The sequence below is a fragment of the Macaca nemestrina genome, chromosome 6 (genome assembly GCF_043159975.1).
Source record: "Macaca nemestrina isolate mMacNem1 chromosome 6, mMacNem.hap1, whole genome shotgun sequence".
Lineage (NCBI taxonomy): Eukaryota > Metazoa > Chordata > Mammalia > Primates > Cercopithecidae > Macaca > Macaca nemestrina.
The window spans coordinates 103,818,843-104,030,356 of NC_092130.1; the positions used below are offsets into that span (position 1 = coordinate 103,818,843).

Below are 211,514 nucleotides of genomic sequence, written 5' to 3' on the forward strand. Positions count from 1 at the left end.
AGTGAAGGCTGATGGCTAGCAGGGCAGCACCTCAATTAACTGTCCTGGAGTTCAGGATTGTAGCTTTAGAAGCGGGATGTATTTAGAATGATTTTTCCTATGCCTAAGAAAATACGTATTGCACATATAACGTAAATACAATGGTCATTATGGTGTGTGTCATACTGTGCTAAATGTTCTTTGCATTCACACTCATTTACTCCTCAACATCTGGAAAGCGGAAAGGAAATGTGCTGCGCCACTGAAGCTCAGGCTCAGAAGCAAATATGCCTAAGCAGCATGAAGCTGCCATTAGAATCCACATTCCTAAGTTCTGCTCTCTTGACCATTCTGTTCTGGAAAACTATAAGGAACATTTAAATGGTCAAAACAGTAACAACAAAGCACCTCTCACATTAGTCTTTGGTAGCCCAGAGTGTGGTCTCAGCCTTCCTGCAAGGCTCACACATGGACAGCTTACAACCAACCCCTCTTCTCTGGAGCTACTCTCATTAACTTTCTGCTCCTTATAACCATGAGTCTGACCAGCATGATTATATTTTAGGAAAACTGGCTTTCAGTAGCTCCTTCCTCAAAAACCACTGTGGCCAATTTCAGGTTCTCAAGGAGACTCTTTCCAGATGCTCCTGTTTGCTGTTGCTGCTGCTTCTGCTTTCATTGCCAAGGAAAGGGTTGCAGCAGAAGATGCTCCTCATCTGTAAAATAAGCTGGTTCTCTCCACTCAGCCTGAGCACACTCAGGGCTCCAGACGCTAAAGAGAAAAACCCTTTCCTCCATCCCCACTCAGATGCCCACTTCTGCAGCCACCGCCGTATAGGATCGAACTTCTTGACAAAATTATTTGTGCCCCATGCCTCTATTTCCTCCCTTCCTGTGCAATCCCGAAGGCCCTTCCATCTTCCCACCCCTAGGAAATTACTCTGGCCTTGATCCCCAGGGCCCACCAAGAAGCCAAACCGAGCAAACTTTTTCCTGCCTTTAACCCCTGGAGAAGTTTCTGTAAGTTCCCATACCATCTGCCACATGTTCTCCTTGAATTCAGCCCCCTTACCTGCCAAATCGCAAAAGACCTCACTGCTTCACCCTCTCCTTAGCCTATTAGACTCTTTCCCTCCCCTTCACTGGCTCTACCCTCCTCCCTCCCACCTACTAAGGAAACACTTTCCAGATTTTTTATCCTCCCCACATTAAACTCCAAGACCTTGCCTTCCCAAAACCTCATCTGTCCGAGGCTCTGGGTACTGTCCCGGAGTAACAGTGAATTTGAGGTCTGCAGGGAGACACTTTTGCATAGGTGTGTGTAGCCTTTTGTAAAGTGCCTGTGTGAATCTGGTTTTCACTGTTTAGCAAACAGGATCACCTGAGCCTTGTTTACCCCATGCCTTGTTATGAGACTTTCAGTTTGGCTGGCAGAATTCAGCCAGAGAATGCCCTGTGCAGGCGCAGAGAAGGACTGTAAAGTGCCAGGGGTGGGTGACTGGTTAACCATTTACCTCCCTCCCATGAAGGACAGCAGAGAAGAGGCCCCAGCCGCTGCCCACCCCTGCCCACAGCCTTGGTGTTCCTGATCCAGCACATTGCCATTCTCCTCGCCCCAGCCACCAGCCAAGGAGGCTGGAAGATCAACCAAGCTCCAACCACTGGGTGTCCCATCACAGCGTGGCTTTTACTGCTAACGCTGGTGTTGCTGTTTGTGCCAGGGGTTCTGTTCAAAACCAAGCTCTTAGAAGAATTTGGAGGAAATTATGACTGCAACCGTGTCTTTGTAAGTGTTATCTTCTAAGGAGGAATTTGTAGACTTTAGAGTAAGCTGTAACAACTCAACATTAACTTTTTCCCCCCAATCTTTATTACTATTGTGGAAAGTTGTGGGAAAATGTTGAAAATCAGAAATGTTGAAAGTACAATGAAAATCTATATGTCTTCCACCTTCTTCAACAATTTTAATGCTTGCCAGATGAGTTTCCTCTCTGCATTTGTGTACATATTTTTGTTGTTATAGAACCATTTAAAAATAAGTTGCCAATAGTATGTTTCATTCCTAAATACTTCAGCATGGATCTCCTAAGAACAGGATGTTAGATGCCTCTATTTAACACCTAAGAAGATTAACAACCATTCTATAATATTATTTAATAGCCAAGCCATATACAAAATTTCCCAGTCATCCTAAAAATATCTTTTATAGCTTTGGTTTCGCCAAATCAGCATCCAATTGAGGTTCAGATGTTGCATTTGGTTATTATTTCTCTTTAGTCTATTTAAAACAAATTTTTTTACTGAAGTAAAACTAACATTCAATACATGTTAATGCATTCATTTTAAGTGCATACTGGATGAGTTAAAAAAAAGTGCATGTCCTTATCACTACCACCCCAGTCAAAATATTTACAAAGTTCACTCCTTCTCCCTTTGCAGCCTATCTCTCCTTCTCTCACCCCCACAGCCCTGACTCCAGGCAGCCGCTGATCTGATTTTTCTATCTATAGGCAGCTTTGCTAGCTCAAGAACTTCATAAATGTGATAATATGGTTTGTGATCTTCTGTGGTGTCTTTCACCGAGTATGCTCCACCTGGGATTCACCCATGTTGTTGCATATGTGAGTGGGTGGCTCCTTTCATTGCTGAGTAGTATGCTAGTGCATGAGTCCACCACCATTTGCCTATCCATTTAGCCGCTGATGAAGACTTGGATTGTTTCCGGTGTTAGGCCATTCTGATTAAAGTCTTTATGAAAATGTTTGTACAACTCTTTTTTGTAGACATATGTTTTCATTTCTCTTGGGTAAAAATCTGGAGTAGAACTTATGGATCATATAAGTGTATATTTAACTTTATAAGAACCTGCCAAACTGTTTCCAAAATGTTGACAACATTTTACACTCCTAACAGCAACATATGAGAGTTCTAGTTTCTCTGCATCCTCACCAGTGCTTGGTATTATCAGTCCTTCACTTTTTGTCATTTTTGTGGGTGTATAGTAGTATCTCTGTGTGGTCTTAATTTGCATATCCCTGATAACCAGAGTTGTTTTGTGTGGTTCTTGGCTATATATATATATATTTAAAATATATATTTAAAAATATATATATATAAATATATATATACACCTTTTGTGGTGTGTCTGTTCAAATATTTTGTCTTTTTTAAAAGTAAGTTATCTTTTTTTTTTTTTTTGAGAGGGAGTTTCATTCTTGTTGTCCAGGCTGGAGTGCAGTGGCACAATCTCAGCTCGCTGCAACCTCCACCTCCCAGGTTCAAGTGATTCTCCTGCCTCAGCCTCCTGAGCAGCTGGGAAAAAAGGCATGCACCACCACGCCTGACTAATTTTTTTGTGTAATTTTTAGAGAGATGGGGTTTCACCGTGTTGGCCAGGCTGGTCTTGAACTCTCGACCTCAGGTGATCCACCCACCTCAGCCTACCAAAGTCTGGGATTACAGGCATGAGCCACCGCACTGGGCCGCAAGTTATCTTTTTATTATTGAGATTTAAATATGAATCCTTTGCCAGGTTTATGTATACAAATATCTTCTGCCAGTCAGTGACTTGACTTTTCAAGTACCCAGGTGACTTTTCTTTTTATTAATATTGTCTTTTAAAAGCAGAAGTTTTGTATCTCGATGAAGCTCAATTTGTCAGTATTTTCTTCATGGTTGGTGCTTTCTATATCCTGCCTAAGAAGTCTTTGCCTCCCTCAAGGTTACCAAGACATCCTTCTATGTTTTAGTCTAGAAGTTGTGTAGTTTTAGCTTTTGCATTTGGGCCTATAATCCATTTAGAGTTAATTTTTGTATATGGCATGAGATAGGAACTAATGTTTGTTGTTTGTTTTTGTTTTGCTTTGTTTCTCACACATATACCCAGTTGTTTCAGTGCCATTTGTTGAAAAGACTCTATTTTCCCAATTGAACTACCTTGGCCTATTTATTTTTAAAAAAATCAATTGACCATATATATGGGTCTATTTCTGGACTCTATTCTAGTTCATTGATCTGTATGCCTATCCTCTGCCAATATTACAGTGTCTTGATTACTATTGTTTATAGTAGTCTTAAAACCAGTTGTGTAAATATTCCGAATTATTATTTTCCAAAATTATTTTGGCTCTTCTGGTTCATTCATCCATTTGATACTGATTTAATTTCTTTGAGAAATGTTTTAGAGTTTTCAGTACACAGGGTGTGTGTGTGTGTTATTCTAAACATTAATCATAATATTCTGAAACATTATTCTCTGGTATTGTAAATAGGATTTTTATTTCATTTTCCAATTGTTTATACTGATATATAGACATATAATTTATTTACGTATATTGATTTTGTGTTCTGTGTCCTTTCTAAATTCACTTTTTTTGTTTTAGCAGCTTTTGTACAGACTCCTTGAGATTTTCTATGGTCACGATCATGTTTTACTTCTTCCTTTCCAACATAGGTGCTTTTGTTTCTTTTTTCTTGACTTTTTGTATGGCTAGGATCACAGCAAAATGTTTAACAGAAGTGATGAAAGAAAACTTCCTTTCCCTGCCCTCATCTTAGAGAAAACATTCAGTCTTTCACCAAAAAATATGACACTAGCTAAAGGTTAGCAGACACAGAAGCATTTGACAAAATTCAAAATTCATTTGGAATAAAATGCTAAAGGCATCTATATTGTCTCCCTTTTTTTTTTTTTTTTTTTTGAGAGAGCCCTGCTCTGTTGCCCAGGCTGGAGTGCAGCGGCACGATCTCAGCTCACTGCAGCCTCAATCTCCCAACTCAAGCGATTCTCCCACCTCAGCCTCCCAAGTAGCTGGAACTACAGGTGAGCACCACCACAGCCAGTTAGTTTTTTGATTTTTTTGAAGAGATGGGGGTTCTCACTCTGTTGCCCGGGCTGGTCTCGAACTGCTGAGCTCAAGCAACCCTCCTGCCTCAGCCTCCCAAAGTGCTGGGATTCCAGGCGTGAGGCCCTGTGTCCAGCCTAGATTGCCTTCCTTTAAAGACTGTTGCATTTTGTTTTTGTAGGCAGTTGATTCATTTATGGATTGGCCTATTCTTTTGAGGAAGATCTAGAGTAGCCTTTATTTTTGGTTAGTTTGGTCCTAATCCTGAGGTGTGGTCTTTCTGGTACTCTACTCAAAGCCCAATGAGGTCTTTTCACTCTGGTTGTTCAAACTTAAACATCTCCCAACTCTGTATAAGCTCCAGAAGTTGTTTAGTTCACAGTTCCCTGGTAGCCATTCTTCCCCCAGTGGTGGTTTGATCCACCTTGTGGTGCCTCACTCTGCACATGTGCCACTTGGTATTTAGCCAAAGACTTGAGGGGAACCCTATGACCTGGAACTTTTTATTTTTATTTTTATTTTTTGTTTTTTTGAGGCAGAGTCTTGCTCTGCTGCCCTGGTGCAATCTTGGCTCACTGCAACTTCCACCTCCTGGGTTCCAGTGATTCTAGTGCCTCAGCCACCCAAGTAGCTGGGACTACAGGCACCCACCACCATGTCCAGCTAACTGTTGCATTTTTATTAGAGATGGGGTTTCACCATGTTGGCCAGGCTGGTCACGAACTCCTGGGCTCAAACCATGTTCCCACCTCAGCCTCCCGAAGTGCTGGTATTACAGGCGTGAGCCACCGCACTTGGCCAACCTGGAATTCTAACTCTGCGCAATTTCTTCTTCTAAAGGGTTCTTTTTGCCTTCGTCTCCCCGAACTCCAGCATCTGTGTCTTCAGCTCAGTGAGACTTCTGCATTTTGTTTAGCTTCTCCATCTCTGTGTTGGAATTCAGCAAATGGCTCTGTCAGAATGTCTGAGTGGTTGGGAGGCTCACCTTGTTTGTTTCCTTTCTGTCTTGATTACAGCCCTGTGCTACCAATTATGTCTGAAACCAGTTGTTTGATATATTTACCCAGCTTTCTAGTTATGTATGGCAGGATGGCCAACCAGTACTAGTTACTATGCTATGGGTGGAAGCAGAAGAGTCATTAATCTCTTCTCATTTAGAGCAGGGGTCAGGTAACTTTTTCTTTAAGAGCCAGATAGTAAACACGTTAGGTTTTCAGGCAACACTGTTTCTGTTGCAAAAGCTCAGCCATGTCATTAGAGCACAAAAGCAGCCATAGGCAATACCTAAGTTAGTGAGCATCATTATGTTCAAATGAAACTTTATAAAAACAGGCAACAGACCCGCAGCCCATAGTTCACCAGCCCTTGATCTAGAACAGTACTACAGCCCTTTTCCCCCTGTGACATTGACTTTGTCAAGACTCCAGGTCACTCATCTTACTGAATGCCCGAAATCCTACTTATCAAGATATCACATAACATATTCCTTTATCCCTTGTATTTTCTATAAAAGGTCATTGGGTCAAAGCCTTCATGAGAATCAGGTTAAACATTTTTTCACAGGAATAATGTCTTAGGTGATGTTGAAAATATTGCTTTTGAAAAAGTATCATCAAAGTCAGTGCAACTGAGTTATGATCATTCACGAATTCATTCATTTTCCCATGCGTCATCCATCTGCCAAAAACTCATGATGCAGTTACCTCTGCCAGGCGTGGTGCTATGAGTGCTCAACAGGATACAGTGATGTGGTCCAACTTGCCCTCAGTGGGGCTGGGGTGGGATTGGTGGGTGACACCGAAGCACAGTGCTAGAAAAGTCAGCATCTCACTCTTTTTCTGGGCAAGGACCAAAGGGCTTACTTTATCTGGAGCACTTGTAACAATGCAAATTCACTAGCCCCTTGGACCCACTGGAATAGAATCTCTTGATGAAACACAGAAATCTGTGTTTTAACTGGTTCCACTGATATAACAGGCCAAAGGACACTGAAGGCCAGTGTGATGAAAGTCAGTTCCTAAGGGGGAAAGCCACCTACCTGGGAGGAGGCTGCATCTTCTTCTGATTTACCATTAGGTGTACCAGAGGTGAACATGCCTCACAGGTCAGCAGTCACCCAGCCTGCTTCCATTATAAGAGAAAAAGCATCCCGGCCTTGGGAACTGTAGTGATTCTTAACTATGTTCACAAATTCTTTGTGACAACTCCCTTTAAAAGGTGAAGGCTAATTCCTCTCCCCTTTGGTGTGGGCCAGACTTAGTGATTCACTTCTAACAAATAGAGTCTAGCAGAAGTGATGGTGTGTGACTGCAAGACCGGATCCTGAAAAACCCTGCAGCATCCCCCTTGCTCTCCCTTCAATCTCTTGCTCTGAGGGGCCCCGGGCATCACGCTGCGAAGACATTCCAGCAGCCCTGTGGGAGTCCACATGGAAAGAGCTGAGTCCACAGCCAGCATGAACCGGCCAGCCATGTGAGTGACTGTCCTAGTCTGTTCAGGCTGTCCTAACAAAAATATTAGAGACCAGGTGGTTTACAAACAACAGATATTTCTTTCTCATAGTTCTGGAGACTGGGAAGTCCCAGATCAAGGCACCGGCAGATTCACGGTCTGATGAGGGCCAACTTCCCGGTTCATAGATGGCTGTCTTCTTGCCATGTCCTCCTGTGGTGAAAGGGGCAAGGGAGCTCTCTGGGGCCTCTTTTATAAGGACACCAATCTCATTCATGAAGGTTCCACCCTCGTGACCTAATCACCTCCAAGACCCCACCTCCAAATATCATCACATTGTGAATGAGGTTTCATCATATGAATTTAGGGAGGACACGGACATTCAGTCTGTAACAGTGACTATCTTGGAAGTGGGCTCTCCAGCCCCAGTCATGCCTTCAGGGGACTGCAGCCCTGGCTGACATTTTGACCACAACCCCACAGATAGCTACCCAGCTGTACCACTAGAACTGCTGACCCACAGAAACATGCAAGGTAATATATGCGCTTTGCTCTTTGAAGCCCTTCATTTTTGGCCAGTTGGTTATGCAGCAATAGACAATGAATACAGGGACTTTGCACATATTTAGGGCTACTTCTGGGATCACATTGGGGAGTCCCATCTGTCACTCCATTTGGGACAGCCAGCTTCAGAACCACATGATACGGAGTTCTGCATGCTTTCCTGTTTGGCACATGTATCTTCTCAACTGGCTGCTCAGCTCACAGTGAAATTCCCAGGCAAATACCTACACCAGGCCTCCAGAGCCAGGAGTTGGGGCACGCACCCCCTGGGTGAACTGTGTTTGGAGATGACGCCATTACCTCCCCATCCCCAGCTGCTCTTTTGAGACTTCTGTCTGCATGTAAGGAAGCTGGGCAGTCCTGCTTCTGGCTGGGAACAGCTTTTCTGGGTGTAGAGCCAGCAGCACATATGGGTATCAAAGCTGCAACCTTTGTTTCGTTAACGTCACAATCTAACAAAACCAGCTGACTGGCCAAGATGTTGAAAAATAATAAAATGATGGTTTAGTGCCAAAACACTCCAGCTGATGCAATAGGGCCTATGAAGAAAAGTTAGAATTTAAGAGATCACCAATACTTTTTGTTTAGAGTGAGTTTGGGGGCGAGGGAGCAAAGCACACTATTGAGAAATTTACTTGTTGGTTTGGTTTTGTGTTTTATATCTCTCTGACAGGTAGGTGAAAAGTGACTTTTCTTGCATCAAAACTATTTAGGTTTTTTTAAAAAATTAGACTACAGTCTAGTAAATAACAGGCAAAGAATATAAATAGTTCACAAAAAAGAATATTCAAACCACTTTTAACATTTAAAAAGATGCTCAATCTCACTCATACAGAAATGTAAATTATAGCTGTCCTCAAATCCAATCTCTCACCTATCAGTTCAGCAAAAATGCAGAAGTCAAATTTAGATAACACTTCTCCATAGACAAAGCTGTAAAGAAATAGGCATATTTATTTGTTGCTAATAAGTGTAAAATGGCACAGCCCTTATGCAGGAGAATTTGGCAATATCTACCAGCATTACACGTGCATTTACATTTTAAGGTAGCAATGACACTTTCAGGAGTTTGCACTGCAGATACACCTTCACAAATCAAAAGGAACATAAGCACAGGATGCTTCATTCCGACATTATTTGTAACATTGAAAGATTAGAAACAATCTAGATGTCCATCATTAGAAGACTGGTTGAAGAAACTATGGTACAGTCACACAATGGGGCACTATCCAGCCATTCCAAAAAAGTGAGAAGGCTCACTATATGTGGAGTGATTGCCAGAAGATACAACTAAATGAAAAAAGCAAGGTGCAGGGCCACATATATTAGTGTGTGTGCACGTGTGTGTGTGTGGTGTATATTGCAAAAAGAAAGACTGGAAGGTGGAAGAGGGTAGATGAGACAGGGATGGGATCGAGACTTCTCTACATACACTTTTTAATATGGTATATGTTGTATGTATTCAAAAATTAAATTAAATTAAAAAAACAAAATTAGCCTTAATATTGAATATAAACATGAATAAATGACCCTAATGATATATCAAATTGGTAATATGAAAACAAAGAAAAAAAATAAATGAGTTTAATATGCTATTCTAACTTTACATACATAGATATGTTTGAAGGATAAAAATCTTCAAAAAATCTTGTTACTTAACTCAGTAGTTTTATTAACAATATTGAATTGTAATTTTGAAACTTTTTTATATTATACAATAAATCAAGATAAATGTGTAATAAATAGGTAAATGTGATAGTTCATTTCATGCATCAGCTTGACTGTGTTAACAGAAACCAAGATTTTCAGAGTAAGAAAAAGGAAATTAAAATATAAAATCAAAGTGATAGGGTGTGGATCTGTGTCCCCACCCAATCTCATGTCGAATTACAACCCCCAGGGTTGGAGGTGGGGCCTGGTGGGAGGTGATTCGATCATGGGGGCAGATCCTTCATGAAAGATTTAGCACCATCCCCTTGGTGCTGCCTGGTGATAGAGTTCTCATGAGATCTGGTTGTTTAAAGGTGTGTAGCACCTCCCCTCTTCCCCCGGCCCACTTCTCAGTCCTGCTCCTGCCATGTAAGACACCTGCTCCCACTTTGCCTTCTGCCACGAGTAAAACTTCCCTGAGACCTCCCCAGAAGCAGATGCTGCCATGTGTCCTGTACAGCCTGTGGAACCATAAGCCAGTTAAACCCCTTTTCCTTATAAATTAACCAGTCTCGGGTATTTCTTTTAAAGCAATGTGAGAACAGACTAATACACAGAGTTAAGAAAAAAAGTGTTAAGTTAAATTTGAATTGGAAATGTTAATGTCAATTTATGGTTTTAAAAAAATCTGTTAGCTCTTGAAAGTGCTGGAAATGACACTTCAGTAGCAATGAGCAAACTTCAACTCCAAATCTTGGTTTCTAAATATATTTTCCACAAAAGGATTCAGGGCTGGAGAAATGGCTTTTCCAGGTGTAGGGCAGGGAAACAAAGTGAGCTTAGGGTAGCTTATTCTCTGGGGGACACATCAAAAATACAGAAGAACCACTGCAAAGGATTAGCCAAATTTGGAATTATTTGAACATAAAAGAAAACATTGATTTCACTGAAATTCATGAGTTTATAGGGATAGGAGACAGAGAGGAAAACAAAAAACAAAAAACAAAAAAACAAGGGAGAGAGAGTCTCATTTGCCATTACTGGAGAGATTTTCACACCAACCCTTGCTCTGTGCTATGGATTGAATTGTGTACCACTCCCCGCTATCTCCTAAATTCATAGGTTGAAGTCTTAACCCCCAAGCTGATGTAAAAATATTTGGAGATAAGGCCTTTCCGAAGGTAATTAAGATTAAGAGAAGTTATAAAGCCCTAAAGCAAAAAGACGAGTGTCCTTACAAGAAGAAGAGACACAAAAAGTGTGGACCCACAGAGGTAAGGCCATGTGAGGACACAGCAAGAAGGTGGCCATCTGCAAGCCAAGGAAAGAGGCCTCACCAGAAACCAACCCTGCTAGTTCCTTGATCTTGGACTTCCAGTCTCCAGAACTGTGAGAAAATAAATTTCTGTTTAAGCCACCCAGTGTGTGGTATTTTTTTATACCAGCCCTAGCAGACTAATACTCTCTGAAAATTGGTATTTAAAGGTAAAGAAGAAATTCTTACCTGGCTTTTTAGGAACACCTGTAGTCCATCCTCGTTGATGCATGAACGCTTGCCCTTATTTAGAGAGGCCTGTGATGACATCATTGAATCGGACAGGCAAGGGCCGTTAGTGGATGCTAGAGCCATTAGGAAAAGGTTTGCTGGGGAATAGACTGGGATTTGCACTGTGCCAAAATATTACCCCAAGATTCAGCAGCCACCATCTTAGAGTTCACACTTTGCACCCCTAAATGTGAGCAACCTCCCATTAAGGGCCTTCTGATATGAGGAAGTCTGAAACATACAGCATTCCCTCAGAAGTATTTTTGTTTAAATGTTTACCAATAATCTATGTGAGCTTTTAGGTCTAACTTCTAGTTCTAGTTTCCAGAGACACAGGGAACAGAGAGACATGTTAACCAACCCCTTGAGGAGACTAGAATGCAAGACCAGTGGCAACTGGTCGGTCAGTGAAATGAAAATAAAAATGGACTGAAGTGGTAGTCTGTATTAATGAAATAAAACTGACATTAAAAAAAATGATTGGAGGCCAGGTGCAGTGGCTCACACCTGTAATTCCAGTACTTTGGTCAGGAGTTCGATACCAGCCTGGCCAACATGGCAAAACCCCATTTCTACTAAAAATACAGAAAAATTAGCCAGGTGTGGTAGTGTGCACCTGTGATTCTAGCTACTCAGGAGGCTGAGGCATGAGAATTGCTTGAACCCAGGAGGCAGAGGTTGTGGTGAGCTGAGATCGCGCCACAGCACTCCAGCCTAGGTGATGGAGTGAGACTCTGTCTCAAAAGATAAATAAATAAAAATTTTAAAAATTATAAAATGATTGGAATATGGTAGCTGGGGATGGTGGCAGGCACCTGTAATCCCAGTTACTTGGGAGGCTGAGGTGAGAGGATCACTTGAACCCGGGAGGTGGAGGCTGCAATGAGCTGAGATTGTGCCACTGCACCCCAGCCTGGGTGACAGAGCGAGACTCCAAATAAAAAAAAAAAAAAGTTATATGGATTGCATATTAGATAATAATAGTGTATCAATGTTAAATTTCCTGAATTTGATACTTGGATCATGGCTTTTTAAAAGAATATCCTTATTTTCAGGAGATAAATCCTGAAGTATTTTGGGATAAAGAATTGTAATGTTCACAGTTTACTCTCAAATGATTCAATATTAAGACAATAATATTGTATTAGTCAGGGTTCTCCTGAGAAACAGAACCAATAGGAGAGAGAGAGAGAGAGAGAGAGAGAGAGAGTGTGTGTGTGTGTGTGTGTGTGTGTGTGTGTGTGTGTCACAGAAAGAGAGATTTATTAGGGAAATTGACTCATGTGATTATGCAGGCCAAGAAGTCCCCAAATATGGTGTCTGCAAGCTGGAGAACCAGCAAAGCTGGCTGTGTAATTTCAGCCTAAGTCAGGAAACCTGAGAATAGGTGGAGGGAGGGGACCTGTGAGTCCTGGAGTCCAAACTCCCAAGCACAGGGAACTCTGGTGTGTGAGGGCAGGTAAAGATGAATGTCTCAGCTGAAGAAGAGAGAGCAGATTCACCCAGCTTCTGCTGTTTTGTTCTCCTGCTTTCTTCCAAAGAAAGATCTTCTTTTTTTTTCTTATTTATTGCTTGTTTATTGATTTATTTTTATTGAGAAGTTTTCACTATGTTGCCCGGACTGGTCTCCAACTCTGGGGCTCAAGCAATTCTCCTGCTTTAGCCTTTGGAGTAACTGGGATTCCAGGCGCATGCCACAGAACTAATGTTACCAGCTATCTGGACATCGCTTACCCCAGTCAAACTGACACATACACTTAGCCACCACAAATATGTGTAGGTATAGATACATATTATATATTGTAATATATATTTTATATATATACACATTCAAAATAAATACAACAGAAACAATAAAAACTTTCAGACAAAAATATAAACATTAATTTTAGCATTTTTTCCTCATAGCAAAAAATTGGAAACAACGTAGACACTTAACTGCAGGGAACCGGTAGAAAAAGTACGCCAGTTTGTTAAGGATCTTTTAATCTTTTAATTTTTTTGTTTTGTTTTGTTTTGTTTTTGAGACAGAGTCTTGCGTTTTCTCCCAGGCTGGAGTGCAGTAGCCATAACCTCTGCCTCCCAGGTTCAAGTGAGTCTCGTGCCTCAGCCTCCCGAGTAACTGGGATTGCAGGTGCATACCACCATGCCCAGCTAATTTTCGTATTTTTAGTAGAAATGGGGTTTCACCATGTTGGCCAGGCTGGTCTTGAACTCCCAACCTCAGGTGCTCTGCCTGCCTCAGCCTTCCAGAGTGCTAGGATTACAGGCATGAGCTACCATGACCAGCTCTTTTAATCTTTTAATATTACAAATAATAATTTCTCAGTAGCATGCCATGCTGTTTGATAGCACTTATCTACTTCATGATCTGGCTGGCAGCCGGTCTCCATAAACTCCAGGGTTTGCTTGGGAGGTGTTCCTGGCCAGAGCTGCACCCCACTAGCCTGCCTAGGGCTACACCCCTCCCTTGCTGTACTTGGTCTCAAGACCCAGCCCCATCTAGGCTCCTCACAATGTCTCTGTAGATTCCCCAGCTAAGACTAATTCCAGGGGCATTGGGCAGTGCCATTCTGTGGTTCTTCTTTCACACACACACACACCTCCCACACATCCCTAACCACAGGCCATTCTGTCCATCCCAACTCCCTGCAGAAGAGGCTACATGCTGTGACCACCCTCTGCCTGGCTCTTCCATGCTGCTCCCATCAATTACCGGTACTAAGGGAATTTCCAACAGAAGTAGCAAGGTTGAAGTGATTTTTCTTCCCAGGTTGGGGAACCAAAATTGCCTGCCCAATAGCAAAGAGCATGCTGCTCTGGTGCATGCTATGGCCTTACACTGAACTTGAAGTCTCCCTTTGAAACTTTGATAGACACTTTGCCCTCTCTAATCTCATCCCACTTCCACCTGCAGGGTTCCAGAGGGAAAGGTTTCCAAAGCCGGGAGCCTAGGGAAAGGAGTGGAGGAGACCCTTATAGGAGCTGGACTGAAATTGTAGTGTCTTTCTAGAGCTGAAGGACACCCTAGAAATGGGCGAGGATGGGAGAGGGGCAGTTGCCTACCTACAGCCACATACAGTGGTGCTAAGATCCTTTCCTAGTGCACAGTTGTGAAGGACACAGGCCTTGGCATCAGGCAGACCTCAGCACAGGTTCTGGCTCTGCCAGAGTCTACCTGCAGGACTCGTAATAACATGTTACCTTTCCCAGAGCAGCAGGGATAAGTCCATGAGACACTGCAGGGAAGTCGCTTAGAGCGGCCTGGCCCCTGTAAGACCTGTGCTTCCATCCTCACCTGCAGGCTCCTGGGGTAAACTCCAGCTTGACAGAAAAGGCTGAGACAGCAGCAGGGTCTACTGCCTGGAGGACCAGTGATATAGGAGTTAAAAAGGAATTATTTAGGCAGATAGTGAAGGTAAGGAAGTCCTTGGTAAGGTTTTCCTTTTGATGAAAAGCAGCCCCCAAAATCATTTTGTTTTCTAACAAAGAACAGCCTGTAAAATCCGGCTGCAGACGTAGACAAGGAAGCTAGAAGCTTGGACAGGCAAAGGCTGACAGTTGTGCCAACAGGAAAATGCTACCTGGGAATAGGCATGTTCAAAATGGCAGCTGTACTTGCCATTCTCTTCTCTTTGCCAGCCATGTGTACAGTAAGGAGCAGACAAGATGGTGCTAGCAGAGTAGAAAGCCCATTTGCATAATAAGATTGGGGGAAAAACCAGCCTTCGCCCACACACCATGTAAATGTCACACCCGATCTAACCAATCTATGGGCCCTATGTAAATCAGATGCCGCCTCCTCAAGCCGGCCTATAAAGTCTGGCGCAGTCCACCGAGGGCTGGCTTTTCCCTTTCGGACACCTCTATCTTGAAAGAGAGCTATTCTCCTTTCTCCTTCCTTCTGCCTGTTAAGCTTTCTACTCCTTAACCCACTGCATGTGTCCGTCTGTTTAATCTTCTTGGCGCGAGATGATGAACCTCAGGTTTTTACCCAAAACAATTATGCTGCTTCACCAGAAGAAAAGAAAAGAGTTTCAGAGCCTACATAAAGGAATCTTGGAGGCAGCATAACACCTGTGGATCTGAGGGAAGGCAGGTGCACCACCAGCCACATCTGGAGGGGGGTCTAAGACACTAGGCAGACAGGGAAATGGGTGCTTCCTGGGTGGGATCTGGGCCCCCGGGAAGACTTTGAGTTTGAGGAAGAACCTCAGCCCCTGCAGAGGCTACCCTGGCATCTCCCCAAGCCTCTCCATCTGGCTGGGTTCTGACTACTCAGTCCTATCTTCGCAGGAAAAGAGAGTCCTCCTGCTTCGTGAAAACCCCTCATAAATTAGTTATTTGGAGAACCTCGAACCAGCAGGTGGGATTTACTTGCTATTTCAAAAGCCTTTAAGGAAATGTCCTGGGAGTGGCTTGGCTCAGGACAACCATGGAGGCTCCTTCGCCCCAACCCACCCACTCACCCACCCTGCCCAACTTCCAGCTCTTTGAGACTCTGAGAAGCCTTGGGAGAACACACAGTGTTTAAATGACTGCCCACTGCCCTCATAAGCCTGCTGCCTGCCCGGCCTGTCCCCTTGGGGAGGGAGGGAGGATGTCACGCTACACTCCTGGCACTGGCCTCACCTCAGCCAGCATCTCCCCGGAGAGGTCGCCGGGCAGGGGCAGACGGCATTTTCAAGCAGTCACATGCCGCACCCAGCGGGGCTCTCCCCCCACCAAGCATTCCTTAGGGAGGAAAAGCTGCATCCCAGTCGTCCACTTGGTTCCTCTTGGGGTGCTTGTGCTGGTGGCAGCATGCATGAGACTCCAGGAATCCCAAGTATGCAAGATCCCGGGAGGGCTTATGGCCTGCAGCCGAAGCCAAAGCCAGAAGACCATGCATGGTTCCCCTTCAACAGTCCAGGACATTTCTCCCCTCAGGCCCACAGCCCCCACCGTGTGCTTCCTGACTACCCTCTCTCTGGGAGAAGCTCCTATATCAGAGGCCCACGGAGCAGGGTCTTCTGCACCCAGGGAGCAGCCAGCAGAAGCCAGCCCACCATCCTAACCCAGTAAAGTCACCCACCCCGATTCACCAGGCGTTGGGGGCACTGAGGGCCAGGACCGTTTTCACACTCCTCCTCACTTGCAGTCTCCAGTATTGTCCATTTTGACCCAAATATCATCTTCCTCCATCTCTGCCTGTTGTGATAAACATCATCCAGTGCTCCTAGGAGCACAGTCTTGGCCTCTTCCAAGATGAAGCAGCAAAGATAAAAACCACACCTTCCTTAATCAATGAATCCGAGACCCCCCCGTCTGGAGATAGAGGGGAACTGCACACTTGTGAGAGGAACAGGCAGGTGATGAGCCCCTGGCTTTGTTTCCCAGGCCCTTGTGGGTGTCTCACCAACAGAGCTTCCTGGGACGCTGGGACAGAGAGACTGTAGGAAGCCCCCATGAGCACTGGGGGCTGGGGGCTGACTGTGAACCCACACCCCTCCCCATGAGAACCCCTAGCACAGGCTGGGACACGTAAACAGGACTCCCCAGAAGGCCGAGCAGTGACAAGAGAGGTCATAATCCCAGATTATCTAGACCACAGGGTGTGACCTCTGCAGTTTATCTTGTTTCCCAGATTCCCAGATGGTAAACATTATCTCCTGGGGTGGAGGAGGTGGTAGATTTATTGGGCAGGGGAATTTGACATTTTCAACAATTACTTTAGGTGGTTCTGATCTTCCTGAAGTTTAGGAAACGCTGCAGGAGCTCCCTCCACTTGACAGGCCCACACCTGAGCTCTGCATGTGCTCTCAGGAAAGATCCTGGCTGATTGGCTGAACTGCCGGGTCTCTCTCCCATGACCTAAGGCCAGTTCTGAGGTCTAATTCCTAGTTCCTGTCTCCGGACCCCCTCCTTTCCCAAGACCTACCCTGGAATGATGGCCCCTTCCGGAAAGACCCACCACCCACCTTGCCTCAGTGCTCAACACGGCACCCATATCAGAAAACCAGTGGCCACATTCACACGACTGGGGCAGGTGGCAGGCACCATCACTCTTCCTATCCCCACATGAAACTCTCAGGTAGCGACTGGGGGATATTGCCTGCCCCTCAGCTTTCATCCTCTGGTGGCATGGCTGGGTCATCCCACCTGAATTTGCAGACCTCGTCACTATTTTATCTAGAATGGGGCCATCAGACCTTCCAAAGCCATAGGAGGAAAATCTGGAGCAAGACTTGTCAGATTCTGTGTGCTGATGATAATGTCTGGTATTCCAAACCAAGTAATGCACATGAAGAGATACTCAATATCATTGGCCCTTAGGGAAATACAATTCAATGAAAAACTACTTCATATCAAGTAGGACAGCTATGCTTTTTTTAAAATAGAAAACAAGTGTTGGTGAGAAAATGGGAAAATTAGACCCCTCACACATTGCTGGCAGAAATGTAAAATGGTGGAAAACAGGGTGGTGGTTCTTCCAAAACTTAAAGTTAACATAGGATCCAGCAATTCCGCTGCTAGGTATATACCCTAAAGAATTGAAAACAAGTACTCCAACAAATACTTGCGCATGCATGTTCATAGCAGCATCATTCATAACAGTCAAAAGGTAGACATAACCCAGATGTCCACCCATGGATGAATGGATAAACAAAATATGGTATATTCATACAATGGAGTATTACTTGGCCATAAAAATGAAGTACTGATGTATGTTACAACATGGATAAACGTTGAAAACACACTAAGGAAAGAAGCCAGACACAAAAGGTCACATATTATATGATTCCACTTATATGAAATATCCAGAATAGGTAAATCCATACAGACAGAAAGCAGACTGGTGTTTTCCAGGAGCTGGGGCACAGAGGAGGAGAAGGAGGGGCTGCTTAATGTATGTGGGGTTTTATTTTAGGGTGATGAAAATGACTTGGAATTACATAGAGGTGGTGGTTTGTATAACACTGTGAATGTATTAAAGGCCACTGAATTGTTCACTTTAAAATGGTTAATTGTAGACTGGGCACAAGAACTCACCCACTGAATATGGCAAAGGACTGATGGAAATGAAATAGACTTCCATAACCTACAATCCCAACACTTTTGGAGGCCAAGGCGGGAGGACTGCTTGAACCTGGGGAGTTGGAGACCAGCCTCGGTAATATAGTAAAATCCCATCTCTATGAAAAAGTTTAAAAATTAGCTGGGTGTGGTGGCACTCGCCTATAATCCCAGCTACTCAGGAGGCTGAAGTAGGAAGATGGCTTGAGCCCGGAGTTAGAGGCTGCAGTGAGCTGTGATTGCACCACTGTATTCCAGCCTGGGCAACAAAGTGAGACCCAGTCTCAAAATACACACACACACACACACATACATACATACACTGTTCATTGTATTATACAAATTTTACCTCAATAAAAAAGCTAACAAACCGAAGAAAAACAAGTCACAGTCCACCGAGGGGGGCTTTCAGAAGCTGTCATCCTCTGCCAGCACCGTGATAGGAAAAGAACGCATCTTGCTGGGGGTAACTGATTTGGCCTAGCTCTGCTGCATGTGATTTCGGCCCTGCAATAAACATCCTCACACTTTCAGAATTTTCAAAGCCGGGAGGTTTGCAGACTTCAGCTTCAGTCTCAGGTTTGCTGAACACTGCGATGGAACCAGAGGAGATTCCATAACCAGAAGATCAAACTTATTCCTGAGCCTGGCAAATCCCTTGCTTAAGTTTATTAGCATAGCATATAAATGTAAAATACCCAGTTACAAAACCCAACGCTGAGCCATTTAAAAGGTTCTTGATTAATATGAGGACTCATGAATGCTTAAAAGTAATTCTACCTGGAAGTTTGAGCTCGAGCATTTTAAACAACGGCAGAAGGAAGTTTTGTTCTAATTTTTAAATGTGAATAATTAACCTCTCAGGAGGAAAAATAGCAGAATTTTAAGAGCAGTTCAAGCCAATAAATGTCCAATTTAAAAACAGATTAGTACTGCTGGTACCAACTGCCACCCTGACTGAGCTCAGTGGCGATTCACATGAAATCAGTCATTACTTCAGTCAAACTGTTGGAGCATGCATGCCCCTTCGCTCTGCTTTCAGGCACTTAAATGTAGGAATAAACCAATTTAGGGTGAGATTATGGCTTGTGTAAAAGGCATTAAAAAATTCACATTTTTGCTACACAAAGTTTTGTTACCAAAAAAGCTGTTACTACAGATTTCATATTCTAAAAATCAGTTTCTTCCAGTTAGAAATAATATTAGTCAGCCGGGTGCAGTGGCTTATGCCTGTAATCTCGGCACTTTGGGAGGCTGAGGCAGGTGGATCACGAGGTCAGGAGATCGAGACCATCCTGGCTAACACGGTGAAACCCTGTCTCTACTAAAAATACAAAAAATTAGCCGGGCGTGGTGGTGGGCACCTGTAGTCCCAGCTACTCAGGAGGCTGAGGCAGGGGAATTGCTTGAATCTGGGAGGTGGAGCTTGCAGTGAGCCAAGATCACGCCACTGCACTCCAGCCTGGGCAACAGAGCAAGACAGAAAGAAAAAGAAAGAAAAGAAAGAAAGAAAGAGAGAGAGAGAGAAAGAGAGAAAGAAAGAAAGAAAGAAAGAAAGAAAGAAAGAAAGAAAGAAAGAAAGAAAGAAAGAAAGAAAGAAAGAAAGAAAAGAAAAGAAAAGAGAGAGAGAGAAAGAGAGAGAGAGAGATAGAAAGAAAGAAAGAGAAAGAAAGAAAAAGAAAGAAAGAAAGAGAAAAGAAAGAAAGGGAGAGAGAAAGCAATCAAGAAAGGGAGAGAGAAAGCAAGCAAGAAAGCAAGGAAGGAAGGAAGGAAGGCTATTAGTCATTATTTCTTAAGGTTTAGATCTGGCATTAAATATATATTAACACACCCAACTTATACAATAGGCTTTGGCTAGCAGTATCCTTGTAAGAATAAAAAAGCAATGGTTCAGACAGTTTTGTTCTAGTATGTCATCATACAGAAAGGCAAATCCTTCCTGAGCCTCTTGAGGAGAATCTAGTTGCCAAAGTGTCCCAAGAAATTTCCTGTCAAGAAATTTCACTATAAAAAGACTCCAGGATATCAACATGCTTGTGACTGTCCCAGCATAAAGCCTCCCTAGTCATCTTCTTTCAAAAGGAAAGAAAAGGGAGTAAGAAGAGGAGAAAAGAGGAGGGGAGAGAAAGAGAAAAGGGAAGAAGAGAAGAAATAACAAAGAAATGAAGGGAGTAATCTTGTTTCTCTGTTTCAGAAGCATCTAACCCTGGAGAGAGAACAGACCAAGCTAAACATTAACCACTGCTGCTGGTAGCCTCTGACAGCACAGGGTAGGGAGCCAGTCTTTCAGAAACCAGCTAGCTGGGTTCAAAACCACGCCCATCATGTAGAAGCTGTGTGACCTTGAAGAAGTTAATTAGACTCTCTGAACCTTTGTTTCTTTATCCACCAATAAAAATAATCTCACCTCCCTCCCAGGGTTGTAGGTCCAAGTGTATAATGTACAAATGAATAAATTAAGACAGTCTCACTCCTGTTGTCATTCCCTTTTCATTGAAAAGACATTGAGTACAAATGAATAGATGCTATCCAAAGAGGGCACGTTCAGTTCCTGGACCCTGGGCACTTTGCCCGTTTCCATGGTCTGAAGCACTAATGGCTGGAATCTAACCTGGAAGGTTGGTTACCCCTGTTGATGCTGTAGCAGGAAAGTCAGAATCTAGCCAATGCTATTGTATTTTTTATTAAAAAAAACAAATTAAATAAAATAGTGATCCATTACATATAAAACTGAGCTGTAGTCCATAGTTTACAGTGGGGAAGGCTCAGAAGATAGAGGCAAGAATGTAGCTGCAGCATTTTCTTTTTCTTCATATCTAGGAGGCAATTCAGATGGAAGATGAGGAGTATGTGAGACCTCAGAAGATGAATTCGTCCTGGAAATGGTATATATAGATTCACAGTCTCTCTCAGAGGCTACACCCTCTGAAGCTGGGGTCCTGCTAAAGAGAAGGAGAGAGAACATGAAGGGGAGGGAATGAAAACAGTGACGCCCCTTTAGTACTAGGTTCTTTTCAAACGTTTCATTACATGTACTTAGGAGTATTTGCAAGAAACTGAGGAGTAATTTCTCCCACACTCTGCTTTTCATAGATTTGTTTTGATTTCTTACCTCTTCCTTTTCCTAGAGCTGAGTGTAACATTAAGACAGTTTCACTCCTGCTGTCATTCCCCTTGTCATTGAAAAGACATTTAATACAAATTTGCAGATACCATCCAAGGAGACCATAGGCAGACACACACACACATACACATACACACACACACACACACACACACACACAGTTCTCTGCTATTCTGTCTTCTGGGACAGCTAACATAAGGCAGACAAACTTATGCATATGGAAAATTAAAACATTAAGCCACAAACCTGAAGGACGGCAGGAAGGCATACTGGCTAATGGAGTGGGCTCTAACAAAAGTCGACCTGCACTGGAATCTACTCTGCTGCTTCCCAGTTACGTGATCTTGGGCAAGTGAATTAACATTGCTAAACCTCAGTTTCCTTATCTGTGAAATGAGGATGATAACGTTCCTTTCTCCTAGAGTGGATATGAGAATTACATAAACTAATGCAAGAAAAGCCAGACCCTGGGACGCAGAAATCATAGTAGCAGCAGCAGTAGTTTAAGTTACTAGACATTGATTTTAGGGTTTGGGGAAGTTTATCATTAGAAGAAAAAAAAAAAATACAAACATTCACGATGAGAATTCTACAGAGGTCCAGCCCTAGCTTGCCTTTCCTCCATGCAGGGCCGCTCCCACATGCACCTCCCTGGATCCCCCCACCACGACCCCATATGAAGCTCTAAAGCCAATTCTGTCCTTGTCAGCCACCTCTTTCCCTCTCCCATCAGATAACCTGTCCCCCTACTTCTGTGGAAAAAGAATCTCTACACAACTTCACTCTCTCCAGGCCCCAGAGGAAAAGCACCCTGGCCGCTGCTCCAGGGCCCACTGTCTGCTCCGTCAGGGCAGGGTGGAGAGGGAGTTCCTCAAACACAAATGACAAGGTAAGGTGGTGCTGTCCCCAGCAGTGAGCACCAGCCTCTCTGTCCCTGCTGCTCACTGCGTGCAAAAATGCACATATCTCATTGTCTTACCTGCTTCAGCCAGTGACAACTTGAAGCAATTCTTCCTTCCTGCACCCTAGTTTCCCATTCTAAAAGGTACCACCAGAGCCTTCTCCAGCCCTGCTCGCTGAGCACACCATTTCTGGGATCTGCACAATCCACTCCTGGGGGTTTCCCACTAGTCCCTGACTCTTCGCCCTCCTGGTTCTCCAACAACCTCTGCAGCTCCATCTCCACCACCTCCTCTCTCTCCCAAAACCCAGCTCCTCCCAATTTGCCTCCAAGGCCCTCATCTCACTGTGCCTCCACCATCAGCCGCCCACCACCAAAACCAAGCTCATCACCCACGTCCTCTCAGTTGGGGACCTCTGAGCTTCCCTGTCACTCACCCTGGAACTCATCATCTCCGCCTCCTCCTCAGTGTCATTCTCCATCTGGATCCCCTACCCCAGGCTCCTGGCACCTCTGGCCCGTCCCACTAGAGCCCGCCTCGCAGCCTTCTGTGTAGGGTGAGTGTTGACCTGATGTTCTCTGTGGCCCAGGGAAGGAGCGAGTATTGAAGGAGAGGTCCAGCTGTGTTGGGTCAGGGCTTAGGCTGATTTTAGCCAGTCACCCAAGCACAGCCATCAGAGTACTAAAGCCCTTCTGTAACTGTTGGGAATCCCCTGGAACCCTCACACCTCTCCATGATCGAAAGCAGTGAAGCCTAGCATAGCAGGGGCCTCCTGGCCCAGTCCTGGCGCTCAGTCTGATTAGTGGGTCGTCAAACATTCTTTTTTTTTTTTTTTCTGAGACAGAGTCTCACTCTGTTGCCCAGGCTGGAATGCAGTGGCACAATCTCGGCTCGGGGCACAAGAATAGGGTCTGGAAGCAGGGAACCTACGGCTGTTTCACGCTGACTTCCTAGAACTAAAGTGAAAGGAAAACCCTAACTTTCCACCCGTAAGTAACGAAAGGACCAAAGACTACTCCCTTTGCAAACACCCACCTTTTGGCAGATGGGAAATTGAAAGTTTGCATAGGAGTGCAACTTTGTAACCTCACTTCAGCCTCTGATTGGCTGCTTTCTTCAACCAATCAGACTGATTGTGGGCCACTACTTCATTTACATGAGGTGAACACCAAGTTGCCAATGGGAAACCTCTAGGGGGGATTTGGATCCAAGAAGATTCTGGAACTGGGCCCTTGAGCAGCTGTTCAGGCTTGCTCCCACCCTGTGGAGTGTACTTCCATTTTCAATAGATTTTTGCTTTTGTTGCTTCATTCTTTCCTTGCTTTGTTTGTGCATTTTGTCCAGTTCTTTGTTCAAAACACCAATAACCTGGACACCCTCCAGCGGTAACAGGCTCACTGCAACTTCTGCCTCTTGGCGTTCAACCGATCCTCATGCCTCAGCCTCCTGAGTAGCTAAGATTACAGATGCCTGCCACGATCCCCAGCTCATTCTTCTATTTTTAGTAGAGTCGGAGTTTTGCCATGTTGGCCAGGCTGGTCTCAAACTCCCAAGCTCAAGTGATCCACTCACCTCAGCCTCCCAAAGTGCTGGGATTACAGGTGTAAACCACCACACCCGGCAAGGGTTGTTAAACATTCTAAGTATCACCCCTGTTAGGAGCACATAAAGATGCCTGGAGTAGGCTTCATATTCACCCAGCATGATCACTTTATCATTTTTAACTTATGTGCTGCCCAAAGTTTCCTGAAAGGTACTTGTTAATATCAAGACACAAATTCTGACATAACATCAGCAAAAAAAATACTCAAATGCCTCCTGGTGAACCACAGCCTTAATACTAGTGTGGCCTGAATTCAGGCCTCTCTCAAAGTTCAAATTGAAATTCTTACCCATAGTTGAAAATACTGTAATATGAAGGGGGGCTTTCATTTGGAAGCAGACTGTTAGTCCCAGGACTCTCAGTGACCGCAGAAGCTGAAGATTCAGGAAAGTAAGGTGGTGGAGGTGGTGGAAATATTATTACCGAGTCACCTAAGGAAACACAATATTTAGTTGAAGACAGGTGGGTAATAAATGGAAGCAAATTAGCAAAAGCAAAATTAAGTAGGCCCATCTATATAAAAGGTCAATACACCTGCTGCTAACTCCAGAATTTAACAGTGAGCCCATTAAATGTATAAAGATAGAAAAGTAGACTAGGTTACCAGGGGCCAGGAGGGGTTGGGGAGTGGGGAAGGGAGTGGGAATTGCTGTTTGGCGAGTAGAGAGTTTCTGTTTGGGATAATGGAAGAGTTCCGGAAATTGATGATGATGATGGTTGAACAACATTGTGACTGTATTCAACGCCACTAAACCATTTAAAAATGTGAAGTGGCTCACACCTATAATCCCAGCACTTTGGGAAGCTGAGGAGGAATGATCGCTTGAGCCCAGGAGTTGGAGACCAGCCTGGTCAACACAGCGATATCTCATTTCAAAAAAATTAAAAGAAAAAAATTAGACAGAAGTGGGAGTAAACGCCTGTAGTCCCAGCTACTGGGAAGGCTGAGCTAGGAGGACTGCTTGAGCCCAGGAGTTCTAGGCTGCAGTGAACTATGTTTGTACTACTGCACTCCAGCCTGGGTGACAGACCCAGACCATGTCTTTTAAAAAAGGAAAAAAAAAGCCAGGCATGGTGGCCCACACCTGTAATCCCAGCACTCTGGGAGGCAGAGGCGTGGTGGCGGCGCCTGTAATCCCAGCTACTCGGGAGGCTGAGGCAGGAGAGGCTTGAACCCGGGAGGCGGAGGTTGTGGAGAGCCAGGATCACATCACTGCACTCCAGCCTGGGCAACAGAGTGAGATTCTGTCTCAAAACAAAAAACAAAACAAAACAAAAAGCAGTTTAAATTGTTTATGCGCTATATATATATATATAAAATTTTTTTTTTTTTAACTACAAATTTTTTAAAAGTAGGCCTACATTTCAGAATCCAGAGTGCTGACCATTATGGTATGAAAGTGGGTCTATATTTCGTAGCAAGTCTAAGCCCAAGCCTCTCTGTGAATTGTTTGCTAACGAGCTCCCTTCCCTCCTCTGGGGTGTTTACTGCTGATAAAGCTTTTCTCTTTTCCAGCCTACAACTTAATTCACAAGTTAGCTGTTAGCTAAAGTGCCTTGTTGCTCAAATGTAGTTTCAGCCCCTGAGCAAATGACAATAAGCCATACTACAGTCCCTAACTGTTATTTACCAAAATTTCACCCAACTATACAGATGAAGGTCGAACCCAAACAAGTTTGGTTTTTGCATTTCTGTGGCTACTGTTCACTCCAGAATACATCCTCATGTTTTGAGGAGAAACTAGGGACCAGATGCAAGCTCTAATTTGTATTCTGATTCCAATATAAAATGCACCACACCACTGGCCCAGAACAGTGTACAGCTGTGGCAGCACCACTGCTGGGGGCCTGGGGAAAGCCTCTAAGAAGCTGGCAACAGCAATAGCAGTTCAGAAAAAAGGAAGAAGATGTGGCTTTATTTCCCTGTAGGCAGGAGAGTGGTTCGCACTCCTAGCACGTCTGACACTTGCTTAGGGTGGCATAGGATTCTTTAAAATGATGGGGGTTCCAACCTGAACAAGCTAGGCGACCTCCTTGACCTCAGCCACCACAACTGCAGGCTGGGTGGTACCTGCATCACAGGACAGGTAGAAGGAAGGACTAGATGGGCCGATTTGCATCTGGCAGTGAACACAGTGAGGAGTACAGAGCCAGCTCTCTCAGCTCAACACCAGCCAAGGGTACTGATTTGCATGATGAAGAAACACCACAGAGGCAATTGGCCACTGGCTCCACTCTCTACCCTTCATGAGCCACAGCAGCCTCAATCATTTCCCAGAGGGAATTTAGCCCTTCAGAAAATGCATTAATTCTATCTCCCCTTCCTTCTGCAAGGAGAAGGCAATGAGAGTTTAAAATACGTTTTGCTAATCTAAAGGTGAGAAAGCATAATAGTTGTCCTGGGATTCTCATTTACTTTTTTAGAAGGTCTTGGTAGGTTAAGAGGAATCGGGGTTGTGTTCACTTCCATTACACACTGTAGAATAAAGAACCTGTGAAGTAAGCCTTGAGGGCAGGCCAGTCACCTCTCAAAAACACACAAGGAAATGCTCCAGTAACCTGTTACCTCCAAGGCTCTCCAGCCCTTTGTCCCAGCAGCTCGGCCTGCCCACACCCTGCAACCTGCTCTCCCTGGAAAGAGGCCGCTCCTCTGCGAGTTCCCTTTCATGTATCTTTCAAAACTTGACGTCCTCTGTGAGTGGACAACAGACACACCCCTCCAGGGAGCGCTGTCTCATACACCTGCTGTGTATCCAGGATAGCACTGAGTGTCCCCACAACAAGGAGAGAGAGCATGCTTCTCGGATTCAACAAATGTAAACCCTATCCCACAATATCAAAGGAGAGGAGTTAGGATGCAAGATTTTCATACGTTTGATGGGGGTTTAAAGGGTTAAGTTGAAAAGATTTTAAACCATGAGGTGCCAACTTTAGGACAAGGACACCAGGAGCAGCACCTCAGCTCTGTCCCCTGCCTCCACTCTGATTCTAGCCACCAGGTGGAAGGCTGGGCCCAAAAACTCCCCTTGAACCGTTCCCAACTAAATGGAAGCATAGCAGCGTTGGATGAACATATTTACTTATACCCCACGGTGTTCGTCAAAAGCACTGAGAATATCTGTCAAATTAAAGGGAGCCCCTTTTTCATGTAATAACTTCCAAGAATGGAATCACACCCACGTGCCCTGGGCAGGGTGCCATGCAAAGGCTATTCTGTGGGTGTGCCCACACACTTGGGTTGGAACCTTGCTCTACCACTTGCTAGGGTGTGACCTTAGGCAAGTCACTTGATATCTACATGCCTCATTTTCTTCCTGTGTAACATGGAGGTACTAACAGTATCTGCCTCCTCGGGTTGCTGTAGGTGTGAATGAATTTCACACAGGGGGACCTTTCAGAGCACATGATAAAGCACTTAAATGGGTGTTTGGCACAAAAACAGACCCTATATAAGTGTTAGCTATTGTGAATATATAACTAACATTTGTGTTGTCACCATAAATATATTAATGCATAAATATATTAATCAGTAAGCTGGGAGCATCCACCCTGGCTCTACACAAGGAATGGCTGCAGATCCATCTGCCCCTCCTCTCCAAGGCTGGTGCCATGCAAGTCCAGCAACCCAGTTCCTCCCCTCCAGGCTGCGGTCAGTGAATTCCACTGCTTCCAGTAGACAGCCCCAAACAGGACACACATCTCACTCATCACACTCCCTCTCTGTCCCCTCCATGCTTTCTGTTCTGCAGACCTCTTTTCCTAGCCTTTTAAATGTCATTGGTTTCACAACTTCACTCTTTCAAAAGTAGGAGACTGAAAAAAAGTGATCTGCCAGTGAGCAGCGATGGGGTTTTTCCTTGGTTGTGTGAAGCTGAGGCCAGTGCTACTGCCATCATTCTGAGGGGGCAGGCTCCGGGAAATGGCACTCTATCTCTTCTGTAGAACCCGGGGACCCAAAAGGAACTTGTAGGCATTCCATGGGAGAAAGAAGTGACAGGTGCTGTCATAGTCCATCTTGGTTCATCCTGCTGCTTCCAAGCTTTGCCTCAGCCCTGCAGCCACGGATGATGTCACAAAAAAGAGACACTGTCACAACACAGAGACAGTGCAGAGGCCCCTCAAAACACCTGAAGACTGCTGGACTTGGACAGATCCAGAATCCTAGAATGTTAGTGCTGCAGGAATCTTAGAGAGGTACTGCTCGTTTTACAGAGATATAAACCAACGCAGGAGAGGTTAAGGACTTACAAGGACAGCCAGCTAGTGACAGCCTGGGAGGAGAACCCAAGTGTCCCACAACTAAAATGCTATGTGGTTTTGGTGTGAGAATAACAGGGGTAACACGGTCACTTAGTGAGTCCCTAAGGTGGTAGAAGGCTCCAAGGCTGTCCTCACGGTTCTTCTCACTTTCCTCTTAATTTGCTCTGTGACCTCGGTCAAGGTCAATTTAATATCCCAATGCTTTGCAAAGTAGGAAAGAGTTGCTGGGGGAAAACGATGTATGCAAGGTTCCTACAGGGCTTCCCACAGCAGCAGCATTGTGTATGTACACATGGTGGGGGTGTGCGCGTGTATGCACACACAGGTGTGAGAGATGGAAGAAGTGAGAAAGAGAATCCAGATGAGAACCAAGAGCAGCTGGTGAAACCCTGCTGCAAAGCCACTGTGATAGAAGCAAGAACGCAAATGACAGCAACCCACCTACAGTGACCTGGACAGCCTCCATACTCTGGATCTGTCCCTCTTCTCTCTCAGAGGCATCCTGGCCAATATTCAGCGTGTTTCTTTTCTTAATGTGGGCAATCACGAAGAAACACAATCCCACAAGCACAATCAAGGGCCCCATGATCTGCAGAGAAAGGAACCCACACATCCGGGGCTTTGAGTCGCCAGTGTCTGTCTCGTTTAGCGGTTCCCGTGCCCAGTCGGAGCCACATCCAGGGACCCAAATGCCCAGGACGCTGATGAGCATGCCGCTTGTCAAGAAGAGAAATCCAAAGATAAGGCACTGGGCAAACTGGCGGCTCTCTCCACAGATGAAGGCTCGGTCGGGGTCCATCTGCCGACCTCTCTGCAGCCCTGCACGGAGCTGAAGTTGCGCCCGGGAGCGGGCCAGGATCACAGCCCCAAGCCCAACCACGGCACATGCAGGCCCCGCCACCTTGAGCACAATGGGGCAGTCTGGGAGGGGCTTATATTGGCATGCCTGGAACCCAAAGATGGAGAGCAGGACTCCCACACACAACAAGACGGCGCCAAAGACAAAGAAGCAGAAGATGAGCTTGCTGACGTGTCTGTCCTGCTGGTCCCCATCTGGCTCAGCAGCAGCTGCAGGAGACATGTCCAGGAGAGCCCCTTCCTGGAGGCAGTGTGGGATGTGTTTTCTTCCCTCTAAGATTTCAGCAGCTCTGCAAACACAACCAAACACCAAATTAACGTGGGCACAGGTGTTCCGGAACCACCCTGGTTTTTTGCTGGCCATTTCTGAAATCACACTAGCATGAGGCCTTGGGGGTAGAACTTTATGCAACTGATAAGCTGTAGAACAATGACTTGGTTTATGAGTCAGAAAAACTAGTATTCAGAAACTCCTAAATATGTAATTTTATGAGATATTCAAAACAGAGGAAATTCAATTACTACACATCTAAGGGTATCTTTTTTAAAAAATTAAAGAACAAAAGTAACTGGGTGTGGTGTTTCGTTTTCTGAGTCTTACAAACTCATTTCCCTGGGGAAAAAAAACACTGGTGAATGAGGGAAGAACCACAGGGATTCTTTCTGATTGCAAATGCCCCACTTTTCATCACAGCTGCTCTCAGCACTTTCAAGTCAGTTAGTTCAGTAACTAACTTTCCATTTCCTGTTTTAGACTACCGCAGCTTTCCATTTCATGTTTTATTCTAAGGCTACATCTACAAAAGACCCAATTTCAGCAGTTTCAATAGAATAAGAAGGCTGTTCAGGAACACAGTGGGTTTGGTGGACTTTCAAGTTGATTCTATCAAAATGTGGTTCTTGAGGCCAGGTGCAGTGGCTTGCACCTGTAATCCCAGCATTTTGGGAGGCAGAGGCAGGCAGATTGCTTGAGCTCAGGAGTTCGAGACCAGCCTAGGTGACACAGCAAAACCCCATCTCTGCTAAAAATGCAAAATTTAGTCAGGCATGGTGCCTGTGGTCCCAGCTACCTGGGAGGCTGAGGTGGGAGGATAGATTGAGCCCGGGAGCTGGAGGTTGCAGTGAGCCAAGATCACGCCACTACACTCCAGCCTGGGCAACAGAGCGAGACCCTGCCAAAAAAAAAAAAATGGTTCTTGGGTTCTCAATAAGCACAGACTGGTGACCCAGTTGCTTGGGTCTGGGATGACCCTGGAAAGTGTGGCACAGCAGGTCAAGGGGAGCTCCATTTTCAGGGCAGACAGGTACCCAAAGGCAGGTGTGGCCTCTCACTCACCCTCCTCCATGGGTGTCACCTACTTCCACAAAGAGGTTGAGACTCATTTAAAAAACAAGCAGCCAATAAAATTGCTAGTTATAAAGCACAAAATGGGTGGAGGGGGGGAACTTGACTATGAAAGAATAGCATAGGTGGAATCAAGTGGGAAAGCACCTTCCACAAAATCACCCAAGCCCTATACTTCAAGGGTATAATATACTAAATATACCAAGTAGTTGTTAAAGAGTTGTCTAGCTTACACACAGCTGACTTAATTATCTCGTTATCTTATTTTACTCCAATGAATGGGATATTTTACCAGGACCCCGTAAGTCAGGTCCGGAATTTGCAAAGACAATCCAAAATCATGAAGACTATTTTCACCTGCCCAAGGAAAGAAAACTTTTAAAATATTTTGCGCTGCTCACACCCATGGTCACATGAAGGAACTCAAGACTGAGGCCCTAAGCCCAAGATGATCTTGACAAACCAAAATCGCATTGAAGGAAGGTCAGTTTAGGTAAAGAAAGCAAGCAGGTAATCTTACACTGGGAACAACTTTTCCAGGAAAAAGTATGATAGAATCAGAGGGAAGTTGGGAAAAAAAGGAAATAGAGGAGGGAAAAAAGCTTTCATTTCAAACTTGGGAAAACTTGATATACAGATGCAGTTAAGCTGAGACAAAGAAAGCATTGCACTAATTAATTTTTTTAATCTTCCCATTTTTTATGAAGTCAGTAACATCCTGCAGTGAATAAGAATTTCATATTGAGTATACAGTAGTCCTCACTTATGCTACAGGGAGTACATTCCAAAACTCCCAGTGGAATGAAACGATGGAGAGTCCTGAAGTCTACATATACTGGGTTTTTTTGTTTGCTTGTTTTTAATTTTTTCCTGAATCATGCAATCTCTTCCGCGGTTTCGGAGACAAGGAAGAGAAGAGTGATTCTCGGCTGCAAAGTCCTATCAGGAATTCATTTATTCCCAGTATAGTCAACTTTGCAGCAAGTCACAAGGCTTCAACTGTCTTAAGGCAAATTCCCAAACACCAGTAAACAGAAGCCCGAAACTGAATCTGTAGTTTCTTGTCCGTGGACTAGTGGACTGAGCACCTGGCTGAGGTGCTCTGATCCAAAATAGTGTGGCAGTAGTCTCAGTCTCTCTCCTTCCCCGACAGATGCACTCACAAACGGATACAAAGACACCCACACTCACTCGCAATGAAACCTATTCCAAACACGACCCTACACTTAACCTCCCCAAAGTCAAACTCCCCTCCCCAACACTCCTATTGGTTTTCCAAAAGACATTTGCAAAATTCACAGCACCTCTCCACGTCCAAAGCTCTGGTGAGTTTGGGGAACGAAACCAGGGGCAAATGCCTTCTGCGCGAAATACGTTTGCGGCTTTTAGGGAGCCCAAGAGCAACCAACAAGCCCGAGGGGCTCGCAGGGGCGCAGGTTGGGCTCGGATACCCAGCGCCTCCGCGCTGCCGCAGCTCCCGGCGCCCAGCCTGGCAGCACAGCTCAGCGCCCGACCCGCCGCCTCCGGCGCAGGCGCGCGGGCCGGGGCCTCTTACCTGAGGCTGGGTCCGGCGTCCCCGCTGACCGCACTGCTGTGGGCACTGGCTGGGCGCGGCGTCCGCCTCCGCATGCGGCCTCGACTGCGCCGGTCGCCCAGCACCCTACCCCCGGTGCGTCCTGGTGCGGCGGGCGGGCCCTGCCGTATTTAGAGAAGGAGGCGGTGCCGCGCGGGCGCGGCGGCCCGGGAAGGGCAGGGCAGGAGCGACCGGTGGGAGCTGGCCGCCACCGGGGTCCCGGGGCGCGCCCGCAAGGGCATGGAGAGCCAGGGGCGGCTTCGGAACCCAGGGCTGGCGGGTTTGGCCGCCTCTGCGCCCGTGGCTGTGCGCGCGAGGAGTCTGGGAGAAATGGGCACCTTCCACGGCTGCCTGGCCCGCACGCCTGACGGGGGCCGGCGAGTTGAGATGCTCCCCCTGGCTGGAGGAACTGCGCGCCCCGCCCGCAGAGGCCCGCTCCCTCTCGAGGCCTGAGGCCCAGTTCCGGAGGGGCGCGAGAGAGCGGCTGCGTGGGGGTCGCGGAAGAAGTGCCTGCCCCCCCTCTCCACCGCCTCCCTCGTGGTCGCGGCCCAGGCAGAACAGGGTACCGTGCCCCGGCCGCCGTGGCCTTGGCCACCGCGAGGTCCCGGGCGACTACACCCAGCAGCCCTGTGGCCCTCCTGCTACTCCGGAGACCTGGAGTGGGGTTACAGGGGGAAGCGCCTCGCTGCGAGCTCCCCATCGAACAGGATGTGGAGCCACCAGGTCACTGAGACGACGTGCGTTCTACAGAATGTGAGACAAGGGCACTCCACACCCAGCCATTCAGGCCTGAGGTCCTGGCTCGGATATTGAGGCCGAGACGCGGCAAGCCCCGCGCCGGACTAGCTCTGCCCTTTCCGCACCCACACGTCTGCACATAGCCCTGCTTTGCCATAGAACCCCCTTCCTGGTTCTCTACCACTAATGATCTGCCGGAATTAAACTGGTCACTTTCCCTGCCCTTGAACCGGGAGTTTCGGGATGAGTTTGCCAATCGCTGTGCTATTTGTAACCAGCCCCGTGACACGTGATACGGATCCAACTGTGCTAGTTTCCACACCAGGGGTCAGGACACTGTGGAAGGGGAGTCAAGGGTTCTCTGTCCAAGCGCAGAGGTGCCCTAAGCCGTGAGGACTTCCCAGCCCTGCCTTCTCTTCTCAGTTTCCTGTCTGCCTTGCCTGAAACCCTGTCTAGAGTTAAGGCCAATGGATGAAACTTTTCAATGTGCAAACAAGCACTTTACCCACCTGATACAACAAGTGGTTCCTGGTCATGCTCAATGAGGGTAAAGTGTGAAGCAGGCTTAGCTAATCATAGAGGTGAGAAGAGACTTAAAGAACGGGTCAGAGAGAGGTAAAGAGGGGAGGGGGGTTATCTGGGCTTTAGGGTTCACCAGGGAGGCAGAACGGACAAGTTCTGGCCATTGGAATTTGGTGGGGCACTTGCCTGGGTGGCCAAAGGTGGACTTTTTCTTAGGGTGCCCGACCTCTGAATCCCCGCCATAACTAACAGCCATGAACAATGCCGACACTCACAACCCCTTGCTCTGTCGTTCTTTGCTGCGTCTCTCAGTTCAGAAAAGGTTGGAGGCTGCAAGGGGACAGGAGACTGAGAAAAACAATCATTTGTCACTTGAGGAAACTGAGGCCCAGGCCGACAGAGGTAAAATAGCCTCCACAGGTGGATGACGTGCAGAGAAGGCCTGAGCCAGATGCGCTGACCATTCAGTATTTCTCCCGCAGCACACCTGTCACTCAGAGGACACACAATGCTGTGAACCCAGAAGACGCCCTTTTATTACATGGCCTTGTGATGCCAAACACGTTTAGATTATTATAACAATACAGGCACTGTGTCCCAAGGACATTACAGTAATCTATATTTGGGGTGGAGATATCCTTCCTGGTCCAAGTGTCAAGGTATACCACCTTCTGGAAGGGCACCAAAGCATGCCCAGCGAATGGGCAGATACCCAAGACTGAATTGTACAACAGCAGGTACTGGCTTTCTAAGAACTCAGGCCCTCATTATAGGATTTGTCCCCTCTGACACAGGCCTATGAACAACTTTTCATTGTGCAAAAGGTTTTCCTTGTCCTTTCCCTACTCATTCTTCCCTTCCCCCTTATTTGAAACTCAATCTCTGGCCATGTCATGTGCAGGCCTGCAAGGGGCCTGTTGATACAGCTGCCCCTCTGGTGCCACATGACTGCAGGCTCACCACCCATGACAGATTTGAATATCCTGGCACCAAGGACAATCAGATTAGCCTGCACTTGGTATATCTGCTGTTCTCACTGTTTGTGTCTATGGGAGCCTGTTTGACTAAACTCCTTGGAAACTGATCATCGATCAAGTATGAAAGACACACCCATCAGCCTTTAAGGTACTTATCTTCGTAGCCCACCTAGCCTTAGGAGAGAAGCTGGGTGACCTGGTCACTATCTAGTGGTCTTCCCTAGCCTGTGTGGTAGTGAAAAGGATAAAAACCAGACCGAATCCTTAGAAAAACAGCATCAGAACAAGATTAAAAACCTCAAATTCAGTCAGTGACTGTAGAAGCATAAAGTAGAGGCATGTGTTCATGTATTTAGCCAGCACCGATTTACCAAGAGGCAGTAAAACATGGAACTTGTATTTTATTGAGGAGAAAGGCAATAAAATATGTAAGTTATACAGAGAACTAGAAAGTGATTAAGTGCCAGGGAGAACAATAAATCACAGATGGGGACTGGGGAGCACAGCATTTTAAATAGGGGAGTTAAGGAAGGCATCTCTGAGAAAGTGAGATTGCAGCAAAAACTTGAAGGGAATGAGGAAGCAAGTGTATCAATGATCTATTATTGCATAACAACTTACCCCAAAACTGAAGTTTGAAACAGCAAAAATGTATTCTCAGGGTTTCTGAGGGTCAGAAACTGCATATGGCTTAACTGGGTACTTCTGGCTGAGCCTCTCAGAGGCTGCAGTCAAGCAGTTGGCCAGGGCTGTGGTCATCTGAAGGCTGGACTGGGGCTGGAGGTCTGCTGCCAAGGTGGCACATTCACAGGGATGTTGGCAGGAGGCCTCAGTTTCTCACCATGTGGATTTCTGCACCCAGCCTCCCCTCGCTTGAGTGATCCAAGAGAGAGCAAACGAAGGGGAAGCTGTGGTGCCTTTTCTGACGAGGCTCTGCACTTCCACACCATTACTTCTCTTTATTCTGGTCCTCAGAATTGAGTCACAAAGTCAAAGGGAATGGGATTAGGTGCCACCTCTTGTAGGGAAGAGTAAGAAAGAATTTGTAAGCATAGTTTGTGATTTTTTTGTGGGAAGTAGGGAAGAATGCTTCAGGCAGAAGTAACCACAGGTGCAAAGGCCCTGAGGGGGGAACACACATATTAGCATATTCAAAGAAGAGCAAGAGGCCAGAGTGGCTGTAGCTGGTGAGCAAGGGGGAGAGTAGGAGAGGAGGTCAGAGAAGAAAGGCATGTGCAGGGCCAAGGGCATCAGGTTGTGCAGGGCCTTTGAGTAGGCGGGAGGCCTTTGAATGGTTTTTGAGCTGATGTGATGAGCTTTGACAATGATGTGATCTGATTTCTTTTAACAAAGAAATTGGTGGCTGTTGCGGTGAGAATAGCCCAAGGAAGAGCCAGGATGGATGGGAAGAGGCCAGTTAGGAGGCTGTGGTAACAACTCAGGAGTGATATCTGTGGCTTGTGTTTGAAGGTGATGAAAGGGATGAGACTCTGGATATATCTTGAAGACAGAATCAATGGTATTTTCCATGGACCACATGTGGGTTTTGATTCCAAGGTTTTGGGCCTGAGCAAGTGGAAGAATGGTTCTGGCACGAGCAAGATGGGGAATCCTAGGAGTGGAACAAGTCTGAGGTGGGGAACTTCAGAGTCCATTTGGGGAGATGTTAATTTCGTCCATTAGACATCCGAGTAGAGAAGCTGAGTAGGCAATTGATTATGGAGGCCTGGGGTTCAGGAATCCGGAAGGAATACTTTCCTATGGTCTGTGAGTGACATTACAAAGTTGAGGAGGCTGGGCTCCCTCTCTGGAAGAGTAACAGTTATTCCTATGGAGGGCTCTGAACACACAAAGCAAGAGACAGGCTGGTGCCAACCACTGTGCAGTTTTCAGATATTTCTGGAGTGCAGAGGGCAGCTAGTGCGGCCGGGAGGGATGAGTTTCTCCCAGCGCAGGGGGCTTCTGCTACTCTGTTCCCAGAACACTGCCCTAAGGAACGCATATCTTTCACTTCAACAAGACAGGCCACGTATTTCTTCCCAGGGCCCTGCCAACCCTGAGAAGAAACTCAGGGCAAGCGGTGTGGATTGACCTGCAGAATTCAGTGTCACCATTTTTCAGAATTCGCAAGATGGCAGAAAGACAATCAGCTAATCAAGTCTGCCAACTTCTAGGTCTCTTTTCTCAGTTGGTCTCTCTCTAATTCTGCCCCAAATTAATCTTAGCACCCAGAAGCACACATTTCCCTGCTTCCAATTTCTGATGTTTTCTGACCCCCAGCTGGGCTTGGTTTATAGGAATTTATTCTCGAGTGCTCAGTCTTGGGTCCATGTTTCAATACATATTTCCAGGACTCCCAGTGACTCCTCTGATCCAACCTGGGCCCCATCCAGCTCTATAACCCTGAAAAGGGTGTACCATAGTCCCTGGGATATTTTCCTTCTCCCTAACTCCCAGGTCGGACTTAGACCCAAGGGCCTGAGAGACATATCAGGAGTGCGAGTAGAGGTTGACTAATTTGAAAAGCTTGAATTGAAGGTTTAGACTGCTCCCTTAGCTGATCCTGAGTGCAAGGGCTCCTCTTTTGCAGAGTCATTTTATGGCCTGAGATGGTGCTGTTGATTTTGCACGGTTAATAACAGCTCAGCCTGAGTGCTGCTAGCCTTAGCCAAGGGTGTAGAATGCAAGCAGTTGTTTCAGAGAAAGTAAGAATTTGCTCGGAGCACACTTGGCTTTTCTGAGGAGGCCTCTGCACTGCCAAGGGAGAACAACCCCCCTCAACAGTGGCCACAGCATCTGGTCTGTGGCTAAAGGAGACCAGCATGTTGATATTAAGAGTTCTATGGAAAAGTACTGACTCTTCACTCATTCACTGCTGACTGGATCCCAAAGAAGGCACTATTTCTTCCCAGCATGTAGAAAGGGGATGAGTCAAACTGAGTTTAGATCCTGGCTTTGTCATTTATCAGCTGTGTGACCTGGGACAAGTAAACATCTTTTCTGTATCTTAGTGTTCTCATCTGTAATGTGAGAATAATCAGACCTACCTCGAAGGATGTCTTGCTTGAAGAGTAAATAACTGGCACATGGAGAACGATCAATAAATGGATTTCTCCTTAACTACTACTCATCTAACTACACTCATCTCATCTTCCACCTGTGGCTCAGGAAGCTTGAGCTGATGAATCCATGGAGACTGTAAAGAGATAGCAAGGGAGGTCGATCAGGGTGCTCACTGAGAGCAAAATGTGGCTCTGTTGACTTCTGATGCCCAGTTGGCAATGGTTGGAGTTCCCAGCCTGCCAGCTCAGCTGTTTCTCACTATAGCCCATCTCCCAGTTATTTCTAGAAGTTCTTAAAGGTGTGCATCACATGATCTCAAAAACCAGCCTGTCCAACTTATGTTATCTGCCCTGTTGGTCTACCTTTGTCTTGCCAAGGTCTGCAGCCTCCAAAGCTTCTGAAATGGGGCTTGCTGCTGCTGATATTTTTAGAGGGGCATGTGGTATCCTGCCAAGGGTGATTCCTTAGCCAGTCAGTGGCCCAGGGCTCAGGATTCTACCTGCCTCACATCTCCTGGATCCATCTGCATGTCTTGGCCCAATCTCCATGTCCTTGGTTCTGGCCCCTCTACTACCTGGTTGCCACTGATGATTCCAAGAAGGATTCAGATCAGATCACAGTGCTCCAAAAAATATAGCAAAGTGAAACAAATGCAAATACATGATAAAAACAAAAGAAGAAAAAGAAAGAAAAGACTTACTGTATATCCTACCTCCTTCAAACAGCTTGCTGTGATGTGCTTGGTGGTGTGGGAACCTTCTGGTGTCATGCATGCAGGTAACTTACCTATTTTTGGATCAGGCTTGGAAACTTGTCTGAGACACTTGGAGATGACTCCCAAAATGGTCTGACCCAGAAATCCAGAAAGGGGCCCTCTGACTGTCCCGGGGTGCTGTACATGGGGAACATGCCACCTGCCTGGGGGTCCAGGGGTAAGGGGTCTTCCTGGGTGTGGCCTGTGGAAGTGTCCTGAATGAAGAACACCAAAATGCCAGGTACTATGAAAACAGCAAGGGGAATGAGGAGCCAGGGCCCATCCTCACTGGGGAAATGGCGTTTAACTGGAACTGCAAAGAATGAATGGGTGCTGTGGCAGAGCACACAGACACCCTCTGGAGAGGAGACCTGGAGCCGGTCATCTCCTCACAGTCACACACTTGAACACTTGACTTCTCCCACAAAAACTTCTGGCCTAAAAAATTAATCAATACTTATCTAAACACCTGAGAGCCGGGAGTCTTTGATAAATTAAAAGGCAGTTTGGCAGTAAGCCACCTCCTGACTGCCCCAGATTTTCATAAAAGGCCCTTTGTGGAAACCACAGAATGCAGGTGAAGCTAGGACTTGAGGCGGTGCTGATTCAGAAAAGAGAAAGAGAAAACTGCTTTTTAGGGTTTCTTTCTATTTAACCTACCTCACTTTGGGAACCCAGCACTTTGGGAGGACGAGGCGGGTGGATCACGAGGTCAGGAGATCGAGACCATCCTGGCTAACGGTGAAACCCCGTCTCTACTAAAAAATACAAAAAACTAGCCGGGTGAGGTGGCGGGCGCCTATAGTCCCAGCTACTCGGGAGGCTGAGGCAGGAGAATGGCGGGAACCCGGGAGGCGGAGCTTGCAGTGAGCTGAGATCTGGCCACTGCACTCCAGCCTGGGTGACAGAGCGAGACTCTGTCTCAAAAAAAAAAAAAAAGAAAAAAAAAATTGAGTGAGTACAGAAAACAAGACTTGCTGTAATTTTTGCTTGGATGTGATTCCAGAGGAAATATTTTCTCTTAAATGAAAATATAATAGCTAACCCCTACATAAAGCTTACTATGTGTTTTTGGGGGGTTACAAATGTATTCACTCCTTTGTGTTTCATAAGAACCCTGTGAAGTGAGTACTGCCGCTACCCCACTGGACAGGTGCACACGGAGGCTGGGCACCTGCTCCCTCAACTTGCCAGCCAGGGGCATTGCCAGATGGGAAGCACCAGGTCTTATGGACACCAATATTTGAATTTCATAGAATTTTCACATGTCACATAACATTCATTCTTTGCAGTTCCAGTTAAATGCCATTTCCCCAGTAAGGATGGGCCCTGGCTCCTCACTCCCCCTTGTTATTTTCATAGTACCTGGCATTTTGGTGTTTTTCATTCAGGACACTTACCACAGCCATAGCTGCTTACTATCCCTTTCAGACCACTTCTTCCCCACACTTGGCTGCTTAAACTATCTGTCAGCCTCTTCCCTTCCTGTCACTCTCATCAATGGCTTCCATCTCTACCACTTCAAATCCTACCTTAATCCTACATGCTTCCAACCTCTACGTGGATGAGTGCTAGAGTTTGGATGTTTTTATCCCCTCAAATCTCATGTTGAAATTTGATCCCCAGTGTTTGAGGTGGGGCCTAATGGCAAGTGTTTGGGTCATTAGGGTGGATCCCTCATGATTAGATTAATGCTCCCCCTGGGAAGGCATTAATAGTTCTAGCTCTGTTTGTTTCCAAGAAAGCTGGTTGTTAAAAAAAAAACGTGGCACTTCCCTCCTCCCTCTTTGCCTTCTGTCTCACCATGTGTGATCTGTACATACCAGGTTTCCTTTGCCTTCTGCCTTGATTGGAAACAGCCTGAAGCCCTCACCAGAAGCCAGAAGCAGATGCTGGTGCCATGCTTCTTGTACAGTCTGCAGAACTGTGAGCCAAATAAACCTCTTTTCTTTATAAATTACCCAGCCTCAGGCATTCCTTTATAGCAACACAAACACACTAAGACAATACTAATTCAGAATTCAGGCCTTCTCATCTCCAGATCCTTCCTTTTCCACCCATCACCTCCAACACCTCCTACCATCTCACCCTAGACCAGGGACTACCTGAAACAGCCCCTTCTGCAAAAACAGGAATTGGAGCATCTCTTTCCATCTTGCTTTTCCAACCATTCCTGCTATGACTGTCCTTCACTGTAACTAGACCCTTCACTTGTTCCAATTAACTATTTTTTCTTTACTTCTTTCTTGTGTAGTTTAGATCCTATGCTCTGTCAGTTCAGTAGCAGTCTCTCTGATAGACTAAATTTCAAAGCCTGTGTCTTTGCATCATGCCATCTGGTAATGTTTCCATTACCTACTTTTCTGAGCCTATCCTCAGTAGCTAAGTGCTACTGGTGAACGACCCAACTCTAAAATTGACTGCTATCTGTAAAATCAATGGTCACTAAACTGAAGTGGGCCCTCAACAATGCCTGGCTACCCAACCCCATTTTGTTCCTAGGCTCACTTTCTGCATAACTGTTTTCAGCAGGTAGTCCCAAAGTCCAGTGAGCCTTTTTCCCTGCTCAGGTGACAGACACCCTTGATGGTTCTGATCCTTGCCTGGCCAGCATGGTTCTTCAGGGAAGACAACAAGCAAGGGTAAAGCAAGGGTATGCAAGGGTAAAGCAAGGGTAAATCCTTGGCCAAGCATGCTCCACCTATAATGCCCCTGGCTTGGAGTCCCAGTGTTATAGCTCTTTAGTTTTCTCTTTAGTGCTTGATAACTGAAGCATACTTGCTTCCAGCCCAGGTCAGGGAGCTCCAAGTCTTAGCTTCCTGTTGTGCCAAAGCTGATTCTCCCTTCATGGTGACTTTTCCCCGATATTGGACCCAGGTCAGTGTTCTAAGCTCACCTCACTTCTGATGAGTTCTTCCTTTCAGGGCCCTAGATATTTCTTGCTAGAGGCCTAAATCAGAATTACCTCCATCCATCAGCATGGCTTAAAATAAGAATTGGTGAACTTATTCTGTAATGGGCTAGACAGTAAATATTTTAGGCACTATAGGCCATTTGAGTTATTTGGTCTCTGTTACAACTACTCACCTCTACCATCACAACTGGAAAGCAGCCATAAACATAGACAACATAAACAAATGAGCGTGGCTATGATTCAATAAAACTTTACTTATGGACACCAATATTTGAATTTCATAGAATTTTCACATGTCACATAGTATTCTTCTTTTAATTTTTTTCAGCCATTGAAAGTATAAAGTCTCCTATTCCAGTAGGTGTAGTTAGAAATAAACAAAATAAAGTCATTCTTAGTTCACTGGTCTTACCAAACAGGAAGCAGCTGGATTTGGCCCTTGGGCTATAGCTTGCTCACTTCTGCAATACTAATTTGTTGAACTTAAAAAAAAATAGGGGGAAAATCTGGCAAGACGGTGGAGTAGAAAGTACCAGGAATCTATCTCCCCACTTAGATAATGATTTACTGGCAGAATCTGTTTGATATAACTGTTTTACAACTCTGAAATCTATTGTAGACTTAAAAACTTCCAGTGGAAGGTTGGGCAGTAAATTACAGTTACTGTCAATCAGTTTTAGCTCTTAGCAGAGTAGTATCACCCATCCTTCACCTCCAGCCCATACACATTGTGGGAGTCTCAAAAGGAGAACAGAGAAAAGCTAGAACTGTTGTAATGATAGTTAGTACCTTCACTTTTTGTATTCTGCATGGTTTAAGAGATTAATATATTTTAAAATATTTGTTTAAAAGCTGGTATTATTGTAACTTTGGTTTGTAAATCCACATTTTATTTACTACATAATTTAAGAGATCAATGCAGTTAAAAGATTTATTAGTTTATGCTTTTGTCACACAACGTGTGAATATGCAGTCTGTGACAACAACTGAAAGGGGTGGAGATAAAGCCATAAAGGAGCAGAGTCTTTGTGTGTTATTGAGGTTAAGCTTTTCTAAATTCAAATTAGTGTTATAACTTTAGGATCTTACATGTAATCCCCTTTACATTTAACCACAAATAAATAGGCATAGAATATACACAAAAGAAAATGAGAAAAGAATTTAAACCACACTATTTTTTTAAAAAAATCAATTAAACACAAAAGAGCAGTGCAGGAAATGAGGGACAAAAAAAGCTGTGTCATATAGAAAACAAATGGCAAAATGACAGAAGTATGTCCCTTCTTATTAGTAATAATTTTAAATGTAAATGGATGATACTCTCCAATGAAAAGACAGAGATTGGCAGTAAAGATTTTTTTCTAAAAAACAACAACAATAACAGCAACAAAACCCATGATCCAACTATATGCTGTCTACAAGAGACTTACTGTAGCTCCAAAGACACTTATGGAATAAAAGTAAAACAATGGAAAAATATATTCATGCAAATAATAAACAAAAGATAACACAGGTGACTATCCTAATATCAGACAAAATAGATTTTAAATTGTAAAAATGGTAACAAGAGACAAGAAGGGCAATATAAATAAAAGTTTCAACACATTAAGAAACTAGAAAAACTATAAATATTTATAACCTAATGACAAATCATCAAAATATATTCAGCAAAAACTGACAAAATCAAAGGGAGAAATAGAAAGTTGTACAATAACAGTTGTAAACATCAATATCCCACTCTCAATAATAGATAGAACAACCAGACAAGTAAGATACACAAGAAAATAGAGGACTTAACCAACATAATAAACCAATTAGATCTAATAGACATAAACAGAACACTCTACCCAACAATGACAGCATACACATTCTTCTCAAGTGCACATGGGGCATGGTCCAGGGTAGATCATGTGGTAGGCCACAAATTAAGTCTCAATATATTTTAAAAAATAGATGTCTGCATGTTGGAAGTCCAAGGCAGGAGGATCACTTTAGCCCAGGAGTTTGAGACTAGGCTGGGCAACATAGCAAGACTTTATTTCTACAAAAAAAAAAAAAAGTTACCCAGGCATGGTGGTGCATGCCTGTGGTCCCAGGTATTTTGGAGGCTGTAGTGGGAGGATCACTTGCACCCAAAAGGTTGAGGCTGCAGTGAGCTGTGACCACACTACTGCACTCCAGCCAGGGCAGCAGAGACCTTGTCTCCAAAAAAAAAAAAAAAGATAGATAGATATCATACAAAGTATCTTCTCTAACTACAAGACAAAATTAGAAATCAATAGCAGAAGTAAAACTAGAAAACTCACAAAATTGTGGTTAAGCTTGTCTAAATTCAAATTAGAATGTTATAACTTTAGGATGCTAAACAACCAATGTTTCAAAGAAGAAATCACAAAGAAAATTACAAAATACTTACAGATAAATGAAAATAAAAACAGAGCACACCAAAACTTATGGGACTCAGCAAATGCACGAATCACAGGGAAATGTATAGCTATAAATGTTTACATTTTTAAAAAACCTAAACAAAGCTAGCAGAGAGAAGGAAATAATAAAGATCAGAGCAAAAATAAACAAAATAGACAATACAAAAAATAGAAAAGATTAATGACACAAAAGTTGGTTATCTGAAAAGATCAACAAAATTTACAAACCTTTAAGGAGAGGGACTAAGAAAAAAAGAAGATTCAAATTATTAAAATCACAAATGAAAGTGAGGATATTACTACCAATTCTACATAAATAAAAAGGATTTTGAGAGAGTACTACAAACAATTGTACATCAAAAATTGGATAGCCTAAATGAAATTGACAAGTTCCTAGAACACAAGACTTACAGCAAGGCAAAATCAGAAAGAAATAGAAAATTTGAATGCACCTATAAATAGTAAGGAGATCGAATCAGTCAAATATGTCTCATCAAAGAAAAGCCCTGGACCTGATGGCTTCACTCATGAATTTTACCAAATGCTTAAAAAAGAACAATACTAATCATTTCAAACTTTTCCAAGAATTGAAGTGGCAGGAACACTTCCTAACTCATTCCATGAAACTAACGTTACACTGATACTGAAGCCAGACAAAGACACTACAAGAAAAGAAAACTATCAGACCAGAAGGACAGAGTAATAAAATAAAATAAGAAAACTATTGACCAATATTTCTTATGATATTGGTGCAAAAATCCTCAACAAATTATTAGCAAACCAAATTCAACAGTATATTAAAAGGATCATATACCATGATGAAGTGGAATTTATTTCTGGAAGGCAAGAATGGTTAAACATATGAAAATTGACCAATGTAATGCACCACATTAACAGAATGAAGGAGAAAAAACACATGGTTATCTCAATTGATGCAGAAAAAGCATTGGACAAAAATTCAACACTGTTTTATAATTAAAAACACTCAATAAACCAGGAATGGAAGGAAACTATACCAATAGTGAAAGCCACGTGGGAAAACCCACAACAAACATTATATTCAATGGTGAAAAACTGAACACTTTTCCTCTAAGATCAGGAATGAGGCAAGGATACCTACTTTTACCACTTCTGTTTAACATAGCCCTGGAAATACTAAGCCAGGGTATTTAGGCAAGAAAAATAATAATAATAAAATACATCCAAATTGGAAAGAAAGAAGTAGAATTTTCAATGTTTGCAGATAAGATGGTGTTACATGCTGAAAATCCTAAATATTACACACACACACACACACACACAAATTGTTAGAATAAAATGAATTCAGCAAAGTAGTAGGATACAAAGTGAATACAATGCAAAAATTATTTGCATTTCTATACACTAACAATGAATAATTTGAAAAGGGAAATATGAAAATAATTCCATTTATAATAGCACCTAAAAGAAGAAAATAATTAGAAATTAATTTAGACAAAGAGAGGAAAGTCTTGTGCAATAAAAACTATACAATATTGCTGAAAGAAATTAAAGAAAGTATAAAACAGAAACACATCCCATGTTCATGGGTTGGAAGGCTTAATATTGTTAAGACGTCAATACTACCCAAAGTGACCTACAGATCTGACACAATTCCTCTCAAAATCCCAATGATATTTTAGGGAGAAACAGAATAACTGATGCTAAAATTCATTTGGGATCTCAAGAGACCCTGAATAGCCAAAAGTCTTAAAAAAGAAGACCAAAGTTGAAGGACTTACATTTCCTGATTTCAAAACTTACTACAAAGCTGCAATAATCAAAACAGTGTGGTACTGGCATGAAAACATACATATAGACCAATTGAATAAAATTGACATCCCAGAAATAAACTCTCACATACATGGCCAAATGATTTTTGACAAGGGTGTCATGACCATTCAATGGGGAAAGAACATTCTTTTCAACAAATGGTTTGGGAAGACTGAATATCCACATACAAAATAATGAAGTTGGAACTTACCTAACACATACAGAAAAATAACTCAAAATTAATCAAAGACTTAAATGTAAGACCTAAGACTAGAAGGAAAACATAAGGCAAAAGCTTCATGACATTGGATTTGGCAATGATTTTTTTTTTTTTTTTTCTTTAGACAGAGTCTCACTCTGTTACCCAGGTTGGAGTGCAGTGGCTCAATCTCTGCTCATTGCAACCTCTGCTTCCTGGGTTCCAACAATTCTCCTGCCTCAGCCTCCAGAGTAGCTGGGATTACAGGCATGCACCACCACGCCTGGCTAATTTTTGTATTTTAAGTAGATACAAGGTTTCACCAGGTTGGTCAGGCTGGTCTTTAACTCCTGACCTCAAGTGATCTGCCGCCTCGGCCTCCCAAAGTGCTGGGACTACAGGCATGAGCCGCCACCCGCAACTGGCAATGATTTTTTGGACATGACATCAAAGGCACAGGCAAAAAAGAAAAACATACAGAAACTGGATTTCATGAAAGTTTGAAAATTTTATGCATCAAAGACACTATCAACAGAGTAAAAAGGCAACCCACAGAATGGGAGAAAATCTTTGCAAACCATATATCTAATAAGGAATTAATATCCAGCATATATAGAGAACTCACCTAAAACTCAAAAACAAAAAAAACAAACAACCTGATTCAAAAAATGGGCAATGCAGTTATACCTCAGTGTTGTAGCAGTACTGTGATACCTGGCACAGTGCTTTGATCTTATGATGCCCTCTGTACTGACCTAAAGGAGACCTAAGAGACCTTTCCCTTTTTGAGTTTGAATCATAGCCTCGATGTGGTCTCTTGTTTTATGTCCTTATTCCTAATGTGAAAGTGCTTAACTGCTTCTTGGTTGTATTGGTACTTACATAAATTGTTACATTATTTTTTCTTATGTAATACCTTTTTGTTTGTTTTTGTGGTTCAAATATATTCTTTCCTTAAACTCTTAAAAAAAAACAGGCAATGGAATTTTATAGACATTTATCCAAAGAGGATATACATATATCTCCACTAAGCACATGAAAAGATGTTCAATATCACTGATCATTAGGAAAATGCAAATCCAACTACAATGGAATGCCACCTCATGACTGCTATAAAAAAAAAAACCACACACACACACAGAAAATAAGTGTTAGAGAGGATGTGGAGAAATTGGAACCCTTGTGCACTGTTGGTGGGAATGTAAACTGGTATGAAAACAGTTTATGGTGGTATGGTGTTTCCTCTAAAAATTAAAAATAAAATTACCATATGATCCAGCAATTCCACTTCTGGGTATATACCCAAAAGAACTGAAGGCGAGGTCTCAAAGAGCTCTTTGTACATCAAAGTTCATGGCAGCATTATTCACAATAAACAAAAGATGGAAGCAAATCAAGGTGCCCATTTACAGATGAATGGATAAGCAAAATGTGGTATAGACACACAATGGAATATTATTCAGCCTTAAAAAGGCAGGAAATTCTGACACATGCTACAAAGATGAATCTGAAAGACACTATGCTAAGTAAAATAAGCCAGTCACAAAAAGACAAATACTTTCTGATTCCAATTACATGAGGGGTACTTAGAGTAGTCAAACTCACAGAGACAGAAAGTAGAATGGTGGTTATCATGGGCTTGAGGGAGAGGAGAATGGAGGCTTATTAATGGGTATAAAGTTTCATTTTATTTTCCTTTTTTTTTTTGAGACAGTCTCACTCTGTCACCCATGCTGGAGTGCAGTGGCGTGATCTGGCTCATTGTGGCCTCAGTCTCCCTAGCTTCAAGTGATTTTCCCACCTCAGTCCCCCACGTAGCTGGGACTACAGGCAGGCACCATCACGCCTGGCTAATTTTTTTTTTTTTTTTTTTTTTTGTAGAGATGGGGTTTCACTATGTTGCCTAGGCTGGTTTGGAACTCCTAGACTCAAGCGATGCCTCCTTGGCCTCCCAAAATGCTGGGATTACAGATGTGAACCTGACCTAAAGTTTCAGTTTTCATCTTTTCAAGATGAAAATAATTATGAAGATGGGTAGTGGTGACAGTTGCACAATATTATGAATGTGTTCAATACCACTGAACTGTACACTTAAAAATAGGTAAGATGGTAAATTGTATTGATGTGTGAAGGAAACCAGAATGTGTTACCCCAACATATTCCTCTTTGACATAAATATTTTTGAATTAAAGGCAATTAAGAAGTAGCAAACAAAAGAAAAGATCTCTCTATCCATCTGCTTTTCTGCCTAAAGATAGGATATGAAGTCCACTTTACTGGAGACAGCACTTATCAGCCCAGAAATAGCACCAGAAGAACCTACAAAAAAGCCTTATTCTGTTAGTGTATTCCCACAGATGTATCTTGCTACAGTTTCTTGCCTTTGAAAATCTAAAACTGCTTCCCTATGTCCTGTCACTTCTATAAAATTTATTGTTCTTTGTTGTTGAAGATATGATGTTCACAGTTTTAAGCTACCACTTTGAGTTACCTTTCACTGAGATTTCTTCCACATGGTGTACACTGTACACATTAGTTAATACACTTGCTGGCCAGGTGCAGTGGCTCACACATGTAATTCCAGCATTTTGGGAGGTTGGGGTGGGTTGACTGAATGAGCTCAGTAGTTTGAGATCAGCCTGAGCAATAAAGCAAAACTCTATCTCTACAAAAAATACACTATTAGCCTGGTGTGGTGGTGCATGCTTGTAGTCCCAGCTACTCGGGAGGCTGAGGTGGGAGGATTGCTTGAGCCTAGGAGGCAGAGGTTGCAGTGAGCCGTGATCTTGCCACTGCACTTCAGTCTGGACACTAGAGCAAGATCCTGTCTCAAAAGTAATTAATTAGTTAATTAATTTATTAACTTGCTGTTTTTCTCTTGCTAATCTATCTTGTGTTACAGGAGTCTGTTTCAACTACAAATTTATGAGAGTTGAGGAGAATATTTGAGATTATATTTTAACTCCTTATTTTTTGCCACAATTAAAAGAAAAACTGAAAAAAAAGCGGGAAGAAAGGAGTACGGTTGTTGACCCTGCCCTGCCCTCCTCTCCCAGGATGTGCCCAATTATCCTGGATGAGAAGGATGCTGAGAAGGCTCTAAGCAGGTTGCTCACTGGATGGCTCTGAGTTCAGGCCATCATATCCTAGGTGCCTTCCCTAGTTCATGGTCTTTCTGGAGCCACAATAAGTCCTTTTGATGTATAGCTTAAATTCTTTCCCTCTGGTCTAATCCTCCCCACCTCACCCAGCCTCCATCTTTAGTCTGCAGCACAAATTCCTCCCCCAAACTTTTTGCCAGATTCAAGAGGGAGCTAAATAAACCACCAGTCTTCAAACTGGGGTATGGGAATTCTAGGGAGACAGAATACCTCCTCAGAGCAGCAGACCCAGGTAGTTTCAAAGGAACCAATTTTTATATCCTCCTCTAAGAACTCTTTCCGAAGTATATCTGCCCTCAGGCACTACCTGGCATCAAACTCCTTCTCCTATTGATTCTATTTAGTTCACGTCAGTGGAAGTAAAGGCCTCAGAGCCTCAAACAAAGGAGCAATTCTGAGTACTGTGTTGGAGTCAGTCGTTACTCAAAGGCCAGAGCAACCAATCCTTTTCAGAGTCTAGTGGTTTCGAATTATAGTCAGTTTCTCAGGGTCGATTATAGACCCCATATACAATGGTGGTCCCATAAGATTATAATGGAGCTAGAAAATTCCAATTGCTTAGTGACTTCATAGCCATCATAATATGTAGCACAATGCATTATTCACATGTTTGTGGTGATGCTGTTGTAAACAAACCTACTGTGCTGCTAGTTATGTAAAAGTATAGCACATATAATTATGTATGGCATATAATACTTCATAATGATAATAAATGACTATGTTACTGGTTTGTTTTGTCAACCAAAGAATGATGAGGTTAATGTATTTGGAAAGGCCAGCTTTATTGCTCTTAAAAGGTTGCAGCATGCAGGTGGCCATTCTGACAAGCTGGGAAGTGTAGCCTCTGGCCAGAAGCCAGAAACCTGCACTTTGAAAGAAGAGGCAAAAGGAACAGGAATTTATGCTGAGTGGGGTGGCTGAATATATATATTTAACAGGCTATAGGAGGAGTCATGAATATTTATGAAAAGAGAAATGTGCACATGCACAGTTGAGCTTCATGGGTGGCAGGTATAAAAAAATGGTGGCATTACCATGATCCAAGGGTGAAGTTTTTGGCCCTCTGAACGTCAAAAGGGGAAGCAGAGGACATGAAAACCCTCACTGCACCCAACCCCTGTAGACTGGCCAGAACCACTTCATGGTCGGCGGTCTCTTATCGTAAATACTGGTCAGTTGTGTCAAAACTGCAAAAGGGAGGGGCACCATCAAGCCATTGGTTAACATCAGTGGCAGAGCCTTTTAAAAAGACTGGTTTCTGTTAAGCCTTTAGGGAAGAAAGCCTTAGTGAGAGAGGGGGCTTAACAAGGCATGTCCAGCCTCCTATTCCATCATGGCCAGGAACTCAGTTTTAAGGTTTCTCTGGGGTCCTCTTGGTCAAGGGGGGATCTGTTCAGTTGGTTGGGGGGCTTAGAATTTTATTTTTATTTCTCAATAAAAATAAAAAATTACCATACTATACTTTTTATTGTTTTAGAACGTTCTCTACTTTTATAAGTAGAAGTACCTTAAAAAAAAAAAAAAAAGTTGACCAGGCTCACACCTGTAATCCCACTGCTTTGGGAGGCTGAGGCGTGAGGATTGCTTGAGCCCTGGGGTTTGAGGCTGGTGTGGGCAACAAAGCAAGACCCTGTCTCTGTTTTTAAGAATAATTTATTTTAAAAAGTTAACTGTAAGGCAGCCTTGGGCAGTTCCTTCTGGAAGTATTCCAGTCGAAGGCATTGTTATAATAGGATTTGACAGCTCCATGCCTATCATTGCCCCTGAAGACCTTCCAGTGGGACAGGGTGCGGAAGTGGAAGACAATGATATTGATGATACTGAACCTGTGTAATCTAGGCCAATGTGTGTGCTTGTGTTTTCGTTTTTATCAAAAAAATTTAAAAAGTTAAAAAAATGCTAAATAGAAAAAAGCTTATAGAGTAAGCATATAAAGAAAGAAAAAAACATTTTTGTTTTTGAGATGGAGTCTCACTCTGTCGCCAGGCTGGAGTGCAGTGGCACAGTCTCGGCTTACTGCAAGCTCTGCCTCCTGGGTTCAAGCGATTCTCCTGCCTCAGCCTCCTGAGTAGCTGGGACTACAGGTGTCCGCCACCATGCCCAGCTAATTTTTGTATTTTTAGTAGAGACAGGGTTTCACCACATTGGCCAGGTTGGTCTGGATCTCCTGACCTCGTGATCCACCCGCCTCGGCCTCCCAAACTGCTGGGATTACAGGCATGAGCCACCGTGCCCGGCCGAAAGAAAATATTTTTGTGCAGCTGTACAATGTTTTGTGTTTTTATTTTTATTTATTTGAGACAGGGTCTCACTCTGTCATTCAGGTTGGAGTGCAGTAGCATGTCTTGGCAGCCTCTCCCTCCCAGATTCAAGTGATCCTTCCACCTCAGTCTCCTGAGTAGTTGGAATTACAGGTGCGTGTCACCATGCTCAGCTAATAATTTTTGAATTTTTTGTAGAGACAATGTCTCACTATATTACCAAGGCTTGTCTCGAACTCCTGGGTTCAAGTGATCCTCCTGTTTTGGCCTCCCAAAGTGCTAGGATTACAGATGTGAGCCACTGTGCCTGGCCTTGTGTTTTAAACTAAGTGTTATTACAAGAAAGTCAAAAAGTTTTTAAAAAATTAAAAGTTTCTGAAGCAAAAAGTAAAGAAAGCTAGTTAATTTATAATTGAAGAAAGAAGAATATTATTTTATAGATTTAGTGCAGCCTAAGGGTACTGTGTTTTAATATCTGCGGTAGTGTATAGTAATGGCCTAGGCCTTCACATTCACTCACCACTGATTCACTGACACACAGCAACTTCCAGTGCTGCAAGCTTCATTCATAGTAAGTGCCCTACACAGGTGTATAATTTCTTTTATACCATATTTTTACTGTACTTCTATGTTTTGATATGTTTCAATACACAAACACCATTTTGTTCCAATTGCCTACAATATTCAGCACACTGACATGCTGTACAGGTTTGTAGCTTAGGAACAATAAACTCTACCTTACAGTCTAGGTGTGTAGGAGGCTCCACCATCTAGGTTTGTATAAATGTACTCTATGAGTTCATACAATGACAAAATTGCATAATGATGCATTTCTCAGAAGGTATCCCTGTCATTAAGTGACACATGATTGTACTGACTTTCACCAAAATTTGAAGAAGGACCAAGTGGTTAGCTGACTGGTCACTAGAAATAATTTTTGAGGAAAAAATTATTATGTGATTTTTTTGGCAAAATCTTGGAAAAAGTCAAAGAATGGAATAACCTTGCTTAATATACTCCCTCTATTTCTATGTACTTGCTTATGTGGACAAAGAGCATCAGTACTCACATTCATGACAGTGAAAAGTAGGAATAGATTCTGTCTCATTCTAGCAATCGCCAGTGACAGCCCCGTCCATTTCATTAATAGGTGAATTTTTAATAGAAGTTTGTTTTTATGTTTAGTGATTTCCAATATTATGTGTACAATGTGTGTTTTATTTATATATTTGATCAATTAGTACTAATAATAGTTGTACTGATAATTCAACCCCAAAATATTTTAATACTTAGAAACTTACAGTATAGGGTTACATATAGATATATAGATTTTTTTGGCAAAGCAAAATATAATTATTTCAAAGAAATATGATTATTCAGAAACATTTTTATAAAAAAATGCATTGGAATAAAGTTCTGTGGGGAGGAAGTATATAGAAATAAAGGTTTACAGAAACCAAACACTGCATAATGTGTAAAAATATGTAAAATGTATTATTTTTAAAAGCTAATTTTTAAAAACAGTCATGGTTCATGTCATCATGAATTAAGCTAAACCAACTTAATTATAAACACCTCTGGGGTTATTTTTAGTAGATATTAAAGATGTTTTGAAGTCACCAAAACCTAGCTACTCCCCCATAATCTCACTAACAGGTGAAAGTATCTCAAACATCTCAGATCAAATTCCGCTAAACATACAGACCTTTATTAAACATATATTAATAAACAGACACAAAGCAGTTTATAGGACTGCCTTGTTCCATGAGCTTGCTGACATTGACTTGCGTCAGACACAGTGACCTTCCAGGGGTCTCTTAACACTCACAGCGCATCGGGTCATCGGACTTCTTAGTAAATCAACAGTCTGTGAGAGAATGAAGCCACACCACCTTCGTACTAGAATAGAGGATACTGCTCAAGTCTTTTAGCCAACCCACATCTTGAATTCCTCTAATTCCCCAGCGAAAGCCCATTATTAATATTTCTTGTGCCAGATAATAGCCCACCATTTTCACCAATAAACACATACTTCTAATTTTTATGCCAATTAGTAGAGCCTCAGGTATCATGGAAGCTGCTTCTGGACTGTAGCTTTTCAGGTGTGAGCTGACTACCAACTGATATTCTATGTGAACCTGGAAAGAGTCAGTCATTCAAGATGGATCTTGAGTAGCTAATTGGGCCTAAATTCAAAATGAAGCCAAGTGGCCATTTGCTGACTCAAGGTCACACATGTACTCTGCGTTCTGGAAACGCCACATGTTCTAGTAACTTAGGGACTCTCCTAGCTGTCTGTTCCTCTTTATGGTACCGGGAGGCACCTGAAACTAACCAATAGACTGTGACCTATGGTAAATCACCCTTCCTTCCTTCCTTCCTTCCTTCCTTCCTTCCTTCCTTCCTTCCTTCCTTCCTTCCTTCCTTCCTTCCTTCCTTCCTTCCTTCCTTCCTTTCTTTCTTTTTTCTTTCTTTCTTTCTTTCTTTCTTTCTTTCTTTCTTTCTTTCTTTCTTTCTTTCTTTCTTTCTTTCTTTCTTTCTCTCTCTCTTTCTCTCTTTCTCTCTTTCTTTCTTTCTTTCTTTCTTTCTTTCTTTCTTTCTTTCTTTCTTTCTTTCTTTCTTTCCTTTTTCCTCTTTCTTTTTTCTAATTAGTCAACTGTAGTAGTGAGAAGGGGGGAAGAGTGCAACAAGAGTTTGATCTGTAACTGACTGTGAACGATCAATTGAAATAACTCACTACGTTTGGACCAGCCAGGTCAATCTTAACATCAATGAAATAGAACCAGGAGAGCTTTTAAAACGCTTTAAAAAGAAATTATCCAAGGCCAGGCACAATGGCTGACGCCTGTAATCTCAACACATTGGGAGGCCGAGGCTGGCGGATCACTTGAGGCCCAGAGTTTGAGACCAGCCTAGCCAATATGGCAAAACCCCAGTCTCTACTAAAAATACAAAAAGTAGCTGGGCATGGTGGTGCATACCTATGATCCAGCTACTCAGGAGGCTGAGGCACAAGAATTACTTGAACGCGGGAGGCAGAGATTGCAATGAGCTGAGATCACACCACTGCACTCCAGCCTGGGCGACACAGCAAGACTCTGTCTCAAAAAACAAAACAGGCTGGGTGCTCTGGCTCACACCTGTAATCCCAGCACTTTGGGAAGCCTAGGCAGGCAGATGGCCTGAGCTCAGCAGTTCGAGACGAGCCTGTTCAACATGGCAAAACCCCATCTCTAATAAAAATACAAAAAAATAGCCAGGCATGGTGGCGCTCTCCTCTAGTCCCAGCTACTTAGCCTCTACCCGGGAGGTGGAAGTTGCAGTGAGCTGAGGTGGCACCACTGTACTCCAGCCTGGGTGACAGAGCGAGAATCTGTCTCAAAAACAAACAACAGCAATAACAACAAAGAACTAGGAGAGCTTGTATCTATCATTTACATAACAGACTGGAGTGGAAACCTGGGTGAAAATTTTTCTTTACCTTTTTTTTTTTTAAGACAGTCTTGCTCTGTCACCCAGGTTGGAGTGCAGTGGTATGATCACATTTCATTACAGCCTTTATTTCCTCAGCTTCAAGCAATCTTTCCTCAACCTCCCAAGTAGCTAGGACTACAGGCATGCACCACTACACTCAGCTAATTTTTAAAAATTTTGTAAAGAGAGGGTCTTGCCATGTTGCCCAGGCTGGTCTTGAACTGGGCTTAGGTGATACTCCCACCTCAGCCTCCCAAAGTGCTGGGATTACATGCATGAGCCACCACACCCAGCCAGCAACTTTTTCTATAAAGGACACCCCCTTTCTTTGTTCTGGCAGAGCACATCTTTGTTTTGTATTGAAGGCTGCATCTCCTTGGTTTGCAGAATGCTCAAAGAAATAAGGTCTCTCTTAACCCAATACTTTGTTCTCAGTAGTTTTATTAACATCTAGCTTACCTGGGTTACAGTTTAACCTAAGTAGAACTTGCACAATATCACACTTAGGCTGCAGAATTTTAAATAATGGACATTTAACAGTGAGTGTCAAATCACTGATATATTTCTATCCCATTGAGCATCTTCAAAAGTGGTGCACATTTTAGCTTAAAATGCCAGTATTTACACCATATCGTGAATATAAATCCTTTCTATTTAAATTTATGATGAAAATTTTACATGTCAACTTTAAAATGAGCAAAAGGGTACACAGATTTTTTAAATTATTTGTGAGGTCATCTGAAAAGTTGGAACCTCACTGCACCCAGCAGGGTTCTCTTTGTGGTTGGGGGATGACATCTCTTTGGCCTTTATACATGTCTGCTCAGCCTCTTCCCAGAGCCCTCAGAGCTCTGCATTCCAAAAGATTAGGTAGTACAGCCTAATCAAGCCAACTCAACCCAGCCTTGTTCCTATGACAACTTCTCCTAGGCAGAGGGGGCTTTCTGCTCTTACAGTTTATACAGACAAGAGGGATATCTCAGGAGATTCTTCCAAAACAAGGAAGATCTGCTCTTAGGTGACCTCATTGCTTCACTTAAACTGAGAAGTACTGGCAACTTAAATGATGAATTCTCTCTTTTAAAGAAATTTTTTCCTTACCAGCTACCACCCCCCAACAATATAATTCTGTGTGTGTGTGTATATATATATGTATATATGTGTGTATATATATGTGTGTGTGTATGTGTGTATATATATATCTGTGTACCTCATTAAACTATAAGCACTGTGACTGTAGAGATATGTCAGATTTTGAGAGTATCTGGCTGGCCTGACCCTCAATAAATATTTGCTGCCTGAAGGATGACATGAGATGAGATACTACTAATGAGAGGAAATGAGAGATGGAACCAGGAGGTCCCATGTCAAAGCTGAAGATGAAAGAGAAACCAGGCCAGCAGTGATCCAACAAGATCTAGTGACCCTGATGAAGCCAGACAAAAATGGAATACAGACAACACAGGCCAGCCAGACGAGAATTCAAGTACAGCACGTCACAGGTCCTGGCAATCATAATGCTGAACCAATAAATAAATTTACATGACTGACTTCTGACATAAATAATAATTTCATTCTACTTGTCTGCAGTTGCTCATGCAGGGCTTCAACAATTTCCTACGAGGACCCTTTCAACTTCTCCCCTTAACTCTGTCAGCTTATGTTTTATTTATTTTCTTGCTATTTTTGTCATGAGTTCTTGCATGTCTTCTTTGTGTTCTTGTTTTGTGGAGGTAATTGCTTCATCAAAATTTTAAATTTGTAGTTTTAGTGTACTTTTTCATGTGCTCCATGGAAACACATTTCTAGTGAATATACTTCATCTGCCATTTGTTTTTCCATGTCATGTTTCTAAATATTTGTCCTCTCCCCTTTTTGTTTAACTATTACTATATAGACATTTAAGATCATTACTCATCTTTGGGTAATGGGAGTGCTTCATGGGAAAGATATTTTTAGGAGTTCTGTGTGGGGAGAAGACATACCGATGTTCTAGGACATACAGGAATTCTCCTGTGACACTAATAAAATGTTATGTGTGTTACTTTTTTGGGGCTTTACTCCTCCCAAGTCAACAAAGATAGTGACTGTAGAGTTCCTCAGGTGGACCCTTCCCTGCAAATATAGCTTGTATATGTGACTTCACATTTGATTCTTCTGCCCTTGCATTATCTTGGAGACAAATCAGGTCCAGAGAAACTCTTGATACCAAGGCACTTGCTTCTCATGGATCTAAACAGTTTTTTGGTCTTGCCCCTCAGAATAGTCGCCTATTTTTGGAGAACCATGTATCACTGGCTTTGTTTGGGACTTGCACCTACATTCCCAAAGGCATCCTTCTCATTTGAGATGTTTCTTTCACCTGTTAATTAAGAAGGGGAACAGCTAACTTTCATTCCCAAAGGCATCCTTCTCATTTGAGATGTTTGCTTTCACCTGTTAGTTAAGAAGGGGAACAGCTAACTTTCATTCACTAGAGCCCACGGGAGGACTCTGAGGATATTCTCACATCCTGTTTGACTTTCATTGCATTGAGAACCCTTTGTTATGTTTTGAGACTTTTAGTTACAAATGTCCTCTAGTTTTGCCAAAGGGGAAATTTGCATTTCTGTTTCTCATTGTTGTCACTGGGAAAATTTTGAAGGGGAGAAGAGGGTAGCATTATTTTTACTCTATTTTAAAATAGGATTCTTCTTGGGTAGGATTTTGAATGTCAGAAATGGAGGAGAGGGGGAATGGCAGACATTCCAGGTGGAGTGGGAGACCATACTGGGCAAAGGTCAGAGCTTTAAAGAGTGCTTTGTAATTAATAATCAGCTGATTTAGGCACACAGTTGATGAGGTTAAGAGAAATATGAGAAACTTAATTGGAAAAGTCAGAGGGATAATACTTTGGAAATCCTTCGCTGACAGATTGTGGGCTTTTTACCCAATTCTATAAGCAAGGTCATAACTTTCAGGATAGATTGAAAGTAGACGGGGCATCCAGCAGCAGAAAGAGCAGTGAGAAGAAGTTGTGAGGAACATTCAGAAGAGGGGTTGTGAGGAACCACTCCTACCCCTCTGGCACACACGTACTCTTATAGTTTAATTGATATATTCACACACTACCTACATAATTTAAAAATATTTAAACTTTTACAACATACATAAAATCCAACTGTATAAAATGAAATAAATACTATCTTGCTTATTTCCCCTACCTGATCTTGAATTCTTGAAGGCAAAAACAATGTGGTTTATGCCTTTATCCTCCCTTATAAAAGGAGGATGCCTACAAGTGAATGGAGGAGAGGAAGAACTAGTCTAACAGGAAGCTGCATGCCACCTCTATCCTGCACAGTCCTGAACAGTAGGGTATGTATTCTGCTGCAAGTCGTTGTGTAGTTGGTTGCTGGTTGCCACAGGAGTTGAGGGGTTGGTAGGGTGGAGCTGTCTCAGAGAGCGCATTTCTGCAGTCCAGGAAAATTAGGGGAAGTGACAGCCCCAGATCCTGCAGTCCTCCAGGCAATCAGTTCTATCAACTTCTCTGCACACAGGATCTCTGGATGACAGTGGGGTGTATCCACAGCTCCCCATTGCCCCTAGGGATCTATGTAGTGGCTCCTGATCAGCTTCTGCTGGCTCAGCTAGATGTGACCAGGTAGAAAATATAATGGCTTCAGCTAAGAACATACTCTGCTGATAGGCTGGGTGCGTGTCTATCAGATGCTGCTACCTCACTGGTCTGGAGACAGAAAAATAAAATCAGCTCATGTTTTTTTATATTCTTGCCTAGCCAACTGTGCAGTTTATGACTCCAACCAGGACTGAATGATGGAAAAAAGGAAATCTTGGAAATAGTTGTACAACTTCACAGATCATTAGCAAACCTGACTTCCCATTACAAACCCCAAAGTTGTAATGAGTTTATTTTCATACAATCTTGGACTATCTCCAGTTTCCTATACTCTTTATAATCAGACTTATTTCTCTCAGAATTGAAAGATACCTGAGAAAAGTATCCACTTAAAACACAAACTGTAAATATAGATATAGCTGCAGTAAAAGAGAAGTATAAATGTCCAGCCAGTGACCTTCTATATATGACCTAATGTCCAGCGACTGTATCTCTTAAGAATTTACCTGATAGGGAACCTACGTTATCTCTCTCCGCATATATATATGAGGTAGCTTCTTCATCAGGTAAATTCTTAGAGACACAGTCGCTGGACATTAGGTCAGCCCAAGGCTAGTTATGCCTCTGCCAATCTTCAAGGCAGCTTCCTGGCATTGCCTCTACAAACACTTCCCTAGGAGATTCATAAAAGTTATGTCTGTACAATTTAGCATGTTAGAGCCAATTTTACATTTAGCACTAACCACAGAAGGCAAGCTAAGGTGTTCACATATCCAAATTGGGAATGACCCAACAGCACGCCTGCCCCTCAGAGTTGACCATTTCCTAACTCTTACCAGCCACAGCTAGGATGACTAAGGGTGAGGACTGCCACGTTTTTTCATGAAATAGCCACTTTGCTAAGTAATCATTTCACATTTAAAAGATGCCCTTCAACTGTACCCAGTAACAGTGAGCTATGTGTTTAAACCTCATGACTTAGAGAGAGACCTGCGCTTTCAGATGACTGTTAACATTTCTAGAACCACAAGGGCATAGCCAAACAGCAGTGTTCATGTCACCTTTGCTCTTAAACAAGGAAGTGGCTTTTTTTTTTTTCAGTTGAAAGGAATAACAATGAGTGGTGGGTTTAAAGTTGCAAATTAACAGAGGATTATAAAAAGCTTACTTAGCTGTGAAGGCAGAGCCTACTTGCGTCATAGTTTGACATAAATATTTTCAGTTAAAAATCTTCACAGGGCACTGCATGGTACCTATCGCCCACAATATCTTGGTGCTTGGCTGGGTGCAGTGGCTCACACCTATAATCCCAGCATTTTGGGAGGCTGACGTGGAAGATTTCTTGAGGCTGAAGTTCAAGACCAGCCTTGACAATATAGTGAGACCTCATCTCTACAAAATATTTTTAAAAATAGCTGGGCATGGTGGCACATGCCTGTATTCTCAGCTACTCAGGAGGCTAAGGCAGGGGAGAATTGCTTGAGCCTAGGAGTTTGAGGTTACAATGAGCTGTGATCCACTCGAGGCGGGGCAACGAAGCGAGACTCCACCTTCAAAACAAAACAAACTTTGGTGCTTAAGAGGCAGAAGCTTATCTGTGGGAGTCAGTCCTACTGGCTGACTGGCACTTTAACGCCTCATTAGGGAAAACGGATATTCTCCAGAGTTTCTTTTCGGAAGCTCACCTCAAAGACACTAATAATATAGCAGATATCTAGGTATTTTTCTTTGAATGCTCTAAGCAATTCTAGGTGATGCAGAGGTTTTGCAGTTATTCACATGAAAAAATAAACAGAGGTTGACATTTCCAAGACTTTTATAGCAAAGTAGAAAATATCTGAAAAATGTATTTAAGTCATAAAATATGCATGCTTTGGGATGGTTGAAGGCTACAGTAATTACTGAACTTGAAAATACTGGTATTTTAAAATTCCCACATAATATGTGCTGCCCAAAGATTTCAGGAAGCACATAGGTATGTCTTGTCTTTCTCATAGTCTGCCTACAAACCAAATTTCTATTTTTAATAGTTATTAGCAATCCTCTGTTTCACGTATTTCATATGACTTGTTTTCTTTCAGGAGAAAAAAAAATCTGCTCATATATATGAATCTAATTTGTAATGCCCTCCTGCTTTTTAAGCTGAAAACAACTTGATCTTATTACATACAAAAAAAAAAAAACCATTTTATTCCCAACTCCACCTTTTGTTCAATAAAAAATTTACATTTTTTATTGTGCACCTTTAAGTAATTATTTTGGCTATAGTTTTAGATTTTAACTTTTGTATTAGAGATATACAGTCTGGGACCGCCGTCGTACATGCAGTCCATCATTGTAAGCCCTCTTAAAGAAAAGAACCTGGGTTTCTGTGTTTGCCTTCGAAGCCCCGTACATCCTGAAAAACTGGGTGGGAAAGAGGTCATTACTGACATAGTTACTTTGCAGATGTGTGAAATGTTTAAATTGTGAATTACTCACTGACTTCCTCCTAATGAGCTGGTACCTCGAGGGGACTCTCCATCTCTGAGTGGTGAGGTGCCTGGGGTCAAAGATCCCAGAACTTCTAAATATTGTGGGCGCCATCAACTCAGGCCAAAAGGAAGTAAAGCAAGCAACTGCAATTTTGCACTGACAAGATTATGATTCTGATGTATACAGTCAATCACCAACCTTAAAGGTCACCTTACCTCAAGCAGGTACCCTGGTTGCCTCTCATACTGAAATACGCTTCACGCAAATAGCATGAAGATGGTTTCAAAGTATGCCTTTATACTTCCTGAAAAATTTGAAATTCACTCAGTAAGTTTCCCAACTAATGGAAATATTTTATTGACAAAAGGTGGAAAAACCAAATAACCTAATCTTTGTTGCAGGCTCATCACTCTTTAGGTTACTTTTTTTGGGAATTTCAATGGTGTAAACAGTCACTATTCAGTGAGTATGTGATGACATTAAGGTTCTGAACTTAAAAAGGCTCTTAATTTTGCCAAAAGCTACCCTCTGTCACTTCTCTGGATCACATTTTTCTTTCTTTTTTTTGAGACAGAGCCTTGTTCTGTCACCCAGGCTATAGTGAAGTGGCATGATCTCGGCTCACTGCAACCTCTGCCTCCTGGGTGAAAGTGATTCTCGTGCCTCAGTCTCTGGAGTAGCTGGGACTATAGGCCTGCATCAGCACGCCCAGCTAGGTTTTTGTATTTTTTGTAGAGAAAGGGTTTCTCCATGTTGGCCAGGCTGGTCTCGAACTCCTGAGCTCAGGCAATCCGCCGACCTCAGCTTCCCAGAGTGCTAGAATTATAGGCGTGAGCTACCGCACCCGGCCAACGCTTTTCTTAAGAGAGTAATTTGGGCAAAATATATTCCCAGAAAAAAAGAACTGATCCTGTATTCACTTAGGGAAAACAAAATATGACATTTGGCTTTGACACCAAAAAGAATAAAAATTAAATCAGGAATCTACTTCATACATTAACAAAACCAACCAACCAAAAAACCTGGCTATATTGGTAGGATCACGTAAGGGCAAGGCAATAATCAAAATAAGAAGATCCTTATGTGAAGAGATCTTTGTGCATCAACAGAAAGTTCAACTTGCACTCTATTTATGCAACTATTTTTCAAAATACATAGTTTATAATTGTAGATGTAATATGTATTATTAAAAAATTTAGATAACACTGAACATATTGTTAAAAATAAAAATCCCACCACTTATAAATTGTAACAGCTTGGTGAATGCTTTTGCAAAAATTTTTGCTCTAGATGTAGGCTTTTTTTTTTTTTTTTTTTTTTGAGATGGAGTCTCACTCTGTTGTTCAGGCTGGAGTGCAGCGGCACTGATCTTGGCTCACTGCAGCCTCCATCTCATGGGTTCAAGTGATTCTCCTGCCTCAGCCTCCTGAGTAGCTGGGATTACAGGCATGCGCCACCATGCCCGGCTAATTTTTGTGATTTTGGTAGAGATGGGATTTCATCATGTTGGCCAGGCTGGTCTTGAACTCCTAACCTCAAATGACCTGCCCGCCTTGGCCTCCCAAAGTGCTGGGATTACAGGCATGAGCCACTGTGCCTGGCCTGATGCATGCACTTTTAAAAACAAAAATGGCATATTACTTTTCACCATTTAATAATATTGTGGCAGGATCTCAGTATCAGTGACTCTGGATCTTCACAATTACTTTTCAAGGCCGCATAGTATTTCACCATATGGGAGTTATCAACTCAGCCAACCCTCTCAATTTTGTCATACTATAAACAATGTTGCAATAAACATCTTTGCATACATAATTGTGCTTATGTCTCATTATTTTCTTAGGACAAATTCCCAAGTGAATTACTAGTTTACATGACACATAGATTTAAAAAAATTTTTAAAGGCTTTGGATTCAAATTGTTGTCAGAAAGGCTATACCGGATTACCATTCCTAAAGACAAAAAGTTGAATACTTAAAGTTCATCCTGCTTATTGCTGAGTTCACAGTTTAAAAAATGGATTAAAAAGTTGATTGGGATAGGTGCAGAGTTGCTTGGCAATATACTATATGGAAACTTGCTTGTACCAGCAGAAATTGTGTGTCTAACTGCTGGCCAGCTCACTTGCAGTCATTCCTAGCCCCTTCTCCTTTACCCACCTTCATTACGAAGGCTACTTGTTTTCTCTGCCTGTCTTACATAATTCTGGCCAACAGAATGTAAACAGAAATGTGCTGGGAGCTTCTGGAAAAGTTTTTACTCTTCGTACAAAAAACAGACAGGCATACTGGAACTGTCCCTCCTAGCTGTGGATGTAAACATACAGTCGAGCTATGGCTGCCATACTCCAACCATAAAGAAAGGCTGAATGACTTGTTTTGGCCAATGACAACAAGAGGTAACTTGCACTGTGATATGAAAAAAATATGTCTTTGTTTAACCAGGGGACCCCAATTTCCAGACCATGGACTGGTAGTGGTCTGTGGCCTGTTAGGAACCAGCTTGCACAGCAGGAGGTGAGCGAGCATTACTGCCTGAGCTCTGCCTCCTGGCGGATCGGCGGCAGCCTTAGATTCTGATGGGAACGTGAACCCTATGGTGAACTGCGCATGTGAGGGATCTAAGTTGTATGCTCCTTATGAGAATCTAACTAATGACTGATGATCTGAGTAGAGCAGTTTCATCCGCTCCTTATGAGAATCTAACTAATGACTGATGATCTGAGTAAAACAGTTTCACCCTTAAACTATCTCCCCACACCACCTCAACCATGGAAAAATTGTCTTCCACAGAACAGGTCCCTGGTGCCAAAAAGGTTGGTGCTGCTGGTTTAAACCATTCTTAGTTCTGTTTCTGTTACTTGAGGCTAAAAACATTACTGACAGATAAAACACTCATGCTAAAAAGATAACCAATGAGTTATCACAAATGTTCATTCAGAAACGATCATTAGGAGGAGTATGGAAACAATTATTTTAAAATATGGATAAAATATGTACATATAGTAAGAAGTCATGGAAAAACATTTAATACTGAGAGCCACTGAAACCATTAAATGCACATTAGGAAAAAGGAACAAAGAAAATAACAAAATGGAGAAGGGGTAGGGTACATAGCAGAGGGTTACTCTATGTTTATCGAAACCCCGTTTTCTTCCTGGACACAAAACCAAACTACATTTCCCATCTTTGTTTGCAGTTGATTGGAGCCACAAGATCAAATCCTGGCTCATGGAATATGGTCAGAAGTGATGATGCCAATTCTGGGCCTGGCCCATAAAAACTCCCATCTAATCTTTGCTCTTTCCCATCTAATCTTTTGCTGGCCAGCAGATAAAGATTTTAAGCAGAATCACAGAATGGAAAGACCCTGGGTCCCTGAATTACTATATGGAGCAGAACTCCTCCTCAAACCTACTTATGACTGTGATAAGAGCAATGTAGGAAGTATTGTGTTTAGTTATTGCAGCAGCTAGCATCATTTAGTCTAACAGAGGTGGGAATGGGATGAAGGAGAAAAAGGAAGAAAACAATGATGGGCATATGGTACGAATGGTGAGTGCTATCTGGCCTTTCTACAGGTTCCTCTGCCCTGGCCTACCTAGATAAATTAAGCTGTTCCTTTTCTAACACAGATTGGCAATTTTTTTTCTTTTTTTGAGACAGGGTCTCACTTGGTCACTCAAGCTGGAGTGCTGTGGTACAATCTTGGCTCATTGCAACTTCCACCTCCCATGTTCAAGCAATTCTCCTACTTCAGCCTCCCGAGTAGCTGGGACTACAGGCATACACCACCATGCCCAGCTAATTTTTGTATTTTTTGGTAGTCAGGGTTTCACCATGCTGGCCAGGCTGATCTTGAACTCCTGACCTCATGTGATCTGCCCACCTTGGCCTTCCAAAGTGCTGGGATTACAGTCATGTGCCACCACACCCAGCCCAAAATTTTCAATAGTTAGGATAAATTCTTTCTTTTCTAATTTCCTTCTTTTGCTCCTTCCTAAATCTACTGTTTTGGCAGGCTTGTCTTAACTAATTCTTCGGAACACTATGATTTTTGAACGGTCTGAGACTGTGTTCCTGAGCAATTGGTTAGGAAGAAAGTCTTTGCTAAAATTTAACATCAATTTAAATATATCTTAAAATATATTAAAAATAATCCCTTGTTAACCAATTTTGACACTTTTGGGATATACTCCAAATGAAGTTTTCTATATAACCAATAAATAACAGTTCTCTCTGTACGTCTGTTCAAACAGTAGTACAAAGTTAAAAACCAATTACTTGGCCAGCTTGCCTTGTCCTAACATCGATGACATAGCTATTACTATCAAGTACAAAGACACATAGATCAACTGATAAATTATATATTACATGTTTATTAAGAGCACAACTTTTATGTAAAATTTACATTTAATGAAAAAAATCAAAAATATTTACAAAATCTTGGAAGACAGATGTGCATTGTTCTAATTACAATCCAAAGTAGTAAATAACAATCCTTAAAAACTCACATTTGTTAGAGTTATGTTTACAAATTCTTCGTTAAAGAGGCAGCTACAAAGTTTATCACTATACATAAGCAAGAACCAGCTTGCTAGGTACATTTCCCATTGAAAATCTACTGGTCTCTTTCACACCATTAGTGGATTTTTAAATGAAAAAAAAAAAAAAATCAATATAAACTCATATGGCTTCAAAATTGTAACCTGTACTCAATACTTGGTATGAAGACTGTGGTAATTAAGAAAGTGCAGAAGTTTAACCATTTCACTAATTTGTACATTTTTAGGTAATACTTGATTAAAAACAAACACGGTAAGAACAGTGTCTGAATTCTAATAATAAAATATTGACTGCCCAATCAAAGCAGTTTGATTGCGAAGCAGATTACAGTTAGAATTCCAGTAAGGGACTGTAATTGGCATTTAAAAGAGCATAAAATAAGAGTAAGAAATTCTAATTTTGCTCACTATTTAGTAAAGATCAGCGTTTTAGCAAATTATGTGCTGCTTTAGTCAAATCTAAATTCAGACTTGGGCTAACATTGAATATATAAAAAAGCACATACTGTGTTATATGTTGCTAAAGAGTAGATTTTCTGCTGTATTTAATATAGCAAGATGTTATATAAATGACTAGTAATAGAGGTTTTATTTTCTGTGAAGCTTAACGGAACAATTAGTGGTTTTATATAAATTATCATATATAACACAATTTATCACTTCTACTAGGCAAATAAAGGACACTCATATTTATTATTATAAATGAAATTCCCATTTGTAAATTATGAAGCCTCATCCAAAATATTTTATTTCTTCAATTCATCAAGATTTGCTATTAAAGTTAGGTTTCTTACTATTTAGTACTGGTAGTTTATTTTTAGAAATGTTTTTTTGGTTTTTTTTTGTTTTTTTTTTTTTTTTTTTGAGACGGAGTCTCACGCTGTTGCCCAGGCTGGAGTGCAGTGGCGCGATCTCGGCTCACTGCAAGCTCCGCCTCCCGGGTTCCCGCCATTCTCCTGCCTCAGCCTCCTGAGTAGCTGGGACTACAGGTGACCGCCACCGCGCCCGGCTAATTTTTTTTTGTATTTTTAGTAGAGACGGGGTTTCACTGTGGTCTCGATCTCCTGACCTTGTGATCCGCCCGCCTCGGCCTCCCAAAGTGCTGGGATGACAGGCTTGAGCCACCGCGCCCGGCCAGAAATGTTTAACCAAATACATCACTTCAAATAATTTTCCTACTTTTATGAAGTAGAAACTGAATAATTAAAATGTACATATTGGTAATTTTTCCAATTGTTGAAATAAAAACAAATGGCAGTGCTTCTCCTTCTGTTTCTAAAATTAATCTTCTAAAAAATGCATTCCTCAAAAAATACCATAAAACTCATGTTCACAACACAATCAGTAAATAAATGCATAAATTTTCAACGATAAAGTATCAAGGAAAATGCTAAATTGAGAGTTAAAATACCAGTTACCAATTTAGCACTATAGTTTTTTAGAATTTGTTTTAAAATTCACACACTTTTGATGAGGTTAATGTCAAGTATCTGAAGGTAATTTTTCTTCCTGTAAACACATGCCATTGGGTTTATTTCTCTTTCTAGTGGCTACAGTGTATCACCAAAGAAGTGAGCCAGGATTCTTAAGTTAAGCTTTATGACTCTGAATTCCCTTCCCAGTTGCAGGCCAAAAATATTTACAAAAATTGCAAGTATCTTATAAAAATGCTTGATCATTGTAAGATTCTGAACAGAAGATTCAGACTGAGAAAAAGTGAGGCACATTAATGAACACAAACTGTATAGGCACATCTCTGGCTTTTGTTATTGTTTTAAAAGGCACACATTATGCAATTCCATATAAAAATAAATTAAATCTACAGCATTAAATCATCAAAAAAATCACAACTTCTATAAAGTTAACTGCAGAAGTAAATGTCTCTGCTGTCATTTGCAAGCTTATTTTAAAACACATTGCACTTGAGAATTTTTTAAAAAATCATATAAAACATCACTTATACTTTATTAATGTTTATGAGAATCAAATTATAGATTTTTTGCATGCAACTTGGACTCTGGTCTGATTACCTTATGGCATATAACTCAATTTGATTGAGTGTTCTGAGTTAACATTACCCAAAACTTGGAATTCATGTTCTATTTGTATACACTGAATATCAAACTTATGAAATTTCAAAGTTATCTCTGACTCTAAAAATTTATGGAAAGCTAAATTACTTTGTGCTTGCTCTCCTGAAATTTTAGGCCTACTATTACACTATAACCCCTTTTTTCAACATAGACACTGGAAATAATTTAAAAATTAAGCCTACAAAAACTTCATTTTTACTGAGAATCTGAATAAATGTGCTTCCTGAATATTGCAGTTGATCATTTACAACATAGAGAATCATTTCAGTACTATTTCTTTCAATGACTCACTTTAAAAGTGCGATTTAATGTTTGTAGTCAGCTCTCAAATATGTCTAAGTTTGAAAGACATCATACAAGTTAAAATAGTGTTTGGAAAGAACAGATAATGCAGAATGGCAGGTTTGTACTCCCTGAAGCCAAACCACTTTCCCAGGTCCATCAACAATCCGCCAGGTATCGTCCTGAAAAACACCAAGCAGACCTTTGCAATTACAATTTCAAATGCACTCTAAGGACATTTTCCACTGTGGTTACCAATACAAAACTCTAGTTCCCATCTGCTATTTACAATACATTAGAATCAGATAACAGGTGTTCAGCTATACTGACTGTAAGTACTCTCTCTCAGGTGTGTCTCTACCTGGCACCTTGTACCAAGGGTTAAAGAAAAAGTTTCCATGTCTTCAGATTATAAATTGCTTAACAGTTTTTCAGTAACTGTTAGAATACAAATGTTTCCCACGTACATTAAAAAGTTTGAAATCTCCTAACTTACCAGTAGCAAACCGCTTCTTTATTAAGGAAAGTCTATAGCCAGTGCCTATAAGTTCGAAATCTACTCCTGAAAGGGTACTTCCCTCGCTGAGGAATTGCACTGCAAGTGTCATGGGTTTACTAGGTCCTTCTGAAAGATCAAATTTTGCTCGGAGGGACCCAGAACCTACAAAGAAAAGAATAAAGCACTTACACTGGGTAAAATACATTTTACACAAAATAGAATCAAATGAGCAAGTAAGCTAAACTACATCAGTCCTGTGCTACATTCATTAGATGTGCACAGTAAACAAATCATTATCCTGTTTCCAAATCACATATATTTTAGTGAATATGAATTTTCATTAAGTAAATAACCCACGCTTTTCCTTTACTCAATACTAATCTTCAGAGATGTTTACTACTGGACTCCTATGCTATATGCATGTTGAGGCAAGTCAAAAGAGAAGATGGAAGTAATTGAGGACAGCCCAGAGAAAAACCTTAGGAGGGATATAGGTGGCATAAAGTTAAAAAAGAAATGACTACTGAGTAGTGGAAGAAGTAAAGATGGAAAGGTAACTATGTTTGGGAAAAGTTGTATAACATTGCTATTTTCTATTCACTTTTCTTTTTAAAATTGTATTGGTCTAACATAATGCCAAGTAGGTATTTCTGAGGTGTTCTGTTTCTGATATCATCACCATTTATTCAGTATACCTCAGTCTAATGGAATGGTAGGAACAGTAAACCAATAATTATAATGAATATTATAAATGCTTTAAAGGAGCTCTAAGGAGCCACAGGTACAAAGGCACCTATCTCAGCTGAAAATTATAAATGGTGGTGAGGATGATGGTGTGTATTTTAGGCAGAAGTTACCAAAGATAGAGAGACAGAGAGAGCATGATGCATTTAAGGAAATAGCATCTATATCAGATTAGCTGGAGAACAGGATACAGGTAGAGGGGAGTGGCAGATGAGACTAGAGTGGTAGCACTAGCCAGACCATGGTAAGAAATTCATGATGTAACCATTGGAAATAACCAAAGATAAGGAAGACAAGAACATTTCAGATTAGTGTCTCAAAAACGAAGAGAAGCACAAGATGCAAGTCAAAACAGTTTAGGACTCTAGATGATAGAAAAGGGGGACCTAAACTAGGGCTAATAAAAAGGAAAGATATTAAGAAAGTTATTTGAAAGATATTTAGGAGTTGGCATCAAGAAATGAGAAAGGAGGAGTCTAGGAGGGTTCCCAGGTTTCTGGGTAGAGCAAATGGACAGAAATGCTAGGTACTAGCAGTAAGATCCTATGATCCCTTGCACAGAAAAGTTTAACACTACACAGGGAAATGGAGAATAAGGTGTCGCAACATTGATCCAATTTGTATTATTATGCCTGGAGGTGCAGATCAGTAGTGGAGATGAACTGCTGCCTTATTCTTAATTACCGTCCAGGCCCTCAAACTTCTACAATTCTTGATAAGCAATTCGGTTGTGCAAAAGTTCTACCATAGGCCAAGAGCAAGAACCTTGACAATCACCTTAGAAATATTTATTGTACCTCTTCTGAGTACACAGTTAGCAACAGAAAACAGATTTCTATTTTACAGAAATTTTTTTTTTTTTTTTGAGACAAGAGTCTCACTCTGTCACCCAGGCTGGAGTGCAGTAGCACAATCTTGGCTCACTGCAACCTCCGCCTCCCGGGTTCAAGCGATTCTCCTGCCTCAGCCTCCCGAGTATCTGGGATTACAGGCGTACACCACCATGCCCGGCTAATTTTTGTATTTTTAGTAGAGATGGGGTTTCACCACATTGGTCAGGCTTGTCTTGAACTCCTGATGTCATGATCCACTCGCCTCAGCCTCCCAAAGTGCTGGGATTTCAGGCGTGAGCCACCACGCCCAGCCTATTTTATAGCATTCTTATTTAGATATTTATTTATTTATTTATTGAGACAGAGTCTCCCTCTAAGGCCCAAGCTGGAATACAGTGGTACAATCTTGGCTCACTGAAACCTCTGCCTCCCAGGTTCAAGCTAGTCTCGTGCCTCAGCCTCCTGAGAAACTGAGACTACAGACACGTGCCACCATACTTGGCTAATTTTTGTATTTTTAGTAGAGACAGGGTTTCGCCATGTTGTCTAGGCTGGTCTCCAACTCCCGGCCTCAAATGATCCACCTGCCTCAGCCTCCCAAAGTGCTAAGATCGCAGGCATAAGCCAACATGCCTGGCCTTGGATATTTCTTTTTAAAGGCTTGACTAACCACATCAAAAACCGCGTTTATAAGATTTTTCCATTTCCTCACAGAAACACCTGATACCTGAATAGCAGAGGGAAACTTAAAATCTGGTTAGAAAATTTGTGTCTTATTTTTTTGAAACAGAGTCTCACTCTGCACCAGGCTGGAGTGCAGTGGCATGATCTCAGCTCACTGCAACCTCCGCCTCCCAGGTTCAAATGATTCTCCTGCCTCAGCCTCCTGAGTGGCTGACACTACAGGCAGGTGCTACCACATTCAGCTAATTTTTGTATTTTTAGTAGTGACGGGGTTTCGCCATGTTGGCCAGGATGGTCTTGATCTCTTGACCTCACGATCTGCCCGCCTCGGCCTCCCAAAGTGCTGGGATTACAGGCATGAGCCACTGCACCCAGCCTGTGTCTTATTTTTGAGAGAACAAATTTCTTTCTTGGTAATTATTTACAATAGTATAGTTTCATTATATTGGGGAAAAAGATGCTTTTGTTTTTCTAAACTGGTTATAAGCCCTTAATGCAAATAGGATTGCTGGTTTACTTCAATTTAAACTAGGAATTTCAGCTTGGCTTACAAAAAGCTATATATTAATAGCTAGGGTTAAAGTCAATGCAGTTGGCCAGCTGAAAATGGGCAACCTGTAAGTACCAAACAGCAAAAAAGAAACTGCAGATTTGCTTGGTTATTTCACCCAATGTATGGCTCTCTAGTAAAAGTCTTATTCAGCATGGCAGGTATAAATGAATAAACAACACTGATACGTTTATGGTCCTTTATACAGAAATATCTATGATAAAAGCTACTGATATGTTTTATATTTTGATGATATTATGCTCAAAATATTCAAAAAGAAAAAGCTCAGCAATATTTGAAAAGCCAAAAAAACCTATCAAATAGAGAAGCTATTGGCGACTAGGCTGGGCATGGTGGCTCACGCCTGTAATTCCAGCACTTTGGGAGGCCAAGGCTGGCAGATCACCTGAGATCAGGAGTTCAAGACCAGTCTGGCCAACATGGTGAAACCCCGTCTCTACTAAACACACAAAAAGTAACCGGGTGTGGTGGTAGGCGCCTGTAACCCCAGACACTCGGGAGGCTGAGGCAGGAGAATCACTTGAACCTGGGAGGCGGAGCTTGCAGTGAGCCAAGATCGTGCCACTGCACTCCAGCCTGGGCAACAGAGCGAGGCTCCATTTAAAAAAAAAAAAAAAAAAAGAAAAGAAGAAAAAAACAAAAACAACAAGCAGAAAAGTTATTGTAGACTAAAATTATACATTCAAAAGAAGGCAGAAGAATTCTCTTTTGATTAAGAAAAAATAAGAATATCTAATGTTAAAGACTTGGCTGTCCTGAGAATTACATCCTTATTATAAGTTGAGTTATAGAAGTGTTCAGCTAACAGAGCCTTTTCCTCGGCATTATGAACACAAACAGATGCACTTAGTGAGAGAAGCGTAACTTGCTTCTCCTTAAAATAATCATCAGAAAATTGAAGGATGTTGACAGTTAGCTTTAATAGGGGGAAATGGACAGGAAAAAGGTTCTTTTAGAGAAATGGAGAAGGCAAAGGGGCTTTTTTTTTTTTTTTAGACAGAGTCTCACTCCATCACCCAGGCTGGAGTGCAGGGGCACCATCTCAGCTCACTGCAACCTCCACCTTCTTGGGTTCAAGTGATTCTCATGCTTAAGTCCCCCAAGTAGCTGGAATTACAGGCGTGCACCACCAAGTCCAGCTAATTTTTGTATTTTTAGTCGAGATGGGGTTTCACCATGTTGGCTAGGCTGGTCTTGAACTCCTGTCTTCAAGTGATCCGCCTGCCTCGGCCTCCCAAAGTGCTGGGATTACAAGTGTGAACCCCTGTGATGAGATGGCAAACAGCTTTTTAAAGCCTGGTAGCTTCTACATGATTTCTGGGAGGTCAGGATAATCCCATTAACAGAATGAACTCAACTGTGTTAAATCAGTTTTAATTAGTTATCAGGTTACCTACATGGAACACATAGTTCTATTTTTTAAAATTTACTAGGTATTGTTTCTTAATGTTAGCATGTAAGTATAAGAGGTATTTACATAATATTTATAAAGTTATGGCAAAAGAAATTCTTTTTCTTACAGAGAACACATACTCAATCTACAGGAACAAATGTGTTCTGAATCTCAGCTGGTCCATTCTTACTAAAGGTATTAACTTCCCCCTAGTGGTCAGTTCTAGAACTGTGGGCGTGAAATTCCAGAAGGAAACTTCAAATGAACATGCCCTTAAAAAAGGTATTGCAGTGCTTCCAGAACAGTGCACCCTTGGCCGGGTGCAGTATCTCAGGCCTGTAATCCCAGCACTTTGGGAGGCCAAGGCGGGCGGATCACAAGGTCAGGAGATCGAGACCATCCTGGGTAATATAGTGAAACCCCGTCTCTACTAAAAAAAAAAAAAAATATATATATATATATATATATATGTGTGTGTGTGTGTGTGTTTATATATATGTTTTTATATATATACACATATATATGTTTATATATATAAACATATATACACACACACACACAAAAATTAGCTGGGCGTGGTGGTGTGTGCCTGTAATCCCAGCTACTCGGGAGGCTGAGGCAGAAGAATCGCTTGAACCTGGGAGGTGGAGGTTGTAGTGAGCTGAGATCGTGTCACTGCACTCCAGCCCGGCGACAAAGTTAGACTCCATCTTCAAAAAAAAAAAAAAAAATCCATCTTCAGTGACATCATTTTATAAACAAAAACGGATGCACACACTTACCTCCATTTTCTGATTTTTCTGAAATACTGGACAATTTCCAAAAGGCTTTCATTTGTTCCGCATTCCTGCAATAAGAACAGATATCTTCAGGTTTTGTATCTAGTATAGTACCTGACAGATGGATGGGACCTCAATAAATAAGTGTATTTTAAATATTTTCACTACAACAAATATAGTGCTAAGTTTAAGTAGTATTAACTGGTGAAAATGTGTTTATGATATAGTATAAATAAATATAATGCTGTATCTTTTTCAATTAATGGAAGTTTACCAAATTATGTAATTCTTCTCATTCCTATTGGTCAGAGAAAGTAAAATGGAATGTGTATAGGAATCAGTACCTTCATTAGTCAAGGAAGACACATGTTATTAAATGATGAAGCAACTATAGTGGTTAGTCTATACTAACAGAGGGGACAGGAGAAGCTGCTAAGAGATAGGAGTAACTAATACTATTAAACACTAATTAGATAGCTGTTCCTGTTCCTACAGATATGCCAGATGCTATATTTAATCCATAAAATAATTATTTGTATTTTTTGGAATCATTCAAGTCTGGGTGGTATTTAGAGAAAACTAGTTTTGTTTATTTTTTATTACGGTTACTATGGTTTGACTAGTAAAATGAACCGCATCTTTTACAGCATGGTTTCTACGGAAAAAGGCACTAAAACTTTTCAAACTTCTAAAAAAACTTATAGAACTTGGGTTCTAGAAGTTGGGGATTCCAACAAAAATTTAGTGGGAATTCAGAAACATATGTTTAATTTACCATATTGCAGGGGGAAGGGACTGCATGTTCGTTACTCCTCCATCCACTGGTACCACCACCTGTATGTTGGAAAGCACACTAGGTGCCACCATAGCTTCTGGATTGTATTTATAATCCACTCTAAGATCTGTGGTGCTAGCACTACATTTCCAGTATGTTGCGAGATTCAGAGGAGTGGACTGAATACCATTTGATGATACCTTTAAAGAGAAAAAAACAAACAATTGTTTTTGGCCTGAAAAGTTAACAAGTCATGTTAATGACAGACACTTAAGTCCACACTTAAGTCTGTGGACAGACACGTAAGTCCACAGAATCAAAACTATCTAATGAGGGGACTATCTGTTGGCAGAGTGAAGCAGACCCTTCTCAAAGGAGTAAAGGTCATTCTCATTGTCTGAATCTACTACTACCTACATCAAAATTGCTGTGGTGCTTGTTTGTAATGCACATTCCCTTAGCTTCAACTGCAGAAAATCTGATTCAACAGCTTAGGGACAGGGTACAGAAATCAGCATTTTATCAAGGAATTCTTATTTATGCATGTAAAGTTTGCGGATCTTCCAACATTCAACACAGAATTCAAAGATTCTTCATAAAAGAATTCAGATTTAGAACACTGAGAAAAAAACGCCACTACATAGTACCACAAGCCTGGAATTAGAATACTTCCAACTTCAAAGGTTTAATCACATGACTCACAGTAAATGGTATAATTCCTTCAAATTCTTAAGCTCCTTGTCCAAATGCTCCTTTTTAAGGAGACCTACTCTGACTGCTGTTTTAATTTACACTGAAAACTGTATTTTCAATCTTTCTTACCTTAGTTCATACTTTTTCTTTTTTTCATACCACTCATATTCTAACATAGAATATTATGATTATTATTTTGAGGCAGGGTCTCATTCTGTTGCCCAGGCTGGAGTGCAGTGGCATGCTCAAGGCTCACTGCAGCCTCTCCTGGGCTCAAGCTATCCTCCCACCTCAGCCTTCGTACTAGCTAGGACTACAGGCTTGTGCCACCACACCCGGATAATTTTACATTTTTTGTAGAGATGGGGTTTCTTTATATTGCCCAGACTGGTCTTGAACTCCTGGACTCAAGCACTCTTCTCGCCTCGGCCTCTCAAAGTACTGGTATTATAGGCGAGAACAATGAAGTCCAGCCCATAGAATATTACTGATCTTTACTGTCTCCCTGTCCTACTCCCAGCAATTACATATACTGAATAATACAATTCAGTTGAATAAATCAACACCTGTAAGAAACTTTAAGTCAATTTAAGTGGCAGCACTTTTTTATTCTTTCAGTATTTATTTTCTAGAAACATAAGCCACTTTAATAAAATTACCCTATTAAAAACTCAAACGATAGAGAAATATAAAGTAAGAAATTTATCCCTTGGAATTTTGGCATATATCCTTCCAGATTCTTCAGGCATATGCAAACATAGATCCGTGTCATTCTTTTTAATGGCTATAGTAATTAATTTCTTCCTCTGCTGATGTGTATGCTTAGGTGGTTTCTAAACAATGCTACAGCGAGTATCCTTTGTGCCTTATCCTCATCCAATTGTGTATTTCTGAAGATTTCTGGAAGTGGAATTGTTGAATTAAAGGTTACATCTTTCAACAATCTAACAGGATTGCCTTCTAACAGGTTTTACTTGCATCCTATTAACAAGTGATCACACCCTAAAATACTGGATAAAGCGATCTTTCATTTTTGTAAATCTGATGGGCTAAAACTGATATCTCATTGTTATCTTAGTATTTACTGCTCTCATTACTACTAACATGGAGCATCTTTCCATAGGTTATTTATCTATTGAGTTATTAACATGTTGCTTACAAATTTATAAGGGCTCTTTGGGGTAAGCCCTTTGGTCCATCTTACATGTCATAAATACTTTTCTCACAGATTAAATACTTACTGTGTTTAAAGGTTTAACAAAATACTTTATACACACACATTAATTTATCAAAGATCTCATTCTCTTCTTATATGGCTTCTGGGTTTCATATCATACTTAGGTCTTCTGCACTTCAAGATTAAAATATGTAATAAATATGTATTACATATATACACACACAGAGAGATACATATACAGTATCTCTCTCAGCATACTTGGGGGGGTTGGTTCCAGGAACCCTGTGTATATACTAATCTGTGCATACTCAAGTCCCATAGTTGGCCCTGTGGAATCCACATATAGAAAAAGCTGGCCCTCTGTTTATACATGAGTTTTGCATCCCACAATCATCGTATTTTCAACTGGCGTTTGGTTAAAAAGAATCCTTGTATAAGTGGACCTGCATAGTTTAGATCCTTGTTGTTTAAGGGTCAACTGTATCTTCACCCATGACTTTATTTTAGTACCTTTATGGTTAATTATTATTATTATTAAACCTTTGATACACATGGATTTTATTTTGGCTAAAAGTGTAAGAGGGATTCAGCTTAATTTTTTTCTCAAGTGCCTAGCTTGCTATCCTCAACATCATTTATTGAAAAATTCATCATGTCCACATTGCCTTGAAATGCTATGTTGTATAAACAATTTTCCATTTATTCTTAGATCTATTTCTGGATACTCTAATCTATTCCTTCATCTGGCCATCTACTGCTGCGTTAGTTCCAAACTATTTTAAATACTGTTGCCTTATACTAAGCTTTCCCATTAAAGCTAAAACATTACTCCACTTTACTGTTTAAAACATTTCTTGCCAAGAGCGGTAGCTTGTGCCTTTAGTCCCAGTTACTCGGGAGGCTAAGGCTGGAAGACTGCTTGAGCCCAGGAGTTTTGAGGCTGCAGTGAAATATGATCACGCTACTCTACTCCATCCTGAGCAAGAGAATGAGACTCCATCTCTTTAAAATAAAAATTCCTGACTTATTCTCATAAGCTTTATTCTTCCAGAGAAACCTGAAAATGACTGTCAAGCCTCCAAACACAAAGACATAACTACTGGGTTTCTGATCAGGATTATATTAAATGTATAAGTTAATTGAGAAACAGCTAAACTTTTACAGCATGAATCTTCCCATATTCAAGTCACTAGGGATTGTGTTGTATTTCTTCCTAATTGTTTTATTGTGAATATTTTTCTCCACTAGTTTTTCTAATTGGCTTTGAAAGTTATTAATTTTGGTATTAATTTCTAAACTGACCACCATATTAAATGCCCTTATGTCAAACAGTTTTTCAGTTGGTTCTCTTGAGAGGAATATATCACCTGGAAGCAATAATAATTTTGGTTCCTCTTTCCCAGTATTTATTAATGCTTATTTTGTTCTCTTATACATCCAGAAAACTCTTATATACTAACAGGATCTACTAATGGGCATTAGGATACGCTAATGGGCATCTCTGCCATTCCTAACTTTAACTGATTACTTTGGGAGTTTCACTGTTAAGACTGACACTGCTAGTCTTTTCTGGTTAAGGACGAATTCATGCATTTATATTTACTCAGTTATTTTAATCGTGAATACATGGTGAATTTTACCAAACTGGTCAAAATCTCCACTGGCTTATTCTAATTTCAAAACATCCTTGAATTTCTGGGGAAAAAACTCACTTGGCTATGACATACTTATTCATTTAATTATATGCTAGACTCCATTTGTTAATATTTTAATTTAGAATTTTTGCAATGACATGACACTCACCTGATACTTTAATACATCTATATTATAATAAGAAGCAGCTGGATTTTGCTCTGACAGCTTCTTGAGGTAGACAGTAACAGCTTGCATGTTCATCCAAAAATCTTTTGTGTTGGAATCACATTGTGATGGATCACTACATGTATAAAAAATATATTTGTTATTTTATTGATTTATCTTTATTTTTTGCCTCTGTGTAGTAATTTGGTGACCCAGGAAAAACTAGTAGAAATAAACCAAGAGGTGAGATGAAGGAAAATGACATCAGGGGATGAAAAATGGAACACAGGAGAAGCCTGCTTGAAAGATGAGAAGATGGAGAGATAGAAAAGAATCTTAAAATAACTATTAGCACCACTGAAAACAAAATAAAAAGAGAGCAGAAGGGTGTTTAGTAAGAATAATTTTGGCATGATTTTCAAATTGAATATTATTATTTCAACGAAGAAGGGGAAAAAAACATTTTTTTTGAGACAGGGTCTAGCTCGGTCACCGAGGCTGGAGTGCAGTGACATGATCTTGGCTCACTGCAACCTCTGCCTCCCAGGCTCAAGCGATTCTCCCACCTCAGCCTCCTGAGCAGCTGGGACTACAGGCACGCATCATCATGCCCAGCTAGTTTTTGTTCTTGTGTTTTTTTTTCTTGGTTTTTTTTTTTTTTTTTTTTTTTTTTGGTAGAGATGGGGTTTTGCCACATTGCCCAGGCTGGTTTTGAATTCCTGGGCTCAAGCAATCCACCTGCCTCAGCCTCCCAAACTGCTGGGATTACAGGTGTGAGCCACTGTGCATGGCAGGAAAAAAATCTTAAAAAGAAATTTCAGCCTTCAAAACAAAAAGTACACAAACCTGAACACAAGCTGTGCATTTGGAAGAATCTGCTCTAGTCTGCTGATATTTTTCACCCTGAAGCACAACACAGCTGGAGTTGGATTGCTGGTGAAGACTTTAATAATTCCACTTGGAAATGACATTGTCATATCACCAGTGATCTTCACAATACACCTAAAACACGGATTTTGAAAAGTGTTTAAATAAAATGCTCTAATCTCCATTTAAAGAGTATTTGGTTTAAAAAGGCACACGCATGCGCACGTGCCCATGCACACACACATACCTATATGTGTGTATATCTATATTCTTTATCACAATTATAAATTTTTTTCAATTTAATTATTAAAAATTATGTACATGAAATGGTATACTCATCTAGCATCATCTTTTCCTGGAATTAAACTCTAAACACAAATGCAAGCACACTGATATTGTTCCTTCACCTTTTTGTGATAACCATTCCCTGCCTGACTTGTAAGGATATTGCTTCCTCATAATGCTATACCTAGTTGTAGCTATTTTTCCCTCCCAAACCCCAAAAAGCACTGGGCCTGGTGATGGTGATGGTAGATGTCCCCCTTGTTCCTTATTGCTTCTTCCAACCCTCTATTCTTTCTTCCTTTGAAACATATAACCACATAGCCAAAACTCTCAACTGGACCCCTTTGGTAATCCTATCACATTCCCAAGTCTATTTATTCTTCTTTTGATCTTTTCCTAGCTTCCCCTTTTATCTCTAACCTGCAATAGTCCTTCCCCCAACTCTTAGCTGATGACTGTGCTCTTAATTTTACTGATGAAATAAAAAAATAACTTCCTCATATTCCCACTAGTAAATCTAACTAACTTTTTATCCGTATCTTATGCAGTCCATACTGTTTCAACAGATAATCAATTTCTGCACCTCAGGCCAATCTCAGCAATTCTGCACTGGAACTCATCTCCTCTTATATACTGAAGGACTTCATGCATGTGATTGTTCCCTCTTTTTTCTGCAGGTCCAATTTTTTCCGTAAATACTGGATCTTTCTCATCAGCATGCAAACATGCTGAAATATGTATCTTTTAAAAAAAACAAAAATGAAAATAAACAAAACCCTCCTTTGATTCCACCACCTCACTCCTGCTACCATTCCATTTCTCTGCTCCCACTTAAGAGCTAAACATCCTGAAATAATTGCATTTGTTCTTTCCAAATACAGTTGTCTAGACTGCATCACCTTCGGCTCCTGAATACCCTCAAAGCATACTTTCATCTCCACTATGCCACTAAAATCTCTCTTGTGAATGTCACTAATGACTTTCCATATAGTCAATGGTCAATTTTTCTTGACCTGTCAAGCAGCATCAGATATAGGTTCACACCTGCCTTCAAGAAATGATTTATTCACTTAGTTTCTAGACACGGGTCTATTGGTTCTCTCCTTACCTCTCTTACTGCTTGCTCTCTCAAATTCCTTTGTTAGAGCATTCTCATTTTCCTGTTTTCTAAACACTGGAGAGAATCAAGACTTAGTTTTCAAATCTCTTTTCTATCTATTCCTTAAGGCCACTAACTTTGAGTATTATCTACAAATTAATTACACTACCAAGTATTTTATCTCTAGTCTAGACTTACTCCTTGAACTCCAGAATCATGTATCCAAGTATCAACTCAACATTTCCACTAAGATGTCTTAAACTTCAAACTTAGCATTTTACCTCCAACAAATCTTAACAATTCTGTTTTCAGAATATATTCAGAATCTCATTACTACTCATCACCTGCTCTGCTAATACCCTTATACAAGCCACCATTATCTCTCACCTGGTCTTCTGTAATTAATCTTCTGACTTTCTCTCTACATCTATTCTGACTGCCCACTGTACCCTCTGCCTCAGTTTATTCTCCATACAGCAACCAGAGAGCTCCTTTGAAAACACATGTAATTTCATCGTTCCTCTGCTCAAAGCCTCCATTGGCTTTCCATGTTACTCAAAATAAATTCCAAATTCCTTATCATGGCCTACAATGCCTAACCTGGTCTCACACCTCTCCGGATTCATCTTCAAGTACTCTCCCTCCTGTTTACTCCTACTCAGTGACATGGTTTTCCTTGCTGTTTCTTGAATATACCATTTATGCTTTTACCTTGGTATCTTACTCACTGGTTCCCTCTTCCTGGAATACTCTTTCCTCAGATATCTGCATGGCTTGCTCCTCCATGTCTTTCAACTATCTGCTTAAATTAACTTCAAAAAAGTTCTCCCTGATCATTCTATCTAAAACAGTAGCCCTCTATCTAATGTTATTCTCTAGCCTCTAACCCTGGTTTATTTTTCTTCAATAGCATGTATCAATACCCAATAAATACAGCTGTTTCTTTGATATTTAGTTTTCCCTCACTATAATGCAAGCTCAGGAGAGAACTCATTTGTTTACTAAAGTAGCCTTAGTGCACATGTAACAGAGTCTTAGAAATAACAGGTGCTCAAGTATTTGATGAATGAATGTACACAGAACGCAATCATTAAATGACTATATTAGATAGCAAAAAAGCAGGTAAATAAATAACAGAAAACTGTAATCTACACAGAATCAAAATGTAATTCTTAAAATTTACCACCAAGCCCCACCGCCTCCTTCACCCAACACACATACATACACATACATGTATATATTTTAAAAACTAACTTGGTGGGATCTGCTCCTTTAAAGTAGGCATTAACAGATTCTGTAAGGGCGACTGCCACAGGTAAGGTATCCTGATTTCCAAGGCTGACAGGGCTGGGACCCCGTGACACACCTAGAATATATATAATTAACTTGTTAAATCCTTCAGAAAGACATAAACTAAATATAAAGATAGTTAGGTTCACCATTGTTAGGTTGTCACAAATGACCCTACTACTGGTTTCAGTGATGTCCCATGATAAATCTGGAGGCTAAGAAATATAGTATAAAACAAATTGGAGCATAATACAAAGGACAAAAAAAACCTAGGAAGACATATCACACAGACATTTCTTTTAAATGGAAAGACAGAATGGTTAAGGAATGTCAGAATGAAAAAGCCCTTGACTAAAGAGCTAAAATTACAAAAATATGGCTTCAAAAACATTCAAATACCAAATTCTTCCAGGTTCTATCAATCATATACTTCAGGGAATAATTTAAGGCCAATTTAGAATTTTTGTATTTAAGTTTTTTCTATCCAAGTAGTAATGTTTCATACACTACTCATTATTATTATAATTCTCTTTAATCTCCTGTTTGTCTGGTGCTTATATTGTATTCCCACATTACTTTGCCTCAATAAATATTTGACTAATAACATTACTTAAAAAAAAAAAAACCCTGACATAAAGTTCACTCAGAGAAGATGCTTTTTAGAGTCAAATCAGAGAAAGATCAGTGTCTATAGAGCAAAATTAAAATGTAAACAAATTTATGCAAGTGTTCAGGTTTCTGTTTATTGTTTTACATTTAACGTAAATGAAGTATCCTCTCAAAATAGTGCATTGCCTTTTTCTTCACAAACGCACTCTTCTTACCACTGTGTGCCTTACTGCTACTGCTACTGATTTTCCAAAGTGGGGGCATTTCATTTAATATATAAAATGCAATTTTATAAAAACATATGAGAGTTTGTTATAATTATTCATCCTTAGTGAAAGAAAAAAATAAATAACCTAGGTCAACACTTATCTCTGGAATTTGAATATATTCTTTTCTTATATAAATGTTACACAATGTTAACAGCCATCAGACATTTTTATTTTAGATGCGACTCCTATAGTGAAACACTGAGTTACTTCTGAGATACCTTAAATATTATTCTGATAAAAATCAGTACTGGCTTTTTCTGCCTCACAACTAAATCTGAGATGCTACAAATAGTGAAAAAAGACACTCTGTTAGCTTGGTATTCTAGATTTTGAAGGAATTTTTATTTAGAAGGTTCTTCATACTTAAAAAGTTATTCATGAAATCACAATTACTATTTATTAACCACTTATATGTGCCAGGCACTTTGCTAGGGGGGCATTAAAAAACAAAACAAAACAAAACAAAACAGTGCCTTTTTGATGCACAAGTACTAGTTTTGCAAAGCAGAAGCAAAACAAAAAATGTGAGGGATGGGCCGCAGTGACGAAAAGACACAAAGATGAGGCTGGAAAAGTGCTCATGATCCAGATTAGGGTGTGAAAGACCTTTAATTTTATACTTCTATCACTAGAAACTACTGATAATGTTTGAGAGAAACATTATTAGGTTTTTATGTAGTAAGATCTCTCTGAACACGTAGTAAATCCTAGACTGAAGGGAAAAATGACTGTTGGCAGGGAAACAAGTTTGGATCAGGTGAGAGCAGTTAGGTGAAAGCCAGTGGCCTGATCAAGAGTCATTAGTTTTGGGATGTGAGAAAATATCAAGTGAAAAAAAAGCTGATTAAGTATAAATTTACTGTTTATAAATATAAAAATATGTTTGTACACTGGAAAACTTCACTGTAAATCTTAGTTCAATCCACTTTTATCCCTAATATACTGTTCTAAACAAGATGGTCATCAGAAATTCAGGAAAACATATTTTCTGAAAAAGACAAAGGCTGTAATAATCTTTTCTCTCCAATTTTGTAACTGTAGTAAAATAAACATAACATAAAATTTATCATCTTAACAATTTTTAAGCATACAGTTCATCAGTATGAAATATATTCATAATGCTGTGCAACAATTACTATCACCCAACTCCATAATTATCTTCATCTTATAAAACGGAAACCCTATACCCATAAAACAACAACTCCCACCAGTTTCCCCAGCCCCTGGCAACCACCCTCCTACTTGTTGTGTCTATGAGTTTGACTACTCTTTTAAGTACCTCATATAAGTGGAAGCATACAGTATTTAGCACAATGTCTTCAAGGTTCATCCATGTTATCATAGCATGTTAGAATTTCCTTCCCTTTTAAGGCTGAATAATATTCTACTGTATGCATATACCACATTTTGCTCATCCAGTCATCCAACAATGGACATGGGTTGCTTCTACCTTTTGGCTGCTGTGAATAGTGCTGCTATGAACATGAGTATATAACTATCTCTTTGAGGTCCTGCTTTCAATTCTTTTGGGTATATACTCAGAAGTAGAATTGCTGGATCGTATGTAAATTCCATTTTTCATTTTCCGAGGAACAGCCATACTGTTTTCCACAGCAGCTATACCATTTTACATTCTCACCAACAGTGCACAAGCGTTCCAGTTTCTCCACATCCTCACCAACATTTGTTATTGTAATACTCTTTTATTAAAATTATACTCTCTTAAATATGAAATTAACATATTTCCTGACCAGGTGTACTGGCTCACGCCTGTAATTCCAGTACTTTGGGAGGCTGAGGTGGAAGGACTGCTTGAACCCAGGAGTTTGAGTTTATAGTCAGCTATGATCACATCCCTGAATTCCAGTCTGGACAACAGAGTGAGACCCTGTCTCATTAAAAAAAAAAAAGTCTCTTGAGTAACTCACACAAATGAATATTTATAGAAAGTCAAAGGTAACATTAATGTCTACTACTGCTTTTACACTAAAAATTGAAAGAAACATGCAGCATAAATATTCTTTTCAACAATCTAATCTGGGCACATAACATGAGAATTCTTGAAATAGCTTCCCTGTAAATTATTATGCCTAGCTTCCCTGTAAATTATTATGCCATTACTGAAACACTGGCAAGCATAGAAAAGTACTGGAAAGTTGAAGAAAAACTCAAAACCCACTTAACATTTAGCATATTCCCTTTCGTATTTTCTATTTTTGCTTTTCTTTCAAGATCATATTGCGCATGGATAATTCGAAAAATGATTAGGAAATATGTACTTAAATAGTCTTTTAAAAAGTCTAAAAGTATACTGTATTATTCCAAATAAGTAATTTCTTAGAAATAAAAATTTCTTTATTCTCTTAATAAGGGTAGATTGTGGTTTCTAATTTTGGTTTAATTGTTAGATATGTAGCTAATTTTATGTTTCGAAAATGTAGACAGCTTATAAACTTGAGGTACACAACAGGTACAGGGTACCTTCTTATAACAATCAATGGATATTTATGTAGATTTCCTTTCTGCTCAAAAATAAAACACAGAGACCCACTCCCGACTCTCTCCTACCTTCTCCATGCTTCTAACTTCATCTGTATGGTTTTCGTATAAGACAGCCTTTGCTCTACTAATTTAGGTATTAGAGGGTTTTTTTAACTGACATATTCTTTTTACTTCTTTTTGGATCACTTATCTGATTTTGATAGCTAAAATTAAGATTTATTGATACTTCTTAAAGCTGAGTTGAGGAAAGCAGAGAAGAAAATGCAAAAATACTGTGTTTTTATAGTTGGGGATTTGCTATAATGGATCCTGTACCGCAATTTGATGGAATTAGCACAAAACTGAAATAGTTATTCTTAGCATAATTCTTGATTTCTGAGACATCATACAATTCTGGAAAAGGAAAAGTTAGATAACAAAATATTTTAGATACACTTAAGGACCATTAGTCAACACACACATCTGCTTCTGATACAATACCTGGTGACGTCTCACAGTGCTTTTCAATTTCAGAGTGTGTCCCAATCAAATTATCATCTTCTATTGTATTTAAATAAAACAAAATAATGCAGAAAAAGAAAACATTTTCAAGAAACAAGGAGAATTAGAAACTTAAATCTTAACAGCGTTGAAAACTCATGGCAAAGAAAGAGAACTTTTTAGGTAGATTTTAAAAATCTTTGTTGTATAAAATTCACATAAAACCTGCCTTGTCTGTATTCTCACTGTCACCTGCTTTTGGTTGTCCTATTGCCAGCACTGGCTCAAACCATAAACAAATATGTACCAATTCAATAAAAATTAGTTTCTATCACAAACAAAAAACCTCCTGAATAATCTAAAGATAATGGAGGGGGGAACTAAAGCAAAAAGAAGGTTACCCAGACCACCTGCCTGATTTCTAGTAGGTCCCAATTAGGATTTTTAGGACTAAAATACAGATTCTGTGGGAAAAAAATTAAAACCAAACAAAAAATAAAAATGAAGTATTCATTAAACCAAATAAAAGAACAAACTTGCTAGACATATTCAGTTTATATAAAATTAAAAGATGGGAAAAATGCTGTGTTCACAGAGGTAACAAGATGGTGACATCATGTTTAGACATTTAGAAACCAAACCATTTTATATTTCATTCTAGCCTATATTACTTATCCGCTTTTTACAATGGCCACACACAAGTTGCTTTTCTCCTATGTGAGCCTTGACAAATTAACTGGAATTAAATCAGCTTAATCAGGGCTGTGGTTATCAAACTTAGCATGCATCAGAATCACCTGGAATGCCTATTAAACTATTGCTAGTTCCACTTCCAGGGTTTCTGATTTTAAAAGTCTACATGTCTAAGAAGTACCCAGGTGACGCAGATGCTGCAGGTCCAAGGACCACACTTTGACCGTTACTGAATTAGTGCTCAGTTAGTGCAAATCAGTGATTTGCATTATCAAGAATAAACCCATCACTACCTAAACCAGCAGCAATAAATACAATTATAATTTTTATGAGAAGCTGTTGCTCCTGCAACACAGCTGCTTTGTCTAACTGGCTTTGTGCTTTATTATCCTAACAATGGGTGAAAAAGGTAGTAAGAATTTGTAGGAAAAAACTGAGAAGTGATGACAAAAAAAAACTCTTGAGCAAAGTCTAGATGTACTAAAATACTGAATTTGTTTGGTGAGGTTTAGGTTCATATAGCTATGCCTAAGACAGGGATGCTCAATCCCCAGGCCACAGTCTAGTACCCAGCCACACAGAAGGAGATGAATGTGAATGTCATCTGTATTTACAGTAACCGCCTCCACCCCATCACTCGAATTACAGCCTGAGCTCTGCCTCTGGTCAGATTGGCAGTGGCATTTGATTCTCATAGGAGCGAGAACCCTATTGTGAACCGCGCATGTGAGGGATCTAGGTTGCGCACTCTTAAGAGAATCTAATGCCTGATGATCTGTCATTGTGTCCCATCACCCCAGATGGGACTGACTAGTTGCAAGACAACAAGCTCAGGGGTCCCACTGATTCTACATTATGGTGAGTTATATAATTATTTCATTATATATTACAATGTAATAATAATAAAGTGCACAATAAATGTAATGCACCTGAATCATCCTGAAACCATCCCCTTGACCCCAGTCCATGGAAAAATTGTCTTCCACAAAACCAGTCCCTGGTGCCAAAGGTTGGGGACCACTTCCCTAAGAGCTATTTTTAAGTCTTGAAATTCTTGTGGAAAAATATAATTCACTGCAAGCACAAACTGTTTTCTTTCATTCAATCATTTTCAAAACACTACTGTTTCTAAAACATAAACTTTCTTAGAAATGCAACAATCAGTTCACAGTGGGAAGAACTGCATTTTGTTTTGCCTTCAACTATTTATACTGATCAGCAATTTATAAATTTGACTCATTCTTAACGGTGCTAACCACAGTTAAAATTCTTCTATCCAGACAACATATACTGTGAAACAAAAAAGCAAAGTGTGGAAAGTTTAATAAATTACAGGTGTGTTTCCAGAAAAACAAAATTTCTAATGTTAAATTCTTCATTAGCCCATTTAAAAATATATACATATTTAGCATACATATACTTTGTACACTACATTTCACATGTAATTGATGATAACCCACTTACCTACTGTTGGAGTATTGGCAGCACTTAATGAAGCAGATGATGAGATAGAAGAAGAACTTTCTGCCCGGGCTAATGGTGCAGCAGGAGGTGGGCTGGTGTTGGAAGTTACAGGTGGGCTGAATGGCCTGGGCTTAAAAACAAAAAGTTATTTATCAAAATGCTAAACCAGTATACCTCTCTTGTTAGAGCAGACTTTTAAGTTATCAGATAAATTTAACATACCAAACCAAATTTACTGTGTGAGTTTCTTTTAACTTAGTATCAGAGATGCCATATATCAAATCATTTTTAAGAACATACTAAAACCTGAAAAGGTTATTTTGAAATAATGCTGTAAAAAAGGTCTTTGGGCATAAAAATTTTCCTGTATTTAAAAAAGTATGTTTAAGACAGATTCTCAGAAGTTAAATTAGTTTAAACAGTATAAATGTTCTTCTTCCCAAACTGCTTCCCAAAAGCGTTGTTCACTTTACCTGACTACAAATATGAGAAAATTATTTCTCTACACCCTTGCCAGAAACAAATGGATGAGTCACAGAAGAAAAAGGGATTAAAATTTTTTTTCTAATTTGGAAAATAAAAATGAAACTTTCACTTTACTTTCATGAATGGGTTGATGTAATTTGGGGAGGTTTTAGTATTATCTGAGCTTTCACTAACCCTTTGCCTTATTTTCTTGCAAATATTTCCCTCCTTAAATATTGCTTATCCTTTACACTTTTGGTGTTTACAAATCTGATCACAATTTCCTCAGTAATTCCTTGTAATGTTTCCTCACTGTGAAAACTCACTCCATACAAAGGTTAGAGAGACTCAATTCTGTTGTCTTCCCAATTTTCTAATTAAACATAAAACAAATATAAAAAATATAACTCCAATTCATTTATCTTTTAATTTGGTGAACGGACTTTTTTCCTTCCAAGTTCCTAACTGTACCAATAATTCATCAGCAACACTTCCTGAGGTGTTTTGCTTTCTTAAAAAATAGGCATATTTGTCTTCATTTAAAAAAAAAAAAAAAAACCTTTTCCTGCTTACAAAAGTATTAGGCAAGTAGATACTTATTTAGTGCCTACTATGTGTCTGACCCTGGATTAGGTACTAGATACAAAGCTGTGAACAAGAAAGATAACTGTCCTCAGTTATTTGAGGAACATGGAAAAAAAAGGTAAAAACAAAACCCTGCTTGCATTCATACACTAGTCAACTCTTCATTGCATGAATATAAACTTACAGATATTCATTTTAATAAAACTGTCATTTTATTGCAAAAAGTGTTTTATAATTTGTAACCCCCCCACCCATTTAACATTTATTTTTTCCAGAGTACAGCTTTTTGATGACTCATTATGATGGACAATAGGTTGAAAAAATTCGGCAGGATGCTAAAAATGCAGCTGTATATATATGCACACCAAGGTGGTATAGGACATTGGAGTGAACAGATACCGATCAACAGCTAGTCTGAAACTCACAAGCTTGGAAAAAGTCTTGAGATCAACTACTGTGGGACATTTCTCCTATGGCAACATAACCTCAAGGCCAATACAATGTGACTGCCTTTTTAATTTTTTTTTTAGGTAAAGGCAAAAACAGCTCTTTTCTCAAGTGGTTTTCTCTAATTTTAGAATTATGCTATCTACTACAGTGGCCAATAGCACGTGAAATGTAACTAGTCCAAATTGAGATGTGCTATAACACACAAAGTAAACTTTGAAGACACGGCATACACACAAAAGGAATGTAAAAATCTCATTTTTATAATTGAATGTGTTAAAATAATATTTTTATATAGCAGATAAAATACATTACAATGAATTTCACTGTTTTTCTATGTGGCTACTAGAAAATTTTAAATTATATGTTGCTTATATTATATTTCTGTTGGACAGCATTGCTTTAAAACAATGTTTCTGAAACATTAGCATGCATCAGAATCGCATGGAGGGCTTGTTAATAATACACAGTTGCCGGGCCTCTCCCCTGAATTTCCGATTTGCCTGGGGTGGAGCCAGAGAAACTTTCTACCAAATTCCCTGGTGATGCTAATGCTACTGATCTGGTACTGCACTTTGGGTGCCCCTGCTCTAGAACAACGAGTGGTTCTTTCAGTGGGTAGGCAGGATGTGGTAATAGAATCCTTTGAGCATCTGGTGAAAGCTATGAGCTCTCTCCAGAAAAATGCACATATGAGCACGCAAAAAAAAACAAAAAAGGCACTCCAGTGTACAGCTGGAGAAAATTTAAATCAACATAACCTCTCCGGTGGGCAATAGAGAAATAATTATCAGGAGTCTTAAAAATGTACATAGAGTTTAGTTCATAAATTACACTTTTAAATTTTTTTTATTAAAAAAAATGAATGCTAGAAACCATAAGGATAGTCATTAAGACATCGTTTATAATAACAGAAACATGAAACTAAATGTTAAATAAATTTCTGAAAACTTTTAGAAATTTAATTCTGACAACAGGGTAGAAGACAGAGCACTCATATATTGAAATACTCTGTAGCCACTTAAAATGGTGCTCCCTGAAGCTCAGAGGGTGGTTTCTGGAAAGCTCTCAAGGATGGGGAGAGGGTGGTGTATGGTGATAGGGGGATGATGTGAAGGATTCAACTATGAGTCCCACTTTATTTTAATATATTAATACTTACAATTTAAAGTTATTTGGCAAAAGATTCTATCACTTCAAAGAAGCCTGAAGACTATAAAATAAGAATAATTCATTCAGCTACATGGATGGAACTGGAGGCCATTATCCTGAGTGAAATAACTCAGAAACAGAAAGTCAAATACCTCATGTTCTCACTAATAAGTGGGAGCTAAACAAAGGTTACACATGGACATATACAGTGGAATAATACAGAGTGAAGACTACAAAAGGTCAGAGGATGGGAAAAGGGTAGGGACAGAAAAAGTACCTGTTGGGTACTGTTGGGTACGATATTCACTATTCAGTTAATGGGTACACCAAAAGCCCACATTCTGCCAGTATGCAATATATGCATGTAATAAATCTGCACTTGTATCCCCTAATTCTATAAATAAAATTATAATCAAACAATAATTCATGATTATTCTTGAATTATATACTTGCAAGTGGAAAACAAATTAGAAATATGTAAAGTATGACTTTTTATTTAAAAATATGCCTATACCATTAATAACTTTTTGAGCAACTATTTGCATTCAACAATGTACTGTTTTACATGTATTAACTCATTTAAGTCTCACAACCTAGTATCATTACACATATTTTATCCATGAGGCAACTAAACTCTGATTAAATAACTGCTTAATGTTGCTCAGCTAATAAGTGGCTAATAAGCTAGTACTTTTAACTGTATTTTACTGCCTCTGGATAAACACGCATTCCAAAAAATGTTAACAGTAGTTATCTTTGGGTGGTGAAATACAGAGGAAATTTATAATTTTCTTTCTTTGCTTTCTGTTTTCCAAATTTTACAACATGATCATTTCCTGTTTTTACAATCAGGAAAAAAATCAATTTATTAAAATGTACTTAAAGTTCTAGTCATAACTTGATTTAAAAAAGAGAATGAAGTATTTTAAAATGTAGTAATTTCTGTATTACTTAAATATTAATCTTCTCCTTGGCAGCTTGCACCTAGTCTTTCATTTCACTTCCACTAAGTCTGTTCATTTGGAAAAGAAAGATAACACCATTTCAATATCTGGTGCCAAAGCTTTTCAATATATTCACTGAACATTTCATAACTGTACCACCCAACAGGCATCATGCAAAGTACTGAGGATACGAGACTGACGAAGGCATAGACCAGTAAGGATAACACACACACAAAAAGTACATACAAGGTGATATGTGAACTAACAGAAATATAAGCAAAGTATCTGGGTATAAGGAAGAGAAGTGAAGGAATGATCAAAGAGGTCTTTGCCTAGGTGGCGATATTTAGCTAGGTCTTAAAGAAAGAGGTCAACATAGAAAACTGAGGGGCATCTGAGATAGAGCACAGGAGGAAGACAAGGACATGTGAAAGAGCATGATGTGTTTGAGGAACACTGAAAAGTTTCAAGTGGCTGGAATCTAGGCTGAAAAGGGGAGAAAGATGGACAGTTAGTATAGGTTGTTGAGGCAGCTTTATAAAGACTTGTACATTCAGCTAAAACATTCAACCATACAGACCGAGAAACCACTGGAAATGTGTATCAAGGGAAAAATGATTAAACTGGACTTATAAATTTAATTCTGGTTATTAAACTGGCAATTAGTGTAGAAGACAAAGCAAAGCAAACCAGATCAATGGCAAATAAACTGGTTTGGGAGAGCCTCACTGAATAGAGTCTATAGATTTTCTCTATCTGATGACTTTTAAAAACCAATGATTTCCCACCCACGCATGTACTTTTATAAGTCAACTGGATGATGTGGACTCCAGTCTCCTTATGTGTAAAATTTTAAATGCCGAGCTTAGATGCCTTCCATGATCCTCCTTGCAGTATATACTTTTAAGGTCTAAGAACAAGCCACCATTTACTTCCTTAACATTTGACTTTAAGTAGAATTATATGAAAACTGCTTCTTTATTGTGAGACAATGAATACTGAATGGTAGTCTTATAATGTGCCAACTTTCTCAGGAAATCTGTTTCCTACTGGACAATGTCCTGTTTCACAGGTATGATCACTGAGGTAATAAGGAAAAGAAAAGGAAGCATTAGCTGGGAAAATTTTTCTATACTATGAGGATGTGGGTAGAAAACTTCAAGCAATTAACTAAAAGGGCATATAGAAAAATATCATTTGCATCTTAAATCAAAACAGTTACATAATTTTTTAAAAACCTGAGTACATACTATTTCATTAATCCCACTGAGTTTGCCTGAAGTAAGCTTTGGTCTGGAAGCAGGCCTCGGAGGTGGGACAATGGTGCCTACAGAAAGAGGAGTTGTGGGCCTGGCTGGTTGAGGGGAAAAAGAGAATTTGAAGAAAATCATTAGTATGCAGCAATCCTTACATAAAGACATTCTATTATAAAGAAACTGTTGGTAATCAAAGCTTATTTTTCAGGAGGCTCTTTTTTTTTTTAGATGTAATCACAGATGTTGAAATACTGGGAATCTATCAAATATGTTTTATTTTGAAGTGACCAGTAATATTCCTGAAAAAAAGTTAACCCTTCAATAACTGACACATATAAATTTTATTCCTGTTTCAATTATCTACACATATAAAAATTAAATCTGATATATTAGCTGATGAGAACAAACCAATTTTAGGTCAAAGGTCATTTGTTTATTGCCAATACATCTATTTTACAGATAGTAATTCCAGACCAAAAGGTTCTGAAGCTGTACCTCCAGAATAATATTGTAAACTCTAAATAAAATACTTACCTTAATTAAAATTATTAAATTTGACTTTTAAGTTGAACCACATTGTAACATTTTGGTGGGTAACATTATTTGAAATAATTAGATATTCTATTAGTATAAAAAAAAAAATTCCCCAAATCACTACAGTTAACTTTGGAAAGTGTTCAAAATCATATCTTAAATTGTTCCTAAGTCCTATATAAATTTGGTGTTGAGTTTTCAATGCCATTTGCTAATTTTACAAGTCAGAAATATCTGTATTCTTAATCTCATCACAATGTAAATTACTGGATAAATGTCAATGTATACATCATCAAAAGTCACAAATGTATTAGCATAATCAAAGCAGGAGTAAAAAAATGGAAGTAAATAGGTTTAAACCCTCTTTAAAGTCATGTTTAATAATCATTAATAAATTAAATGATTTTCAAAGCCCTTTGGTTCACACTAAAATACAGGCTATAATTCAGAGACTGAAAAATATAATGGGTGGAAAGAAATATATTCAGTATGTTTTCAAAGTTTAGAGATGTACAAAATTAAAAATATATAAGTGGGCCTAAGTATACACATGGGGAAATAAACTGCAAAGCTGAAGGCCTTTAATCATCAATGGAGGAATCAAGGAGGCATGAAAGGAACACGCATAGAGGTAGTAGGAAGAGACCTAAAGAAAAAGGTAGTCACACAGGATTGAAAGTTGTACATGCATGAGAGGTAGGGAATCACTTAGAAAGCATACCATAATAAGAGATAAAAGATGCAAGCGCTGTTCAGGTTGCTTAAGGAAAATAAAAAAGCTGGTAAATCAAGCTTAGATTCTGAGGCCACTGTCTTTTTCCAGTCAGTTCCCGTTCTTTCATGCTGCACAAACACTTGAAGCTGTACACTGGAAGAAATGTGCACAAAAATCTGAGGCCCATAACACCTCCCTGTGTATTACATGTCTACTTTAAAGATATGTTCATTATCAATGAAACCAGCACTAGCCTATGTTATTTCAAACTTGTGAGAGAGTTTACACAGCAGAGGCATTTATTACTGATCAAGTGGCCTGTCCAAATGGCATTTATATCGACTCAAACCAAGCCTGGTAGAAGTAGTAAGTTCAGTCAAAATTTGCTTTTTGAGAAAAGCTAATAACAATACTTATTAACACCACTGTTTATAAATGAATCTATATTGTATCTGCACAGGTCAATTAGGCACTGCTTCTAGAAGCCTCTGAAGGAGATAACTGCAATTGTTTACATTCTTCAATGTCCTATGTTTTATTTTTTGCTGGTGGTGGGGTGGAGCTCACTGCTACAAATATCTATTAGAAGCAGTGTTTCAAGAAATATGAATTGACCTGTGAAGTATAAAAAAACATTGGCGATAAGGGCTACTCTATATCTGCCCTCAGACATTAACTAAAGTGAATAGACAAAGCATGCTTGCCATACCATTCTTTATCTGAACAAAAGTGGAAACTAATCTAGAATCTAGAAGCAATAATGATGATGTAGAAGAAATAGCAGCAGCACTGTTAGCTGCTTCTGTAGGTACATTTTCAAAACATGTAATATTAGGCAAAGGTCACTGTGATCCTCAGAAATGCAGCTGTTGGAAGAAATCCCATCCAAAGCATTAGGAAACCTAAAAGTATTTTCAGCTTTACAATGCAATCTCTGGAATGCCTTCTGAGCAGCACTGGAGCTATTAATTGCAACAAGTTCATCAGTAAAGAAAATCCACTGACTTCACGGCCATGAAGCAAAAGGAACTTTATCTGTGCTCTCTAGTGGTGCTGTTACGGCAGAATAAAGTAGAGATTTTGGGGAAAAGTCTGGTGATGGACTTTCTAGACTCAGAATCTGACCGGGTTTCAAGTAAATGTTCAATTATCACACACCCAGGAAAATCAGTGAGAAAGGAAGTGAAGTTCCTACTCTGCTCTGTAAGGTCAGATGAATAAGAACAAAACAAAAAACTAGAAGCAACAGGAAAATTCTAGAACTAAAATATAAATCCATATAGCCAAAAAGTTATCTTGTTTTAATTATTTGAAACTAGAAAATTTAATAATACACAGAAGAAGTGCATAAGTTCAAATTACATTAACTGAAGAAAACAAGTATGTACATTAGAAACTTAAAATGCATATGAAAAACTGAAGGTCCAAAATTATATAAAGTCAGAGTTATTCCTGTTTTCCCAGAGGAGCAAAGGTAACCATTTACAGTCAGTACAAGATCTAAAAAGATTTGACAAGGTGGCAAAGCAATAATGCTGTGTATGCGTGGTACTCAACAAAGTTCATCATTGTCCTGTGATAAAACTGCCCCAGGAACTACATCAGAATACATCAATGTTCGAGTTAATATTTAAAAACAGCCCAATATTTTTCAAAAAATAATTTTAAGGTCTTTGTTTTGTTTTTTTGCGAGCACAAGAGTTCAATTAATTCATGGGCAGAGAAAACAGTCTGGCACTTACCAAAGGGGAGGTAAGTGTAAGATATTTGTGTTAAATTTTTAAAAATACATATATTGATGTTTATATATATTCATATCTGACATAAACATGAATGCTTATTTATAGTCTACATGGTATAAGATGCAACTGAAACTACTTTGCAGCCAAGCCCTAATCAACATTTTAAAACATGTAACAACACTGGGATGCTTAATTATCAGTTATTAACTGATTGATTGAAATTATTTTTTAGCCTGCTTTAAGATGAGGTCAGTGATGAATTAAGATTCTGAAAGACAAACAGGAGAGTAGGGAATGATCTCACAACCTGGACCTTGCTAAAATGTTAAAATGGGTACCTGGGTAGAGGAAGTTAAGATGGGAGAGAAGTGCATTGCAAAGAATGGTGGGACAAAATTTAAGACTTGTTGTAACTAGCGAGTACCAAGAAAACATAAAAATAAGTGAAATAAAAATTTCAGATAAAATGCCTATTTCATAACTTCACTTAGGACCAGTTCTGTAAAACAGGATAATCCCAATTATGAATTAGTTTGATCAATAATTATATTCTGTTCAAGTGAAGACTTAACAGTAATTACTATATAACAGGATAACTATCTATTTTGAGCATCACTAACATTTTTTTGAAAGGCAAAATTTATAATATTACTTTTCATACTATATAGGAAGATTTAAAAATGCATACTGAAGTGAATTTTAAAACCAGCAAAAAGTTAATAAATATTGTATCATTTCTTAACGGCCAAACATTAATGACCACTAAATGAAAACGAACAATTTTTTACCTGAAGTGATGGTGATATGAGCCATCTTTAGACAAGTAGCAAAAGGAAGAAAGAGTACTTTTATAAAAAGAAAGAGACTATACTAGAGAAAATATCAAGAAACAATGAGCAGAATTATGAAGAAATTTCTATATAACTAAAACCTCTGTGATACCAATCTGAAAAATTTTATTCATAATGGGATATTAATAAAATTTGAAAATACTGCTGAGAACTCCTTATTCTAAATGCATAATACCATTCCGACATTTTTACTAAACAAACGAGAGATTGGCAACAACATCAGGTTTTCCTGTACAATTACTTTCCTTATATAATACATATATAAGGTTAATTTTATAATACTAAATAGTAATAAATGCTCAGTGAAAAAGGCTATAAAGCCACTTCAGATTATGTTCAACTACCTTCTATTGACTGTTTCTTGCTGTTTTACAAGTATTAAGTACAGATTACTTTCCCTTCAAACGGTCAAATAGCATTTAGTGTTTAGAGTTAAGGTTTCTTATAATCCACTTATAGTTTCTTTTAAAAATATTTTGTTTCTAAACAGTCTAATTTTAAAAACCAATATTTAATTTTTAATAGTAAGATATTTCAACATGGCTTTTTTGTTGTTGCTGTTAATCTGCTAAAGTGTGATAGACAAAACAATGGCTTTAGAATAAGTAAGAGCCAGGTTTGAAACTTGTCTTCATCATTTACTAGCTACATAAACTTGGAGAAGTTACTTATTATCTCTGAGCTTTACTTTTTTCATCTATAAAACAGGGACAACAAAAACAACTTCATGCTGCTGTTAATGTGGTAAAATTAAATAGAATGTGTGGCACTCCTAACAAAATTACCTAGCATGAACTAGACAGATTTAAGTTCTTGCCCCATGATTCCAGCGCTTCCTTAACCCCAAATACTGGATGGCAATTCTTAAGTCCCAGAGAAGAGAGTAGAAAATCAATTAAAATTGATTTTATTTTCTTGTTTTGAACAAGCAGTGGTTTTATTAAACATACATTTTTGATGCCTGCTGTGTGACTAATGAAAAGAGAAACTTAATATATTCTTGCCAAAACAACTAAAAAGCATTTATCAACTTCTTTCATAAACTGCTTGGGAAGTGTTAAAGCCTTTCTAGAAAGCAGTTTGGCAGTAAGTATCATGGACATCATCTTGTAACCCATAAGTTTTAAATTGATAAATTATTACAAGCATATTGAGACATATGCACAAAATTTGTTATTTCTATGAATGTTCATAATACTAGAAAATTAGATGCAACTTAAACTTCCATCAAGAAAGAACATTGATAGGTATTTTGTATTTGAATTATCTATAAACAATAAGAATATTATTTGAATAATGATATAAAATGCCTAGAAATAAACACGGCAATTTAAAAAAACACTTAGTATTTTACACGTTTATTGTTAAGTCATAGAGTATCTAAGAGAACAAAACCAAAATAAAATCACTTTTATTTGGCAATACAGATGACAAATTTTTAGAAATTTTGATCATTAAGTACAACGCATAAAAAGTGAACGAGAAAAAGCAACTAAAGTATTCCTTATACTTAAAAAAAAACCATATATATACACACATATATATATTTACCTGATGATGATGAAGTTAGTGAAGATGAAGATGAATCAAGAGATGGTCCAAATAGGGGGTCCCAAGCAAGTAAATCACTGGTTCCTTTTCTACCATAATATTTTAAAAGTAAAAATTTTAACAAAAGAATATTTTATTAGTATAACATTTCTAGTCACTTATTTGTAAAATAATTCTATAGAAAGAATTCTAACAGCTCAATAAACATAATTAAAAAGTTGGGGCCAGGCACCATGGCTCATGCCTATAATCCCAACAGTTTTGGAGGCTCAGGTGGGAGGATCACTTGAGACTAGGAGTTCAAGATCAAGTCTGGGCAACATACATAGCAAGACTCAGTATCTATAAAAAAATTTTTTTTAATTAGCCAGGCATGGTGGTGCATGCCTGTAGTCCTAGCTATCCGGGAGGCTAAGGAAGATCACTTGAGCCCATGAGTTCTGGGCTGCAATGAGCTATAATTGCACCACTGTACTCCAGCCTGGGTAACAAAGCAAGACCCTGTCCCTAAAAAAAATATTTTTTTTTTAATTTAAAAGTTGGATACTCTACCAGTAGTATATGTGTAGAAATTAATTAACAGATTTAACAGCCAATATTTGTTAGAAGCATAACCTAAGATAGCATGTGAAGTTAGCAGAGGAGAATGGGGAAGATTAATTCCCATTCATCATGCCTTGTTAGACTCAACAACCTTGGGGGCTGTCATAATGGGAATAATAATTTCAGCTTTACATATAAAAAAGAGCAGCACATGTCTAAATGAACTGCCCAAAGACATACAGCTACTTCATTCTAAAACAGGCTCAGGTCTGCTGGTTCACACACAGCACCCAATCCTGAACAGAAAATTTAAGTGGTATAAAATTGGGTTAAAATTTTATAAGGCCATACTTATTTTCAAAGATGAAGAAAAAGGGTAAAGTGATTTTTTTAAGCCCTTAAGTACAGAAAGATGGCTTACATATTTTAATGTATCAAACTGCCATGATTTTAAAAATTTTTAGGAAATCTTACACAAAAAAACAGGCCCTCTATAATGAAGTGCTGTAATTATCTAAGAGTACATATCCAGCATCTCAACATGCACCTACATGAAAGCACACTACACCTCGTACAATAAAGCCTAGCATTGCAACTGCATGATTCCTAAAAACAGTTTTAAAACACTCAACAACTTATCTTTAAAAATGATACATCCAATAAATACCACCACTGTGCTCAATTAGTACCTCAAAAGTATCAAATAATTGTAAACTACCTATTTAATTAAGCCTACTTTTACTTGTGTTTTACATTAACTCTGGCCAGGCTTTGATGGCTCACGCCTGTAATCACAGCACTTTGGGAGGCTCAGGAGTCTCAGTCCAGGAGTTCAAGACCAGCCTGGGAAACATAGCAAGACCCAGTATCTTTTTCGAAAAAAATTAGCTGGGAGGCAGGGGTGGGAGGATTGTTTGAACCTGGGATGTTAAGGCTGCAGTGAGCCATGATCACGCCACTGCACTCCAGCCTGAGAGACAGAATAAGACCCTGTCTCAAAACAGACAAGCAAAAAACCATTAACTCAAAGACAGTATTCTTACTGATGGACACAGAAGTAAAAAGAGACCCATCCAACATTGGCTTTTTTTTTTTTTTTTTTTTTTTTTAAGAAGAGCTGGCAACATGCCTTCTGGCCTCTCTCTCCCTTTTCAACTTGAGACACTTCTCTGTTTTGAAGCTTATGAAGTATATTATTTTATAAGGTCACAGTCAAAACTGAAGAAAGAAATGAGAAAATTCCCATGAGACTAAACAGCTGAAATACAGATATGTATGAACTTAGGGTTTCATCATTTATTTAGAAGTAGTGAGGCTACCAAGGCCAACTGTGGTTAAATGGATTTCTTTCTTATTGTAAAAGGACATATTACCAAATGAGAAATAAATTTAAACTTCTAAAAACTCCAACAGGGCATTTGACAGCTCGGAAAACAGGATGATTAACAAAACTTTACGGGAATTAAAACTATAGAGCTAATAAAACTCTAGAAAAAAGGACAAAAGGATACTTAAAATGTAAGTGTGTGGAAGAAGAGATGAAAAGGTGGAGCACAGAAGATTTTCAGGGCAGCAAAAATACTCTGTATGGTACTATAATGATGAATACATGTCCTCACGCATTTGTCCAACACCAAGAATGAACCCTAATGTAAACTGTGGACTTTATGTGATTATGATGTGTCAATCAATGCAGGTTCACTGATTGTAACAAATGTACCACTCTGGTGAGAGAATCTGACTGTGAGAGAGACTGGGCATATGAAGCGACAGGGAGCATAAAGGGAAATCTCTGTGCTTTCCATTCAATTTTGCCATGAATCAAACACTGCTCTAAAAAATAAAGTCTATTTTTTAAAAAGAATTAAACATGGAAACTTACTCATTGGGTGGAGCAGATGGCTTTGATTTTGTTAACTCCTCATCTAATTAAAAAATTAAAATATTATGAAAACTTCATAATCTGAGAAATAAAATATTTTAATGAAAAAGAGAAACTCTATACACATAACACTATGACAATTAAAAATTTTGGAATTGATAATGTAAATACAAACAATAATGAAGAAAAAGTAAATTAAGATTTTAACAAGTTTTCTATTGTGTACATTAAAATAACTGAAACTACTAAATCCTGATTTCTTCTACTACCTTTAGTAAATTACTTAAGTCAATTAAACTATGATAGTCATTAAAATTGCTGTTTAGAAAAGAGAAAATATGGGTTGCAACTTTAAAAATAAGAAAAATGTTTAAATACATAAATTCTATTTAAGAATTTTAATTGATGAATCATGAATGCATTTTTCAAGTTCTAAGAATACTATTAGTGATTATTACATTGACAAAAAGTAGTTATTAACTCTTGAGGATGTCATATTTTGAAAAATTAAGAATCTTATAGCAAGCTGGAGCAAATCTCTTTATAAGATAGTTCGTTTTGCTACCTTTTGCATTTGTAACGTGCCTCATTTCACAAGCAAGTGGTAAACAGGGGAATAGCATCATAAATGCAAAACTCACATTGGTGCATAAGCAATTTTTCCTGCACCTTCATGTTATCTTTGCATCACCAAGCAATACCTGATGCAAAGTATATCAATATGAGTAACTTCCACAAACTATGGAGGAGTATCACAGTACAGGATACCCATTCACTCTACATTTTTCACTTGGCTCAGTTTGGTTGGTTGGTTTGCCTCAGTGTTTACTGTGCTATTCTTCAATATTTCTGCATTTTGCTCTCATCTCCACAACTCAGCACCCTCCATTTATCCTCATTTTCCTCACACCCCCTATCATTAAGCTACCATCAACATTTCTTTAAAGATAAAATCCTTACTTTTATTTATTTTGGTATTTATTATTAATTTACTAGGTCTTTTAAACTGTGTTAGAATTTTTATTAAGACTGATGTTAAAGTTTTTGTTAAGTATTCTGTTAACAAAATTACATAGCTTTTGAGTGGGCTGCTTCAACTATTTTTCCCACAACTCTTTGTTATTTTTAATGCATGATTCTGCAAAAGGTATTAGCACCCTAGAAAAGTTTTTAGTATAATTACGTTTTTAGTATAATTAAATTTATAATCGAATTTGTAATTGTGACATAACTTAAAAATAGGGAAAGCTCAATATTACTCATCTTATAAATGAAATGTCTTCTAGTTTATAAGACACAGAATGCCAGTGAAACCGTTTAACATTCTTAATCAGAAGTTACTTTTTGGCTTTGGTGATTTCTGAAAAATGTTGTAGCCATGTATTAAAGTTTAAAGCATGTCTCTCAGCTCTACAGGAAATAATATAGATATGTTGTTTTCTATTTAAAATAATTGTCCTTCTAGCCATTCAGCAGGGTTCATGATGAGAAAAGATCATTTATTTCTACAGCTACATAAGGGTAAAAGATTAACAAATTGCCTTATAAAGTTTAATAGACATAAAATAAGCAATTCAAATGTCAAACTTACTAGACAAATTCCGATTCATCTGTACCTAAAACAGAGATGCAAAATAGGTACCATGAAACAAATTAATTTGATAATGTAATATTTGGTAAAATGTTAATACTAGGAACCAAATTTTACATCGTTTTTAGTATATCTGCTCAATTGTAAAGTCTATTTACACAAAAGATATAGAGAAAAAACTGTCAGTAGTTTTTGTTTTACAGTAAAAAGTAATACATGTAGTTTTAACACCTAATGTTTTTAAAATATTAAACCAATATCTACAGCAAAACACTAAAACTTACTAATCTGAAAATTTAATACAAATATTTTGAAAGTCAATCCTCAAAAATTACAATGATTTTAAGTCAATGGGAAAAAATATAAAATCTTGTACTTACTGGACTGTGTCTCTAGTAGTACACGGAAGAAAAAGAAAATTAGGTTAGAATTCTGAATACTGTATTTTTCTGTTCTAATAATCATTCCCTATTCAATCACATCTAAAATACATACACCTTAAAATACATACACTGTCAGCTGGGAAAAAGTTAAGCAAATTAGGCAGCAAAATATATTCAGATACAATCTTTTCTAATCCAATATTAACTATTAAAATTGTCTTATTATTTTCATAGTAAGAAATTAATGCAAGTTCACTGTTTTAAAAACAAACAGAAAAGAGAAGACTACAAAAGAAAAACTTTAAAACTATTCACAATCTCACTATCCATATATTCCTCTAGCCTTTTATTTTACATATTTACACATATATTTTAAATTAGTTATGCTCTGACATCATATACATTTGGTTTGCAACCTCATACTTTGTATATATTCACCTCACCACCTTTTTTGTTTTTTTGAGACGAAGTCTCGCTCTGTTACCCAGGCTAGAGTGCAGTGGTGCAATCTCGGCTCACTGCAACCTCCACCTCACGGTTTTCAAGCAATTCTCCTGCCTCAGCCTCCCGAGCAGCTGGGACCACAGGCGCATGCCACCATGCCCAGCTAATTTTTTCTTTTTTTTTTTAGTAGAGACAGGGTTTCATTGTGTTAGCCAGGATGGTCTCGATCTCCTGACCTTGTGATCTGCCCACCTCAGCCTCCCAAAGTGCTGGGATTACAGGCGTGAGCCACCACACCAGGCTGTACACTCACCATCTTTTAAGCAACTCTGTACTTCAACATCAATCTTAATGTTAAATAGTAATGGTACAATAAAACCTCATTTCAGAAATATTTTTGTTAGAAAGAAAATAGTTTTGAAACTAAATTCTGAAGTACATGACTGGGAGAAAAACCACCTTTTTTTTCCAAACAAATACATGTAACTACTTAAAATATGTAATTAGACAATAATATGAAATAGAGAGAACCTTTATTCTTCATTATCAAGAAGAACAGATTTAATGTCAATCAATGATGATCACATATAGGTATACTTAACTGTTATCCTAAGAAATGCTTTTTTCACATAGTGTAACATTTTTAAATTTAAAATTGACATCAATGAGGAAAAAATTACTGGGATAATGTTTTATTTCTCCCGCAAATCCTATTAAGTACGGTATTTTAGACTTGAGGAATTAACTATTACCACTAAGAACTCTTATCCATGCCTTTCCTTGTTTGAAAAGTATGGGAAAATAAATGTTACAGTGGCAGACTTTAAAACAATGCAAATAGGGCGGCATGCCCAAGATAGCCGAATAGGAACAGCTCCAGCCTCCAGCTCCCAGCATGAGTGACACAGAAGATGGGTGATTTCTGCATTTTCAACTGAGGTATCGGGTTCATCTCACCGGGGAGTGTCGGACAATCGGTGCTGGTCAGCTGGTGCAGCCCCACCAGTGAGAGTTGAAGCAGGGCGAGGCATCGCCTCACCTGGGAAGTGCAACGGGGAAGGGAATCCCTTTTCCTAGCCAAGGGAAACTGAGACACACAACACCTGAAAAATCGGGTAACTCCCACCCTAATACTGTGCTTTACCAAGGGTCTTAGCAAATGGCACACCAGGAGATTATATCCCACACCCGGCCCAGAGGATCCCATGCCCACGGAGCCTCCCTCAACAGTGTCTGAGATCTAACTGCAAGGCGGCAGTGAGGCTGGGGGAGGGGCGCCCGCCATTGCTGAGGCTTAAGTGGGTAAACAAAGCTGCCAGGAAGCTCAAATTGGGTGGAGCCCACTGCAGCTCAAGGAGGCCAGTCTGCTTCTGTAGACTCCTCCTCTGGGGACAGGGCATAGCTAAACAAAAAGCAGCAGAAACCTTAGCAGAGGTAAATGCCTCTGTCTGACAGCTTTGAAGAGAGAAGTGGATCTCCCAGCATGGAGGTTGAGATCTGCGAATGGACAGACTGCCTGCTCAAGTGGGTCCCTAACCCCTGAGTAGCCAAACTGGGAGACATCCCCCACTAGGTGCAGACTGACACCTCACACCTCACATGGCAGGGTACACCCCTGAGACGAAGGTTCCAGAGCAAAAATCAGACAGCAACACTTGCTGTTCAGCAATATTCTATCTTCTGCAGCCTCCGCTGCTGATACCCAGGCAAACAGGGTCTGGAGTGGACCTCAAGCAAACTCCCACAGACCTACAGCTGAGGGTCCTGACTGTTAGAAGGAAAACTAACAAACAGAAAGGATACCCACACCAAAACCCCATTAGCACGTCACCATCATCAAAGACCAAAGGCAGATAAAACCACAAAGATGGGGAAAAAGCAGTACAGAAAAGCTGGAAATTCAAAAAATCAGAGCACATCTCCCCCTCCAAAGGAACGCAGCTCATCGCCAGCAACGGAACAAAGCTGGGCAGAGGATGACTTTGACGAGCTGAGAGAAGAAGGTTTTAGTCGATCAAACTTCTCAGAGCTAAAGGAGGAACTACGTAACCAGCACAAAAAAACTAAAAACCTTGAAAAAAGAATGGATGAATGGATGACTAGAATAATCAATGCAGCGAAGACCTTAAAAGAACAGATAGAGATGAAAACCATAACACGAGAAATACATGACAAATGCACAAGCTTCAATAACCGACTCGATCAACTGGAAGAAAGAGTATCAGCGATTGAAGATCAAATGAATGAAATGAAGCGAGAAGAGAAGTGTGGAGAAAAAAGAGTAAAAAGAAATGAACAAAGCCTCCAAGAAGTATGGGATTATGTGAAAAGACCAAATCTACATCTGATTGGTGTGCCTGAAAGTGACGGGGAAAACGGAACCAAGTTGGAAAACACTCTACAGGATATCATCCAGGAGAACTTCCCCAACCTAGTAAGGCAGGCCACCATCCAAATTCAGGAAATACAGAGAACGCCACAAAGATACTCCTCGAGAAGAGCAACTCCAAGACACATAATTGTCAGATTCACCAAAGTTGAAACGAAGGAAAAAATGTTAAGGGCAGCCAGAGAGAAAAGTCGGGTTACACACAAAGGGAAGCCCATCAGACTAACAGCAGATCTCTCGGCAGAAACTCTCCAAGCCAGAAGAGAGTGGGGGCCAATATTCAACATTCTTAAAGAAAAGAATTTTCAACCCAGAATTTCATATCCAACCAAACTAAGTTTCATAAGTGAAGAATAAATAAAATCCTTTACAGACAAGCAAATGCTTAGAGATTTTGTGACCACCAGGCCTTCCCTACAAGAGATCCTGAAGGAAGCACTAAACATGGAAAGGAAAAACAGGTACCAGCCATTGCAAAAACATGTCAAAATGTAAAGTCCATTGATGCTAGGAAGAAACTGCATCAACTAGCAAGCAAAATAACCAGCTAATATCATAATGACAGGATCAAGTTCACACATAACAATATTAACCTTAAATGTAAATGGACTAAATGGTCCAATTAAAAGACATAGACTGGCAAATTGGATAAAGAGTCAAGACCCATCAGTTTGCTGTATTCAGGAGACCCATCTCACATGCAGAGACACACATAGGCTCAAAATAAAGGGATGGAGGAAGATCTACCAAGCAAATGGAAAACAAAAAAAAGCAGAGGTTGCAATCCTAGTCTCTGATGAAACAGGCTTCAAACCATCAAAGATCAAAAGAGACAAAGAAGGCCACTACATAATGGTAAAGGGATCAATTCATCAGGAAGAGCTAACTATCCTAAATATATATGCACCCAATACAGGAGCACCCAGATTCATAAAGCAAGTCCTTAGAGACTTACAAAGAGACTTAGACTCCCATACAATAATAATGGGAGACTTTAACACCCCACTGTCAACATTAGACAGATCAACGAGACAGAAAGTTAACAAGGATATCCAGGAATTGAACTCAGCTCTGCACCAAGCAGACCTAATAGACATCTACAGAACTATCCACCCCAAATCAACAGAATATACATTCTTCTCAGCACCACATCGCACTTATTCCAAAATTGACCACATAGTTGGAAGAAAAGCACTCTTCAACAAATGTAAAAGAACAGAAATTATAACAAACTGTCTCTCAGACCACAGTGCAATTAAACTAGAACTCAGGATTAAGAAACTCAATCAAAAGTGCTCAACTACATGCAAACTGAACAACCTGCTCCTCAATGACTACTGGGTACATAACGAAATGAAGGCAGAAATAAAGATGTTCTTTGAAACCAATGAGAATAAAGATACAACATACCAGAATCTCTGGGACACATTTAAAGCAGTGTGTAGAGGGAAATTTATAGCACTAAATGCCCACAAGAGAAAGCAGGAAAGATCTAACATTGACACCCTAACATCACAATTAAAAGAACTAGAGAAGCAAGAGCAAACACATTCAAAAGCTAGCAGAAGGCAAGAAATAACTAAGATCAGAGCAGAACTGAAGGAGATAGAGACACTAAAAAACTCTCCAAAAAATCAATGAATCCAGGAGCTGGTTTTTTGAAAAGATCAACAAAATTGATAGACCGCTAGCAAGACTAATAAAGAAGAAAAGAGAGAAGAATCAAATAGACGCAATAAAAAATGATATGGGGATATCACCACCGACCCCACAGAAATACAAACTACCATCAGAGAATACTATAAACACCTCTACGCAAATAAACTAGAAAACCGAGAAGAAATGGATAATTTCCTGGACACATACACTCCCCCAAGACTAAACCAGGAAGAAGTTAAATCCCTGAACAGACCAATAGCAGGCTCTGAAATTGAGACAATAATTAATAGCCTACCAACCAAAAAAAGTCCAGGACCAGACGGATTCACAGCCGAATTCGACCAGAGATACAAGGAGGAGTTGGTACCATTCCTTCTGGAACTATTCCAATCAACAGAAAAAGAGGAAATCCTCCCTAACTCATTTTATGACGCCAACATCATCCTGATACCAAAGCCTGACAGAGATACAACAAAAAAAGAGAATTTTAGACCGATATCCCTGTTGAACGTCGATGCAAAAATCCTCAATAAAATACTGGCAAACCAAATCCAGCAGCACATCAAAAAGCTTATCCACCATGATCAAGTGGGCTTCATCCCTGGGATGCAAGGCTGGTTCAACATATGCAAATCAATAAACGTAATCCAGCATATAAACGGAACCAAAGACAAAAACCACATGATTATCTCAATAGATGCAGAAAAGGCCTTCGACAAAATTCAACAGCCCTTCATGCTAAAAAACTCTCAATAAATTCAGTATTGATGGAACGTATCTCAAAATAAGAGCTATTTATGAGAAACCCACAGCCAATATCATACTGAATGGGCCAAAAAAAGCATTCCCTTTGAAAACTGGCACAAGACAGGGATGCCCTCTCTCACCACTCCTATTCAACATAGTGTTGGAAGTTCTGGCTAGGGCAATCAGGCAAGAGAAAGAAATAAAGGGTTTTCAATTAGGAAAAGAGGAAGTCAAATTGTCCCTGTTTGCAGATGACATGATTGTATATTTAGAAAACCCCATCGTCTCAGCCCAAAATCTCCTTAAGCTGATAAGCAACTTCAGCAAAGTCTCAGGATACAAACTCAATGTGCAAAAATCACAAGCATTCTTATACACCAGTAACAGACAAAGAGAGCCAAATCATGAATAAACTCCCATTCACAATAGCTTCAAAGAGAATAAAATACCTAGGAATCCAACTTACAAGGGATGTAAAGGACCTCTTCAAGGAGAACTACAAACCACTGCTCAGTGAAATCAAAGAGGACACAAACAAATGGAAGAGCATACCATGCTCATGGATAGGAAGAATCAATATTGTGAAAATGGCCATCCTGCCCAAGGTAATTTATAGATTCAATGCCATCCCCATTAAGCTACCAATGACTTCCTTCACAGAATTGGAAAAAACTGCTTTAAAGTTCATATGGAACCAAAAAAGACCCCGCATTGCCAAGAACATCCTAAGCCAAAAGAACAAAGCTGGAGGCATCACGCTACCTGACTTCAAACTATAATGCAAGTCTACAGTAACCAAAACAGCATGGTATTGGTACCACAACAGAGATATAGACCAATGGAACAGAACAGAGCCCTCAGAAATAATACCACACACATCTACAGCCATCTGATCTTTGATAAACCTGAGAAAAACAAGAAATGGGGAAAGGATTCCCTATTTAATAAATGGTGCTGGGAAAATTGGCTAGCCATAAGTAGAAAGCTGAAACTGGATCCTTTCCTTACTCTTTATACGAAAATTAATTCAAGATGGATTACAGACTTAAATGTTAGACCTTAAACCATAAAAACCCAAGAAGAAAACCTAGGTAATACCATTCAGGACATAGGCATGGGCAAGGACTTCACGTCTAAAACACCAAAAGCAATGGCAACAAAAGCCAAAATTGACAAATGGCATCCAATTAAACTAAAGAGCTTCTGCACAGCAAAAGAAACTACCATCAGAGTGAACAGGCAACCTACAGAATGGGAGAAAATTTTTGCAATCTACTCATCTGACAAAGGGCTAATATCCAGAACCTATAAAGAACTCAATCAAATTTACAAGAAAAAAACAAGCGACCCCATCAAAAAGTGGGCAAAGGATATGAACAGACATTTCTCAAAAGAAGACATTTATACAGCCTACAGACACATGAAAAAAATGCTCATCATCACTTGCCATCAGAGAAATGCAAATCAAAACCACAATGAGATACCATCTCACACCAGTTAGAATGGCGATCATTAAAAAGTCAGGAAACAACAGGTGCTGGAGAGGATGTGGAGAAATAGGAACACTTCTACACTGTTGGTTGGACTGTAAACTAGTTCAACCATTGTGGAAAACAGTGTGGCGATTCCTCAAGGATCTAGAACTAGAAATACCATATGACCCAGCCATCCCATTACTGGGGATATACCCAAAGGATTATAAGTCATGCTGCTATAAAGACACATGCACACGTATGTTTACTGTGGCACACTATTCACAATAGCAAAGACTTGGAATCAACCCAAATGTCCATCAGTGACAGACTGGATTAAGAAAATGTGGCACATATACACCATGGAATACTATGCAGCCATAAAAAAGGATGAGTTTGTGTCCTTTGTAGGGACATGGATGCAGCTGGAAACCATCATTCTCAGCAAATGATTGCAAGAACAGAAAACCAAATACCACATGTTCTCACTCATAGGTAGGAATTGAACAATGAGATCACTTGGACACAGGAAGGGGAGCATCACACACCGGGTCCTATTGTGGGGAGAGGCTAGTGGGGAGGGATAGCATTAGGAGATAAACCTAACGTAAATGACGAGTTAATGGGTGCAGCACACCAACATGGCACATGTATACATATGTAACAAACCTGCACGTTGTGCACATGTACCCTAGAACTTAAAGTATAATAAAATTTTAAAAAAATGCAAATATATAATTCAATCTTTAAATTCACTTTTATAAAATTCCCTCTGACATAAGGCTCACAAAACATAGAAGAAACACTTCAAAATTAGATGAGGCAAAAATTAATACTGCCAATTCAAAGAATTCTGCCAGAGACATATAGCACTGTTTATGAAATGCAACAAATGGCGGAAATAGTGAATTTTTGACATTTTCACTTTCTACTTTCAAAAGGAAGCAAAATTAAGCCAAACTCACAAGTCTATTTGCCTGTATACAAATTAAAAACTAAGTATTTCCTCAGCCAACATGCTTAACGATTGCTAAGTAATGTTTGACCAGAACAGATAGGTAAGAAAAAATAAAGCCTTTATATTATAGAGTACAAATGTGTTTGTACTTACAGATATTGCTGGGGAGAGTGTTATATTCCCTATAGATACTTTTAATTCATCCAAAGAAGCCATTGTGTGATGTGAGTTATTTGGATGCATAGGCTTAATTTCTATCCGATACTTCTTTGGTTCTTCATCTTCAGAGTCAGAATCACTAGATGAGTAGAAATGGTTCTCTTTGGTATGTGAGTTTCAGTTAAAGAATTGTTTTAAAATTACCTTAGATGTATAACCAGTTTTTCACACATCTATTTTTAAAAAAGAATGAAACCTTTAAGAGTAAAACAGACTTTGGGCCGGGCGTGATGGCTCACACCTGTAATCCCAGCACTTCAGGAGGCTGAGGCAGGCAGATCACAAGGTCAGGAGTTCGAGACCATCTTGGCTAACAAGTAGAAACCTTATCTCTACTAAAAATACAAAAAATTAGCTGGGCATGGTGGCACGCACCTGTAGTCCCAGATACTCAGGAGGCTGAGGCATGAGAATCACTTTCACCCAGGAGTAGGAGGTTTAAGTGAGCCGAGATCTCACCACTGCACTCCAGCCTGGGAGACAGAGTGAGACTTCATCTCAAAAAAAGAGTACAACAGACTTTAACAGAAATAAGATTACTAACTTTTATTAGTATGTCAAGGCCAGGCGTGGTGGTTCACACCTGTAAATCCCAGGACTTTGGGAGGCCAAGGCAGGTGGTTCACTTGAGGTCAGGAGTTCGAGACCAGCCTGGCCAATATAGTGAAACCCTGTCTCTACTAAAAATACCAAAATTGGCCAGACATGGTACACACACCTGTAATCCCAGCTACTCGGGGGCTGAGGCAGAAGAATCGCTGAAACCTGGGAGGCAGAGGTTGCAGTGAGCCGAGATTGTGCCACTGCACTCCTGCCCGGGCAACAGAGCAAGACTCTGTCTCAAACAAACAAACAAACAAAAAAACCAACACGTCAAATGACAAATAAGGAATCACATTTTATAATTAATAAAAAATTGGAAGAGGCTTTAAGTAATATACGATTTTCTTATAACTGCCTCCTTATATGCCAACATAATCCATAAGAATACCCAGATGATGGGCCGGGCGCGGTGGCTCAAGCCTGTAATCCCAGCACTTTGGGAGGCCGAGACGGGCGGATCACGAGGTCAGGAGATCGAGACCATCCTGGCGAACACGGTGAAACCCCGTCTCTAATAAAAAATACAAAAAAAAACTAGCCGGGCGAGGTGGCGGGTGCCTGTAGTCCCAGCTACTCTGGAGGCTGAGGCAGGAGAATGGCGTGAACCCGGGAGGCGGAGCTTGCAGTGAGCCGAGATCTGGCCATTGCACTCCAGCCTGGGTGACACAGCAAGACTCCGTCTCAAAAAAAAAAAAAAAAAAAAAAAAAAAGAATACCCAGATGATGAAAGGATATCATTCTGATTTGTTTCTGGTTTAATACTGTAGCCTTCTTCATCCACATCAGGAATGTTCTAAGGGAAAAAGAAAAAAAAATTATGACAACTCCAACGTACAAAATTATTAGAGATTATCAAAGTAGCCTCAAGTATTACTAAGGAACCAAACCACTTCTCAGATATCAACAGGTTAACAAGATGATTAACACTGAAGAAAAATTACATCCTTTTGATTAGCTTCAAATCACACTCCATGCTTTGGATATCTGAAAGAGGGAAAACCTGCAAAATGAAACAGGAGAAACACAACTCATAATTTCAGGGCAAGAAATCACCGAGGTGGAGACCAATTCAGATTGCTCAAAATCTACAGTTTCTGTTATAAATGAGGAGGAATATGTTAGTTTAAAAAGTACATGTGATTTGAAAGCTATTACCAAGTTAAATATTCTTTTTGCTATAAGCTCTATGGAAATATAAGATCTAGCACCTCTTTACGCAGTTTAAAGTTTGGGTGAACTAGCGAAACTATCTAAGACAAACCATCAGTGTCTGCCAACATGCCAGAGAGTGACAACCAGACACCATGTGTCTCATGAGAGAGGCAGGCCTGACAAAATAAAACAAGACCAAAAAAAACTCGAACCTGGATCTGATCAAGCCTCTAGATCCAAATGCCAATTTAAATAATATAAAGAAGTAAAACATAATACAGTATGGCAATATAATCAGCAAAATCCAAACTAAAGGAAACTATAAAACAAACCACCTAGTCTTGCCAATAAAAACACAGAAAGCGGACTGGGTGCAGTGGCTCACGCCGGTAATCCCAGCACTTTGGGAGGCCAAAGCAGGCGGGTCATGAGGTCAAGAGATCAAGACCATCCTGGACAACATGCTGAAACTCCATCTTTACTAAAAATACAAAAGTTAGCTGGGCACGGTGGCGCGTGCTTGTAATCCCAGTTACTCTGGAGGCTGAGGCTGGAGAATGGCTTGAACCCAGGAGGTAGAGGTTGCAGTGAGTCAAGATCATGCCACTACACTCCAGCCTGGTGACAGAGCAAGACTCCGTCTCAAAAAAACAAAAACAAAAACAAAAAAAACCAGAAAGCTAAATAGAGAGGGAGGGAGGGAAGAGGAACATGTAGATCAAGAGAGACTTAAGACATATCAACAAATTCAAACAAAGCATAATAAAACAGACATCAAAGATGATAAATATAAATACTGAACGGTTATTTGAAAATAATGAGTTGTAAATTATTTCTAGATGTGATGATATTGTGATGTTTTAAAGATAAATATAAACTCAGATGAAATTATATTATTCTAGAATTTGGGCAGAAGAAATGGATGGGCAGGATTAGCTAGGGCAAGCTGTTGTTGGGGCTGACTGATGCATGAGAAACCATGATGGTATTTTTTATAAATAAATACACACACACACACACACACACACACTCTCACACATATTTGTTTACAATTCTTCAAAATAAAAAAATAAAAATAATCTAGCTGGGAGTATTAAAACAGCAGAAGTAGCCTAAATATTATAACTCAGAAATTAGTTTTAATACATTTTAACAGCTTCAAGAAGGGTTTTCTGGTCACATTATAAAATTCCCATAAGTTGGAAGAACACTGCAAACAAGGAGAAATAACATACACAAAGACACAGAAAGATAAACATTCAGTTCAGGTGTTCAGAAAAAGATTTTTTTCAAGTTAAAGAAAACTGGGCATGCCTAAAAGCAGAAGAGGAGCCAATAAATACTACAGATATCATAGATATGTGAGATAAAATGAGAACAAGGTACTCAAAGAGTCAAGAAAAAACAGGATAAGACAAAGAGGCCCTTCCCTGTTCCTCAAGGACTAGGAAAAAATAAAAGTAAGAAAACGGGTATTTGGGTAGGAATGCCAGCAGTCTTGTGGAAAACCAATTTTTCATTCAAATCCTCAAAGTAAAGAAATAAAAAGCTAAGACTATGTGTATCTTGGGGTGTGCTGTGGTGAAGCGAAAGGACTGAGTGTAAATGAATGAAAATATAAACCATAAGCAAAAAACAAACAAAATGAGAAATAAAAGACTACCAAGAAAATTAAAACTACATTAAGATACCAAATTCAAAAGCTTGAAAATATACTCTGTTGGTGAAGTTGCAGGGGAAATGCATATTCGTACTTTGTGGGTATTAATACAAATTGGCACAACCCCTACAGAGAAAAATTAGGCAATGTGTAACAAAACTACATATACATTCACTCTTTTACCCAGGAATCCCATTTCTAGAAATTCATCGTGAAGATACAGCTCCAACTATTTAAAAGTACATATGCACAAGGTTATTCATTAAAGATTATTTATAACCTGTAATGATTAGAAATTACCTAAATGTCCAAGCACAGCTGAATAAACTATGGTACATACACAAAATGGGTAGAGACATCCCTCCATATCTGCAGGTTCGGTTTCAGTATTTGCACGTATTCAACCAACCGCAGATTGAAAATATTTTATTTTATTTATTTAGTTAGTTTTTTGAGATGGAGACTTGCTCTGTCACCCAGGCTGGAGTGCAGTGGCCCAATCTCAACTCACTGCAACCTCCATCTCCTGGGTTCAAGTGATTCTCCTGCCTCAGCCTCCCTAATAGCTGGGATTACAGGCACCCACCACCACACCCAGATAATTTTTGTATTTTTAATAGACACAGGGTGTCGCTATATTGGCCAGGCTGGTCTTGAACTCCTGGCCTCAGGTGATCCGCCCACCTCGGCTTCCCAAAGTGTTGGGATTATAGGCGTGACCCACTGTGCCTGGCAAAAATATTTTTAAAAAATAAAAAATAAGCTGGTTGTGGTAGCTCATGCCTATAACCCCAGTTCTTCAGGAGGCTGAGGCAGGAAGACTGCTTGAGCCTAGGAGTTCGAGACCAGCAATAGAATGGGCAATATAGTCAGACCTCATCTCTACAAAAAATTAAAACATCAGCTGAGCAGGGAGGCAAGCACCTGTAGCCCAGCTACTACGGAGCTGAGGTGGGAGGATCGCTTAAGCCTGGGAACTAGAGGTTGCAGTGAGCCCCGATGGTGCCACTGCACTGCAGCCTAGGCAACAGAGCAAGACTCTGTCTCTAAATAAATAAATAAGTAAACAAAAATAAAAATACACAAAACATGAATCTTTAAAAAACACAGTAAAACAACTATTTACAACATCCATTTACATTGTATTAGGTATTATAAGTAATCTAGAGATGATTTAAAGTATGACTTAAAGGATGTGTGTAGGTTATATGTAAACACTATGACAGTTTATATAAGGGACTTGAGCATTCAGTGATTCTGGCATCCTCAGGGAGTTCTAGAACCAATCCTGCAAGGACACTGAGGAACAACTATACTATGCAGCTGTTAAAAAGAAAAAAAAAAAAAAGGAGAAAAGTTCATATGAACTAATATGGAGTGATTACCAGGAAATACTGCTAATTTTTAAAAAGCCAAGTAGTAAAGAACATATATAGTACCATAACTTTTAAGTAAGAAGAGCAAATAAGAACACAAACATGTATCTGCTTATCTTTAATTAAAAAAAAAAAAACTACAGAAAGGATAATTAGAACACAATAAAGTTGGTTACCTACAAGGAAGGGCACAGGAAAGAGGAACACTTCTCTGAATATGCTTTTGTGGTTAGATAAAGGAATATTTGAAATTTTGGGGCAATATATACTTAAGTATTTAGAGACAAAGGGCCAGAATATATTTAATTTGTGCTCAAATGGATCAGAAAAAAACATTATACACATATAAACACATGCACAAATATAGAGAGAATGCAAATATGACAAAAAATAAAGGGCATACAAGTGTTCTTCATATGATTTCATTCTTGCAATTTTGTAAGTTAGAAATTATTTCCAAATTAAAAAAAAAAAAATTTAATGGAAAGAAAAGGCTGCCAAGGAATTGCAGCAAAAATCCTTTTACTGGTAAGGTATTCTGTTCTTCTAATCACTTTCTAAAGCTCAGCAAGAAAGATAAGAAGAACTGTGAAGGCAGGCACAACCAAAGGTTAGGGAGAACTAAGTGCAGCATTTATGTGACTATCACTTCCAAACTAAACAAACAGTCTACTGTAGCTAGCAGTGAGTTAACAGATGGAATTAAAAACCAGAAATAAAAAATCTAATGTAGGGTGAAGAGCAGATTCTACAGATAAAAAGATGACAAAGGCCGTGTTTTTAACACTGAAGGTAGAACACTTCCTCTTTCTACTGCTTGCTAATATGCAAACATCACTTTAAAATACTTTAAAAATAAGGAAACTTTGCTAATTGTGAATCTTTTAGAAATCAGAATGAAAGGTTTTTTCAAAATACTTTGTCCCCATTCCAAGTACCCTAGAAACACACCAGGTATTTAGTCTCCTGGAGGTTCTATCTCAAATTTAACAATGGACTACTTTAAATTTGTTTAGAATACACTATTTGTTTAGAATACACTATATAGCACAATGTAATAATTTAATAACACCAAGCTGTTTTCTATATGGCTGAGTAAGCAGCTTTTGGACCAACCTCCTGCAGATTACAACGATAAATTCTGATGAAAACACATCAACAGGCCAGGCACGGTGGCTCAGGCCTACAACCCCAGCATTTTGGGGGGTCAACACAGGAGGATCACTTGAGGCCAAGAGTTCAAGACCAACCTGCTCAATATAGCAAGACCTTGTCTCTACTCAAAAATTAAAAATTAGCTGGGTATGGTGGCACATGCCTGTATTCCTAGCTACTTGGAAGGCTGAAGCAGGAAGGATCACTTGAGCCAAGGAGTTCGAGGCTGTGGTAAGCTAGGATTGTGCTACTGCACTCCAGCCTGGGCCACAGATCAAGAACCTAGCGCTATTAAAAACAAAACAAAACAAAAAACACCATAAACAACTATCTGGAGGTAATGGAAAATGACCTAGAGCACCTACTAAAATAGCTCTACAAAGTGAATCAATGAAAAACTCTATAAAGTCAAAATGCTATTCTAAAAAAAGGTTCAAATAACCTACACAAAGGCAAGAAAAAGCAAAGCAAAACAAAAAACAGAGGAACAAACAGAAAACAAAAATAAAATGGCAATCTTAAAATCTGACAATATCATTACATATAAATGGTCCAAACATACCAATTAAAAGGCAGAGATTGGCAGAATGGATTTTTAAAAACATAATCCAACTATCTGCTGTCTATAAGAAACTTCAAATATAACAATACAGTTAGGCTGAAAGAAAAAGGATGGAAACAATTATACCAGGCAAACATGAATAATAACAAAGGGTAAAAGAGGATGTCTTAATATTAGATAAGGTAGAGTTCATAAAGAAAATTATCAGGGTCAGAGAGGAACATTATGTCCACACAAAAACCTGTAAACAATTGTTCATAGTAACTTTAATAGCCAAAAATTGAAAAACAACTAAAATGTCCTACAATGGATGAGTGGTTAAACAAACTTTAGTATATCCAAAACAAGGACTACTACTCAGCAACAAAAAATAAACTATTCATATGTACCACAGCATGGATAAATCCCCAAAGAACTGTGCTGAGTGGAAAAAAGCCAACCTCAAAAGCATACATATTGTATGATTTCACTTATAGAACAATCTTGAATTGACAAAATTATAGGAATGAAGAAAAGGTTAGTGGCTGCCAGAGGTTAAGGAAGGTATAAGGAAAAGTGGCTGTAAAAGGGCAACCAACATGAGAGATTGTTGTGGTACGGAAAATGTCCGGTTTTGACTGAATTAGTGTCAATATTCCAGTTGTGATACTATATGACACTTTTGTAAAATGTTAGTGTCAGGAGGAAGGGGTAACAAGTACACAGTACTGTTATGTACACCATCTTTGCAACCTTCCATGCATCTTTATTTCAAAATAAAAAGTTTTTCTTAAAAGCAGTGATTCTCAGTGTACTATCTTTTTACTGCTAGAACTATTCATAGAAACCTGATATTAATAAAAGCTTACACATTACCTGTGTTCATCTTTACCCATTCAATCCATGATTTCTATATTAGGGCCCACACAGCTGCAGTGAAGCCCTAGGTCAAAAGCAGTAAGAACAAGAACAGAATAGGCAACTTCACCCATCAGTCTTAAAGACAGTTGCTTACTCTGGCTAAAGTGGCGGTGGCAATTTAAAAAATATATACCAGAATGGAGCTCAAGAAACAAGAGTAAATGAAATGTTTCTTAATTTCTGTTTGGAATGGGGACATAGGCCAAAACCAAAAAAAAGAAAAAAAGAGCAATTATACTTCTTTGGCTAACTTGCAAAACATGCAGTTGCTAAAAATAATTTTTTTAATTACACGGACCTTTAAAGAAAGGAATAAGAAATGAACAATAATTTCCCTACTAGGAGAGCTTATTGATGTTTTAAAAAATAATTAGTAAGAGAAAGCCATGAATAGGCCATAAGTTATTATCTATAGGCTACAAATAAAAGAAAATAACAAGCCTGGACAACACAGTGAGACACCGCCTCTACCAAAAACGAAAAAACATAGCCAGGCATGGTGGCATATGCCTGTGTTCCCAGCTATTCAGGAGGCTGGAATGGGAGGAACGCTTGAGCCTGGGAGGTCAAGGCTGTAGTGAGCTATGATCGTGCCACTGAACTCCAGCCTGGGTGACTGTATTTGTCTGTTCTCACATTGCTATCAAGAACTATCTGAGACTGGGTAATTTATAAAGAAAAGAGGTTTAATTGGTTCACAGTTCCACAAGCTGTACAGGAAGCATGGCTAGGGAGGCTTCAGGAAACTTAAAATCATGGCGGAAGGCAAAGAGGAAGGAGGCACATCTTACATGGCCGGAGTAGAAGGAAGAGAGTGAAGAGGGAGGTAATACACACTTTCAAACAACCGGATCTTGTGAGAACTCACTCACTGTCACGAGAACAGCGAGGGGGAGATCCATCCCCTGACCCAATTGCCTCCCACCCATCCCCTCCTCCAACACTGGGGATTACAATTTGACAACAGATTTGGGCAGGGACCCAAATCCAAGTAACATCAGCCAGAGAGCAAGACCCCATCTCAAAATAAAATAAGTAAAAAGAGTCTCCTTTCTCTACTGACCATTGCAATTCTTGGCCCCAAAGGTATCCACAATTAAAGTGTCTTGTAACTCATTCTTCTAAAATAAAGATAACACATATATCCACATATTTATATTCTATTTTTAAAACAGCAATCACTTAAAAGATCATACTTGTTTTTATTTAGTACGTTCTTTCCATATCAGCAGATACAGATCAACTTAACTCTTTATAATATCTATTACCCCACCAATTTATTTAACCAGTTCCCATTTTGATGGATTCTTTGGTGTTTCCAGTTTTTTGCTAATACAAACAATGTTGAAATAAATATCTATCTCTCCCTCACTTTCTATATATGCATGAATCTTAAGTGTGTGTGTGTACATACATATATACTTTATATATGTGTGTATGTGTGTATACACACACATACACACACCAATACAATGTGCGTGTGTAAAGTTTTGTTACTATAACTGTAACAGTAAATTCCTAGCAGGGAGATAGCATGGTCAAAAATGAACTCACACTTCTTATTTGGGGTAATACTGCCGAACTATCCACAAGACGGACAGTGTCAATTTACATTCCTACCAACAGTATGAGCGTATCAAAACCTTTGCTGGCCAGGAACAGTGGTCCACATCTGTAATCCCAGCACTTTGGCAGACTGAAGTAGGAAAATGGCTTGAAGCCAGGAGTTCAAGACCAGTCTGGGCAACACATCCCCAACTCTACCAAAAAAAAAGTTTAAGAAATTAGTTGGGCATGGTGACATGTGCCTACAGTCCCAGCCACATGGGAAGCTGAGGCAAGAATATCGCTTGAGCCCAGGAGTTCAAGGTTACAGTGAGCTATGATCACACAACTGCACTCAAGCCTGAGCAACAGGGTGAGACTTTGTTTCTAAATTAAAAAACAAAAAATTAAATTAAAAAATTTCCCAATATGATTAGACACTATAGTAAATTCATTCTAATTTGCACCAGAAGAACACCACTATTTTGGAAAATATTCATTACGGTTATCACTTTTATTTCTTTTTATGAAAATTGAGCATTTTTATCCTATGCCCTTTTCCTACTAGGTACCCACTTACTTTTTGTATTGATTTGCATATAAACTTTATAAATGAAAGCAATTAGCCCCGTCACATGTCTTGCAAAGATGCTCTGCCAGTTTGTCTCTGATGATTCAAATCCTTTTATATTTTTTCTAGTTTTATATATTTTTCATTTCTACACAGTCAAATTTATCAATTGCTTCTTATCCAGTATTAGAATTTTGTATTCTCTTTTGTATTCTGGAGAAGTACTAAGTAAAGTTCAAAACTGGATAATATTATCATTATAAAATAGTATTAATTAGTTACTGAATTAAAAATGTTTTATTTAAAGGGAATATATATAAACTAAAACATGAAGTATTAAAGTTGTATTTAATTTTCCAATCATCATTTTAATGCTACAAATAATTCAGAAATAAAATGCATAAAAATAATGCAGAAATAAAATGAGTACTAAAGTTATTGCCAAACACATCTGCTGCTTTTCATTAATTAGTTAACCAAGGGTATCAAACAAAGTAACCAAGTGGTAAGGTAAACGTTGTAACTCCAAAAATACACTGATGATTTTAACCCCATAACTCATTATAAGTCTATTTCTTATTTTTCATATAAATTTGTTAACAAATCATAATTGTATTTTAAAGCCAAAATATAAAACAAAATACTAATTTATCTTAGTTAAGTAACATAAAATACAGTGTTTCACAAAATATTTTTAGTTATTTTGGTACACTATGATGCTGTAACAGATCAAAATGTTTTTGGATCAAAGGAAACAATAGTTATGCAGGCAGGAACAATAAGCAAAGGACAGAGATTGTTTGAAACTCCTATACTTATCAACATGAACAGTATCTAATGAACAGTTTGAAAAATATGCCCATCTATACATTACTTAACAACATTTGGTAAATCTACTCTCTCACTGTAACCACAGGGAGCTCCATTTGATGTCTTCTTTAATTACACATAAAGAAATACATTTAATCAAGAAATATAAGCAACCCTTCTTTAAAATAAAACAAAAAGCACAGAAAAGTACTGACCATGGTTCTTGTTGCTGTTATTTCTAAAATGACAAGCTCTCAAATGAAACTCAAATGCATGCACAATGTTGTATTTTAATAGATCTAAGAATACATTAGTAAGAACACCACATTTTAAAATAAAGTATACAGATTTGATTTCTGGCATGTTTCCCAAGAAAAAGCAGTATGATATGGCACCACTCCAATTTTAAAAGTGAAATGTCCCACTTTTCAAAGGTGGTTAGAAATACTTTCTATTTAATAGGAAAGCATCTGGCAATGTAAATCCAAAAATACATCTGTAAAATAATTTTAATAGTGAATTTACAATATGATGGTATTTTTCTTTGAAAGACTGGTAACAACTCAACTCAAATATGTTAGGTTTGTCCTAATGAAAATAACTAATTTAAATTGTTTATATCGAAGTTAAATCTACTTACCAGTGAATCTGCATCAGGGCATTCACTATTAAAACAAAATATCAGAAATATTCAATAATTAGAATTGTCTGCTAATTATGCTTGTTTAAAGTCTTTACTTTGGTACTTAAATATAGCTTTTATTTAAACTCTACAAAAAATATTTAGAGAAATCAAACCATGAAGATTAAAACATACCAAATCATTTTAAAATTCAAAAAAGGCATTCTTATACCCATACCAACTGACAAAATAAAAAACAAACAGCTTACAAGTATTCCTTTTTTCTATCAGCTTACATTATGCTTTAAGGGCTTATAAGTATTCTAAAACCTATTTTCAAAAGTAATTCTTTTCCATGAATATACTCACACATCATTGACTTTAAAAAAAAAAAAGTCATTATTAAGTGGCAAGTAGTCTGAAAACCTAAAACTACTGGAAAAAAATACAATTTTTAAACACTTCAGTTTCTTTTTTTTTTTTTTTTTTTTTTTTTTTTTTTTTTAATTATTATTATTATACTTTAAGTTGTAGGGTACATGTGCATAACGTGCAGGTTTGTTACATATGTATACTTGTGCCTTGTTGGTGTGCTGCACCCGTCAACTCGTCATTTACATCAGGTATAACTCCCAATGGAATCCCTCCCCCCTCCCCCCTCCCCCCTCCCCATGATAGGCCCCGGTGTGTGATGTTCCCCTTCCTGAGTCCGAGTGATCTCATTGTTCAGTTCCCACCTATGAGTGAGAACATGCGGTGTTTGGTTTTCTGTTCTTGTGATAGTTTGCTAAGAATGATGGTTTCCAGCTGCATCCATGTCCCTACAAAGGACACAAACTCATCCTTTTTGATGGCTGCATAGTATTCCATGGTGTATATGTGCCACATTTTCTTAATCCAATCTGTCACTGATGGACATTTGGGTTGATTCCAAGTCTTTGCTATTGTGAATAGTGCCGCAATAAACATACGTGTGCATGTGTCTTTATAGCAGCATAATTTATAATCCTTTGGGTATATACCCAGTAATGGGATGGCTGGGTCATATGGTACATCTAGTTCTAGATCCTTGAGGAATCGCCATACTGTTTTCCATAATGGTTGAACTAGTTTACAATCCCACCAACAGTGTAAAAGTGTTCCTATTTCTCCACAGCCTCTCCAGCACCTGTTGTTTCCTGACTTTTTAATGATCGCCATTCTAACTGGTGTGAGATGGTATCTCATTGTGGTTTTGATTTGCATTTCTCTGATGGCCAGTGATGATGAGCATTTTTTCATGTGTCTGTTGGCTGTATGAATGTCTTCTTTTGAGAAATCTCTGTTCATATCTTTTGCCCACTTTTTGATGGGGTCGTTTGTTTTTTTCTTGTAAATTTGTTTGAGTTCTTTGTAGGTTCTGGATATTAGCCCTTTGTCAGATGAGTAGATTGCAAAAATTTTCTCCCATTCTGTAGGTTGCCTGTTCACTCTGATGGTAGTTTCTTTTGCTGTGCAGAAGCTCTTTAGTTTAATGAGATCCCATTTGTCAATTTTGGCTTTTGCTGCCGTTGCTTTTGGTGTTTTAGACATGAAGTCTTTGCCCATGCCTATGTCCTGAATGGTACTACCTAGGTTTTCCTCTAGGATTTTTATGGTATTAGGTCTAATATTTAAGTCTCTAATCCATCTTGAATTAATTTTCGTATAAGGAGTAAGGAAAGGATCCAGTTTCAGCTTTCTACTTATGGCTAGCCAATTTTCCCAGCACCATTTATTAAATAGGGAATCCTTTCCCCATTTCTTGTTTCTCTCAGGTTTGTCAAAGATCAGATGGCTGTAGATGTGTGGTATTATTTCTGAGGACTCTGTTCTGTTCCATTGGTCTATATCTCTGTTTTGGTACCAGTACCATGCTGTTTTGGTTACTGTAGCTTTGTAGTATAGTTTGAAGTCAGGTAGCGTGATGCCTCCAGCTTTGTTCTTTTGACTTAGGATTGTCTTGGAGATGCGGGCTCTTTTTTGGTTCCATATGAACTTTAAAGCAGTTTTTTCCAATTCTGTGAAGAAACTCGTTGGTAGCTTGATGGGGATGGCATTGAATCTATAAATTACCTTGGGCAGTATGGCCATTTTCACGATATTGATTCTTCCTATCCATGAGCATGGTATGTTCTTCCATTTGTTTGTGTCCTCTTTGATTTCACTGAGCAGTGGTTTGTAGTTCTCCTTGAAGAGGTCCTTTACATCCCTTGTAAGTTGGATTCCTAGGTATTTTATTCTCTTTGAAGCAGTTGTGAATGGAAGTTCATTCCTGATTTGGCTCTCTGTTTGTCTGTTACTGGTGTATAAGAATGCTTGTGATTTTTGCACATTAATTTTGTATCCTGAGACTTTGCTGAAATTGCTTATCAGCTTAAGGAGATTTTGGGCTGAGACAATGGGGTTTTCTAAATATACAATCATGTCAACTGCAAACAGGGACAATTTGACTTCTTCTTTTCCTAACTGAATACCCTTGATTTCTTTCTCTTGCCTAATTGCCCTAGCCAGAACTTCCAACACCATGTTGAATAGGAGTGGTGAGAGAGGGCATCCCTGTCTTGTGCCAGTTTTCAAAGGGAATTTTTCCAGTTTTTGCCCATTCAGTATGATATTGGCTGTGGGTTTGTCATAAATAGCTCTTATTATTTTGAGGTACGTTCCATCAATACCGAATTTATTGAGCGTTTTTAGCATGAAGGGCTGTTGAATTTTGTCAAAAGCCTTTTCTGCATCTATTGAGATAATCATGTGGTTCTTGTCTTTGGTTCTGTTTATATGCTGGATTATGTTTATTGATTTGCGAATGTTGAACCAGCCTTGCATCCCAGGGATGAAGCCCACTTGATCATGGTGGATAAGCTTTTTGATGTGTTGCTGAACCCGGTTTGCCAGTATTTTATTGAGGATTTTTGCATCGATGTTCATCAGGGATATTGGTCTAAAATTCTCTTTTTTTGTTGTGTCTCTGCCAGGCTTTGGTATCAGAATGATGTTGGCCTCATAAAATGAGTTAGGGAGGATTCCCTCTTTTTCTATTGATTGGAATAGTTTCAGAAGGAATGGTACCAACTCCTCCTTGTACCTCTGGTAGAATTCAGCTGTGAATCCATCTGGTCCTGGACTTTTTTTGGTTGGTAGGCTATTAATTATTGCCTCAATTTCAGAGCCTACTATTGGTCTATTCAGGGATTCAACTTCTTCCTGGTTTAGTCTTGGAAGAGTGTAAGTGTCCAGGAAATTATCCATTTCTTCTAGATTTTCCAGTTTATTTGCGTAGAGGTGTTTATAGTATTCTCTGATGGTAGTTTGTATTTCTGTGGGGTCGGTGGTGATATCCCCTTTATCATTTTTAATTGCGTAGATTTGATTCTTCTCTCTTTTCTTCTTTATTAGTCTGGCTAGTGGTCTGTCAATTTTGTTGATCTTTTCAAAAAACCAACTCCTAGATTCATTGATTTTTTGGAGAGTTTTTTGTGTCTCTATCTCCTTCAGTTCTGCTCTGATCTTAGTTATTTCTTGCCTTCTGCTAGCTTTCGAATGTGTTTGCTCTTGCTTCTCTAACTCTTTTAATTGTGATGTTAGAGTGTCAATTTTAGATCTTTCCTGCTTTCTCTTGTGGGCATTTAGTGCTATAAATTTCCCTCTACACACTGCTTTAAATGTGTCCCAGAGATTCTGGTATGTTGTATCTTTGTTCTCATTGGTTTCAAAGAACATCTTTATTTCTGCCTTCATTTCGTTATGTACCCAGTAGTCATTCAGGAGCAAGTTGTTCAGTTTCCATGTAGTTGAGCAGTTTTGATTGAGTTTCTTAGTCCTGAGTTCTAGTTTGATTGCACTGTGGTCTGAGAGACAGTTTGTTATAATTTCTGTTCTTGTACATTTGCTGAGGAGTGCTTTACTTCCAATTACGTGGTCAATTTTGGAGTAAGTACGATGTGGTGCTGAGAAGAATGTATATTCTGTTGATTTGGGGTGGAGAGTTCTGTAGATGTCTATTAGGTCTGCTTGCTGCAGAGATGAGTTCAATTCCTGGATATCCTTGTTAACTTTCTGTCTCGTTGATCTGTCTAATGTTGACAGTGGAGTGTTGAAGTCTCCCATTATTATTGTATGGGAGTCTAAGTCTCTTTGTAAGTCTCTAAGGACTTGCTTTATGAATCTGGGTGCTCCTGTATTGGGTGCATATATATTTAGGATAGTTAGCTCTTCCTGTTGAATTGATCCCTTTACCATTATGTAATGGCCTTCTTTGTCTCTTTTGATCTTTGATGGTTTAAAGTCTGTTTTATCAGAGACTAGTATTGCAACCCCCGCTTTTTTTTGTTCTCCATTTGCTTGGTAAATCTTCCTCCATCCCTTTATTTTGAGCCTATGTATGTCTCTGCGTGTGAGATGGGTCTCCTGAATACAGCAGACTGATGGGTCTTGACTCTTTATCTAGTTTGCCAGTCTGTGTCTTTTAATTGGAGCATTTAGTCCATTTACATTTAAGGTTAAGATTGTTATGTGTGAACTTGATCCTGCCATTATGATATTAACTGGTTATTTTGCTCGTTAGTTGATGCAGTTTCTTCCTAGCCTCGATGGTCTTTACATTTTGGCATGTTTTTGCAATGGCTGGTACCGGTTGTTCCTTTCCATGTTTAGTGCTTCCTTCAGGATCTCTTGTAAGGCAGGCCTAGTGGTGACAAAATCTCTAAGCATTTGCTTATCTGTAAAGGATTTTATTTCTCCTTCACTTATGAAACTTAGTTTGGTTGGATATGAAATTCTGGGTTTAAAATTCTTTTCTTTAAGAATGTTGAATATTGGCCCCCACTCTCTTCTGGCTTGTAGAGTTTCTGCCGAGAGATCTGCTGTTAGTCTGATGGGCTTCCCTTTGTGGGTAACCCGACCTTTCTCTCTGGCTGCCCTTAAGATTTTTTCCTTCATTTCAACTTTGGTGAATCTGGCAATTATGTGTCTTGGAGTTGCTCTTCTCGAGGAGTATCTTTGTGGCGTTCTCTGTATTTCCTGGATTTGAATGTTGGCCTGCCCTACTAGGTTGGGGAAGTTCTCCTGGATGATATCCTGAAGAGTGTTTTCCAACTTGGTTCCATTTTCCCCCTCACTTTCAGGCACCCCAATCAGACGTAGATTTGGTCTTTTTACATAATCCCATACTTCTTGCAGGCTTTGTTCATTTCTTTTTCTTCTTTTTTCTTTTGGTTTCTCTTCTCGCTTCATTTCATTCATTTGATCCTCAATCGCTGATACTCTTTCTTCCAGTTGATCGAGTCGGTTACTGAAGCTTGTGCATTTGTCACGTATTTCTCGTGTCATGGTTTTCATCTCTTTCATTTCGTTTAGGACCTTCTCTGCATTAATTACTCTAGCCATCAATTCTTCCACTTTTTTTTCAAGATTTTTAGTTTCTTTGCGCTGGGTACGTAATTCCTCCTTTAGCTCTGAGAAATTTGATGGACTGAAGCCTTCTTCTCTCATCTCGTCAAAGTCATTCTCCGTCCAGCTTTGATCCGTTGCTGGCGATGAGCTGCGCTCCTTTGCCGGGGGAGATGCGCTCTTATTTTTTGAATTTCCAGCTTTTCTGCCCTGCTTTTTCCCCATCTTTGTGGTTTTATCTGCCTCTGGTCTTTGATGATGGTGATGTACTGATGGGGTTTTGGTGTAGGTGTCCTTCCTGTTTGATAGTTTTCCTTCTAACAGTCAGGACCCTCAGCTGTAGGTCTGTTGGAGATTGCTTGAGGTCCACTCCAGACCCTGTTTGCCTGGGTATCAGCAGCAGAGGCTGCAGAAGATAGAATATTTCTGAACAGCGAGTGTACCTGTCTGATTCTTGCTTTGGAAGCTTCCTCTCAGGGGTGTACTCCACCCTGTGAGGTGTGGGGTATCAGACTGCCCCTAGTGGGGGATGTCTCCCAGTTAGGCTGCTCAGGGGTCAGGGACCCACTTGAGCAGGGAGTCTGTCCCTTCTCAGATCTCAACCTCCGTGTTGGGAGATCCACTGCTCTCTTCAAAGCTGTCAGACAGAGTCGTTTGCGTCTGCAGAGTTTTCTGCTGCTTTTGTTGTTGTATAGTTGTGCCCTGTCCCCAGAGGTGGAGTCTACAGAGACAGGCAGGTTTCCTTGAGCTGCTGTGAGCTCCACCCAGTTCGAGCTTCCCAGCGGCTATGTTTACCTACTTAAGCCTCGGCAATGGCGGGCGCCCCTCCCCCAGCCTCGCTGCTGCCTTGCCGGTAGATCACAGACTGCTGTGCTAGCAATGAGGGAGGCTCCGTGGGTGTGGGACCCTCCCGGCCAGGCGTGGGATATGATCTCCTGGTGTGCCTGTTTGCTTAAAGCGCAGTATTGGGGTGGGAGTTACCCGATTTTCCAGGTGTTGTGTGTCTCAGTTCCCCTGGCTAGGAAAAGGGATTCCCTTCCCCCTTGCGCTTCCCAGGTGAGGCAATGCCTCGCCCTGCTTCAGCTCTCGCTGGTCGGGCTGCAGCAGCTGACCAGCACCGATTGTCCGGCACTCCCCAGTGAGATGAACCCAGTACCTCAGTCGAAAATGCAGAAATCACCGGTCTTCTGTGTCGCTCGCGCTGGGAGTTGGAGCAACACTTCAGTTTCATTTGAAGTACTTTCCATAACTTAGTATACAAAAAAGTCAAAACTAGTTTTTTCCAAATATACTGAGTAGACTTCCAGTTGGATAACTTTCTTATGTAATGTAATATGTAGTTGAGAACTGAAATTCTATCATTTAACTGATAAACAAGCATTGAATTTGCAAATACACTAGTGAAAAGTATTATTTAAAATGTAAAACTAAAACATAAAGAAGACCTAAATATGTACAACTAAGGACAGTGAGGTCATAAAAAATGAGGTTGGATAGAAGTATTTCCATGTATGCACTCTAACATAAATTCACAAACAAAACTTAAGAGCACAGATGTAAAAGGCTTTTGGATCTTTAACTAATGACAGTTAATGCACATAATGCAGGCTGAGCATCCCTAATCCAAAAATCTGAAATCCAAAGTGCTCCAAAATCTGAGACTTTTTGAGCACTAACAAGATGCTCAAACAAAATGTTCATTGGAACATTCTGGCTTTGGGATTTTTGGTTTAGGAATGCTCAACTGGATGTATTCTGCAAATACTTCAAAATCCAAAAAAATCTGAAATCCAAAACACTTCTAGTCTCAAGCATTTCAAAGGATACGCAATGTGTGTCAAAATCTTATACAAACAGATAAACGCCATTTATCCAAATACTAAGCAAATGCCAGAAGAATCTACAAAATTGAAGAATTTTCTTAAAGGAATACAGGATAAAACAGACTGAAAAAATTAAAAAGGAGGAAGATGACATTGCTCTTAATCCAAAATGAAGTACCAAAGAGACAGGGTAAATGCGAAAGGTGACTTTCTTTCTTCTTTTTTTTTTTTTTTTTTTTTTTTTTTTTTCATTTTTTCTCTAACACAGAGTTTCACTCTGTCACCCAGGCTAGATGGAGTTTAGTGGCGCCATGTCGGCTCACTGCAACCTCTGCCTCCCAGGTTCAAGCAATTCTCCAGCCTCAGCCTCCCAAGTAGCTGGGATTACAGGTGTGTACCACCACACCTGGCTAATTTTTGTATTTTTAGTAGAGATGTGGTTTCACAATGTTGGCCAGGCCGGTCTTGAACTCCTGACCTCAAGTAATCCACCCTCCTCGGCCTCCCAAAATGTTGGGTTTACAGGCGTCAGCCACTGCACCTGGCCCCCCAGGTGACCTTCTATCCACTTAAAAGTCATTTTAAATTGCACATTTTGAAATACAGCTTCCTTACTGGTAGATGAGAAACACTATACTTTAAACTTATGCATACTCTGAAGAAATGTTCCAGAAAAGGCATAATAATAATAATCCAATCCTAGAGAATCAAATTAATAAAGATGTTAGAACATTTCTACTTTCTTCTTTTTTTAAAAAAAGATGCAGTTTGCCCATAAAAGGAAGTGTTAAAAGTTCCAAAGAGTTTACTCTCTGGCTTTAAGCCAAAACACTCCAGTCACTGGGGTAAAGTACTTATCTGTTTGCCTTCACAGTGGGCTATATGAGACCTGCAGAAGAAGCTCCAGGAAGAGGAAGCTCTGAAAAGGGTCTGTCTCCCATAATTACTAGCATCTCAAAAGCCTTCTGGCTATGAAGAGGCATTTCAAGAGCCTCTGGCATTTCAGGCAAAGTGAATTCTAACATTTTTCCTGCCAAGAAGTTTGAAAGAAGGTGATGATGGTGCAGTGGTTTAAGCACTGGCTTTCTGCTCTAGTATTGCCATTGGTTAAAAAACAAAACCAAAAAACCACCCTAAGTGGCTTAATATCATATTGGGAAATTATTGATAAGGAAAACTGTTTTAAAAACCTGGTTAAAAAATACTATAAGCTCCCTACATGAACAGTAATGAAACCCACACATTATAAAAATAATTTAAGGCCATGATTCTTTACAATATAGCCACTAACAGATGAACTAGATATATTTTAAAAACTTACTAATCAACTGATCAGATTTCAATATGTATTGCTAATATTATAAAAATAGATTAAGTTTCACCCCCTTAAAAAAATCCCCTTCATAAATGCTCAAGAAAGACATCTGAAGAAGATTTGATAACTATAGATATAAATCACTTTGCAATTGGTCTTGATTTGTTAACCAAATACTACTTGGGAGAGGGGAAGAGACAGCCATTTAAAATGAAAGAAATTCTAAGAAACTCAAATAGAAATATAACTAGGTAGAAAGCAAGAATACCCAAAGCACAAACTGTTCTCTTATATTAAAAATATGAGAGCCCATCAAATATTAAATCTCATGAGAATTCCATTGATTATGCTAGGGAAGTGCGGTCTTTAATTTTCAGTCAGTGTTGGTGGGTCAACAAATCACTCACGACTTTTGATCAGTGTCTCTTCTATCTAAATGGACTGAATAATCATGGAAAGAAAGATTTCTTTAATTCTAGTTTGTCTCTGAATAATCATAGCTCAATGATTCTTAACCCCAGGTATACATTAGAAATCAAAGGGGCTGCTTAAAAAAGAGCAAAAATTATGTTGAGGTTTCATGCCGAGAGAATCTGATTTAATTGGTCTGAGGTAGGACCTAGCTTAGGTATATTTACTTTAATTTCCCAGGTAGTTCTAATGTGTAGCCAAAGTAGAAAACAAACAAACAAACAAAAACTTTGGTTAGCTAATCTAACTCAATTTCTTACATATTTATTACATATTCTTTGTATATTAATTTTTTATTTTTAAAAGAAGGTAAATCAAGCCGGGCACGGTGGCTCAGGCCTGTAATCCCAGCACTTTGGGAGGCTGAGGCGGGTGCTTCACCTGAGGTCAGGAGTTCGCGACCAGCCTGGCCAATATGGTAAAATCCTGTCTCTACTAAAAATACAAAAAATTAGCCAGATGTGGTAGGCGCTGTAATCTCAGCTACTTGGGAGGCTGAGGCAGGAGGAGAATAGCTTGAACCCGGGAGGCAGAGGTTGCAGTGAGCCGAGACTGTGCCACTGCACTACAGCCTGGGCAACAAGAGTGAAACTCCATCTCAAAAAAAAAAAAAAAAAGAAGGTAAATGAGACTTATAAGTGGACCAAATATTCCATCTGAAAATGATGACCTAGTATAAATAGTAAAATATTAGGGCTTTTCTCTCCCCTATTTAACATTTTCCATCAATGTATGTATATGTATCACTATGTGCCTATACACTTAGAATTGTCTAGAAGGATTTTCATCAAATAGTTGACCAGAGATTTTCTCTTAGGCATTAAGACTTTGATGAATTTTTTGTTTTCTTTGCACTTTTAATTTTTTAAAATATGCATTTATCATTTTATAAAAATGAGGATATTTCAAAAATTTCCATTTCTGGACATTAAAGCTTTTGTCTATAATGTCTTAAATTTTTTAAATAATTAACAAGTTAATACTTTGATCTAAAACCAGAGGAACTGGCAAATGCATTTATTAATATTTAGAAAAGCTTGTTTTTCACACCTTACACATATACTTTTGAGTTATTTCCACAATACTTTTTTCTTTCCAAATGCAAAACAGTCTTATTCTTAATCACTTATAAAAATAAAAAGGATTTTTACAATATTTAAAATACTTACACAGATTCTGCATCTTTTTCCTTTTTGATGATTCCTGGCAAAGCAAAGGTCTTTCTTTTCCTTGGTTTTATACCTTTAAAATAAATATATATTGTTACAGAAACATAACTGTTCCTGATAAACATATTAAGTTTAGGAATACATCTTGCATCTTCACACATAACTTGCTCGTAACTGCTGATGATAAATGTGGATGACAGAAATAAAATTATCAACCACTCAACCCTATTGGTTAGACTTTTCTTATGTTAATAAAACACAGTCTATTATTCATCAAAAGATCCTAGAACATTTACTTGATAGATAAAATTTTCTTTTCTTTTCCTAAGCCTACCTTAAGTCATCTTACACATAATAAGCATATGGAGATATCTTAAAACTTCAATGAAAGTACATTATTCATTATACTAAATTTTGTTATAAACATCAAATCATGTTATAAAGGTCAAATCATGTTTGCTTTTTAGAGCGTCACAAAATATAAATGTATTGTTTTAGATAAAAGGATGACACAGCAGACCCATTAGAACTATAATATGGGGCCAGGTGCAGTGATGCATGCCTGTATTCCCAGCACTTTGGAAGGCCAAGGCAGACAGATCTCTTGAACTCAGGAGTTCGAGACCAGCCTAGGCAACATGGTGAAACCCTGTCTCTACAAAAAAATACAAAAAATTAGCTGGGTGTGGTAGTGCGTGCCTGTGGTCCTAGCTACTCAGGAGGCTAGGGTGAGAGGACTGCTTGAGTCCAGGAGATGGAGGATGCAGTGAGCTGTGATCACACCACTGCACTCTACCCTGAGTGACAGAGTGAGACCCTACCTCAAAAATTAAAAAAAAAAAAAAAAAAAAACAGAAACAGAAAAAAACAAAAACGAAAAAAGAAGTATAATATGAAAAGTTTACAATATGGCACTCTTGTGTCCATATGTTGTCCCTAATACAAACAATGCTATAAATGGATTCTACCATAACCGAGGAGTAAAAATTATCTTTGATATTCCTAATAAGGCAACTCTTCATCCTCTTGACAAATTATTTTTAAAGGCCAGTCACGCTATTAACTGTTGATAGAATTAAGCACTTAAGGCCTGGCGTGGTGGGTCACACCTACAATCCCAGCACTTTGGGAGGCCGAGATGGGTGGATCACCTGAGGTCAGGAGTTTGACACCAGCCTGGCCAACATGGTGAAACCCCGTTTCCACTAAAAACACACAAAAAATTAGCCGGGCACAGTGGTGCACAGCTGTAATCCCAGCTACTTGGGAGGCTGAGGCAGAAGAATCATCCGAACCAGAAGGCAGAGGTTGCAGTCAGCCAAGATCACGCCACTGCACTCCAGCCTGGGTGACGGAGCGAGACCCTGTCTCAAAAAAAAGAATTCAGCACTTAAAACTTAGGTGTTTACTCTTTGAGAATTGAGCAGTAGAGGCCGGGTGCAGTGGCTCACGCCTGTAATCCTAGCACTTTGGAGGCTAAGGTGGATGGATCACTTGAGCTCTGGAGTTCAAGACTAGTCTAGCCAACATGGTGAAACCCTTTCTCTAAAAAAAAATACAGAAGTTAGCTGGGCATGGTGGCACACACCTGTAGTCCCAGCTAATTTGGGGGCTGAGGTGGTAGGATCGCTTGGACCTGCGAGGTCAAGGCTGCAGTGGGCAGAGATCACGCCACCGTACTCCAGCCTGGGAAACAAAACCAGACCCTGTCTCCCAAAAAATAAAAAAAGAAGAGAGCAGTAGAGACCTTAGGTTTAAGCTAGCCCCTCATCTTACAGATGAGGAAATTCAAGAAGGGTTTTTGTTGTTGTTTTTGAGACAGGGTCTCACTCTGTTGCCCAGGCTGGAGTGCAGTGGTACAATCACGGCTCACCACAGGCTTCTCCTCCCAGACTCCAGCAATCCTTCTACCTCAGCCTTCCCAGTAGCTGGGACTACAGGTGCACACCAGCACACCTACTAATTTTAAGTTTTTTTATAGAGATGGGTCTCAGCATGATTCCCAGCTGGTCTCGAACTCCTGGACTCAAGTAATCCTCCTGCCTCAGCCTCCCAAAGTGCTGAGATTACAAGCAGGAGCCACTGTGCCCAGCCAAATGATGGTAATATTAACATTAATGAAATGTTACCCACTGTACAATTAGCACTACACATTACAGTGATGAATTTCATATTCATGACATTAGAAGGCTTAAACATGGATGTCAATGAAGAAAACTATTTCAATGTATATTTAAAAACAAATGCATGTTATACTTAACCTTTAAAAATATATAATCTAACACACTAATATTCTTTTGGGAAAATCTGTTATTTATTAAGCAACAAGTAGCACCTGCAGGCCTTCAAACTAATTTCAGATTTTTACAGCACTCCATTACATAGATACGCTGACACCTAGGGATAGCAGTCCCTCCTTATTTGTTCAACGAACAGAAGATAAGATGCTAGCTAGCTGCCATGTGCATTAACGTATTATAACTAATCAACTTACCTTCAACTGCACTAGCAGTGTCACATTCTTCAAATTCAATGAGGCCTGGAAAAAAAAAAATTGAAAAACTTCTAGTAGAAAAAAACTATCAGGTAAACTTTAATACTTTTTTTTTTACATTTAAAATTTTTTATTCTACTTTTAATTGACAACACATCTTTTTAATTGTTCTGAAATGGTTCTAGTTGTTACCTAATAGTTAATTCAAATATCAGTAATACATTTTAAAAATCAAATAATTCTAACAGTGAAAAACTGAGACTAGCCCATTATGATCACAATAATTTACTGAAAACCCATTATACATGATGCCACAGAATTAGAGACACAAGAATATGCGGTTTCTGCTTTCAAGGAGCTGGCAGTACTATTAATGAGAGAAAACAAGCGTGGTAAAGGTGGTTGCTGAATCCTCGGTGGTGTTCATGGGAAGAACAGGGCTACCAAGATAGTAAATACTACTAGAACATAAGCTTAGGACCTCATCTGTCCTGTTCGTCACTGTATCTTCAATACTTAAAAAATGCCAGGTAAATAATAAGTTGGGTAAATAAGTAAATATTTATTGAATGAATAAATGAACTAATTACAGACTAATTAAGTGGTGACCTTGGGATTATACTCCAGATCTCTCTAAGTGTATAGCAGGTCAAGGAATGTGAACTACAGCTTACAGGAAACAGGAAGAGTTTTCTTTTTTTTTTTTTTTTTTGAGACGGAGTCTCACTCTGTCGCCCCGGCTAGAGTACAGTGGCGCGATTTCAGCTCACTGCAAGCTCCGCCTCCCGGGTTCACACCATTCTCCCGCCTCAGCCTCCTGAGTAGCTGGGACTACAGGCACCCACCACCACGCCCGGCTGATTTTTTGTATTTTTAGTAGAGACGGGGTTTCACCGTGTTAGCCAGGATGGTCTCGATATCCTGACCTCATGATCTGCCCGCCTCGGCCTCCCAAAGTGCTGGCATTACAGGCATGAGTCACCTCACCCAGCCAGCAAGAGTTTTCATGTAAGATCATACACATCCACCCACAAAGTGATCTTCAAGGAACATTAATTTAGCACTGCTATGAGACATAGACTGTAGAAGAGGAGGATGATAAAGTGGAAATCATTAGAAAACAATTAAAATAGCCCTGAAATGATTGACTGCTCAGACTAGCTTTAAAAGCCATAAAATACGGCATACTTAATATATGTGAAATATCAAATTATTTGGGAGTAGAGAAAGTAGCAAAACATGAATTACTCTCCTAATGAAATATCCCAAAAGCTAAATATGAGACTAAAAAATTATCTCCCACTAAGCTGTCATTTAGTCCTTTCTATATATAAATTCATGAAAGTCTAGCATTTTTTTGTGAAATAATTTTTAATTTATTAATGGTAATTTGTATAACTTGCTATATGAAGAAATTTTAAAATAGAGCTTGAAATAGAGAGTAGATGATAGAGAATTTTGTTACTGGTTCCTCTGAGATGCGAAGCTTACCTATGTACAAATTCATGATCAGCATTATTATTGATCATTCCATTACAAAAGAAAGCCACTGATTAACAAGAAGATCTCTCTACGAGTAGGGGGATCTAAAAATACTGGCTTAATGTCCCTCTCCCTCCCCCTAAATCTAAGATTTATTTCTGTGTGGTTCTAGTTTCCATTCAAATAAAATAGATTAACATTTACTAATAAGCAGAATAAAACTGTCATAAAAGTGAGTTGATAAACAAGGTCCTAATCAATTATTAGTATGTTCCTTACTAGTACATTCTTCTAAATATAAACTAAGACTAAAAAAAATGTTTATCACTTCTATCCAAAAAAGCCTTAAAGAGTCAGAAAATGACCCAATTAAAAATTTAAGGACTTTATTCAAACCCATTCTGCAAATCTGGAAGCTGAGAAATCATTTAATAAAAGGGTACCGAGCTTGTTCTTAGAATCCCTTAGAGGCCTATCATAACAATTTACAATGAGATGAGGGCAGGCTGAAAAATCAATAAAGGTAAAGAAATTAAGATGTGCAAATTAGCAACTTTTCATTTAGTATAAAAATTATGAATAATAAATCTCTACCTAAATTACCAACAGCTTATTATATATTATTGGCTTTTCCAAGTACTAATAAAGCTGGAGAAAATATAATCATCTGTTGAGACGAGAAAGGGTTTACCAAAAAAAGGCAACCAGGCATGTGGTTAGTCAAAAATTCTCCTACAGCTACACATCCACATAATTTCTACCCATTAACTATTTACAGAATCTCTAGTGCTTAAGCTACACACTTACTCTAGAGAGTAGAAAAAAGTAACTACAATAAAAACAAAACACCAATGCCAAATTGCCTTGTTTACAAATACTAAATATATATTATCTAGAAGGACTTTTACATCATCATCTTAGCAAATATGGTACATACAGAAAAAAAAGATTTGTAAAATCTTTGGATAACTTCATATATGTGAAAATAGTAAAGACATCCCTCAACTAATCAGTCCCTTTAAACAAAATTCTCCTTTTTGTTCTCACAAAACTCTTTTCCTATAGTAAACATATCTTGATTTCTCTTATCTTTTCTAAACAGCCTCTTAAAATCCATTTGAAATAGAAAAATGCCCCCCCCCAAAAAAAAGAAAAAACATTTTGAAATATAAGATGCCAAATCACTTCAAATCAAAAAATATATATTAAAAATTTTAAATTGAGTACCATCCACATAAACTTTTCTATTACAGATAGAAATAATGATTTCTGTCATAATAAAACTAAATACAACCTTCAACAAAAAAACCATTACATCATGCATGAACAAGATTTTCTTTTACAAATGGCATATGCTCCACATGCTGCTTCACATGGCAAGGCTTTGCGTGCCTGGCTCAGTGCCAGTTGACAACTCAGCTGGATATCAATGCACATTCTAACCCCCCTTGTAGCATGTCACTTCTGAACTGCTTCACAAGTGGAAAGTTTATTCAGCATCTCCTTCAAATGCAGTCCACTGCCCATCATTCTGCTATTTAATCATAAGACAGGTTATTTTTTTTGACAGTACTAAAGCCAGAGTGAGAGTCTTAATGAATAGTTTGCTACAACTGGAATTTCAACTGTTTTAGACTCAATTAATTCTTTTGTCAAAATAAATAACTGCTCTTAGCACTTAGATTTTATGTTGGGTCACAAGGGCAATTTAGTTTGTATAAAAGCAAATAAACCTATTTTGGCTCTGTCTCCTGATGCTCTTTTACACATTATTTTAAAACGCCACTATGAGTTCAATTAAACTCACAAAACAGAAGAACAACTCTAAGAGGTCAATGATTCAAAGCAAAACAATTCTTAAATACGATGCTTTAATCATCAGGTAGGAATAAATAAATGCTATAAAAAAAAGCCATCAACCTAAAGAATCCATTCAAATCTAATTTGGATTAAAACTTTGAAAAGATGTTACAAGAAAAAAACAACTTACTTAACAGTAATCTTTGATCACCACAAATGTTCTGTGGACCGAGAAGAGTATAAAATATATGAAATATTTAATTAATAAACCCTGTTGTTTCGGAATCAATCCTAAATCTCAGGCCATCAACAGGACAAGTTTTTAATATTATCTAGCTAAAAACTGCCCTCAAAATTCAAATAGTAAGTCTGGGCTATTCAAATCAAGCATATTTCTGCTTCTAATCAGAACTAAACACAAACAAACACTCTCAGACATAAACTAAAAGTTTAATAAAAGGAATGACGATAATGAAGGGTGTGTGCATGTGTGCGCATGAGCAAGGAGAGAGGTGTGACTTATAACAATGGAAATCAATGACTACATTTTCAAGCTTGCTCCTGGGCCTGTGGAATGCAACAAAGTCATATTCCCAGATGCCTGGGATGATGGGCCAGGCAAGCTAACACAAAAAAGAGAATCACACTCCAGCTTGTGGTGATATGCACAGGGTACACAGGCTCAAATTCTAATTTTGATACTCTTTTTGAACTACTCTTTTTGAACCTAGGTTGTATCATCTATAAAAGGTAAATAACAAACATAGCATCTGCTTTCTGTCTCTCCATAGCCTTATACAATTTTTCCCTTTTGCGAAACCATTTGAAAGTTGCAGACATCAATGACACTTCACTTCAGGAGTATGTGTTTTAACAAAGGACTTGCTGAATCAATTTCCTCAATTCAGTGGTTCCAAACCTCATGAGAGACTCCTGGTGCAATGCTTCTAAACTATATTATGTATGAGAACCACCTGGAGAACTTGTTAAACCACAGACTACTGGGCTTCACTCCCACAGTGTTCTATTCAGAAGGTCTAGGGTGGAGCTCAAATATTTGCATTTTTAACAAATTCCCAGGTGATGCCGCTGGCCCTGGAATCACATTTCGAGAAATACAGTCCTAGTAGACTCTGTGGCCACTGCCAGATATTTAATTAGTCTAGACAGTGCTTCTTCAATTATACTGTGCATACAAAGCCCAAAGCATCTTGGGGTCTTATCAAAATACAGAATCTGATTCAGCAGGACTGGGATAGGATTTGAGATTCTCCATTTATAACAAGCATTCATGTAGTGTAATGCTATAGGTTCTCAACAATGGCTGCAAGTTACAATCAGCTGAGGAGTTTTAAACTATAGTGGTACCCACCCTGGACCAATGAAATCAATTTCTTGGCTGGGCACGGTGGCTCACACCTGTAATCCGAGCACTGTGAAAGGCCGAGGCAGGTGAATCACCTGAGGTCAGGAGTCCAACGCCAGCCTGGCCAACATGGTGAAACCTCGTCTCTACTAAAAATACAAAAATTAGCTGGGAGTGCTGGTGGGCCCCTGTAATCCCAGCTACTTGGGAGTCTGAGGCAGGAGAATCACTTGAACCCAGGAGGCGGAGGTTGCAGTAAGCCAAGATCATGTCACTGCACTCCAGCTTGGGTGACAGAGCAAGACTGTCTCAAAAAAAAAAAGAAAGAAAGAAAGAAAGAAAAATCAATTTCTGTACATAAAAAAAGAAAAATGCAAAGGAAAAAATCTCCAAAAATAATTCTTGTATGTACCTGATATGGTTTGGATGTCTGTACCCTCCAAATAACACGTGGAAATGTGATTCCCACGTGGAAATGATTCCCACGTGGGAGGTGGGGCCTAATGGGAGATGACTGGATCATACAGGAGGATCTTTCATGAACGGCTTAGCATCATCCCCTTGGTAATAAGTGAGTTCTCGCTCAGTTACTTCACACAAGATCTGGTTGTTTAAGAGCGTCTGGTACCTCCCCACCCTCTCTCTCATGTTCCCAATATTGCCATGTGACATGCTGGCTCTCTGTTGCCTTCCACTATGATTCTAAGTTTCCTAAGGTCTCACCAGAAGCAGATGCCAGCACCATGCTTCCTATAAAGCCTGCAGAACCATGCACCAGTTAAATATCTTTTCTTTAAAAATGACCTACCCGCAGGTATTTCTTTATAGCGACACTAGAATGGACGAATACAGTACCCAAGGCTTGAAAACTATGAGGAAAATTTAGAAACTACAGTCTTAAATCAAAGAAACAGGTTTTTAACCACAGATTTCAGTCACTGTGAAACATTCCAAAATTACCTAGTTCTCCAAACACAGAATCTTAGTACTGAAATATAATCTCCTCTTACATCCAAATTTTGACACTGTCCCCACACTCACAAGGTTGAGTCATGTTTTCATCTTCAATTATCCTGATAAAACCCTTGTTTCTACTTTTAATTATAGCACTTACGTCTATAAACCTTCCCCATGTTAGTTGGAACTATATCCTTTCAGTTACTCATGCCAAAACCCTTAAAATGATTCTTTCCAATTCCTCGTTAAACAGATTTGCTGAGGTATAATTAACACATGATAAACTACATCTATTTAAATTGTACAGTTTAATGAATTTTGACATGTGTAACATTTGTGAGTCTACTACCACAAATAAGATAACATATATAGTTATCACCTCATGCTCCTTTGTAACCCATTCCACCCTTCCCAAGGCTATCACTGATCTGCTTTCTGTCACTATAAATTAGTGTACATTTTCTAGAAAGTTATATAAATAGAATCATATAATATGGGCCGGGCACGGTGGCTCACGCCTGTAATCCCAGCACTTTGGGAGGCCGAGGCGGGTGGATCACGAGGTCAGGAGTTCAAGACCAGCCTGGCCAACATGGTGAAACCCCGTCTCCACTAAAAATATAAAAAATTAGCTGGGCATAGTGGTGCACACCTGTAGTCCCAGCTGCTTGGGAGACTGAGGCAGGAGAATCACTTGAACCTGGGAGGTGGAGGTTGCAGTGAACCAAGATCGCGCCACTGCACTCCAGCCTGGGTGACAGAGCGAGACTCCGTCTCAAAACAAACAAAAAAAAAAGAATCATATAATATGTATTCTTATTTTGATCTGGCTTCCTTCACTCAGTAGTTTATTAATTTTTATTGCAGAGTAGTACTTCACTGCATGGACATACTACAATTTGTTTATCTGTTCATCTGTTAATGGACATTTGGGTTGTTTGCAGTTTGGAGCTACTACAAATAAAACTGCCATGAACATTCATGGATGAATCTCAAAGTAATTTTGCTGAGTGAAAGAAGCCACAGACTGGGAGAAAATAGTCACTATATATATATATATACACACACACACACACAAATGGAAACCTGCTAAACTTTTATGAATTATAAATACATAAAGCAAAATTACCAAAATGACTGTAAAATAGAAAACATTGAAAATATGGATTTTACTCTCTTTTAGCAACTGAATTACCTGAGAGTAGTTAGGGTTACAAAGGCAATGTCACTGGAATATAAAAAGACATCCAGAATTAGAAAACACCTGTTTATTCATGATCCTTTCAGACCACAGGTGCCTTAATATTCAAAGCATCCTCTTACAGTGACTCAAATTCCAGAGGAACCAAGCATTACTACGCTAAAATAAAAACAATGACAGGCCAAGTGCAGTGGTTCACGCTTGTAATCCCAGCACTTTGGGAGGCTGAGGCACCACTTTGGGTGGACTGCTTCAGGCCAAGAGTTCGAGACCAGCCTAGCCAACATGGTGAAACCATGTCTCTACTAAAAATACAAAAATTAGCCAGGCATGGTGATGCACGCCTGTAAGCCCAGCTGCTCGAGGGGCTGAGGCATGAGAATTGCTTGAACCTGGGAGATGGAGGTTTCAGTGAGACTGAGATCATGCCACTGCACTCCAGACTGGGCAACAGAATGAGACTCTGTCTCAAAAAAAAGCAAAACAAAAAGGCAATGACAAAAAGTATCAGTATATATAATAAATAATATAACATGATCATAATGAGGAAGAAAAAAATTTGTAATGCTCTCAGTTTGACTTACATAAAAGAACTGAAAACATAAACTGACAGGTTATATCTTTCAATAGATAACTGACTAAAAATAAAATTGGTGTCATTTTGCAGCATTAGAGAAATACGTTAACTTATGTATACAATTTTTTTTTTTTTTTTTTTTTTGAGACAGAATCTTACTCTTGTCGTCCAGGCTGGAGTGCAATGATGCAATCTCAGCTCACTGCAACCTCTGCCTCCCAGGTACAAGCAATTCTCCTGCCTCAGCCTTCCGAGTAGCTGGGATTATAGGCACCCACCATCACACCCAGCTAATTTTTGTATTTTTAGTAGAGACAGGATTTCACCACACTGGCCAGGCTGGTCTCGAACTCCTGACCTCAAGTGATCCACCAACCTTGGCCTCCCAAAGTCCTGGGATTACAGGTGCGAGCCACTGCACTCAGCCTCTTTTCTTCTTAAATTACCCTGGATTATTGCAACAGTCATGCAGTGGTCTCTCTACCTCGATCCTTGCCTTTTTCTGCAGGCATTCTCAATAGAGTAGTTAGAGTTTAGCCACCTGGGCCTCCAAAAGTGCTGGGATTACAGGCGTGAGCCACCACGTCCAGCTATGTATACAAATTTTAAAAAGAACTGGATGTTTTGTTTTCTTTTAAAAATCTCTATCCCACAGAACTAAAGCTAGTTGAGGGTGGAACTCATCCACCAGAGGGGGTCCTTACAAAAGAGGAGAAATAAAATGTTAACAGAAATCAATAGTATAAAACGATTGAAGGTTAGAATATACTTTACAAAACAAAATCCTTTAAGTCCATAAATTCCATACAATCACATGAAAAATTTTGTGTATGTTATTTTTCTAGTAAGCACAATTTTTGTTATTGCAGTAAGTCCCTAGACTCATTTGTTCAGGTGCCCATAAACTGATCAAAAACATATGAAAGAGGTCAGGCACAGTGGCTTACGCCAATAATCACAGCACTCTGGGAGGCCAAGGTGGGCAGATTACCTGAGGTCAGGAGTTTGAGATTAGCCTGGCCAACATGGTGAAATCCCGTCTCTACTAAAAATACAAAAATTAGCCAGGCGTGGTGGTAGTTGCCTGTAATCCCAGCTATTAAGGAGGATGAGGCAGAAGAATCGTTTGAACCCGGGAGGCAGAGGTTGCAGTGAGCCAAGATCACGCCACTGCACTCCAGCCTGGGTAACAAGAGGGAAACTCTGTCTTACAAAAAAAAAAAAAAAAAAAAATTAGCTGGGTGTGGTGGTGGGCCCCTGCAATCCCAGCTACTACTCCAGAGGCTGAGGCAGGAGAATCGCTTGAACCCGGGAGGCAGAGACTGCAGTGAGCCGAGATTGCGCCATTGCACTCCAGCAACAAGTGTGAAACTCCGTCTCAAAAAAGAAAAAACAAACAAACAACAAAACATATGAAAGAGCTGCAGTTAGTCACCCATAGCAACTCAACCAGGGAAATAATATTTATCCCTTCCACTCCACCCCCCCACCAGTTAGTTTGTTCTAGGACTGTTTAAAAGTCCTAGTTCTATGACTCTTTTAGGGTCCTGAAACAGCCGCCTAGAGCCTAGTGACTCTAGGAAAGCCCATGTCTTCACTGTTCTTGGCTTCCCTATTACCTCCTACCATCTAGCTATATGTATTTTCTACATGACTTCAGTATCTTAAGGCCAGTAAAATTAAATTTATAATGAAACTACATTAGTGGCTACTTATTCATGAGAAATGTTTTCATTTTTGAAAACAGTATTTATTAATAAATGTTAGCTTATCTCATGTAAATCTCACAACAGCCCCATGAGGCAATTACTATTATTATCCCCACTTTACAGATGAGGGCACTGAGGTTTAAAAGTCTCACTGCTAGGCTGCGCGTGGTGGCTCACACCTGTAATCCCAGCACTTTGGGAGGCCAAGGCGGGCAGATAATGAAGTCAGGATTTCGAGACCAGCCTGGCCAATATGATGAAACCCCGTCTCTACCACAAATATAAAAATTAGCCAGGCGTGGTGGTGGGTGCCTACAGTCCGAGCTACTCAGGAGGCTGAGGCAGGAGAATAGCTTGAATCCAGGAGGCGGAGGTTGCAGTGAGCTGAGATCGTGTCACTGCACTCCAGCCTGGGCAACGGAGCGAGACTCCATCTCCAAAAAAAATTAAAAAAAAAAAAAAAAAAAAAAGGCTCACTGCTAGCAAAGAGCAGGTCACAAACCACTGCACTATACCACAAACAAGAAAATAAACATGAGCCAGGCACAGTGGCTCACACCTGTAATCCCAGCACTTCAGGAGGTTGAGACAGAAGGACTGCTTCAGTTCAGGAGTTCAAGACCAGCCTGAGCAACATAGTGAGATCCTGTCTCCACTAAAAATTTTTAAAAATTAGTGGGGTGTACTGGCATATGCCTGTGGTCCCAGCTACTCGGGAAGCTGAGGTGGGAGGATCGCTTGAGCCTGGGAGGTTGAAGTTACAGTGAGCTATGACTGCATCACTGCATTCTAGCCTAGGTGATAGAGCAAGACCATGTCTCAAAAAAAAAAAAAAGAAAGAAAGAAAAAGAAAAAAGAAACATGATCTAAATATCCAGAATTCAAAAGGAATCAAGCAGTGAGCTTAAAGGTAATTCCCAATATACAGTTATCACCTAACCAACAGAAAGGAATGTACAGTAACTGTGTATTTGTTGAGTTCTTCATAGAGAATGAATGAGTAGGTTGAAAAGTAGGACATTATGATGAACAAGGGTTCAGTAATCCCCATATGTTGAGTTAGCAAAATTTCTAAGAACTGACAAAACTTTAATTCACCTGCAAGTCTATATTAAAGGAAATTAGTGGCATACATTTGATAAGTTCCAACATATTTATGTGTGTTAAATAAATGTGTTTGGACTACATTACTTTTTTTTTTTAAAGATGGAGTTTCGCTCTTGTTGCCCAGGCTGGAGTGCAATGATGCAATCTCAGCTCACTGCAACCTCTGCCTCCTGGGTTCAAGCAATTCTCCTGCCTCAGCCTCCCAAGTAAATAGGATTATAGGTACACACCACCACTCCCAGCTAATTTTTGCATTTAGTAGAAATGGAGTTTCACTATGTTGGTCAGGCTGGTCTCGAACTCCTGACCTCAGGTGATACACCTGCCTCAGCTTCCCAAAGTGCTGGGATTACAGGCATGAGCCACTACACCCAGTCTTGGACTACATTACTTTTAAGGTCCCTTTATGCAATAAAACTCCATGATTATTAGACAAACCGAATTCTATAACTTTTATCTTCTAGTTTCATCTAATGATAAAGTAAATTCCTGCCTCTTATACTGTTATTTCTAATTATTTAAACATTAATAACATGATTAAATCCTACACCTGAAACACATGTACAACCTACTGTAGTTCTAAAACGCTATATTTTGGGGTTGGTATCTTTGTACTGTGATTCTACAATGTACTACAGTAGTAATTTTTGCCTGTTCAAAAGACATTTCCATTATCCCTTTCAGAATACAAATCCTGCTTCTCCATGATCTGGGCATGTGACCTATGCTGACCAATTATAATATCCTACTATCCTAAACACACAGATTTATTCAAAGATAAGCATGTGACAAAAGCAGAACCTTCCCTGAAATTAATATGCCGACACTACAAAAAAAAGTTCTACTAGGGTTCTAAACTGAATGGATACAGGCTTGGACTGCTGATGCCTTCCTTGCCAGCTGTGAGGAAAAAGTCTACAGTAGGAACTTCATAAACTGAAGCCAAGTAAAGACAAGCAAAAATGAGAGAAAAGAGTGAACCAAAGTCTGGAGGAAATCTATTTGCACCTTGAATTTATTCCAGCCTTCCAGGTTAAAACAGCCAATGCACGGAATTTTTGCTTAAGCTTGTTTATATGGCTTTCCGACATTCGCAAACAAAAAGTCTCTACAGAACTAAGCTGGAGATGACAGATTTCAACATGAGTACTAACACTCAATATTGGCAGTGACTGCCTACAACACGGAGATGAGACTGAGGTCTCCTTCGGGGAAGAATGCAACGATCTAGTAATGGTATCTGCCATGAATAAGGCAGCACATACCACATAATTCTCAGCCCTTGGCTGAGCAGTGTCTTAGGAAATGACACTGGCATATAAAAGCAAAAAGCAGTAAAAAGAGACCAGGAAGCCAAAGCAGAGTGGGAAAAGTTGCATCAGGGAAGAGAAAAACAGTCACACAAAAAATGGCCAATCAAAATAAAAATTGGCTTGATTCAGAACACATTTTAATGTTCCAATTATTCTCTAGTGTAATACTTTAAGAAAAACACAGATCCACTTCAAGCTCATTCTCTGTATTCTTTCTTTATGCTTAAATATACTCTGGATCATTTGTGACCCCCGGAAAAAAGGTTATTGTTCATCAGTTTAGGTTCACATTTAAGGTCAAGTCCCCCTGGTTTCAAGGTGTTCTCCAAATTAAAATTTATGTCAACATATCTACACTTAGTTCTAATTTTTCCAAAGCATGGGACTTGATTTTTGATTCAGGATCAAAAATCCCAGAAGTGAATCCCAGTTCTGCCATGTACTAGCTTAGGCAAATCTCTCAACATTACCTCTGAATATTTCCCTCATCTGTAAAATGAAAATAATAGTACATACTTCAAAAAGTTGCTGAAAATCAAAGTGTGCCTACAAAGTGGTTGGCATGGTACATGGCACAGAGTAAGAGCTCACTAAACATTAACCATTATTATTTAGCATTCACTTAAAAAATTTTCTAATAGCCACTCCATTCCAACCTTCTTAACATCCTAATTAAATGCCCATTTGTTCATTCATTTAACAAAAATATACCACTTATAAATAGAGAAAATAGATGAATCAAATACAGAACTTTTTCACAAGTACAAACTATTAAGATTTAATGGTAGACAGCAACAAGGCAAGAAAGAAATATATACGTTCTCTGGCACTTTTGATGGAGAAGTTAAAGATAATAACCGGGCTCTTTAAAGAGTTCATTCATTCAACACATAAATGTAAAGATGTGGTATAGGAAAGTAGTGGAATACAGCATTTTCTAGAGTAAGGATTAAGGACAACTAAAGTACTAAAGGAAAAAAGGAGGCACGTACGGGAAACAGCAAGTAGTTCAGGTTGGCCTCAGTGAAGATACTTGAATAGGAGCAAAAGAAAGTTAAGACTGCCCTCTCCCTTCTTGACCCCTATCCTTTGTCCCCCTCCCTCCTTCCTTCCTGTCACCATCACTTCCAGCACCGCTGCACCCATAGGAGCTCCCCAACAGTGATGGGTTCTCAGCCCTCCATGTTACCGTGGGACAAAGAGCTCAAGGAGATCAAGAAGGAGATCAGCTTTTCCCACAGTCAAATCACTTGCTCTATAGCCGGTTCACCAGCCTGGACAAAGAAGAGACTGGCACTCTCAGCCAGGAAGATTTCCTGAGGATTCCAGAACTTGTCATCGACCCACTGGGGGACCAAATCATCAATGCCTTCTTTCCAGAGGGAGAGGACCAGGTAAACTTCCGTGGATTCACGCAAACTTTGGCTCATCTCCGCCTCATTGAGGATAACGAAAAGAGCAAAGATGTGAATGGACCCGAACCACTCAACAGCCGAAGCAACAAACTGCACTTTGCTTTTTGACTATATGAGTTCGATAAAGATGATAAGCTCTCCCGTGATGAGCTGATACAGGTGCTATGCTTGATGGTTGGAGTAAATATCTCAGATGAGCAGCTGGGCAGCATCGCAGACAGGACCATTCCGGAGGCTGATCAGGATGGGGACAGTGCCATATCTTTCACAGAATTTGTTAAGGTTTTGGAGAAGGTGGATGTAGAACAGAAAATGAGCATCTGATTTCTTCACTAAAGGACGGAGACCAAACTGTTCCTTGCGGTCTGGTATTTAAGAACTGGAACCTGAAAAGTCCTCCTTCCACCAACCCCACCTCCACCCTATCATTCCCCTTCTCCCAAAGTACTACTGCTGTTGCATGACAACCCCAAATATGTTCTGACAACACAAACCTGCCTTTGGTGCATAAACAGGGCATTACAGAATGGTACACCCAGTCTATTTCTGTTCAGTATGCATTCACTAGTTCTTCATTTATAAGTATCTTCTTCCCCATTCTGTTGCTGAATGCCACATATCCATACAGTCTGAGAAAGTGAGAGAGGGAATCATGCCAAGAACAAGCCAGCAAAGCTCTTTCACCAGATGTAGACTGTAGCCCTACTGTCTTCCCTCCAGCAAGTCTGCCACCATGCTTCTTCATCCTTTTCATATGTCCTTTGCTTCGTACTTCTGTGTCATGCAACATACTGTTCGCTTAGTCTGGCAGTCTTTCTGCTTTTCATGAAGCACCAAAATCTCCTCTGTTCTACTTGGCACAGCTATGCCCTTATTTCTGATTTGGCAGGATAGTTCAGGGGTCTGGCAGTTTTTATTTACCTTCATTATTAAATGGGCCTCTGGGATGTTGCCTCTCCAGGAGCTTTTTGATAACCAACACTTCTCTGAGAAGTATGAGACCATCCTCTGCATCCTACTCTGTCACCAAAGGGCTGCTGGGTGGAGAAACCCATCTTGAAAGGTGGCCCTGGTGAGAGGTGTGGAGTCAAGTTTTCTAGGTTGCTTGCCCACATCACTCTACCTCTGGCCTCTGATTCTCAACTTTGTACCTACATGGCTCCTCTTGTTAGTGCAGTGTTGACTGTTCAAAAAATAGCAATATGCCTACAGGTTGGCTTAGTTGGGGGACACTGTTACCAGAATGGCTGCTCTGACAATATGCCTGGGGACTTTTCCATGGCTTTTTATCAAGGAGGCTGGGCACCCTATAAAGCCTCACGCATTCACACCTTTACAGCATGGTTTATGCCGTAGTGTTACGTGCACTGGAATGTTTTTCACTTCACATTTCCAAGTAGAAAGATTAGTGTTAATTTATCCCAGTCCAAAATATTTAAAGATTGTTTCCTCAGTGTCTTGAAGTTTTGCACAAAAATCTTTTTTTTTTTTTTTTTTTTTGAGACGGAGTCTCACTCTGTCACCCAGGCTGGAGTGCAGTGGCGCAATCTTGGCTCACTGCAACCTCCGCCTCCTGGTTCAAGCAATTCTCCCGCCTCAGCTTCCCAAGTAGCTGGGATTACAGACGTGCACCACCACACCTGGCTAATTTTTTATTTTTAGTAGAGAGGGGGTTTCACCATGTTGGTGAGGTTTGTCTTGAACTCCTGACGTCAGGTGATCCTCCTGCCTCAGCGTCCCAAAGCGCTGGGATTACAGGCATGAGCCACCATGCTCAGCCACAAAATTCTTTATGAATTATACACTTGGCAAATGTTAATGATGGAAGCCATAGTCAGTTCCTAATACATGTCCAAAGCATTGACTATTGTATCATTAGCTGCCTGGTTACATTAGCTTCCTAGCTCCTTGTATAGACCACTGCTAATCCCTTAAAAATGAGGTCTGGCACAAGTAGCACAACCTAAGGTGGCATTACAGGTCTTTGAGCAAGCCACAGCAAATTTTCTGCCTAAGTCAGCTTAGTTTAGACTTCAGTGAATCAAGCTATTGCCATCCTAATGCATGTCTCTATGAGTCTGTTTATCCAAACATCTGCCCTTGGCTGACTTTCTCTGATTCATTGCTTGCTTGCTTGCTTGTTTCCTTGCTTTGGAAAACTATTGAAGATGTGTACATAATTCTTTAGGAAGGGGACTGCTAAAAAATACGACTGCAAAGTGATGGAAAAGGGTGGAGAACAGGGAAGTAGCTGGGTTGGATGGCTCAAATATAAATGAATGAGAAATTCTTCATGAAGTATCAGTCAGACTTTGTGATCAAGTGAAAATGGAAGAATGTCTGATACTGATCTATTAGGTACTTCAGAGGCTCCTTGACTTGCGTATTTAAAGTTCCTAAGGTTATAGCTTTTCCCCTCTTTTGTCTGTATAGCAAACTGTTTTAATCCACAATTGTGCCTTATTGTTCCATTAAAAGATTATCAACAAATACTTGTGGTTGAAACAAAAAAAAAAAAAAAAGAAAGAGTTAAGACTAAAGTCTGGTCAGCTCGAGATCCTTAAAGGATCTGAAACCAAGTCCAGAATCCCACTTTCATTCTGTCAATAGTGAAAATTTAAAGATTTGTAAGTGGTACAATTATAAGTTCATAACTGTATAGGCAAAAGATGAGTGTGCTATAATATGTAAAATAGATTGGAGAAGAAACGTCTGCTGTACCAGTATGAAATCTGCAAATTAATCAGGCAGCTAGAAAAAACATGAAAAGAAAGTCTGAAGGGAAAAATACTAATACAACCGAATCAGTAAGATTTAAAATTTAATGAAATTTGTGAAGAAGAAATAAAAGATGATTTAGGTTTCAAGCCTTACGTCTATGAACTGTACTGAGGAAATATGGCTCCCAAACTTCACAGATCACTTACCCATTTTCCAGAATGCCATATCATATTTTAACTTCTTTAATGCACTGAATTATTTTTACCTATCGAGTGAAACATGTATCCTGCAAGAACATGATATAGTAACTAATAAATAGATTCAACAAATCTGGAAGACTGTAAGTATGCTGAGCAGGGAAGAGAATGGGCTACTTATTACATCTGATACATCATAACATGCCAATTAAAAGTAGAATTTGAACTTCTGTAATCATTTTTTCATTAAAATAGGAGCCAGGATTCCTATATCCATTTGTTCACTGGTATATCCCTAAATTTCTAGAATGGGGTCTGGTATATTGTTAGAAATCAATAAATATATTTGTTAAATGCATATATAAATGAGAAAAGAAAGAAGTTACTAAATTTTAAGAAAGGTTCTACGTTGGTCTCAATGTTCTGAGCATTCAATATTCTTGCCCAAGCTTTCTTTTATTAAAATAGCCTTCTGTAGGTCACTCTATTTTGAAAAATCTAAAACTGTGACAGATTTAGGAAAATGTCATGACCACTTTAAGTAATACTAAATCACTGTATTAACCACTAAAAGCCAAAACAAAAATCTTAATGTATCGTCAGACATAAAAATAATAATATCTGAGATTTTATACAGATTTTTAGGTATGCTCCATTTTTTGGGTTGGCTCCATTTCACAGTTTGGAAATATTTTTAACTTCAGACATGTGATACAAAGCTAAAATTACCCCTTACCCACATGAATTTCAAGGCAAATATGTTAGTTACTATATGGGAAATTTTAAAATGTTTACTTGCAGAGTTTATCATCTTACCAGGTCTTTCCTTCCCAGTGCCTTTTGACTCAGCAAATTTTTGTATCAAACTTTCAACTGTAGTATTAGCCATGTTATTTATAAATTCTTCATGGACCTATTAAAATGAAATAAAGATAACTTTTTCTTTTTCCACATTCTTAACATATTTCAGATAAAACTTACACAAGACAATTAAAATTAATTACATCAAAATATGTATTTTTGACCCAAGGCCCTTGAGAACCTTAATTTACCTATATTCCAGTGTTACTAGATCTGTGGGGACCAGCCATCACTTACATTAACCCCTTAACACACAGCCTCACGCCCCTAGAAGTCAAAGCAGCTTTCTGTTCCCATCTTCGAGCTTTCTAAACATCATTCTTTTTTTTTTTTTTTTTTTTTTTTTTGAGACAGAGTCTCGCTCTGTCGCCCAGGCTGGAGTGCAGTGGCCGGATCTCAGCTCACTACAAGCTCCGCTTCCCGGGTTTACGCCATTCTCCTGCCTCAGCCTCCCGAGTAGTTGGGACTACAGGCGCCCGCCACCTCGCCCAGCTATTTTTGTATTTTTTAGTAGAGACGGAGTTTCAACGCGTTAGCCAGGATGGTCTCGATCTCCTGACCTCATGATCTGCCCGTCTCAGCCTCCCAAGTGCTGAGATTACAGGCTTGAGCCACCGCGCCCAGCTGACATCATTCTTATAAGACTTATATAGACAATAAAAATATTTTTGGATTAAAAAAACACACACACACAGTCCGACTCTGTCACCCAGATGGCTGAGTGTCATGGGTCAAGGCAGCCTCAAACTCCTGGGCTCAAGTGATCCTCCCACCTCAGCCTCCCAAGTAGCTGGGACTATAGGCACGCACTATCACACACAAAACTTTTTTAACATTTAAAAATTTTTAAGCATTTTTTAAATTTTTTGTAGAGATGAGGTCTCGCTATGTTGCCCAGGCTGGTCTTGAACTTCTGGGCTCAAGTGATCTTCCTGCCTCGTCCTCCCAAACTGCTGAGATTACTGGTGTGAGCCACCATGCCTAGCTAGTTTGAAGAATAACAGACTTCATCTTTCTCTACTATATTTCAATGTACCCCAAATTGTCATCACTAAACCTTTTATATTTGTGGAACACTTCTAAGTAAAAGTTCTATAGTTTAATATAAAGTTGCTGCTTTAAATTTAAAAATAGTAAAGCTTGAAAAAAGAAAATTCAAAAGTTGATAGCTTTAGAAATTCAATATAAAGAAAACTGAAAGTAGTTAATTTAAAAAATTAATTTGAATTATCATCCTTGGTGGCCAAATGATAAAATATCCAGTTTATTTTATATTTAACACATGTAAATATATTATCTTTACATATTCTTTATCTGGAAAAATTCGGTAACATACTTATGAACTTTGAACAGAGTGAGAAAATATTTTTAAAGAGCTATAAATAAACAAATTTTTCATGAATAGTTCAACATAAAGTAAAAAAACTTACCTGGCCTATCTGCAAATGAATTTCCTTTATAGCATTTGACAAGGATCCTATAATTTCCTTTATGTGAATGAGATGAGTTTCTTCAATATCTTGAAATTTCTGGGTAACATATACAAAGTTATAGATTTATAACATATACAAGTACACACATATGTATTCTGGAATCAAAAGAGCTTTTAGAAATCATCTCTCCCAGCACTTTGGGAGGCCGAGGCAGGTGGATCACTTGAGGTCAGGAGTTGGAGACCAGCCTGGCCAACATGGTGAAACCCTGTCTCTATTAAAAATGCAAAAATTAGCCAGGCATGGTGGTAGATGCCTGTAATCCCAGCAATTTGGGAGGCTGAGGCAGGAGAATCGTTTGAACCTGAGAGGCAGAGGTTCCAGTGAGCCGAGATCACGCCACTGCACTGGAGCCTGGATGACAGAGCAAGACTCCGTCTCCAAAAAAAGGAAATCATCTCAATATAATCAAATTTTCCAAGTTACCATTGTTACACAATGTTTAACAAAGCCTCAAGACAAACAGGTCTAGCAGGTAAACTGAAATATGGCGCTGCAAAAAGTTAACTTTTTGTTATGTCATGTTTTAGGTAAATACAAACTTTTCTAGTTTTTTTTTTTTTTTTTAAGACAGAATCTCGCTGTTGCCCAGACTGGAGTGCAGTGGCACCATCTCGGCTCACTGCAAGCTCCACCTCCCGGGTTCACACCATTCTCCTGCCTCAGCCTCCCGAATACCTGGGACTACAGGTGCCCGCCACCATACCTGGCTAATTTTATGTATTTTTAGTAGAGACGGGGTTTCACCGTGTTAGCCAGGATAGTCTCGATCTCCTGACCTCGTGATCCACCTGCCTCGGCCTCCCAAAGTGCTGGGATTACAGGCGTGAGCCACCACACACAGCCGAATTTGGAGCTATCACACATTAAAATCTATAATTGTGATCAGAATATTAGGAGACCCAGAAGAGAATAGTGTTACAAAAAAAAAAAACCAACAAACAGTTTTAAAAACTGAGAAACAATTAGTTGGCAAAGCAAAAACTACAGTTTACTTTCAAAGACTTTATAATCTAGCCCATAGATTTTCAAAATGTCTTTCTAATCCTTGAAATAATAATATACACCCGGCACAGTGGCTCACACCTATAATCCCAGCACTTTGGGAGGCCAAGGCAGGCAGATCACAAGGTCAGGAGTTTGAGACCAGCCTGACCAACATGGTGAATCCCCATCTCTACTGAAAATACAAAAAATTAGCCAGGCATGGTGGCATGCACTTGGAATCCCAGCTACTTGGGAGGCTGAGGCAGGAGAATCACTTGAACCCGGGAGGCGGAGGTTGCAGTGAGCCAAGATCGTGCCATTGCACTCCAGTCTGGGCAACAGAGTGAGACTCCATCTCAAAAAAAAAAAAAAGAAATAATAATATACAATCCCCAAAAGAGATGACTGTGATCAAAGAAAACTGGGAAAGCCTATATACTTTATTTCAGCAGTTCTCAATCGAAGGTGAGGATGAGTTAGATCACCTGGAGAACGTTTTCAAACTTCAAAACAAATAGATCCTCCAGTACTGCCTGGGGAATGGGGGCTGAAAGAGGTGAGAATGTTGTTTGGAAAACATTTCCAAGTTACTCTGATATCCCCAGAGAGAAAACCGCTGCTTACCTTGCCTTGCCTTGCCTTCATATATAAATATATCAAAATATATCAAAAGCTCCTAGAGGCCAGGCACGGTAGCTCACACCTGTAATCCCAGCACTCTAGGAGGCCGAGACCGGTCAATCATGAGATGAGGAGTTCAAGACCAATCTGGCCAACATGGTGAAACCCCGTCTCTACTAAAAATACAAAAATTAGCCAGGCATGGTGGCGCGTGCCTGTAATCCCAGATACTAGGGAGCCTCAGACAGAGAATAGCTTGAACCCAGGAGAACTCCTTAAACCTGGAAGGTAAAGGTTGCAGTGAGCCGAGATCCCGCCACTGCATTCTAGCCTGGGCGACAAAGTGAGACTCCATCTTGGGGGAAAAAAAGCAGCTCTGAGAAATACTGAAATAATGACACGTTTCACTTTGCTTAACCCAGCATTTTCCAAATTTCTTTGACCTCACAACACTTTTGTTTTTCTTCTTCCCTGAACATCTATTAATATCTCACAGAACAATTAATAGTCCTCAAAACAGGCTTTGGGAAATGCTGAGCTATCTATTTTCAAACAAAATACATTTGTCATTTCTATTGTACAAACCTGGTAATCCATTTTTTGCCAAATTAAATCAGTTATAAGGAATGGACCTAAGCCTTATTATTTTTCTCTGGCTAGTTTATCAAATTAAATTCCCTGACCCTATATTTAATATCTCAATTTCTTTAGTCACTTTGGTGACCAGAAATCCCCAAACCAAATGATATCTAATATGTAAATGGTAAGAACCTCTAAAAAAAAATCCAGAATGGTGAAATTACAGTTTTGGCAGTATTGCAACAGCCCAAAAACTTAAATCAATGTGATTTATGAGGAACGGCAGAGTTAAAATGGAATGCTTGTCATTGACTAATTTTGACCAAGTCAATGAGAATACAGTACCAGTATTTCAAGATCCTGAATTACTCTCAAGAACTGAGGAACATTTAGTAGAAGGACAGCCCTTAGCTTAAATTTCAGCAATTTAATGAACAAGATATTTTCTCATAGACAGGTAGCCATTAATTTCATTTGAATGACCCTTAATTCCGAGGAAACCGTCTTTATTCCCTTTTGAAAAAGCTACACTCAACAAGGCAGATCATTATTTATTTACAAATATCTTAAAATATGAATCCAGAGAAACTCAAGGCATGATTCAGATGCAATTTTGAAACTGTGGGGTTTTGGGGGTAGGGGCACACTGCTAACTATCACAATTCCTCAAAATTAGTGACTACTAAACTCAGAGTAATTCAGCAATGGGAAATGGATACAGTCTCAAGTGCTTGAGTATACACAAACGAACTTTCTTGAACAAATTAGATAGGCACTTTACCCCCTGCAACTTCAAATTCACTGTGTTCACAGGTACTGTTACATTAATTTTTTTTTTTTTTGAGATGGAGTCTTGCTCTGTCACCAGGCTGGAGTGCAGTGGCGTGATCTCGGCTCACTGCAACCTCTGCCTCCTGGGTTCAAGTGATTCTCCTGCCTCAGCCTCCCAAGAAGCTGGGATTACAGGTACTTGCCACCATGTCCAACTAATTTTTGTATTTTTAGTAGACAGGGATTCACCATGTTGGCCAGTATGGTCTCAATCTCTTGACTTCATGATCTGCCTGCCTCGGCCTCCCAAAGCATAAGCCACCAAATTGATGATTACAGGCCTAAGGCACCAAACCAGCCTGTTATATTAATTTTTGAAAGTATAGTCATGAGCCACATAATGACATTTCTGTCAACAACTAATTCCACATATGACAGTGGTACCAAAAGATTATAACAGATAGGAAAACTTTCTATTGCCTAGTGATATCATAGCTGCCATAACGTAGTACAGCGTATTACTCACATTTGTGGTGATGCTGGTATAAACAAACCTACTGTGCTGCCTGTCACATAAAAGTACTGCATAGCACTTAATAGACAGTACATAATACTTGATAATAAATGATGCTACTGGTAAATGTATTTACTAAACTACACTTTTTATTATTAGAGTGTAATCTTTCTACTTATTAGAAAAAACAGTAACTGTAATACAGCCTCCAGCAGGTCCTTCAGGAGTTATTCTAGAAGGCTTTGTTATCATAGGTGATACTTTTTTTTTTTCCCTGAGATGGAGTCTCACTCTGTCGCCCAGGCTGGAGTGCAGTGGCACAATCTCAGCTCACTGCAACCACTACCTCTCGGGTTCAAGTGATTCTCATGCCTGAGCCTCCCACGTAGCTAGGATTACAGGCGCACACCACCACGCCGAGCTAATTTTTGTATTTTTATTAAAGATGAGGTTTCACCATGTTGGCCAGGCTGGTCTCGAACTCCTGACCTCAAGTGATCCGCCCACCTTGCCCTCCCAAAGTGCTGGGATTACAAGTGTGAGCCACCAAGTCCAGCCGGAGATGACAATTCTATGCATGCTACTGCCCCTGAAGACCTTCCAGTAGGATAAGATGTAGAGACAAAAGAGCAATCCTAATGATACTAAGCCTATGTAGGCCCATGTTTACTATACATGTTTGTGTCTTAGTTTTTAGGAAAAAGATTTTTAAAGTTAAAAAAAATTTTTAAACAGAAAAAAAGCTGATCGAGTAAGGATATAAAGAAAATATTATTGTACAAGTGTACAATGTGTTTCTACTTTAAGACATCATCATCAAAGAGTCAAAATGTTTAAAAATTTTTTTGTTTCTAACTTACAGTGAGCTAAGGTTAATTTATTACAGAAGGAAGAAAACTATTTTTAATAAAATTTAACATAACCTAAATCTACAGTACTTCTAAAATCTACAGCAGTGTACAGTAATGTCCTAGGCCTTCACATTTACTCACTACTCACTCACTAACTCAACCAGAGCAACTTCCAGTCCTGCAATCTCCATTCAACGTAAGTGTCTACTCAGGTGCAGCATTTTAAATCTTTTATAGTGTATTTTTACTGTATCTTTTCTATGTTTAAATACACAAATACCATCTTGTTATAACTGCCTACAGTATTCAGTACAGTAACATGCTGTATAGGTTTGTAGCTTAGAAGCAATAGACTACAGCATACAGCCAGGTCTGTAGTAGTCTATACCATCTAGGTTTGTGTAAGTAAGTACATTCTCTCTCTTTTTTTTTTTTTTTTTTTTTTTTTTGTGAGACAGAGTCTCACTCTGTTGCCCAGGCTGGAGTGCAGTGGCACAATCTCGGCTCACCACAACCTCTGCTCCCCATTTCAAGCAATTCTGCCACCTCAGCCTCCCAAGTAGCTGAGATTATAGGCGTGCACCACCGTGCCTGGCTAATTTTTGTATTTTTAGTAGAGACAGGGTTTCAACGTATTAGGAAATCTAGTCTTGAACTCCTGACCTGAGGTGATATGCCCGCCTCAGTCTCCAGAAGTGCTGGGATTACAGGCATGAGCCACCACGCCTGGTCATGCATAAGTACATTCTATGATGTTCACACAATGACAAAATTGCCTAATGACATTTTTTAAAGTGTATCCCCATTGTTAAGCGACACATGACTATACTATCTTGTCAGCCACTAAAGATATATAAAAGTACTCTAATCCTAATAATCTTTCATCTGTGAGTACTGATTAACAAATCTCAAAGTTTCCATAAACTAGCCATCTTACTGCTTTAAAGTAAACAAAATCTCCATATTCTGTTTCAAGTATCTCATTAATTAATAGTGGTAAAAACATGAGCATAAAAAGTCACAATTTCAATCATTTTTATTCTAAACCTAAATTTTGAAAAACTTAAATCACAAATACTCTAAATTCTAACCTCTTTCACCCTAGAGACTCAATTATCTTCTCCCATTAGTAAATACAGGTCCTACCACCCAAATTTGATTCTCACTACACTGTCTGGTTCTTTCTTTCCCACTGAGACTGGTCAACCCAGGTGGCCTGGAAAAACAGTTAAGTGGAGAAGTAAAAGGATTACTTTCACCTTCTAAAATAACCCAAATTAAAGTCTATTCTCTATGAAGAAACAATAATTAACCTATTCTGCAGCTGTACGACTATGACAGAGAGGGAGAGACAGAAACAGAGATCTCTAAGATCTTGAGAAAGAACAAATATATACACATTAGTAAGGTATGCCATCATCTTTATTTAAAAGCAGCATGGTCACACATTTGCTCGAATAAGTTAATGTTCCCATCTTTAAAAGGGCAGAATGGGCTGGCATAGTGCCTGTAATCCCAGCCAGCATTTTGGGAGGCCGAGCTGGGCAGATCGCTTGAGCCCAAGAGTTCGAGACCACCCTGGGCAACAGGTGAAACCCTATCTCTACTAAAAATACAAAAATTAGCCGGACATGATGGTGCACACCTGCAGTCCCAGCTACTCAGGAGGCTGAGGTGGGAGGGTCACTAGCCTGGGAGGCAGAAGGGTTGCAGTAAGCCAAGATCGTGCCATTGAACTCAAGCCTGGTTGACAGAGTGAGACCCTGTCTCAAAAAACAACAAAAAACAAACAAAAAAACAGAAAGGCAGGATGAACAATTAAAATGCCATTTTGAAAAACAATGTAATGGGGAAGCAGAACATAAAAAGGAAATGGAAAAATGTGCCAAACATTCTTTTTTATAAAGTAACATCAACAAACAAAAATCTCTGACTATAGCAAATCCTATTTATTCCAATTTTAAAAATTAACAGCAAATATTTAGCTGATAGAGACTAATCATTTAATGTGAAATTAACATATCAACAATAACTGCCTTATAAATGCTCCTAATGATTTAAAAGACAAAACAGCACTTGCTGAAGTCTGCAATGACCTCAGCTGCTACAGAAATTGAAACTTTCTATCTCACTAGACTTGAAGACTTATTTAAGACAACTACCTAAACCTTTCCTTCTTGAAGCTTCTTTGTCCAGCTACCATGACATTACACTTCCAGTTTTCTTCTTTCTTCTTTGGCTTCCTCTATTAAAATCTCAATAATGAGTCTCTCAGAGCTTGGCCCTGAGGCCCTTTCTTCCCCACACTCTAACTAAAAGTGATGTCATCATGGCTTTGTGTACTAAGAACACCCTATTTTATATGGTCTCATATCCTTATTCAAAACTTTTGGGACCTGGTGAGTTTTGGAATTCCTTTTCTTCCCTTATTTTTTAAATAAAGATATACAGCATTGTTTAGAATGCCATATACTTCATTCATAATACTACCAGCAAGATCTGTAGGGGCATCTGTTTATCAAACACATTAATATTTCTAAAGGAAAATATACATAGCATAACTCAGAGCTCTTCAGATTCAGAATTGTGGATAAGGAACTGTGGACATTATGTCCAGTCCAGATTACTTGGCTCCCCCAAAACTGCCCTCCTGATGTCACCAATTACGTATCTCATAGGTGTCTTAAAATTAACATGTTCAAAATTGAACATCTGATCCCTTCCTTCCATCAACCTAACAGTTCTTCATCTAATCTTCCCTATTCATCTCTTTCCACATAGATTTAACAAGCTAAAACCTGGAAGGGATCCTGATCTGCAGAATTCCTCAACCCATCCCATCCCTGCCATCTCCAATGCATTCACTTCTCTCCTTCTCCAAGACCACTATGTTGGCCTGCATCCTTCTCACCTGACTACTATACTGACTTCCAAACCGGACTCTTGATTCTCCTTTAGCCATACTCTAATCAATTCTTCACTAAACTGCCAGAATTATCTTTAAATGTAGATCAGATCATGTCACATCCCTGCCTAAAACCCTTAGGCGGCTTCTAGCTGCTCTTAGAAGAAAACCTAAATTCTTTTGCCATTAAAAGTAATGGCAAAAACTGCAATTACTTTTGCACCAACCTAATAAAACCTGGTCCTTACGTATCAATTCAACCTCATTTCTCACTATCATTTTCCCTTACTCAGGTTTAGTAAGCATTTTTTACTTTCCAGAATGTAACAGTTCTTTTATACCCTCTGGGCCTTCATACTCGTGATCCCCAAAGCCTGTAACACTCTTGCCCTATTGCTTCATTCTTACTCATTCTTCAAGTCCCAGTTTTAAACGTCACTTATCTTAAAAGGCCTTTCCTGACTCCCTAATCCAAATTAAGTCACTCCTATTATTCTATCTCATGGAAGCCTATTGTTTTCCTTTGCAATACTTGCAATAATTTATAACTTTATATTTAAGCATGTATTTAATGTCTGCCTCCCTCCTCTATACTGTAAACGCCATCTCAAGCACGGAGATATTTGTCTTATTTACAGATGTACTGTATACATACCAGCATCTAACAGAGCCTATGCCATTGTGGGTAAAGACGGATATGCACATACATGCATACAAGTATGCAAGACATTGCTTTCTAAGATATGAGTTGTTCACTACCTCAAATGGGAAGACATAATGAAGACCTACAGTCCAAAAATTCAGATTCACAAAGTCCTTCTTTCATACTAACTAAGTGCCTACCATGATCTGGGAACTATTTTAAATGCTGAGGATATAGCAGTAAACAAAACAAATCCATCCTTGCTCTCATAAACTTAAATTTTAGTGGAGAAAAACAGATAAAAAATATAGGTAAAAGAGCCCATGTGCTTCACTATGTTTCTGGCCCCTCAGACATAACTAAGAACATTGCAAAAAGGGATTCATCCACCAGCCTCAGGACTACAGTGAAAACGATGTAAAATAGCTGCAGCCAACCCATAATGAACATGTAGCCTGAGAAATAAATAAACCCTTTATATTGCAAGCCACTGAGATTTCTGGGGCCTTGTGTCACCTCAGCATACTTACTCTGACCTGATTGAAACAGGAATAAAATTATTGATATGTAAGATCACAATAAGTGCTAAGCAGGAAAATAAAACAAGGAAAAGGACAAGAAGCAGGGGCAGTGGAGAGTAGAAATGTTAGGTATGAGTCCTAAAAGGCAGCCACCTTAAACGAGGCCTTTAATTAAGGTTCTGAGAACACTACACCAAATATAATTTATCCCAAGCTAATGGAAGGCAGACATTTTTGTCTGTCTTCCCTCAATAATACATAAATTATTTAAGACCAGGGGTTTTTGGGGTTGTTTTATTGACTGCTGTAGCCTCAGTACTAAGTCACTTCCAGTTTTCTTATTAATGCTTCTTAAGCACTGTCTTCATTATGTACCAATGCCCTCATTTTCCCCAATTATCTTTACACAGGCTCCTCTGATCTACCTGTATAATTCCTTATGACATTATAATTATTGCATCTTGGTCCTCAATCTCCAAAACAAGACATGTATTTTTAAAACAGCATCATTAAAACATTGAGATTGTGCATTTTAAAATTTCGAACACTAAAAAATTATATGAGAAAAAATTAATCAATATACACAAATATAAATGCCCTGTTTCCAATCTGAGACCTTAAAATACCAACCTGAGCTGTTTCTGTCATTTTCTGTTCAAAATCAGCTTTTGCTAATGCGTATTTTTCCACATAGAGTTTATAGGTATCTGTAGCTTTCTTAGATTTAACAGCTGCCTGTAATAAAAAAACCAACAAACAAACAAACAAAAAAACCAACACTTTTAACTGTGCATTGACCTTTTTTCTTTCCTGATGTAAGTTAATATAAATAAATTAAAATACATTTTAAGAGTTCAATATGACATATAACTAACTTTGATACCTGTTGTGAGGCCCTCGTTAGTCTTTTTTTATTGTTATTGTTACAGTCAGCCAAAAAGTCAGGAATTAAACACTGATTCTCTTTTCTGTTTGATGGAATATGCTTTGAAAAGTTAAAATACTCTCATTTTAAATCCCAGACTAAGATTACATAATTACATGATAACGCTACAGTGTTACTAAGATATGTTAACACAGTGTCGGAGAGAAACTTCCAGACAACATACAAAAATGTCACAAAACCACCAGAATCCGCTTGACACTCCTTTTCGCAGCTGTGAATTTTCCTCCCTCACAGCATACATATATTTCATTCAATGTCTGATTAAATACTATAAACCGATCTCGAAAGTTGTGAAGACTGTTTTCCTTGATGTTTCTCAGCTTCCATCATGCTCCAGCAAATACAGAAACTTGTTTTTAATCTTTGCCTATTTTTTCAAGACTTAAAAAACAAAACTGTTACAATAATATAGTTCTGGTTTTATAAAAGTTACTTATTTAATTTAAAAAATATTAAGCAGTACTGTATAACCTATACATAAACAAAATTGGAATAAAGTAACACAGCTACAGAAGTTAAGGTAAATTATAAGAAGACAGGCATCTAAGAAAGGAAAAGATTATGTATAGTTTGTAGGCTGAAGCATATACACAGCTATCAAGAAGCTTGATATTCTCAAAGGCCTGATAAACTTGGATACAGGAAGATGGAAGGATGTGGTTGGACTAAATAAGAGTTTAAAGGAGATCAAAGAAAGACAAGCTGTAGGATTTCAAGATATAAAAATCCCCATTTTCTTGACTAGGTAACAGATGGGTCTGGTATGAGTGAGAAACAGTAGGGTAGGGTTGGGAGCTTAAGGAGAACAAAAAAAGTTTCCAGCTATAATTGTGGAGGATGCAACAGGTCATGACTAGATGAGTAAAAGTATTGCCAAGTGCCACTGAGGTCCAAGGAAAGCTGTAAAATACTTAATTTGTTTAAAGCTGACCAGTACCAATATGTAATTATCTTTAGCCACAATCAGGAATCTTAAAAACAAAAACTACAAAGAGAAAACTGGCTTTACCCTGGGGTTTGGGCTTGGTTAAGAGGTACATATAGTCCTACTCCCTAAACAAGCAACTTTGTTCTCTCTCTAAAATATAACTGTTTATACTATATTAAGTATATATGTTATGTACTTTCCTGCCTTCTTAAAGAATATAGGATGCCACTTTACCATGAAATGTAAACAAAGCTGATTTTGGAGCCAGAAGAAATTCGACTGAAATTCTGCCTCTGCCATTTACACTACTGCCCCTTTATCCATGGGGAATACATTCCAAGATCCCAGTGGATGTCTGAAGCCGTGGATGGTACAGACTCTATATTATATACCATTTTTTTCCTGTACATACATAACTATGATAAAGTTTCATTTATAAATTAGGCACAGTAAGAGATTAATAATAATATAACAATTATAACAACATACTGTAATAACATCATGTGAATATGGTCTCTCTCTAAATATTCTACTGTATTGGACAGTGGGTAACTGAAACCAAGGAAAGTGAAACCTCAGCACTGTACTACCCACCTGACCTTGTCTTAGAAATTTATACAGTTCTCTCATTCCTAAAAAGGGAACAATATCACCTTTTTTTTTCCAAGTTGTGATAGTAATGAAATGTAGTTATATACAATTCTTGGAACAGGGTCTGGCATACAGTTAAATTTAAAAATAAATAGTACCTGCTTTTATTATGGTTTCTAACAAGAAATGTCATCAAAAAAACATATCATCATATTTTGCTGTTATATAAAGATATAACCGAGTTACTGAGTGTACTGAGCTGTCTATCCCTAGTGAAAGTGACTAAAACCTGTAACAATTTTCCAGTTTGCTCCTATAGATTTTTGTTTTACTCTTCTCCCAGTTTCACACAGCTGACATTATTTTATACCAGTTACTATACTGGAATCCTCTAATATCCTGCCCCTGTTCAAATACATAACAGCTAAATGAAATGGACAGAGTTTACCGAGTACCTTCGTAAGAAACTCAGATAACCAAGTTTGCTAGAATTTATTTTAAAAACAATTACAATGGCATGCTTAATCCGGGTTTCCTTTTGGATTTTTTTATGCAAATAAATTTAAGTTTGTTCTTCTAATACCTGTATTTTCAGTAAGTATAAGAGCAATTAAACAACCTACAGTCTTCAGAGTGATTTTTTTTTTTTTTTTTTTTTTTTGAGATGGAGTCTCATTCTGTGGCCCGGGCTGGAGTGCAATGGTGCAATCTTGGCTCACTGCAACCTCCGCCTCCTGGATTCAAGCGCTTCTCCTGCCTCAGTCTCCCAAGTAGCTGGAATTACAGGTGCAAGCCACCACGCCCAGCTAATTTTTGTATTTTTAGTAGAGATGGGGTCTCACTCACCATGTTGGCCAAGCTGATCTCGAACTCCTGACCTCAAATGATCCACCCACCTAGGCCTCCCAAAGCGCTGGGATCACAGGCATGAGCCACTGTACTGGGACTCAGAGTGATTTTTAATGACACAGCCTAGCAAAATGATGTAACCTTACTGAAAGCCCCTTCTTTGCTTGTTCCTAATACCTCATCCTGATACCTACTTTTTTCTTTTTCTCTGCTGCTCATTAAATTATTGCTTAATAATTTATATGCCAGCTGTTGATAAAGACAAGTTGTAATCATTCCTAATAGAGATATTTACAAGTCAAAAGGAGACCCATAAAATTGGAAAATTCCAAAAATACCTAATTATAATGACTGTGCCTATACTTTTAAAAGTAATTTACTGGGCGGGCATGGTGGCACATGCCTATAATCCCAGCACTCTGGGAGACCAAGGCAGGAGGAATCACTTGAGGCTAGGAGTTCAAGATCAGACTGGGCAACAAAGTAAGACCCTATCTCCACAAAAATTTTAAAAACTAAAAAATAAAATACAGTAAAAAATTTTAAAAACTAAGCCAGGTGCAGTGGCTCATGCCTGTAACCCGAGCTCTTAGGAAGGCAGAGGCGGAGAATAGCTTGAGCCCAGGAGTTCGAAACCTGCTGGGCAATAGAGTGAGACCCCATTCTCCAAAAATAAAATAAAATAAAATAAATTATCCAGGCACAGTGGCACACACCTGTGGTCCCAGCTACTCAAGAAGCTGAGGCAGAATCACTTGAGCCCAAGAGTTCAAGGCTGCAGTGAGCTATGATAGCACCACCACACTCCAGCCTGAACAACAGAGACCCTGACTCAAAAAACAAAAAAACAAATACCATAAAAATAAAATATAATGGGAAAGACTGTGTGAAATAAATTACTTTATAAAAAATAAATTTCTTTTAATAGCAATTTCTTTTGAGACAAACACCTAGCAGGTTTTCTTTTGATAGATTGTGTACAAAATAAGATACCACACCTTCTCAACTTACCATTCAACCCTCTCTCTAACTTCTTGTTCTGTACTATTTAATATACCTTGGCTCTCCAAGAAAAACAAAGCTTCTTAAAGACAGAAACAATAACGTATATTTAGCCTTTAATAACTTCAATAGTTTCCAGCACGGTGATAGGCTAGGAACTAAACATTTATTTACTGTTGCATGCAAAGTATCACTTCATAATATAACAGCAAATCAGAAAAATATCTGAATAAGTCATTTTAAAAAGTAAGCATCTATTCTAAAGCCTATAGCTAAAAGAAACTCAAACTAATTTTATTATATTAATGAAGTGGAAGAATTCAAATAATATTTTGCTATGATTATTTTCCAAGTAAATATATATGCTGTGTTATGGACAATACAATGATAGGTTCTCACTAACAAGAAATTTATAACCTAATGGAAATAAAGGATGACTACATGGAGGAACATTACTACCTATAAAAGACATGTATTTCTAAAGTATAAACAAAGTAATTATTTTATAACACTATGCATCAAGCATTATAGGCCTTTAAGAGATGGAGGGAAGATCCTGAATAATTTCATCTTCCTATACTCAAGTAGTCTCCAGAATTCTAACTAATTTTGCTACTCAAATCTCTACTGAGTCAAGAGGGATAAAACTATTAAGGCTTTTACACCAGCATATTTTCATAAATCCTGGTCTATACATTCAGCACTTATTTGTTCACTACTTCTGGCTATAAAACTATTATCTTTATCTCAAAGGTTAACAGCTGGATCTAAATCAAAATTCTAAACAAAGAAGTTTTATGAAGCATACCCTCTGATATCAGGAAATTATAAAATTTTATTTCTTATTTGAAAGTATGAAGAAAGAAGGTCCTCTTTTTAAGTTCTAACATATTTTTTCAATCAGCTTTTTTTTTTTTCTTTTCTTTCTTTTTTTTTTTTTTTTTTTGAGACAGGGTATCACTCTGTCACCCAGGCTAGAGTGTAGCCTCAAACTACTGGGCTCAAGTACCTCAGCCTTCCAAGTACCTAGGACCATAGGCACATGCCACTATGCCTGGCTAATTTTTTTTCTTTTTTGTAGAGATGGATCTCACTGTTGCCCAGGCTGGTTTTGAACTCCTGGGCTCCTGCCTTGGCCTCCCAGTGCTGGGATTACCGGCATAAGCCACCATGCCCAGCTTAGCTCTCACTCTTGAAAGGTAAAATTGATATGCCAGAGACAGAATCTTAAGGAAATTACAAATCAACTTTAAGAAGCATCTTTAATACAAGATGATAGGGATAAAAAAAAAAAAGAAAGAAAAAAGAAATAGAGAAGCATCTTAGAAAACTGACAAAAGAAGCACTAATAAATCAATTTGTTTTCTTTTTTTTTTTTTGGAGACAGGATCTCACTCTGTCATCTGGGCTGGAGTGCAGTGGTGCAATCATGGCTCACTGCAGCCTCAACCTCCTGGACTCAAGCAATCCTCCTCCTGCCTCAGCCTCCTGAGTAGTTAGGTCAACAGGTATGCACCACCAGTCTTGCTGTTGTAGGCCTGGGCTGGAGTGCAATGGTGCAATCTCACACTGATTAATTTTTTAAAAAACCTTTTGTAGAGATGGGGTCTCACTATGTTGCCCAGGTTGGTCTCAAACTCTCAGCCTCAAGTGATCCCTCCACCCTGGCCTCCCAAAGCACTGGGATTACAGGCATGAGCCACCATGTCCCACCAGAAACATGTATATTTTTTGAAAGCAAGACACATCTTTCATAAGAAACAGCTACACAATACTAAATTATTAAGTCAAAACAACTTTCTAAATAACATATCATGCTTAGTTAGTAATGCTATAAATTCTTAGGGTAGAATTATAGAAAGTGAATGGCCTCATCATAAAAAAGTGACAACTTGGCCGGGCGCGGTGGCTCAAGCCCGTAATCCCAGCACTTTGGGAGGCCGAGACGGGCGGATCACGAGGTCAGGAGACTGAGACCATCCTGGCTAACCCAGTGAAACCCCGTCTCTACTAAAAAATACAAAAAAACTAGCCGGGCGAGGTGGCGGGCGCCTGTAGTCCCAGCTGCTCAGGAGGCTGAGGCAGGAGAATGGCGTGAACCCGGGAGGCGGAGCTTGCAGTGAGCTGAGATCCGGCCATTGCACTCCAGCCTGGGCAACAGAGCGAGACTCCGTCTCAAAAAAAAAAAAAAAAGTGACAACTTTTGTAAAGTCATTATTAAAAGCGAAGTTGGGCCAGGTGTGGTGGCTCATGCCTGTAATCTCACCACTTTGGGAGGCCAAAGCAGGAGGATGGCTTGAGAGTAGGATTTTGAGACTAGCTTGTGCAACACGAGACCTTGTGTCTACAATTTTTTTATTATTATTATTGAGATGGAGTTTCACTCTTGTTGCCCAGGCTGGAGTCCAATGGCATGATCTCGGCTCACCACAACCTCTGCCTCCCAGGTTCAAGAGATTCTCCTGCCTTAGCCTCCCAAGTAGCTGGGATTACAGGCATGTACCACCACGCCTGACTAATTTTGTATTTTTAGCAGAGACGGGGTTTCACCATGTTGGTCAGGCTGGTCTCAAAGTCCTGACCTCAGGAGATCTGCCTGCTTCGGCCTCCCAAAGTGCTGGGATTACAGGCGTGAGGCACTGCCCCCAGCCTTTTTTTTGAGACCGAGTTTCACTCTTGTTGCCCAGGCTGGAGTGTAGTGGCGCAATCTTGGCTCACTGCAACCACCACCTCCCCAGTTCAAGAGATTCTCCTGCCTCAACCTCCTAAGTAGCTGGGATTACAGGCATCCACCACCCACCCGGCTAATTTTGTATTTTAGTAGAGACGGGGTTTCACTATGTTGGCCAGGCTGGTCTTGAACTGCTGACATCAGGTAATCTACCTGCCTCGGCCTCCCAAAGTGCTGGGATTACAGGCATGAGCCGCCATGCCTGGCCTACAAATCTTTTTTTTTTTTTTTAATTGGCTGTGCATGGTGGCACATGCCTGTAGTCCCAGCCACTCTGGAAGCTGAGGTGGAAGGACTGCTCAAGTCTGGGAGTTCAAGGTTACAGTAAGCCGTGATTGTGCCACTGCACTCCAGCCTGGAAAACAGAGAGAGACCCTGTCTAGAAAAATTAATTCACTAGTTAATTAATTCACTAATTAATTAAAATAAAAGGGAAGTTGCAGCATTTGTTCTTAAGAGGAAACTGTGCTTTAAAAGTAATAGCTACTTTCTTCTCATAAGCAAGAGTGGCTTTAATACACTACCTATGATAATAAAACAAATCTAAGTTTTGTTCATTTCCTTAGCATTATAAATTTATTAATATACTACTAAAAACACTTTAAGTGCCTATGACTTTTATAGTACAATCCATGAAGCCAGTATACACATATAAAATAAGTACTTAGTCAATAGTCCACAAAGGTACCTACTAAGTGGTGTTTTATAAAAATAAAGGCTTGTGGCCAGGTGTGGTGGCTCACACCAGTGATCCCAGCACTTTGGGAGGCTGAGGCCAGCGGATCACCTGAGATCAGGAGTTCAAGATCAGGCTGCCCAACACAGTGAAATCCCATCTCTACTAAAAACACAAAAATTAGCTGGGCATGGTGACGCATGCCTGTAATCCCAGGTACTTGGGAGGCTGAGGCAGGAGAATCGCTTGAATCCAGGAGGCAGAGATTGCAGTGAGCCAAGATCGTGCCACTGCACTCAAGCCTGGGTAACAGAGTGAGACTCCATCTTAAAAAAAAAAAAAAGCCTGTGAATGAGTGAATGAGATGATAACCAAATTATGTTATAACAGCTATAGTATTTATATTGTCACAAAAAAATTATTCAAAGATCTATGACTTTTAAAACAATCTACATTCATGTTAATAAAAACCTTATGATAGGCCAAAATAACTGACTTGGATCAAAATATATTACAAAGCAGAGAACCCACTAACAATATCTAATATCACAAGCAGAGATGCCATCTCTGAGGAGACCAATTAGAAAAAAGCACCCCTTCCTCTGAGTAGTCCATCCCACCAAAGTCCATCCCTGTGAAGCACAGGGTGAATTTTAGCCAACTCACGACCCTTGGACACAACTACATGCTCCACTCCTGCTCAATATTTTAATAAAAAAGAAATCATGAGCTGGGCCTGATGATTCACACCTGTGATCCCAGCTATTCAAGAGGCTGAGACAGTGAGGTGATCGCCTGAGCTCAGCAGTTCCAGGCTGCAGTAAGCTATGATCATACCACCACTGCACTCCAGCCTGGGTGACACAATGAGACCTCATCTCTAGAAAAAAAAAAGTCCTTTAATTGCATCTAAATCATTACATTAAACTTGTTTTGGTTTATATGAAAAGACTCAGAATCATTTATTTATGTGTAATCTCTAGTCACCATATATTTTTTGAGTGGTCACGGCATATTAAGTACTATGGTAAGCCCACTGGGGTTCACAAAAGAGAACAGTACTTTAACCCTCTGGAAAGTTTTAACTAATTTAGATTACAGACATTTGCATTAACAATATGAAACCCATACTAATTCACTGTTGGGCATGAATGTTATAGTATCTACTAAGAGTAAACTGCTCCTGTGACTTACATTTTTTAAAGTAATTATTTTATTTTGAATATGGTCAGCTCCAGCCCCATTCCCCTTACTTTCTCCCCACAGGTAATTTCCATCATGTGCTTATTGTTTACTGTCCCCATACATGTCCCTAATACTTAACTTGTATATAAAGAGCATTTTTTTTTCAATTTTGTACAAGAGTTCAGAAAAAAAAATCAAATCATAACAAAGTTGACTTGGCTTCTCTTTGAGCCTCCTGGATCACCGTCTATCTGTGGCTCTGGCCAGTCCTGCCTCTCCACCACAAACATTGTTTTAGTTCTCCTAGGCCTCCACCTGTCTCCCAGCCTGAACTCCATTTACACATGGAGTGTGAACACAAAGTTAGAGTGAGGCTGCTTCAGGGCCCCAGGCCCATGCATCCATCCAGACTCCAAGTGGAGTGTAGGGCTTCCAGGGCAGAGAGGCGTAGGAGGGGCAAACCCTGCCCAGGCAGTCCTCACATTGGATAGGGCATCAAACAGCATCCCAAGGGCTTGCCCTCCCCTTCCACCCAACTCTAACTCTGGTGAAGGGGGAGCAGCTGTCACCAGAGCCTATACTGGTGAAGGTTGCGGCTCAGCACCGAACGAACATCAACGGTGAACCTGAGGGCATCCAGCATTGGGAGCAGGTTGAAAAGGGTTGTGTCACTGGGGTCACTGAACCAGGATATGATGGTGATGGCCTTGTCTGGATGGCTCCTGTAAGCCGCTGGGGAGTTATCCAGGATCACAGTGCTGGAGAGGTCACTGTGGACCACAGAGAGGTGCTTGATGTAGCTGCCCAACTCCAAAGTGCAGTGCTGTCTGTAGTATCTCCTCTTAAGAATACTTCTGCTAATTGTCCAGTTAATCTGCCACAACAGAGCCATAGATCTCCATGCTTGCTATAAAGACCACCAGCTCCCACCACTGGCTCACCACCTCCAAGAAGAAATCCACATGGGGCCTTTAATGTACAAAAAAAAGCACAGGATGTTTGTCTATTACCACCTTGAGGATGAAGTCAGGAGGCGTTCCACGCCGCATTGTGAGCCTCAGGACCCCAGCATGGTGCAAGTGAATAAGCGTCTCATCCGGATCCAGCACGAGGATATTCCTCTTCACCTAACCGATTCCGGGACAAGAAGATAAGGGGAGGATATCATATCGAACAGTTTGCTGCTGAATTACCGTGCAGATCTGCCACCACAAAAGGGTGGAGAAGCTCCAGAGCTTGTTGGCGAAGGCCACGAAAGTGCGCAGCCCCAGCAGACACCACGTCCGCATCATCCTGATGACCCTGGCACTGCGGGCACCACCGGCCCCGGGGGGGCCCCCCCGCGGCACAGCTCCGTCAGCTCCCCGTCTCCGGGAGGGGGAACGGCAGCCCTGAGTGGCAGGAGAGGCTGCAGAGAGGAGCATGGAGCAAGTGGCTCAGAAAGTGACCCCTGGCGAGGTTTTGGAAAGCCCAGCGAGGTTTTGGAAAGCCCAGCGGAACCGGGAGCTGGCGGACAGGCATGGGCAGCCTGAGGGGGCCCACGTGGGCTGGGAGCGGCACCGACGGCTTCCGGAAAGTTGTGGGCCAAGACACCTCGGGCTAGGATTGGGTCCTCAGAGACCAGGAGGGAAGGGGAAGGATAATTGGGGAAGGGGACAGTAGGGGAGGGAGCAAGGATGAAGGGGGAAGGGAGGAGGGAAAGCAGAGTCAATAGCTTTTTTTTCTTTACAGAGAATTAAAGGTTATGTAAAAGGCATCAAATTCTACAAATCCTTTTGAAACTTTTTCTTGTTCATTATGCCTTTTACATTTACTCACGGTAATACATGTCATTCTTTTTTAACATGAATCCATCACCTAGCTTCAAGACTCAATCTATTCTTTCCCCTTTTCTGTGCAAGAGTAATATTTATTTAAACTACTGTATTGTGTCCCACTATATGAAATACATACAGGAATTTTGTTTTGTTTTGTTTTTTTGAGACAGAGTTTCGCTCTTGTTGCCCAGGCTGGAGTGCAGTGGTGTGATCTTGGCTCACAGCAACCGCCGCCTCCCAAGTTCAAGCGATTCTTCTGCCTTAGCCTCCCGAGTAGCTGGGATTACAAGCGCCCGCCACCGCGCCTGGCTAATTTTTGTCTTTTTAGCAGAGAAGGGGTTTCGCCCTGTTGGTCAGGTTAGTCTCGAATTCCTGACCTCAGGTGATCTGCCCGCCTTGGCCTCCCAAAGTGCTGGGATTACAGGTGTGAGCCACCACATCTGGCCAACAGGATTTTTTTTTCAATTTGACAATTGATCTATGATTAGAGGAGCTGCTATGGTTTGAATGTTTATGAAACTTAATCCCCAATGTGGCGGTACTGAGAGGTGGGGCCTTTAATAGCTGATTCAGTCATGAGGGCTCTGCCCTCATAAATAATCTATTAATGGATTAATGGGTTCATGAATCAATGGATTATCATGGGAATAGGACTGACAGCTTTATAAGGAGTGGAAGAGAGACCTAAACACACTCAGTCCCCTCATATGAGGTCCTGCACCTTCTAAGAATTCAGCAGACTCCCCACCAGCAAGAAGGCCCTCATTAGATGTAGCCCCTCAACCTTGGACGTCCTTCTCATCCTCCATAACTGCAAAAAATAAATTCCTTTCTTTATAAATTATCCAGTTTCAAGCCAGACATGGTGGCTCACAGCACTTTGGGAGGCCAAGGCGGGCAGATAACTTGAGGTCAGGAGTTCAAGACCAGCCTGGCCAACATGGTGAAACCCCATCTCTACTACAAACACAAAGATTAGCCAGGCGAAGTGGCACACAACTGTAATCCCAGCTACTCGGGAGGCTGAGTCACCAGAACTGCTTGAACTCGGGAGTTGGAGGTTGCAGTGAGCTGAGACGCCACTACTGCACCCTAGCCTGGGTGACAGAGTGAGACTCTGTCTCAAAAAAAAAAAAAAAAAAAAAATTACCCAGTTTCAGGTATTCTGTCATAAGCAACAGAAAACAAACCACGCCAGGAGTCTAATACATTTACATGTATTATGATTATTTCTTTCAAATTATTTTGAGTTTTCTCTTTACTGACAAAGCATTTCCTTTTTTAAACTTTTATTTTAGGTCAGGGGAACATATGAACTTTCATTATACAGGTAAACTGTGTGTCACGGGGGTGTGGTGCACAGCTTATGCGTCATCCAGGTAATAAGCACAGTAACTGATAGGTATTTTTTTCTGATCCTCTCCTTTTTCCCACCCTCTCCCCTCCGGTAGGTCCCAGTGTCTGTTGTTCCTCTCTTTCTATGTGTTCTCATTGTTTAGCTCCCACTTATAAGTGAGAACATGCAATATTTGGTTTTCTGTTCCTGCATTAGTTTGCTAAAAATAATGGGCTCCAGCTCCATCCATGTTCCCACAAAAGACATAATCTCATTATTTTTTATGGCTGCATAGTATTCCACAGTGAATATGCACCATGTTTTCTTTATCAAATGTCACTGATTGGCATTTAGATATTGTGAATAGTGCTGCAATTAATATTCACATGCATGTGTCTTTATGGTACAATGATTTATATTCCTTTGGGGATATATCCAGTAATGGGATTGCTGGCGTGAATGGTAGTTCTGTTTTTACCTCTCTGAAGAATCGCCAGACACTGCTTTCCACAATGGCTGAATTAATTTACACTCCCACCAACAGTGTATAAGCATTCCCTTTTCTCCACAACCTTGCCAGCATCTCTTATTCGACTTTTTAATAATAGTCATTCTGACTAGTGTGAGATGGTATCTCATTGTGGTTTTGATTTGCATTTCTCTGATCATCAGTGATGTCGAGCTTTTTTCATATGCTTGTTGGCTGCATGTATGTCTTCTTCTGAGAAGTTTCTGTTCATGTCCTTTGCCCACTTTCTAATAGGGTTGTTTTGTAAATTTAAGTTCCTTACAGATGCTGGATATTAGACCTTTGTCAGATGCGTAGTTTGCAAACATTTTCTCCCATTCTACACGCTGTCTATTTGCTCTTTTGATAGTTTCTTTTGCTGTGCAGAAACCGTTACATTTAATCAGATCCTATTTGTCAATTTTTGCTTTTGTCGCAATTGCTTTTGGTGTCTCTGTCATGAAATCTTTGCCCGTTCCTATGTCCAGAATGGTATTGCCTTGATTGTCTTCCAGAGTTTTTATAGTGTTGAGTTTTACATTTACATTTAAGTCTTTAATCCATCTGCAGATGATTTTTGTATATGGCGTAAAAAAGGGGTCCAGTTTCAATTTTCTGCATAGCCAGCTATCCCAGAACCATTTATTGAATAGGGAATCCTTTCCCCATTGCTTGTTTTTGTCAGTTGACAGACCATTTCTTTAAAGTGTTCCATTATTATCTTCAGATTTTCTTCCAAGCACTTGATCTTACCAAAAGTGTCACTAAAAGATTTTCAGACTATAATCAAAGCCATTACTTCCTCAAATGGTCCTTAAATGGTCTGTTAACTGAAATATCAAAGCATTGTAGCTGTCCAATTATGCAACGAAGTTTGCACAGGCAATTAAACTACACCATAAATGCTATCTTATCAACCATGACTATACAATACCATCAACTGAAAATGCATTCTGATTTCATATGAGGAAAAAAAAAAATACCTCCATTTTCTTTTTCTCTGAGGCCTAGGTCTGAATTTATTTAACCTACTTAATACCTACAATGTACTTTCAATATGAGGGCTCTTGAATTTCTTCAATTCTGAAACATTTTGAGCTGTTAACTCTTCAAATATTACTTGTCCCTCCATCTCCTCCATTTTTTTTCCTTCTGAAATTAGTATTAGATGAATGTTGGTAACGTTTGCTTCTCCTACTATGCTCTGGGTAAGGTCCTTCCATACTATCTTCAAAACTCATTCTTTGACTCTATCAAGTCTAAAGTTTCTTTTCTCTATTGCTTTTTAAAAAGCTCAATAACCATATTTTTCTTTTCTAAGTTTTCTAATTAGCTGGGTTTTTTTCTATCTAGTAGATTGTTTCATTACATTTAATTTCTTAATCTTCTTTATTTGATGTTTATTTGAACATCCTCAAGACATATCGTTTTTGTTCATTTTTTATAAATTTAAATTTCATCTGGAGTAAATTCTTATTCCAATTATTGAATTTATTGGTTGCTCTAGTATTAGATTTCTTAGATGTGCTCTACAATTTTGGTTGTTTGCTCATTCAGAAGAGTTTTTTTGGATTTTGCCCTCTTTTCTCTTCTCTCTCTCCCTCCATCAGTACTGCTGAACATTCATAGAATAAAACATAAACAGTACCTCCTAGAATTGTGTTATGCTTTACACTTTATGCTCACCCATCCCCAAGCAGTTTTCAGGTTATCTCCTGCCACCCCTCCAAGGCCCCAATTTCATTTCAGTCTTATGAAAGTAATTTTTAATTACTTCCCTGCAAGAATATTGTAGATATGGCCAAAATCATCATGAAATGGTTCTTTGGCTTGATTTCAAGTCAGGATTGTGTCTCTGTATCTGTGTCCCTAAATCCCCAACTTCCAATAAGGCTTTAGTTCTTGTCAGCAACCCAAGAGCCTTGTTTTCTCCCTATCTATAGTTTTACTCAATGAGTCAGGCTCTTTGTACCTCATCCCAAGAGGGGAGCTTTTAGTCCCTTTTGCCACATAAGAGCCAAATTCCACTGCCCACTTTAGGACTTCTGAGTTCAACAGCTTGCATAATCAATCTCTACGTGCCATTTTGGATTTCTCTTCTATTCTGGTCCACAGAGATAAAATATTATTCTTTTTGGACCCTGTTATTTTGTTGTCCCTTTTTATATTTTATTCATAATTGCTATGTCTGAAGCAGAGGGTGTTTTCAAACCATGAATTTACTGTGGCTCATTTTTACCCCTCCCAATTTTTACTACACAAATCAAATTTTTATTTATTATAAACAATATATTGCTCCAAATTCATTTTTTTCATCTGTGACACAGTCCCCAGAAGGTCCTGAGATCATGTGCCTTATTGCTCCAAATTCTAAATCACCTATTTTCATTTTTCCACATTCCCTTCTAGTTTTTTGCCCATGTATAGTCATATATCATATTTCATTGGTTAGTTGTTTGAAATATTTTGGACCTCAGGTATATAGAAATGGATTAATTACATTATCACAAGTCTTTAACAGCCCCTCTTAATTATATGATATTAATTTCTGAGTTGATTTGGTTACTCAGACTTGTAACAGAAGGCTTTCTATCACCATCTATTGTTAAAAATTAACTCTATTATCAAACTTCAACGTAAAACTATTATTCCATTTAACAGCTTCATCAAAAATAAAGTATCTGTGCATTTAAACATGTAAAAGTATATAAATACACAGCTCTTTTACAGTCATAATCATACTATTGGTACACTTTGGTTTTCTTTTTTTACCGGATATTTCAAACGTTTTACAAAGCTTTCAAAATTATTGCTCCACATGGCTCATTCTTAAGTGAGATATACCACATCAAATAAGTAAATGGTTAAACTGTTTTGAAAGGAGAAAAAAAAAAGCCACTTTCCATTAAAACATAAATGGAAGAAAAGGTTGTGGTTTACCACAATGCTACATAAATGTGCTCAAAGTCAGCAATAAATCACCACAACACAAGTGTAAAGATTATGTGCAAGTACCTATATCTTTCTAAATATACCAAAATCTTGTTTCAAAACAATTTTACCTCATGGTTAAATTTTACACAAAGTAATTACCCCATCAATTATATTACTACAAAAATATCCTGAAAATGTGTCACTAACATTTTAAAAATCATTGTTTTTTTGTTTGGGTGTGGTTGTTCACGCCTGTAATCCCAGCACTTGGGGAGGCCAAGGCGGGCGGATCACCTGAGGTCAGGAGTTCGAGACCAGCCTGACCAACATGGTAAAACCCCATCTCTACTAAAAATACAAAACTAACCGGATGTGGTGTCATGCGCCTGTAATCCCAGCTACTTGGGAGGCTGAGGCAGGGAAATCACTTGAACCCAGGAGTCAGAGGCTGCAGTGAGCCAAGACTGTGCCACTGCACTCCAGCCGAGGCAACGAGAGCAAAACACCGTCTCAAATCAATCATTGTTTTTTATGTGCTTGCTAACCTATTGACCACAGACAACATACTTGACAAATCTTGTGTTTTACTTGGGTAAATCACTAGGACTGTAAGGCACAGTGTCTTCACTTTAAAATGAGATAATTTTGAGTTTGATCTAAATATTAAATGCAATTTTGTATGTCAAGGTGCTTTGAAACCACAGATACGTTATTTTATCATGATTACCTTTTCTATTTCTCTTTGTGTAGCTCCTTCTTTTTTCAAACGCTCCTGTTCTACACACTTGGCATTGTAATTTTCCTTGGATTTCTGGAGGGCCTGAGTTATGCTCTGAATGGTTTGGACAGCTTCCAGAGTTCCTGCAACTTCTTCTTTAGTCTGTTTAGTATGAAACGATTCATCAAAATGACTGAACTGTAAAGTATTCAATATCTGACCAATCAATTCTTTAACAAGAAAAAAAACTGGTACCTTTTTATGAGATTTTACTTGTTCTTCTCCATACTTCTGAACTTCCTTTATTAATTCTTGCAATTTTCTAACAAGATCCAAGTGACAATTTGCTAATTTCTCTGTAGATGTTTTGAATACATCCCATACTGGTGCAAATGTTCTAAGAAAATAAAAAATATGGGAATAACTTATTAAAAGTAAAAAAAAAAAAATTACGGTTCTAACAAGGAACCAATGGAAACAATAGTGGTATATACGGCAACCTTATTTGGGCAAAAGATGAAACTTAAATACTGAATAAAATGATTGACGGACTGACCTTGAATTTTTTTATCATTGGTTATTTAAAATTGGTTATTTTTATCATTGGTTATATTTTTGGACCTCAGGAATATAAAAATGGGTTAATTACACTATCACAACTCTTACTCCTCTTAATTATATAAATTTCTGAGTTGATTTAGTTGTTTAAACTTGTATCAGAAGCCTATCACTGTCTATTGTTAAAATTTAACTGTTATCAAACTTCAATTTAGTATTCTATTTAAAATGCTTCATCAAAAATAAAGTTTCTGTGAATTTAAACACTCAAAAGTCCAATTTTTAGATAATTATTCTTTCCATAATTGTTATGGCAATGAGCACATCTCATTTTAAATGTAGTATTTTCATTTTTCAAGGAACACATTTTTTAATACAAATTTTTTAAAGGAAGATCTAATGACCGTCTATAAAATCACAGGAGACATTTTTAATGCATCTTAATCATTTCAATAAAGTTTATCTTAAGTGAGTTTTTAAAGATCACTGTTAAACTACCTCAGAATTTAAATGAACTTAACAGCCAACCAGAATAAATACACTGCATGTGCATAAGATAATATTTATAACCTCAAACACTATTGAATGACTAAGTAGTTTTTTAAAAGGGAAAAAATAAATTTCATTTACTTTTGATTACTTTTGACTACATTGACTGATTCGGCAAGTTCAATTATATTTTCTATCAAGTGAAGAATATATTAATATTCACAGATACTTTTAAAATAAGCATATATTTTACTATGCTTTTGAACTGTTATGTCCTCAATAGGAACCTAGAATCCTCAAGAACTTTGCCTAAGTGAACATTGAAAAAGAGGAAGAAATTAACTCACCCAAGTTGTGAATAATTGCTTGCAGATTTTGCTAGTTTTGTCATTGACCTGGAGTATGCCTCCTCTATGGTAGCTCTGTTAAATCAAATATCCACATCATAATATCTCTTGTTTAGTGACCAAAAACAGCAAAGTTATCAAAATACAATTAAAAATGCAAAAACAAAAAGATACCTCAAAAATGACATGTTAAAAATAAGTACATATATGTAGTCATGAATTGCTGGCCTATCTTTAACTGTTCTTTCTGGTACAGAACTAAAATAATTTATATCACGGCCGGGCGCGGTGGCTCAAGCCTGTAATCCCAGCACTTTGGGAGGCCGAGACGGGCGGATCACGAGGTCAGGAGATCGAGACCATCCTGGCTAACACGGTGAAACCCCGTCTCTACTAAAAAATACAAAAAACTAGCCGGGCGAGGTGGCGGGCGCCTGTAGTCCCAGCTACTCGGGAGGCTGAGGCAGGAGAATGGCGTGAACCCGGGAGGCGGAGCTTGCAGTGAGCTGAGATCTGGCCACTGCACTCCAGCCTGGGTGACAGAGCGAGACTCCGTCTCAAAAAAATAAAAAATAAAAAATAATAATAATAATAATAATTTATATCACACACACAAATTTTTTTGAGACAGAGTCTTGCTCTGTCACTCAGGCTGGAGTATAGTGGTATGATCATAGCTCACCGCAGCCTTGACCTCCTAGGCTTAAGCAATCCTCCCACCTCAGCCTCCTGAGTAGCTGGCACTACAAGCATGCCCCACAACACCCAGCTAATTTTTGTATTTTTTTGTAGAGATGGGGTCTCGCTATGTTGCCCAGGTTGATCTGGAATTCCAGGGCTCAAGCAATCCTCCCACCTCGGCCTCCCAAAGTGCTGAGATCATAGGCATGAGCCACCATGCTCAGCCACAGAAAAAATTTTAATGGAGTCACAACTCTTTTTATCTTTAGTACCAATGCTTATCTGAACAGGAAATATAAGAGTGCTACTTCTTGTATTCTCTCTTTCTCTGTAAGCTGATTCACTGTGATAAGTGTGTCATTTGTATTTAATACTTCCTTGTACTTAGTTTTATTATTCTTCAACACTGTGATGCACACTTAATAGAACAAGAGATTAATGACAGTCATTTGCACAAAATTAAATACGAATCATCAAGTCTGAAATCCTGAACTTCATTCATGGCTTAATTTATTTTGTGATTAGATCTAAAATATTAGCAAATATTTCACACTAGAATACTATGTTTTATATAACTACCATTTAACATATGGTAAAAAACATCCATAGCCATTAAATACAGAATTCTAAAAGATATAAATTATCCTATAGACATGTCACCTATAAATACAGAATATACATTTTGTATGGCCTCCTTTTTGTTCTATTTTTGAGACGGAGTCTGGCTCTGTCACCCAGGCTGGAGTACGGTGGTGCGATCTTGGCTCACAGTAACCTCCACCTCCCGGATTCAAGTGATTCTCCTGCCTCAGCCTCCTGAGTAGCTGGGACTACAGGCACCTGCCACCATGCCCAGCTAATTTTTTTATTTTTAGTAGAGACAGGATTTCACTACATTGGTCAGGCTGGTCTCAAACTCCTGACCTTGTGATCCGCCCCACTTGCCCTCCCAAAGTGCTGGGATTACAGGCATGAGCCACCGCGCCCAGCCTGTATAGTCTTCTTAACACTACAAAACTTACAGTTTTACCTTTCGCCTGGCTCTTCTCAATGTGTGCTACCCTTAATAGGGGAACATTCTACAACCACCATTATCCCTCCATTTACTTTGATTGGTCCAACTAACTTTCTGCTTCTAATTTCTAAACCCAGATCTTCACACTGCTCTTGCACTAACCCATCTGTTCAATATCCAACTACCCCAAACATAACTAAGATATTTGAACCACCTCAAACTCAGAATATCTAAACTCATCTCCAAACTCTTCCCCAACCTAATCTGCACAAAAACCAGCTCTCTAACAAAAACAAAATATTAACAGTAACTGCCTCTCACTGATGGTACTGTGACTCTTTCCTGCTCCTTTAAGCTCTTCTGTCATTTTAAAATACTATTACTACAAGAGTAATACTTTGTTCATCCAAAAAAGTTAATATTTGTTAGTATATCAATGGGTAAGTTTAACAGCAAGGTAAAGAGGTTCAATTTCCAGTACAGATTAAACATACCTCATCAGCCAGGCATGGTGGTTACGCCTGTAATCCCAGCACTTTGGGAGGCTGAGGCCGGCAGATCACCTGAGGTCAGGAGTTCAAGACCAGCCTGGCCAAGATGGTGAAACCCCATCTCTAATAAAAATACAAAAATTAGCTGGGCATGGTGGTGGGCGCCTGTAATCCCAGCTACTCGGGAGGCTGAGGCAGAAGAATCGCTTGAATCCAGGAGGCAGAGGCTGCAGTGAGAAAAGATCATGCCACCGCACTCCAGCCTGGGCAACAAGAGTGAAACTCTGCCTCAAATAAACAAACAAGCAAGCATCTCTAATCAAAATATCAGAAATGCTCCAAAATCTATATATTTTTTGATGACCAACATGATGCCAAAAGCAGAAAATTCCACACCTGACCTCGTGACAGGTCATGGTCAAAATTCAGTCAAAACTTTGTTTCATGTAGAAAAATTATTAAAATAGGCCGGGTGCGGTGGCTCACGCCTGTAATCTCAGCACTTTGGGAGGCCGAGGTGGGCAGATCATGAGGTCAGGAGATGGAGACCATCCTGGCTAACACGGTGAAACCCGTCTCTACTAAAAATACAAAAAAATTAGCTGGGCTTGGTGGCACACACCTGTAATCCCAGCTACTCAGGAGGCTGAGGCAGGAGAATGGTGTGAACCTGGGAGGCAGAGGTTGCAGTGGGCCAAGATCGTGCCACTGCACTCCAGTCTGGGTGACAGAGCAAGACTCTGTCTCAAAAAAAAAAAAAAAGAAGAAAAAGAAAAATAGTTAAAACATTGTATAAATATTTAAAATATTGTATAAGATTACCTTCAGGCTGTGAGTATATGGTGTGTAGAAAACAAATAAATTACAAGTTTAGACTTGGGTCTCACCCCCAAGATTACTTGTTATATATATGCAAATACTCCAAAATCTGAAAAAATCCTAATTCTAAAAGACTTCTGGTACCAAGCATTTCAGATAAGGGATACTTAACCTGTAATAGTGAATCAGATTATTGACACAAAAACTTTTCTCACTGAGGAAAATTTAGAAAACATGATAAGTTGAGGGTGGAGGCAAGGTAACGGAAAAGCATTAGAAAACTTAAGGGGCAGTTAAGAATAAAGATCCAAGAGAAGGGTATCCAGACAAGTCAGTCAGGTATGTGGGGCAACTTCTTCCTGGAGGGTATCCAAAAGAGGTCACTGATCAGTTGAGAAATGAAACAGCTTTTCTCAGCCTCACAGGGTAAGGGAGACAAAAATAAAAGAGTTCAGGTCCAGTAAAGGTAGAGAGCATAGAAAAATCCCATGCCCTTCAAGTAGAGACTCCAAAAGAAGAATTTCAGTACAGAACTGGAAATAATTTTAAGAAGTGGAGGAAAGCATACCAAATTTGGAAAAAAAAAAAAAAAAAGCAAATTACAGATCTAGAAAATACAACCACCAAATTAATAACTCCTTGGATGGGGTTTAGCAGCTGATTTGATATCCTATATTGAGATTTATACCATAAAAGGGAGATGGAAAAAAAAGGAAAATTAAAAAAATAAAGAGATTTAGTTAATTAAAAGATAGATGAGAATAATTTATCCAACATTAAAGTTCGGAAAGACAAAAAAGAATGTGAAGAGATGTAAAGGACAAAGCAAGAAAAGTCCAATAAATGAGTAAAGAGAAAGAATGAGTTAGAGAAAATATTTGAGGAAATAACAACAGGGAATTTTCCAAAACTGATAAAAGATATCAAACCACAGATCCAAGCAGCCCAACAAACTTTAAGAGGATAAATTGTTTAAAAACAATTACATCTGGTCCTAGTCACATTATAGTAAAAACTCCTGAAAATTAAAAAGAGAAAGAACAAAATAAAGATATCTTAAAAGCAACCAAACTCTTCCCACCACCAAATGTTACCTTCAAAGAACCAGTAACTAGACTGATAGCTAACATCTCAACTGTAGATAATGGAACGATCTTCAAAAAAACTTAATTAAAAAAAAATCTACCAACTGGAATTCCATACCCAGCAAAAATATAAATGAAAGCAAATCCTTAATAAAATAACAGATCTAGGTTATCATCACCAATGGCCACTAACATCACAAAACAGTTATATTTGGATAATATATGCCTCTGGTGGAAGTACACATCGCCACCTAAGAAGTATTTTTTCTAAAATACTAGAGGTGGGCGTGGTGGCTAATGCCTGTAATCCCAGCACTTTGGGAGGCTGAGGCGGGTGGATCACCTGAGGTCAAGAGTCTGAGATCAGCCTGGCCAACATGGTGAAACCCTGCCTCTACTAAAAATACAAAAATTAGATGGGCGTGGTGGCATGCACCTGCAATCCCAGCTACTCGGGGAGGCAGAGGAAGGAGAATCGCTTGAACCTGGGAGGTGGAGGTTGCAGTGAGCCAAGATCATGCCACTGCACTCCAGCCGGGGTGACAGAGTGAGACTCAGTCCAAAAAAGAAAAGTACCGAATAGAATCTGATCATGCTACTAGATTTAAATGACAATTTTTAGGAAATTCAGGGATAAAGGAAGATATTTAATAAACTATACGTATGCAATTAGCATATTCCAGGATATGGGGCCCTATTAGAACAAATAATCTGGTTTCTTCAACAACAAAAGGTAAGGAGGTGGGTGGCTATAGATTAAGAGACTCAAAAGGCATATCAACGAAGTGTAACACATAGAAATCAGGCCAGGTGCAACAGCTCATGCCTGTAATCCCGACTCTTTGGGAGGCTAAGGCAGAAGGATCGCTTGAGTTCAGGTATTTCAGACCAGCCTGGGCAACCTGGTGAACCCTCATCTCTACAAAAAAAAAAAACAAAAATTAGCTGGGCATGGTGGTGCATCCCTATAGCCCAAGCTACTTGGGAGGCTGGGGTGGGAGGATCATTTGAGACCAGGAGGTCAAGGCTGCAGCCTGGATGACAGAGTGAGACCCTGTCTCAAAAATAACAACAATAATAATAATAAATTTTTGGCAATAAACCTTAAAGTTTGGATAAAATTAAGACATTCATAGAAAAATAAAACTTTTCAAACTCACAGAACTAAAAAATCTGAATGGTCCTGTAATGATTAAAGAAATTAAACATGTAATTTAAAACCTTCCTACAAAGACAATTTCAAGCCCAGATGGCTTTACCAGAAAATTCTATTACATACATAAGGAAAAAACAATAATCTTGCAAAAATTTTTGCAGAAAATACAATAATAGGATATACTCCCCAATTCACTTTATGAAGCCAACAAACTTTGATACCAAAACCTAACAAGGACACTTAGAGAAAGAAAATGTTCAGGCCAATCTCACTCACAAGTATAGATGTAAAAATTGCACACACAATAGCAGCAATTTTATCCACTAACATATAAAACGAATAACCACATCTCCACCAAATTGTGCTTAGACCAAGAATGGGGAATTGATTTAACACCCAAATTTCAATAATTCACATAATTGACACACTGTGAGGAGAGAAAAAGAAAAACATATCCCATTACTCACCAGAGAAATGCAAATTAAGGTCACAATGAGATAGATACTACGATTATCAAAAAAGCTAAAATTAAAAGACTGACAATACCAAGAACTGATAAGAACATAAAACAACTGGAAATCTCAAACAAGGATGGAAGGTGGTGTAAACTGATACAGCCACCTTGGAAAATTCTTTGGTATTAGTCACTCGAGTTGAACATCCATATACTTTATGGCCTCACAATTCCACTCCAGAGTATATACCCAATATAAATGTATATATATGCATACCAGGACATATGTGCAGAACTATTCAAGGCAACATTACTTGGTAATAGTAAAAAAATCTGAAAACAGCAAAAGATCTAGAAGAGTCAACAAAATACTGAAGGAGCAGAACAAAGGTGGAAGACTGATACTCCTCAACTTCAAGACTTATTATGAAACTACAATAAATCAGGCGGGGAACAGTGGCTCATGCCTGTAAAATCCCAGCACTTTGGGATGCAGAGGTGGGCAGACCATTTGAGCACAGGAGTTTGAGACCAGCCTCAGCAACATGGTGAAACCTTGTCTCTACAAAAAAAAAACAGGTACTGTCACTTTGAAAGACATTGGGCATGGTGGCATATGTGTACAGTCCCAACTATTCAGTAGGCTGAAGGAGAAGAACTGATTGAGCCCAAGGGGTGGAGGCTGCACTGCACTCCAGCCTGGGAGACAGAACGAGACCCTGTCTCAAAAACAAATAAATAAATAAAAAGAAAAAAAATAAAGCTAGGGGAGGGACAGCATTAGGAGAAATATCTAATGTAGATGGCAGGTTGATGGGTGAAGCAAACCACCATGGCATATGTATATCTATGGAACAAACCTGTACATTCTGCACATGTATCCTAGAACTTAAAAGTATTAAAAAAAAAAAAAAAAAAAGGCCAGGCATGGTGGCTCACGCCTGTAATCCCAACACTTTGGGAGGCTGAGGCAGGTGGATCACGAGGTCAAGAGATCGAGACCATCCTGGCCAACATGGTGAAACCCCGTCTCTACTAAAAATACAAAAATTAGCTAGGCGTCGTGGCATGTGCCTTAAGTCCCAGCTACTCGGGAGGCTGAGGCAGGAGAATCACTTGAACCCAGGAGGCGGAGGTTGCAGTGAGCCAAGACAGCACCACTGTACTCCAGCCTGGTGACAGAGAATCCATCTCAAAAAAAAAAATAGCTACAGTAAATCAAAGGAGTGTGCTACTGGCCAAAAAACAGACAAATATATCAATGGAACAGAATATAAAGCCCGGAAATAGACTCACATAATACAGTAAACTGATTTCTGACAAAAGAGCAAATGTGTTAAACTGATCTTTGATAAAAGAGCAAATGCAATACAATGGAACAAAGATAGTATTTTCAATAAATGGTACCAGAACAACTGGACACTCACATGCAAAAAAAAAAAAAATTGGATCCAGACACAGACCTTCCACCCTTCACAAAAATTAACTCAAAATGTATTACAGACCTAAATGTAAACCATAAAACTACAAAACCCCTAGAAGACAACGTAGGAGAAAACCTAGACAACATTGGGTATGATGATGACTTTTTAGAACAATATGTAAATGCATTCCAATATCTAAAGGCACTCCAATACACCAGACCTTGGCTATGGTGATGACTTTTTAGACACAATATCTAAAGGCACTGCAATACCAAAGGTATTCCAAACGCAAAATCCATGAAATAAATAATGGATATGCTGGACTTCCTTAAAATGAAATACTTCTGTTCTTTGAAAGACAATGTCAAGAGAATGAGAAAACAAACCACAGACTGTGAGAAAATATTTGCAAATGACGCATCTGATAAAAGATCGTTATCCAAAATACACAAAAAACTCTTAAAACCCAGTAAGGGGGCAGCCGACAAGATGGCTGAATAGGAACAGCTCCAGTCTGCAGCTCCCAGCGGGATCAATGCAGAAGGCAGGTGATTTGTGCATTTCCAAGTGAGGTACCCAGCTCATCTCACTGGGGTTGGTTAAACAGTGGGTACAGCCCATGGAGAGCGAGCAGGAGGAGGACGGGGCATCGCCTCATCCAGGAAGCACAAAGCACTGAGGAACTCCCTCCCCTAGCCAAGGGAAGCCATGAGGGACTGTGCTCTGAGGAATGGTGCATTCTAGCCCAGATACTACACTTTTCCCATGGTCTTCGCAACCCGCAGACCAGGAGATTCCCTCGGGTGCTCCAGCAGGGAACTAGCAGGGCCCCGGGTTTCAAGCACAAAGGACCACAACTCCTCACCAGCAAGAGAACAAAACTGGATGGAGAATAAGTTTGACAAACTGACAGAAGTAGGCTTCAGAAGGTGGGTAATAACAAACTCCCCTAGCTAAGGGAGCATGTTCTAACCCAATGCAAGGAAGCTAAGTACCTTGAAAAAAGGTTAGAGGAACTGCTAACTAGAATAACCAGTTTAGAGAAGAACATAAATGACCTGATGGAACTGAAAAACACAGCAAGGGAACTTTGTGAAGCATACACAAGTATCAACAGCCAAATCGATCAAGTGGAAGAAAAGAATATCATAGACTGAAGATCAACTTAATGAAGTAAGGCATGAAGACAAGAATTAGAGAAAAAAGAATAAAAAGGAATGAACAAAGCCTCCAAGAAATGTGGGACTATGAGAAAAGACCAAACCTACATTTGATTGGTGTACCTGAAAGTGATGGGGAGAATGGAATCAAGTTGGAAAACACTCTTCAGGATATTATCTGGGAGAACTTCCCCAACCTAGCAAGACAGGCCAACATTCAAATTCAGGAAAAAAAGAGACCACCACAAAGATACTCCTCGAGAAGAGCAACCCCGAGACACATAATTGTCAGATTCACCAAGGTTGAAATGAAGAAAAAAATGTTAAGGGCAACCGGAGAGAAAGGTCAGGTTACCCACAAAGGGAAGCCCATCAGACTAACAGCAGATCTCTCGGCAGAAACCTCACAAGCCAGAAGAGAGTGGGAGCCAATTTTCAACATTCTTAAAGAGAAGACTTTTCAGCCCAGAATTTCACATCCAGCCAAACTAAGCTTCATAAGCAAAGGAGAAATAAAATCCTTTATAGACAAGCAAATGCTGAGCAATTTCATCACCACCAGGCCAGCCTTACAAGAGCTCCTGAAGGAAGCACTAAACATGGAAAGGAACAACCAGTACCAGCAACTACAAAAACATGCCAAATTGTAAAGACCATCGACATTATGAAGAAACTGCATCAATTAATGGGGAAAACAACCAGCTAGCATCACAATGACAGGAGCAAATTCACACATAACAATATTAACCTTAAATGTAAACAGGCTAACTGCCCCAATTAAAAGACACAGACTGGCAAATTGGATAGACTCATGACTCATTGATGTGCTGTATTCAGGAGACCCATCTCACATGCAAAGACACACATAGGCACAAAATAAAGGGATGAAGGAATATTTACCAAGCAAATGGAAAGCAAAAACAAGCAGGGGTTACAATCCTAGTCTCTGATAAAACAGACTGTAAATCAACAAAGATCAAAAGAGACAAAGGCCATTACATAATGGTAAAGGGATCAATGCATCAAGATGAGCTAACTATCCTAAATACATATGCAGCTAATACAGGAGCATCCGGATTCATAAAGCAAGTGCTTAGAGACCCACAAAGAGACTTAGACTCCCATACAATAATACTGGGAGACTTTAACACCCCACTGTCAATATTAGACAGATCAACGAGACAGAAAATTAACAAGGATATTCAGGACTTGAACTCAGCTCTGGACCAAGTGGACCTAATAGACATCTACAGAACTCTCCACCCCAAATCAACAGAATATACATTCTTCTCAGCACCACATCACACTTACTCTAAAATTGACCATATAATTGGAAGTAAAACACTCCTCAGCAAATGCAAAAGAATGGAAATCATAACAAACAGTCTCTCAGACCACAGTGCAATCAAATTATAACTCAGGATTAAGAAACTCACTCAAAACTGCACAACTACAGGGAAACTGAACAACCTGCTCCGGAATGACTACTGCGTAAATAATGAAATTAAGGCAGAAATAAGTTCTTTGAAACCAATGAGAACAAAGACACAACGTACCAGAATCTCTGGGACACAGCTGAAACAGTGTTTAGAGGGAAATTTATAGCACTAAATGCCCACAAGAGAAATCAGGAAAGAGCTAAAATTGACACTCTACCATCACAATTAAAAGAACTGGAGAAGCAAGAGCAAACAAACTCAAAAGCTAGCAGAAGACAAGAAATAACTAAGATCAGAGCAGAACTGAAGGAGATAGAGACACGAAAAACCCTTCAAAAAAATCAATGAATCCAGAAGCTGGTTTTTGAAAAGATCAACAAAATAGACTGCTAGCAAGACTAATAAAGAAGAAAAGAGAGAAGAATCAAATAGACACAATAAAATATGATAAAGGGGATATCACCACTGATCCAACAGAATTACAAACTACTATCAGAGAATACTAGAAACACCGCTACATAAATAAACTAGAAAATCTATTAGAAATGGATAAATTCCTGGACACATACACCCTCCCAAGTCTAAACCAGGAAAAAGTAGAATCCCTGGATAGATCAAAACAAGCTCTGAAATTGAGGCAGTAATTAATAGCCTACCAACCAAAAAAAGCTCAGGACCAGACAGATTCACAGCCAAATTCTACCAGAGGTACAAAGAGGAGCTGGTACCATTCATTCTGAAACTATTCCAAACAACAGAAAAAGAGGGATTCCTCCCTAACTCATTTTATGAAGCCAGCATCATCTTGATACCAAAACGTGGCAGACACAACAACAAAAAAAGAAAATTTCAGGCCAATATCCCTGATGAACATCAATGTGAAAATCCTCAATAAAATACTGGCAAACCAAATCCAGCAGCACATCAAAAAGCTTATCCACCACGATCAAGTCAGTTTCATCCCTAGGATGCAAGGCTGGTTCAACATACGCAAATCAATAAATGTAATCCATCACGTGAACAGAACCAATGACAAAAACCACATGATTATCTCAATACATGCAGAAAAGACCTTCAACAAAATCCAACAGCCCTTCATGCTAAAAACGCTCAATAAGCTAGGTATTGGTGTAACGTATCCCAAAACAATAAGAGCTATTTATGACAAACCCACAGCCAATATCATACTGAACAGGCAAAAACTGGAAGCATTCCCTTTGAAATTCAGCACAAAACAAGGATGCCCTCTCTTACCACTCTTATTCAACATAGTATTGGAAGTTCTGGCCAGGGCAATCAGGAAAAAGAAAAAAATAAAGGGTATTCAAATAGGAAAAGGGGACGTCAAATTGTCTGTTTGCAGATGACATGATTGTATATTTAGAAAACCCCATCGTCTCAACCCAAAGTCTCCTTAAGCTGATAAGCAACTTCAGCAAATTCTCAGGATACAAAACCAATGTGCAAAAATCACAAGCATTCCTATACACCAATAATAGACAAACAGAGAGCTAAATCATGAGTGAACTCCCATTCACAATTGCTACAAAGAGAATAAAATACCTAGGAATACAACTTACAAGAGATGTGAAGAACCTCTTCAAGGAGAACTACAAACCACTGGTAAAGGAAATGAGAAAGGACACAAACAAATGGAAAAACATTCCATGCTCATGGATAGGAAGAATCATATCGTGAAAATGGCCATACTGCCCAAAGTAATTTATAGATTCAATGCTATCCCCATCAAGCAACCACTGACTTTCTTCACAGAATTAGAAAAAACTACTTTAAATTTCATATGGAACCAAAAAAGAGCCTGTATAGCCAAGACAATCTTAGGTAAAAAGAATAAAGCTGGAGGCATCACTCTGCCTGACTTCAAACTATATTACAAGGCTTCAGTAACCAAAACAGCATGGTACTGGTACCAAAACAGATACATAGACAAATAGAACAGAACAGAGGCCTCAGAAATAACACCACACATCTACAACCATCTGATCTTTGACAAACCTGACAAAAACAAGCAATGGGAAAGGATTCCCTGTTTAACAAATGATGTTGGGAAAACTGGCTAGCCATATGCAGAAAACTGAAACTGGACCCCTTCCTTACACCTTATACAAAAAATTAACTCAAGATGGGCTAAAGACTTAAACGTAAGACCTAAAACCATAAAAACCCTAGAAGAAAATCTAAGCAATTCCATTCAGGACATAGGCATAGGCAAAGACTTCATGACTAAAACACCGAAAGCAATGGCAACAAAAGCCAAAATTGACATATGAGATCTAATTAAACTAAGGAGCTTCTGCACAGCAAAAGAAACTATCATCAGAGTGAACAGGCAACCGACAGAATGGGAGAAAATTTTTACTATCTATCCATCTGACAAAGGGCTAATACCCAGAATCTACAAAGAACTTAAATTTACAAGAAAAAAAAAATCCCATCAAAAAGTGGGCGAAGTATATGAACAGACACTTCTCAAAAGCAGACATTTATGCAGCCAAGAAACATACGAAAAAAAGCTCATTATCACTGGTCATTAGAGAAATGCAAATCAAAACCACAATGAGATACCATCTCATGACAGAATGCCCATCATTAAAAAGTCAGGAAACAACAGATGCTGGAGAGGATGTGGAGAAATAGGAACACTTTTACACTGTTGGTGGGAGTGTAAATTAGTTCGATTGTGGAAGACAGTGTGGCAATTCCTCAAGGATCTAGAACCAGAAATACCATTTGACCCAGCAATCCCACTACTGGCTATATACCCAAAGGATTATAAATCATTCTATAAAAACACATGCACACGTATGTTTATTGCAGCACTGTTCACAACAGCAAAGACTTGGAACCAACCCAAACGCACATCAGTGATAGACTGGATAAAGAAAATGTGGCACATATACACCATGTAATACTATGCAGCCATAAAAAAGGATGAGTTCATGTCCTTTGCAGGGACATCGATGAATCCAGAAACTATCATTCTCAGCAAACTAACACAAGAACAGAAAACCAAACACCACATGTTCTCACTCATTAGTGGGAGTCGAACAATGAGAACACATGGACACAGGGAGGGGAACATCACACATCAGGGCCTTTTGGGGGGTTGGAGGCTGGGGAGCTGGGGGAGGGATAGCATGAGGAGGAACACCTAATGTGGAAGACAGGTTGATGTCATCATGGTAAACCACATGTATACCTATGTAACAACCCAGCACATTCCGCACATATATCCCAGGGCCTAAAGTATAATAAAAAAATTTTAAAATATTAATAAGAACACAAACAACCCTATTAAAAACAAAAATGGGCCAAAGACCTTAACGGATACCTCACTAAAGAAGATACACAACTGGCAAATAAGCGTATGAAAAGATGAAGGACAGGTGTGCTGGTTCCCTCCTGTAATCCTAGTGCTTTGGGAGACTGTGGCAGGAAGACCACTTGAGACGAGGAGTTCAAGACCAGCCTGGGCAACATGGTGAGACCCCCATCTTGACAACAACAAAAAAGCCAGGTGCAGTGGCTCACACCTATAATCTCAGCACTTTGCAAGGCTGGGGAGGGAAGATCACTTGAGGTCAGGAGTTCGAGACTAGCCTGGGAAACATAGTGAGATCCTGCCTCTACAAAAAAAAAAAAAATTAAAAGCAAAGATGCTCCACATCACATGTCATCAGGAAAATGCTAATTAAAACAATGATAAGATACCACTATACACTTATTGGAACAACCAAAATTTAGAATACTGACCACACCAAATGTGGCAAGGATATGGTGCAACAGGAACTCTCATTCATTGCTAGTTAAAATGCAAAATGGTATTGTCACTTTGGAAGATGAGTTTCTTACAAAATTAAACATATTCTTTCCATATAATCAAGTAACTGCACTCCTTGGTATTTAAAATTTAATTTAATTAAAACTTACGATCACACGAAAACCTGCACACAGATGTTTACTGCAGCTTTATTCATAATTGCCAAAACTTGGAAGCAACCAAGATGTCCCTGAGTAAGTTAGTGGATAAAATGTAGTACATCCAGACAACAGAATATTATTCAGTACTAAAATGAAATGAGCCTGGCCAGGCACAGTGGCTCACACCTGTAATCCCAATACTCTGGGAGGTCAACATGGGCGGATCACCTGAGGTCAGGCGTTCCAGACCAGCCTGGCCAACATGGCAGAACTCCGTCTCGACAAAAAATACAAAAATTAGCCAGGCATGGTGGCGCATGCCTGTGGTCCCAGCTACTCAAGAGGCTGAGGCACAAGAATCACTTGAACTCAGGACAGGGAGGTTGCAGTGAGCCATGATCGCACCTCTGCACTCCAGCCTGGGCTGGGTGACAGAGTGAGACTCTGTCTCGAAAAAAAAAGAAAAATACAAAAATCAGTCAGACATGGTGGCACAGGGCTATAATCCCAGCTACTTGGGAGGCTGAGGCACAAGAATTGCTTGAACCCAGGAAATGGAAGTTACAGTGAGCAGAGACTGGGCCACTGCACTCCAGCCTGGATGGCAGAGCTAGACTCTGTTTCAAATCAATCAATCAATCAATCTATCTATCTATCTATCAGATAATGTATACAAAGTTTACATTTTTTCCTTTCTCATTCAGTCCTTCAAGAAATATGATTTTCCTATGTTCCAGGCTCTGTGCTAGCCACTGGGATACAAATGAATACTGTTTCACAGAGGAACATAAAAACAAATAAAAATAAATAATTACCAAATTTTATAAATACTACAAAGAGATAGGTGATGTAACAAAAAATTATATTAGGTGTTTTTGACCTAGTCAGAGAGATTAGGAAAGGCATCCTAAGAGCAGGGACCACATTGCTGAGCTCCAAAGAATAAGTAGGCCATTAACTAGGTGAAGAGAAGAATAGGTATTCACAAAGCCTGGACTAGACAGAGGAAGTCTTTCCATAAGATACCCAATATCTCTGGAGTGGAAAGAATAAGGAGCAGCCTGTAATTCATATATCTCTTTGTACTATGCATGCAGTTTTGTTATTACTCATCTTTGTTAATTGTTTCTATGTTCTCCTGTGAGACAATATTCTGTTGTATCCCATGCCTAGCAGAGAGTCTGGAACAGTAAGACCTGAAAGGTAGTTTGAGGGTCAGACAATGCAGGCATATCTTAAGAGCCCTTGAGATGGCTGAAAGAGAAAAGGTAACAAACTGATCTGTACTGTAGCTCAAAAAAAACCACTCCAACTACAGTACAGAGAGTTAAGTTGTAGGAAAACAAGAACGAATGTAGATAGAGCAGTTAGAAGCTACTGCTGAAGTTCAGGCAAAAATAATGATAGTTGGGATCAGCATAATGAAGTTAAGAGCTTCGTTCCATGGAAAAACCTTTACTGAGGGCCTGCCAAGTGCCAAGCACTATCACAAGTGCATAAATAGAGCAAAAAGACAAAATAAGCAAAAAAAGACAAAAATTCCTGCCCTTGTTGGGTTTATATTCTAGTGGGAAGAGACAGAAAAATAAATAAGTGAAGTATCACTTTGATCAGATTGTTATACACACTATGGAGAAAAATAAGGTAGTAAAGGGGAAGTAGAAGGGATTGTCTCACTGCCCAAAGAATCAGAAAGGGATAGATTCTGGGCAAAGGAAGGATGACTCAGGAGTCCTGGACTTCTTACAATGACTAACATAAACAGGGCTCAAAGGCATAAGAACACCTGCCCTGATGGTTCCAAAACAGACAGTGATAGTAGTGAGGTGTAGGGGAAGAGGGAAGGCTAAGGAACATGCCAAGAGATGCAGAGTTCTGCGGCCTTTCCTTTCCTCCTGCCAATGATGATGTAGAAGCCCAGAGGAAGAAGAGCCTTACCCAGGGCACTTGAGCTTTTGCATTGCTTGTTGATTCCAGTAGAGAGGGGAAAGTAAGAAAAGAACTGAACTTATATAATAGTTTATTCCCCAATTCCTACCAGTCTGTAAACTCCATGAAGGGAGAAGCTGTATCTTAACCACTATATTCCCATAATCCAGACAAGTACCTGGTACACAGCACTGATGGGATATGTATTGTTGAAAGAATACATGAATAAATGGAGTATTAAATTTAAAGCCAAAGAATCCCTGTATTATCAAGGTAAAGATTTTAAATGTGTTCATATAAATAATTACTAAGTTGGGGTAGCCACAAAACAGCTTTAAGTTAGTAGGAGAGCAGCTTTTGAGTTCTGTTTGATTTTGAATCATAATCAAATTATATTTATTCTTAATAGCTTTTAAATTTGCTATATTCTAAGACTCTTAAAGACAATCACATTTTATAAATTTGCAAGATTTTAAAATATATACTTAGGACTTTTAAAATAAAAGTTACAAAAACATAAAATTAAACTGAAGTTCAGAAAACGTAATCTTTTCTAATTATTTTAGCATGTTTAACAAATGTTAATGCTTTATCCTACAAACTTCTCAACTTTATTATATCACCTTGCTAGCATACCCAGTGAAAAATATGTACATAATATTTTCAAGCAGGAATCTGCAAGCCAGGGGTTTAACAATGCCACTTTGAGCCACTATAGAGCCCTCAGCTGTGTAGATGATAGATACAAATAGATAGATAGAATTACAGTATATATTTTAAAACAAGGATTGCTTTATTCCACATCCAAATAAAGTTTTCTCCATGATTTATATTCTAAAATTTAAATTGCTATTAATTTGTTAAACAAATTACTTATTTAAAAGATACATACCGGGGGGACGGGGAAGGGATTGCATTGGGAGTTATACCTGATGTAAATGACGAGTTGATGGGTGCTGACGAGTTGATGGGTGCAGCACACCAACATGGCACAAGTATACATATGTAACAAACCTGCACCTTATACACATGTACCCTAGAACTTAAAGTATAAAAAAAAAAAAAAAAAAAGATACATACCGTTCTCTTACAAAATCTGCTAGTTCTTTAGTTGATATCTGTCCATGTTTCATATTATGGTAGAGGACATCAAAGCCACTATTTTTTTCCCCCTAAAATGTAAAAAGATTTTTAGTTTCACAAAAAAAAAAAAAAAAACAGATAAAAATGACTTGAGAATATAAAAAGCCAACACTAACCAATATGCAATCCTGTGCTCCGGTGAGGTGTTTTTCCTTAATTTAATTATTCTCATTTATTGTATGATTTTAAACAGTATAAAGCAATATTATATGCTTTAATATAGTTTACAATTAACTATATATACATATACCTACATACACACAAATATGCATACACTTTGTAATCACCCATAAAAGTACAATTAATGAAATTAAGTTGTGACCAGGCGCGGTGGCTCACACCTGTAATCCCAGCACTTTGGGAGGCCGAGGTGGGTGGATCATGAGGTCAGGAGATCGAGACTATCCTGGCTAACATGGTGAAACCCTGTCTCTACTTAAAATACAAAAAATTAGCCGGGTGTGGTAGAGGGCGCCTGTAGTCCCAGCTACAAGGGAGGCTGAGGCAGGAGAATGGCGTGAACCCGGGAGGCGGAGCTTGCAGTGAGCCGGGATTGCGCCACTGCACTCCAGCCTGGGTGACAGAACTAGACTCCATATCAAAAAAAAAAAAAAAAATTAAGTATGAGGCTGGGCGTGGTAGGGTGGTGGCTCATGCCTGTAATCCAGCATTTTGGGAGGCAGAGGCGGGCAGATCACTTGAGGTCAGGAGTTCTAGACCAGCCTGTCCAGCATGGTGAAATCCCATCTCAGCTAAAAATACAAAAATTAGCCGGGTGTGGTGGCATGCACCTGTAATCCCAGCTATTCAGGAGGGTGAAACAGGAGAATCGCTTGAACCCAGGAGGTGGAGGTTGCAGTGAGCCGAAATCACACCACTGCACTCTAGCCTGGGAGACAGGGTGAGACTCCGTCAAAAAACAAAACAACAAAAAAGTATGAAATTTTAAGGAATATGCGGCATAATTAAGAAAAGATAAACATGGACCTTTCAAAACATATTACCAAATCCCATTTCAATTTCTTTAACACACAGTAAGAAATTCCTGATCATTTAATTTAGAGTTTGTGCTTTAAAATTACTAAATCTTGATTTCTGAATTAAGACAGTAAAGTACTTAAGTCATATCAGCACTGAGTATCACAAAATACTTAGATCTTTCAGTCAGTAAACTTAACTTGAGAAATGAGAAAACAGATACAATTTAACAAAAGAGAAGTAACAGGCTATTTTCTAGTTTTTAATTAATAGGATTTTCATTTGTTTGTTTTTGTTTTTGAGACAGATCACTCTGTCATCCAGGCTGGAGTGCAGACAAGCAATTATGGCTCACTGCTACCTCCCTGTCCCGGGTTCAAGCGATTCTCGTGCCTCAGCCCCCCGAGTAGCTGGGATTACAGGTGTGCACCACCACGTCCAGCTAATTTTTGTATTTTTAGAAGAGACAGGGTTTTGCCATGTTGGCCAGGCAGGTCTCGAACTCCCAGCCTCAAACAATACACCTGCCTTGGCCTCCCAATGTGCTGGGATTACAGGTGTGAGCTACTGCGCCCAGGCTAATTAATGAGATATTAATAGAATAGATCACTACACAATCCTGGAAAACCTCTACTGCTGTTTAATCCTATGAATCCTAAATTGGTAAATCATAAAGATAACATTAGAAATGTCAATTTGTTCGATGAAATAAAAGACAACCGATACACTAGGTTTAAAAACTCTCTTTACAGGCAGCAGTTTTATTTTTCTTTAGTGAAAATGAAATAAAGAAGAATGGAATATATTTGTTGGAAAAGCAATACCATAAGCAAGTGTTATATAATCCAAAACTTGATTTTTCCACAGTCCACTGAAAACAGAAAGCATAAGAACTTCCAGCTATGTTGAAGTGCGTCCTGATAAACTCAATGTAGCTAGTAATTAGTTTGCCTACATATCACAAATTAAAATGTCCTATCTGTAACAAGATAATATAAACAGTACCCTTAGCATTTTGAATAACCATTTCCATTTATCAAGAATATAACATAAAACCACAGCCTCTTGTGAATCCAAACATTTTCATTTGGTTTCTGCAACTTTACATGTTTCAGATTTTCTTAGAAGTTTATTGTCAGAGGCTTGTGCCTATAATCCCAGCTACTCCACAGGCTGAGCAAGGAGGCCTGCTTGAGGCCAGGTGTTCAAGACCAGCCTGGGCAAAGTGAGAACCTGTCTCTAAAAAAAGAAAAAGACAAAGATAAGGGTTTGAAACTTCTCCTTCGGTGAACTTTTTAAGAGTAACAGTAAATTAGACACTAAAAATAAAAAACCTGGATAGCATTCAGTTTTTTAAAAAAAGTTTTTGCAGAAACAAGGTCTCGCTATGTTGCTCAAGCTGGTCTTCCAACTCCTAGCCTCAAACAATCCTCCCACCTTGGCCTCCCAAAGTGCTGGGATTACAGGTGTGAGCCACTGAATGTGGCCAGCATTCACTTTTGGTGAGTCCAAGATTCGAAAAATAGGCAGAAGACAGATTATATATTGTATAATCACATTTCTAATTTAAAAATTGGTTTTACCAAGTTCCATTTTTAATTTTCAAAAAGTTCTTTGGAGGGATAAGAGAAGGGTCAGGAGGTACTATCCTGCAAACACCAATAACATGCCTAACCTCCCTCTCAACTCTAAACCTCCTCAAAAATAAATAAATACTATCACTTCCTACTTTGTCTACATTTTCCTTTTAATTTAGCTCTTATGGACATTTACTAGATAACCCTGGACAAGTCAATGCACAATATAACATTAATATTTTTGATACAGTCTCACTGTCTTGACTTCTCTGAAAAACACCATAAAACATTTCACTAATCCTAAAGATTTTTTTCCTTAAACTGTAGCTACACTTTAATGAGAACTCAACAGACATGCAATGACAGCTCTCCAGTGCCATTGTGGCCTGGAAAACTGCTAGGGAGCTGGAGGTAAAATACAGGCACACTTCATTTTACTGCACTTTGAAAATACTGCATTTTTACAAATTGAAGGTTTGTGGCAATCCTGTGTCAAGCAAGTCTATCAATATCTTTTTTCCAACAGCATGTGCTCACTTCTTCCCTGTGTTAGCATTAGCAATAAAGTATTTTTTAATTAAGGTATATATATTTTTAGATAAAATGCTATTGCACTTAATACACCAGTATCATGTAAATAACATAGTGTAAACATAACTTTTACATGCACTGAAAAACCAGGAAAGTTTGTGACTTGCTTCATTGTGGTTGTTTGAATTCAACACACAATATCTCTAAGGTATGCCTATGTATGCAAGCAATTTTTCTACAAGTATACAGGACATTCTACCATAAGTTACAACCTCTTCTCATCAACATTCTATTTGTACAGTAGTCCCCTCTTCTCCACAGGGGATGTTTCAAGATCCCCACGGGATGCCTGAAACAATGGATAGTCACGAATCCTTTATATACTGGTCACAAACCCTTTATATACTGTTCTTTTTGTAATCTGATAACCAAGATGGCTACTCAGTGATTAACGGGCAGGAAGGGTATACACTATGGATGCCCTGGACAAAGGGATGATTCACATCCCAAGCAGGACACAGTGAGATTTCATCACATTATTCAGAACAGCTCAAACTTTAATGCTTATGAATTATTTCTGGAATTTTCCATTTAATATTTTCAGACTGCAGTTGACCTCAGATCTGAAACTATGGAAAGTGAAATTATGGATAGGGGAAACAACTGTACACTGATATTTTTAGTCATGATCATTAAAGGTACTCTGCAGACCTACTGGCATGATACTGCTAATATAGAAAATTGTGACTAAAATATATAGAACAGCCGGGCGCGGTAGCTCACGCCTGTAATCCCAGCACTTTGGGAGGCCAAGGCGGGTGGATCACCTGAGGTCAGCAGTTTAAGACCAGCCTGGTCAACATGGTGAAACCCCATCCCTACTAAAAATATTTTACAAATTTGCCAGGTGTGGTGGTGTGCCCCTGTAATCCCAGCTATTCAGGAGGCTGAGCCAGGAGAATCACTTGAACCCGGGAGGCAGAGGTTGCAGAGAGCCGAGATCATGCCACTGCATGCCAGCCTGAGCAATACAGTGGGACTGTCTCTAAATAAATAAAAATAAAATAAAGTATGCAGAATAGGCACTCAGAATGATTTGATGCAGGTACAATAGTGACTCAAACATATTTGCTAGTTGACTGAAGGAAAGAAATCTTACTACCTTTCAAAAAATTGTTTTTCTCACCTCTCAGATATTCTTCTCTAATCTTTTATAGTTCACCTCTTCCAGTTAGTTGAATCCTTAAAGCTATCTAAATAAATATTATATGGGCTGAGAAAAAACTACAGAAGCAAACAGTAGTTAAGATAATTTTTTAATTTTTATATCTTTTGCGCTTTCTGTAATGTTCTATAAATGAAAGTATTTTTCATTACTTTCGAAATAAACTAAACCAACAATTTCAGTTTTCTCAGCTCTTCAATCTATGCCTGCAAAGAGACAGAAGGCTACTTTCGTAAACTGGCATCTTGTTCACATCAGTACTTAAATCTCCAGTCCTTGTAATTCATAAACAGGAAAAAAAAAAAAAAAACTGGAAGTTCCCACACAAAATGGGAATGATTAAAGAAGATTACAGCCTATCTGGCCAGGTGTGGTGGCTCACACTTGTGATCACAGCACTCTGGGAGGCTGACGCAGGAGGAGCGCTTGAGGCTAAACTTATTTAGTTTGAGACCAGCCTAAATAACATAGTAAGACCTCGTCGCTACAAAATTTTTTTTAAAATTAGCCAGGAGTGATGGCATGCACCTGTAGTTCTAGCCACTCCAGAGGCTAAGGCAAGAGGATTCCTGGAGCCCAGGAGCTCAAGACTGTAGTGAGCTCTGATGGTGATGGGGCCACTGCACTCTAGCCTGGGCAACAGAGCGAGACTCCGTCTCAAAAAAAAAAAAAAAAAAAAATTGGCCGGGCGTGGTGGCTTAAGCGTGTAATCCCAGCACTTTGGGAGGCCGAGATGGGCGGTTCACGAGGTCAGGAGATCGAGACCATCCTGGCTAACACGGTGAAACCCCGTCTCTACTAAAAAATAAAAATAAATAAAAATAACTAGCCGGGCGGGGTGGCGGGCGCCTGCAGTCCCAGCTACTCGGGAGGCTAAGGCAGGAGAATTGCTTGAACCTGGAAGGCGGAGGGTGCAGTGAGCTGAGATCCAGCCACTGCACTCCAGCCTGGGCGACAGAGCGAGACTCCATCTCAAAAAAAGAAAATAATAATAATAATAATAAAAGAAACAAATTACAGCCTATCTCCATTCCATGGAAACCTATTCAAATAATGCTTATTCACATGAGAAAAATACCAGACGGTAATACCAACTGAAAATACCAAGACACACAACCACATGGTAGAATCTATCTTGAATTTTGTATTTCTAAAGAAAATTATAAGGGTAGAGGGAGAGGCTATAGGCAATTTGTGTTCCGTATTCTTCTGTGTTTTACCTATCACATGATAATGGTTTTAACTAAAATGGAAAACCATGTACACTTATGGTTGTTACTTCAACCAACTGAAAACTCACTCTCCTTGGTTTTAAGGCTCCACCACCACCACTAATTTGCTTTACTTATATTTACTTATATTATACCTTCCTATTTTTCCCTAAAGTCAAGCAAACATGCTTGATATATCTCCCATAACCTTCACTCCTGCAAATTCATCAGGGAGCATGGCTATCTCCTCAACTTTATCACACACTTTAACACTTTCCAGTTTAATTCTCTCTGACTCTGGCCATTCCAGCAACATCCTCTAGCACATTTATCAATATAGTAGATATCATTACAGGTCTCAGTTGCTGTCATGCTGTTGTTTTTGTTTCTCCCCACATCACAGCAATTTATACTTATCTTTTTGGACCTGACAGCTACTAAAATTCTTCCAGTTCTAATAATCCTTTTTTTTTTTTTTTTTTTTGAGATGGAGTCTTGCTCTGTCACCCAACTGGAGTACAGTGGCCCGATCTCAGCTCACTGCAACCTCTGCCTCCTGGGTTCAAGCAATTCTCCTGCCTCAGCCTCCCGAGTAGCTGGGACTACAGGTGCGCACCACCATGCCCAGCTAATTTTTGTATTTTTAGTAGAGACAGGGTTTCACCATGTTGGCCAGGATGGTCTTGATCTCTTGACCTCATGATCTGCCCACCTCGGCCTCCCAAAGTGCTGGGATTACAGGCGTGAGCCACCGCACCTGGCCCAACTCTAATATTCTTTAATGTTTCCACACTAAGAAAACTGAAAGCCAAATCCTTATTCCCCTTCGTTTTTAAGTCTCCATGGGATTCTATTTCCGCTTGAATTTCTAAGGGTGCTTCTGTTAACTATTCTAGAATTATGACATCAGGATGGATAATCTCAGGAGATACCCCAATGACTCAAAAAACTACTTTCAAAGGGTTTATATTAGCCACATGTGCAGGATGATTTAAAGCATAACTGTTCCCTCATCCTTTGCTTAAATAATTTAAGTGGTTCTGAAAGGATTACAGCATTTAGGATTTAATGAGTAGGGCTGAAAAAGAACGCAGACATCAAATTTATATCCTTTCAAATGTCAAAGTTCCTAAAATCCTCCCCCTGAACTGTACATATACAAACTAAATCAGTATCAATTTTCACTTCCAAATTTCTCCTATAATTAAGGCAAAAATATAAAACAAATCACAATCCTTAAAAAATTCTAAGGACCTCACAATAAAATTTAGTGCAATCTAAAACACTATAATTTTATAATGTCTACTGTCAAGTCTTCTGCATCAAGTTAAATGAATCTGTAGTCTTCAATTTCATAGCTTGTTGCAACTGGAACAAGTTGGGCCTGGCTAACTTGCTAACAGTTATACAATAATACATTTTAACCTAGTGGAGTGTATGTTATTTGGTCTTATCTCTGGAAAACCACCTAAGAAATTGGTAATGGTGATTGCCTTTAGGGAGATCTTGATTACCAGACAAAAAGAGGAAGATTTACTCCCTCTTATACCTTTTAAATATTACTCCACGTGAAATCTGCAAATCTGTTAATGTATAAATATATACAGATACACAGATTTTGTTTTGGTATGTCATCTGATGGGATCATATCCTAAAAGCAGGTATCCCAAACTACAATATTTGGAACTTTCAAGTAATAAAAAGCCTGTATTCTGGGTTTCAAATATGGTCACCTCAACCAATTTGCTAAATATATATATTTTAAAATTTCATGTGGAAACATAACCCCAAAGAATGTGTGTTAGTCTCTCCCCTAGGATACTAAATTTAGATTAATCAAGCATATAATAATATTTTTTATCCCAAAGACCTATTAACAGCAATTCCAGAATTTTAAAATACGTTTTAATTCTCTCAGCTTATCCAAGTAATGATAAATTAAATTTTGGATATATAACCAATGCTCCAATTTAATTTTAAATCAAAATATAACAAACCAATGAAATCAAGTGACAGGAGACTTCTGTACAGTTAATCAGTAAAAGAAATAAGGAAAAACTTCAGGATAAAAATACCTAATTGTTGTTTGTTCATTTTTGATGTGCTGACTACAGATAACCTCCGGAAAAAGTCACCTAACTAAAAATCTCAGCTCATTACAATGTGATATATACTAAAGAATACTACTGGCTGGGCGCTGCGGCTCAAGCCTGTAATCCCAGCACTTTGGGAGGCCAAGGCGGGCGGATCACGAGGTCAGGAGATCGAGACCATCCTGGCTAACAAGGTGAAACCCCGTCTCTACTAAAAATACAAAAACTTAGCCAGGCGTGGTGGCGGGCACCTGTAGTCCTAGCTACTGGGAGGCTGAGGCAGGAGAACAGCTTGAACCCGGGGGGCGGAGCTTGCAGTGAGCCAAGATCGCGCCACTGCACTCCAGCCTGGGAAACATCGAGACTCCGTGTCAAAAAAAAAAAGAATACTACTTAGTGTCTTTGGGTGAATGCTTCATATCGTATATAGATTGGGATTACTATGTAAAATGAATATTATAAGCTATTCAACTCAGGTATGTTTTACATACTTATTTGTCCCCCCTTAAGTAATAATTACCTATGAAATGCATTCTTTTAAGGTTTTTTGCTTACTAATCTGGGTTTACATACAAATATAATGCCTTTTTAATTATTATATTGCAATGTTGCTATAATCTCAAGATTATAAACTTGTACTCAATTATTCCTTTGAGAAAGCAGCAGCATAGACACTTCCTCACTGTAATACTGATCAATATCTTTTTAAAGTTACATAATCTTTTACAATATCTTTTCAAAGTTACATAATGTTTAATATGTAAAAACAATTGTTACATATTAAAATTGTAAATATGTAAAATATGTAAAATTTACATATTAAAATTGTTTTACATATTAAAAGCAATGGTGTGAATTTCCACTATCAAAATTATCTTTGCTGTCCAATTTTAATTTTGCTGTCCAATTTCAGCTTATCAATGGTGCTATACTTTGTGGCAAAAACTGACTTATCAATAACAAAACACCTGTTCTGTAGAAAGTTTTGAATAATTTTTTCCTTTAAAGTACAGTATTAAGTAAACGAATTTTCAATTTAGCACATAATTTTAATTGACAAAACCCATACTTTAAAGAAAAAGGAAGAATGTGCTGCTTTCAAAAGAGCTTGAAGACAGTTTCAAAGATTCAAATTTTCTTCTAACGAAATGTCACAACAAAAAAGGTTTGTCTTCACATATGTGGGGGAGAAAACAATTAACAGGTTGTTTGATTAGAAACCTAAAATTTTGACTGGGCACAGTGGCTCAGCCCTGTAATCCCAGCACTTTGGGAAGCTGAGGTGGGAGCATGGCTTGAGCCCAGGAGTTCGAGACCAGCCTGGGCAACATAGTGAGATCTCATCTCTACGAATAATTTAAAAATTAGCTGGGCATGGTGGCCTGTACCTGTGGTCCCACCTACTCGGAAGGCTGAGGTGGGAGGATCATTTGAGCTTGGGTGGTCAAAGCTGCAGTGAGCCATGCTCATGCCACGGCATGCCAGCCTGGGCAACACAGTGAGACTGCAACTCAAAAAAAAAAAAGAAAGAGAAAAGAAGGAAGGAAGGGAGGAAGGGAGGAAGGGAGGAAGGAGAAGGAAGGGAAAGGAAAGGAAAGGAAAGACAGACAAGACAGACCTAAAACATTAAAGGTTCCCATTATCTTTTAATTGATGAAAACCATATATATTTATCATGTAGAACATGATGTTTTGAATTTTGCCAATTTTATTTCCTTTTAATAGTCCCACTTTAAATGCTAGAGGAAAGAGTTAAATTGCTATCTATGTTAAGGGATTATTTTATAAATGATTCTGAAATATGTGACTTTTTGTTTTCCGTTTTTGAGACAGGGTCTCACTCTGTTGCCCAGGCTGGAGTACAGTGACCAATCATAACTTACTGCAACCTTAAACTCCTGGGCTCAAGCAATCTTCCCGCCTTAGCCTTCCAAGCAGCTGGGACTACAGGCATATGCCACCACATCTGGCTAATTTTTAAAAACTTTTGTAGAGACAAGGTCTACTGTGTTGCCCAGGCTGGTCTCCAAGTCTTGGGCTCAATCCATCCCCCGGCCTCAGCCTCTCAAAGTGCTGGGATTACCCGCGTGAACCACCATGCCCAGTCTACAACGACAACGATCAAATTCTCAAAAGTTAATTATTTAGTTAATTCCTAGAGCTTCCTAGCTCACTGAGCCTCCTCGCAGCCCCAATTCCAGACCAGGCAATAAAATAAGATGCAGTCTATTAAGTATTTGTTTTCAATAGTGAAAATGAAGGCAAAAACTAAAACACAAATTAGATTTGGAGGTCTCTCCAGAATTCAAATATTGAAGTTTATTCCCATTCCTCTTTTAACGAGAATACCCAAGAAGCACATAAAAATGTGTACAAAGATACTCAGAGAAGTATTATTCATATTAGCCAAAAACACATCAAACAAGGCTATGTTCAAAGCTCAATTAACAGAAAATGAAACATAACTTTTAATGTGAAGGTGTAATTTGGAATTAAGTTAGCAACTTAAAAAACACTGAAGCATCAAAAAAAATGCAAAACATTTATAAGAGCATCAATTTTTAAATGCTCTTTATAAACATTTTATAAATTGCCATTGTAAAACCTAATGCCTAAAATTGACAGGCTAATCCTAAAATTCATGTGGAAATGCAAGTAACCCAGGTAGTCAAAATAATCTAGAAAAAGAAGAAAAACGCTGGAGGACTCATACTTCCTGATTCCAAATTTGCTATACAAAACAAATCTGTAATCCAAACAATAGCAATCCAAGTTGTGTGGTACTGGCTGTTATAAGGACAGACAATGGAACAGAATTGAAAATAGAGAAACAAATCCATACATTTCTGGTCGATTGATATTTGACAATGGTACCACAATTCAACGGGGAAAGAGGAGCCTTTTCAACAAATGGTACTGGGACAACTGGACACACAATTGTAAAAGAATGAAGTTATACCTTTTCCTTGCACCATACACAAAAATTAACTTCGAATGGACCATAGACCTAAACAGAAGAACTGAAACTATAAAACCCTTATAAGAAAACACAGGGAGTAATTTTGGGGTTAGGCAAAGGTTTCCTAGATACAATAAAAGCACAAGTAATAGAAAAAATAGATAAGATGGACTTCACTAAGACTTCATGAGAATTAAAAACTTATGAGTTACTTCAAAGAGCAGCATCAAGAAAATGAAAAGGCAGCCCACAGAATGGGAGAAAATGTTTGCACATTATGTTATCAGATAAGGTGTGTATCCAGAATATTAAAAAAAAAACTCTTACAACTCAATTATAAAAAGACAACCCAATTTTTAAATGGGCAATTAATCTAAACAGACATGTCTCCAAAGAAAATATAGTAATAGACAATAAGCACACGAAGAGATGCTTGACATCATTAGCTGCGATATCTAGCATCAGAGAAATGCAAATCAAATCACAATAAAATATTAATACTACTTCACGTTCACCCCCCATATTATAATAAAAGGGACAAATAAGTGTTGGTGAGCATGTGGAGAGGAACCCTCAGATATTGCTGGTGGGATTGTAAAATGCCACAACCGCTTCAGAATAGTACGGCAGTTCCTCAAAATGTTAAACATAGAGCTACGATTTGACCCAGGAATCCCATTCCCAAAAGAATGAAAACATACGTTCACACAAAAACTTGTACAAAAATGTTCATGGCAGCATTACTCATAACCCAAAAGTGGGAACAACCAGATGTCCATCACTGATTGGACAAATATTAATAAAATGTGGAATGGAATATTATTTGGCCATAAAAAGTAATTAGTACTGATACATGCGACATCATGGATAAACTTTGAAAACATTATGCTCAGTGAAAGAAACTAGTCACCATGGCCCCATTTATAGAATATATCCAGACTAGACAAATGTAGAGAGGCAGAAAATACATTATTAGTTGCCTAGGCCTGGGGCAGGAGGAAAATGGGGAGTGACTGCTAATGGGTCTATGGATTCTTTCTGGGATAACGAAATTGTAAAATTGACGTGGTGACGTTTACACAACTCTATGAACATATGAAAAATCTCTGAATTTTACTACACTTTAAATGGGTGTATTGGTACGGAATGTGAACTCAATAAAGCTGCTTAAAAAACAAAACACCTAAGGTCTAGTATATACGTTCTTTGTGGAAAACAAGGTACATTCAAGACTAATAACTATGAACTGATTTGGTTACTAACCAAGACCACGCTTGAGGCACTTAGAATTAAGAATTTAACATACACTCCTTACTAGCTAAAAGATTACCCCTTTAAATATGTCTAAATCTCAACGAAAATGGAACTGCAGTACTTGCAACTGTCAGGGCATAAAATGGGATTCACGAAAGATACCTGAGTAAACATGTTCCTTTCCTGTACATGGTTGAACTGTGCTTCCCATTACAAAAAAAAACAATAACTGCAGAAAAATACTCCACCGGGAGTCGGATAAATTCTCAAAGAAGAATCTAATACTGACCTAAGACAAGGGGTGGAAAGAATGAGGAAGGGGAAGGAGCACAGATGAGTAAGGGGAAGCCTCCGTGCCTTTAAGCCCAAGGAGTTCAGTTACGTTAAATCCAACTTTTAAAAGCTTTGTGAACAGGCCCAGAGGCAAAGTCCTGGGCGCAAACCCATGAGCCGAGCTGCGAGGCTGAAAGGAAGTGCTAGTCCAGCCCAACTCCGCACTGGATTTGGTGTGGAAATGGTCCGAGGTAAACGGGATCGCTCAGATGGGGGGCCCGCGATTGAGGGCAAGAGGCGAAACCCCTCCGCCCGGCGCTCCCAGCCAGCGCGCAGCGGGAGGCGGCCGTGCCGCGGGCCCGTCCTTCGCGTCCGAGTCGCCGCGCACGCCCCGCGCGGAGCGCGCCCGGCGCCGGGAGCCTCCGGTGGGGCTGGGTCCCGTCTCCCGCCCCATCCGGCGCTTTGTCCTAGCCCCGGCGGCCGGCGGCCCCGCTGTGGGCTCCCGGGCCGCGGTGACAGCCCCCGTCCCCAGTAGGGCTGCGAGCCCGGGAGTCCCTATAGGCTGGCGACCGGTCGCCCGCCGGACCTCACCCAGGCGGGACGCGGCAGGCGGCGGTCTGAGGACGCTCGCCCTGCCGGAGGAGGAGCCGCCGCCGCCCGAAGCGCACGCAGGCCAAGCTCAGGCGCCAAAAGCCTTGGACTTCGAAACACACTACTTCCAGCATCCTAAGCTTACCCAAAAATTCTCGACGAAATACGCCATGACCATCGTGCCGCCGCCGCGCCAGGTTCCGCGTCCGCGCCCGCCCGCCGCTGTGTAAACACGGTCCGGCCCCCACAGCACCCCCGCCTTTCGCCGCCGCCGCCGCCGCCGCCGCCGCCTTCTTCCCAGAGACCGGCCCGCACCTTCCAGGGCGCATGCGCCACCTAGCGGCTGCCGCCGCTGGGCGAGCACTTAGACGCCACGGCCACGGTATGCGCATGCGCCCCGTCCCAGTCCGGGGTGTTGGTGGATCTGTCTGCATCCCGGGCGCGGCTGGGTTGAGTGTTCTCTTAGGAATGGTGGAGAACTGGGTACTTGAGGAGTCACCGTGGAGACTGCTCTCCCTGTTTGCGGTGCGACGGGCACTGGTCCAGGGACAGAGCGAAGAGAAGGGCCAGCCAGCGTCTGTGGAGTCGGCAGACTGGCTGCCCACTCTCTCCTCACAAGACTCGCTTCCCCGGCCTTCGAGGATCTCGAACGGACTATAGTCTGGGCTCACTGGGCTGGAGGAAACTTGGCCGCTGGCCACCCGGAGGAGACTGAGAAGCCTTTGGTCAACAGGGCGCCTTTCCTTGAACCAAAACAAAACTTTCCGAAGCCGGAAAAGAAACGCCCAGTGTCGCCTGAGAGCCCTGGAGCTTTGCGAGACCCAGGCACCGAGTGCAGCCTCGGCCGCTGACCTCTAGCACGCCTGGAGCAGACCAGCCGGCACGGCCTGCAGGCCTGCGGGAGTGGAATGTGACCCGAAACCGACGGACTTCCTGACCCATGGTCCATGGTTCTCTTAGCAACTTGAACATTTTGGAAAAAGAAACAAGTCTTAACATGCCTCGACCTAATGGAAAAACTAAATCCCCTTCCGACACTTTGCTTTCCAAAAGTTAAAAAATAATAATAATAATAACTAAACTCTAGTAGAGGTCTCAAGTTCACTGTCACCAGGTCAGCTAGGTCCAGAATCTGCAGTTCTGGAAGCCAAGCCCTACAAATAGATTTAGTGTAGCATATCACATACCTCCTCAGGCGACTTAAAGCAATGAACACCAATAAGATAACAATTCATGAGAAATTATTTTCATCCTCAAGTAAAAGTCATGAGGTGCCTTTCAGATAGATGAAATTGTGTTTGTTGAATAGGGAATAATTGGATAATGGTATTGTGGTCATACTTTTAAGAATATTTGTTAGAAATATATAGGATGCAAAACATCTAGGATTTTCTTAAAGTCATTTATTATGGATAGGGATATGAGTAAGGACATAGATGAAAAGGGATGAAACAAGATGGGCCATAGTTGCTCTATTTTCGTATATCCTGTTTATTTTGTTTCTTTAAAAAGTCCTCATATCACTGACATTTACACTTAGTTTTGGGGAAGTCAAACTTAGAAATAAGCTACAGCTCTCTCAGCTATCAGTCTAACTGGATTTTTCTCAGTGCTGAAGAACTTTTTAAAAAATTCAGCCATCTAGGTCACACAGCAAATACATTTGGCATTAAATTCTTAGTATCACTAAGCACTCCTCCCACCCCCCACCCCGCCTCCCCACCCCACCCTTCCCCCCCACCTCCCCACCCCACCCTTCCCCCCCACCCTTCCCCCCCACCCTTCCCCACCCCCCGCCGCACCCTTAGACCTGGGCAAGAGAGACTTCTATCCTGGACTCCACGCTTTAAAGGAACTTACGTATCACACACACACATTAATTAAAAAAAAAAAACCACACACATGGGTGCCTCTGCCACTTGTGATCTGATACTGAACACTGGCTCATAACCACAAATTCCCTCTCCCGATGAAGAACACTATTCAGGCTACGGGAAAAACTCTTCTTCGTATCTTTTGTCTTATGTCCTCAAAACAAACGGTGAACTTCAAAAGCAGTGAAAATTTGTACATAGCATGGCTGCCCATTTCAGCGACTGCTTTGGAGTCAGAATTTGAGCAACAGAAATGCTTAGGTAAGAAAGAAGACAAATTAACTTGTCAAATCCTTCCTGTCAGCTTGAATGCTATAGATTCCTGCATAACAAAGTATTGTTTCTCAGTAGTATCAAGCATACGTTTTCCTTTTGTTAGTGTTCCAATGTGTGACTACAACCTACTGACAATTTAGCATGGTATTCACAATAGTTACTGGCCTTCATTCGTATTCTTCTGCTCCCCTACAATTTAAGAGTAGGCCTGGAATGAAGATAAGTATTCTGTGTATTTCAGGTATTTGCAAGGTTCGTTAGGGCCAAAACACCATATCCTGTAATTGCCCGATATTTAAGTTGTGGAACTTTATAGTAAACAGTGATTAAGATGACTAAATTTCAAACAAGACTGTGTAGTATAGGAAGAGTGTGGATGGTATCAGCCACCTTCTGCACTCTCAAGTGAGGTTTCCAGGGATGCATATACATTCTGGCAGAGCATAGATAAGCCCCTGAGTGGGTAGCTCGCTCATATGCCTTAAAGTATTTGTGCCACACACACTTAGCCTTTGCTTATCAAAATGTATTTCATTTTGAAATTATTAAAAACCGACATAGATAACAACAGTGTACAAGTCACTGCCTATAATACCTGTCACTTAAGAGTCACTCAGTAAATGTTCAGTGAATGAATGATGACATCTATCATAGAAATGTCAAGGTAGATGAGACCTTGAATATGTAATAATTCCATTATCTTTTACACATACTCTTTTTTTTTTTTTTTTTTTTTTTGGAGACAGAGTCTTGCTTGGTTGCCCAGACTGGAGTGCAGTGGTGTGATCTCAGCTCACTGCAACCTCCAGCTCCCGGGTTCAAGTGATTCTCATGCCTCAGCCTCCCAAGCAGCTGGGACTATAGGCGCCTGCCACCACGCCTGACTAATTTTTGTATTTTTAGTAGACACAGGGTTTCACCATGTTGACCAGGCTGGTCTCGAACTCCTGACCTCAAGTGATCCGCCCACCTGGGCCTCCCAAAGTGCTGGGTTACATGCATGAGCCACCGCACCCAGCCTACTCGTCCTCTTTAATTGGTACTTGATCCTAGAATTTGTAGAAAATGTCATTCTTGTGGGCTTGAGTGTACTTCTTAAAGGATAGAGTACTTTTTCTTTTTCTTTTTTTTTTTTTTTTTTTTTTGAGACAGAGTCTTGCTCTGTCACCCAGCCTGGAGTGCAGTGGTGCAATCTTGAATCACTGCAACCTCTGCCTCCCAAGTTCAAGTGATTGTCCTGCCTCAGCCTCCAGAGTAGCTGGAACTACAGGTACACACCACCATGCCTGGCTAAGTTTTGTATTTTCAGTACAGACGGGATTTCACCATGTTGGCCCGGCTGGTCTTGATTTCCTGACCTCAGGTGATACACCCACCTCGGCCTCCCAAAGTGCTGGGATTACAGGCATGAGCCACCACACCTGCCCTTAGAGTGCTTTGTGAAATAAAAATAAAATAAAATTTAAATAACATCCAAGATTTACTGTAGCAAGAGATCGCCTGTTGGAAAGGAGCCCTTACTCAATTTGGCCTTTCATTTTTGGGTGTCCCCACTACCAGAATCATCTTTCTCTTAGGAGCTCTCTATACCTGCTAAAGAGATATCGGCTTCCAGGGATGCTGTTGATCCCCGTTAAACTCTGGCCTAAGCATATATGTTATAGCCCAAAGTTATAGACTTTTAAAACATAACTTGATAAATGATACCAAATAAGAGAAGAAACACAAAAAATAACCTAAGTCTAAATTATCTGGTTTACAAAATATGGTTTATTTCCAAGATTTGAGGGTTCAGTCTCTTAGGCAAGGCACCCAGAGTACTTCCCCCTTTCCATTCCTTAGTTTGATTTCCTCCCATTTCTCATCCTGGGTTCACAGCTCACAGCACATTAATCAACATTTAGTCACAAGGGCCATTTCCTCATAACTTCATTTGAAACTAGGTCCATATCAGAAGAGGTAGCTATAAAGGAAAACGCATTTTCTCATTATTTTCAATATAATTTTGCAAATGTACTTCCACTTGTTTCCAAGATGGGAGTGGCAGAAGAGAAGATCCTATAAACCTCTTCTTTTTCCTGCCAATTTATTCAAGGCGTGGCATCCATCCCGTCAGGTGCAGTATTCCTTCTCTTAACTCATGTTGTACTTGACAATAACAAGTGGCAAAAAAGCTAAGCTCTATTAAAAGGCAGAAGAGAAACAGACAGATCCCTGAAGTCTGGTACGCTCTTGCTTTTCTGTACTCAGTAGCAGCACATTAAAAGCAAAAGCCTTATGCAAAACAGAAAGAAAAGCAAAAGTTTGGCAGATGGCAGCCAGGCAGGCTGCTGTGTGAGGGCCAAGAGGTAGAAGCATGTCGATCCAACTGCACAATAGAGCTCAACATCACCCTGCACACTACTTTCTCATTTCAGAGCAGCTTACCGGGTAGATGGGCCTTTCTTCTCTCCTCAGCGCACCTGGGATTGACTCCCTGCCTGCTCCTCACGTGGTGCCATCTCTTCCTCCAGAATTAGATGTACTTTCCCAGGTGCTCCTTCATCTTGTCATTTGTGGAAGAGGCACAAACACGTGACCAGTTGTTCCAGGGTCTGCATTGCTAGTGACTACAGGGAAACCAACAGTGCTTCAAAAATAAGAGAAATTACTAAATTACAGAAAGCCATGAAGATAATGATAAAGTGAAAACACTCAGGGCTGGGCATGGTGACTCGTGCCTGTAATACCAACACTTTGGGAGGTTAAGGCAGGTGGATCACCTGAGGTCAGGAGTTCGAGACCAGCCTGGCTAACATGGCGAAACCCCAACTCTACTAAAAATACAAAAAAATAGCCAGGCGTGGTGGCAGGCACCTGTAATCCCAGCTACTTGGGAGGCTGAGGCGGGAGAATTGCTTGAACCCAGGAGGCGGAGGTGAGCTGATATTCTCCAGCTTGGGCAACAGAACAAGACACTGTCTCAAAAATAAATAAATAAATAAAAAG

At 39.5% G+C, this 211,514-nt stretch overlaps 2 protein-coding genes and 2 pseudogenes across 3 annotated transcripts; 1 reads left to right on the forward strand and 3 right to left on the reverse strand.

The window, feature by feature from the left end:
* Window positions 1–20,750: 20,750 nt before the first annotated feature.
* LOC105475165 (transmembrane protein 171) lies at window positions 20,751–31,876 on the reverse strand. 2 transcript variants are annotated; one of them, XM_011730196.3, is made up of 4 exons: window positions 31,738–31,876; window positions 28,421–29,127; window positions 24,009–24,150; window positions 20,751–21,029 (listed from the first exon to the last, which is right to left on the reverse strand). In XM_011730196.3, the coding sequence occupies exons 1-4, from the start codon at window positions 31,809–31,811 to the stop codon at window positions 20,840–20,842; spliced, it is 1,113 nt and encodes a 370-aa protein (XP_011728498.2). In that variant the 5' UTR covers window positions 31,812–31,876; the 3' UTR covers window positions 20,751–20,839. The 2 variants fall into 2 exon arrangements, with proteins under 2 accessions (XP_011728498.2, XP_011728497.2); XM_011730195.3 differs by having other exon boundaries at window positions 20,751–21,032.
* A 32,611-nt stretch (window positions 31,877–64,487) lies between these two features.
* On the reverse strand, window positions 64,488–206,633 carry LOC105475167 (FCH and mu domain containing endocytic adaptor 2). Its single transcript, XM_071098823.1, has 25 exons — window positions 206,522–206,633; window positions 193,622–193,713; window positions 176,947–177,021; window positions 175,808–175,949; window positions 175,562–175,714; window positions 159,962–160,066; window positions 149,402–149,498; window positions 132,741–132,785; window positions 130,247–130,319; window positions 120,078–120,102; window positions 110,439–110,499; window positions 109,038–109,210; window positions 101,213–101,224; window positions 100,833–100,857; window positions 99,242–99,284; window positions 96,817–96,905; window positions 91,418–91,521; window positions 86,575–86,704; window positions 80,522–80,633; window positions 77,863–78,018; window positions 77,020–77,152; window positions 73,347–73,546; window positions 72,575–72,639; window positions 67,565–67,729; window positions 64,488–67,250 (listed from the first exon to the last, which is right to left on the reverse strand). Exons 1-25 carry the CDS (start codon window positions 206,552–206,554, stop codon window positions 67,228–67,230), a joined length of 2,331 nt encoding a protein of 776 aa, XP_070954924.1. The 5' UTR covers window positions 206,555–206,633; the 3' UTR covers window positions 64,488–67,227.
* On the forward strand, window positions 145,412–146,003 carry LOC112425452 (calcineurin B homologous protein 1 pseudogene; annotated as a pseudogene).
* LOC139363853 (CTD nuclear envelope phosphatase 1 pseudogene) lies at window positions 160,073–173,298 on the reverse strand (annotated as a pseudogene).
* Window positions 206,634–211,514: the final 4,881 nt, after the last annotated feature.

Coding starts and splice junctions, on each gene's coding strand:
- LOC105475167 (XM_071098823.1), bottom strand. CDS start 206,554: ATGGTCATGGCGTATTTCGTCGAGAATTTTTGG. Junction 193,714..206,521: donor ATTTCGTCGAGAATTTTTGG/GTAAGCTTAGGA, acceptor TTTACATTTTAG/GGGGAAAAAAATAGTGGCTT. Junction 96,906..99,241: donor CCATCTGCTCCACCCAATGA/GTAAGTTTCCAT, acceptor ATATTATGGTAG/AAAAGGAACCAGTGATTTAC.
- LOC105475165 (XM_011730195.3), bottom strand. CDS start 31,811: ATGCGGAGGCGGACGCCGCGCCCAGCCAGTGCCCACAGCAGTGCGGTC. Junction 29,128..31,737: donor GACGCCGGACCCAGCCTCAG/GTAAGAGGCCCC, acceptor TTGTGTTTGCAG/AGCTGCTGAAATCTTAGAGG. Junction 24,151..28,420: donor GGCTGTCCAGGTCACTGTAG/GTGGGTTGCTGT, acceptor GTGTTTCCTTAG/GTGACTCGGTAATAATATTT.